This window comes from Vitis riparia, chromosome 11, assembly GCF_004353265.1.
Source record: "Vitis riparia cultivar Riparia Gloire de Montpellier isolate 1030 chromosome 11, EGFV_Vit.rip_1.0, whole genome shotgun sequence".
Classification (NCBI taxonomy): Eukaryota; Viridiplantae; Streptophyta; class Magnoliopsida; order Vitales; family Vitaceae; genus Vitis; species Vitis riparia.
Window position 1 is genome coordinate 16,211,778 of NC_048441.1, and position 284,520 is coordinate 16,496,297.

Here is a 284,520-nt window from a genome sequence, read left to right on the forward strand (position 1 = left end):
AATTATTCAAGTCACAGTCCAAAAAATATCAACACCCAACCTGATGCATGAACCATGAAACATGATCTGTCTGAGTCACAAAACAAACTCATGTTTCCAAGCTTGCTATGGGTGTTTTCCTCTCCAATCCACATAGTTTTCACTTAAAAACTTAAAATATATACACAGAGATTCTAAACCCAATTGCTTATCATATAAGAAATCTTATTTCTGTAAGGACTTCTATTTGTATTAAAAAAACTTCTATTTCTATGATAAGACCTCAATGTAAATTATCTTTACAATAAACTCTAAACAAAATAAATTGTAATCAAATGAAGCTGAAACAAAGTAGAAATTCCAGACATATGGTGAAGATATCAATTAGACTAACCTGGTTATTTAAGTACATTAATCCTTACCTATTCACTTTGCTTGTCAAAGTTCATCTTTGAATATCTGCACAAAAGACAAGTAAACCTCAGCCAAAGAGGGGGAAAAGGAAAAAGACAGTCGAGGTACAGCATGCAGGTGCTGGCACATGCACACGCATAGACAATCAACTTGCCTGTGAGGTTTGAATTTTTGTTGCCACACTTAATGTCCTGCAGGGACATCATATTAGTTAAAAATAGCTCTTTGCTGTAGTCCAAAGTGGAAAGTATCTAGTGCTTTGTGCATGACCAGGAGAACAATACTGCAAAACTAACCAGGTTCATCAGTAGGTATTCTGCCACCACTAACCATGTTTGTGCCCCTTGCCTTGCTGAAAAGGAACTCAGACGACTGAGTTTCTTCTTTAAACACAAAACCGATAAAAGCACTACAACCAAGTATCTAGACACAGAGGAAATTTGACAGACAATAGGCGACATGTTTTAAGATTCTGAGTCCAGCAACTACTGAGGATGATAGTGTAATTCCAAAAAGACCAATGAAGGCCTCGCTTAAGATAGCATGAGAACTTTTATTTTTATTCACTATGTGCTTTGCAACAAATATCCATAAGTTATTTGACCAAAACCAATTCTCCAAAAAGCTAAGCAAGAGCAAGAGTAAGGTGAACTCCAGGACAGGAGTGGAGAAGTTTATATAACATTCCACAATATAAAAGCATTTTATCGTGAGAAAAGGAGTTTTCCTCAAAACCATGTAATTTATAGATTAGCAGGGAGGGAAGAGACAAAAAATGATAACTTGCAAAGAGATATTTACAACAAACTCACCCAGATACTCCAACAGGAGATGCTTGTCTCACTGGATGAGCAGCAATGTAGGGAGAACAACATGCAGCACCTAAACCTACCGTAGCAGCCACCAAAATTGGCAACGTGGGGGTTTGACACCTGTCCCTTACCATGGAAATACAAGTGCATGCGTGTTGGTGGTGTAGGTAGAGGGAACCAAAGAAATAGCTCAGGTAACAATCACAATATGGTACAAAATCAATGCAGAAGCAACAAAATATCTGCACTCAACAAACTTTAAACCCAGTATATGGGATTGACTAAGAAGTCCAGTTTTCAACCAATTATATATGCAATTTAAAGTATAACAATACTTAAAGAGTGTCCTTAGTATAGTCAAATATCAAATTTAGCCAATTATGTCTACACTATTAGAATTTTTTTAGGAAAAAACAAAGGAACGGGGAAATGGTTTGTGTGGATGATTGGTTGATGGAAAAGAAAAAAAAAACTTAACCATTCTCCTCTGGGTATTTGACCATTTGAACTGAGATCAACTAGAGAACTAAATAAAAGGAAGTGTTCAACAGCAGGGTAGACGTACATTGAGATAATCGCATCAAACTATGTGCTTCTTTATAGAAATCACTAAAATCCTCCTTAAACTTTGTAAGCTCATATTATCAGGAAAAAAAAAAAAAGATCAAACTAAAAGGAAATTATGCAGGAAATAACTCCAATATTTGGACAGTGATAACATTTCAAAGGAACTCCTTTGATTTTTGCAGAAAGTTGCTAGGAGTTTGGGTGCTTTGACATTGACTACTTCATAAGTTGATCCATTGTTGTACCTTTTTTGGTAATCTTGAAACAGTGTAAGAACTCAAATTAACAAGCAATTATAACAACAAGAACTCAATCTCTAGGTTCACTTCCCTTGTTACAGAAAAATCAACGCCACCAACCATCAAACCATCCCTTCTCACAGAGTATGCCTGATTATTTCTATCTTTAATGGCAAAATCAGCTGGATCCAGTGTTCAGTTATTACGTATATTCAGAAGAGAAGCTTCCCCATGAGTATCATCATCCAGTATCTCTTCCAAATTCAGTCATTAAAAAATCACAAATCCACCTTGCTGAACCGGACAACCTAGCTTTTGGAAGCATTTACAATCCTCAAGGAAAGAAGGAAAAAATTCTCGAAAAGAAGTACACAAAAATAATGAGAAACAGAGCTTACCATGCTATATCAGAATTGCCAAAACCATGTTTGGATAGAGACGAATAACAAGTGAGACACGTACAAACAGGAGGAAATCCAAGACCACCATGATGCTGGTCACCAAATTGCATCACTACATGGCCAAAGATATAAACTCAAAGATGAAGAAGAGGCAGAAGAACTGTGTGTTATGATAAAAATGATGCTATCATATGAAGAAAATTTCCACTTCTAAAATTTCACGCCTTTAATGTAGATGTAATGGAGTGTCCAGGATGATGTCATGCAGATCCAAAGCCATATGATACACAAAAAGAAGAGTCCTCAAATTTTCCCAATTCAGGTAGAGATTGAAGCAGGATGAGGCCCAAGAGTGTTCGATAATACTAACTTGAGTAAACGAACGCAAACAAGTTGCCATTCATATCAAAATAAAGATTTAAATTATAGTTTGTCATGCCCTGTGATAATAGTCATTTTAATAGACAGGGTTATTAATTGCTGGAAACTACAGTATAACAATGACTAGTTGGGGAGTTAATTTGAAGCTAACCACTAGGTTTACTGACTTAAAAATCAAACAATAATGTAAGAACTACACTTAGCTAATTTGAATTGTGAATTATCAGTAGTTACAATATGTGAAAAGGCCCAAATTCCAATTAAATCCACCTATGATCCATTTCATTTAATTATAGTTGTTTGGATAACTTATTAAGAATTTACCGGTAATTGGAAAAGAAATACTTCTCTGCCGAACTGATAAATGCAGAAAGGTCATATGGACTATGTGACAGGATCAGTTTCAAAATTAATGGTCTGCATTATGTTTTGAATTAAAAGGAGAGGTGATCAGCCAAGTCACCTGTATGAAAGAACAGTTAGTAGCAGATAAAATAAAAAAAAGATTGATGTTTTTGGTCATCAAAGAAATAATTGAACCTAGGAATACTTCTAGCTTGGGTACAATTCTTTGCAATTCATTTGTTATTCAAATGTACACTCTCTCTAATGATTTCCTTTCAATTTCTTGTGAGTTGATCCTATGACAACAACAGTAATCACTATTAGTAACAGTAGAAGTACACCATATGTTGGGTTACTGGATAGTAGTCATAGTACCAGTAATAGTTGTAGTGATATTGGAATAGTGATAGAAGTACACCAGAGAATTGGGTCTAGTTGTAGCGTTATGAGGCTAGTGGTGGTAAGTAGTAGCAGTAGTACTAGTACCCCAAGCATAACTGGGAATAGTAGAAATAGTGCGATAAAGCACTCGTGAAAACAGGAATTGCTGCTACCGATAGCAAGGGAAGTGTCAGTACTTGAGTTTTGGGTCAAAATGGCCCATTTTTTAAACTTAATGTTGAAAATGGGCACATTTTGAAACTATTGTTCAAAATGGCCTCTTTGATGCCACGTAGGCGCCAGCCACATCATTAAAAAATATTTTCTTTTCGTCATTATAGTGAAAGCCGCAGTTGGGAAACGCGGCTTAATTTTTACACTAAAGCCACAGTTGGGAAACGCAGCTTCATTTTTGTACTAAAGCCGCAGTTGGAAAATGCGGCTCATTTTTGCACTAAAGTCGCAGTTGGCAAACGCGGCTTCATTTTTGTACTAAAGCCGCATTTGCCAAACGCGGCTTCATTTTTTAACTAAAGCCACGGTTGCCAACCGCGGCTTTAGTTCATTTTTATTTAAATTTAAAATTTAATTAAAAAATTATTAAATTACAATTTATGAATGAAATTTAAAAATATACTTAAATAATAAACTATTTATATTTAAATTTAAAATTATAGTATTACTTCAACAAACATAAATTGATAAATAGAAGATATTATAAATGAATGTTTTATTTATTAATAAATTAATAATCTTAAAATAATAAATTTATATAATATATAAATAATATATAAAATTGTATAATTTATTAATTTAAGATATTTAATTTGTTAATTTTTAAGATATTAATTTATTTATATTATGATAAATTTATCTTTATCGAAATAATAATATAGTAGTTAATAACTGAGATTTCAATTATAATAATTTTTTTTTACTTTCCAATTTAATTAAAAACTATTAAATCATAATTTACGATTGAAATTTTAAAAATATACTTAAATAAAAAATTATTTATATTTAAACTTAAAAATCTAGTATTACTTCAACAAACATAAATTAATAAATAGAAGATATTATAAATGAATGTTTTATTTATTAATAAATTAATAATCTTAAAATAATAAATTTATATAACATATAAATAATATATAAAATTGTATAATTTATTAATTTAAGATATTTAATTTGTTAATTTTTAAGATATTAATTTATTTATATTATGATAAATTTATCTTTATCAAAATAATAATATAGTAGTTAATAACTGAGATTTCAATTATAATATTTTTTTACTTTTAAATTTAATTAAAAACTATTAAATTACAATTTATGATTGAAATTTTAAAAATATACTTAAATAAAAAATTATTTATATTTAAACTTAAAAATCTAGTATTATTTCAACAAACATAAATTGATAAATAGAAGATATTATAAATGAATATTTGATTTATTAATAAATTAATAATCTTAAAATAATAAATTTATATAACATATAAATAATATATAAAATTGTATAATTTATTAATTTAAGATATTTAATTTGTTAATTTTTAAGATATTAATTTATTTATATTATGATAAATTTATCTTTATCGAAATAATAATATAGTAGTTAATAACTGAGATTTCAATTATAATATTTTTTTTACTTTTAAATTTAATTAAAAACTATTAAATTACAATTTATGATTGAAATTTTAAAAATATACTTAAATAAATTAATATCTTAAAAATTAACAAATTAAATATCTTAAATTAATAAATTATACAATTTTATATATTATTTATATGTTATATAAATTTATTATTTTAAGATTATTAATTTATTAATAAATAAAACATTCATTTATAATATCTTCTATTTATCAATTTATATTTGTTGAAGTAATACTAGAATTTTAAATTTAAATATAAATAATTTATTATTTAAGTATATTTTTAAATTTCATTCATAAATTGTAATTTAATAATTTTTTAATTAAATTTTAAATTTAAATAAAAATGAACTAAAGTCACGGTTGGCAACCGCGGCTTTAGTTAAAAAATGAAGCCGCGTTTGGCAAATGCGGTTTTAGTACAAAAATAAAGCCGCATTTGCCAACTGCGGCTTTAGTGCAAAAATGAAGCCGCGTTTCCCAGCTGCGGCTTTCACTATAATGACGAAAAAAAAATATTTTTGAATGATGTGGCGCCTACGTGGCATCAAAGAGGCCATTTTGAACAATAGTTTCAAAATGTGCCCATTTTCAACTTTAAGTTTAAGGGCCATTTTGACCCAAAACTCTCAGTACTTCCAGTATATGAAGGGAAGTGACATACAGATATACCTAACCTGGAAAATTTCCTGGGGTAGCAGGAAAGTTCTGACCGCCTCTTCTATATAGGTTACCCCTTTTATTTCCTTCGACGATGACTGTTCCTTTTCCATCCAATGCATGTTTTGATTTACCTCCTGGTAGAGATACCAATGCTCCAGATTCAGATGAATTCACTGCCAAGGCTTCAGAAGAAGTTTGAGATCCAAACTCAGAATGCTGACTCGACTTCTGTACGGGACCCCATAAAGGAGGTTGAACTGTGCCTTGAAGAGGCCTTGGTTGAACAGAAGGATGCCGTCCCTGTGGAGAAACTCCATTTACTTGCTTGGAAGATGCAGTTAATTGATGATGAGGCTCTGCCCAGAAAGAAACTCTTTACCTGATCCAAGGACAGGGGAGATCCACCCGTATCAGTTGACAGGCTCACAGAAGAATGTGAAGGCAGATTGGTCAAACAATGTCCACCAACCGGATGAACAGACTTAAAGTGGAACCGATTGGGGTCAACAGGATGAGCTATAGTGTTCCGTCGTTGAAATACACCAGGTTTTGACGTAGCAAAATTCTCGTCCAGCAATACAGACATCAGCTGACATCTACTGGTACCTCCAGGTTTTGCATCCCATTTCTGTGCGACAGAGAGATGATTGGTAGAACCATCTGGATATAGCCAAGCAGAACTCGAACTTGATGCAGCAACACACTTCATACGGGCAAGCGGAACAGACTGTGAATCTGAAGTGTGTAATAATACTCTCTCTGAATTGGTGTTTGAAGTTGTTTCCAGGGACTGTCCAGACCTTGGAGGGCATAAAGAACAGATGGATTTGAAAATAAATTCCAATAAAAGAAGCATTGTAGAAAACCTTATCATACCCAAGGAGTTCACTCACTGTTTGCTTTTTGTTGATGGGATTATATTTTTGCTCCTTGTTAGAGATTTATATCTTATAGGCCCTCTCCCTCTTACAACTTTTGATGATTTGTTCTGATTGTCAGAGTTTTCATGGGGTCTATACCTCGTTCCTTTCACATTGCCACTTCCATGGCCTTGACTCTTACTATTACCTTGAGAACGATCTGAACTAATCCTCCTAACCTGCCATTATATTTAAAGAAAGTGCCATAATAGCTGTTCGGATATTGTTGCTCAAGTTTGAGAAATGACAAAAGATAAACCATTGTAATATGTTTTACACCACCACAAAACAAACTATTAGGAAATGGAGAACAATTATCAGTATGTAATAGGACTTCAATAAATACATTAGACTCCTGATGTTGCCTTTCCTGCTGCATCATCTCTTCAAACTTGTCATGGCCCCATTTCTGTTCATCTTTGGTCTCCCACAACTTACTTCCGCTAACAACACGCCTGAAGGAAACAAGAATCTCGTTCAACCATGATACAAACAGGAAAGCAAAAATGAAAAAGACCTCAAAAGTGGGTGCAGAGAGACTCTCTTCTGCAATCACAAAATTCAGGCATTTTATGCATTTTAAGACAGAACTTAGGCATCTATGTTGCCAGTAATCATTTTGATCTCCTAATTGATGACTATTTCTGCATAATTCTCCACTGCATGAGATCAACACAATTTCGTGCAAAAAGCAAACACTTTCACAAGTACAGCAATTTCCAAGGAAAATAACATAGCACCTTTCATATTGAAACATTTTTATTTTTCCACATGCAAATTTTTATTTTCACTGAATCCATTTGTTTCCAGACAAACTAGTCACCAAAATATTGGATATTTCGACCATGACTCTTCATTTAGAGATATTCAAAAGGAAGAAAGAAAGGGAAAGAAAAAATAGTTGTATAATTCTCCAGAATAAATCTTTTCCAGTGGTAAAATTTTATTTTCACTAACTGAATTTGTTTCGTCCAAAACTAGGCCCTCAACAAACTTTGAAAAATCAATTCAACTTTTGCAATCAAAATAAATAAAAAATCTATTTACAAGCGGAATCCTTTTCTTGAGGAACAATTTACCCGGGAAAATTTTTCCATCAAAACAAACAGAGACAGTGATTGCACCTTCATTCACACTGAATTGTTAAACAAACAAATAGATCCAAAGTACTTTCACGCATTTCACCCAAAAAAACTCCTAATATTGAAAATCAAAACTAAAAAATAAGTACCGGCGCCGACCACGACCACCTGTATCTCTGGACCGATCATCGTGCAAGTAGAAAGAGCCGAATTTCGGAACCAAGAACGGTTCCATATTCATCTTCTCTTCGTTTCGCTTATCCTCACCGTGAAGCCCTGTCCGCTCCGCATCCGATTCCGGCAGCTCCACCACAACCTCAACCTCTTCCACTTTTTCCTCTTCTGTATATGATTCTTCATCATCATCATACAGCTGTGCCTCACTGAGACCGTCAGATTCATTGCCGGAGCCAAAGCGGGCACTACGATCAACCGTGCGAGACCTTGCTCTGTCCTCGAATTCACTGCCATCGTCATCCTCGTCACTCGCTTCTTTCCTTCGCCTCGCCATTGGCAACATGGAGTCGTCTGAATCGTTCTCATTCAAAGCGTCTTCTTCTCCTTCCATGGTAGTTAGGGTTTCGAATCTGTCCGAAAAGCGGGAAAGTCTCTCGAGTGTCGCCCTTTAGTTTTATGTGGAAATGGCGCTGTATAACGGCTCCCGCTTAAAATAATTTTAATCTGAAAATTAATAACCTTTTCTGTCTGTGCTTAAGAGAAAGTCTATATGATATATCTCGGAAAATCCTTTGTATTAATGCAGCCCATTAGGAAAATAATAAGTAACTTACAAATGAACTCGAAAGATAATTTGAGACAATTTTCAAATAGTCTTCATCTTAATTCAAATTTACAAGATGAACTTAAAACTCTACCATATTACTTGTTCCCTCACCTTAAGTTAAGACTTCATACTTAATACTCATTATTTAATGACTTAAGTTAAATTTAAATTAAATTATATTTGTTAATGTTAGAAAGTGTTCCAAATTCCTAATTAGTATAATTTTATTTTATTTTTGTAAAGAATACTATATAGAATATTTTTAAGTTAATATATTATTGTAATATGAGACTTTCTTATAGAATAAGAAAGGTTATTGAAAATATCTTTATAAATATTTAAGGTCACGAAGAAAAAAATTTATGAGATGAAGATGAGTTTATAAAGATTATACGAAGTGGATAAAGATGTAAGGAAGAATAAGAGGTACCTGGTGGAATGAGAGGGCTCATGGTAGGATAGGGATACGAAGAGTCGATAAATGAGGGATGTTTCAAAAACCCAATAATTGTATTTTGTTCTGTCATTTGTAATGTTTTGGTTATATCATCTGTAATGTTCTCTATTGTATAGTGAAATGATTATTTCTCATTTGTAGACGTAGGCATGATTGGCCGAACCACATTAAAACTTCATGTGTCGTTTGTGTTTATTCTTTTTATCTTTGTGTTTTTTTATTAATGATGTTTGCATCAAAGTATCCGTCGACATAACAAACTGGTATAAGAGCATATGTTAAAGATTCTTGGAAGAGCAAAATATCACATAACACACAAGATGAAGAAAAAAATGAATTTTTTGTGAAGGTGGAGTCAATTGCTCCATCGTAGTGACATGATAAAAAAAAGTTTGTATCATAGAGAGTTTAAAGATTGATTTCATGGAATTTGATCAAAGGTGGAGATTGTTAAGAAATGTCACAAACTCCTAATTAGTATAGATTCATTTTTTTATAAAGAATATTAAAAAAAAAAATAGGTTAATATATTATTGTAATATTAAACTTCTTTATAGAATAAATAAGGTTGTTGAAAATATCTTTATAAATATTACAGGTCATGAAGATAAAAAGTTATGAAATGAAGATGCACCTATGAAGACTATACGAGATGGATAGAGATATGAGGAAGAACGGGAAGTACACGATGGAGCGAAATGGCTCGTGATAGGGTAGGGATACAAAAAAGTGAGGAAACATGAAATGTTTCGGGCATAGTTTTAAAAAATAGACCAAATCAATAAGTCACAGTTCTGGTTTGATTTGGTCAATTGGGTTGAAAAGTAGTCGGATCGGAATTGAATCGATTGAACTGACAGTTCGATCGATGAACCATCCGATTCAACCATTCTTTTTTTCCAGCAATCCCTCCCATCAATAGAACCTCCCCTACCACCACCACTTTCTTTCCCTTTTTGGTCCGTCCCTCTCCTCCCTTCCTTTCCTGGTTTTTTGTATTATTATTATTTTATTTTTTACCTTATCTCATTATTATTTATTTTCTTTCATATTTATTATTTTTTTACTTTATGATTTTTAAAACTTATGATTTTAATTTAAATTAATAAAATATTACAATTTTAAATAAATTTATGATTTTAAAATAAGTTTTTGATTTAAAAATAAATTTTAAAATTTCAAACTTTAAATTAAAGTTATGATTTTAATTTAAATTTATAATGTGAAACAAATTTTTTATTTTCAAATAAATTTTTAATTTTTAAATAATATATAAATTATTATTTTTATTTTTATAATTATTTTAAATTTTAATCATTTATAAAATTATATATTTATGATATCACCGATTCGACCGTTAGTCCAACTAGTAAACCGTGAACCTGTAACTTTTCCAATTCAATGACCGGTCCGGTTCTAAAAACATTGGTTTTGAAAACTCAATAGTTGCATATGGTTATATCCTCTATAATGTTATCTATTGTATAGTGAAATGATTCTTTCTTATCCATCGACGTAAGTATGATTAGTCGAACCACGTTAAAACCTTATATACCATTTTTATTGATTATTTTATCTTTGTATTTTTTTATTAATGATGTTTGTATTAAAGCCACGTAACAGTTTATTTAAAACTTATTACTTAATTTTTACTTTAAGTATTAAGGTTATTTGATAAAATTAACTTGTAACTTATTTTAAATCATCAAATTGGTATATTTATCCTTATAAATTATAATTAAGACAAAAGGCAAAACAAATTGAGGTAAAAAGGCAAAATAAAAACATGGACTTAATAATAAGTTAATTATTTTTACTTATTATTTAAATTTATTTTTTACTTTAAATTACATCATTAAGTTATTTTACTATATAACAACACTCTAATAGGGTTTGGGAGAGTTTAGGAAGAAAATAGTGGGTCTTAGCCGTGTGGGGCTTAGAAGGATAAGGGTTTGGGTATCAAAACCCTTTAATAGATTTTAGATTTGTCAAACTATTAATGTTTTAATGTTGTGTGAATAAAAGAAAGATATATGTAACCAAAATAAATAAATTACTTAAATAAAAATAATTTATTTATTTTTATGCTTTTTAAAAAGTTTGTACTATTTTGGTTGATTATATGATATTTTATAGTTTAAATTTTTGCTAAAATAAAAATAAAGAATAATAATTATAAAAAGAAAATATTAATGATAGTAAAATTAATATTTACCAAATATATAAAATTAATATATAAACTTTTTTTAATTTAAATATTATTTTTATTTAAAAAAATCAATTTATGACAATAAAAAAAATAAAAAATACCAACAATTTGTTATATCCTATATAAAAAAAAAATATTTAATTCTCTTACCAATATTGTTTTTTTTTTTTCTTTATAGACTTGGATTGCAATAAAATTACAAAATTCTATCCAATTTTTTTTTTTTTTTCTTTCTAAATAATTTATCTATTTATATAGAATTATAGATAAGGATATTAATTTCAAAATTCAAATAATTATTTGAATTTAACATTTAAGTTTCTTTCTAATTTAAGACATACTTATTTTCTAATTATTACAGGTGTCACAAAATTAAGGCATACCATTTATTTCAATATTTATAAATACCTCCCTTTCATACTTAGCTTTGATACTTTTTGGAAGAAATTTATGATTAAAGTATGTTTTCTTTTTGTTGGTGTTTTACAAAAGTTAAAAATCTTATTTGAAATTATTTTAGTTTTCAAACTCCAACAAATAATAAAATATACTTATTTATTAAATATTAAAGAATAAATTAAATTAAGTATAATTTTATTCAGTATAATGAATTAAATTAATAAAAATAATAATGAACTATTTTTTATTTAATATCTAAATTTTTTATTCAAAATACTAATATTAGACATGTCATAATCCTTTTGATTTTAATATTTTTAATCAATAATAATATACTTGAGTTCATATTTGAATTTACTAATAAGAAAAAAAGGAAAAAAAATATTAATAAGAACAAATATAGAAAATAAATGATAAATTTCTAAATTATTATAAGACTTAATTTTAATTTTGAATAAAGTCAAATATTAATATAAACAAATAGAAAATAAATAAATACTTTATTAATTTATTATAAAACTTATTTCTAATTTTGATATAGATTGTATATCATTAAATTACAATTGTTCTTTTCAAAAACAACAAATACAATTTATAATGCGTTTGATAGTGATTTTTGAAAGTGTTTCTAACATTTTTCATATTTGAAATATAAAAATTTTCAAGTGTTAGAAAAGTTAGAAATACTTCTTAAAATCACTATCAAACGTAATTTTAATATTTTCTTTACTAAAGATATGATTTTAACCATCAATATAATTGTGCAATAAATATAAATATTTTAAAATAGAATATATTCAAACATGACCTTAAAATAAATGAAAATTTTAAAAAAATGTTATTAGCTAGCCCTTGCTTACACATGGACCAAGCTTAACTGTAATTAAAAGTTGGGATTGTTTTGTATTTTCTAAAATTTTTGTGGTTATTACAATCCATTTTTTCATATATTATGTTTGATTCCAAAAAACTTAAAAGGGAAATTACCAAAGAAATTAAACATAGAGAAAAAGTATAAGGAAATAAACAAGAAGAAAAAAAATTAAAATCAATAAATTAATTTTATTTTAAACATATTTATCTTTTTTCTCCTCCTTATAAAAATTTAATAATTAAAAATATATAAAATTTTAACTAATTTTATAACAAGGAAAGAAAAAAGTACAAAAAAGGGAGAAAGAAAAACTGAGTCAAAATAAAAAATAAATAAATTTTAATGTAATAAATAATTTTTACATGTTACTCAAAATTTAACTTATTTTCCTTTTTCAATTAAAAATTAAGTTATTTTAAAATATATAAATTTCTAACAAATTTTAATTATATTTGATTTTTTAGTATCTTTCGTGATGAAATCAAATATAAAAAAAATTATTTTTAACATTTTTATAAAGACATTTCCTTTTTTTTTATATTTCTTTCTACCTTTTTCTCATATTTTTCCTTTTTGTTTGGTTTCAAAAAAATTGAACGTAAATTCCCAAAAAGAATAAAAATATTGAAATTAATAAATTATTTTCATACCTTATTTTATTTTTTATACAAAATTTAAATAATTCACAAATATATACAATTTTAGTCAATTTTGATTTATTTAAATTTTTTCTATTTTTTTTTTTAGTGAAATCAAATATTAGAATCATTTTAAAATTCCCTTTTCTTACTCTTAGGAAAAAAAAATTTGGAAATAAGTTTCAAAGTGTATTTATTTTCATTTTACCAACTTAAAAACTATATATTAGTTGTAGATTCCAAATAACCAATGAGTTGGCAAATTGGCAGTGGCACCAACGCAACCACCACAACGTGGCTTGGGACGGGGAGGATAGACTGCATCTATCTTAACCTAACGTGAAGATTAAAAATTTACAACTACAGTCCACGTGATGCCTGGTAGGATCTTAAAGGCACACCATCGCATGATTGGTTCTTTGAAGATTCCGCTGATTCAGACCACGGCGTCACCGTTAGCTGTCAATGCCTTTGTTTATTTTGCAACTAGTGGCCCCCATTTTTTTCCCTTAACGTGGAGCACCAAAGGGAATTTATTAAACGGCGAGAGCCTAATTTTGTAATATTATTAGCAATGGATTTTTTTGGAGTAAATAAAGAGTGAATGAAGAGGAGGAAAAAAGGGAAATAAAATGTACAATTCAAAAATTTAATTCATTTAAGATTTTATTAAATGCCTTTTTTAAAACACAAAGTGTGTTGGTTTACTTCTAAGATTTATTTTTTATTATTTATTTGAAGGTAAAAACATTTCTTATTTAAAAAAAAATATATTTTTGCAACAATTTACATTGTACAAATATTTTCATAGGATCAAAGTCAAAATAACAAATACTCCTTATAGGACCAAATAAACCCTCACACTAGGGTGGGGTTGAGAATTGATCAGTATTATTTATCATAATTTATATCTAATCATGCAAATATTGTCTGTTTCAAGTTAAATTTTTTTATATTGTTTTTACAATATTGTATAGGATTAGAAGAGATTTATACTTATTATATAATGTCATAAACTTTCTCACGGAATATCACATATTTTTATATAAAAATTTTTATTTTTAAAATAAAAATATGAATTTGTTGAACTTTTCAAATAATTTTCGAAATAAGATAGAAAAACTAAAAAATATTTATAAATTTCATTTCAAACGAGAAATACACAATTGGGAATCGGGGTGAAAAATGTATTAGATAATTTTACGAAACTTAAATTGGGTAATATTCCATGTCAGCAAATCTAAACAAATTTGCTTTTGGCCCCAAAATAGGAACGAAAAATCCAAACTGCCCTCAATTCTAGACTAAAAATCAGGGTCTAAAATTCAGACCTATTTTTAACAAAGAAAATATCAGGGTAATTAATCAGTAGCGCAGTCGCCACAGGCGATCATTCCCTCTTAAAATTTCCATCAGAAAGGCCAGGACCGTCAAAAAGGGTGACTCCCTGCCGACACGGGGGACTCTCTGTGTCCGAGTACACCAGAAAATACCCCAGCCACCTCCCTATCTCTTTCTCTCTCCTGCTGTAACTTTCTTGCTCTACATTTCTTACAAAAGCAAAGGCTTTGTGTAGCTGTCCATGCCGTCGTTCTGAACTGTAGGAGATCTGCAATTCTCTGCGGCGGCGGCACATCGCAGCGCGTGATCTCTTTAGAATCAGCTCAAGCCTGCAGAAATCGAACACTGCGAATTGTGTAATATTGAGTGAGTCATTTCTTCTTCTTCTTCTTCTTCTTCTTCATCATCTTCTTCTTCTTCTACTTCTTATATTTTGAAGGTAATTTTCTAGGGTTCCAAACACTCTCCTTGGTCGAATCCCGCTCGTATCGCATTCTGATTTTTCAGATCTGTGGTTTCTGGAACTTGAATTTTGATCTGTTTCGTGTAATTTGTGCGAAATTGTTTGGCTGTTGGGAGAATGTAGGCAATTAACATTGAATTTTGAGGTTTGATCATATGTTTTTTTTATTGATTTCGTTTCGAGGGGACCGAACCCTACACTTGGTTGACACTAATGCAATTATATGATTCGGTTGAGGTGATTTTTTTTCCCTTTCGTTTTTCTGGAAACCAAAACTCTCAGACCTTAAAGTGTGCAGTTTTGTTTGCTTTTCTTTTTCTCAGTTTTTTCGGCAACCGAACGGAGGTTCCGAAATTTACATTATATTTGATTGCGGAGAAATCGAACTTTCAACTTTTTTTATTTTTATTTTTTTGTTATGCCTTTTCTTCGCAACCAAACTCCTAATTTGTGTTTTGATCGATAATTCCCATTGGAGTAAATTCTTGTGGATTGGACTCTATGTTCTTCTCTTGTACCTTTTCAAACTTTGAAACTTAGTTTTTTTTTTTTTTTTTCTTCAGGATTTCTAATTGCCGTAGGGAGTGAAAATGGCGAATAGAATGAAGGAAGATGAAAAAAATGAGAGAATTATTCGGGGTCTTTTGAAACTTCCTGAGAATCGCAGATGTATTAACTGCAACAGTCTGGTAAGTAAATTATAGCCTTTCTGTTTGTTCTTGGCTTATTTAATTATAAATCCGCTCTTCGCTATATGAACTTAAGTGTCAGAGTTATGTGGGTGTAGAGTTGCATTTCTGTGTCTCATTGTGGGTTGATGGAATTGTGAAGCATGAAACCATTTAGCATAATGTTATTGAAGTTAGCATCAAATTTTAGATAAATTTTATTAGATCTGATGAGTTGTTGATTATAATAATTTAAATGCTGTCATATTATGGCCAAGGCAATGGAGCTGAGGCTTTTCATCTGGCAATGATAAGTTATGGTGTGTCAGCTGAAGTGATCGAAAGTAACACAGTAATGCCAAAAAAATTGTAGAGGAATACTAATATTAGGAAAGCCAGAGTACCAAGAGCAAGTGAAATAAACACAAAATAAAAGTTTAAGATGTTGATAAAAATTAATAATTATATTTGTTTAGGTGGGGATTGAGAAGCAGTTGTAGTTTTGTGGCCTTTGTCATTTTCTATCTATGTGTGTGAGTTGCATCCCCTCCTTTTTAGGTGCTTTTTAATTTGAGTTTCAGAAAAATGATAATAATAAATAACAACTTTTCGCTACTCTTTTAAAAGACTCTGTACTTGCTTACACACTAATACATGGGTTGTGATAGTTTGTGAAAATTGGAGTGATGAAATGTTCTAACCTACCATATTTTCTAAGTTACACTTCACTTGGAATGAAAACTGATGCTAGCATCCAAACTTATAGAGATTGCTATAGTGACTGGGGCTTTATTAATGACTCCTTGGGTTCCAGAAAGAGGCACATAAATCTTAACAAAAGGAACTCCCTTCAATTTCAGAATGCTAAATTTGTGGAAATCATTATGTGACAACTTTTTAAGGATACTGAGATAAGGATTTGGGAGTTTTTTGAGGTAAGAAAAGAAAATAAGATGAAATTCCTAAATGATTCATTGCTCCTAACTGGACTCTTGCTTCTCTCTCTCTCTCTTTTAAATTTTTTGGTAACATGTTTATGTTACATCTTATAACAGGGTTGAAGTAGTAAAATTGGTAATCCTTAATTTTTCTTTCATAAATAAAGCAGAAACCAAAATTATTACTAACAAATCAACGATTTACAAGGGTAAACAAGTGGAATCCTTGTAGAACCAAAAAGGAAAAGATCAATAAAACAAAGCATGAAAAGATGAAAAACTGGAAAACAACATATTCAAGTTCAAGGGGGATAAAACTGACCCCTGAGTCCACCAAGTAGCCACCTCCTTTTGGCTAGTAAGTCAGCATTATGGTTGGAGGAGGATCTTTAGCATACGTCAGATGGGTTTCTATATCTTCAGGGCTAGTGTGTTTCTAATCTAAAGCAATATAGAAGAGTCGTCCTAAACTTGGAGGCCACTCAAACCCAAGGCATTTATTTCATGAAGTCTAGAAATCATTAAAAGAACTCTCTTCAGTCCTTACTTTCCTTTAGAATCATGTAGTTGCATATGTGCCATAGACAGGGATTTTAATGACCACTTATAGGCAACAATCATTTCATTCTTCCAGAATAAATACTCTCAAAAGACTCTACTTAGGATTACAACTTGAATTCGGAAGTTTAGAGATCCCTTTAATTACAAGGAATATACTAAAAAGATCACTACACCTAGGGTTCCATTATCAAGGATTGCAGTTAATGGAAATCTTGACAATTTCTGAAAGCTAATTTCCAAATTAATTTCTGGTTTTAAAAGCTAACTTTTTAATGATTTTAAAATTAAGGGGTTCCCCACTTCTTTTGTATTATGAAAAGTTAACAAACCACAGTTTGCAAACTTTCTGCTTGATTGTTGATTTATTTCAGTTTGTGCGTATTTGTGTTCTCCTGCATCATTGTTTTAAAGTAATAAAACTGATAATGGTATTGATTTAATAAATTTTGTAGTCCAAAGAGCTCACCAACTACATTCTTCATTAACTTGGAAAGATGAAATATAGTCTATGATATGAAGGCTAATTTTTTTCCTTCCAAACAGGGACCGCAATACGTGTGCACAAATTTCTGGACATTTGTTTGCACAACTTGTAGTGGGATACAGTAAGTGCTAAATTGCTTATGTGTTTTGTGACATGCACCTCCCTCTAGCTCTCTTTTCAATTGCACATTTTGGCTTATGTCTAAGATTCTGATTGTAAAATTACCAGATTTCTGTTTATATATGTGTTCATGCACGCATGTGTGTGTGAGTGTGTGTGTGTGTGAGAGAGAGAGAGAGAGAGAGGGAGAGGATCCTATAAGGCTATAATGCAATAAACTCTAGTTAGCACTTAATAAACAGTCTTCTTTACTAAAGTTCTTATTTAAATATCTCTACTTTCCAGTCGAGAGTTCACACATCGAGTGAAGTCAGTATCAATGGCAAAATTTACTTCTCAAGAAGTCAGCTCTCTTCAACGAGGGGGAAATGAGGTAGACATGCAATCTCCCACAAGGTTCTGCCTTACAACCTTCTCATTTTTCTCATGTGCTATTTTCTGTTTCTCTGTCATATTTGCAGCGTGTGAAGGAATTCTATTTTAAGGAATGGGATCCGCAGCGTCATTCTTTCCCTGATAGCAGGTTAAGACTCAATCATGTTTTGTTTTGTTATTTATCTCCATATGAATGCAGCTCTGATTCACATGTTGGTATCCAGTAATATTGAGAGACTTCGGGACTTCATCAAGCATGTTTATGTGGATAGAAGATATAGTGGTGAGAGAAGCTTTGACAAACCACCAAGGGTGAAGATGGTAAGATCCAGCAACCACTTCCCAAAGAGAAACAGTGAACATTTTCTCTTTCCTTGAGATTTTGATTTGAAGAATTTTAGAGAAAATGCACCTTGTCTATGGAAAAAGTATATTACTGAAAATGCATTTAACATGTTTTGCTCTTTTAACAATTCTTTGTGGTATCATAGTACAGTGATAGAATTTTCTTAAAGCTTTTTGAATCTGCCAACTATAGTGGTTTTTATTTGTTTAAAGGTGCATTTGCATATCATACAGGGTGACAAGGAGGAACCTTATGAAAACAGAAAGATGGACAACTATCAGGGTGGATCACGAAGCCCACCATATGAAGATTCATATGATCGTCGTTACAGTGATCAGCGTAGTCCTGGTGGAAGAAGTGATGACAAAAATTTTAGATATGGCTATGATGGAAGAAGAAGTCCAGGAAGTGATTTAGAAAATAGGCAGCACGGTGATTATAGGAGAAGTCCTGTTCGTCCTGAGATAGTTAATGATTGGCGTCGTGAGGATAGATTTGGGAATGGAAGGAAATCTGATAGAGAAACTAATCGGGAAGGCAGGTCACCTGACCATCAGAAGGATCTGGATGCATCCAGTCCTCCAATGGTACGCCCTGTTAGAGAGATTTTAGGGGATAATGTATCACCCTTACGGGTTATTGAACCTCCAAAGGCCAATGGTGGCAGGGTCGGTGATGGTTTTGCACGTACGCAGGTGAGGCTTCTGTTCAATTAAACCTATCGTGCTTGACAACTGAAATTCTGGTTCTGTTAGTTGTTTTGTACTGTTTGATTGTAATTGCCTGGTGATATACTCTCCTAGAAGTTAGTTGTTCTGTTGAAGATGATTCAGTGTGTAATTAACAACTATCCATACAACAACTGAGCTGCACATTGACTTTGCATTGATTGCTATTACCTATCTGTGATAATTTGAAGTTAAAACCAGGTATTTCATATATTATTTATTAGGTTAACATGTGATGTAGTTCCCTTAAACTGTTTGGGAAAGCCTTGTAATGGGATTCTTCCAAACAGTGTAAGTACAGACTTGGTAATCTAACAAAAACCTGCATACCTGCTCAGTTAATTGAGTTCTCTTTGTGCCATTTAGTTTCCATCTTTGAAACTTTTTTAGGTTGAGACCATAGCTTTATAGTTCTGTTAGGTGAGCATGATCTTTAATCTTTTTATAGTAACTAACTTTGACTGGATAAACTCAACTCTAAAGATGCTGTTTATCTAACCAAGCATACATACCCATACCATAATAGGTGGCTTCAATCAACACACATCATGATGATTGACTTTTACTGCTGATTGAAAGCAGGATAAGTTTGCATTCCACTCATCACTTATTTTACCTTCAATAGTGCTTTGGTATTGTGTTTGAAGTAAGCTTGCTCAAGCTTGTAATCCTCTGATGGAGTAAATAGGTGAAGATGTGAAAATTGCAGATTCTTTGTCTCCTCATCCTGTTTGACTTCAAATGCTAGCTATTCTGTGATTGCACTTGTTTCAACTCCATGTGCTGAAAATTTTGCAGCTTAGGCTCTGTTAATTTAGAATCCATGAACTTATCACATGAGCATCTCCAATTGCAGAGAACCGCTTCATCCAGTAGCTTGGGATCCTCTAATGGAAATCCAGGGGAACTAAAAAGGGAGAATTCAGGAATCTTAATTGATTTTGATGCTGATCCTGAACCTCCTGTTGCTGCAACAGTGCCACAAACACAACAACCACCGTTTCAAACCATCGCACAACCGATAAGTTCATCCAATGATAACTGGGCCTCTTTTGATTTTGCCACAGAAGCAAAAGTATCCGAAGCTCCTTCAAATGTGAATGCCCTGGAAACAGTACTTTCACAATTGTCAGTTCCAGCATCTGTTCCTGGGCACGGATCAGGAGTACCCAATAGTGGTGGTGCTCCAACAGCTGTACCAGTGGGCAATGTGTCAGTGTTGCCAATGAGTGGTGATTCCCTATTTCCACCAGTACGGCCCATCCCTACGTCACCGTTTCTTGGTGGTGCTCCTGCTCCTGCTCCTGCTCCTGCACCAGTCAATACTTTTGCTGCATTTCCTCCAGCTGCTGCTGCTGCAGCTGCTCCTGGATTGACACCAATGTTACATGGGCATGATGGTAATTCCTTTGTCAAAGTTACTGGTGCAGGACAATGGCCAAGCATGCAGTATCAACAACATTCTTTATTCCCTGATACTGGAAGTCAGTCTATCGCTCAACAATTTGCTCCATCAGTTGGTGGAACTTCAACCAATCAGGTGGGCCTCATGGTTTAGTGTCTTGTTGCAGTATTCTGCAATGCATATAGTACTAATTCATTCTGTTGCTTCATATTCACAGCAGTGGAATTCACCACTTTTGCCAAATACACAAGGGCCTTTTAGTGCTCCTGCAGCACAAGCACCTCAAACTGTCTCAAAACCTCAGGTGGTTGCTTCTAGTCTTTCATCACCACCTCTCCCTGTGGAAGTAAAACCAGCTGGAAGAAAAGAATTGCCATTGGTAATGTATTCTTTCTTGGTCTCCAGCTAGGATGTATACTGGTGTTATCTCTGTTTTGTATCTCATAGTAAATCATGAATCATCTGCAGGATCTTTTCACTGCAACCTATCAACCCATCTCTATGCAAGTTCCAGGTTGGCAAACTGGTCCACCCCATGGCATGGGGTTCCACCTGCAATATAATACTGCAGCGGTATCTTTCACAATCCAATATGATTTTATTACTGAATTAATTTTGATTCACACCAATTACTTGGATTACCACATGAAAAGTTGCTCTGTATAATAGGGGTTTGTTGTTGCAGCCATTGCCATCAACATTCTCGCATTCATCAAAATCAACAAACCCATTTGATCTCAACAATGAACCACCTCCGGCTCAAGCTCCAACAGTAAGTGAATCAAATTCATTCAAATAGATATATGTGCTTGATCTCTGATCTTGTCTTCCTTGGTGTTACTTTGACTAAGTGATCAGTTATAACTATTGTGTTAAAGAGAAGTAAATTAACAATGCCCTTTATGCATGTTCAATCCATGCATTTAACTGACAGAAAATGAAATGTCAAATTTGCCTTGTGATTGCCCCACTTGAGTATTGCTAAAAACTAAAGAGTGCTCATAGCAACTTATTTTGGTGCTTTTAAAAAAATAAAACTTTTTATTTTGTTCTGTTTGTTGAGTACTAACGCCCTTGATGCATGAGTTATCTAAATCTTGAAGCATCAAATTTTTGCTCATATTTGATCTTTAAGCTAAACATGTTCTTGAGCAATTCAGCTGTTGATCATGAAATCTTGTTCTAATGCTTTTTACATGTTCCTGGTGATGTAGTTTCCTTCCATGGCATCCTTGCAAGGGAGTCTACCAAATATGCCCCCTTCTATGGGCTTGCTGCATTCTTCCAGTGCTGGTACTCAATCAACATGGACACCACCCCAGTCATCATTATATCCATTGGCAATGCCTCCACAAGCACCGCCTTATGTGTCGGGAATGCCTCCACAAGTACCGCCTTATGCGTCGGGAATGCCTCCACAAGTACCGCCTTATGCGTCGGGAATGCCTCCAAGTAAAACCATATCATGATTTTTTTCTTGCCTACCTTTTTCCCCTCGCTTGCTTTATTTGATATTTATATGTTTTGCCTTTTGCTTCAAAAATGTCAGGAGCATACATGGGGCAACAAGTACCTGGTGCCATTCCACCTTCCAGGTAACTGCATTTTCATTTTTACAATTTTGATTTCTTTTACCCACATTTTTAGTAAGGTTCTGCATTACTGAATTATAAATTTCATCTATTAGCAACTTATATTTATTTCGAAGTTTTATGGGCATCAGTTTGCCTAATCTATATTTGCATTAGTATTACCTTTGTGTGGAACTTATTGTGCCTTTTGAATCTCCTTTGCAGTCATCAAGTAGTGGGAAGCTTTGGCAGTGAGGATGCTGCTTTTAGCTCTTTGAATCCAAATCATCTAATTGGTGGAAGATCCTCTGCACCTGCGGCCTTAGATAAGCTTTCTTCTGTTGGAGGAAATCCATTTGGATAAATATGAAGACCGAAGCCTTTTGGACCCCATTTTCGGGTGAGCATCATCTTGATGCTCCCTGTTAAGTAATCTGTTGGATGGAAATTTTTGGGTTCATTGTTCTTGTAGATTTAGTAAGATGTTGCAGCCAAATGAAGTTTTGTGTGTCCATACCTGTAACCTGTAATAGTCAAATGTCTATTCTCGTGTAAAACCAGTTTTATCCTGTAAGAAAGGTAGGCCAAAGTAGAGGGGATTTGAAAGAGGGATGGACACCTCTGAGGGAATCAAGTCTTATTTAGGCAGCCATCGTCTTTCAGAGGTTTGGGAATGGGTGTTCCTATGTGGTGATCTGTGCTTTGCCTGCTGCCATAGGGGGATTTCTCTCCATTGTTGTGGCGAGTTCTTGTTTCGAGTCTGCACAATGATTTTTTTCTTTTTTTTAATTTTTTACGAAGCATACCTTTTGGTAGAGCATATTTTACATGCTATTCATATTGATGTTGATATGATTTTTGTTTTGAATAAGATAGTATTTGGATTTTAGCCTTTATGCCATGTTTTCAAGCTTTTTTCCATGTTCTGATAGGTTTATGTGTTGTTACCGAAAACAGAAGTGACTAACATACTCACCCACCAAACATTACTGCAGAGGTCATTTTGGTAATAAACCTGGGATCATGATTTTATGAGGCATACATGTAGGAAGAACAACAACAATGAAGATTTTGTTGCTTAATCGGTTGACGGAACTTGGGTAATTCCCAGCTATTTGTGTTGAGATTGGACAAAATATTACGAGGGATCAGGGAAAAGTTCCAAGCGTTAGTCATTTGGTTTTTTTTTCCAGGTTTTTCCTAACCAACTCCCCCCACATCTGCAGCTTGTACTTGTAGTTTGAGGCCACGCTTGACATTGCACGCAATTTATAAGTACGAAGAAGTGGTTCGAATGGGTCATTCTTTCTATTTGAGTGACAAAATAGAGGGAAAACAAAATTTAAAGTTTATAAATTATTTCTTTTAAAAAATTTAAAAATTAAAAAACTTAACTAATTTTAATTGTCGTCTATTTTATTCCATCTTTTTAGGGACAAAACAAATATTTTTTTAACATTTTTTTCTTTCTTTCCACGGTTAAGCAAAAAGAATATAGGTGAGAAAAAATATGGAATATCAAAATCTTGAATCTAATTTTTCATCTCGTCTTAGATGGTGTTTTTATTATTATTATTATTTATTTATTTATTTCTAAATAAAAATTAAAATAAAATAATGCTAAATGATATTTAAGCTTCAAATTGTTTGTCTTTTATTTATTTTTATTAAGTATTAAAATATAAGAAAAAACAATTATATTTACTCTAGTTATTTTATTATTTAAAAATAAATAAATATTTTAGTTTTTTCTATTCAATAAAAAAATTTAAAAAATAAATAATGAAATAAATCAAAAGCAAAAATACAAATGATCTGAAATATGAAAACAAATAACTTTTAGTAAAAGAGGTTAGAAAACCAAACAATACCGTAGTTGTCCGGGGCAATTTACCTTTATAAAACAAAACTTTTATTTTCCTGATCTCCGCAGCAGCTGAACGGAGGGGAATTAGGTGTTTCACTGCAAACAGGTGTGTGTCCCGGAATCTGAGATGCTCTTTTATTTTTCTCCCTCTTATTATTATTAGTATTTTTTTTTTGTTTATCCATAATTTTTTTAAAATTTATCTTTACAGATTTAGTAAAAAAGATTAATAATTTTTCTGATTAATTGACTCATGTCTGTTTTTAGAATGTGCAGAAAAAGTAAATTTTGAAGTTTTAAAAAAAAAAAAAAAATCTGAAAATTGATCTCCATAAAAGCATTTTCTCTCTTCTGAAAAAGATACTTCCAGTTCTCATATTTTGTGAGCTACGCTTTTTCTTCTGCAAGCCAAAAGAGATGCCACTTCTTATAACCTTTTGCCTCAGGCAAAGCTAAAGTTCCAAAAACAAGCCATGAGAGGTATTAGAAGGTAATAAAAAACACACATTGTTTAGGAAACCACATGTCGAGCTGAAAAGTATAAGAGGCAAAATCACACATTTGAATTATGAATCAAACGTTTAAATCTAAGCAGTGGACCTTGAAGAAACATCAATGGCCGTACCAGGTAGAGTGCACAATTGAATATTAGTTCAACCCAGAAACTGTTATTCCATTGATGGTTATGAAATCACAAAATCTTCGCCCTGCCATGCTCGTAAATATATCTACAGATGGTATGCTGCAATTAATGGAAAATTTAGAGAACTGGATATACTTTCTTTCTTTCTTTTGTTTAACTGATGCTGAGCTTGGAGGAGGACTATATATTTTGTTTCATTTAGAAATGAAATGAATCAGGTCACCAAAGGTCTAGTTGCTGCTGCTAAAATTCTTGTGCGTGTGCAGAAGCGGCCTCTTCTTCCACCATCTGCTCGAGGAAGAGGACTGCCACAAGAACTATCGAATGAATTGGGTACTAAAGATATTTTGAAATGGTCATGTAGATTCGCCTGTTTGTCTGCTTTTCCATATGATCGGAGCCACAAGCATCCATACTGCAAGGTCATATTGTTAGTTGGTTTAATTGTTACATAACTAAGAGATATCAAGTAATCAAAATGACCATAATACAATCCTATTCCTGAGATACTTACGGTATACACAGGCTGCCAGCCATTCGTTCACTATTCTAACCCAAGTACTCGTCCAGCCAACGTCAATTGTCCACCTGCAAAGAAGTTAAATTATTTTCCTACAAAAGGGTGGTAGAATTATTTTTCTTACTGCTTCTCAGAAAAAAACATACTTGATGTCATTATGGTGATTGTTAAGATTTATTGGCTGATAGCACACTTTAGTCATAAAAGAATTCTATTTCTAGATGAGTTATGTGATAAGATTGGTATATGCCCTCCTTGAAATCACTTTAAAGTCTATAAGAGAAGAGACGTTGGTCCTGGTTTTCAACATAAATAGGCAGGTCCTGCTCTGGAACTCAAAGATAATCACATAGAGCACAATCAGAAGGCCACTCCATTGGTGGTCAGCTGAGCAGAGGTGCTTGGAGCAGAGGCCATCCTTTAGGAACTTAACCATAATTGAATTTCTGTTGAGAAACAAGCAGATAAAGGAATTTGCTAAGTGAAACTGAGTTCTATTACAGTTTTATTTCACCTAAGACTGACATTTCCATCTATTCAGCATGATTAAACCTGTTGTTATACATCAGTGTCTGGTGTGCTGTATGGTTGGTTGCGAGGACTGATAATTCAATAAAGAAAAAAAGTTTTGGATATGAAGGCATCAATGATTATGCTCATGAGAAGTTCAACTCAAAAACCAACTCCAGGAAACCTTGACCCCGATCCAATCAGTTGAAAATTGGTAGTGCAAATTCATCAAGGAAAAGGTTGAGAAAATCTTTAGTTACATTTTTTTTGGGGTGGTTGCTTTAAGTATCCATTTCGGCATTAACTATCCATTTTGGCAGATCTTAATTTCAAGTGTCCTATAAAAAGTACAAAACAAATGGAAGTATTTTGAGAGATATGGAGACTTACTTTCTTATGGAATGATGAGTATTCCAACCAATCAATAGCATTGAAAAATACATGGCTCCTGTGGCAAAAACAAAGTGGAAGAAGCCATAACCATAGGGAACATCATCTTCAGCTTGTGTGTCATCCTTCCTGAACTGAAACAGTTGTTTTCAGAAGACAATTTGGTAAAAAGTGTGATACCCAAATAAAAGTAGTTGAGTGTAATATACCTGAAAGCATTTGGAATCAATGCCTGTTGAAAATGTTGCAATGACCATGGCAATCAGCGCAACAATAAAGCTCTGTCACCAAATGAGATCTATAGTTATGCAGGGCAAAAAAATGAAATTGTGCAATAAAAGCTTTGACATCTTTCCTGCTGCAGCCATGATTAAAAAGGCTGTGTTTGGATTCATGATGAGGTATCAGTTCCTACATACTAGCAATGGGATAAGCTATGAGCATAATGTTGTACAATAACATGTTGAAGGATGATAACTTTGAGATGGTTTCCATTTAGAAATAAGGGATACTTAGAGACAATGTGAGTGCCTGTCAACAATATTAGCATGGCCATAGATTAAATTGGGAAAGAATATGTTCTAGCCTTCTAGGCTGCAACGAAGGTTGAGGCATTATTACACACAAGACTATCATGACTTTGATGACTTCATGTTTGTTTGGAAATTTAATTAGTACTTTAAAATTCTTAATACATTTCTGAGATCTCAAATCTTACTATGATGGTAAGCCAATCTGCTTTGGTCGCTGATTCTGCCTTCTGGTTGCATCTGTCCTCTGGTGGTTCACTGTCAGCACAAAGATGTATAATGGACACTAGTTAAAGAAAAAATTTTGAGGCAGCTAGAAGCCCTGATAAAAGTAATCACAAAAGCAAGTTCTATTTGTTTAAACCTATTAGTTTCTCAAATTTATTGTTCTGTTCAGGCTTGTGTGATACCTAATTGTTGATTTAGAGGAACCGTAACTATTCAGCTACAATGAATGGGCATCTTTTGAGCAAGTGGATGCCTGGATTTAGATTCTGAGACAACACATAGACTACATGAATTTGGTGCGGATCTCTCTTGGGTTGGTACAATGAAGCAAAGTATTATATAAATCTAAGCTTTCGTCGCTAAGAAGATATGATATAAATCCAAATATGATAGCATCAGCATATCTTTTCTTTTCTTTTCTTTTTTCCCTTTTTTGCCTATTTATTTTTTTATATTAGTATCATTTGGAGAAGTCGAGCAAAAGGTTTATACGCAACTAATGAAAGATTTTATTTTCCAACCATGTTATATTGGAAAGCTGATATTGGTAAGAAATTCAGTTTTAAAAACATCAAGCAGTAAATTTGATTACAATAATAGAAATTAGAAATCATACCTTCTAATAGCACACCAGCAGAGGAACACAACATACAGGCCCATAAGCCCTGGAGTCAAGAAACCTTCATCTACCTGTTTCAGGAAAAAAGAACAATTCTATAACAAACTTATGTCGCCATGTCAGAGTGAAAAGGATGGTGAAAATTACAACTTACCTTTGGGTGGAGAGAGACACTAGTCATGAGCTGGAGGAGCACTAGTGTCCAGGTGATGAAGAAAATGTTAAGGAGGCAAGACGGCTCTGGTACATACCAAATGTACATCAAGATGATCCCCATTATGCATATGACATATGCAGTAGTTGCAAGTAACATCACATGGATATGGCTGCAAGGTAAATCTTATTGTAAGTTATCCATGCTCAAAGCTTTTCCGAACCCCCTTTAACATTGGAAATTTCATGTTAAGAAGGGGACTATCTTGATATATAATGTCTTAATGAAATCAATATGGCTTTAATAGAACAAAAAGATGATTTGAATTAGCATCTGTTGGAATAAGGAGGATTTTACCATCTGTCTGCATATTTGCCAGAGTGACAACAATCATTCAGCCATTTAATGAAGCTGATTATGCTTATTAGCTGAATTAAGAGAAAGACCCTGTAATAAATTTTCAAAGAAAGATATCACAAACACAGCCCCAGCAATTTCTGTAACTGGACTTGAAAGGTAAGCTTATAATTTTCGCTTCTATGACAACCACGTCTAAAAAGATTGTACATGGTCTGTGACAGGAATTTATAATAGGAAGGAATGGTACCCGGCACCGAAATGTGCAATCTCCCCTGCCAAAAATTATTGCATCAGAGGCATGAAAGTAATAAATGTAAAGCCAACACGAGTTAAGATCATGTACATGAAATGATGAGAGAAAAACAACAATTGCAATCTTGTTTAAGGACTGCAGTCAACTAACCATAGAGCTGAATAAAAGCAGAAGGAACCAAGAAGGGGAGCATCATTAAGGCAACCCACAAGATAATCTTTGCAGACCACCAACCAGAATGCCACAATTCTCTAGGCTTGTGCAACTTGGATGTACCAGCTGTTGAAAGAAACATTATGAAATAGAAAGTCTGATATAGTATTAAGGCTCACATTCTGATCAAAATAAAATGGAAGATGAAGCTACTTTGAGCAAATGTATTCATTAATTATTGAGTCCTTATAAATAAACAGTCAGTGTAGATCAAGGGATGTCCTATGACTTCGGTTCTAGATTGCAAACTTGGACTAACACTCCAGTAAAATCAGTGATAAGGCAGTTCGAATGTATTCTTTCTAGAAATAGGGGTTTCAAACTCTTCTCTTTAAAATTAGGTGTGATTTACGTACTTTTACCAAGCAAGATGAGAACAATTATCAGATAATACATTCATTCTGACACTTTTCATTTGGAATTCTGGTTTGCTGATATCTGGGTTTTGAGGATCCCCAGATCCTTCGTATGCAAATTGCTTCCATCTGCTCTGGATAGGTGCAATTCGCAGAATTCCTGATTTCTTGCTTCTACAGAGAAAATGTGCTTCAGTCAAGTTACATAGAAAAAAAAAAATAGAGAAGATCTTTGATCTGGGATTCTGCTCATTGCCTGTGCCATTTAATTGTAAAACCTCAAAACTGTCAGACGAGTAGTCATGTAGATCTTATTGTTGAAAGGATACAAAACATCCCAGGCTAACGCGCAGAACTCCTTCTGCTCCCAAACAATCTCGCACACCCTTGCACCCTTGTAGTCCTGCATTCATGCTAAAAATTTATTAGCAGCTTATATTAATTGTAAGATTGACATCTATATTTTAATGCTATAATTGAAAAAAATAATCTGGAAACAGGTCATTTATGAGTCTGAAAACCGGGTTGGTTGACTGTCAAAACAACGTAATCATCTGGTTCAATCCAAATCTAAACCCACTGGATGTATCTTTTAAAGGCCAGGAAAATGATCACTGATAACCCATTTTAGATGTCTATTTTATGTAAACAGAAAGCAGATGAAAAGGAGTTTAGTCTGGGACCATTTAACAGCATGTCCAAACGCCATCACATTTTGCTACAAACACAAGTTTTTCTAAATTCTATCTATAACAAGAGCAATGACTATGTCAGATGGTAACAGAAGTTGAAAACTCTTGCAAATGGAATTTCAGAAGGACCCATCAGCCTCACACATGTATTAAGCACGTTTTTTCTTTTCTTTATTCCTATAAAAATCCATATATGACTTGATAAAGCTTAAACACTACAGGGATATTTCATATCAAGCATAAATAACACCTATTATGGAGCAACTCAAAACAAAAAGGTTAACTTTTCATGGAAGACAGGGCATGCCCTGAAGAATGAAAAATTTGGTTGACAAATGAAGAGCTCACTTCCTCTTGGAGGCAAGTCAAGGCTTGTAATCATGAAACAAAAACATGGTTTATAGACCTTTAAAAAATTTCTATAAAAATTAGAGTCCATTAGCATTCATGCCTTTATTTGAAGTTGCTAAAAACACCAAACTAAGTTATAACTGCAAGACATTAAAGAATCAGATAAATCTTACTCTCCATCTCTGTCAGGGCACCACGGCCATAATCCCGAACGGCCCATGCTAGTAGATTAGTAATGAGGAACATCAAACCATATACATATCTAGCCATCCAAGGGTTTGGACTGTTCCGGAATTGGCTAAACCAGGATTCCTCCATGACTTCAGGATGTCGCCCATTGCCACTGCTTGCACCACTCTCCATTTATACCTGAATGTTGGCAACACTCCTCATCCAGAGAGCATAAATGGTGTGAGGCGAAGACAGGTTCTATTTCACCAGATTCTCTTTATCTGCATTGCTGACAAAAATGATCATTAGCATGGGAGTTCTATGTACTGCAAACTTTGGAACTTAGGAAAAACCATACCAAACATCAATGAGGAAGTGTTACCAGATCCCACCTCTGCAGCACAGAACTAAAAAACAAAGACATATATATGGTGACATGTTTTTGACAAATCATAAGGTCATATCACAAATATCTTTCCTCAGTGGCAGTACCTGTCATGGAACCCACACTGTGGAAATGGGGAAAAATAAAATGAAAAATGAATAAGTAAGCTTAATGCATGGCTTCAGGGTTGGACTTGACTCAATCCTGTTTTCTAAGGCCTACACAACAAAATCTCAATAATCCCAATTTTTTAAGCTCAACTCTTGTTGAGAGCCAAGTCTTTCGATCATGGTTCTCCCTGTATTCAATCTAAAATTTCCTTTAAAAGATCTATTTTTGTTAAGAAATGGTATTCGGTTTGCTTCCTTGATACACCAGGCAAATTCTACAAGCGGGGTTTCTAGGGTCATGGTGAGGTCTTTCATTCCTACAAATAACAGTGATAGTCGCACTAACAAGTCCCGTAGAGTTGTTGGACGTAAAAAGCTTTCAGAAAGAAACCATTCCCCAAAAGAGCCATCTTCAGTTATCAGAGAATCTCGTGGGAGAGTACATACGTGCAATGCACGACAAGGCATTGTCTGATACAGATGGGCATATTCTCCTACTTTCATGGATTCATCTGAACCGTTGAGGCATGATTGTCCAGAGCAAGCACTCACGCCATTGCTATTTGGATTGTTTAGTGCTTATCAAGTTTTTGGTGCAATCTTTTGATGGGTGACTCCTTTATTTGCACACACATGCACATACGCATAAACAGAAATTTGAATTTGATCAAGGCATTCAAAAGTTCCAAAATTCGCTTTAATGCGAAAAAGGTTCCATAACGCTTGTACTACTCTGAAGCGTGTTGGCTCTGTATACGGGTTAACTTCCTTCCTTGAGGTGCACACAACTCCAACCAATTTTTCCACTGGTGTTAGATCAATACAGTACAGCAATCCAATTATTGATTTTGCATAGAAGAAGAGAAGCTACATATTTTACCCTGTTTGTTTTCCGGGAAAAATAGAGGCAAATAAACGAAACAAAATAATAAAACTGTGGTATAATAGAAGAAAACAGAACTACTCAAAATCAAACGTAGTTTTATTAGGCTCGCAGTTATTTCCTTTGTTGGATTCCAAATACTGAAAAAATTCGAAACTCAAAAATCCAAGGCCAATCTCCATCATTTTCTTCCATTTTCCCATCAGCCAAACGAAGCAAGACAGAAATCAGACATTCACAGGCTTCTAATAATCTACAACCAAAACTCAATTCATGAACAAGACTCTAAACTAACAAACAAAATACACATTCATTCCGGCCCAACCTTCACCATACAAACCAATCATCCACCTCGCCAACAACATCAAAGCAATCAACAAATACAGCAATCTCTTCACACAAATCACTATCAAGAAACAGAACACAGAACACAAAGATTCTCGCATTCAATACCAAAAAAAAAGGGGGTCAAAATAAATGCAAATACCTGATAAAGAACCAGTCCGAGATCTGTACGGACACGGCTTGTTCGAGCAACTCACAGGAGAAACAGAGATTTGTTGTAGCGCTCTCTCTCTTTGCTTTTGCTTTTTGTCTTTCTTTTATTTTTATTTTTATTTTTCCTTGAATTTAGTCCAACGGAGATTGCTTTGGAGCTTTCTTTTTCTTCTTCTTTTTTCCCGCCGTTTGCTTTCTGCTTCCGCCACAGATCCTACCTTTCATGTTAAATAAAATTTTCAATTTCGATTCATCGCTTTAATTTTTTTATTAATTATATTTAGAATTTTTTTAAGCAATTATTATAAAAATATAATAATAGTAATAATAATAATAACTACATGCGTAACAGTCATCATGAGCCATGCATATTCTCCTCTTCTTAGACAATATGATATGTGCACTTCATGCCTGCAATTCATTCTCCTTTTTTTATTAGATTAAAAAAAAAAATTATTAGCATCAAATATATATTTAGAACATAGAAAAAAGGAATATTGTATTTGAATCACTTATTAAAAATAAAGATATAGATAAAAAAATCATTCCCATGAAAATTGGATCATTGTATTTTGATTTTCCAAAAAAGATATAAATTTTTATTTTAATTTCATTTTGAATGAATCACGAACGGTAAAAGAAATTAAATAAAATTTTCATTCTTATTTCTCGGGACTTTTGGATGTCCATCATGAGTTTAGCACGAAAACATCTTTTATCATGTAATTAAAGTAAATTTTAAGGATATTAAACAAAAATAGTTTTTTATACGAAATCTATTATAACAAAAATATGCAAGTGAAACCGCGTAACATAGTTTGAATTGAAGTTTAGTGTTTAATGGTACCAATCAAATTTTAAACTTGGACTCTTAATATGCATAATGATATTTAGGTGGTTGAATGAAGATACCGAAAAATGAAATTGAGATACAAATAATAAGATTTGAAAATTGTATGTGATATTAGTTGATTTCTGGTAATTTTTCGATACCTAGAAATAATTATTTAATGGAAATGGTAAAGAGTTTTTATATTTTATATAGAAATTATTATTATTAATTTGAAAGGTAAAAACATGATGTTAAATTTGGTTTTTTTTTTTTTTTCTTAATTTATATTTTTAATTTTTTACCATGATGATTTCACTTTAGTGGGTTATAATGGTACAATGATGATATCGCTTGAATTGTTGGAGAGTGGATGCCAACCATGGAAGGTAGAATGATGTTTCACTCCACGTAAAAGGGTTTTAATCCAACGTAAAAATCATGAAAAGACAAATCCCTTGTCGTAACTTGCAGTGGTTGCTTGCCTCGCTTTGGGCAGGCCTCTTTTAAGCAAATGAGTGGTTTCTTCCGCATGAGAAAGATGCCCATTCATTTCCATTAACATTCTTTCTTTTATTTTAATTTGACCCACAAACTTCCACTACTAACATTTTTATATTTCATCTTCATATTTTCAAATTAGTAAATTGGGAAATATTCTTATATTTTAAGACCATGTTTGGTCGAAGTATTAAGAAAAGAAAAAAAATGTTAAGAAAAATGATTTTTTTTATATTTGATTTCATCATAAAAATATAAAATAAAATTGAGTATAATTAAATTTTATCAAGAATTTATAATTTTTTTAATTATTTAATCTTTATATAATAGAGGGAAATAAGTAAAACAAGTTTGAAGAAACATGTATAAATAATTTATGGAGTTTAAATCAATGTTTTAAAAACTGGATTGGATTGGGATTGAACCTGGGCCGGACCGCTTGAACCGACGGTCCAACTGGTGAACCGGAAGGATCGACCGATTCCCTACGAACCGGTTGATTCAATTGATTTTAATTTTCTTTTTTTTTTAAAAAAACGACGTCGTTTTGAAGTCCTAAGTCTGCAACCTCCAAAATCCAAATCCTCCCTCACGCCCCCACAACAACTGCTGTCCTACCGCTCCTCTCGTCGCTGACGTGTCGCGGCCCACGACACCCAGTCAACTCCTATCGGCGACCATTACAAGACGACAACCCTCCCAATCATCGCCTCTTTCAGTCTTCCTAGTTCCCCACCGTGGCGTTGGAAATCCCCCCCTGTCGTTAGAAGCCTGGAAACCACCTCGACCGATTGGTACCCCCCCTTCCCTTCTTTCATGGCTGTAAACATCCCACACCCTTCTACCCGCCTGTAAGCCCCCCACCCCTCGGCGTTTTAGAGAAAAGAGAGGGAAAGAGAAAGAAACCAAAAAAGAAAAAAAAAATTGTCATTATTCATGCAATGTAGTTTCTTTTTCAAATAAAAAACTCTATCTTTCTAGTTTGATATTTTTCTTTTTAGAGGTTCAATTAATTTGTTAGGCTAATTAGTTTCTTTACTAATTTAGATAAAATTTATTAATTTATTAATTTTAAATAATATGTAAAATAATAAAATATATATTTATTACGTCACCGATTCGACCGTGGTTCGACTGCCGGTCCGACCAATGAACAATGAACCGTAAACCGGTAACTTTTTCGGTTCAATGACCGATCCGGTTATGAAAACATTGGTTTAAACTTATTATTCATTTTTATTTATTTTTTATTTCCTTCTATTTTTCCACTCTATTTTTTTTTCCTTACATTTTTTTCTCAAATTTTTTGGTAACCAAACATATTCTAATAATACAATTTTTTAGTGCATGTTTTAAACGTTGTCAAAAAATAATTTTTGAGATTAGTTTTAAAAAACAATTCTTTGTTTTTAGAACATTTTTTTTTTGTTTTTTGTTTTTAATCATTTCATTCATAAGGAGTTGGATGAGAAGAAACCCTCGTGTTTGATTTTAGAGTAGAAATGGAATTTGAAAAAGGCCCATCCATAACCCCAAAAGAATAAGATTCCGTGAGGAAGAATGAAGAGAATATTTGATCAAAGTAATCGTATTCGTTTCGAGAAATACACTTTTTAAGCACTTGAAACAACATAGAGGAAGAATGAAGGGAATATTTTATCAAGGTAATCGTATTCGTTTCAGTAAATATGCTCTTCAAGCACTTGAAATAATATAGAGGAAGAATGAAAGGAATATTCAAGGTAATCGTATTTATTTTGATAGATACACTCTTCAAGCACTTGAAACAAAAGAGGAAGAATGAAATGAATATTTTATCAAGATAATCGTATTATTTTCAGTAGATAGTCTCTTCTAACACTTGAACTTGTTTGGATCAGTAATTACACAAAATATCTGTGGTCCTATATATTTTCAGACAAACCAATTACAAAAAATTTGTTTAAAAATTTAAAATGTCCACAGTCAATTATTTGTATTTCAATTTTTTTTAAAAATAACTTTTTATTCATTATACTTTTGTTTTAATCAATTTTTTTTTATATATTTGTACCATTATTCAATTTTTCCTAATTTCAAACATTTTTTTAAAAAACAAATTTTATTCATAATATTTAAATTTTATTCATTTGCATATCTTCACAATTATTTTTTTTTTTAAATTCCCATAAATTAAATAAAAATAATAAAAATATGCTTTAAAAAATTATCTAAATTTCCAAAACAAATCCTCAAAAATTTATTTTTTCTCAAAAAAAAAAAGTGATAGATTATTTGTGTAAATTTTATTTCTTATCACGTGATTGTCCAACACTTCTCTCTCTTTTTAGTATCACTAAGGTTATGTCTGGTTTTAAAAAATATTAGAGAAAGAAAAAATTATTGAAGAAAATGATTTTTTGATACTTGGTTTCATTATAAAAAAATATAAAAGAAAATAAATATAATTAAAATTAATTTAAAATTTATATATTTTTAAATTAGTCAATCTTGTTATAATAAAGTGAAATAAGGGAAATGAATTTGAAAAAATATATAAAAATAATTTATTAAATTTAAATTTATTTTTTATTTTTCTTCCTTTTTTTTTATCAAATATAACCTAAACATTTAAAAAAAACTTGAATATTAATAAAATGGAAATTATATGTTTTTTTAAATATTAAAAAATAAAATAATGCCCAAAATAACACTTATAAACTTCTTGACTTTTGACTTAAAGAACCAAAGTTGGATTAAAATAATCATTAAATGTGAATAAATAAGTTTAAGTTAGAATAAATTCTATTTAAATTGTGCTTAAACTTTTAATTATTTAATTAAAGTGTAAATGTTTAATAAATATGAATAATTTAACATTTTTAAAAGAGGGAGATGGTGTTAATTAGTTGGGAACACGTGGTGGCCAGTTGGACGATAAGATAAAGTGAAAGTCAGTTGATGCAAGTCACGTAACGTCAACAAAGTAGCCGTTAGGTGCTAAGATCAAAGTTTTAAACTGTATTAGATTCCTAGGGGCCCAATTATGGGATGACACGTCATCAATCATGCTAGTAATTTTAGGCTTTATGGATCATGGATTCCACCTACCAGCATTTTTGGATCCGCTGCACTAGGATTTAGTGCCTACTGAAAAACGAGATCAATAGGATATGCCTATTCAAATTTCATGCTCTCATGTTCTTTTATGCCTGAATGATTTAAAATTTAATAATTTATCATACACTTTCCACAACTTATATGAACAATCACATGGATAACTCTCCATTCATTACCTTTAGCTTGTTTGACAACTATTTTTAAAATTTTTCCTTTTTTTGAATATAAATATAAAAATACATTTTATAATTAAAAATAAATAAAAAATAAAGTGTGTGTTTGATAATTATTTTCAAAAATTATTTAAAACATATTTAGTAATAAAAAAAATGAAAAACAAAGCATCTATTTGATAACTGTTTTGAAAATTGTTTAAAAAAGTATTTAGTAATAAAAAAATGGAAAAAAAAGTGTTTGTTTGACAACTATTTTCAAAAACTGTTCTAAGATGTTTCGTAACACAAAAGTCTATCTAGTAATTTAAAATATTTTTAATATTTAAAAAAATTATTTTTATATTTAGTATTTTATTTTTAATCATTTTACAAGTGTATATGATTATTTTTTAAAACAACTCTAAAAAATAAGTAAAAATAATAAAAAATAATTAAAAGATGTTTTTTTTAAAAACACCATATTTTTTATTCTTAATAATAAAAAATAGAAAACAATTTTGATAATCAAACTTATTTTCCTGTTTTTTTATTCTAAAGAAAAGAAAACTATTATAGTAAATAGTTACCAAATATGCCCAAAGTGTTTTCAGGCAAATATCTTTTGGTTATTTTCAATTATTTTTTAAGGAATGTTTTAAAAAAGTAATTATACAAATATAAAAAATGATTAAAAATAAAACATTATATATAAAATGTATATTTAAAAAATAAAATATAGGTTAAAATATTTTAGGTTACTCAACAAACATTTATTTTACTAAACATTAAAAAACCGTTTAAAAAAAATATATTCTTAAAAATTGTTTTTTAAAACTATTTTCGAAAACACTTGTAAAATATGACATAACATTTGTTTTTTCTTATTTTTATCATACATGTTTTTGTTTCAAAATGTTGTTCGAATTTTAATTTTAGCAGGTAAAAAAAAATAAAATAAAAAATAAATGGAAAATTTTCAATCTAAACAATGATTGGATTGGATAAGAATTGAGTTTGATATTTGTTGCTTTAATACTACATTTGGAAGGGAGCCAAGTAGAGTCTTTCCATGAATTTTGAAGTGCTTGTGTTCTTGTGACATCTTTGTACCTTCAATATAAACGGGTGTAAAAATAAATAATAAAAATAAAAAATTATTTCTCATAAAAATTAAAACTCATGTTTGTTAAGATTTTGATTGTTTTTTTATGTGGTATTATAATTGACTTCTATTTTTAATCATATTTTGAAATATTGAATGCAATCTTGAAGTTTTGAAGAGATTTGAGCTTTACCTAATTTTAAGAAATTATTACCATTAAATGAAAAATGGATTTTCTAGAGACTTATTTCTTTTTCTTTCATGAATGAGAGAGACTTAATGTTGAATTGCTAATTGTTCGTTTAAGCTTTTAAGAAAATTAATAGTTTAATACGGTATCATTACTTCGTTTGATGGGAGGTCATATATTTGAGTTTCATTATATATTTGTTTTCCTCATTTGCATATTTGGACTATTTGTGGTCTATGTATTTCTCCACATGCGAGAGCACGAGGTTGCATGCAAAGGAGGATGTTAAAGTGGGGTTGTAAGTAAAAGAGGGTGTTAAAGTGCATGATATATAATTGTAATAAATAGCTATTTGATGGTTCAAGGATAGAGAATAAAAGTTCTTCATGATGAATTATTAGAGACATAAATGGTACCATACAAATGGTTGCTATTAAACATATAAGTAATGCTTCAATAATTATTGTAAAATGTATGACCTTAAGAGATGATATATTGGCTACCAAGAACAATAAGTTCTTAAACCTAGACATTGAGGATGACTCGAAAATAATTATACATTGTAATAATAAAAAGAATAATATTCATAGTTCTATCATGTTATTAATGAAAAATATTTGAAAGTTATCTCAGGATCTATATATTTATGATTGTCATCATATTTATAGGGATACAAATACAATAATAGATTGTTTAACGAAGAAAGATATTTGTAATCTAAATTCATTCATTTGGTGGTCAAATTCCCCTTATGATGTTAGAAAGTTCAGTTTTGAATATTACTGTTACTCATTTTTCAATCATATTTGTAAGTATTCTATGTCGTAGTCTCCTTTCATAAAATAATAATAAAAAAAACTATTTGATAGAATTTGATTTCTATTTTTTGAATTTCATTTGAACTTTCTTTTAATTGATCTCCTATGAAAACCTTGCTAGTGGTTAAGGATTAAACAAGTTGGTTCTTTATCCCCGTCATTTTTTTCATGCATTTGATGATAGCTAACAAAGAATATAATAGGAAAAAAGATGTATAAAAACTGGTGGTCGTATGAAATTCGCATAAATGTAAATAAGTTCCTCGTATCTTCTCTTTTCCAATGATGTCTTATCGAATATTTTGAGTAGTTTTTGTCGGGCTTAAGAATACTTGATTAAGCAGCACCCATCAAATATCTCTTTTCCCATCAAGTGTTCGCATTTTGTTCAAGATTCCATATCACTAGCTCCTTCATTTAGCCAATTTGTTTGGGCTCTTCAAGGATACATGCATACTCTAGCTTCACAAAGAGCGAAGGAGAAGACGTACCTTGCGTATGCTTCAGCCTTCCTTATTTAACGTGATGGTGAGTGAAATAGATGTGGCGATGGTGGGCGTGGCTGGTTAAATTCTCATATCATGATATCATCCACTCTTGCAGAGGACAAAGCACTAGGCAATGGAATCCAAATGGGCCCAACAATCGAGGACAACAACAGCGAGAGCTAGCAAATGGTCTAGGACAACAACGACACCAAAACGCTCCCAATAATAGTGGAAAAGTTGTTTGTCAAATTTGTAGAAAATGAATCATCTTGCCATTGGTTGTTGGTATATATATGTTCAATTATTCGTACCAATCTGAGGATCGTCCATAAGTTCTCATTGCTCCCTCCTTGGTTGATGTCAATGACCCCCTTTTTCTTATGCTAACTTTGGAGCTAGTGCTCATCTCTTCTAGCTTTATTGCCAAGGATCGAAACCAAAGGTGGAGCTAGTGCTCATCTCTTCTAGCTTTATTGTTGAGGATCGAAACCAAAGGTGAATCACAAGATGACATAAAAATGATTAGCTTTGAATGCAATAAGAACACATGGTTCTTCCTTTTTTGTTTGGTATTAGCGACTTGGACATCCTAATTCAAAGTTATTCGTTTTGCTAAAGTAAAAATAGGTTGTTGATGTCACTTTTTAAATGACTAAACATGCCATATATGTTAGTTGCCAAATGGTAAAAGGGTGTAAACCACTTTTACTAATCTAATAAAAATTTTATTAGATTAGTAAGTGATAAGCCTCGTCATATTTGTCAACCCTAATAAAGGTAATCCCACAATGAAACTCACTCTCTAAATTGTTGAATAAACAATTGAAAAAAACATGGTTTTAAAAACCGACCGATTTGACCATTTTTTTTTTCTTTTTATAACATGAATACGACATCAACGATCCCCCTTCCCTAACCAAACCAGTCCCTCCCACCACACAAAGCACCAACAATCTTTGCCCCCTTCCCTCCTTGCCCAATACCCCCTTGCATCGTTGCCATGACGCTCCACTATCGTTTTCTCTTTCAATGGCACCTCTTCCCTCTTCCTTTTCTAGATTCTTATTTTTATTTTTATTTACCATATCCATCTCCATTATTATTTATTTTATTTTATATTTATTATTTTTTAATTTTATGATTTTTAAAACTTGTCATTTTAATTTAAATATAATTTAAAATAAATTTTTGATTTTAAAATAGGTTTTTGATTTAAAAATAAATTTTAAGATTTCTAATTTAAATTAAAATTAAAATTTCTAATTTGAATCTAGTTTTATGATTTTTAAATAAAATTTTAATTTTTAAATAATATATAAATTATATGTTTATAATATCATCGATTCGACCGATGATTCAACTAGTGAATCGTGAATAGATAACTTTTCTGATTCAATGAACGGTCCGAATCTAAAAATATTGAAAAAAAAGGTAATTATAAAAAAGAGAAACTAACTTTAGTGTTCGAGGCTTTCCTAATGATCTATTGGTGGGAGTTGTTTTGTAGGAGCACTAGTGCAGTCTTATGTGGAGAGAGTCCATAGTCGGTTGAAGCACCAACACACCAACACACTGAGGTATTGGAATCCATCATAGTCGGTTGAAGCATCAACACACCAACACACTGAGGTATTGGTATCCATCAAGTTCCAAGTTAAATATATATAGCCCATAAAGTGGTCGTTTTGTCGATCGATGAGATCTCAAATAACCCCATTAAAGATGCTTATGTGATTTAATTATCTCAATATTAAGGCTAGGTGTGGTTTTTGAAAATTGTAAATAGTAAAAACAAAAATAAAATAAAAACTAAATTTAAAATAAATGAATTATTTTTATAGGCTAGTATAGACTCATTTTTACTTATTTTATTTCTTTTATATCAAAATTAAATAATTTTAAAATATATAAATTTTAATTTATTTTAATTACATTTAATTTTTTTTATATATATATATTTTTCATGATGAAATTGGATATTAAAAAAAATCATTTTTTTTGACACCTTTTTCTGCTTAATATTTTATTGGAATTAAACATAATATTAGAGTATTCATTTAAATCTCGTTACTCGGAGCGCAAATGAGAAAATCCTTCTTGGCCCAAATGACGACTGAATTGGGCCGACCCTCTTATCCTTTTAAGATGGGCCAAGCAAAATGACAAAGCCTGGAAGGCTAATTGGGCTTTGAGCATATGTCGTCCAACCGGCCCATTTCTCATCCGAAGCTAGCCCACAAAATGTTCAATGCCAGTTCCTCGATCCTAATATTTCTTTAAGGTCCTGTTGCTCATCTTTTAACTTTGGCTATGTTCCATTATCCAAAAATTTGAGGTAATATGTGATGGAAAAAAAAAAAAGGAAAAAAAGACAGGAAAAGAAAAAATCGAAAAAAAAAATAAAAAAATAGATTTTAAGTGAATAAATTATTTTTTATATTATTCCAAATTTATTTCTCTTATAAGATGAAATAATTTTTAAATATATAATTTTAATTATATTTATTTATTTTTATATTATAATTAAACATAAGAAAATAATTTTTTATAATATTTTTTTCTTTTTTTAATATTTTCTGAAAATCAAATATAATTTAAGTGAATTAATTTTAAAATTATTTTATAAAAAATATTAAATTATATTTAAACTTCAAATGTAGAAGCAAACACCTTATAAAGTGGTTTAAAAGAAGTAATAATAATAATAATAATAATAAAATGTAGAAGATTATGAGATAAAGTAAGTAATTAAAAGCAAAGAGGGCATGTAGAGCCAAAATAAGTGGGGAAGTAATAGCCACACAGCCGAACCCATGTGAAAGGCCCCCCAATTACTTAGAATCAACGTGGCTGATCAATCAAATCAAAGCTGAAAAAGGCGTCTTAAAATGAGAGAATGCATGTGCCCTACAAAATTCTAGGATAATGTCTAACCAATCAAATTATTCATTACCTTTTTTTTTTTGTTGCATATTTCATGGCGTAAGAACACTTGCAAACGACGTCGTTTGATAATAAACGGAGAGAAGAAACGACGTCGTTTCTTTCAAACCACAACTTGGAGGGTATTAAAAACGTTTTTTTTCCTTCTAAAAATGTTTTAAAGAGAATTGCTTAACAATTATTTCTTTAAAAAAAATTATAAATAATTATTCAAAATTACAAATAATTTGTAAAATTATTTTCTAAATATTAACTTTTTTTTAAAAAAAAAATACTTTTTTTATTAAAAATGTTTTTCAAAAACACTACTAAACTAACTTCGATGGAGATAAAAAAGAGAGGTAGGGAGGTGTTATTATTTATGAAGGCTTTTACAATTATTTGATTTTATTTTTAAATTATTTTACCACTTATTTAAATGACATGTGTTCATGATACATTTATTAATCATTTTATAATTGATTTACATTAACTTCTTTTTAGTAATAATATTAATTGTTAATATATTTAATATTATATATGATTTATAAATATCATTATTCAATTTTATTACATTAAATTATACATTTATATAATTTCAATTATTAATTCAAATATAATTATATAATTCCTAGTACTAATTTATATGGATGCTTATAACTAACCATTTCATTAATTTGATACTAAAAAAATAATTAGAATAATAATCACCAATTACTCCGTCCCCACCAAATGTTTAGTGTAATTTATCCTTAAAAAAAAAAAAAAAAAAAAAAGAAGGATAATGACATAGTTTGATGCTAACCATTTTATGACTAGGAAGGAAATGCATTCATTAATACAACGGTTGTGTTTCCTTGTATGAATGACACAACAGTTTCCCATCTCCTTAACATTAATGTAAACCTACGACCATAATTTTGTATTTATATCAATCTAAAATTGGTCTCAAACGGTTGGAGCATTAAACCCTTGGGTGCCCCTCCAATCCATGAAAATTGTATTAAAAAATAAAGAAAACTTTTCATACACTTATGTAAAAATAATTCAAATTTTATACGGTCATCAATCAAAGTTTTCTTTATAGCTTTGATTTATTAGCTTTGATCAACCAACTATAGCGACTTTTGATTTATATCTAAGAGTCAATACATATTAAACGTTGCCCATCTGTTTGGATTAATTACAATAATCTAAGTGTCTTAAGCAGCCTAATCTCATGGATTGCATATTTGTGTGAATAATCATTTGAGAGGGAAGAGGGTTGGGTGGAGAGAGAGAGTCTATGATATTAAAATATTAGACCTACTAACAGGCTGTCAATTGAGGGTCTTAATAAATGAAAGTTATGTCCTCATTTATAGTAATGAAAGTGGAGTCAACCAACTCATTACATTAAAATCTACATGATATATGGTGTGAAAAGCCCTAACACCCCATGTGGTGGTCCTCAATTTTGGGCCCACTTCTATTTATTTTACATCACCATCCTTTGGATGACAAAGTAGACAAAGTTTTCTTCTAAGTTTTTAGTTAGGCTTGGAAAATATTAATTGTGACAAGGGTATGGTCTAATGCTAAAATTTGACTAAATTGCAAAAATAAAAAAAATAAAAAAAAAAAAGGACAAAAAAAGGGCATTTGCAAAGCTTAAAGGCTTGGAAAATGACAGAAAAATGCTTTACATATATAATCCATGGAGTATTAGAGGAGGACTCGAACCACTTTCCTTGTTGTAGGACATTTCACATCATAATGTTGTGTGTGTTGAAATTTATTGGGCATTTAATAAAGAAGTTATTTATTTATTATAATGGATGATAATAATTAATTGTTATTATTAGGGTGGGTGGTATGGTGCCCCCAACCCAATGATGCAATTTTGTTATAACCTTTTTGTATAAGACATTTTTCCCCACCATTTTGATATTCTCTCCCCCTTTCTAAAGTGCTGGACGAAATTAGATTGGACTATTTTGGATTGTTCTTTCCAGGACAGTGATAACTTCACTTATCCACAATCAAAGAAATGGTTGTTGTATTTTTATTTATTTTTTCTTATTATTAAAAAGAAAAAGAAGGATGCTATATTGGAATTGCTCTTTCTGTTGAGAATTCGAAATTGAAATTATTCTGGAAGCAGCTTTTTCCAAAATTCATTGGAGTATAACCAATTAAGCATACTTATGGAGAAGGGTAGCGACCAATTTGGTAATTCTTGTATTGCAGTTTCCAAGCAAGGAAGAAGGAAATTTACTGTTTTCTGGCAGAAAATGACTAGTGAAGAAATAAGGCATATGGGTCTGTCAGTGTCACATGCAATGTAGGAAGTATACCAAATCCAGCCAGAGACTAGTAGGGTCTGTTGAGAAGAATTGAGTCAAGTGGTGCTCCAGTCTCAACATGATCTGGAAGGAATTCCTTGCCTCCAACTTGTCTAAGAGGAAATTGAACAGGCCAATTGGAAATGCCATGTGGACGTGGAGATGGTGGTGGGCGTGCAAGGTGGAAAAGGATGGCTGTACTGCAGCAGCTGTTCTAGGCTTCTAGAACAATGGCAATGGCTGTGGGTGGTGGTAGTGGAGGCAGCAACATTTTCGTACTGTGGAGGGTTGAAGGTTCCTAGTTTACTAGGTTTTGTTAAAATAAGTGAGTGGTGGCCAGGTGGCGTTGATTATGCCGAAAATGGCGGAAGTTCTGGTCTAATATTTGATCATATAGGCTTATGGCTTACTTTGTTTCCCTCCCCTGCCGGCTATGGAAACACATAGCTTTTAAAAGAGAGGGGAAACAACGACAATAAATGGTGGCATATGATGATGATAAGGGATCTCCAAAGAGGAACAAACTGAAAGAGAATGGAGCTGACCCACTGACTTTTTCCAAAATAAAGGAGCAATAACATCACCTGAGCAAGTAGCCAATTGGGATTTCAAAGTATGGATTCTGATGAGAACTGAGATTCATCTAAGGAATAGACTCAGCCGGTTCTCTTCTTGTACCCATACTAAAAAAAGGCAAAGCATGCTTTTCAAAAGAACCTCACAACCAAGCAAAGCAACAACATAAAAATAGCACTAAAGTTTTCAGCCAATTTCATCAGATGCATGTGATGAGAAATATGATTCACCGGCAAGAATAATCTGACAGTTTTTGGGGGCCTGAGGAACCTTTTTAATCTTTCAAAGATAGACTATAAGAGAAAATATTCCAAAATCCCATGGGAAAGTGTGGGGTGAGGTGAACAGGTTTGAATTCAAAATTAAAATTTGGAGGGGGGGCGCACATGGTACCAATCCCAATTGCATCAACCGAATGAGAAGGGTCCCATGAGGGGATTGAATCTAAAGGCCCCATAATCAAGGCACTTGAGATGGCCGTTCAGGTCCCACCAAGATCTCCAATGGGGACCTGCCTGCCTCTATGACTAGTTTCACAAACCAATATTGTGAAGGACTCAAAACTTCCACTTCCATTTTATATTGAAACACTGGCCACCAAATAAATATTGAATAGACTTCCCCCATATACTGGAAACTTGATGTTGGTGTCAGTCATGGGAAGCACGGGTGTTGCTAGATCAAGCCCCATCATCATCAAACCCCAGATGGAGATGAAATATAGGGAGAGAGTGACTGATACTCATTTCCTAAATCGAGTTGGAAGCTTGTTTTGAGTAATTTGGAAAATGAACAAGGATACGAGTATAGAAACACCCAAGCATAATTAAATTGATTCACAAACATGAGCTTCTCCATCAATCAAAACACGCAGCGAAATTAAGACACAAAGGAGAAGAAGGAATGATCTGAATTCTGAAAATCAATACAAGTAAATGTTCATGATTATACTATAAATTGGAAAGCAAAAGAAATAAAAGTATGATATAACAGAGATAATAACAATAAACCAACAAACCAGCAGCAGCAGAAAAGCTGCTGCCTTCTAACTCTTCTTATGGTCTCCATTCATCCCTATACATACACTTTCCTGCAACCTAATCTTTCTCTGCCATTTTATTTCACAACTCAAATATCCATAACAATTCAAATAAATATGGAGAGACTTTCTCCTCTTACCTCCTCTTTCTTTAGCCTCTTCTCTGTTTCTTCTTCAACAACTAAAACCCACCATGGTGAAGCACCTTTGCCGCAATAATTCATTAAGCTCTATGACATTTTTGAATCTTCTTATTAGTCCTCACCCGGCGACGAGAATTGCCCAAAGAGGAAGAAGTTTTGATGGAGAAGAGGGAAAAGAGGCCATGACCACTAATATAATTGTAAATTTTGTTTCTTTGAGGAAATGTCAAGAGGAGGAAAATTCTCAAAAGAATCAATAGAAGGGTGGTGGCGGTGGAGAAGCGTATGAAACTCCAAAGATTGGTGGCAATGGCCCCTCATATACAGGGGTTGGAGGTGGTGGGCTCTCATAAATGATTGGGGGCGGTGGTGATGGAGTAGGTGGAGGATTTTCACATGGGGTTGGAGGAGGTGGTGAGGGTGGGGGCGGAGAATGGTAGTAAACTGGGGGAGGCAGAGATGGTGGAGGTGGCGGAGAAGCATACACAGGTGGTGGTGGGGGTGATGGTGATGGTGGAGGCAAGTAATGAACTGGTGGTGGCGGTGGTGAGGGTGATGGTGGAGGTGGCGAATATTCTACACATGGTGGTGGAGAAGGAGGAGGAGGCGGTTCTATGCATGGAGGTGGTGGAGAAGGAGGAGGCGGTTCTATGCATGGAGGTGGTGGAGAATGGACAGGTGGTGGTGGGGAATGCACGGGTGGCGGTGGCGGTGATGCGTATGGATAGATAGGTGGAGGCGGTGAATGTGGAGGCGGGGGTGGCGAGTGGGGAGGTGGTGGAGGTGAATGATGTGGCGGCGGGGGCGGTGGTGAACTATAGTAAGGACTTGGTGGGGGCGGTGAATGAACTGGAGGTGGTGGTGGAGAATAAATGGGAGGCGGGGGAGAATTTGGCGGTGGCGGTGGTGGGGAACGGACGCAATAAACTGGAGGCGGGGGCGATAATACCGGTGGTGGTGGCGAGGGAGGGGGAGGCGGTGATGGAGAAGGTGGTGGGGGTGAGGGTGGAGGGGGAGACGGTGGTGGTGGTGAAGGTGGAGGTGGTGGCGGAGAATAAACAGGTGGTGGTGGCGGTGGGGGAGGAGGGGGTGGTGGAGGTGAGTAAACTGGTGGAGGTGGAGGAGGGGAGTAAACTGGAGGTGGTGGAGGCGAAGGAGATGGCGGTGGCGGTGATGGTGGTGGTGGGGAAGAGAGCACCGGTGGCGGAGGCGAGAACACCGGCGGAGGTGAGTAAACCGGTGTTGGGGGTGGAGAGGGGAACACCGGCGGTGAGGGTGGTGGGGGAGTAGGTAAAGAAGGAACAAAAGGAGAACACCTGAAAGAGCTACAATCAACAGGTCGGGACAAAAACGAGTTACATTGCCCGGCGGACCTCTGCTCCGGCCTCCCTGGCAAGCAATTCCTCCTATCTTCGAAATCCGCCAAACCCAAACATGCCGGTGGCTCGCCGGTGAAGAAATTATATGAAAATGTAAAATTTTCAAGATTTGGAAGCTTACAAATACTGGCAGGAATACTCCCAGAGAGCATATTGTGAGCCACATTGAGCTGCTCGAGCTCCACCATTCCACCAATCTCTTTCGGCAACGGTCCCAACAATCCATTGTAACTGACATCCAACACAGTTAAATTCTTCAACAATCCGATCTCAACAGGCAAGCACGATCGGAACTGATTATTCATCAGAATTATCTCATTCAGCGTGTCCGCCATGTTGCCCAGACTCGCCGGCACGCAGCCGTGGAGCTTGTTGTTCGCTACAACTATCACCGACACCGGCGAGTTACCGAAGTTGTCAGGCAGATCGAAGGCGAACCTGTTGTGGTTGATGAAAATGGCGTCCAAATCCTTATCAAACAGCTCCTTCGGCACGGTTCCTTCAAACTCATTGAATCGCAGATCTAAGAATTTCAGCGTTGGCAAGTGAAGCACCACTTCCGGGAACTTCCCGGCGAACCTATTGTTGCTGAGATCCAATTCAAACAGTATCTTGAGCTTCGCAAACTTATGCGGAACAGTCCCACAGAAGCGGTTGGAGTTGATGTGGAACAATGCAAGATCAGTTAGCAGACCTAGCTCCTCCGGCAAGTACCCGGCGATGTCTCCATGGTTGAGATCAATGCCGGCGACGGTACGGATGGAAGAATTGTCCGGAGCTTGTGCGCAGTAAACCCCGGTGTAGTTACACACATTAGATCCAACCCAGTTGAGCGTAAGATTAAGAGGATCAGATAGAATGGCCTGTTTCCAAGCTTGCAACGCAATGTAGGCGTTCCTCTGCCTAGGGTTCTCAAACACCAGAGAAGGATCCACAGTCACATCCTCCCCTCTGTCACCAAACTCGTCTCTGTAGTACAGAAGTTGACGCCGCTTAATGTACATAACTTCCGCGTCAGTGAGGTGGCCATGGCTGGAAATGGAGATCTGCTCCGCAGAACAGAGAGCGAGGCAGCCCAAGAAGAGGAGAGAGTGAAGAAGAACAAAATGGAGGAGATGGGTCTTCTTCTTCATCTCACACCAGACATCTGACTCACAAACAACCCCGACTGTGTTCCTGGAAACCTCCCTTGAGATCTGAGTCCAAAATGCTGGAGAGGTATCCAGAAGAAGATGATCGGAAAACTGAATCAGAAAACAGAAAGAGCGAGAGAGTGAAGAAAAATGTATACAGAAAGAGAGAGAGAGAGATTGAAGATATGGGAAGGAAGAGGGGGCTAGGCTAAGGGTTGTTGATTTTTGGAGATGTGTGTGTGAGAGAAGAAATAAACACCATCAGAAGACAGCTAAACCACAGCTCAAAGCCCACCAGATTCTCTCTCTTCACTCTCTCTCCTTTTCTTTTTTTCTTTTTTTTTTTCTGTGCTTCGTTCTTTCTATCAAGAGGGGGGCTTTATTCTTGCTTTTTGAATCCCATTCCCATTCACCTCCACAAGCTTAAGCATGGAATCAGCCACCTAAACCCCCCTCCCACTCTAATTCTAATTAATTAATTAATTGAAGGGTAAATATTGGTTAAGTATTTAAAGAATAAGGATAATCCTGAGGGTGGTTAGAGGGGGGAGTCTGTGCGGGCCCAACTCCGCCGAGTTGACCGGCGAGAATGTCCGGCATAGTTCAATTGAATTTGTTAATCTCGCGGGATTTTGTTTTCCGCAACGAGAATTTGTTTGTGTTTTTGGTTAGGTGTGAAGGGGAGGGAGAGATTAGATAGTGCCATAGTGGGAGGCTGTTTGTTTCTTTGTTTGTTTCGGGTCTTGTTTGTCAAATCATAAGACTTTGGTGTAGTAAATGAACTGCTGCGTAACGTTTTCTGAAATTACATTATTGCCCTTATCTTTCCCATTTTCGTAGTTCCATTACATTTTTAAAAGAAGAATGTAATATTTATTTTCCCAAATATAAAAATATAATTGATATTTTTAAACATAAATTATTTAGCATCTACATTCGGTGATTAATGACCTAATATTTAATCAAATTACATTTCTTTGTACCTTGCCCTATTTTCTAATGTCTGGTATATAATCATTATTTCAAAGCTGAGAATGGGGATGGGGAGAGGCTAATTTGGACATTTAACTTCAAAGGATAAGACAGATTAACGCTCTTAACGAATCAACGGAAACGTTACAGCATTAATGACGGGGACTGGGCGAGAGCTTAATATGCATGAAAGCATGATAATGCATGGGGCATGGGGGCATCATCAGCATCAGCATCATCATCGACCGATGATGATGTGAATTGCGAACATGTAGCGGAGAGAGTAAATAGAGGGGGGCGGGTCCCACTCTAAGCTGATATCTGTGTCCGATGTAAGAAAGCGACGCCATACAAGTGTGTTTTGGGCCCACGCGTCACGTCCTGCTCCGCTGGACCGTCGGCGCTCATACCCCTTTTGTGGTGCACCGCGTCCGCCTCTCATAAGTCTCCCCGACTGTATTTACTCTAACGCCCCTCCTATTTTCCATTTCTTAATGGCCGTAACTGCCGTTTACGCGCTTTCGTGGCGAAGTGGCTTTCCGTTGGATAAAAAGCGCGGATCTCGAGACGGTGGGGCGCTCAAATTTCTAACATATCCTTCTATCGGACGGCTGAGAGCGGTTCAGCGTTATGACTCCGTTATTGTTTATAATGGTATTTTGGTGGCATTATTATTAAAAATATTATTATTATTTATTATTATTATTATTATTATAGGCGCGCCCATTGGTGCGATTTATAACTCCCAAAATTCCGACTCATGGAACCTTCATGTCAACTAGCGACTTTCATGATTTTAAAAATAGACCGCCCTGTGACTTGAAAATCAAGTTTTAATTATTATTATTATTTTAAAATTATACTATTATATTTTACATCACTATCAAAATATAAATTTATTTATTTATTTATAAAAAATTAAAAAAAGCAAGCCTTTCATCACTTATCAATCGTGAGCTTCAAAAATATTGCATGCCATGAGAAAGAGATAATGATAATGACATTAGATGAATTTATGAAATATTTAATGAATTTTAATTAATAATAGTGTTAAATAAAGAATATGGCTAATTAAAAAATTTCGTAATTATTATTATTTTTAAAAATGAATTCCCTTAAAATAGGCCAATTTGTGTGTGTTGCTCTTTCTCTCATTCCACCATGTTTGTGGGTCATGTAGAAATTTCTATTGCTAGATGTATGGTGTGCATATTCAAACTAATAATAATGAAGCATGATAATTGAATGGGTAGATGAACTCCACTTAACAAAAATTAAAGAAAAAGAAAATATCCTAAAATTATTCATGACGCGGTGGCGCCTACCAGGAATAATAACGAAAAAAATAGTATATTTGAAGGAAAAACAAAGGGTATGGAGATGATAAACAGTTCATAAAGATGACAGGTCAGCAAGGGAGCGTGTGGGACAGGGGAGACACGTGGGAAGAAGAAGCCATTCGAGAAGGACAAAATGACAGCCGTCTGAGGCCAGCTGTAACGCTCATTTAATCCACGTGGCAGAGGGATAAGGGTCCATGTCGTCATCACTGTTCCAAGTTTCCAACTCCAACGTGGGCAAAGGGCTCAGTCACGCTGTCGCAGCTTCAGTTGCTGTTGACCGCAAGAAAAAGTCCAAACTTCAAGGTTATTTTGCCACGTGGCATCAAACGTTAGATGAGGTTTTAAGGGTGTTGACACTCGCACACCACCAAGCCAGCTAGACAAGAGACTTTACTATTGAATTCAGCCACCTCAGCTTGTGGCCTCACCTTTCAATTTTTTTTTTTTAATTTTTTAATGTTAAAGGTCAAAAGCGTCAAAAGACTAATTAGTCTTAAATACATTACTTTTTAACCGAATTTGAAATTGGAGTGAATTGAGGGCATGGCCCCTCCATTAGTATTACCCACCCTTAGGTTTTCCATAGGGGTATCACCTTTCTCCTTTTACCTCAAGAAAAAGAAATGGGTTTTTTTTTTTTTTAAATATATATTTTAAAAAATCAGGTACAGAATGTTAGATATTTTATTGAGTCAAGGAATAAAAGTGCATCCCATCAATTGGTGAAATAATTGTACGAAGAAATCTCCAGAATTTAATAGGGTTGGTGTATTATGTTGGGTGTCGGTCTTACAAATATCCAACGGTTAAAATTTGAAATCGGTGACAAATTTACAAGTAAAATAATGCATATTGATGCTAAGTACATAAAAATAAATAAGTGTAATTTAGAAATAGAATAATGCAAATGAATCGAGTGGTCAAAAAGGAGGAAATGAGTAATGAATGGCGAGGTTGGGAGGGGCAAAAAGTGGGTATTAAAAAGAGAAGGTGGAAGCACAGAGAGAGTCAGACGGAGAGATAGGGGGTAAAGTGTAAAAGGGGAAGGGAGAAAAAGCGCGTGAGAGGAGAAAAAGGCCACGCAAATTACGGACACAATTACCCGAGATTTAAGAGAGGTGCACGGTTTTCTTGTTAGCTTCGTCGGCAAGGGTGGGGGTGAGTGGGTCCCATGACCACGCGCTCCAAGACCTAGAAAAATATCGTATGGAGTCCGGTGGTGGGGCATTAACTGGCTCAGCCCACACCCTCCCCTGGCTCCATGCTTTGAAGGACCCAGTCAGATCCAGTGGTGGGTGTGGGTGTGAATTGTGTCGAGTGGTTCGGTAGTGGTGGGTGCTGAACAGTGAACACACACGACCATTATGGCCCCAGCAGGTTCCAGAAAGTCAAAGTTCTCAGAGGGAAAAAACGTTCAAGAAAAAAGTAGTCGTGGGTGGTTTCTCATTCTTTCAGTAATTTAGACCATTTGTGGCGGTGCTCCATAGTTTTGGGTCAATCTTCTTGCTTAATTTCTATTTCATCTGGAAGATTTATAACGGAAAGGTCACCTTAAATGGTTGAATTTGGTTCTATTAGTAGAAGAACAACGATACATGGGTCGATCACAGGCCACATTAAAAGCTTCAACATAGGACTGTACAAGTCTGGAATTTAGTACGTAATGCAGTTTCCACTTTTTCTGCTTTTAAATCTTTTAACTGAGAAAAATTTTCAAGACTGGTTTCTAGAGGAGTGTCGGTGGATCAAATAGGCTCTTTAATCGTTTTCGTTGTATGCATGGGAAGTAGTTATAAGGTCACTAAATTGCACCACAAAGAGTTCACGGGACAGGAGGCAAAAGCGCTTATAACTTCTTTTGGTGAAAAATCCATAAAGTTCCTCGCAACCTTATATTATCAATCAAACTGATCCAACGTGTCCGTTGAAAATTTGTCCGACCGCGGTCCATCACATCTTTTCCAAATCATTGTTTAGATAATAAGAGGTAATCAATTTACAGCCACAAACGCATTTTTAACATTCTTAAATGCTTCAAGAATGTGATTTATTAATTTAAATTTTTAGCCGGCCATCAGAATAATTTAATTTTTTTTATAGAGGAAATGTGTTTGTAATTTAGAGAGTTTCTAAGTCATCAGACGACATAAAACAGGGTGGTCCCTATCAGCAGCGTATGTAGGTCAGAACTCGATGCCCTTGAAAGATAAGATGCTTGCCTTTATGTGAACGGCCATAGGTATTAACATACCTTTAGGTTGCCCCAATCTTGTTTGGTACGCAGTTGATAATGACAGCTCCAACTAATCCACTCACATGAGTCAGTTGCCGGGTAACCCAGCTCTCCCGTTTAGGCAATTTGAGTCCAGTGGTATTAAAGACATGGCATCGTGAACCCTTGCAAGCCTTTTCATATGGTTGGGAATGGGAAATTTAAAATTCATGGCCGGCGTCGTAAAGGGAAGAGAAGTTAAAAAACAGACCTCTGACCCAGGGACCTTTACTAGCATTATAATGCACGACCATACATACTCTCACCGGAGATGATCATCATTGGTTTAAAACAAGCTTTAACATTGAATAGATGGTTTTTTTTTATTTAAAAGGCGCCCAGAGAGAGAGCCAGGTTCTAAGCACGGGCAAGTGCGGCATCACATGGTGAGTTGAACAAAAGCAGCTTTTGTGAAATTTGGATTTATTATTTCCTGGGTAAATTGGTTTTGTTGTCTAACTCGCGAATTTCCATTTCTTTATCCGTGAATATGTCAGGCACGTGAGAACAAAAGCTCTTAGATCAAAATCATTGGGTCTCTATCTCTACTGAGAAAGTGAGTGGGATTCGCTAGCGACGAATTCAGAGAAGCTAACAATCCTACCAAAAACGAAACAAAGAAAATGCCAGCTCAGTTGAAATGCCTATGATCAATAAACAACCATCTTCTCATATAAGTCTTGTGATTATTTTGATTCTTCGGGTCGTCGACCACCTTTGTTCTTGCCGGTGCATAATGCTCTAGGTTGGAGAGGGAATCCAATGATTGAGCATGATTGAAACATTCTTTATCACAATAATGTGAAGATAAAAGAATATTATAAAATTGTAAAAAGAAAAGAAAAATTATCAGAAAGAAAATTTTTCTATTCTATACCGCTGACAATCATTATAGCTGTTACATATTATTATACATACAAAAAGCAAGGAGAAGCTTCCAAGAATGGTATTTTATATATGAGTATAATGTATGGGATCCTTTAAACTACAAAATCACTGACCAAGTAAACAATTGGTCCATTTTGGTGGCTTCTTTCTGGACTTGACAACCTGTTATAAGACGGACAGCATAAATAGAAAAATCTAATCAAAAACCTTGTCACATCCGTATAAGGCACTTCTTTTCTTTAAAAGAGAAGAAAAATTAACTCTTCATAGTTCTGTAATGTGTCACGAGAATAACCAGTCCAAGAAAAAAAAAATGCAGGAACTTTTGTGCAAGAAAAGACAATAATCATGTGAGAACTCAAAACCTAAAACGGTGTGATGTAAACAGACTAGAGAGTTAGACAATTGAATTCATTTATGGGAGCCGTGTATGGACATAGCCAACAAATTCAGGATGTTAATAGTTATGGCATTGAAGGAAGAACCAGAGTTGCATGGTTGGGTGTCAAGGTGAAGCTTTCTGGGTTGGGGTTCAGTAGCATTTGGACATACTGCAGTATGATTACTACTTAAAACATTTGAACTTTACCCTAGTAATGAAAATAGTTCTGAGTTCCAGTTCCTAATCCGTTCAGATTTTGAGTTTCTTTTAGACAGTTGAATGATTGACCATGTCAGTGCATTGGTGCTTGTTGATGCAACTTCGAGGAAGAGTGACTTCTCATGGCCACTTGTGAGCCACCAAACAAGTTTTTTCATCCACCCAATAAAAAAGGAATTTGCTGAATAGAAATGCCCCCAATAATAATACAATATACTGACCAAAGAACTTCACTATTAAGTTATTTATGTAACCTATCTTCAAGTTGATTCCAAAAACAATCTAACTGCAGTGGTATTACTGCTAGGCGATCTCTCATATGCATATGAGAAATTAGAAGTTTCTGAAGGATCGACCAGCAAGTAAAACATGCAGGCAGATACCCAAAATGTACACTTCAACTACCATGATATGATCTCATTACTTCTATTGCAGATGAAATATACATGAGTGAACATATAATGAAATATGGAGTTGGAAAAAATAAAATAAATAAAAATAAAAAGATTATTATATAGATGGTCAATTGTCACCTGTAGAAGATGGCTTATGAGAGCTGGAGCAAGCTGTCTTGATGAAACTAGTGATGAGATGCAAGAGCCGCTTTTCAGCCAAAAACAAAAAGAGAGAAAAAAAGTCAGACCTATCCCCACTTCATTGACTTCCAAATAATTGAAGATAACATATGTTTGGAAACACGAAAGAAATAAGAAAGCCCAGTATGAGATGTTTAAATGAACACAAATTCAATATCAGAATACAATAAAAGAAAAAAAAAAAAAAAAGAAATTTCTATGGTTTATGGTTTGACGAGATATTGTTATGTTTTTGTTGTTGTTGGAATACACAAGATAACACAACAGGGGGGAAAAACAATAAGAAAGAAACTCGGAAAAACAACTACAAAGGTTAACATCATGTCTTATTCCTTCAGGGTAAATATGCCTCATGTTGAACAAAAATCAAGGCATTAAGCAGCATATCATATATCTAGGACTCGAGACAAAATTCTCGTCTCAAGTTTGCATTGTACTAAAAAAGTCAGGAAAAGGTTTCACAGGACAACACCTAATAGACTGGTTAATATACCAATACATGCCATTGGATATGGAATAGTAATCACATCACTCCAAATTTCAAATACTTACACCTTTTTAATTATATAGGACACAGAACTAAAATCTAGAAACATACGCACCTCAAGGAGCAGTTGTTCATTGACATTAATCTAGAAGCATACACCCCTAAAAGAGCAATTGTCCATTGACATTGTAATGCACATAGTGGATAAAAAATCAATCCATGTTTAAAGCTGAAACATGTCAAGGTCATATTTGTTTTTGTCATCCATGAGTTGAGTGGGCAAGTCCCTCCAACATAGATCACAAGGTTGAGGGCTTTTTGCTGAAACATGGATTTAAGGGGTCCACAGATCCAAATTTCAGGTGTTAACAGATTACAGGGGTTGAGTTTATCAAAGATAAATGCCCCATAGAAGTTCCAATTTACTGGAGCAACTGCAGCACAAGCTTGAGAAGGATGCAAGTATGGTTGAACATGAGTAGGTTGATGCAGAAAAAATAGCATGTAATAGCAATTTATCTCCACCAAGACTTAAAATACTCTACAGTTAAAAGTTCACCCATAGACATGAATATCAATTATAAACCATATTAGTAGTAGCAGCAGTGTTTTAAAGTTCACACATCCTATTTTTTCCTAAAAGTTCCCTCATCCTATTTTTTCCTAAGCTATTTTACTAAATATAACATCCACATAATAAGGATCCTATTTTTTCCTAAGGTGTTTTACTAATATAACATCCACATAATAGGGAAGATACTTACATTAATTATAAATCATAGTAGTATTAGTAACATTATTTACCTTTTATGCTAGTCATATGATATCCACATAACAATGAAAGACATGAATATCAATTATAAACCATAGTAGTAGTACTAGTAGTGAAAATTCACTCATCCTATTTTTCCCAAAGGTATTTTACTAATATGACATTTACATAATAGGGAAGATACATGTATAATTTTAAATTGCAGTAGTAGTAGTAGAAGAAGAAGAAGAAGAAGAAGGAGAAGAAGAAGAAAGTTCACCCATATTACTTTGTGCACCCATGTCAATTTTTCCTAAGGTATTTTGTTCAAATAATATCCACATAATAGGGAAGATACCTATATCAATCATAAGCCACAGCAGTAGTAGTGGAACTTCACCAATGTTACTTTTTCCTGAGGTATTTTGCTCATATAATTAACAAATAATAGGGAAGATAAGAATAGCATCAATAAATAACAGTAGTACTAGTAGTAGAAGAAAGTTCAATCATGTAAAGATTTCATTTTTCCCTGAGGTATTTTACTATTAAGATATCCACGTTAATTATGGTAGCAGCACTAGTAGTTTCACCCATTTTACTTTTTCCTTGGGTATTTTACTCATATAACATCCACATAATAGGGAAGATACCTATATCAACTATAAGCCACAGTGGTAGTAGTGGAACTTCACCCATGTTACTTTTCTGAGGTATTTTTCTCATAATATCCACATAATAGGGAAGAAACAAACTTTTTCATGAGGTATTTTACTCATAATTAACAAATAAGACGGAAGATAAGAATATCAACAAGAAATACAGTAGTAGTAGTAGAAGAAAGTTCAACCATGTAATATTTCATTTTTCCCTGATGTATTTTACTATTATAATATCCACATGGTAGGGAAGATCCAAATATCAATTATAAATCATAGTAGCAGCAGCAGCAGCAGTATATGTTAAAAAGGGAGTTGGAGAAGCATTTAAAGCAAATTAACTAATCACCAGAAACAAAATTTGGATACTCACAGTATGCCCAAACAATTAACTTCAATCAGTGGAAGTTCCTTCATTATTTGCACCCCGCTCTTCTTCACCCTCATTACCATTAACAAGTATCCTGTCTGGAGAATTAACATCCACATTAACAGCCTCTTCTTGGTATTCAGAGGCTCCGTTAGCTTGTATTTCCTGCAAGAGTCCAGCAAATAAGTTCCATTAGTGCAAGTGGGTATATAGATTAAATACCGATTTGACAAAAGTAACTTTTCCAATGTTCACAAGAAGTACCCAACAGAGGAAGCAGAAACTGGAACTACTTTTTGGATACTTAACTCCTATCTTTCCACGTTCATTTAACTTTTCTTAAGCATCTGTTATAAGAACCCCAATTTTTTCTTTTCCCAGGTTACAGGGGCATGACTTCTAGCATTCACAGGGCCATTTCAAAAAATTGAGTCGGTGCCTCCTCAGCGGGGACCAGACTAATAGCTATCATCCCATATAATTTATATACAAGGAAGCAAAATGACGTGGTTCAGTCAGTAGGACAGGGTTAAATAGGGAACTTCAATTATTATTGCCCTTCCAGAAATTCCTAAAAAATTTTCACAGCTACAGCTTGTGAAATTCATCTACATGCCATTTCCAATGTCCTTAAGGCAGCGATTAATCAATTAAAACCTGTTACTAGACTTCAATTCTTGGAACTGTCTTTGCTTTCATGTGAGAGCAGTGATGATTCAGATGACCCAAAAAAAGGCAAAATGTAGGAGGTGAATTGACCTCATGCAAGCCTGGGTCAAGTTCAGCATCAAAAAGCTGGTGTATTCTATTGTACTGACAAAGGGAGTCAATACTTGATATATTAACACATGGAAGTTTATACAATTAAATATGTCAATTATTAGAAAGAACTGTATTTGAGTTCCAGCTGTCCAACAAATGTGCAGGTTTTTACAGAACAGCCTCACCAGTAGTCTTGCGAATTCTTAAATTAGTCAGATGATATCAATTTATAGTATACAGAATCAAATAATCTGTTAAAGGATTGTACCCTGTGATCTGAATTTCCATTTTCAAGTATTGATTCCTCCTCATCAATTTGCATGCTTTTAAAACTTTCCATAAGGTTGATGTTTGATCTCTCAGCATAGTTCAAATAATGTTCAGCAGGAGGATAAGTACCCCTACAGGAGAAAAAACCCAAGCAATTCAAATGTCAGACGCCCGAATGAAACATAGAAAAATTCCAAACAATTTGCATGCCATACACACCTGAATCAAGCATAAAGCACAAATTCTTTATTTTTAAAAATTAATGAAGATCTACATCCACCAAAAACACAAGTGACATGTTCCAAAGACAACAAAAACAACAATTTTGAAAGGAACATCTAAAACCCAACTTAGCATTTCCTTTTAGTAGATCAACACCCAAAGGCCTCAAACAAAATTTTGCTAGCAGGGGAATATTCTTGAAGTACCAGTAACTGCTGGCTATTCTTTGAAGGAGCATTATGGTTTTAAATATAAGCTGACACCAAGATGTAACTCATGATGCATCATGGTTTTAATATCACATCAAAGATTCACAACTTGGATGAGACCAGTTGTGGTTCTGTATTAGTTTTGGAAATATGATAAAGTACCACTATAGCATTTTAGACAGTATTTCATATATCGTTATCTTCTTCACAATTTCTGGCAAGAAAAGTTTTTGCTCATTTTTCTTCCCATTTATGTTTAATCATTTAATGGCTTTGATTGTTCTCCTTGCCTCAAAGATACCCCAAAACAAATTGCAAATCCAGATCCAAAACCTTCCTGAAACCCTTGCCCCAAACCAGTTTCAGCCACTCCTTTACTGCCCAGACTTGGTAGTCTATCCCACCTTCACAAAGCACCCCTCCACTTGCCTGCTGCATTACAAATCAATGCTCATCATCACCCCATTAATGTTAAACTAAACCCACTCCAATGGGTCAGAGAAAATCAAATCCACAAGGTCATCCACACCAATACATTGAAACTCGTCACCCATTGATAAAGAAAAACTGTTTCAACATAAAAAACAGTGTCTAATCCCAGGATCCCTAGTGGGAGCACTCCTGCATTATCCTCTCTGGGCCAAAATGAAACCTGGGGAGGATCACTCTTCCCCATGGACTTCTTTATTCCTCCACCAGAGAATCAAATGCATCACTGGAAAAAAGGATCCACTGCCCAATCCTCCCAGACACTATACTGTTTTTTGAAAGATTTATACTAAGGGTTTTAAGTATTCACTGTTATTGGTTTTGGGATAAATTTTTCTTGCTAGCATTTACAAAAGGAAAAAATACAAAACAACAATTAACCATTGAAATCCTATGAGGCATACAATCAAGACTCATGTATAAACCTCAGTTTTACATGAGATTGTATATTAAGCAATATAATGAGAGTTAAAAAGGGAAAATCAAGAACAATAGTCTATCAAATAGGATGTGTATAAAACTTCTAAGAGATACCTTTTCTCTGAAATTTTAGATTCAATGTCAAGAGCAACCTGCCAGTCCTCAAACAAATTAGGGTACTCTTCAGGATCTGCCAATGATTCTGCAGCTTTTTTGCTCACCTGCAAATCATGACATCATATATTATGCAGTCAAGAAGGGTTCAAAATTTTCACTCCTTTCCTTTCTCCTTATCTCTTTTCTTGGTTCATTTATGACATGGGAAAAACTTAAGACGCACAATAAGATCACATTCATCATCATTTGTTGTCCTCTCTCTATCTCGGATATGATTTACTAACCAAAGTGCTTCATGGAAAACAAAATGAAATAATCAGAAGAATAACCTTGTTGAGGTCATTTCTCCAAATCGTGATTATCTCTGAAACCTTGCTTGGAAGGTAAGATCGTGCCATTAAAGCAGCTTCAGGTATCCGATTACTGCAACAGACCATATCAGAGTCTAATCAGTAAACTCAATCTCAACTTCCTGGGTCATATAAACTACCACCATATTGTCTGTTAAATGAAATAAGTAAATGTGTAATAAATTAGTATCAGCAGTTGATTTTCTATGGTTATATGGTAAGGAAAATGATTACCTCTCCACTAACAGCTGAAGGCACTCTTCCAATTTACCCAGCGTGAATAAACAAAGGAATGCGACATTATTCTTCCCCTGCTTTTTAGCCAGTGAAACAAGTTTTGATATTCCATTGGCATCACCAAAAGAAGAATAGAGGAGCAACAAACCACTCAAGTCCATGGCGTGTAAAAGGCATTCCTCAGCCATCTCAAACTGCATTAACAATTCCAGTACGTACATTAAGACATTGGAATAAAAAAGAGGAGGGGGAAGGGGAGTGGTGGTCATCTGAAGCAATATGATCTAGGACATAAATACCTGAATAAAACAATGCACTGAAGTTGGATTTTATATGTGCGTATATATATATAAGCAGTCTAACATTACCAGAATTTTAACAAATGTATCTCCAAGAATATCATAAATAGAAAATATGAAATATCTAAAGAAGTATATATACCTTAAGATCTGTTATAATTCATCATAGAATACAATACATCATTCCAAGATATTAACATTTTTTTATCAGAAACAAAAACATTTTCATTAACATTCCAAGATATTAATATTGTTTAACTTGCATATAAAAAATAAATGACTCAGAAAGAAGCAGATATATCATCTGGTCACTTAACCAATAAAAAATCAAGCAGTAAATTAAGGGCACATTTAGAAGACTTAACCATATGGAATCAGTACAACTAGGTTTACCAATCATTTGAATGCAAAAGTCCTTCCTTTAGAATGGAATCATCATCGAAAACTGAGCCAACACCAGAAATCATAGTAGAGAGTTGAAATGATCTCATTTCATAAAATGCCAAAAAGTGATCATAGGCATGAAACAGATTAGGGCCATTTACAATGGCTGTGTAAAAACGATGTATAAATCAAATACTATAGAAAACAAGACAGACCCATTCTAACAATATGAGAAACAAAATGGACTGAATGGAGAATTCAATGCAGATCAAGATGATAAATTTCATTTTTTTTTCTCCAAGCTCCAGACACATTGTGCATATGTAGCCCATACCATCTGTGCAATTTCCAACTTGTTAAATAAACTAAACAGATCAAAGCAACCGATCAAGGTTTTCATCACTATAACTTAGATTTTTGTCAGAATTTATGCCATTCTAACTTTCTCCCCCCTTCTTGCACAGACTTCATTTTGAATTTCCTCCGTATCATTCATGGCACATTACCAACTTCAGAAGTTCACACTTCATGTCTGTTTATAGTGAGATAAAGCACAAAAAACTTGTTGATAGATCATTTGACTAACAGTTTCAAATGTTGAAAAGTTATAACACTGCCATTTCACCAAGGATTTGCATGCATGTGTGATGAATGAGGGCTGCTCATCCAGCAATTAACTGTCAGGAAACAATTAATGGTAGCCAAAAAACCTTTCCATTGGACATAGCTAATTCTCCCAACTGCTTCCATTTGGTTTCACTCTGTACTTCTGAAGCTATTTCCTGCAAGCAGAGAAGAAACATCTTTCATAATGGAAACAAACAATTATAAGAAAAGAGTTGATTTTGATGAAGGAACTCACTTACATAGGTGTTAAATGCCAATTGAAGGTTTATACACCTAACTAAAGATAAATAAAAATTCTTACCTTTGCAGTACCTAGTCTGCCTAGCTGTATAGCTAGATCAAATCTATAGTCAGGATCCGTGGCAACTTCCAGTGCATCCTCCAGCATACCTCGAGCTTCCAAGAAACGAGCCACACTAGCAAGTAAAATATATCTTCATCACATCTCAGTCAAATTTCAGAACTATGGAAAAAGGAATTGAAACAACAAGAATAAGTGGAAAAAAAATGCGGTCACAACATAAGTATATACAGAATGCACTTCCTTTTCTGCAATGCATTGACAGTATATGCAATATATGGACATGATAAGAGAAAAAAAATGATAGGTGGATGAATGAAACTAGCCAACAATTTTAAATTGCTCCTCTTTGAAATTCCAGCTTGAACTGCATTATGTTAGACTAAATGCAAAAGAGGTAACAACCTAGAATGTGAAAAACAATGTTGGGGCACCCATCAATTACCACTAAAGGAGAACAACATCTAACAGGAATGTCAAAATGAGGGACAAAATAGGCAATTTCACAAAAAAAAAGCTGCAAGAAACATATAAGCATTAACTCTTTTCTTCCTGTGTGCATGGAAAACAGCAGGATATCCTCTGTCAAGAAGAGTAATGTGGACAAACTAAGGATAGAACTACTAATCAAGAATAATAGCAGTATTGGCTGGAACTGAATTGACAATTCCACAAGAGGACTACCGAGTTACATTGATATTACCAAAACCATTCAAACAACCTGATAAGAAAAAAATTGTGCAAATCAGAAGAGTTAAAACCTGCACTCCTCAAGTATCGCTATTACACATATATCCAAGTACTGTCACCAGAACCAGGATTTGAGAAACCTCAATTGGTTTAACTGCTGTACCACATGAATTAACAAGTAAATGCCAAAGGAGATCATAAAAAACAAGTAGGGTATAAACCCAAGAATGTTGCAAATAGTTTCAGTTATATCACTGTCATTATGCTAGTGCTTGGAATCATAACCCAAAACAAAAGGAATCTAGCAAGCTATCAAATCAGACTACAACCTGAGGACACATCTACACCATCAAATTCACACAATTACTTTGCTGTCAGTATACTATGAATTTCAGTACCTATTGTAGTGCTCTTGAGGAATCAAAGGTAAAATTTCACTTGCACGTTGAAAGTCTCCACGCAGTACAAGTGTCTTGTACTCAATCAAATTGAGAAGTAAGGTATATCCCATAACACTGCATAAGATAACATAAAGAAATTTAGATCAATTACAAGAACAAAAGCAGTCAGATTTCAGAAGTGCAGCTCCCAAGCTCCCTCACTTAAACTCTTTGTCTATAAGATAAACGCGACTTTGACTGGCAAGATATCCTAACAAATACATAGGCCGGTCCAAGTGAAACATGGTGGTTACCTGAAATCATCACATTAACAATTTATATGACTGCACCTTAGAAATGAAGATCATATATATAGAAATACAACCTGGAATCAACTCTCTTATACCTCACCACCAACACAATAGTTAAGTCGCCAAGAGGAGTTATTGTAAATGAAGCAGTCCCCAACCCATATTCCAGTTCTGACTCGCTCATTTATTTCATGGAGGAGTTCAAAAGCATCCTCAACACCCTGTTCATCACTAGGCATTCCACTATTGAAATGTGACACAACTGTGTCACGCTGCCAAATAAACATATTTGGTTGTTAAGTGAGGTACTTAATCTCAAATGATTGTAAAACGAATAGATTTTATGACAAATCTATGATGATTTCTCATAAAAGTGGGATAAGAGAACCAAAAAGGGAGAAAGCTTACATTGTACTTTAAGATGTAAAATGTTGAATCACTTGCAATTGCCACTAAATCACCACTATCAGCCCAATAAAGATTCTGAAATATTGAAACCACCCAAAGAAATGAACTATTAGTTTCTCTGTGGCCAAAACCTGCTAATTGTGAAGTAAGCTTTTTGAGAACATGCCTTGACATTGACATCAATCCGCCGAATCAACCTGCACTCAGCCCAGTCATAAAAACAAATGAAGTCATTTGAGCATATCGCCAGAAGTGCCCCTCCATAAATGTGTTCAGCAGAAAAGGTTGGTCGAATATTCTTCTTTTCCTGAAGAATGCCACCACCATTAAACTCCATTCAATTTCCCAGGCAGGAAAAGAATTATATCAGTCGCATTTCCACAATGACTTAGAAGAGTATTCCTTTTGTTGGAAAGAAGTAGCATTTTAGTGCAAGACTTCCACCATCTGTCTACATAAGAAATAGGGTTACTCGTGGTTTCCATTCATCCCACCTTCAACCAGAGCTCTCTGTTCTTTAATATATGTTTGACAAGATCAGTAAAAACCTAATCTAGTCCATTCACAAATTCAGTACCTTGTCACAAGCTAGCCAAGGCATTGCCTCACCCAGCCAAATGCTTACTTTAAGTCTCTGGCAAGTGAGGGCAGCCAAGGAACAAAATACAACAAGATAAACAACTTTGCAACAAAAGAAGCATTGCTAATTTGCTTGGAGAAAAGCCCCCATCAATAAGTCGTGAGAATCTAAACTTTGAAAGGATCAAAACCTGGAATGTTTTGCTGAAAATCTTAATCCTTGATGTACTTTCCCTCACAGCATATTCTGCATCTGATGACCAAACAAATTCCAGCGCTGAGCCAAATGATCTATTTCTCCATGCCAAAGATGTGTATATTATGTATTCCCCATCCCCACAAACAACAACAGACCTTCCATTAGAATTGTGCTTCAAACTCTGAAATTAAAACCAAAAAAACAAAAGTCATTAACCATAATGTGACAACAAAAAAACTGAGCCCGCACATATTCTATGCACTGCCTCTTAGAGAAAAAGTAAGACTACACACCAACTTCATCTACATGAGTGCTGAAAATGAAAAAATTGGATCTTGACTGCTAGTCAATAGATATGCATATATATCATGGCACTATCAATGACAGAGTCACACTGGGGTCAGGGAGGTGCCCCCCTGTTCCTCAGCCCTTCTAAATTAGCCTCTTAGGGGGGGAAATCCTAATACAAAAAAAATGCATTATTGGAAATAATAACACATTCTTAAAAAATTGTCTAAAAAAAATTAAATTATTTTTAATAAATCATATTTTAAATTTTAATTGATTCTTATTTGTAATTTCTAATTTAAATGATTTAAAAACCAACATAAAAATAATATCTTTGACTTAAACCAAAAAAAAAAAAAAAAGTTGCACAACAAATTAATTTTCAGATGAAAACTTTACTTCCCCTGATATTCATTAATAGTGGTCTTTTACCTTTTCTATTAAAAAAATTTCTGAAATTTCTTGTTATCATCTGCATTTTTCTTCTTTTTTAAGCTTTGTATATAATAATTTTTAATTTTACTACTAAAATTTCTTTATGAAATTATTAAAATTCTAAAATTAATATGCAACCAAATAAAGATTAATTACAATGAGATTATTTAAATATAAAATCTTTATTTGATTGGGAACAAACATTTCATTAAAAGGATTAAAAGTACAAGTGAAGGATGAGAAATCTTTCCCAAATTTACAAAGTCTAGAGAAAAAAAAAAGTAAAAAAAAACTTAAATAACATTGAGAGGAATGCCCTAAAAAAGTTGTCATCTTTGAAGTCTTCCACTTGTCCCCAAAGATCCTTGTATTTCTTTCCCTATCATACTATCCAGATCAGCATAAGACAAACAATTTGCCATAGAACTTTGCCTCTAATAATATTCCCCGAACCCTAAAGAGGAAATAGTCATCATGTCACTAATACTTCTAGGAGGAACCCAATCCAATCTAGCTAATCTCAATAGCTTGTGTCATAGTTCCAAAATCACCAGATAGAGTAAACAAAGATGATCAATCAGTTCTCCATTTCCCATACACAAAGTGCAATGATCAAGACTAAGGGCTTCGAAAGGTCTTCACAGTTGAAGCAAGTCATTGATGGTAACTTTCTTGTTGGTCAAGCCAAACAAATGTCTTAACCTTTGATGGGGCTTTTGATTTCCATATGAATTTTGTTTGAGACAAAAGAACTGGGGTTGATTGATTAGATAAGATTAAGAAGAACGATTTAACTATAAATAAGTTTGAAGACAATAATGACCAAACTCTCATATTCAAAAAAGACGATGATAGGTTCATACTAATGTGAATGGACATGAGATTCCTAAGATCTTCAGCTCTAAGTCAGTGAGGTTTTGTCAAAAGTTTAATGTTCCAAGAAAAATAAAAGAAAAGTTAAGGATAGATGATATAGGAGAACATCTAATTGATAGCGCTTCATAAAGACTAGAAAATTGAGAACTTGGAGATTGATCTTCCCACTACAAGTCTTCCCAAAAATAAATCTTTGCCCTATTACCCATCACAAAACAAGTATTATTGAAGAAACCCTTTTTTTTTTTTTGATAAGTAAAAACACAGAGAAAGAAACCCTTGAAAACCTGAGCAATGGCCTTTCAAGGGTAATGATGCAACCACCTGACCTAAATTTTGGTGTCCCAACCGTTAGGTTGTGTCCCATAGATGCTTAATATAACCTTTTTTTTTTTTTTATAGGCAAACACACAACAAAAATATATTAGAAAAGGGCGCCTTGAGGCTGACCCAAGCATACAGGATGTATACAAGAGGCGCCAATAGGCCCAAAAAGAAATAGAGATACAATACCCGCCCTCAACTAGTGCCTAGCCAATCAAAAAAATTAATCAAAGGAAGAGAACCCTCATTTACAACCGATTTAGTCCACAACCAAATATTACAAACAAAAGAATTCTTCAACCTATGAATTGATAACTCTTCATTATCAAAAGCTATCCTGTTTCTTTCCTTCCAAACCGCCCAAAAAATGCACAAAGGGGCTGCGTTCCACACCTTCCTACGCTTCTTGCCCAACTTGAAGCCACACCAACCACTAAGAGTATCTCTAACCGAAGAAGGGAGGACCCAAGTAACACCAAACAATGCAAACAATAACTCCCATAACCCTCTTGCCTTAGAGCAATGAATAAGAATATGATCAATTGACTCTTCTTCCATACCGCAAAGGAAGCATCTGTTAGCTAGAGACCGGCCCCTCTTTTTAAGTTGATCCAAGGTTAGCACCTTACCCCAATAAGCTTCCCAAGCAAAGAAGCTCACTTTGATAGGCACACAAATACTCCAAATATTACTATAAGGAAACTGAACATCTCTTCTTGAAGCTAGCGAACTATAAAGGGACTTAACTGAGAAAATCCCATCTTTAGTGTCTTTCCACAGCATTCTATCTTCCAAAAGAGGATTAAGCCTCCTACCCCGGATTGTCAAAAGTAATCTCTCCACCCCCTCCACCTCCCAGTCATTAAAGGACCTAGAAAAGCTAGGATTCCAAACCCCTTCATCACCCGAATGATCCCATAACTCCACTAGCCAAGCCTCTTTAGATGAAGCAAAGGCATACAAAGAGGGAAACAAATTACTGAGAGAGAAATTCCCACACCAATTATCCTTCCAAAATTTCACCCTTCTACCATTCCCCACAGAAAAGGCAACTTTGTTTTGCACTAGAGCTCCTTCCTTCCTTATTTCCTTCCACAAGCCTACTCCAAACCCCTCCCTAACTTCTCTAGTATACCAACCCCCTTCTTCCTCCCCGAACTTCCTACTAATGACTTGCCTCCAAAGAGCCTCCCTTTCATTCGCAAACCGCCAGTTCCACTTGCATAACAGGGCTCTATTGAGAATAGACATGCGTCTAACTCCCAAGCCACCCTTCCTTATGTCCGAGCATACGGAATCCCAATTTACTAGATGAGGCTTCCTCTCCAAAGCTCCTCCCCCCCACAAAAAATCCCTTTGAATTTTTTCCAATCTTAAACTAACCACTCTTGGCATTCGAAGTAAAGACATCAAGTATATGGGCATACTTGACAAAGTACTCCGAATTAGGGTAATTCTACCGCCTTTGGAGATATAATTCCTTTTCCACAAGGCAAGCCTTCTCCGAAATCTCTCTTCCACCCCATCCCAAACAGCCACGGACTTGTGATTTGCCCCCAAAGGGATCCCCAAGTATGAATTTGGCATCCTTCCCACTTTACAGCCAACCTCAAGAGCCAAAGCCTCCAAGTTCTCTACTCTCCCAACCGGCAAAATCTCGCTCTTATCCAAATTAATCCTCAATCCTGATATGGCTTCAAACCACAACAACAACCAGCTAAGATGAGCCATCTGATCTTGGGAAGCTTCACAAAAAACTAAAGTATCATCGGCGAACAGCAAATGGGATACCACAGCCCCGTCTCCACTTCTTCCTTGTATCCTACAGCCCGAAAGAAAACCCCCCCTCACTGCTCTAAGGATGAGCCTACTAAAAGCCTCCATCCCGATAATAAAAAGGTAGGGAGAGAGAGGATCCCCCTGACGCAAACCCCTTGAACTATTGAAAAACCCGGCTGGAGTGCCATTAATCAAAACTGAAAACGACGCTGTGGAGATACACCAAGAGATCCAGCCAGTCCACTTCTCCCCAAACCCCATTCTTTGCAATACCAATAGTAGAAAATTCCAATTCAAGTGATCGTACGCCTTCTCTATATCTAGCTTACACAACACCCCACTCTCATTTCTCTTCAGCATCGAGTCTATTGCCTCATTGGCAATTAGGGCAGCATCCAAAATTTGTCTTATGCCCAAGAGTTGTACTTTCCCTAGAAAACTTCCAAAGCCACTTCCCTAAGAGGGTCCTATTCCTCAAAGATATCCTCCCAAACCCCAACCCTCCTCCCTCCTTCCTCCTTAGGCTTGCACACTTGGTTCTGACTTATGAGATGATCTCTCTTTTCCTCCCTAAACCCTAACAAAAAAAATCCTCTTCAAAATTTTTCGATTCTTGTCGCTACTGATGATGAGATCTTGTATAAAGAGAGGAAATAACTAGAGATGTAAGACAAATAGGACTGTATTAGAGTTATTCTTCTACTTGAGGACAAAAAGGATTTTTTTTTCCAACCATCCAATCTCCTCAAAATTGTCTATGATCGAGTCATAAGATTTAAATATAAAATCTTAAGAATAAATTTATTGAATACATGCTCCTATGGATTACTCCTATGACTTTTCATTAACTTGAATTTCTTTTGGTTTTGCTATTATTAAGAAAAGTTCCCCTTGTGAAACAAATTTCTAGTTCTGCCATTGGGTTCTACACAAGATTTATGGAATTTATGTCAAACCTAGTTTACTGAGGTGAAAAGATTTATACAGGTATAAAATTTAAAAATATAGGAGCTTTTTTAATTTTTTCTTTTTTAATCTTTTTCTTCTGAGGAAAAAAAAAATGCTCTTTCAGTTTGTCTACCAAAAAGATTATTAAAAAAAAAAAAAAAAAGCATGAGCTCTTTGAGTTGGTCTACTTCCATGTTTTTCTTCCATCTAGTTTCCAAAACCAGATCATCATATATTGTGGTCAGCATAGAAGATCTCAGAAACCCAAAGACTAATACAATTGGTCAAAGTACCTAAGAAAATTTTTGGAAAGGTCACATCAGGTAAATGAATTCACACTTCAACAAAAATGGCACATGAAATCATCACTTGGATAGCATGTGGCTAGAAAAGAACCAACTTACTTGAGGATAAAGGTCACAGGTTCCCAACTCTTTCACAGCCAAAGGCAATCTTTCTCCATCTGTAACCTGAGAATAATAGATGTTACCAAATTGACTATGTTAGACAAAGCAAAAAGAAGAGAAAAAATAGTTTCTCATCCATCTCAGCCAAAAAGATGAAATCTGCACATGTAGGGAAATAAACCTCATAATCTGCCCCAACACTTCTAATATTAACTGTTTGAATTTCATTGTGTTTAGCCCATATGATCTTTCCACTATTATCCATACTAGCTACTGGTTCATCTCGACCAATTTTCACCATAATGGTTCCTTCATCAAAACCGATCACAACCCTGTAAAGTAGGAAAGAAAAAGAAGCCACATGTGAATAAAGCATACAGCAACTATATTAAAATTATTCAAAATAAACCTATATTTTTAAGCCTAAACTAAAATAACCCAAATAGTGAAAAGAAAATAAAAGAGCTATAGTGTGAATTGTTTACTTTCATGGTTAGAGTAAGCATAGAAATTCAACCATGTCAAGGCATCGAATAGATAATTTTGACATCCTTGTACTATTCTAAACTAAGAACATCAGCATAGAACTCCCTGCAAATTCAAATCCTGTGGGAAAGAAATATTAAAATTAAGACCCTTACCGTCGTGAACCTTTCATACATCCCAGGGCCCAAACTCGTTCAAGTCCATAATTTAATGTGTTTTCAAGCCTGTAAATTGCTGAGCATGGTTAACAAAATTAAAATTAAGATTAGGCAAAGATGAATAGATAAATAAATAAGTAAACTTATGAGGCACACATCACAATTTGTGCCTTGTAGCCTACTTACCAAAAACCACAACTTGCAAAACAAATTGAAGTCATCAACTCAGCATTTATGGGAATTTCAAACCAGAATTCATCAATAGATAATAGATGAAGCACCAATTGAGCACAAGATAAAAGAGAAGCGGGAGAACTATGTCACGGGGTAACAAAGACCAATAACAGCACTAAGAATTAACAACTGATTTAATTGAAGGTGCCAACAACAACAAGAGGAAGCCCAAACAGAAAAATAGATAAAGGCACTGAGGGGGAAAAAGGCTATGGTCCTAGATAAAGCTATATGATGAAAAATAATTCGTACACCTAATCCAAATGGTTGATATAAGGCTCTATTGGCTTGAGTACCATATTCAATTAAGAAATAGATTCACACAACATTTATATATCTTAGCCCTGTAAACAGAACCTAGAGACTGTCAACCAACAAAAGGGGTTCGAAAATCTTCTTTTGGTTTCTTGATAAAGAAGTGAGAGCAAGCTCATGCATGGCTCAAAGTCGCAATATCGACTATTGACTTGGAGGGTCCCAAGGCACATTGGTCTTGGCTTCTCAGCTCGGTATTGGGTGATATGCAAAATAAGATAGTTAAAAAGTTCAAATAACCTTAAAAAGATAATAAAATAAAATGTTCACACATTTAACATTATTTAAATAGTTATAAAGTATCCACAATGTAATTTATGATGACATTAAGAATTGAAAAATATTTTTTTTCAAATACAATGATATTTTTACTAAAAGACATACAGTTCAATAATCAATTGTTTTGTAGTTTCAATTAAATGATTACAACACTTTATATTTAAATATAAAAATAAAAATATATTTATCAAACAAAGTACGATATATTGTTAATTAAATGATTTTAATATATCAATATAATAATAAATTAAATAATGAATAATGAATTAATACATCATATATGCTACCATTAACATATAAACTAATATATTACTTAAACTAATATAATTTATACCACACCATTATCATATAAAATAATAGATTATAAAATCTGGAAATAAATTACCTTGGATTAATGCAACTCATACTACACTAAATGATTCATACCATCTTAACATAGAAAATGATAAACAATCTTCAAATCCCCAATTCACACACACACACCTACGCGGGGAGAGAGAGAAGAGGGCTGGCAGAGAAAGAGAGAAGGGCAGCTGCTGTTAGCCAGTTGCATACCCACCAAAAGCAAAGGGAGGAGAGGCTAGATGCAGCGATTGCCATGGACATCAATGGAGGAAATCGATATGATGTTTCTCAACCTCCTCTTCTTCTACATCTCCAAGACTCAATCATGGTAAGGCTGATGTTTTTCTTCCTCTTCATTATGGGTCATGGTTTTTGATTCTTGAAAAGCTTTTCCTTTTGAAGAAAATCTTTGATTTTTCATAGATTTTCTAGGTTTGGATCCTGTTTGTTGTTGATTTTCTGTGATTTGAAATGAAAGAAATCATTTTTTTGGTAACTCAAACGATTCAACGAAGTCAATTCGGAATTTTGATCGAGTCAACCAAGTTTAAACGAGTCTTGATCAAGTCTGAGTTTGAGATGGTATCAGGTATTGGACTCAGCGTGAAAAGAACCAAGGCAGATATGACTTAGCCAAGTCATACCGGACTCGGCCAATACTTTGAAACATGAGCTCATGAGCTAAACATTCTAGGTAGGGAACTAGTCCATAGGATTAATTATTTTGCAGCACCACTGCAATCATCCTAAGTTTATAATTCATTTCAAAGACAAAAATAAAAAAGAAATAAGACTAAGTAAGAATTTCTCAAGAACCTCGCATATCAGTTTTAGCACGAGATAGTTACACTTTTAAGATGAAGAAACAGTTACTTTTTTATAGGGCCAGGGTTGGAATTTAAGAGACTTCAGTATGAACAACAAACAGTTTTCAACAAGCTCAAAAGAAGTGGTTTCGGATTTTAGATATGTTGGCAAGCTGAACATCACTCTCAGTTTAAAAGAAAACATTTAATAAGGGAGTGAGCTCATAGAATATATAGGAGAAAAAGGAACCTATCAATATATACCATTGTAAAAACAATATAAATGAGAAGTCAAGACATTCAGATGTTGTATTAAGTCTATCCTACACAAGGAAAAAAAAAACCTTTGCTGGTCAGGAGCTTCAAATCCAAGAACTTCCATATCGCATAACTTCAATATATATCACTGCATCTGGACATAGAACTTACCTATAAGTGGTTGCATGCCATATTCTAACAGTCCCATCTTCTGAACCAGTAAAAATAATAGGAAGCTCTGGATGGAAACAGACTGAAGAAACATTGTGTGTGTGGCCTTCTAGTGTCTGAACACAACTTTTGGTTTGGTAGTCCCACACCTGTTCCACCAAAATTTAATCACAGAAAGTAATCAAATGGAAGCTATTTAGTCAATAAGCATCAGATAAACACCTTGGCAGTTTGATCATCAGAACCCGTGATTAAGTATGGCTTGTCACCACCAGTGAAGTAATCAACACAGTTTACCCCTTTCATGTGGTCATCCAAAGTAAAATTTGGGTCAGGGGAGCCGAGATTCCAAATCTGGAACAGAATGCCAGATCAACATTAGGACCTTTTTTTTTTATAAGTAAAGGAGAAAAACTGTATTGAAAAAGCTGCCAAAACAGTGACTTAAAGTATACAAAGAAGAAACACCCCGCGCTCCCCTGCTGAAAACAAAACAGTTGCCAAGAACGGAGGTGCAAAAAGAACCAACCCCTCCTCAATGGGTTCCCACACAATCAATAAAATCAACTATGGAAGGATCAACATTAGGACATTGAAACACATCTTCAAGTTCACAACAGGTTATCAAGAAACATTTCCACTCACACCTTTATAGTGCGATCGAGGGAGGCACTTGCAAAGGTGTTGGTGTCTTTTGGATTAAATGTCACTTGCATCACGTAGTGAGAATGCCCTTCAAAAATCTGAGTACACGTCCAACCTTTATCCCAATCCCAAAGCTTTATAAGCAAGTCATCAGATGAAGACAATACATATGGAAGTGTTGGATGGACAGCCACACATCTAATGTAGTCTGCATGTGCTTCAAAAATTGTAACCTTATCCATAGTATTGTAATTGTATACACGGATAAACATGTCATCAGCTCCAGCAACCACCCACTGCTTACGAGCTATAAATTTTGCTGACCGGACTGCAAGCAGATGCCTTAGATGTAAAAGAATTACCATGCCAAGACTGGAGAAATTAAAAGTCATGTATGAATTACATACCTGGCAAGTCGGTGACCTCGAAAGACTTTATCATTGTCTAAGTAAATAAAAATAAATAAAAAATTCAATTAGAAGTATCCAATATTTTTTATAAGACTGAAATGATTGATGAAATTAAACCTCTGGAAACTATTTGACCTTCACTTTTAAATTAATGTGGGTGTGTATATACATATTAATAAGCACAAAATGCATATTAATTGAAACATGCCAAAAGTTGGGGCTGTGGGCAGGTTTATGGTATGTAGGAGGGGAGGACTTCAACTCAGTCAGGTTCTCATGGAAACAGAATATGGGCAGTACGGTGTCTGCAGATATGAGAAGAAGGTTTACAGAGGTCACTGAAGAGTTAGAATTGCATGATCTACCATCATCATAGATTGTACATCATGCAATTCTATGAGGAGGGTCTGTGGGAGGTTCCAGGTTCAAGTCCCAACAGGGACAAAATTTACCTATCAAAAAAAAAAAAGAGAGAGAGAGAATTGCGTGATCTACCACTGTTAGGAGGTTCCTTTTCTGGGAGTGGGGGGTTGAACAATCAATCCTTATCAAGATTGAATTGGATTTTGGTGTCTGAATCGTGGGAAACCCATTTCAGTGGTGTCCTTCAGAGTATTCTGCCTAAACCCGTGTCAGACCACTCTCCAAGTCTTTTAGACAGAGGAGGGATGAGGAGTGGTGCTAGTCCATTCAGATTTAAAAATATGTGGTTGGAGGCGGAGGGTTTTAAAGATCTCTTAAACGGTAGTGGACGGGGTACAATTTTAGAGGTTCTTATAGCCTTATTCTGGCTGCAAAACTAAAGGCATTGAAATCTGATTTGAAAAGATGGAAGAATATGGTCTTTGGTAACGTGTCCATTAGGAAGGAGTAGATGTTCAAAGAGATAGGCTTTTGGTATTCGAAGGAAAGGGCGAGGGTTCTTTCCCTTGAGCAAGCAGAAGCTAGAAGGAGAGCTAGGGAGGATTTCATGAAGTAGGCTCTCTTTGAAGAAACCTCAAGGAGACAGGAGTCCAAGGAGATCTAGCTTAAAGAAGGGGATAGAAATACAAAAATCTTCCATAAGATGGCTAATGCACATAGGTGAAGGAATTGCATGCTGAGGATTAAAATTAACGGGGTATGGTTCTATGAGGAGAATGGGATAAGGGAAAGGGTGGTCAGGGTTTACAACACTCTTTTATTTAATCTAGAAAAGTGGAGACCTTCCATCAATGCTTTAGATTTTAAAGTTTTAGAGGTGGAAGAGACAGAAAGGTTGGATGAACCATTTTCTAAGGAGAAGGTTTTCAGCGCCTTATAAGGGTTAAATGGGGACAAGGCTCCAAGTCAAGATGGGTTTTCCTTGGCTTTTTGGCATTTCAGTTGAGATTTTGTGAAGGATGACATGATGGGGTTTCTTAGAGATTTTTATGACCATGGGAGATTTGAGAAAAGTTTTTTTTTTTTTTTTTATAGGTAAAAGCGCAGAAAAATATTATAAATAAAGAAAAAAGGGCGCCCAAAGGCCATCTCATAGCATACAAGAAGTATACAATAGGCACCTAAAGGCATAAACAAAAAAGAAGAAATGAAACAAAAAATCTCACCCGCCCTCATCTAGAACCCAACTACTCAAAAAAATTGATTAAAGGTAAAGGACCTTCATCTATAAACATCCTAGTCCAAGACCAAAAACTATATCCAAAGAATTCTTCATCCTATGAATCGTGAATCAAAATTTCCTCATTATCGAAGGCAACCCTGTTTTTTTCCTTCCAAACTATTCAAAAAAGACGTAAGGGAGCCGTCATCCAAGCCTTTTTACGTTTCTTGCCCATGAAGGAACCATGTCAACCAAGGAAAGTCTCTCTAACCAACAAAAAAGTACCTAGTCACACCAAAAAGAGCAAATAATAACTCCTACAAAACCCTACACTTAGTGCAACGGATAAGAATGTGATCAATAGACTCTTCTTCGACAAGACAAAGGAAGCATCTGCTAGCTAGGGATCACCCCCTCCTCTTCAGTTGATCCAAAGTTAAGGCTTTACCCCACGAAGCTTCCCAAGCAAAAAAACCCACTTTGGGAGGAACACAAAGGCTCCAAATGATGCTCCTCAGAAACGGGATTGCAAATCCAAGCTCCAATGCACCTTAAAGGACTTAACAAAAAATTTACCATCTTTAGTCTTTTTCCAAAGCACTCTATCCTCCAAATTTGTACAAACCCTCTTCCCTTGTATTGTCAAGAGGCATCTAACACCCAAACCACCCTCACTTTTATCTAAACAAACAACCGCCCACTTTACAAAATGGGACTTCTACTCCAAAGCTCACCTGCCCCAAAGAAAGTCTCTTTAGATCTACTCTAATCTCAATCTAACCAGTCTTAAAATGCATAACAATGATATGAAGTAAATGGGCATACTAAACAAGGTGCTTTGAATGAGAGTAAACCTTCTTCCTTTAGATATAAATTGTCTTTCCCATATGGCTAACCTCTTATGAAACCTCTCCTCCACCCCATACCAAATCGCCACTGATTTGTACAGAGCACCTAAGGGAAGCCCTAAATAAGAGGTAAGGAGCACCCCCACCTTGCACCTGAGCTCAAGAGCCAAAATCTCTACATTTTCCATCCTTACCACCAGTAAAATCACACTTTTGTCTAAATTGATTCTCAAACCAGAAACGGCTTCAAAACAACTTTAGTAACCAGCTCAAGTAAGCCATTTGGTCTTGAGAAGTCTCACAAAAAAAGAGTGTATCATCAACAAACAACAAATAAGTAATTATAGTCCCAATTCCACCCCTCCTCTTCACCCTACAATTGGAAAAAAAAACCCCCACTCACTGCTTTATTGATTAGGCTACTTAAAGCCTCCATCCCAATTACAAATAAATAGGGTGAAAGAGGATCCTCTTGCCTTAATCCTCCTAGTGTTGTGAAAGAAACCCAAGAACATCGCGGTAGAAATACACCACCTTATCTAGCCTACCCACTTCTCCCCGAAGCCCATTTTTTGCATCACCAGAAGTAGAAAATCCCAATTTAAATGGTCATATATCTTCTCTATGTTAAGTTTGCACAACACACCACTCTCATCACTTTTTAGCAAAGAATCTATAACCTCATTAGCAATTAACGCAACATCAAGGATTTGTCTTCCCTCAATGAAAGCATTTTGGGATGAAGACACCACCTTACCTACCACCTTCTTCAGCCTATAAAACCTTTGCCAACAGCTTGTATAGGCCTCCCACCAAACTAATAGGTTTAAAGTCTCTAAGGTCTTCAACTTCTCCTTTTTTATAGGACTAAAACCAGGAATGTAGCATTCAAGCTCCTTACAAATCTTTCATGCTCATGGAATTCTCTGAAGAACCTCATAACCTTGTCTTCCACGAATTCCCAACTAAACTGCCAAAACACTAAAGAGAATCCATTCGAGCTCGATGCTTTGTCCCTGGGAGGTTTGAGAAAAGTCTCAATGCTACATTTTTAGTGTTAATTTAAAAAACAAAAAAAAAAAGAAGCAAAGGATCTTAAAGATTTTAGGCCTATTAGTTTGGCAGACAATTTGTATAAAATCTTAGCAAAAGTCTTAACTAAGAGACTTAAGAAAGAAGTGGGTAAGGTGATCTTGGTGTCATAGAACGCTTTTGTAGAGGGTAGATAGATTCTTGACATGATGTTAATAGCAAATGAAGTCATAGACTCTATGATGAAGAGTAATGAATGTGGGGTCTTCTGTAAGTTAGACATTGAAAAGGTGTATGATTGTGTTAATTGGAATTTGTCAATCTCCGTGCTTGAGAAGATGAATTTTGGTTGGAAGTGAATAGGATGGATTTAGTGGTGTATCTCCTCAGCAAGGTTTGCAGTGATTGTGAATGATACTCCTTCGGGTTTTTTCCATAGTTCTAAAGGTTTGAGGCAAGAAGACCCCTTGTCTCCATATTTATTTTTTATTGTGATGGAGGCTAATAGTTATCTCCTTAAGAGAGCTAAGGAGGGTTGTTATCTTATGGGTGTTAAGGTGAGGGACGAAGGTGGTGTAGGGGAGGAGGTGTCACATTTGTTGTTTGCATACGACACTCTTGTTTTTTATGAGGCTTCCCAAGATCAAACAGTTCACCTAAGTTGGTTGCTTATGTTGTTTGAAGCTCTACTGGGGCTGAAAATTAATATAAATAAAAATGAGTTAATTCTTATTGGTAGAGTGGACCATTTAGAGGACTTGATGGAAGAATTAGGGTGCAAAGAAGGCAAACACCTAGCTATCTACCTTGGTCTGCCTTTGGGTGCTCCCTTGAGATCAGTGGCAACTTCGGGTGGGGTGGAAGAAAGGTTTTGTAAAAGACTCTTAATGTGGAAAATGTGATACATCTCTAAGAAGGAAGGCTTACGTTAATCAAGGGTACTTTATCTAACATTCCCATATATTTTATGTCTTTATTCAATATTCTTAGAAAAGTCAAGCTAAGGTTGGAAAAAATTCAAAGAGATTTCCTCTAGGGACGGGGAGCGTTGGAGAATAAGATCCATCTTGTGAATTGGTCGACAATGTGTACAAAAATGAGAAAAGGGGGTTAGGTATCAGACATCTTTCTTTGTTGAATAAGGCGCTTTTATGCAAATGGAATTGGTGGTTTGCAATAGAAAGAGGAGCCTTCTGGAATCAAGTCATTAGTGGTAAATATGGAGATTGGGGAGGAAGAGGGAGGAAGAGGGCAATTGGCAATCCTGCGAAGTTAGAGTTGGGTATGGTGTGGGGCTTTGAAAGTCTATCAAGAAGGAGTGGAATGGTTTCCATTGTAATTCTTCTTTTTTGATGGATAATGGAAGAAGGTAAATTTTGGAAGGATAAATGGTGTGAGGATGAACTGTTGAAATGTTCCTTTCCTTCTTTATATCCCTAAGCTATTTCAAAAGAGACATGAGTTGCATACTTATAGGTTCATGAAGAGGAAAAAGGCCACTGGAACCTTTGTTTCTCTAGACTTTTAAATGATTGGAAGTTGGACATCGTAGAGGCGCTTTTCTTAAGGCTAAAAGAGGAGGTAGTTGTTAGTAAGGAGGAAGATAAGATGGTGTGGATGAACTCAAGCAATAACAAGTTTTTCATTAAGCTCTTATATGACGCGCTGGAACCGGGGGGAACATTTAACTTCCCAAAGTGTGGTTTAGGACTCTTAGGTGCCTTCTAAAGTTAGCTTCTTAGCGTGGGAGGCTAACTTAGGAAAAGCTTTGGCAATTAATTAGCTTCAAAGACAAGGGTAGAGTATGGTAAATAGATGTTTTCTTTGTAAAGAAGAGGAAGAATCTATAGATCATATTATCCTCCATTGTTCCAAGGCTAGGGTTCTATGGGATTTGTTGTTTGCTATTTTTGGAATCCATTGGATACAACCTCCTACAATTAAGGAGGCTCTTCTAAGGTGGAGTGGCCTTTTGTGGATAAAAGATGCAAGAAAGTTTGGAAAGCGGCTCCTTTGTATATTTTTTGGATTGTTTGGAAGGAAATGAATCAAAGGTCGTTTGATAACGAAGAGCATCCAGACCACTTTTTGAAGTCTTCTTTCCTTAGTATTTTGTTTTTTTGGGTGAAGGTGTACATAGAGACAGGTTTTGTGCCTTTATTTGATTTTGTAGAGTGGTTGGGCCCTTGTTAAGAGAGAGCCTTGGTTTTTTGTGGTTTTGCTGATCCTTTGCACTTTTTGGCGTGACTTGTATATGTCTTGTGTACTTTGTTGTGTCGTTTCTCTAGCGTTTTTAATATAGTTGCCTTTGTAGGAGATTTTATACTCTATAAATCATAGCTAGATTTGACCTTTTGAACTAGTATACATTTATTCGATTTTTTTTATCAGACTTTGTATAGAGGATTGTGTACTTTTGGGAAGGATTTCTTATCCTTCTTTGTACTTAACATTTCAATGCAATGAAATCATTGTATTTTTATTTATAATAATTATTTTTTTCTTAAAAATGCTTGTTTAATATTTGGCTAGAGTATCTGATAAACACAAAAGATAGCAAGAATTAGACATCGAAAAAGTTGAAAAAAGAGCACCATGAGGACAAATGGATATACATCTTAAACCCTACCAATTCACATTATATACACCTGACAACAATATTGATAGCAATCTACAAAAACTAGAATAAAGAATAAAAACAAAATCTAGGCTTAAGTTGATTTGTAGGTCCATTTGGCTGAATTTTCCTGCATCAAGGAGAGGAATTTACCACCTAACTGCATCAGGCCCCTTTAAAAAACCTACTATGCTCTCGATAAACAAAAAATTGGAGAGATGCACCAAGACGGTGATATGTATACTGGCCATGATGGGCCAAAAACATTTTTAATGTCACATGCAATTTCTTATTCCAAGCAGCCAAGGTTAGTGCAGTAAAGTAACTAAAGCAATTTATCGGTAAGCTACTTTGCCAACATTCAAAACTTAGAAATAGGGTAAATGCAAGTAGCATGGTAATGAGTATGGGATGAAACAATTAAACAATATTACATACCTGTGACAGGTAATCATAAATGCACACAGTTCCAGAATAAAGACTTGCAAGGATCCTGCATGTAGCATCTTGTAATTGCAAAATTTTCTATAAACATTGTCTAAAAGCTTAAAAATGCAGCGTTATATTTTTTGACCTAAGGGAGACAAACTCAAATTAACGAAGTGAAGATGAGGAAAATTACCATGGTTCAGTTGGATGTAGATCCACTGATTTTACTCTTTCAGATCTTTGTGCAAGTTTTCTCTGATCAACAGGTCATTGTTAGCTAAACGCTACAACTTTTGAAAACTAAAGATATAACTGGATTACAAAGCATGGAAACATTTATTAGCCTAACAAGATAAATTCAAGTGGATGAACATAAATACCTTAATTTCAAGTCTGAGAGGCTGCAAATAATGTGAAAGAGAAAACAGAAAATTAAATTAGACCATACACCAAGAAAATTTCAAAAACTTTCGAAACCAGCTATCTGATCCTAACTCAACTGTTTATAGCAGTAACTGATAACTTATTCAAGTAGTCCTTCGTTAGGTTGCTGAGAAATCCGATGAAAAGGAAAAATAAAATACAACTTTAACTCTTACAGTTCAATTGTTTTGGTTTCCGAAAAATAAAATTCACTAAAACTAAAGTAAATAATTGGCATTAAGATTGACAAGTAAAGGATTTTTTTCAGACTGGCGCAAAATTTTAATTTTTTCATTTCCTTTCCCGCATTTTCTCAACAACCAAACGGAACACATAGAAGAGAATAATCTGAACTGTATATATCGAAAAACAGAGAAACCTAAAACCAGATCTAATCACTCAAAAGAGAAGAAAAAAGTAACCGTTACCATTTTTACAGGTGAGAGAAGCTATGGTTCTTGATTGATGAAGTTGATGCGAAGAAAGAAGACCGTGAGCGAGAACCCTAGTTATCAAGCCAAGATGATGGATTGGGAGATCGAAACGACGAAGCAGTCGGTGATAAGCCTACTCTGGAGAGCGCTCGCAAGGAAGAAGGGACAGAGGGTGGGAGGGAGGAAGCGAGGGAGCGTGACAAAGGGTGATAGCCCGATGGGTTTTGTTTTTCATTTGAGTCTACGGACCCAGGTATTTTCAGGCCAATGTGGAATCCAGGCTCAAGCTTTAGCCCATTCCGTGCGGATGGGATTTTATTACGGAAAATTGTGTTTTGGACCTTATTGGCTCAGCTTTGGTACGTATAAGTTCACTATTTAAATCCAAGATGTAGAGGAAGTGTGAAAATTGAAAAGAAAGATATGAAGTTTTTATCTTTTCAAAAATGACATTTATTAACTATAAAAAAAAAGAGTAGAAAAACATTAATTTAAATTTTTTTCCTTTTGCAAACCACAATAAAATTTAATATAATTTAGTAATTTGAAAAAAAAATACACTATTTTAAAATAAATAAATAAATAAATTATTATTATTTAAAAATAAAACATTTTGAAAAATATATATTTTTTAAATTGTGCATATAAAAAATAACTGAAAATATATCAAATTAATTTTTTAAATGATATATTTTTATAATATATATATTTTTTTAAAATAGTTTTCTAAAAATAATAAAATTTCAGAATAATTATTAAAAAAATTAAGATAAAAAAGTTTATCAAATATTATGGTAGAAAATGATTTTGAAATGTATATTAGTCTTTTCATATTTTATATCATCCACATCAATTATGCAATTTTTATTAGTCAAATCTTAATTTTTGGGTCCAACTGGGTCCAAAAGACAATTGTCCCTTTTATTTATTTTTAAAATTTTTACATGAAGAAAAAATCTTTTTATTTTATAATTTTTTTAACACAATTAAATCATAATTTTATTTTAAAACATTTAATGTTCAATTAAATATATTTTATATAAATTAAGATTCCAAAAATTTTGGTGGCCCAAATTATATTAAGAGAATTTCTTCTAGTAATATTGTCAATTTCCAAGTGTGCAACAAAAAAAACAAATATTATCCAATTTGCCTTATAAATAAAGGAGCTCTTTTCTACTTCAAAATAAATTAACCATAATCTTTAATTAGGATAAATAGTTCTTACAAGCGTAAGTTTTACAAATTCATAGAAAAAAACCAAACAAAAGCAAATATCCTTCTTTCACTCCTCGAGACAAAAGATTAAACTCATAACAAGCTTTAGATTAAGATTGCAGATTAAGATTGCACTCGATTTAATACACATGTGACTTTCATCCTTCAATCAAGATTAACTCAAAAGATGGAATTTCATATTCTTTAATACGAAGAAAATCAAAATATTGTATTTTGGATTTTTCTTAATAGAAATTTGATTTTATTAGTTATTTATTGTCTTTTTAATTCAAAATAACATGAAAAAAAAAAACCAATCTTCATACACGAACATGGACACCGAAAAAATCTATATTCATCCCTTTCTATGCATCAGTGTTCTCTTATAACAATATAGTAAGTAGAAGAGAATAATTTTTCATTCGATGCAACACATTACTTTGTATGCTCATTCATCAACATTGATAGAAGGATTCAACGAGTATCAATTAACTAATATCTTGACATCTTCATTGACTATAAATAAGCTTTCTCCTCGTATGAGAAAACATTCATTGATATTGAAAGATTTAAGAGATAAATCTTTTTGTTTCAATACAAATACTATCTCGGACAGAGATAAAATTCTCCTTATACAATAAGACATTCATCAACATAAAAAAATTCAATGAAAAAATCTCATTAATTTATCTTTAATGCTACTTTCAACATCAATTTAAGGATGACTTCTCCAAGGAAAAAGGCCAAGCCGCATATTGTAAGTAAAAAAACAGCATTGGTATAGAAAGAAGAATCAAAGGGTAAACCTTTTTTATTCTATCTTTGATACTAGCTTTAGCATGACTTCGGTCCCGGTTGGCCATAATTGGGAAAAACACCCATTCACATCAATACAAGTGATACACTTCTTAAATAAGTTAATTTTTCTTTGTCTTAAGAAATAAAAAATAAAAAAACTAATTTACTCTTAAAAAAACAAATATTTTTAATTGCATATATATATATAGTTGCCTTATCATAAATACGTTCTTATCCATTTAAAAAAATATTGGGCAAAAATAAAAACATTTCTAATAATAGATTAAATTAATTGTTCTCTTAATCTTGAATATTTTTTCTTAAATATATTAATTTTTGTAATATTAGAGAGTTATACAAATAATAGTTATTAATCTAACTAATATATTAATTAAATAATTTTCAAATATATATTATATAGTTGTCTTCTCGTAAATAAACTCTTTTCCATCAAAAATGATAATATAATAAAAATAATAACTCAATTAATAATTTTCATCAATTAAAAATAAATTATAACAATAGTTTACCTTGATGAGAAAGAAGAGTTTTAATCTCCTAAGTGTCACGGACTTAGTCGTTCACTAAGCTCGTGCGACAATTAGACAAGCCAAGACACTTGGTCTTGTTAAGTCAGCCTTGCTTCTTCAATGCTTAGCTTGCTAGGCTAAGACACTCGCGACTCGAAAGCTTAGGAAGCTTGGTAGACAACTCCTGAAAGAATGGAAGCTTTCACTAACTCAAGGAAACCTTTACAAGTGTTTGGATGCTCACTTGCTTGATTAGGAAGTTATTTGGGTGGTGTCTTGGTCAAATGAGGCCCTCACCTATTTATAGGCACCAAGGGAACTCTCTGGAACCTTGGAGGGTTCCTTACAAATCAAGAATATTCTAGAACTCCCTACACTAATCTATGCACATCCTTATATACAAGAAATCTCTAGAATTCTCTAGAAAGCCCTGGACTCCTCTCATGCTTTCCACCATAGTGTAGAGATGTGTGGACATCTCTAGGCATTTCTAGAACCTTCCACACTCTTCCCACCAATGGCTTAGTGTAGATGGCTCTAGGAGTCTCCAGAAGCTTCCCTCCTCCTATATAAGCCCATGGGGAGGGTCATTTGAAGCATCCTGTGACATAAGGCTAAAGATGGAGACCGCCTACAAGACCAAATTTTTTTTATGTTTAACTCTCTTTGTATCTAAGGAAGAGAAACTGAAGTTGATCATGAAGCTAATAGGAAGTAGTATGATTCATGGAAGTGTTGTAATCATCATCTCTTGGGTGTCAAAAAGAACCAAGATAAGTGAAACTATATCATATGTCGAATCACCAATGTAGCTAATGCTTTGAAGTGTTCTTTAACACACACTCGTAAACCAATTAGTAGATCATATAGCATAATGCAACACATCGGAGTTAAATGTTGTTAGTCCAAGGTTTTCTTATTATGAATTTTGATGATTATAAAATGAATGATAGATACTTAATTGTAAGTTTAAGTATTATTATTAATTTGACAAAGCTCTTGAAGGACGAAATCAATCCAAGATTACAAGACCATGTGCAATAAGAGTGTCTCAATCAAAAAATTACTTTATAAATGTAAGATTATCATGCATTGGGTTAAGATTATATGAAAATTGAATAAGTCACCCAATCTTTTAATTTTGATGAAAACTCATCCAATTAAATCCTTAATTACCATAAAATCAATTTTCAAAAAATTGGATGGAGTGCATTTCAAATGAAAACCAACTTCAAATAAGTGTAATTTGTGCTTAAAAGGTTTTAAAAAATGCATTAAGAGTGTACCCTACAAAAATTCAAAAAGGGAATTTCAAGGGCATTACCAATTGATTGCCTAGTGGATTGGTTGAAGAATGATTCAACGACAGCTAACAATTAAACTATTGAACGATAATATAATCAATTGAATTGCTTGTTCTTATGGTCACCTACAAATCATACCGAATAAGTGGAGAGCCACATAGTGTCTAAGAGGGGCAATCCCCCCCTAAAAATTAAATTGGCATTATGGAGGTTTAAACCCATTCTTAAAGAAAATTGAAGAGCCTCAAGTGTTTTTCTTTTAGCGCACCTACTCATTTACTTGCTAATCTTGATTAGTGCACCTTAATCCTAGTATTATTTGATATATTTGAGTCTCAAATTGCAAACCTAATGAGAACTTTGAGTGATTTCCTTTCTTATATCTTGTGTGATGGACCACTCAAGTGGTTGTAGAGGTTGGTTGGAGCCTTGAAACTAAGTGTATAACCATTGAATCACTATAAAATTCTATTTATTTTCCTTGCAATTGCATTGTTAATATTAATTTCAATTAGGATTAAATTTTTGCAAAGACATCAACACCCAATTCACCATCCAAAAGTGCTAACCATCAATTGAAGATATATAAGAGAATTCAACCCCCTCTCCACCTCTTCACCTCTCCCTTCAACCTTTAAGCCTTACCGAAGCCACCCTCCATGGCTTGATATATATTGGAACTTATTTCCATGATTTGTTCACCAAAAAACATATAAAATTAGACCCATTTACGCTTTGAGAACTTGCTATATATACCATCTCAACTTCACAATCAGGGAAATATTGCATATGCAGCAATAAGATATCTAATGAATAGATTTTCTTTATTGGAACAACACAATAACTGACTCTGCGGTTGGAAGATCGATTTTCTTCCTTCATTAAACACAAATTAGAGAACGAGTCCAATCTACAATGACAAATTGCTAGATCATAAACTAATGCAGCAACACAGTCATCCTAGGAGTCACCCTTCTGAGGCGATTGATTGAGTGAAAATTGACATGTCTTGACTGCATCTTCAACTGATAAGAAGATAGATTCCTTGCCTATGAGGTCCACGAATTTGGAAAGCATCATCTTCTCCAACACATTGATTCTGGGGTTTATTATTCCCATCTACAAAAGATACATCCATGTATATACATACGTTAAACCTTTTTAATTAATTAAGATATTTTGAGAATGTAAGCAAAGAGAAAACGTTGCCATGGGGGTTACCTTAATTCCTTTTGCTAAAATGTTTCTTCGGATTTCAACCAGGGTTTCGATGCCTGTCATGTCAATAGTGGTAACTCCTACATACCCCAAGTTATGATCTTGTATTAGCCAAAAGTTCTACGTACAAAAATGAGAAGTCAAATTATTTTATAGTAGGATGCTTATGGACTCCAATTTTACCTCCCAAATCTAGTAAAACATGCTCAATATCTGCTGTTTTGGAGTTCGGATTGCCTTGTTCATCCCTAACCCACCTCATAATCCTGGTTGAAATTCGATCGAATCAAATGAATTATTGTGAGCATTTGTTAAAAAGTGCTAAAAACATATTGGGAACACCTACCTTTCTTTAAGGTAAATGCAATTTGCAAAGTAAATTGGGGAACCCAGTTGAAGAACTATGATGCCCGGGACCCCGCTTGCAGCAGGATATTGCTCTACGTCGCGGTAGAGTGCTGAGTTTGGAATGTTCCCGAGCTTGCAAGTAGCAGGCCTAGCCACATAGAGAAGTGCTCGGACGATTGAAAGGCATACCTGGAACGAAACAAAGTTGGGGATGTTTACATTATTTTCACATTTTATGGAACTAGAGGAGTGGGAAGAAATCCTTACTGAGATCATTAGTCCCATATCCATGGTAATGAAGATGACTCCCAAAAATGCAGCCATGCAAATACAGAAATCAAACTTGTCGACCTTGTAGAGATGATAAACCTCATCGTACTTGATGAGTCCAAGCATGGCTACGGTGATAATGGCAGAGAGAGCTACCTGAGGGGTGTAACGAAAGACAGGAGCCAAGAAGAGGAGAATCAGCATCATACAGAGTGCCATCACTACATTGGCCATTGGTGTCCTAGCCCCGGCATTGAAATTGACAGCAGTTTTTGAAAATGGGCCAGTAGTCAAATAACAAGAAGTGAAAGATCCAACAAGGTTCATCAGACCAAAGGCTATCATCTCTTTGTTTCCATCAGTTTGCTCATTTCTCTTCATGGCAAAGCTCCTTCCTATTGCTATCCCTTCCTGCAACACATGTTTAAATAAAAGTGAAGGCAAAGGAGAAGAAATTACTGAACATGTACTGAGAATCAACATAAACAAAACAGATGTCTGCGAGTAATGCTCTCTTACGGTTGTAGCCAAGATGCCTGTAATCAAGCCCGCTTTTATGGGCGCCATTATATAGGCAGAGTTGAAGTTCAAATTGTAGATGGAAATGGGATTCAATCCTTTCTTCAAAGGACCAACCTGACATATTTTTTACGTTAGCAAGATGACAGTAAAGAGCAAAACCATGAGTAGTGTTATATTTTAGTTGATGGCATGAATCCTTGATGCATCAAAGAAATAATTTACCAAAACATTCCAAAAAAGGAAAAAGAAAACAGTCGAGTCATTTGCAAAAACCCAAAACTAAATTGAAAAAATCATGTTAGCTTGCATCACAGACGAGTCATATTCACAACTTGGAAATGGTTGGTTCGAAAAGGTGTAGCACCTCTCAAAGTGAAAACCATGTGATGGATGCATGGCATCGCTCTAGGGACGTTCTGTTTGCCTACGTTTTTAAAAATAATTTTCAATTATTTTAAGATAAAATTCTATTTTTATTTTTCATGAAATTTTTATATATTTATGCATGATGTAAAAAATTTCAAAATATTTTTTATCTTTTCAACTATTATTAAAAAAGCGAACAAATTCTAATAAAATCATTTTTTTTATGTCAAATATGTTTTCTAAGTTGTAAATGAGGTTTTTTTTGTTAAAACTATTTTGTATTTTCAAGAACAATTATCAAATAGCACTTTAAGGGTGTGTTTAGGAATGTTTTATTAAAAAATAATTATTTAATATTTTTTAAAACAAAAATCTATTTATAAATATTTTTAAATGGTGTTTAACTTTTCTTTTATTACTTAGTTATTTTTTTTTATTAAATAAAAAAACCAAAATAATTTTTTGAAATAACTAAAACACAACCTCAACAAATTCAACAAATTCTCACCATATTAATACTTAATAATTAACAATAATAAAATAATAAAAAACAATTTAATATTAATGTTATTAAATTATATTTAAAATTAAGTTAAATTAAATATAAAACAAATAAACAAACATCACCTCAATTTGTTTTCTCCATTTCTAAATATTTTTAAAATAATTTTTATTTATAATATATTATTTTAATTATTCTTTATATTTATGTAATTAATTTTTAAAATAATAGCATAAAATAAGTGAAAATAAATAAATAATTCGACAATAATTAAAATATGTTCTAAAAAACTTGTCACTTTCATTTTTTTCTAAAAACCAAAAGAAGAAAATCATTTTTGAAAACAATTCCACACATGGCCTAAGTTTTCGGTCACATGCTGCGATGCAAATGTTCGGCCACATATATATTTGGTACCCAACACAATCATGAATTTTCGTGGCGTGTTGAATTAACAATTTGTTTGGTATTAGGTAATTGTGTGAATAGGTCATCATAGCAAATAGGGAACTAATGCAAAACGCAAGTTTCTACCATGTGATGATTTTTATTTTATTTTTTATAATTTAATTTAATTTATAGAAATTAGAGTAAAAAATTTTAAAAAATGTTTTTAATATTTTTAATACTTGAAAAATTTTATTATTAAAGTGTTAAAAATATTAAAATCTGAGCTCACAAAATGACTTCAAATATGAATCGTTGACCCATTGAACCTAGAGTAACCGATAATAACGGCGGAACCAATTTTTAAAAATTTGGCATAACGGATAAAACTGGCGGGTGGATAACCATGGCCGAAACCCTAAGGCGATGGTGACGGTCACACGCTCCTTTATCCATGGTATCTGACCCATAATACGAGAAAACAACACTTACAGTGTGGATTCCGTGTTTATCCCCGTCAGCGAAATAGGCAATGATGCACCCGATTACCACTGTCACCATTGGAGCCACTGCTGACACCCAAAATAGCTGTGGTTTCTTCTTCCTCTGAAAATATATGGTAGAAATTATTATTATTTTTTTTCTTATTTTGATTCTACAGTACCAACTTGACCCGTTGGTTCTTGCATGTGTCTTCTCTGCTCATTTTTGTAGACAAAATAATGGAGATTAAGAGAGAAAGGTTACCAGTTGTACTGTGAAGAGGAGGAAAGAAAAGAAGATTATGCCTAATAGCGCACTCTCCCATCTCCACTGCAGAAAGTTGTGAAAATGGAAAGCCATTATTGTTGATCAACAACCAATATAAAGTTAAAAGTGCAGTTTGAATTGATATGCCAAAACCTCCCAATGATCTTCAAATGGAATGATTTCATTTAAAAGAAAAAGAGAGGTGTCTGTGATATGGAATTGGAATTGAAACCTGGTGTCTAAACTTGAAGACGGCTTTCAGAACGGAGACGACATTAGTTTTAGTAGTGAATTGCTTCAATCCAAGAAAACCCTTGAGCTGTTGGAGACTGATGATGGTTGCTGTGCCTCCCATGAAGCCGGTGATGGTGGAATGCGATAAGAAATCCACGAAAATCCCCAGTCTGCACAGCCAATACCATTATGTTTCTTCCTATATATTTGGATCCAGGAAACAAACGATTAATGAATATCGATCATCTTACCTTAGAACACCTAAGATTGTCTGTAAGATCCCAGTGCAGAACGCGGTCGTGAAGACCAAATTAAGATACAATGTTGGATCCTCATCCGGGGACACTTTTTCTTTAATGGTAGAAGCTATAAGCAAGGACGACGCAGCTATGGTTCCCACTGCAAGATACTTGGAGGTCCCAAACACAGCGTACACAAAAGGCGGGATAAAACTCGAATCTGAAAACGAACATGAATAAATACAAAACTAAAAACAAATCCGAAATTATCAACGATCGATATATCCATGAATCTTACTTACACAGGCCAATGATGGGAGGAATCTCAGCGAGCTTAGCGTAACTGATCCCCTGAGGTATGGCGAGGCTGGCGATGGTGATCCCCGCCAGAAAATCATATCTAAAGAATTGGAAATTATATTTGGGTAGCCATTCTAACATGGGAACACAATATTGGAAGATTTTTATGGTTCGACGCTTCGGCGGTTCATTCCGGAACTCCTGGAAAGGATCATCGGCAAAGAAGGTCTCCTTGAGATCAGATCTGAGGACGGTGGCAAAGTTCCGACGGTCGGAGAAATTCACGGTGACTTCAGATTCACGAGAGTTTTCCATGGCTTTGTGATGAGGAAAATCGGAGTGGATTAGTTGGAGGATTACGTGGTTTATATAGAGAAGAATTCAGTGAAGAAAAATTCCAATAATGTTACCTCGATGGATAAACGGATAAACATAGTCAAATAGTAAGTCCTTCATCTTACTTTACTTAAGGGATAAAAGAATCAGTCGTCTCAAAAGCAGCTGCCTGCGATTGCGGCTACTCTCCTTCGTCTCACCATAGAGCTGGAAAGCTGCCGTATCTTCTGCAAGTTTGCATTCAAATATTGCCACGTTGGATCAACCCAAAATGCTATGAATTATTTTTTGTTATAAAAAAATATTATTATTCTTTATTTAATTTAATTTATTTAGTTGTATCCGGTTAATAAAACTTTATTTTTTTTTTGGAAACTTGGATAAATCCAAATAATTATTTTATTTTATTTATTTATTATTTTTATTTTTAAATATTCTGACTCTGCTGCTATATGTAGCTGTCATGATAATATATTTCCACTTGGAAAAGGGTGATGGGCATGCAAATTGCAAAGCAAGAAAACAGATATGAAGTTGTTACACCACTTTTTGTCATGGATGGTTTCACTGTTAGAAACGGTTTCTATTTTAAAAATAAAATAATTTTCTTTTGCATTTAAATATTATTTTTCTTAAAAACAGATAAAACGTGGATACATCTCATATCTCATATTGGGTAACCAACCATGTATAGACTTGAGGCGACATATTATTCGGTATAATAACTACTTCTAATCTTCTTTGATGGAAAGAAGAGAAGAAAAAAAAAATAGCTAGAGATGTACCATAATTCCAAAGGGATAAGGAAATCTTATAAGAACACGTCTACGAGTTAGATCGAAGTATGATTAACCAATAAATCCTTATTTTGTGTGAATCTTATTACCATGGCTAGAGGTACGAAGTTGTACTTTCATTTTATTACTCAGAGACTTTTCTAATATCCACGTTTCACCGAATGCTTTTTTAATTATGGATAAATTAAAAGAAAGATTTGTATATGTATAATATTTTATATCATAAATACCTTTTTTTAATTAAATAATCTACTATTTTATTTGTTTACATGTGAATACGATGAAATTTATAAATATTTGATTCTAAATAAGTTTCAAACATCCTTCATTAATTATCTAATTGAAGTAAGAGCTTATTTTTTTATCACGACAATCCATTACTATTGTTTATTCTTTTTTAATATGTAAATTCAATAATAGATTATTCCCTATTATTGGTTATCATACCATCTCTTACAATTATATGTATATAATAATTATTGAATGATTATCTAAATGTTGACCAAAAAATATTTTTATTATTCCATTAGAACCTCTAATATCTTACGGACAATTTTATTTTCTATCTTTGATCCATCAAAATTTAGTTTAAATTTCCTATTGACAGTAGGAATCCATCTAAGTCATTTTTTAATCACTTGAAGAATACTCTACCTTTCATTCTAAATAATGTGGTGAATTAAACGAATATTTAATTAGAAAGTTAAAGGTAAGTTTCTCAATAATGAGAAAATGGTTGAAATGGTCCTTTTTTGAACATTATCGTATCTCTGAATTCTTATGCTTTGTTGTTGTGCCAGCGAAAGCTTTGATGCCAATAATGTTAGTTCAAAAATACAAAAATAAAACAATCACACATACGGTACACGAGGATTTAACGTGGTTCGACCAACCATGCTTACGTCCATGAATGAGAGAGAATGATTCTACTATACAATAGAGAATATTACAGAAGACAAAACCAAATACAACTATTGGGTTCCTGAAACATCACATGTTTCCCCACTCCTTGTATCCATATCCTACTACGAGCTCTCTCGCTCTACAGAGTACCTCCCGTTCTTCCTCACATATCTATCCACCTCATATAGTTTTTACAAGTCTATCTCCATCTCATAACTTTTTCCCCTCATGACCTAAAATATTTATAGAAATATTTCCAACAACCTTCTTTATTATATAAGGAAGTCTAATATTACAATAATATATCAACCTAGAAATATTCTATATAATATTCTTTACAAAAAGGAATCTATACTAATTAGGAATTTGGGACACTTCCTAACATACTTCACATGATAATGATAATTTTCCCTAGAGGATGATGGAAAATCTTGTAATTAATTTTGTAACTTTTATAGACCATTTCAAGCCAAGATGAAAATTGACCTTCATTTGATAAAAGGGTAAGATAAATGGATTTAATGGGATCGCAAATTCCTCAAATAAAAGGGCATAGATGTTTGCAATTTTATTGGGAAAAGTGGATTTTAATTTACTAATTTGCAAAATTATATATATAAAAAAAAAGAAGCACCAACTTTTATAAATCAGTTTTATATTTGTCTATTTAAAAATATTTTAAAATACATGCATTTTTTTATAAGTCACATATTTATTTCCTGAAATACCCATTTACTTGTCAAGATAATAACACTAATGGACATTTTTGTGTTAAACTAATTAAAATAATAAATTTAAAAATATAAATAAAATTTAAAAACTTTAAAAATATAAATATAAAAATAAAATATTAACGTTCACTTTATATTTATTTGTGATATACTTTTATCAAATTAAAATGATAAATTAATTTTTTTTTTATAATTTTATTTAAAATTAAAAGTAAAAAAGTATTTCCAAAAATAAATATCTAACTTATGAAAAAATGCATGTATTTTAATTTTTTTTTAAATAGATGAATATAAAACTGATATAAAAAGTTGAAGTTCCTTTTTCTATATTTTTTCAAATTAGTGAGTAAAAACTCACTTTTCCCAATTTTAGTTGTTTATTTTTAATGTAAAACATCATTTTCAAATTCAATACAAAAATTATTTGGCTCTAAGGTGCTTCCTCATTCCCCATGTTGTTAATTTATGAGAGAATTACCATCTTGGAAATGCCAAAAAAATTCTAAGTAATATCTACTAGGACATTGACGGACAATTGAGGAAATGGATCGGAGATTCCACTCATTGGAATCCTTATCTATAAAATTATAAAGTTTTGCATCACAATTGATGCAATTTAAATTATTTTTTGTCTAAAAATGAAACAAAAGGCAATATATAAATCCAAAAGTTTGTCCAAAAGTTAATTTTTTCCATAATCTTTTATGCACCATTTTAGCTTAACTCTAATATATTTTATATGATTAATTATTTATTTCCAAATAGATTATAAAATTTGTCTTAAATTATTTTTATATTAATTTTGAGTTCAATTTTATCCTTAAATTTTAAGCCCAGTTAACATTTCAATATTTTGGTACACCAATACATTTTAAATTTTAATTTTATTATTATGTTTTATTTCTATTTTTTATGTTTTATACTATTTTCTTTCTTTTTCTTCTTTCCTTTCCCTCACTCCCTCGTTCTTTTGTCTTCCATACTCTCTCTCATACCCTATGTAAGGAGACATTCCCCTTTTTTTTTTTAATTAACTTTTTCATTTTTTTCATTTTTCTCTCCACTTTATTTTTCTTCCTTCTTCTTCTTCCTCCAACTTACCCACACTTGTAGCCACACTCCACCTCTAGCACGACACCATCTCCCTCTTCTCCCATTTTTCTCCCTTTTTTTTTTCTTTCTCTCCACCCAAACCCACTACACCACACCACCTATCAGCCAATTATCCCACAATCGCCATCAGCTAACCGGCAACACCACGTCCGACAATCGACAACCACCTCTCATTCCCTTCATCTCTCATCTCACCATTTTATCTCTCTTTTACTTTTATTCTTATTCATTTTTATTTTATTTATTTTATTTTGTTTTATTTTCTTACATACTCCACTCGCAACCTTCCTTCCATGTTATCCAAAAAAATGTGTAAGTTTATTTATGCATTTCTTTATTTTATTTTAATTTATTTTTTTCTTATAATTGTTTATGAAATTTGGGGTTGTTATTTAATATGAAATTTGAGTCAATTTGTTGTTGGTGAAATTTGTTAGATTAGTTGTATTTGATATGAGCTTTGTTCATTTAAATTACTTGATTCAAGCATAAGACAGTTGTGGTATATTTGGACTTTTGGGCTTGGTTTTGATAGTGTATTTAGATTTATTTGATCTGGGCCTAGGATGTATTAGAAAAATTAGGTTAATCCAACATAAGGTAATAACTCTAGAGAAGAGGTGAATAGAGTGATGGTATTTTTTTTACAAATTTAAATTATATGAATACAAGAGACAATTATATACAAATATATAATAAAATAATATAAAGACAATTGCATATAAAGTAAAAGAGTAGGGAATAAAGAATGCAAACACAAGATTTTTATATTAATTTGGTGCAACCCAGTCCACGTCCACTCTTCTCTAGTTTCCATCCCAAGCTTGAGGTTCCACTATTTCAAAACTTCCAAACCAAGTTTTCAAGCAATATAATTAGATTATGGTTCTAATCCATCATCTTGGACTTTTGGTTTCAAGAGATATCTCACTCTTGAATAACCCCTTAAGGGATACCCCACACTTGAGAATCCTTAAGTAATACCTCATACTTAGATTATTCTTCTAAAAAAATTACAAATGATTTCACAAAATCTTAGTACAAAACTTTAAACTCAAATGATAAAAGAAAAAACTAGGATTGAAATGTGTACTAATTATATACAAGTTTTAGAACAATGGTGCACTAAAAAACATTATCCTAAGGCTCAAATATATTTAATAAATGTTTAGGAATGTTAAGCTCATGAAATAATGAAGATTGAAACATTTTTATAGTCAAACTAGTTATTGGGGGTTCGTCCAGAGCCTTTTTATAGTCAAACTAGTTATTGGGGGCTTGTCCAGTCGATCTCCGGTTTGATCGATTAATTAGTCATTAGCATTTAATCATTGTTTGAGCCTTTTTATAGTCAAACTAGTTATTGGGGGTTTGTCCAGTCGAGCTCCGGTTTGATCGATTAATTAGTCATTAGCATTTAATCATTGTTTTGAAAATCAACCCAACATTTCCCTTCGAATCCAAGTGAAAGCCCAATTAACCCAACCCTTGCATTTTAATGGTTTTTCGACAAAACCCAAACTTTTTAATAACCTTAGTGGGCTGTCCTTTGAGCCCATTAATTTCACAAATGGCTTGAATAAGTTATGTTAATAAAGGCACCCTTATTCTCATCTATAGCCGATGTGGGATGATTGCTATTTTCAGTTTAAAGAAAAATCAATATATATAACATCCATTTCAGGGATTTGAACCCTAAACTTGAACTAAGCAAAAATTATAAAGCACCACTTGGCTATAACACAATTTGATACTAAGATTGGAAAATAAAAAAATCTATCTATTTCTAAAAAGATTTATAATATTGGATAAAATAATATAATATTTTATGAAATTATAAAATTAGTTAAAATTAAATAATTAAATTTTCTTTCATTTTGAATATATCCACATTTAAATATTATACATATTCCATTTAATAAAGTGTAAAATATTAATATATTTATATTTATATTTGATAATATCAAAGATAAAAAAATAAATATTATTAAAATTTTAATTTATTTATATATATTTTACAAAATTATTATTTTTAATTTTAATAATATATAAATTATAAATTTATGACGTTATCGGTTCAATCAGGGTTCGACTACCAATCCGACCACTAAATTGTGAACCGATAACTTTTTTTATTAAATGATAGGTCAAGTTTTAAAAACATTACATTTAATGTTTGACATGTGATTGTTGAACCTCGATCGATTGAGGTTCAATCTTGACAAGTTGAACAAACATTCTGGAAAAGATAGAGAGAGGTTTTTACACCATTCGACAGGTTGAGCTGAACAAGTCGACTAGTTCCTTATCCAGTTCAACCAGTTGAGTTATTTTTTGCTCAACAACTATCCTTTTCAACTTAAAATCTTTTAAACAAAATTGGAAAGCATTTGACACAAGGTTGTAGTTGAAAACATGAAATCATCCAATTTTAAAGGATTTAAAACAAAATAACTTTTTGATGATTTTGGTGCATAAATAAAAAATGTAATGCATGAAAAACCTAGTGCACCAACAACTTTACAAAGAGATCCTATGAAGCTTAAATCTTGAAAAACACTTCTTTTTTAGGTATTCATTTTCTTATTGATTTCTCTTTAACTTGATTTTGTCTTTGTAACTGCCACTTTGGAAATCTTCTTGTCTAATCATAGTTGAAATGTATTCATTAGTTCTAAATCTTGTTTTGTTATCATCAAAACTGAGATTAATCAAACTTTGGTTTCACAAAGATGGTTGTGGTATATTTGGGCTTTTGGGCTTGGTTTTGATAGTGTAGTTATGTTTATTTGATTTGGGCTTGAGATAGTTGTGGTGTATTTGGGCTTGGTTTTGATGGTATATTTAGGTTTATTTAATTTGGGCATAAGGTAATTGTAGTATATTTGGGCTTTGGTTTGATAGTGTATTTGGGCTTTGATTATATTTTGGTAATTAATTTAGAAATCTTAGACAATGGCCTATAACATGGGGATATTTCTGATGGGTTATGTTTGCTAATTTGAGTTTTTTTTTTTTTTTTTTAATGAAATTGGGAAAAGTGGGATTTGATTCACTAATATGAAAATATATGGACAAAATAACCTTAAATTTTTTTAATTAATATTATCTTCATCTATTTAAAAATAATTTGAAATACATGCATTTTTTAATGAGTCATCTAATTATTTAAATAGGATTAATATTTTTTTTATTTCCTAAAATTTAAGAGGAAATATTGTCAAACAAATCCTATTTAATCATAATTACCAATTTAAAAAGTAATAAGGTTGTTTATTAAATAATAAATAATAAATTTAATAATATATAATTATTTTAATTATGATTAGTTTATTTAATATACAATATTTATTTATTTATTTTTATAGTATATGCCAAAGTACAACCATATTATAAAACATTTTATATACCAAAAACACTTACAACAAATTTTATTCTCTATTATATTAAACAATTATTAATATTATATAATAAATAAAAATTTATTATTGGATTATTTATTATTAAGAATATGAATTTATTTTTAACTTATTAATACTAGAATAAACTTTTTTTTTTCAAATTCTTACTTTATAATGTTTCTAGAGAAAAAAATTCCAAATAATAAAATAATAAAATAATAAAATAAAATAATAATAATATTAACAAATCTAAAAGGATGGAAACATCTATATGGAGGAGTTTAATTGTCAATTGATTTGAATGACATGACAAGTAAAGAAGTATTTTTGGGAATAACGGGATGATTTATTAAAAAATGCATGTATTTCAAATTATTTTTAAATACACAAAGATAATACTAATTTAAAATTTTTGAGATTATCCACTTTTCCCTTTAATAAAAATAATAGTTCAGATAATATTCTTTTTAATAAAAGAAAGTTTTCTTAATGAAAATTTAAAAAAATGTTTTTAATAATAAGTGTCCATATTTGTTTAATAAAAATTGTCAAAAAATTGGTTTAAAGGTTTTTAAATAGAATTGGTTTTTAATAAAATTGTTCAAAAAAATAATTTTCAAATAAATTCTATTTCCTTAATTAAAATGAGATTAAAAGTTATTTTTATAAATATAGGTTATATATATATATATAGTGAGAATAAGATAAGAGTCTTTTTTGTAAATTAAAGTTGTATAAATCATTTTCTTAATAAAATTGGATTGAAAATATTTTTGTAAATAAAGTTTATAAAGAAATTAATTCTTTTATAAATAAAATCAAATAAAAATAATTTTTTTAATAAAGTTGTAAAAATTCATCATTTTTTCAATAAAAGAAATAAAAATATTTTTTATTATGAACAAAGTAAATTTGAAAATTTCAATAAATTCTTTTAAAAATAACAAAGGGTGTTTGGTACAAGAGAATGAATAAGATGTCCATGCTCACTCTCATTTTCATGTTTGGATAACTTTTATAAAGGTAGGAATGAAATAAAAAATAATTCCAGTAGAAATCAAATCTCACTTATAAGTGAGATTTCAATTCATCACAAGTGGATGATATTTTGATTCATTTATCTCATGTGTTATAAAATAGTTTAATATTACTATTTTATCATTGAATTTCATTAATTAAGGTCCGATGTCTCAATCTTCTCTATCTTTCTTTCGAGCTAAGTTATTGCATCTCAAGAGTTTCTTTGGTTGGACCAGATCCTCATGGCCTCCAATATTTTGAGGGATATTCTTTAATTTAGTAACAAAAAACTCTCAAAAAATTATTCTTTTAAAATAAGAAAATTATTTTAAATTATATGCAAGGATATTATTTTCAATTTATTTTTTTTTCATTTCTATTTTTAATATTACAAATATCGGAATGGAAATAGATAATCATTTCAACCTTAGATTCCCAAGTTTATCCAAACAATAGAAATGAAATTATCAAATTCATTCTATTCAATAAAAGATAGGGATGAAAACAAAATATCTTTTCTTATTCCCTATTCTAGCATACGAAACACCCGTTAAGTGTTTTTTTTTTTCTAAATAAATAAATTGAAATCATTAATTTGAAATTATTAATAATAAAATCCTTTGGAATTTCTTTAAAAAAGTAATTTTTAAAATATATATTTTTAAATCAGTTTAATAAATTAATTTACATAATTCTCTTGAACATCCTTATAATATGTTTTTTTTTATTATTTTTCTCTATATTGATTTGTATCCTTAATTTTTGTATATGTGCTTAGAGAGCGTTATGACTTATGACTGTACCTTCCCAAAAGGTAACCTAACATCGAATCTAGATTTGATTTATACAGATATGGTTTTTTTTCAAATAAAGAGTCACACATCATTTTCTTTCTTACTTTATTTTAGCTTTAAAAAAACTAAAATAAATTATGACTCCAACATTTAAAATAAAAATAAAAATAAAAAATAAAAATTTCATGTCGTTCAAGTAGACAAGCATGTGAAAAATACGGATCCATACAAACATTAAAATCACTTTCCAAATATTATAAATTTAATCTCTTACTTGATCAAGCAAAACAAAACAAAATGATATATTTTAATTAATACTCATCTAAAAATCTACTTAATTGCATTGAGAATAAAAACCTCTATATGAAAGCATTAATATTAGTTTTAATTGTTCATATAATTTGTTAGGTTCATTGCTATAGATTTGATCTTTAATTGTCCTTTTAATTTGTTAGGTTCATCATTATAGATTAAATCTATCAATAAAACAAATTAAATAATCTATCTTAAATAAGGATGATAATATAATGATTCGAGATGGAATACCTTCATTTTAACCATCTCATGTTTATTTAAAAAATATAATTAAAATATAAATAAATAAGATTAAGGTACAAAGAATGATATCATAAATAAAAATTATAATTGAAATATAAATAAATAAGATTAAGGTATAAAACATAAAAAATATAAAATAATGAAACCTAAATAGATCGGACTTCGTTAATCACTAATTTCATCAAAATGGCAAAATGCATCCTTGCTGACGGGGGAAAGAATGAAGGAATGAGCAGAAAAAATTTAAGTCAAAGGGCGGAATCAATTGAAAGGGAATTGGCTATTGCAATGATCCTTTTCCTCTCAGCCAAACAAGCCGAGAAGCTTTCATATTAGAGTGTACGTGTGTCTTCACTAGCAAATAAGGCCTCCCGTAGTCGGCCATGAAGGGTGGCTAGTCGCTACCGACTTCGGAAAATGTGGTAGTGACTAGCTAGTGAGTAATTAACACATCAGATTAGAGATGTTTGTTGCAAGTATGACACGTAAATGCATGTGGAGGATATCACACGCAACTTTTTGGTATCATTTTATTGAGTGCCAAGGATGTGCTTCAGGCCATAATTATCCTGAGTTTCCAATAGAGTTCTAGGAAGACAATCAGGCTGAAAAGTTAAATGAATCCTTTATAGAAATGGGCATTAGGTTCACACTGAAATCTTGCAAGCTTAGGCATAGAGCCAAAATTCATAGTGAATTTTGTTTTATTTTTAAACACAAATACTTAGTTTAACATTCTATCCAGTAATGATAGAGGTTAGATGTGACAATTCATGTTAAAATTTAGATATTTTATTAAATAGGTCAATCTAAATACGACACCAATAATAATTTAAATAAAAATCATAAATTTATATAGGAGCTAATTATTAAATAGGTAATACATAGTATAACTCCTTTAATCAATTTAATAATAAGATAATTCTATTCAATAATTAGGTTTAGTAGGTGTTTGATAAACCAAAATAATAACTCAAATTGACTTAATAACGTAATTTAAGTTATTAAATAAATTAAGTATGTTTGGTAAAACAATTTAATGACATAACTTAAAAAAATAATAAAAAAACAAGTTTAAATAATAAGTAAAAAAAATTAATTTATTTTTAACTCCACATCTTTATTTTACATTTTTATCATTATTTGTCTTAATTACCTCCATAATTTCTTTTGCTACTTTACGACATTCATTATAATTCAACCTTTTTTTTGTTTCCAACTATAATTTATAAGGATAAATATATCAATTTGATAATTTAGAATAAATTTTAAGTTAATTTTATCAAATAACATTAATACTTAAATAATAATTAAGTAATAAATTTTAAGTATAATTTAGCTTAAAATCAACTTAATTTATTATGTAATAAGTATTAAATTTTATCAAATATTCTCTCTTACATGAATGTATAAGATCAAGATCTCAATTAGATAAATTTATGACTTAATTAACTTATTTATTTAAAATCAAAATTAATATGAATCAAATATGAGTTAAATAGTCTAAAATTCTAATTAGGTTACTCAATATGAATATTAAATGAGTTGATTCAAATTAAATTTATTTTATATAAATTAACCTAAAAACTATCTATTTATTAAATAAATTATATATATATATATATATATATATATATATATATATATATATATATATGAATTAAATTCAAATACGATTATATTCGATTCAAATTCAAGAAATTCGTGTTAGATTTGAATTCTATGGACAAATTATATCAAATTTTGTTATGCTTGTTAAGGTCAAAGGTTAATGCCAATGCGCTATATTTTGATGATGGAAACAAATCAACCTAAGTCATTAAGTCATTTCTCAATGAACAATCAAACCCACAAAAAGCTATTCAAATTCAAGAAATTCGCATTAGACTTGAATTCTATTGACAAATTATATCAAATTTAATTATGCTCGTTAAGGTCAAAGGTTAATGCTAATAAACCATATTTTGATGATGAAAATAAATCAACATAATTCATTGACTCATTTCTCAATGAACAATCAAACCCACGAAAAGCTTCCTTATTCCCGATGATTCATTGGATGTAATATTCTTTCATCAAAGTTCACTCCTTTTCTCCACAAGGATTTCCCTTATCCCATTCCCACATTCCTTCCGAAACGGGTTAAAGTCAAACCTCTCTCTCAAGTGCCCTTCCCTCGAGATCTTTCCCGACAAGCAAAACAGTAACACCATGCAAGTCAAATTCCAGCTATCCAAGAAAAATAATGCTCAGGCGATGCCAATGCCTCTAGTCCGCAGGTGTGTACTTCGGGTGGAAACCTACTTGGCCTCCATTACCATCCAAACATAGATCTATACTGACATGGAATGATGGAAAAGATCCATCCACCCTATCAACAGCCAATTTCCACGCAGATTTTCAGCTCATACGAGGGCTATATGACATTATGACCTTCCAGAGACGACCTTTACTGTCACTTACTATTACAGGCTTTTAGTACACGGGGAGTCAATGCTCAGGATCATGGTTCTGAGGAAGAAAAAAATTGAAAGTTCTTCAGATTTTGAGCAAGAACCACTTCACAGGATCATGGTTTTGACTTTATTTCTCATGGGCCCTTTGGAGGTCGTGCCCAATGGTTCTTCCACAAGTGAAAGCGCCACTACTTCAATAATACATGAGAAAGTTGGTAGCAACTTCCTATTTAGACACCAATTGTATGGTCCTAAAGATACGTGAAGTTTCTCATATTCTTATATACAATCAAGTGTGTTTTTGTGAAGAGGAGTCTTAAGTGGGAGAGGTGATGCCTGACCCTATGAATGAAACTGAAACAGAAGTGCCACCTTAGGTGGTTGATTCACGAAGTGTAAAAGGGAAGATGCCATTTAAAAGTATTCATGTTTATTTAGGAAAATTTGTGGGAGAATGCAAAAAATTAAATTAAATTAAAGTTAATAAATTATTTTTTATATTTTATTTTATATTTATTTAATTTTTTTATATAAAGATTAAATAATTTTAAAATATGTAAGTTTTTTTTATTAATTTTAATTGTATTTAACTTTTTATTTTATTTTATAATAAAATCAAATATGAAAAAAAAATTATTTTTCTTAATATTCTTTCTTTACTTAATACATTTTAGAACCAAACATAACCTTAAGATATCAGATTTGCTCTTCACCAATGTGAAAGCAAAAAATTGAGGGTTAACTTATGCGCTAGGGTTTGAAAGGCACACCATGAGCTTACGATAAGAGAAAGCAAAATGGAAAAATGATTCTTATAAATAATAGATTGTTATTATATTATAAGGTTAGATTTGATTGTGGAAAGTTAAAGGAAAAAAAAAAAAGGAAAATGTAGAAGAAAATGAGAAGTAAAGGAAAATAAATAATATATTTGAAGTTAATAAATTATTTTTACATCATATTTCAAACTCATTTTATTTATTTAACTCTTTTTTTTTTATAAAGAATTATTAATTTTAATTTTATTTGACTTTTTCTTGTATATTTTTATAGTAAAATCAAATATGAAAAAAATGATTTTTCTTAATATCATTTTTTATTTCTTTAATGCTTTTTTAGAACCAAATATAATTTTATACTATGTTTGGTTTTCAGAAAGTTTAAAGGAAAATGTAAGGGAAAAAAATAGAGAAGGAAATTAGAATGGAAGAAAAATTGAAGGAAAATAAAAAATAGATTTAAAATCTATAAATTATTTTTATATATTATTTTACTTATTTAATTCTTATATTTAAAGATTAAATGATTTAAAAATATACAAATTTCTTAATAATTTTAATTATATTTGACTTTATTTTTGCATTTTTCTTAGTAAAACCAAATATAGAAAAATAAATTTTCTTAGCATTTTTTTTTCCTAACACTTGTCAAAAACCAAACATAGTCTTAGACTATGTTTGGTTCTTGGAAAGTTTGAGAGAAAATATAAAGAAAATAAAATAGGAAGGAATGTAGAAGGAAAAAAAATTAAAAAAAAAAATAGATTTAAAATCAAATGAGTTACTTTCATTCCTACTTCAAACTCATTTCACTTATTTAATTATCTTATATAAAGATCAAATAATTTTAAAATATATAAGTTTCTTACTAATTTTAATTATATTCGACTTTCTTTTTGCATTTTTCATGATAAAATCAAATATGTAAAATTATTTTTCATATTTTTTTTTTCTAAATACTTTTTGGAAATCAAACATAACCTTAAATATCAAACTTGTTTTTATCTTTCATCGATGTGAAAGCAAGATTAAGGGTTAACTTATGCCGGGGGCTTTGAAAGTCACACTTAACATCAGAGAAAGCAAAATAGAAAAAGATACTTATGAAAATAATATAAAATTAGAGATGGTTAAATTATGATTATAAATGTATAGAAATGTTATCAGTTCCCCATAGATTTAATTGCCTTTCGCCCTTGGTTTATATTGCAAGCTAGTTCGGATATAGGGACCTTTCAAAATCCAGTACTTCTGGGTTGGGTCGGGTTGTGGGTCATACAAACTATCAGAGTATCAGGTCAAAATCGAAATTTTGTCCTTGGGTCACCGTTCAAGAAGAAAACTTCGGCTCTTACGAAATCCTCCAAATCTTTAACAGCCCACAATTCTGACTTAAACCTGGCCCAGGATCAGCCCATTTAAAGGGCCACTCGGACAGGTTGCGCAGGGATCCGCCCGTAATGGGACAAAGATGGGAAATAACAAGGATTATTTGATTAAAAAGGCCTTTCAAAATCTAATTTTTAAAATTTAACCTCTCATTTTTTTTTTTTGACATCATTTGGACAAAAATATTTTTATTATTTTATTGTAAAAATAACATTTTTTTTTAAACCTACATGTAAATACTTAAAATAGAAAATAATATTTATGTCAAAAATAAATTAATTTTTTTAAAAAAACATAAGAAATATTAGATTTTTGATTTTGGGATTATTTCATCATTTTAATCAAATATTTCAAATAATAATTGGAGTTAAGAGTTGAGGATGAGAAAAATTTTAAGAACACAACCTGGGGATTGGGTCTGGATTCCTAGTCTCGATTATATATTCTTATTATTTATATAATTTTATATTCTTATTAATTTTATCTTGTAAAAATTATTTTGTATTTTTTATACCTTTATATTATAAATTATCCAAAAAATGGGGCTGAACTTAGAAAACAAAAAAAAAAATGTTGATGAAATATTTGAAGTCTATTAGCACCGGATAAAAGGAGACATTGACAGAATCAAAATACCATACAAATTTGATGGTCTGACTATTGTTTACAAGTAGGCTTAGCCTGAGAATATACTCAATCCCGAGTTCCAAACACAAATTACAGGCGCCGCCTTCAAAGCAGTCCTTTTGTGTCAGGAACATGATCTTTGTCCACGCCATCTTTTTGTGTCCATACATTGAGTGAAAATTGGGATGCTCTGATAGCTTCATCAATTGATAGGAAGATGGCTTCCTGACCTATGATGTCTATGAATTTCGCCGCCATCAACTTCTCCAGTACCTCAGTTCTGGGGTTTACTAAACCCATCTGCAAAGGTGATGACCAAACACACATACATTAGACTCCTTACATTAACTCTTTGGAGAAATGGAGTGAAGAGTTGGGGGTTAATTACCTTGATTCCTTTTGCTTCCATGTTTCTTAGGATTTCAACCAGGGTTTCTATGCCTGTCATGTCTATGGAGGTAACTCCTGTGGAGCCAAATGTATTTTGTGTCAGCCACCGAAAAGCCAATAAATAAAATTACTAGGCAAAGCAATTTTTAGAACAGCTTTAAAAAATGGTGCTATAATCTTTTTTGAAACCAAAATTCTGTTTAAGAATTTTGAATGTTTTTAAGGTCTTGTTAAATAACTAATTATTTTTTAAAACACTTCTCAAAAATGATTTTTTTTTTAAATACTTTTTGAAAATTGTTTCATAATATTTTATAAAAAAAATATTAGTTTAAGAAATTCAAATGTTTTTAATTATATTGTAAAAATAAATTTTATATTCTTTATTGTTAAACATTCTTTGTATTTATATAGTTATTTTTTAAAATAGTTAAAAATAAGCAAAAACTACGTAGAGATATTTAAAAACATTTTCTTTTTTAAAGAATAGATAACTGTTTTTGAAAACACTTATCAAACAGATTCTTTGTTTTTGTTAGAAACCAAAGAAAATAATTAAAATATGTTTCCATACAAAATCATATTATGGAAACAACACTTAAAATTAATTTTTAGAATCATATTTCTCTTTTGTAAAAACAAAAACTACAATTGAAATCAGTTATCAAACGTTGGTTAGATTGTTATTGTGAAGTTTTGCTGCATGTACCATGATCTTCATTCCATATATCATTGTCACATGGTAAAGGATTACAATAAACGAATTCTTGGATTAGAGCAACCTTACCTCCCAAATCTAGCAGCACATGCTCGACATTGTTCCCTTTGGGACTTGAAACGTCCTCTTCCTCTTTAATCCACCTCAAAATCCTGCTCCCATAGATTTCAACAGGAACGATCGATGAAATTAACATTAGTGATCACTAATTTGTTAATTTGTCAGCTAATAGTGCTAAAAAATTGTTGTCTACAAGTACCTTTCTCTGATGTAAGTGGAGTTGGCAAAGTGAATCGGGGAACCCAGTTGCAGGACTAGGACGCCTGGGAACGACGTTGCAGCCGGATACTGCTCTATGTCACGGTAGAGCGTGGAGTTTGGTATGTTTCCAAGCTTGACTGTAGCAGGCCTGGCCACATATAGAAGTGCTCTCACAATTGAAAGCCCTACCTGCAATATAACAACGTTTCACATGGAGTTGGAATGAGACTTGCTATCAAAACCCGAAGAATCGAGGAAAAAAGTGTTTTTGAAAGTAGTTCTGAAAAACAGTTTTTTAAAGAAAGAACTCACCGAGAGCATGAGGCCTACATCCATTGTAACGAAGGTAACTCCAAAAAACGCAGCCATGCAGATACAGAAATCAAACTTGTCGACCTTGAAGAGATGATAGGCCTCATCGTACTTGATGAGTCCAAGCATGGCTGAGGTGATAATGGCAGAGAGAGCTACCAGAGGGGTGTAACTAAAGACAGGAGCCAAGAAGAGGAGAGTCAGCATCATACAGAATGCCATCACCACATTGGACATTGCTGACCTACACCCAGCATTGAAGTTCACTGCAGATTTTGAAAATGGGCCTGTAGTCAAATAGCAAGAAGTAAACGACCCAAGAATGTTCATCAGCCCAAAAGCTATCATCTCTTTGTTTCCATCAGTTTGCTCGTTTCTCATTATCGCAAAGCTCCTCCCTATTGCTATCCCTTCCTGCAACAACAATTTGATCATGAAATTAAAGGGACTGCGTATAAAATATTGCTGAAAAGAGAAGAATGAATATGTAGATGGTAGATGTTAGTCATGTTCTTACCGCTAGTCCTAAGATGGCTGTGATGATCCCAGCTTTTACAACTGCTGTTAGATACTTAGGGTTGAAATTCAAATATCCGATGGAAAGAGGATTTAATCCTTTCTTTAAGTGACCAACCTGCAATAAATTTGTATTATCAATAATAATCACAAAAATAAGAAAAAGGGACAAAAGAAAGCAGCTTAGTGTCACAGACTTAGGTGTTGCCTAAGCCAACGTGCTTTGATCAGGTTGTGACATAAGACATCAAATAGTAACTTGATCAGGTTGGTTCAAGCTCGGGAATATGTAACTTGATTAGTTCGAATTCAGATTCATTTCTTTATATTAGAACCAATTGAATTTTATAAAGAAGACTTTTAATTGATCGCACAAATCTTTAGCAGATTCTTCACAAAAGATTATGCATGGAACCTCCTTTTTAGGTAGAAAGAGAGAAGAAGACTTACTGTTTGGATTGCATCATGGCCGCGAAGGAAGTAAGCAATAATGCAGCCAATTAAGACCGTCACGATTGGAGCCACTGCTGACACCCAAAACAGCCGCGGAAGTTTCTTTCTCTGAAAGTTCATTCTCCAATAAAATCAAATTTCACTAGCAAGAAAAAATAAATAAAAAAACAGGGGAAGATAGATAAAAGGAAAACAGAGAGCTTACCAGCTGCACAGTGAAGAGGAGGAAGAGAAGGAAGCAGACTCCCATAACTGCACTTTCCCATCTCCACTGTAGAAAGGGGTCAAACAAGATAATTCTTTGTTAAGCTCTGCATTATTTGAATTTTAATCATATGGTTGAGAATATGTATGGAATTAAAACCTCATTCCTATGGCTGAAGATTGCCCTCACAACTGAGACAACATCAGTTTTAGTAGTGAAATGCGTCAATCCAAGAAAACCCTTGAGCTGTTGCAGACAGATGATGGTTGCGGTCCCTCCCATGAAGCCGGTGATAGTGGAATGCGATAAGAAATCCACCAAAATCCCGAGTCTGCACCACCGATACCATCAATTATATTATTAATTATTGTTAAAAAATATGATACGTATATTGAATCCAAATCCCGCAAACTTAAAGTTTACCAGAGCTTGGTTTGTGGGGAGGTTTCCTCTAGACCATATCCATTTAATACTTAGAATTATCCGATAATAAAGAAAAATTAACATCATTGCCGCAAATAATAGACAAAAACTGTCGCCTAAAAGCACCATAGGCCACCCCCGCAAGGTGCAACTTTGTACACCATCCATGTTAACTCACGTTATGTCCAAACACTTGACAAAAAAGGGCTTCTGCGTATTTAGCTTTAGAGGAAAAGCACATTTATTATGGAATATACTAATCAAAAAATAATTTGGCTCAACTTAAGACTCAAGCCCGGGAGATTCAGGGTTTATTTATTTATTTATTTTTTCTTCTTTAAATGAATTATACTAAATAAAAAATATTTTGAAAAATAAAGAACTTACCATTTTCAACAACTAATCTATCTGAGTAATATAAAAAATATTTTGAAAAATAAATGTTCTATGAAAAAAAAACATTTATTAGGATATTTTCCTTATTCTTATCATCTTACCGTAAAAGACCCAAGGCTGTCTGAAAGATCCCTGTGATGAAAGTGGCTGTGAAAACTAAATGCAGAAACAATGTCGGATCATCCGTCGGAGACACCACATCTCCGATGGTAGAGGCTATAAGCAACGACACCGCCGCCACTGTTCCCACTGCTATACTCCTGGAGCTCCCAAAAACAGCATAAACCAACGGGGGAACAAAACTCGAATCTGCGTCACGAGAATGAATCAATCTAAACCTCAATATTTATCTTTTTTTTTAAAAAAAAAAACGGTTAAGGTGTGCTTACAGAGGCCTATAATGGGAGGGATTTCAGCGAGTTTAGCGTAGCTGATGCCCTGCGGGATGGCGAGGCTGGCAATGGTGATTCCGGCGAGGACGTCATACTTGAACATGCTGAAAGTGTATTTGGGCAGCCATTCAAAGATGGGAACAAAGTATTGTAAAGCTTTCTTCGTGCGCCGCAGCGGCGGTTCGTTTCTGAACTGCCGGAAGGGATCATCGGGGAAGAAGGTCTCTTTGAGGTGGGACTTGAACTTGGTGGCAAAGCTTCTGGGGTTGGAGAAATTCACATGGACGACCGATTCCGTAGAGGGCGCCATGCGAGTTGTCTCCTGACTCCTGTGTTTTTCTGGACGTAGTATACCACTATTTATACATGTTCGAAATCCTACCTGTGCGACCAAGATGGCAAATGCCGTAAATTTGCATCAGAAGATTGTTATCCTTTTGTGTTTTACAGCATGATTTGACTCATTTGTCAATAAATAAAAATTAAAAATATTTCTTAATTTGTATTGCCAACTCAATCTTTGATCACTAGGATCGTAAAATTTAGTTTTTTCAAATCATCTAGTCATCAAAATATATAAGAAGGATAAGACCAACAATAAATTTCTAAAATTGCTCCAACAAATCATGGACGACATATCATCAAATAAAAAATCACTTGAGAAGATATGTACGATCATCACAAAAAGGAAAAGCTGGGAAACATATCCAAATGTTTGTACGATATTAATCCATAATCTCAATCATTGTCACCTAACCCTTATACTTCCCTATAAGCATTGTCCAAACAAGAGGTCCCGGCCAAATTCCAAGGGCCGCTTTGAACGTAAAAAAGTAAACAAAGAAGTTTAATTTTAAGGGTGAAAGAGATGGAGGAGAATCAATAAAAGTTTTGAAGAAAAAGTGAAGATATTAGGATTTTGATTTAATTAAGAAAGTGAGATGAAGAATAATTGAAAGTTGCATCTAACTACAAGTTCAAATCAAAAGCAATGAAAAAAAAAATTCACGTTTATCGAATCATGATAATTTCTTACTCTTAGCTAGCTCACTTTTATTAGATTAATTATATAATTTGATTTAACATCACTTTATAGTCTGGTACCGAACCATTATACCATTTCTCAAAAATTCTAAAAAACTCTATCAAATTCACCACATTTGAGGAGTTATTTTAAGGGTTTTGAGTGTGAGCAAATCAAACTTTATAAGATTTGGAAATAGACATTGAAGACAATCCTCTCCATGATTCCATGATTAATTTTTAAATTAAAAATGTAAGCATAGTTTAATGTTTTGGTTAGATTGCCTGCCTAGTTAAAGAAATAGGAAGAATCCAATTGTGGGGCATGAGAACTTTGGCAAGTCCGGATGCAATGCCACTTAGTTTTTACAAGCTCCGGATAATTTATTATAGCGAGAAACTTTTGCAATTACCAAAGAAATAGAACAAATTCTTCAGCTTTTTGGGGGTGACGGAACCAGACCCTAGCCTTTTTTGCTAATCTACACAGAAATCATTTCATGAAAAATGGCCAACACCCTAGAACATGACGCGTCTTCGCCAGATTGGGTAAAGGATAATCCCATGAACATGGATCGATTTGATTGATTTTTGACATTTGGGAAAAAGGGTAGAATCAATTGAAAAAAGGGGTGGAAATAATTGTTATGTTTTATACCCACTACTAGAAAGAGAGGATGATCATCATATAACGTGAAGGTATTGGCTTTTGCAATGTGGCCTTTTTCTCCCAGCCAAACAAAATTAGAAGTGTTCAAATAAGAGTCCGTTTGTCTTCACTCACTAGCTATCAAATAAGACCTCCCTCAGTTGGTCAAGACTCATGGAGGGTGGCTACCAACTACGTCATAAAATTTGGTGGTGTGTAACACATCAAAACGTGTTCTTTGCAAGTTTGAAACGCAATCGCCTGTGTGGAGTGAAATTAATTATAGGCATTTTTTCTGATCATTTCAGCAGCCTCAATCATTACTTGTTTGTATAAACTAGTGGGGAGGAGGCCAAAAGAATAGAGGAAAAGAAGAAAATTTTACTGAGTGCGGAGGATGTGCTGCAGGCCATTATCATCCTTAGTTTCCAGGAGAGTTCTCAGAAGACGCATTCATTTCTGAAGAAAAACCCTGTAGGAAAACGCTTTTTGTTCAAAATTGGAGGATGATCAGGCCCCTCCACTATAAGATCATTGGTAATGGAAACAAACCAGACTCGAAACATTTGTCAATGAAAATCAAATCCAGGAAAAACAGTTCTTTATTCCCAATGGGTCGTTCGATTTTTATTCTTTGATCAAAAGTTGGTTTCCTTTCTCCACAGGGCGGATTCTGTTTATCTTAACAGTCCCTCAGTACTAATCAAAGTCAAACCTCTTTCTGAGCTGCGTGCTATTCCACACAAGCCCTCCTGTGGAGGAAAAAGAAAATGTAACAAAATTATTAATGGGAGTCAAAATATGGTTACCCAAATGAGAAAAAAAAAAAAAAAAAAGCGTTACGGGATTTCCAAGTGGGAACCTACTTGGCCTCCATTAATTACCAACTAGACATGGATATATACTTGACAATGAAGAAGTCTAGCCACCACACCGAAAAGCAGTTTGCATGAAGATTTTGAGTTGGGTTCATACAAAGGTTATATGACCTTACAGAGCTGACCTTTGGTACATGGGAGAGTCAATGTTCAAAATAGTGGGAGTTTCTGCAGGTTCGATGAGAAATAGAAAAGAAGGTAGTACTGTCTATTTTTAAGATTTTTAGGAAGACCCACGTCAGATTCCATGGTTTTTAATTGGAATTTACATGTGGTTCAAATTTTTCGCGGGCCCTTTAGTTGGAGAGATGATCATGCCCAAAGGGTTCATGATCACTTCACCACCTACAAGTGAAAGCGCCACTACTACAGTAATTGATGAGAAAGTTTGTTGGACCTTCCTAGTTGAACACCAATTATGGCCTTAGATTAAGTTCAGTAACTTCTTTTTTTTCCTCTTTTCGAAGAGGAGTGTAACTGGGACAGGTGATGCCTGAGGGTAGGAATGAAAAATGAAACAGAAGATCAACAGTGGTGGCACTTGAGAGTGCTTTTTCCCTACAACGAAACACCTTTAGGGCATCAACTCTGCCTTCACTTAAGAACAGAAAAAGGTTCCACTTATTGGGTTTTTAAGTCGTTAATTATTAATGCCTCCACCAGCGGTCAGTGTCGATTGTCTTATTTTACTCACCAGCAGTCAATGTTGATAGTCTTATTTTATATGGAAAATGGAGATGAGATGTTCCTGATGATAGAAGTGGAAGGAGGTGTAACACGTACCCATAGACTAAGGGTCCACTCCCTACCATTCTACCATTTATATATACATATTTGTCATGTCTCAAGTTGTCACTGCAGTCACCCTCTTCTCTTCCGGATAAGGATCGGATCTGATATCATTTATAATAATTTACTTTTAATCGTATAAATATTGTCCGTTTTAAATTGAAAGAACTTTTACAAATTTTAAAATATATTTACAAAATTTTAAAAAATTCATACATATACAGGTGTTATAAATTTTTTTTTTCCCTTTCCAATGTGGGACATATATCACTTATGTCGTAATGTGACAAACATAAACAAAATATACCAATGAATAAGTCTAATTTGGAAAAAGAAAAGACCAGACAACCAACGAATTTAGTAATCTATCATGAAAAATCATCCATTTATGAACAATTCTTTTACCAATAGTTCCAAAGATCATCAAGGTCCATCCAATGGATGGATGTGTGGATTCAATTACCCGTATTTTCATATTTTTCCAATATTTTTATCATTAATTGCAAATTCGACCCATACAAAATCAAGTACCTTTGAGTGGGCTTGGGTATGGATCCTACAAACTACATTGTGGAGCCCAAAACCAAAACTGTCCCAAGGATTTTGACAAAAATATAATAATTTTAGAAATTATTTTTTGAAATATGAGAGTTTAAGCAATCTATCACATGAAAAGATAATGTCAGTTAAATTTTTTAACTTTTCTTTTAAAAAGATAACTTTAATATTTAAATTAAAGTTGTTTATCCAAAAAATAACTTTTTATTGATGCCTTAGAAAATAATGGACTTAAAAAATAATTTTGGAACTATCATATTTAAAAAAATAAAAATAAAAGAAATGTATATTTTTCAAAATCCCAATTGTCTCCCCCTTGAAATGTTTCATATATCATCCAATTAATGAAAAGAGATTCTCAATCCAAATTTTCATATTTTTTTCTCCTAATTAAGGGTGAATTTGTGTTGCTTTATCTGCCCTAATTCCAATCAAACCCAATTTTTGGTGTGGCTTTCCAATCATGTTTAATAGTTAAGTTCAATTTTTACAACTTATACTCAATTTTGCATTAGATTCGAGTCAAGGTTCAAACAACTATGTTAAATCGAATTCAATATAATGTTTTTTATAATGTTTATAATTTATATTATCTTATATCATAATATTCATTTTATATATTTTAAAATTTTAAAATAAAAATTCCAAATTATAATAATATTATATATTATTTCATTTTTCTAGAAACTCAAATTTTTTTTTATTATCTAGAAATTTATCTTATTTGCTATATAAATTTTGGTAAAAGTACATATAAAAAACAAATTAAAATAACAAACTGTTATTGGCAACTTCAATCAACCATATAATTTGAGTGACTTAGTCAAAATCTAAATTTGAGTTTAACTTGACTGATCTTAACTTATGTAACTCAATTAACCCCACAAGCTCAAGTTTCAAAACCAAAATTTGATCAACATAAACTTAATTAACTCAAGTCTAATCCAATCAATTTGAACATAACCTAACCTTCTGAAAACTAATTGGATTTAGGTGGAACATCTCAATCTGATTTAAGTTTAAGTTGAGTATTCCACAATCCAAGTTAGATTTGACTTGCTTACAGACTTAATCCATATGTTGCTAACTTATTCTTAAACCCATAATTGAAGCTTGGACCTAGGCCTAATATCAACCAGGTTATCTAGCCATGAGCTCGACCCTCTCAAGTTATAAACCGACACCCATTATAAGTGGCAAATCAAGAGTAGATCTCCCATGACTAAAAGTCGAAGTCGAAGACAAAGACACAACTCCAAAATATCAATCATTATACATAAAAAAATTCTACAAATCTCATATGGTTTATGATAATATTACATAAATTAGCTTACTTTTCTGGTTTACTTGACCTTTGTGAATGAAAAATTGAAATGTTGATTATAATAAAAGAGAACCACTTTGATTTGAATTTTTCCTTTTTTCTTTCTTCTTCCTCTTCATCTTGATTTTTGTTTTATATACTTTAAAGTAAAAGCTCAACCCCTCTTGACAAATAAACATTAAATTAATGAATAACATGCAATCACATGTGTAAAAACTAATTAATTTATTTTCAAGAATCTTGATTTGATCATGTGGAGACATGGTACTTCCATTTTTATACTATTGAATTGAATGAAAAATCAAAGATTAGCCATCGAATTCATAGCCCAATTAATTCAAGTTACTTTTCAAACATGACAATATTTGTCAAACATGACAGGTTCATTGTCTACTACTTGTAAGACTCCCTCGGGACAAGTTGCTTCTTAGATATTTGACCAAGTTACTTCCCATGTGATCACAGTCTCCTGACATGATGTGTTAGCTTCCACAGTACCAGCCGACTAGACCGCAGAAAAATACATCTTGGAGTTTTCCATTTGTTCACAGAAGGCCTAAAAGATATGATTGCCCACGGTTCAGAGCGAAACATGGGCTCAAGAAAAGCCCATATGCATTCATCTTGGCCTTGGGCTGGGCCAACTCAAGCAACAGGCCCAACAATGGTTTCTCATCCAATTTGTAAAAGGATTTTATTCAAAACTATTTTGGCTCAAATTTTCCTTATAAATACCTCATTTCCATCCCACATCCGCAATTTACTTGAAATTCTACTTTTGCTCTCATATTGCTCCAAATTGTTGTTGTATTTTCTCTCAAAATTTTATAATTTGTTGAAGTTGCAAATTAACCACAAATCATTTTTTAATATTTAAGTCAAACTCAATTTTTTTTATATAATATTTATAACTTATATTATTTTACATAATAATATTTATTTTATATTCCTTTTAATTTGGAATAAAAATACCAAATTTTAATTACATTATATATTATTTTATTTTCTAGATAGTTGGATAATTTTTTTTTATTATATAGAAATTTATCACATTTACTATATAAATTTCGGTAAAAGTATATAGAAAAAAAAAAGTAAAATAAAAACTATTTCTCACAAGTTTAATCCAAATATATAATTTAACTCTTATAATTTGATCAACTTAGGCAAAATTGAGTTTCCGTCTAATTTGACTAAAAATATTAATCTATATAACTTAATCAACTCCACTAACTCAAGTTTGACAATCAAAATAAAACCCACTTAAATTTGACTAATTCGAGTTTAATCCACAAAGTTGAGTTGGATTAGGTTTAAATTAAGTTTTCCTCAAGCAAAGCCCATTTACATGGGCCTTGGGGTGGACCAACTCACGTAACAGGCCCAAGGTTTGGTAAGACTCAATGATTTAAATGAATTAAGTTCACTTTTAACTTAAATTATACTTAAGTTGTTGACTTAAAATTATTACTTAATTCTTTCCTTAAGTATTAAGGTTATTTGATAAAATTAACTTAAAATTTATTTTAAATAATCAAATTAACATATTTACCGTTATAAATTATAATTTGAGTAAAAGAAATCGAGTAATAATAGAAGTCATGGAATAACATAGGGGATCATGAAGGTGATTAGGACAAATGGGGGTAAAAAAGTAAATAAAAATATGAATTTAAGTTAGTTAATTATTTTTATTTATTACTTAAAATTATTTTTTATTTTATCAAACATATTTAATTTAAATTAAATTATTAAATCACTTTAAGTTGTTAAGTTGGTTTATCAAATAACTATTAATTATAAATATTTTGTTAAAAACAATTTTCAGAACAAGTATAAAATATTATATAAAATATAAAAATAAATTAATATATTTTGAGTAGATAGGAATGGAGGGAGCAGAGTAGGGTGAATCCAAATAGTTAGCATGTGACATACGTGTGATGTCGATGTCTTTTGTAAGCAGAAATTCACGGGAGGTAATCTTGGATATACTATTCTATAATTTTAGAGTAAGGAATCACCAGTCTGTTTTCTTGGCTTTCTCCTCCCTGCCATTACTGTCTTTCCTCGTTTGCTCCCTACCTAATAATTTTCCCATTTCACACTGCTATTTCCCATCTGCCAAACACTTCCTCTAAGAAAATTAATCGGGCCAGGACGGAAGTGCTTGTGGGTGCTACTCATCCATTTATAATTTATACATATAACATTAAGATATTTATGCATTTTACCTTTTATTATTGTTAATTTTGAGTTAACATCTCACTTTGACGTGATCAAATTTATAATTAAATTTAGAGGATGTTTGATAAAATTTAATACTTATTACTTAATAACTTAAATTGATTTTAAGTTAAATTATATTAAAGTTATTGACTTAAAATTTATTATTTAATCATTATTTTAAGTATTAAAATTGCTTAATAAAATTAACTTAAATTTATTTTAAATTATCAAATTGATATATTTATTCTCATAAATTATAATTAGGGTAAAAGAAATCAAATAATAACGAAGGTCTAGAGTTGCAAAATAGATAATGGAAATAATTAAGATACAAAAGGGTAAAAAAGTAAAATGAACGTCTGAACTTCAAAATAAATTAATTGTTTTTATTTATTATTTAAAGTTGTTTTTTAACTTTAAGTCATACCATTAAGTTTTTTTATTTTTATTTTTTTTATCAAATATATTTAATTTACTTTATAACTTAAATTAAGTTATTAAATTACTTTAAGTTATTAAGTCGCACCCATTTACATTTCTCATGAGTACGATGAATTTTGGTTTAAATAATGCAAGTTATGACAATAAAAATAAATTACTACATTAAATATTCATTAAATGTGAATTTATTTTTCATTTTCCATTTTTATAATAAAAAATAATAATTACTTTTATATATGATATAAGAATTCTTATAAACTTAAAAACTGATAATTTTAAAAACAATTTAAAATTTGAGATGTCAAAATACATAAAACAAATTTATATCTTTTTGTATAAAATATTTTATTTTTAGGGAAAAGTGAGTTATGACTTGATAATTTGAAAAAATATAAAAAAAAAACTTTAAATTTTATAAATCAATTTTATCAATTCATGCATTTGTTCATAAGTGAATAATTATCTTCTAAAATGACCATTTTTATTTGCTATGTCCATAACACCAATTAACAAATTGATTTTTTTTTTAAAAATTCCTTTAAAAAAAACAAACATCCTTAGGAATATTGAATAATAATAAAATAAGAAATTTAAAAAAATTAAAACTAAAATACTTTAAAATTAAATACAATTAAAATAAAAAAACTTAAAAGATTTAAAAAAAAAATATTGACTTCTATTATATTTCCCTTTTTCGATATCTTTATTTTTAAATAGTACTTTACAAGCAAAGTGAAAGTTAATATTTTATTTTTATATTTTTAGTTTTTAAGTTTTTAATTTTTTTAATTTTATTATTGATATCAATAAAAAGCCCATTCAATTTTATTAAAAAAGATAAGAAGATGAAGAGATTTATATAATATAAAATATAAAACCATTATTAACTAGAGAATTAGAAAGAAAAAAAAATCTTATTTGCCACTTGAGAACATATAATAAAACTTATAATATATTTATTTATAAAATAATTTTATTAACTTGACTTGTTAAATTAGTTTTTTGATAAATTTTATTTAATATTATCACAGGAAATGATTATCGAATTTATGAAAAATGGTATGTATTTAAAATATTTTTAATTTGATGATAATAAAATCAATTTATAACATTTAAGCTTGTTTTTTTTATATATTTTTAAATTAGTGAGCCGAAACTCACTTTCTCCTTATTTTTATATAAAAGTTTTTTATTTTAAAAAAATAGGAAATGTATCTAAAATGGACACTAACTAATTTTATGGATTATCAATTGTAATTAAAATTTTAATTTTGTTGATTTTTAATATGCTCAATCTTTTCAAGTAGATTATTTTAGTTTGTTAGAATTAAGTACAAAAATTATGGAATGTGTAATTCAAAATTTCTAGGAGAGAAGTTGGAGCGTGCTTTCCACGTGACATATGCAGAGCGTGAATAACTGTGCGAAGTGCATGAAATTCTCTTCCCAGCCAAACAAATGTTGGTAACTAACGCTTTCCACTCTGCCCTCCAAATACCCATATATGTATATATATATATATATACACATATAGGTTTCAAACCAAGTTTCTTGCTTGTCCAACGCTTTTGAAAGGCGGTAGTTTGCAGAAATGGGTGTAGACTCAAAGAGAGTAGAAGCAGATTCTTCAGCTGTTTCAACCCCTGAAACTCCTTTCAATCTTACGCTCTCAATAGGCCCAGTGTTGTTGCAGCCTCTGGAGATACATAGAGTTTGTTTGCCACCCCAGAAAACTACATTTCAGAAACTCAAGCACAGACTGTCTGAGATTTTCTTCCCTGATGATCCTTTCCACAGATTCAAGAACCAGACATTTCTCAGGAAAGTGGTTCTGGGTCTCCATTGTCTTTTCCCTATACTGCAGTGGGTGCCTAGGTACAGTCTCAGCACTTTTAGATCTGATCTCGTCTCTGGACTCACCATTGCTAGCCTGGCCATTCCTCAGGTGAGATACGACATCAACATGAAGCATATATATATATATATATTTTAATATTTTCTATCTTTTTTTCTTTCTTGGACAAATGAGTGTTTTTTTTCTATGGTTTGGCAGCTTTAAACTGCATGAACCTTTTTTTCTTCCTGCATTTTTGGCCTAGTATCTGAATTGGTTTTTTTTTTTTTTGGGGTTATGAATTTAATTAGCTGCTTTTCTCATCAGAATTAGTGGGGAGATAAGAATTTCAAGAGCTTATCTATTTGCTCCCCTTTTTCTTTTCAAGAAAATAAAAAAATGCTCTATAATTAACAGAAACTCATGGCACCACCCTTGAAAGTCAATGAAAATTGAGAACCCACACTTGGTTCATAGAAAATAAAAATTTTTGCTATGCTGATATGCTATTGTTGCAGGGAATCAGTTATGCCAAGCTTGCAAACTTGCCTCCTATAATTGGACTTTGTGAGTTTCACTACACTCTCTTCAGCTAACAAATAAGATTCAAGCATTTTTGTTTTCTTTCTTATAAGCTTCTCTTATGAATAAAAATTTTGCAGATTCAAGTTTTGTGCCACCATTAATATATTCTCTTCTTGGGAGCTCTAAACATCTTGGTGTGGGTCCAGTTTCAATAGCATCCTTGGTCATGGGCACAATGCTAAGTGAAACAGTCTCTTCTACTCATGAATCAGATCTCTATCTTAGACTTGCTTTCACTGCTACCTTCTTTGCTGGTTTGTTTCAAGCTTCTTTAGGTTTGTTCAGGTAGGAAAGCTCAAGCTTCAATGGAAAACTTTTTTTTATTTTTTTATTTTTTTATTTTTCCTTTATTTTTAATGGAAGAATCACAATCTCCACTAAACCCCACAGTTATAGCTCACCTAAACATTAATCACTGTCTTGGCTTTAATTAACCAACTCTGTTTTCTTGAAACACCAATCTGGTAGATTTTCATTAGTTTTCAAGCTTTTGGCCGTGGCTTCTCTATAAAAAGGATAGTTTTTTGTCCTTCTTTTTCTCTTCCTTTTTTCTTTCGAGGACCTTGATGTGATTGTTTACAGGTTAGGCTTCATAATTGATTTTCTTTCTAAAGCGACACTGGTTGGTTTCATGGCTGGAGCAGCAGTTATTGTATCCTTGCAGCAGCTAAAAGGATTGCTTGGGATTGTTCACTTCACTAAAAAAATGCAGATCATCCCTGTAATGTCCTCTGTTTTCGGCCACACAAAAGAGGTAAAGAAACAGAACAAGAGAGTTTAAGTTACACTCAGAAAGTGAAAGAAAATTACTAACTTATATGGTATGCATATTTTTTATATGCAGTGGTCCTGGAAAACCATTGTGTTAGGTTTCGGTTTCCTAATATTTCTACTGACAGCAAGGTTGACTGTGAGTAATAATCTGTCACCAAACTCAATTTTTCTAAGTGATTTTATAGTCAATTTTGAAATGTTTTCTAACATTTGGGTTTGTTTTAATCAACTGACAGAGCTTGAAGAGACCAAAGCTTTTCTGGATTTCAGCAGCAGCTCCATTAACTTCAGTTATTCTGTCAACTCTTTTAGTCTACCTACTAAAATCTGAACTTCATGGTGTTTCAGTGGTAAGAACTTTGTCCTTTCAAATGCTATATTTTCTTTATTTTAGACGATCATATCCTCCATTTAATTGTCAAGAAAATTCAAAGTGTGATGTTGAATGTAAATCTATCGCCATTGAACAGATTGGTGAATTGCCAGATGGTCTGAACCCACCTTCAGCAAACATACTATATTTCCATGGCCCTCATCTAGGCCTTGCTATCAAAGCAGGCATTGTGACAGGGATATTATCACTCACTGTAAGTAGTATTTAGGCCTTGCTATCAGAACAGTTCATGGGAAAATTGATATTTTCTTTCATTCATAGGAAGGAATTGCAGTGGGAAGAACATTTGCTTCTCTGCAAAATTATCAAGTTGATGGAAACAAAGAGATGATGGCAATTGGTCTAATGAATATGGTTGGTTCTTGCTCATCATGCTATGTTACTACAGGTAATAGTCTTATCCATTCGATATATAGTGTAGTCATTGTGTTATATTCTCCAAGAACGATGCCAATCCTTTTAATCTAATGAATTCTAGGGTCATTCTCCCGATCTGCTGTAAACTACAATGCTGGAGCAAAAACAGCCTTTTCAAACATAGTGATGGCAGGAGCAGTGCTTGTGACACTGCTATTTCTCATGCCACTGTTCTATCACACTCCAAATTTAGTCTTAGCAGCGATCATCATTACTGCAGTGATTGGGTTGATAGACTATAATGCTGCATTTCTGTTGTGGAAGCTTGACAAGCTTGAGTTTTTGGCCTGCTTGTGCTCGTTCTTTGGTGTCTTATTTATCTCTGTGCCTATGGGTCTCGCCATTTCTGTAATCCTCTTTTCCTTGTACTTTTCTCTTAGTTTTCTTTAATGCTCCATTTGGTCAGAAACATTCTTCATGCAGGCTACATTATTCACCAAACAAGAAACTGAAACAACCACTGTGGCCTCTTGAGCTGCATGACATGGTTAGGGGGCTTCACACACGAAAATCATGCATATACACATGTTTCGTATGATTAGTCATTATCATCAAGAAATCGGGCATTACAAGCATTAGATGGTTTTATGGTTTTTGGATGGAATTTGATACTTTTCCCCCGATTTCAGGTTGGAGTTTCAGTATTCAAGATTCTCCTGCATGTTACCAGGCCTAACACTGTGGTATTGGGGAATATCCCGGGTACTCAAATATACCAAAATGTCAGTCGCTATGAGAATGCTTCAAGAGTTCCATGCTTCCTCATCCTAGGCATTGAATCTCCCATCTATTTTGCAAATTCAACTTATCTTCAAGAAAGGTTTAGCTGTACCTATGTAATTTAAGTCAATCTCTTGTTAAGTTGATATACTTTTGCAAAAGTATATACTGTCTACTACACCTAAGTAGACTTCTTTTCCATATCATGATTGTTCAAACTTATTTTTCTTCCTGCAGGATATTAAGATGGGTTTGGGAAGAGGAAGAGAGGCTTAAAGAAAAGGAGGAGAATCTGAAATGTGTGGTTTTGGATATGACAGGTATGAGGGTTCAATACACTGAAAGGAAATTTAGTCCTGTATGAGATGGGGCAAAAATGATTATGAGAATAACTCCTTGAAATAACATGAAAAAAAAGAAGATGAATCTGTCTGGACTGGATAAGCCTATGCTAACTCAAAATTTTTCCCAAAATTTTCAGCAGTGACAGCCATAGATAGCAGCGGTATTGATGCTATATATGAACTTAGAAGGACACTGCTGAATAGATCAGTTCAGGTAAGGCAGCATGACAAAGGCCCTAACTTCCGATTTACTTTCCTGTTAAAGATCATGACTTTGTGTTGTTTTGTGGTGACTATTTTTTCTAGCTGGTGTTGGTAAATCCTGTTGGAAGCGTAATGGAAAAGCTCCATCACTCAAAAATCCTTGATTTGTTTGGAACAAACCAACTTTATTTGACAGTTGGAGAGGCAGTAACTGACATATCATCTTCATGGAAGGCTTAACCTCACCATAAGCGGAGTGATTTTCAACAAGAATCTACACTCTGTGCCTCAAGAGTGTAAGATGGAGATTTCTGAAAAATTCTCATCCTTAGCTGGTTTGTGGTTTGTTAACTATCCCTCACTCTCAAGTTGGTGTGATGTCCCAAGTGTCTACCATTTAAATGTATGATATTTTAAATTTGCTGCCTAATTCCACTTGTGGATGGAAATAAATGTGGGTGATGGCAGATTCTCCTTCTTTTTTTTTTGAAATATCATCAAGAGACTTTTTGTGACATCCTCACATTGGAGAGGGGGAAAGTTTATAACGTTATATAAGTATAAACTTTTCTTAATCCTATAAAAGCGTTTTAAAGCCATGAGAGCCCATTTGGATAAAAAAAACGGATATTATCTACACAGTTCGACCTCAGTATGGGTGTTTGTAACATCCTACATTAGGGATTATATAAATATAAATTTCTCTTAACCTTGTAGACGCGTTTTAAAGCCGTTGGGAGCGGGTCGTTACAAAAGAACCCTCAACAGGATTTGAATTTGTCTTCACTTGAGCTGTTATGTGGGACACTATAGTTGAAAGATAACTAATCAGTATTGATTCTTTTCGATAAAAAATCCTTCGTAATTTTATTATAAGAGCAATTATGAGTATATGTAAACCCCAAAACATAAATTCTTACATAGATATCTAATCAGGTATCTTATCTATATATGAATATGATGCCCATAGTAAATTCAAATGATCGTGTTTCAATTTTCATTGAATAGAAAATAAAAATTTGAATTTTGATAGAGCACGACCTGTGCTGACCCGAATAGAAATGCAATAAAGGAGGAGACGGATATATAGATAGCTATATCTGTACATGTTTAATAAATATAACCCTTCTTATGCACTTCAATCGTATTCTACGAATTATACTAAAAAAAATAGGTAAAAATATTTCTCTTCTGTGTGAATTTTTTTTTTGAATAATGGAATCAAAGTGAAGTGCTAAAAAATCAACTCTATATTGTTTATGATTATTCTGTCTTTATCTTAGTGAACAGATCAAAATCTTAGTGAACAGATCCATTTATATTTTTGGGTGCAAAGGAACTCTGAGAGGAAGTTAATGAAAGAGATGGGATTGCAGAAGATCCTGCTATGGGAACCACATAAATAGAGTACTTTGTTAAGATAATGTTAATTAAAAGATACATGGAGTCGGAGGAAACAGGGGAGTGTAAATATGAAAGAAAGAGATACAAGGTCTTAGTGGCATAATGTAGAGGTAGAGGTGTAAGTCTGCAGCCTTACACTGTCGCTTTATTACGGAGTGATTCTGCTTCATGGTTTCTTTACTTCAGCGTTGTTAACAGAAGTGCCAATTACACCACCGTCGTTGCCGATTCAGGCACCTCCGCCAATGCCCCCTCCAGCACCTCCACCTCCACCTCCACCTCCACCCCCACCAAATCCTCCACCACCGTCACCGATTCCTCCACCAACACCACTGCCGCCCCCAAAACCTCCTCCAATCCCTCCGCCAGAGCCGCCCCCCAACCTCCTCCGAAGCCTCCTCCACCACCACCAATCCCTTTGCCTACACCTCCCCCGAATCCACCACCAGCGCCTCCACCAATTCCTTTGCCGATGCCTCCGCCGCCGCCGCCGCCACCACCACCACCACCACCTCCTATTCCCCCACCAATCCCTTTACCTATGCCTCCCCCAAATCCACCACCAGCACCACCACCTATTCCCTTCCCAATGCCTCCTCCAGCCCCTCCTCCAATACCACCACCACCTCCTCCTCCACCCGCACCACCTCCACCACCTATTCCCTTCCCAATGCCTCCTCCAGCCCCTCCTCCAATACCACCACCACCTCCTCCTCCACCCGCACCACCTCCACCACCTATTCCCTTCCCAATGCCTCCTCCAGCCCCTCCTCCAATACCACCACCACCTCCCGCACCACCTCCACCACCTATTCCCTTTCCAATGCCTCCTCCAGCCCCTCCTCCAATACCACCACCACCTCCCGCACCACCTCCACCACCAATTCCTCCTCCAGTTCCACCTCCACCGCCAATTCCTCCTCCAACACCACCACCATAATGCTTCTTTTCCTTCTTCTTGTGGTGTTTCCCGCCACCACCACCTATCCCCCCACCACTGCCGCCGCCAATTCCACCTCCACCACCAATCCCGCCACCCCCACCCCCACCAACACAATCAGGTTTCCCGCCAATGCCAGGTTTTCCAGAACCAAAACTAAACCCCACCCCCTTACCAAAACTCAGCCCTTTCCACCCACCACCACCCCATCCTGGATTACCATCAAAAAACCACTCTGGCTTCTTCACTCCTCCATCGTTCTTCTCATCAAGTTTCCTACCCTCAACACATGCACAGCCCATCACCACCAACACCCAAACCCACAAAACCCCCCAACCAAATTTTCCCGCCATGAAACTTCCCATTACTACACACATTACATGCAACATTTCATCTCTTTATATAGAAACTTCTTCGACCTACCTTATTTAACATTCCCACTGCTGCTTGTTCCTCCTATTCCAATACTTTTTCTAAAAAAATTTCCATACAAACCACTTTATGAAAAAAAAGAAAAAGAAAAGAAAAGTGAGAGAGATTAAATATTGTTGGAAGTTGGGACGTTTTAATAATTGCTTCACCGTTGGCTACACTACACAACAGTGCCCAGCTCGACAACATGACCATCTACGTGACTGCCATATACCGCATTCATGGCCACCGTTCCCCTCCCATCCCATTTCTCTTTCTTTAGAAAATGAAATTCATGCTATCCTTTTGTCTGGATGAGAAAAGAAGCATGCCACTTCATTCAAAAATAGCATATTGGCATCGGCAGGACATATCAAATGCTGTGTATTGTTCTTATGCCATTTCAGTCTTATCAACCCCTCCACTTAAATTATAGTTCATGGATTTTTCAAAAATTCAATATCCTCCATTCCACCAGTGGCCCAACGCTGTGGGGTGGGATACCACTCCTTTTGCTAAAGGACAAAAAGAAGCCAATCCAGAACACCGGTTCACGTGTCCTCCGACCCAAAAGATGGACAGAACCGGATTGGGCTCAAGTAAATGCTTGGATGCAGCACCTCATGGTAGAAGTAATGATTTTATTTTAAAGAGACAATCCCATTTGAAGCAGACCCATCACACGCCTTCGGCCCATGTTGACATGGGCCCATGTTTCGGATCTAGGGTTGGGCTTTAAATTTGAATCAACAAAGATGGATTGGATCGGTCTGCACATTTTGAGCTGAACCCAAGAAAATATGCATAGTTTAAAATAAATAAATAAATAAAACATTAAATAATGATGTAGTAAAGATTTTGCACAAATCTTATCCTCAAATTTATTATTTGGCATTAAGTAATTGTCCGACTCTTTTTAGAAATTATAAGAATTTGTAGGTAAGGAAAATGTAAGTTGATGTGGTTGTTCAATGATTTAGAAGTTGCATTCAATAAAATACTTTCCATTTATTTTTATTTTTATTTTAAAAAATTAGATATCTGATGAGGGAGTGAGATCAATTTCATGAATGGAGTCAAGATTGTGTACGGAAAATCGTGTTGCCGAAAAGATCCGATGTTTGCCGAGGTGATGGAACCTCGATAGATTTACAGAGCCAAGTAGTCAAAAACCTCGGCTCTCTCTATCTCTCTCTCCTACCTACAAAACCCTAACAATACCATCCCCAACTCATGTCAATTAGGGTTTTCTGAATTTCGAGATTCGTTCTTCATTTGATTTGGTTTCAGATGGCGGTTCCTGAAATTATGAAATCGGAATCTTTACGTTGAAATTAGGGTCAGGTTTTGGTATTCGCAACTCTAAATTATCTGTGACATGGACGATACTGAAGATGATGCTGGGTACCCTCCGAAACGGTACTCCGTCAATCACCATTCCTCCTTCAATACGGCGCCGTCTTCCAACCGCCAGAAGCTTCCCGTGCGAAACGCCTCGTATGCCCTTCAAGTCCCACCTCAATACGACGTCGTAGATGAGGAGGAGGACGACGAAGACAACGCCCAAGAAGAGGATGAATTGGATGAAGACGATGACGAGGAAGACGACGACGAGGACGACGATGTTATTGAACCCGCGGGAGACTCGGGGTTGAATCCAAAGAAGCGGAAGCTGAGGGATTTGGTTAACAATTACGAGTTCGCCCCACGTGTGGTGCCGCCGCCGACCTCGAGGTTGCCGTTCGGCGGACGGAATTCGTCGGCGGAGTGGACGGAGCACGAGACTTTGTTGTTGTTGGAGGCGTGGGGAGAGAGGTTTGTTCAGCTTGGGAGGAAGAGTTTGAGGTCTGATGATTGGGCCGATGTTGCGGAGAAGGTCTCGGAGGGTTCCAAGATTGAACGAACGGATATGCAGTGTAGAAATCGATTGGATACGTTGAAGAAGAAGTACAAGAAGGAGAGGGCTAAAGTGGAGGAAATGGGAGGTGGGAATAGCAAATGGGTTTTCTACAAGAAGATGGATGCGTTAATGGGGTTGTCGCCAACTCCAAGTCGGCAACAGTATGGGCTTGCTTGTGGGGTTGATTCCGGGGAATACGTGTTTATGAATCCCCGAGTTTATTTGAATAGGTCGAACGGATTGGATGAGATGAGGGATAGCCCTGGGAATTCGGAGTATGGTGATGATGATTCAGAGGGGCTTCCTCTGAAGAGGACTAACCCGGGAGGGGACGATGAGGAGGGATCTTCAATTAGGTTGTTGGCAGATTCAATTGAGAAGTTTGGTGAGATTTACGAGAAGATTGAGAAGACCAAGAGGCAGCAGATGATGGAGTTGGAGAAGATGAGGATGGATTTTCATAGAGAATTGGAGTTGCGTAGGAAGGAGATGCTAGAGAGAACTCAGGCAGAGATTGCAAAAATACGGCAAGGGGATGATGAAGACACTGATGCTTCAGATGAGAACTACAGTGGTTGATGCAGGTGGGTTTTCCTTTTTCCTCTTTTGCATGTAGTTAGTGTATTGAATTTCTTTGCTCTTTTGTTCTTAGTTGTGAAGCATAACTATACTTTGCTGTATTATGTTTGTGAGGATAAATAGTAAAATAAGATACTGTTTACATGACTCTTACTTCGATGCCTGATCTCTATTATTTACTTGTTGGCCATATGAATGGATGATTTGTTGGAATTTTCTATTATCATTGCATATCATGAGATTATGCAGCTCATTGTTCAAGGAAGTACTCGGCATGCTTTTTGTCTGGTACTTCATATCTCTTGCCTTCATATCATGTTACTTGGAATTTGAGAAAAACCTATGGCTGTAGATGGAGAGTAATAAGATGGAAGGATTTGTCTATTCACACAACATGTGTGGCATAGTTATTCAGGTAAATACTTATTACATATTTATATTCATAAAAATAAACTTACAGTGCTTGGACAGCACATATGTGGCTTTCTCATGTGTTGATACATTTCAATGTGGATTTGGTTGTGTGCTGCGCACTGAAACAAGACATCCTTTTTATGTCCTGAGAGATGAGGAATGAGAGTGGGTGCATGTGTCTCACTGCAAGAGGGAGGGTTTTTCCAACCTTCCAAAAAATGTATTAGCAAAGAGGGATTGGAACACTCAAGTGCCTAGATTATATTTGTATTTCTATTCCAGTATTTTGGTGCTTCTTTAACTCTATTACATTTGTTGCTTACGAAGTCAATAACATGAAGAAGTACCAAGTAGGTGGAATAGCAATTCATTTTAGTTAGATTTTCTAATATTTCTTTGCTTGGTTATTAGTATGCTTCTATTATGTTGGCCAACTGGTTTTACCATAAAAGTGCATACAATATATGATGCCTTTACTTGGGATGAATCAACATGTTTCTTGTAGTAAATGTAACTTTTCTTGGATTGGGAGTGAACTCTTCCTAACTTTTTAAATATGTGACTTTTGCTAGAATTTTGGAGGTCTAGTAGATTCAGTGGAATCTTTGAATTAAACTCATAATAATTGCACTCTCAATAATCGACCCAATAACTCAAACACACCATTCATGCATATTATTAACTTGGCTGCCTTTTTTGGTTCTCCTTGAGTGCATGCTTAAACTAATGCATGGTCAGCAATCATTTGACATGCATTGTCATTTTTTTCCTGCTCTTTTTGTCTGTCTAGTAAGCATCAAAGTTGGTGGGAACTTGAGTTTTACCTAAGGATTTAATTAAACAGTAGCTATGAGGTGGGTTAGAATTTTGAATTTCAGGATATAGCAGGAAAAAATTGAAACATACATGCATACATATTTTTATGATTGTCATGGAAGCTCTAAGCTGTATGATTTCAAGGGTTGAGCAGAAAGGATTCATTCCTGGCTTCAAGGTCAGGGGCGGAAGGGGTGAAGGTTTCCCAAGTGTCCCATCTCTTGTTTGTGGATGATGTTCTTTTTTTGTGAGACCAGTTTGGATCAACTAAGATATTGGAGGTGGATTGTAGGAGGCTTCAAGGTTGTGTCAGATCTGAAAACAAACCTACAAAAAAGTGAACTTATTCTAGTGGGGGAAGTGGAGGATGTGGTTAGACTGGGATCTTTGCTTGGGTGTAAGGTTGGGAGGTTTTCCACTCCTACTTCTTATCTTGTTTTGGCCTTGGGAGCACCTCATAAGTCTTGTGTTTGCATGGGATGATGTTTAGGAAAGGTTCAATAGAAGATTGGCTTCTTGGAAGAAGTAGTATTTGTCAAAAGGAGGAAGATTAGTTCTTTTGAAGAGCATTCTCCCAAGCTTACCAATCTATTCTATGTCTGTCCTTTTCTATGCCGAGGAAAGTGAGGATCAGATTAGAAAGGATTCAGATTGATTTTTTGTGGGGAATCTTTGAGAAGCCAAAATACGAAAAGGTTAGGAGGAATTTAGCCATAGGATAGCTATTTGGGTTAAAAATGGTAGACAAACAAAATTTTGGTGGGATATGTGAGTGGGAGAGATCTATCTAAAAGGAGCATATCCTCGTTGTTCAAACTAGCTTCTCATAAGAATGCTATTGTTGTTGACATGTGGGAAAGGAGAGGTAGGGGAGGTTAGTGGCTGGTGCATTTTAGAAGACTCTCCCAAGATTGGGAAATGGAGGGGGTTTCTCAATATTGGGAATTTATATATACAATGAAAGTGCAAGAAGAAGGGGGAGGTATCTTAGTTTGGAAGGAGAATGGGAAGGGAATCTTCAATGTAAAGTTGTACAATAGTTCATGATGTGCTGAATCTAGGGGACTTCCTAGCCAAAGAAATATGGGGTTCCTGAGCTTTAATGAGATCACATTTTTTTTTTAACTTGGGAAGTAGTATGAGGGAAGATCTCAACTATAGCTATGTTAATGAATAAGGGGCGGATGATGGTTAATGGCTATAGCCTTTGCAAAAAGAGTGAAGAGTTTACTAATTTTGATCCACCGTGCAAGGACAAAGTTGTTATGGATGGTTCTTTTATCAATTTTTGGTAAAAAAAATGGGTGTTTTTAACCCAAATCCTCATCTCTGTTAAATACCCATAACCTCCATCCACCAGTCAAACACTTATCTCTCTCAAGATACCCATTTCTCCTCTAAACCCAAATAGCTTGAAAAACCAACACCAACCCTAGCAGGAGAGCCTGTCATAGAGTAATGACCAGTGGATCGCTTTGAACTGATAGTTTTATTAATAAAAGTTTTGTTATATTGTATTTAACTTTAGGAAATGAAGCACGTGTGAATTTAAGACAAAATTAATATCTCATATATACCAGGTTTTTTGGAGTGGCTAGCGGCCACTTAGGGAGGGTAAGGGTGCTTGTTTTTTTGTGCTCTCATTTTGAGGCAGATTGTATACGTCCTGTATGCTTGGTGGCCTTTGCCCTTTAATATATTCATGATAATTATCAAAAAAAATATCTCATATATACCACGTGCTCAGAAATAGCAACAACTGCCTCCCAATTTCTGAAAACAAAGAAGTTTGGAATTTTACAGAGACAACGCAGAGAGAAGGTTGGGTGTAAGAGCTAGGGCTTTTGCACTTCTCTCTACGATTCAAATTCATTGTTGAATATCTACTTGGTATACTCCGTGTAAGGGACAGACTTTTAATTAAGGGACAAGCTTGTTTCCTTATTGTCTTTTGTTCTTTTGTTCCCTGATATACTCCGTGTATACTCTTTAGCCTCTTTGGCTTTTAATGAAATTTTCCTTTACCTATCAAAAAAATCTACTTGGTAGGAATCCTCTAATGGCTTCCCCATTCTTTTCATCTATTCCGATCATTCTAAGTTTCACTCTCTACATGTTGTTTCTTATTCTTTGTGTGAATCCATGCCTAGGGCTTCAATTCGGCTTTCTCTATTTTGCTTCTCTCTCAAGATACCCATTTCTCCTCTAAACCCGAAGGATGAAGATGCAAATAGGGATGAAGATGCAGGGTTCTAACTCTCTGTATTTTTCATTTTCGTGGCTTTTGATCCTCTCATCTTCTCCACCATTTCTACGCCAATATTACCTTTTTTTCCATTACCAATTACCCAAATAGCTTAGTCTCAACACTTGTAAAAAAAAAATAGCTTAGTCTCAACATGATCTTGGAGTTGCCTCAAAGTTTCCATGGGATTCACTCCGAGACTGTTCATTTATCTTCAATTCAACCGAGTTTGTTCACAAGCTGATAAAATATCCAACTCGGGTATCGGTCAGGTACCGGCTAAGTCGTACCGGTCTCGACCGAGATTTTGAACCCAGATGTACACAAGTGGTATACAAAAGGCTTAAAAAATAAAGATAAAAAAACAACTAAATAAAATAGTCCACAAGATGTTGGGGTTAGGAGGATATTCTGATGATGTTTAAGGAGTTCCATGATCGGAATATGTTCCTTAAGAGCATCAACAACACCTTTCTGGTGTTGATTCCCAAGAAAGGAGGGGCCGAGGATTTGGGAGATTTCAGGCCAATTAGCTTGCTGGGGGCCCTCTATAAGCTGTTGGCAAAGGTGTTGGCCAACAGGCTTAAAAAAGTCATAGATAAAGTTGTTTCCCAAGATCAGAACGCGTTTGTTAAGGGTAGACAGATTCTTGACGCGTCTCTAATAGCTAATGAGGTGATTGACAATTGGAAAAGAAAGGGAGACAAGGGGGTTATCTGCAAGTTAGACATAGAGAAGGCCTATGATAGCATTAATTGGCAATTCCTCTTGAAAGTGATGGAAAAAATGGGTTTTGGAGCTAAGTGGCTGAGGTGGATGTGGTGGTGTATCTCCACAGCCAAATTTTCAATGTTGGTAAATGGAACGCCAGCTGGGTATTTTCCGAGTTCTAAAGGGCTGCGTCAAGGGGATCCCCTGTCCCTTACCTATTCGTAATGGGGATGGAGGTGCTGAGCGTCCTAATCAAAAGGGCTATGGAGGGGGGCTTCATTTCAGGTTGCAAAATTCAGCGTGGTAGAGGTCGGGTTGTCCACATTGCACATTTGCTTTTCGCCGATGATACGGTTGTCTTTTGTGAGGCAAAGAAGGAGAACTTAACGAATTTAAGTTGGATCTTGTTCTGGTTTGAAGCTGCGTCCGGATTAAGAATTAATTTGGCGAAAAGCGAGGTTATTCCAATAGGAGAGGTGCAAAGGATAGAGGAGCTAGCTGTGGAGTTAGGGTGTAGGGTGGGGCAGCTTCCAAATGTGTATTTGGGGCTGCCGTTGGGGGTGCCTAATAAGGCTGCTTATGGCTGGGACGGGATTGAAGAAAAAATGAGAAGGAGGCTTGCTCTTTGGAAGAGCCAATATATATCAAAGGGTGGGAGAATCACTCTAATTAAAAGCACTATGGGAAGCATGCCTGTGTACCAGATGTCGTTATTCCGTATGCCCATTTCTGTGGCAAGAAGGCTAGAAAAATTGCAAAGAGATTTTTTGTGGGGGGGGGGGGGGGGGGGGGGTCTTATGGAAAGGAAAACTCATCTGGTTAAGTGGGATGTGGTGTGTGGAGATAAGGAGAATGGGAGGTTGGGTCTAAGAAAGTTTGCTACTATGAATAAAGCGCTTCTTGGTAAGTGGACGTGGAGGTTCGCTTCGGATAAGGAAGTCCTTTGGAAGAATGTGTTGGAGGCAAAGTACGGTCAGGAGGACTATGGATGGAGGACCAAAAAGGCAGTGGGTGCATGTGGTGTGGGGGTGTGGAAGGAAATTTTAAAGGAAGCTGGATGGTGCTGGGACAAAATGGAGTTCAAGGTTGGGAAAGGTAACAGAATCAGCTTCTGGACTGATGTGTGGTGCGGGGATGCAGCACTGGCCCAAAGATTCCCGCATCTCTACAGCTTGGCAGCCAATAGAAATGCAAAGGTTGAAGACATGTATGACCAGAATGTTGGGGAAGGAGGCTGGAATTTGTGTTTTAGTAGGGATTTCAATGATTGGGAGGTGGTGTTGATAGGTGAGTTGCTTCAAATATTGAAAGATGTTAGGATTACTCGGGAGGAGGACTCAGTTGTTTGGAAGGGAGGGGGAAGCGGGCAGTTCAGAGTGAAGGATGCGTACAGCTGGTTGGATAGGGCTAGGGCTGTCAATTTTCCGAAGAATAAGATTTGGGTGGGAAGAGTTCCAACTAAAATCATGTTTTTGCGTGGGAAGCTACTTGGGGAAAGATCTTGACTCTTGATAGGATCCAAAGAAGAGGGTGGCAGCTCCCGAATAGGTGTTTTTTGTGTGCTTGTGAAGAGGAAAGTGTGGACCATTTACTTATTCATTGTACAGTGGCTAGAGTTTTGTGGGACTTGGTGTTGGGCTTAGTTGGGGTCAAGTGGGTGTTCCCTTATACTGTAAAGGAGGTTCTATATAGTCGGGGGGGTTCTTTTGTGGGGAAAAAAAAGAAAAAATTCTGGAATTCCATTCCATTATTCATATTTTGGATGGTTTGTAAGGAAAGGAATAGATTAGCCTTTAGGGGGGGGGGGGTCTTAGTCATTCAGAGGTTCAAATTTTCTTTTGTTTGTAATATCTGGGGTTGGGCTAAATTGTACATGGAAGAGGAGCCGCATTCCCTTTTAGATTTCCTGGAGTGGTTTGCCTCCAGATGAGGGATGGTTTGTTTTTTGGTCTTTTTGCCTGTTTTGGCTGGTGCTACTTTGTATACATCCTGTATACGTTGAGGTTTTTGCCTCTTTAATGAATTGTGTTTGCCTATCAAAAAAAAAAATAGTCCACAAGAGAACCATGCATTGGATCTTCCTTTGCCTTTTCTTCATCGGCTTGGTTTTCCATCATAGAAGAAGGTTTTTCACTAAGTTTGGATTCTGGAAACACCCACTTTAACCCAAAAATTGCTAAAAATAAGATTCCACAATTTTTTTTGTCATATTACAATGAATTAAAATGTGATTTGTTGTTTCTTTACTACCTATATAGAGGCTATGTCTATTTGCCATCATCCACCCTCTTCTCATGAGGATATATATGGTTAAGAGTCTCCTCCCAAACTACTTCCCAAGGGGAAAAAATGGGACTTCCAAATTTCTTTAGTTGGGAACATCTCTCTACTTCTACTCCCACCACATAAAGAACTATAGTTGGACTTAACACAAAAGTATGATAGGACTTAACATAGAAGGAAATGGAAAATACATAGGAAATAGAGGTTTTTTATTATAGGATAAGACTTTTTACATAAGATATAACAGAAATCAATATTGGGAGTATATAATAATGAACTACAAGCATAGTTATTAACTTGCAAAACATATTGTTTGTGCCTAGTTGTTGTATTCTTTTGTATCATTTCTCATCATGTGTTGTAATTGGTTTATTAAGAAATAGATGGCAAGATATTGAATAAGAAAGAACCATTGTATGAGTACAACATGCATCAATACACCTATATACCAAAAGTTTTTTTATTTTTTTATTTTTTATCTTTATCGATAATGGAGATAGATCAAGAAACACCAAACAAGGTGTAACCTATATACACATGAAGTATATTCTAATTGCGCCTAGTTTGACTGTACAAGGAGTGATAAGAAAAAGAAAATGGTAACTCTCCTTATCCACATGTGCTACCTAAGCTGATGATCGAAAAAAAATGGTGTCACATTTTTTTTTCTTGATTGTAATTTTAATTGCTCACCGTTTGTGATCAATAATCATTTGCATGCATTGTTGCATTTTCCTTTTTTTTTTGCCTTTTGCTAGCAAGAGTTGTGACACTCAACTTTTACCAAAAGGATTAATTAAATATTAGGTACATTGAGGGTTTAAATTTTGAATTTAAGATCTAAAAGGAATTGAAAGGAATACACAAAGAATGAAGGGTTTGTGTTATGGAACCTTTTGCATAGGTCTTCTTGAAAAACCCAATCCTTGGAGTATATCAGAAGGACCTAAAAGCTAGTTGTTGAGTAAATGTCTTGAGTATCGTTTTCCTATTTTTCTGTGTTGGGTAACCTATTGTGTCATTGTTGTAATCTTCATTTTATTTTATTTTTATTTTTTATTTTTGTTTTTTGTGTGTTTTTTTGCATATTGGAAATAAAGTAAAAAATATGCACACACACATGTATATTGCAAAAAAGAGTTAGAATATGATATTGAATATCATTCATCGATATACTTGAATTCAAATGAAGAGGCCTAAGATGATGTGAGACTTGCTTCATTTCTATGTTTATTTTTACGCCTACTGTACTGACGTTTTTAAACCCCTTTCCATGTATACCCTAGGGTTGGGCCTACATGGTGAGGTCCCTAGATGAGCTTTAGGAGAGGTTATACTTGTATACTTTTTTTTTTTTTGTTCCTTTTATATAGCCCTCCTTGTAAAACGGAGGTTTGTTTGGGTCTTTTGAACATGTTTGTATATCATAGAGAGGATTTCTCATCCTTCTCATGTTTTTATTCACTTTTATTAATACATCTTTTGTTTTTGATAAAAAAAAAAAAAAGAACTTGAAAATACAAAAAAGTTCCAACGCCTATGTTAACAAAATACTATAAACACATCTGATAGCTGATAGCTGATGTTTCAAGGACACATAAACACATTTGTTGAAGCATCAGCTATCAGATGTGTTTATGTACCCTTGAAACCTGAATTTCTAGATTGGAAGTAGATACGACTCAGTGCTATGCAATAATTGCAAAAATTGACTTGAGATAATTCAAGTAAGCCCAACAAAGCCTTAATCCAAATTACTTTGCACTGGCTACATGAATCCCTTTTTTACATTTTATGTTGCATGGTTATTTTTAAATGAGCCAGACTACCTTCTTGTTAGGTTCTAACTTCGAATATTGCAAAATACGAGTGGAAGCTCTTTTGATATGCACTCATCAGTAATCAAGTCCTATTATAATGAAAGAAGTATGCAATATATGACTTTGTAGCTACGCATCATAAATTAGTTAATGACCGGGAAGATTCCTGGAGTACTTTGTACATTCACTAACACTGTGTATAAGTTTTTATTGCGAACTTGCAATTAAGAGATAACCTTTCTAGTTCTTATTACTCCTTATCTTGTTCTGGCCTTTTCTTTCTCCTTTTTCTTTTTTCTTTTTTCTTTTTTCTTTTTCTTTTTTAATTTTTTATAATGCCATAACTAATTTTGGTTATAAGACTTGTACTTAGCACATTCACACTTCAGTTTGTGGCATAACACTAGTAGAAGTGATCATATCATGGAAACAGATTTAAGATTTGCAAGATGGAATAAAATGTGCCTTTCTTGCATGATAAGAAAATTTTCTAGTGGTGTTTACCTCCCTGTTTTCCGTTTTTAAAATAAAAATAATATGGACTTTCATACAGATGGTAGAGACTTAGCTTAAAGAGATAATGATCTCTAAAAACTGTTTAAAAAAATGGAAGTATTAAAAATTTTACTACATCAAATTTAAAATTTTGATAGAAAATTTTTAGAATATAATATTAGTCCTCCCTACCTTTTGTCTTAGAGTTACCATATTTTATATGGAGTTATTATTGTTTTTTGTTTTAAAAACAAACAAAAAGCAGGAAGTATATTCAAATTATGACAAATATTAATGTTTGCACAGGATGCAAGCATTGTGTTAAATTTGTAGAATGGGATGATCCAGAATCTTTCTTGAGCAGGTCCCCCCAATCCACATATATGCAAGGAGAAGGCTCTTTATTGTTTTCAGCTTCATAAACTTTGCTGACTTGAACCTGTAGTTTATTACTTTTTCATCCTTTTTTTTTTATATATATAAACTTATAAAAATCAGTATAAATATGATTTGGTGAACTGAGCTGCCTATATATAATGAGACTTCCCAAGATATTGATGGTAGATTGACTATTCTATGTCCTTCCATAACATATGATAATGTCAATAACAATTTGTTTGGATTTTACTTGTTTTCTCAGCAGTTGAAGATTGGACAAGGGATTATAACATCGGAACCTTGCTGAAGTTGCCATGGATAAAGGGCCCCCCTTCTATCAATTCAAACAGAGATTACCTGTTGTTTTTTCTGAGAGTTACAGATTTTATGGAATGTAATTGGCATGGAGGCTTTGTATGATTAGCTTGATTTTCTACTTTGATTGGAAATCGGTAAACCTATGTTCATTTGGCTTGATTACTTAATATTCTCATGTCTTCAATTTTGACACGTATAACCCTAGACTGTGTGGAGAAGCTGTGACATTCTTTGAGGAAAAAACCATGTACATTCTTTCAAGCTTTCAAATTAATTCAAACTAATTACAATATTACTTTCCGGCTTCATCCAGCATATGCTCTCTTGCCTCCCACAAACCAATGACCTTTGTATGAAGATGCCAGGAACATTTTTTGTAATTATTTCTTTTACCCTGGCAACCTACTTCCAGTTTTTTCTTCTTCTCCATATATCAGTAGGGAAGCTGTTTAAGTTTCAGCCCTGGCAGAAGTTAAGTTGACATTGGATTCCATGGTCTGTCAGGTAGAAGATTAGTCTTTTAGGTTATGACTTGAAATGCAGCAACAAGATTAGTCTACTACTTTACAGCAAAGCCAGTGCAGAGTGTTGTAGGTTGGCCAAATAGGATTTTGTCAAAATATGACCTAGATGGTTCATGTTTTATCTTTAGTCAAGTGTAAGTAGGTTTGAATTTGTCTAACATTAAAATAATTATTCAAACAAGATATCTGAATAACTCCTAGCTCTTATTTGAGTGAAGAAACCAACCCCATCTCCAGTGAGAGAACATGCTTTTATTCAAGTTCTTGTTCTATTTTTTATAGGTGAAATGGAATTACATCAGAGATTCCCATAAGCAATAGCCAACAACTAAACGTTTCTTCTTATCTTTTCTAAAGGATAAAGCAAAGCATTTGTGCTAGTCCCCGACCTACCTTCGCCCTGGATAAAGGAACTTTCTGATGGCTTACGCAATAAAAAATCTCCCCTCTCCTAAAACCATAGGAGGATTATTTTCAGTATATGAGCATCCTTTCTTTGTCAGAAGACGCTGAAATCTGGAGGTTTACATGCATAGTAGAAGACAGCATTCATGACTGTGTCCAAAACAAGCACCAAAGAATACATGGAAACCAACAGGGGGCCTTCCCACAAACTCATCCCTCTACACATCCTAAATTCAAACAAACATTCTACAAGTCTAAGTCCCACATTACTCAACAAAGCCATGACTAGGGCTGTATGTCGCCTGCTTTCCATGAGTCTCTTAGCCTTTACTATAGAATCAAACCCGTAACACTCACTCTCCACTACTGACACAACCCTTGCCAAGTTCCCCACAATCATAACATGGGCAAATACAACACAAAAGGGTATCCCTGCAAACCCCAGGACACTCAAAAATCCTAATACCCTCGAACATACCCCAAATGCAAACAAAATCTTTGGCACTGTTGCCAAACTAGCCACCAAAGCTCCAAAAAGGCCAAGTACAATAAGAAACTCCCAGAAACTTGTGTGGAGAAGCTTGACCCAAACCAATCCACTTCTCATAAGTAGCCTTCTTCTGTCTAGGTTGATTCCATGGTAACCATCTGAAACTGCCTGAACGGTAGCAGCTCTTCCAAGGAGAGAGAAAGTGATAATTGAAGGGAAGCAAATGATGATGTGAACAAGGGTTTTGGGTAGAAGTTTGGGCAGGGGAAGAACTCCATGCTGCCCAAGTGAATGGTCTATGGCTTTAAGTGCTGAGATTGGTATTTGTGGAAACTGGTGAATGAGGAAGTGAGACATGAAGAGGGAGATTGGTAATGGTGAGAATAGGAAGATGGAGATGGAATGGAAATGGGTTGGGTGGAGAAATATAATTCTGATTGCTTCTCTGAAAATCTGGGCTGTGTTCATCAGGTGGATTGATTCGAGGACTTGGGTCGTTCTTCTTGACATTGTGGGCAGAAGAGAAAGAAGTATGGGGGCAGAGTGACTGTGAGGTAGACTGTGTACCTTAGAATTTCTTAGGAGAATTGAAAAGCTTCATGTTTAAGATTAACTATAGTTCGGTTGCTTGCATGTTAATATTTCATGATTGAAGAGGTTTATTTTAGGGATTGGTATACAATAGAAATAAGGTCCGTGAAAATGGGTTTTGGGCTATTTGGCTTATTGTTTTAACCCCACCAATGATTAGAGGACAGACAATTTTGCAGTATGATATTCCTTAAACAGGCCTAATGTGGATAGCTGCTAGGTTATCAAATTAGATTGCAATTATCTTTGCTCATGTTAATTGTTAGCTTGTGTAACTTATAGAACTCTGATTACTTAAAATCAGTCGTCCATGTCATTTAAAACCTGTCAGTTTATGATCTATAGCGTTGATGATCCATATGGTGTTAGGGCTCAAAAGGCTCTACCGTTAGCTGTATATTCTTTTTCTGTTTTGACAAAAAGCTAGGATTAGGAAAAATGATTACGGGGTTGGAGGATTTGAGGGTGGTTAAGGTGGAAGCAAAGGTTTCATGATTTCCTTGAATGAGAAATCATGATTCTGCCTTCTCTACTGATCTACTAGTGGAGGGATTATAAGTGTGGATGCAATTATGAGAAAGAGATTACTTATATGCATACAGAAAAGGGTGAAAGTAAATGTCCAGGTCTAGCCATGTTGACACTGATCTGCGCATGAATGACCAAAAGGAAAAAGTCATCTCCTATGAGCAACTGCAGTAATAAACAAATACTCTTTTGTGCTTTCACATGATTAGCAAATGTGCATGTGACGGACCTGTTCCCTTCCATATAGATATTATTTACTTTGGGCTTTTAAAATAGACAATATCCCTATAATTGGGAGTAAGTTGTTACAAATCATATTCAGAGTCTATTTGCAAGGGGTGTCCATTTGTTTGGCTCCCCAATTCTATGGGACGTAACAAAGACATCGTATCTGCATGAGGGGAGTGATTGTATAAGCTCCTCTTAGCCATGTAAATGTGTTTTAAAGCCATGAAAACTCAATAGACTCAAAATTGATAACATGTACATGATTGGGAGTAGGTTATTACAGTACACAACCTACATTTTTCACTAAACCAATGTTCTTTCAACACAAATCTCTACTTCCACCAAATAAAATCCCAATAATTCAGGTCCATAAAATATGTGTGGATCCAATTTTGTTACAGGGAATGGCATGCTGGAACAAAAATGATGTCATTTAATTGTTTGTAATGGTTTATGGGTATCTTAGTTGTCACAAGAAAGACAATCCAAAATGATTGCTTTGTCCCAGACAACCAACATGGTAGCAACTGGCAACATGGGTTCATAATTTTGTGAGAAGCATTCCTACCCATGAAAAATTCTTTTGGAAAATCAGGATTTTGTGGATGTATCTTAAAGAGAATACTTCAATTATGCTCCATTAGGAATACTTCAACAGAGAAAAACAAGACTTCAAATTTCTCTTCCTTTATCCCTCTTCTCTATGGTTTCTTAGTAGTAAGAGAGAACCTTAATCAAAGTTCAGGTACTAATGGACATGGTCTACAATAGAGAAAACACTGAGAAAGAGGCTCCATGCTCTTTAGTTGTCTGTACTTTTATGCAATGATACCTACTTTTTGTAAAAAATTGGATGGTGATTCGAGTTTTCCTAGCCATGTGAATGAATAGAGATCGTCTCAAAGCTTAATATATTGCTTTTCTTAGATTTGTTTGACTAATCATCTAGTGACATGTTTTAATCTTATTCACGTGCAAATCCATATTACTTTCAGTAATAAAAAGATCATGCCCTCTAAAAGCAATTAGTTCTTCCACATAAATTTCATCAGCCCACTTTGACCCCACTACACTTCAAGGAAAACAAAAGAAGAGAAATGAATATCTATGTTTCCATTATGCTGATCATTAATCATAATCCAGGCATATTTCTAACATTCTGTTTAAAGCGATGAGGTGGCACATGGAATGGAAGACATTAGCAAATTTCAGAAATGATCATTTCTTGTGCAAACCAGTAGGCATGAAGTCATAATTCTGTTTCATTACACACATCCTTGAAAGTTGGAAGCCTACTCTTCTGGAATACATGAATCTCAGTTGGTGGTGGAATGTGAATGATTGATTGCAGACTCTTTCTGCAGACAGATACACAAATTCAAGTTCCAACCTATGAAATGATATTAAACCTAACAATGAGATTTCTTATCTTGGAGGAAACACATCAGAATCTCTGTAATGAAAATGCCCTCATGGAACAAGAACATGGTCCTATTAATAGATGCAACCTCAGGGCTAATGGATGGATTTCTTCTAGGAAAAAGTATACAGACAGAAAAAGGAAAGGGAAAATGACTTAATCTGTTGGGATTACTATTCTTAAAACTAACAAAACTACCCTTTCATCCAATTTCCTCTACAGGTCTTCATCGGGGAATAGCTCGTCTTTGAGAGAAGGGGCTATCCACTGTATCTGAATGTAGGTAATCTCCCATAAATCTTCACCTTCCTTCTGGACCAAAATCTGCTTTTCTTTCATAATTGTGATCATCTTTCTCAACAAATCTGGGATTAGTTCTTGCAATGTGGTTTCACCATATCCTCCCAAATCAGCTTTCATGCAAGTATCCATTCTTCTCAACACTCCTAACCAGAATGTCCTGAAACCTGGATTTTCTGTCAGTGGTTTCAACAACTGCAGGAACACATCCGTCAAGAGCTCCATTGCAATCTTTAAAGTCCCCTCCATACTTCTCACCTCCCTCTCCAAGCTGTCCCTTCTTGAGTATTCCACCATCTTTTCATGTAGATCATCAACCATTGCAAAAATCACAAGGTTAAAACAGTTGATACAGCTCACTGACGTGAAATCTAGTTCATCAGCTAGTGAGAAGCTTCTCTGAAGAGCTACTATGGCATGGTTTCTTATCTCTTCCCGCCGAGCTAAGCTTGTCCTCCTTAGTGCCTCACCTAGCTTGATAAACAAGTTCATGGAAAAGTTAGAAGGGTTGAACTTTGAATTATCCTCAAATGAGGAGCTACTTGTGCTGCTCGCTATGCTAAGATTATTCCCAGGATCTGAGTAGCCGTTTTTGGACCACTGGATCAACAAATTCACAGAATCTGCCAGTAGGTCCAATAACTTCAAGTTCTTCTCCAATGGACTGTTCTTGAGTGCAATAAAACCAAATGCACAATCAATACAGAAGGGATAATTTGACCTTGAAACATGGAACCCGTCCGACATCAACATGATCAGGGTCTCAACTGCCTGATCATAGGTTTCAGGGTGCCTGCCAGTGATTGATAACAACTGGAGGACTGACTTCCATCCAAGTTGGCTCTGCAAATTTGCAGGGTACTCAATGAGAATCTTGCTTACTGATTGTGTGATGTACTCACAGCAGGTATCAAGAATTTCTTTATCAAGCTTCCACATCAAATTTATGGACTTGAATATGAGTTCCTCCAAGAGTTTATCGGATTGGTAGGAAGAAAGGACTTTTAGACAGATCTTGAAAAGACCTAGCATGGCCTTCTCCACAAATGGGACAGGAGAGAATAGCGGAAACTGGGCAACTGCAAGAAGATAATCATGGAAATACGGCCAAAATGTTGAGAATCTGTGAACATTGGCCAAAGCAATGGAGATGAGCAAATCCCAACAGAATCCAACAGTCTCTTCTTCTTCAATTGGGGTGCTAAACTTTTGGCCCTTCCCTGCAGCTGCAAATATAAGAGAACGCCCAAGATTTGGCAATGCATCATCAGGTAACTTTGAACTATTGCTGAAGATGTTTCCAATCCGGCATTGTTGGATAATTTTTAGATTCCGTTCAAATTCACTTCCGCCAAGTGTTAAAGAGTCATCTGCAGTCTCCATTGATAGAAAGTGCGAAAACCGACTCATCATGCTAGAAGTCTGGCAGTTGCTGTCAAATGAAGATTCATAAGAAGGAAAAATCACACCTGAGTCGGATCTTGTGTGCATTTGAAGGTCAGATGATGAGGTGGAAGCAATTTCGGGTTCCACGACAGATTGTGGAAGTAACTTAAGCCTTCTGAGCTTCAACAAGCAGTCCACAATGTTCCTCCAACCCCCTTTGATTGAGTGCCCAAAATTATTAGCAATGGTGAAAACCGCAAGAGTTGCCATTCTTGCCTTCAAATCATTGCTAAAGGCATACAAGGTTTCTTCTGCAGAGGCATAGGGATTCAACAGTGTAGTGAACTTGCAGAATGAGGCAAGGAGCTCATCAAGAGTGTCTTGTAATCCATACTGGGCAATCCTAGCCACTGAGATCAATCCTTGCATGCATTCATTTATGATTTCATCTTCGTCAGAGTGCTCAAAGATTGCAGAGAGAGCTGCAACTGTAGGACCGGCAATGGCAGCAAACATATCTCTCCCTAGCCGATGATCAAAATCACATTTTATGAAAGGCTCGCTGTTTCTGGATCGGTTTATCAGCTCAATCCATCTGCTTGGATTCATTTCCACCGGTTGTCCAGACTGACCAAAAAGTGAGATTGCTTTGTTTGAAATGGATTGGAAAAGCTCAGAGAGGTACTCTCTGGGAAGATCCTTCCCTCCATTGATTGCTCTGTTGTTCTTGATAAACTCTTCTTCTGTCATTTTTTTCTTAACTTGTGGATTGTGCTGATCAGTGTTGAGCATAATGAGGGAATAGCAAAGAATGAAAACTGCATCCTTACTTACAAAAATTTCTGAGGATTGTTGATCATAGAATCTCTCTGAGAATGCCTCAAGGATCCTCTGAATCTTCTGGGACTCACCCGGCAATCGGAAAGTCTCTAGATAAGTTCGGAGAGCATTGTCCAGAATCATGCCAGAAAAGTTAAAAGTTTCTGTAAATTCTTTAAGAACTTGGAGGTTGAGCTCATCAGGACTGCCAAGATAATCCCCAATCATGCTCTTGTCCAATCCGGGAGTATAACGGAAGAAGTAAGCAAAGGGTTTGGGATCTGGAGGATCAGGAACCAAATGGGAAATTTTCAGGTAGTCCAATCCCTTCTTTTCATCTCGATTAAAATGGTCCCCAGCTATCTTTATTTTCCTTTTCTGCGCTTTCCTTAGCCTTGCATGGTCCGCCCAATCCTCCGAATCATTTGCCTTGAAATTCTCATCCCAGAAAGGCCTATACTCAGTAATCTCAACTGGGTATGGTCCAGATGAGCTTGAATCATGCTCCCCATCAACATGATCAGAAATATTGTGAATCATAATTACCAGACCTTCAAAGGCTTGGATCTGTAAAGTGGACAAAGGACTCCCTGTTGGAAATGCATGCTTGCACAGCAACCTCCCTATCTCTTCAAACACATCCCGGAAAATAATATGGCAGTCATAATTTGCATATGCTTCAAATATGAATGTTGGCTGCCTGCAAAAATTTATTACTGCTTCAAGCGCAACTTCTTTGAGTTGGAGTGAGCTGCTTGCTTGGACAGCCACTCTAAACGACACAAATGTGAAGAAAGCTTCAAGTTGAAGACGAATGAACCTGTGAAAACAAGGATGCATTTTGGTTACTTCACTGGTTTGAATTGAAATCAACAACATTGGGGTTGGGCTTCTTCAGATGGGTCAACTCTAACCTGCGAAGAAAGTTGTAAATATTTAATACAGTACTGCAAATCATGGACAGAACCAGTGGGCTAGAACACATTCCGTAGTGGATTAAATGGTGAAATAGGTCATCTTCTATCATTCTCAAAAGCTTTGGCTGCTTCCCAATCTCATCCCCACTTAATTGTATAGCAGAGTTGATCAACACCAGGGCAAAAAGCTGAACGTCTTCATCGGCAGTTTGAACTTGGGAACCGTCCATGTCCACAACTTCTACTACGTTCAGCAGGGAACACAAGAAGCTAAAGATATCGACAGCACTACGAACCCCATACCCGGATTCCATTTCATTGTTGATGTCACAGTCTTGGAAATCATTCAGTGACTTGTCTCTATCCTTGGTGATTTCGGGAAACCTGGAAAATATAGTCTGGATGAGCTCCTGCATTGTATGCCTGGCACCCCGCTGCAGCAAATCTCCTCTGATGGCGGACTGTTGAACCACCTGAAAGCATGTGTTAACAATGGTGCAGACAGCATGATCAGTGAGCAGAATGGAAGCTCGCTTTTTCATAATCTCTGTCAAAACATGCAGGATTTTCATCAAGATGGCGTCTTCGGAAACAGGATCAGTTCTCTCCAGGCGACAAGTTGTGATCCCAGTGACAATGGAATTGACGGCATCTCTAGCTCCTGGGGTCTTCTCGTCAAAGATCTCAAGCTTGAGGATCTTGAATATGGCGGAGAGAGCAACCCCTGTTGCTGTAGCTGGGACATCATCGCTTTGTACCACGTCTAGGAAAGGCGCCAGGTAAATGGATGGATCAATGGTTCGCCATTCTTGCTGAGGATTGAAGATAAGGGCTCGCAGGGATTTCAAGGAATGCAGTAGAGAGGAATCGAAGTTGTCTTCTTGAGCGGCGAGGAACTGTGAATTGGTATCTGATGGACGCCTTATCACCGCTAGAACCGCTCCAACTTCTGTGTTGAGCATGCATGAGAGCCCCAGCTCCCTCCTTCTCAGTTCCCTCACATTCTTAGGCTTATTTTCCTCTTCTTCCTCTTCACCATTATCATCTCTTGTTTTCTCCATTGATTTCCCTTTCCAGGCTCACGGTCAAAAAAACCCGTTTTTGAGATATACATAAAACGGTTAGGAATGTTGGGGTTGAGGCGAAGGGGAGTCATTTCAGAAATACAGGAGGGCATTTTTGTAATGATAACGTTTTGCTTGAGACTCAGACCCCCAAAGAAGTGGGAGTGAAATCGATGGCCGGATTGTTTGCTAAACAAGGGGCTAATTTATTTTATTTTATTTTTACAATTATTGCTTAATTTGTACGGTTAAGGTTGAATTCTTGAAATTTTCTACCCTTAATCACTGCTGATTTTGTTCTGTTCTGTTAGGCAAAGTGCTCAGAGTGGGAAAAGTTTGGGCCTCCATATTTGTTCAAGTTGGGCTTGGACACCACAAAAGTCCAGAAAGCGGGCCTTGACGTTTCGAATTTTAAGCCACGGGTCATCAAGCTATGGTGGGCCCACCACAAAAATGGTCGACACTGGCCAGATAAATCAATACTACCGTAGATTTATTTGGTAACAAACTTGGGGAAGGAAAGGCCCATCCTGTGTAGCTCAAAATGTAAATGCGTCTCGAACAATTGGAAGTGCAACTCGAAAGAGTTCGAACGTGGAAGGAAAAACGCTGTGTTCTAAGTTTAAGAATCAGTAGTTCTAATCCACCTATTTGTTTCACAGCCTCTCGTCAATGTCCGGAAACCCGAAATGAAAGAAAGCTCTTAGGCTATTAGCATCAGGAAACGATTTACAGTGCAGTTCTTTTCCCCAATTTACAACCAAATATCTAAATTATGCACGTACAAAGTCATGGATCTGAACTGCCAAATCATTTCAAAATTGGCTGCTTCAGGATTTCTAAGGTGCAATCTGTGAATTTAGTGCCTTTCTTGAGTTAGTGGATTGGCATGAGCTCTTCATCTCATGCCACAGGCAAAACAATGTATCCCAGGCATCATCATCAAAATTATGTTCTCCAAGCCTTGAAACAGTCAATAGGGCCTTCAGCCACTCTTCATGGAGAGTTGAGAACTCTGATCTCTGTTCACTTGTCCTGAAACTTTCTCCGATCGACTGTTTCATCATTCGTCCAGCTGTTGAAGCTGCTTCAACCACCTCTTTTGGGACCCCAGCCATGAGTGCCACTTGTAATCCATAACTCTCTGGACATGCTCCGGATGTAAGCTGGTAAAGAAAAACTAACTCCTGTTCACCTCCAGAAGACTTTTCACCCTTCAGGTTGAAAGTGCAAGCCATGTGTTGGAGTGTGACATGAGGATGAGAAGCAAATTCCTTTGTCAGTGGGTGGTAGTGTGTAGCAAATAGTAGCCGGCAGTTGACCTTTTCAACAAGATGGCGGAATACCTATACAAAATTTTAGTATGTTTTATTAAAATGGACAAAGTACACATCCAAACTGCAAAGAAAATAGAAATGTATGTGTAAACTTGCACACTTTTAGAAGAGGTGAGGTAAATATTTGACATAATTTTTTATTTTTTTTAAAAAAGTAAGAAGTTTATTGTAGTCAGGAAAAGCAAAAACAAGAGTATCAGCTAAGAAGGTAAATCAATTAATAGTTTGAAGAACTGTAATCTCACAGCATATGCAATGGCATATCCATCAAAGGTGCTTGTTCCTCGACCCAGTTCATCAAGCAGAACAAGAGAATCTTGAGTGGCATTTCGAAGAACTGATGCTGTTTCAGTGCACTCGATAAAGAAAGTACCTAAAAATAAATTGAGACTGTTTCAGCGTCTTTTTCAATTTCAGATGACAAACGCACAAATGGACTGCTACAAGTATTGGATGAATTCTCCTACATGACATGCCTCAGAGAAAAGATAGATTTTGGATCACCAAAAGCAATTGTAACACTCAAATGAAATCCATAAACCATTTTTTTTGATAGATTTAAATGAAATCCATAAACCATTAAGCTGTTAAGGAGAACTTACTCTCTCCAGTCATGATTCGATCAGTGGCACCAAGCCTTGTGAAGACAACATCCACAAGGGAGAGTATACACATCTTACAAGGCACATAAGAGCCCAGCTGCAAGTCATGAGGGAGTTAAAAATGAGGAAAAAGAAACTATTGAAGATCAGAATATCCCTATGCCCTGAAATTTATGAAAGACGTTAAACTATCCATTATGATAATCTAAGTTCTAAACAACAAAACTAACCTGGGCCAGTATAACAGCAAGACAGGTGGCACGCAGAAGGGTTGATTTTCCACCCATATTTGGTCCAGTCAACAGCAAAGTGCGTGGATGATTGCCATCTGTATCCTCACCAAGGTGTATGTCATTTGGGACAGGCACTCCTCCATTCTCCCCAATAGCAAATGGATGCCATAGACCTTTGATTTTAAGTAGAGGTCCTCTAGTCTCTCCAGACAAAGTTGCCGGTTCTGAATGAGGCAAAATAACAGGTCTAGACATAGCCCCACATGAAAAGTTTGCAATGACTGCAAAAGACCTTAGTACATCGATGTGGTTAATAGCATGAATGACTTGAAGCCACTGAGTAGTTTTCTCAATAAATAGCTCGATCAGAATAGAGAGTATTTCGGCATCTGAATCTGTTACATCATGGTTCTGCAATAACATACTGTGTTAGTTACTAGCACAAAATTATTCACAAAAGAATAGAAACATACATACACACTCACACAGAGCCCATAAACTGTGGAGTTGAGTTTTGGCTCACTTGGGTTCAAAGAGCTCATTAAAACGCAATTTTTTTAAAGCAAATGGTTACTAAGAGAAATACTGGATTTTGAGTACATGGCATTCAGATTCAAAACAACATGAATCAACCAACTGACCAAATTGGTCTTGATCTTTGAACACAGAAATTTATCTATTGTAGAAACAGGAGATTCAAAATTGGAACTTAGCAAATGTGAGCTAGACTAAAATCACTATAGATCACCAGATTTTACAGAAGTACCCATACAGGTCAGGCTGCACTGAGGTTCAGAATTTAATGTCAGGCTGAAATAAATGACCGAACTTGGCTCAGTTGACATTTATTCATAGCTCAGCCAGATTTTTATCAACCACATTGTTATCAGGCTGGCTCAAGCTCACTTTACAGCCCTAGTTGGGCCCCCCTTCTTTCCTCCTATCTCCCTTTTTAACATATTTCTATGGTTTTGGAAACTTGGAGTGGGATAAATGGAGTTAAAATACAAAATTAAGTCTAAGCTGATACTCATGATGGATAAATTTATGCATGCAAGTGATGGTTAAGCTCTATTAGACGTAGTAATGAACAGCATATTGAAACAAAGGCAGAGAACTCTTGAAAAGACCAAAGACCAGCATTGTCCAGAAAAAAAGCAAACCTCATAATTGGGGAAGTCACTATCTATTGCTGCTTCGAACTGAGTAAGGAGTTTATCAACCCCACTACTACCACTTAACATTGGAAGTTTTAAGACTTCTGATAATGATGGCATTATGTGCCCTTCCTTCTGTAGCCGCACTAGCAAGCCTATTGCAACGCGTAAACCTTTAACAAGCAACCCAAACACTTTTACCTGTGCCACAATAATAAGGAAAGTTATATATTTTGATTTAAAACAACAAAGTGATACAAAAAGGTTATTTTTTTGTGACTAAAAAATAGATACCATAATTATCTGATAATTAGCAATTTTAAGATTCATTCTGAAGTGTGTATATAGGCCATAGAGTTTTTAACACATATTTAAGCATATTGCTCTTTATAACAGGTACAAAAAGAAAACCCCAGCTCTGAAGGGGAAAATTAGTGTTCTTAACACCGCAGAGCAATGGCTAAGTGTGTTTAGACCAGTATAGGTGTTTTTCCAGCCAAATATAAGAGATAGGCAAGCCAAATGTTGGTCATTGAGTTTCTTATCCATGAGAAGTTTGTGTATGTAATGTGACAAACTTTTTTTGCTGCACTTGGACAACCCCAACATACAAGATTTAGGTCTGAATTACATAGTTGCATGTAAAATCCCAAGTAACAATGCCAAAACACAGGCAAATGATTCTAACACTTGTGCTCCCTACAATTAAGATGATTCATGTAACTCATCAGAAAATGCAAAAACTAGACACTTTTTTCCATGGTGAATAGAGAATGAAAAAATGAGAAAGAAGGCCAGGTGCGGTAACAATATCTTAAAAGGAAGAAAAAGGATTAAAAGATGATATGTTTTTGCTAAACAATGCAATACAGAAGAAGTGCAAGGTACAAGGACTTCAGCTATTAGTAGAGAAGACATACCCGCTGTTTCAATAATTTTTTGCCAAAAAAAGGCAGCAATAGTAAAGCTGATGACTGAACACTAGCCTTGACCTGTCCGAGTAACCTTTCCAAGTCTGGAAGCTTGCGAAGACATTGAGCAATGAACGACATAGTTTCTGTACTGGTCATTAGATGCTCCACTACATTAAGCCTATTATTGATTTCCTGAACATCTTTCAGTGGATGACAGATCCAGTTCCGCAAAAGCCGCTTACCAGATGATGTTACACAGTTATCAAGATATTTGTATAGAGTACCTGAAACTCAAGTAAGACATAACATGTCAGCATTACAGAACTAAGCAGTACAGGATGGATAAAAGTGCCTAGGTATATTCCAGGAAGCTAAATAGTGAACACTTGCCTGATGAGCCACCATCAGCATTATTACTGAAAATCTCAAGATTGACTAGTGTTTGTCCATCCATCCGGAGGCAACCGCTATAGACTTGGTATGGTAAAATATCTCCATTACGTAAGGTATCATCCAACTATTTAGAAACATGAAAAAAGATGTTGACTATTATAAGTATCACATGCATACATGCTCCCAATAACGAAAAAAAATTAAAACAAAAATGGGCATAGAAACAAGCTTACCTTCAACCTGGACAAATGACCAAGAAGTCCACCAAGAGCGCATAAAGCAAGATCATGATGCATGACACCATCAAGTGCATGATCCCATGAATTATCAGAGCCTTTAAAGTACCCCTTCAAATGAATCAGATTTCTTACTTTTGAAGCATCCACAAAATCAGTGCACAGCGGAAGAGGAGTCAACTTCAAAGCAGTGAAGCCTGCAATGTGAACAAAACTTAGGCACAATCCCTGCTTATGACAAATGGCTAAACAACATAAATTCCAAATAATGTCAAAATAGTGCTTCAATTGATGATACAATATGAACTAATAAACAGAAATGAGCATTTCAGATCAACTAACGAGGAGGATAATACAAATTGGTGCATGGATTGTACAAGTTCTTGATATCATGTTAATGGTACAGATGGCTAACAAGGAAAACAAGAAGCAACATCAAGAAAGTGGCAGGCCTTCTACATATAAGAAACTCAAAACACCTATTTGAGCATGATCAAAAGAATGACTCATTCTCTAGTCAAAGAAGAGTATTTGATCACAAGTAACACAGAAAGCCTTCCCATAGAGAAAAACCAAAAGAACAAAAACAAACAAAATAAAACCAAAAAGTGCTCAACAACATTCAGGTGTTGTCTAAAATTTGAAGATACATATGAGTAAATACAAGCAAACAAATACATTGATACATAAACCACGAAATCAAGATCCAGGGCTTGTGTTCCCATATTCCCATCACATTGTTTGTCACCAAGTTCTCTTCCAGATAGAGTGCCCTGAATATGCCTTGATTTATCACCATAGGAAATCAGTGAAAACCAACAGAATACAAACCCTCCCCAACCCTTCAGCAAAGCCTAAAGGGGGTTATGTTTGGGTAGACTAAATGAGCAAGTACCAGTAATTGTTGAAAAGAAATGGTACAGAAAGCATAGTTGCACAGGTGCCTGGTTTCAAGCATGGACCTCCTTTAGAAAAAAGGGTTACCACATAAAAAAAGATCGGTTTGGTACTTTTTACTCCAGCCACGGTCATCATAAATGTCTACTGAATTTCTGGCACACAACTAAAAGCAAGAGTCTTTAAGAATTAAATTAACATACAAAATGACAGGACATGAAGAAATGACTTCCTGGACTCTTGGCATGCTGAGGTTACATGGTCACAATGTTAAAAATAATAATAATGATAATAACAAATAAATAAATAAATAAAACAACATTGAACTTAGAGCTCGTGCTTACATATTAAGGCACACCTATGACACACCTAGGCATGGTGGCCCTCCTGTGACAAGTATACAACCAACAGGTTACCAGTTGGTATTTTACACTGATGACTTTGATTTACTCCAGAATAGGATAAGGCAGGCTGAACTAAAGGGTGGCCAAGAGCATGGTTTAGACCATCCAGCCAGTTTTAATCAACCTTTCAGTCTGGATAATATGAAAATTATAGTGGATCTCATTATTCTACTTCAGCATAAATTCCTATCTTGTTAAAGTTCCTCAAAAAACAAGAGAGAAAAAAAACAAACAAACCAAGAAGAAGGAGAAATAATCTAAAATCTTTATCATGATATTACCAAAGTTAATTACTCTAATAACTAGCAACAAAGATCAAATGAGAACCCAAAAGGAATATTTTCTTGACTATTATAAGTTTCTAGAAACCAGTTAGAAGCACTCTATAATATGTTCCTTAATTGGAAATAAAATTTTTAGGTACAGGGAAACATTTCATGTATCTATGCAATGTTCCCCATCTCTAGAAAATGATACATGCACTAAATAAAACCACAAAAAATAAATAAATAACAAAAAATTTTGGGTACTCTTTGAAGTCTCTATTGGTGCATCAAACATCCATTTTGATGACTCTTGAGCTCCTTAAGGTACTTATCAAGTTAAATCAGGTTTACCTACAGAATTTAGGGGGACATGCTCATATTCATATCAGCAGAATGAACAAAGTGTGATATTTCATATTGTTATGTTTGCTAGAGAGGAAAGAAAAACAAATACCATACATCCATTCCCAGCCCATGGATACCTCCATGGTCAGCCAATACAATCATAAATACATAAAATGAACCATGTTCTGCAATGAAGCAGGCATTGATATCACTTAGAAAAGAAATACTTTCAAGGAATAAACTGAATTATATTCTCTTCCAAAATCATGACAAAGATATGCATAACTTAAAGTAGGAGAAAAAAATTTGAATTAGATGAACAAAGAGTTTTTTCCTAGTCTTACTTCACTATGCATGTGACTTTTATTCATAGTAATCAGCTAGTTTTTTACTAGTTCTGAAGATGCAGAACATATTTTGTTTTCTACATCTAAAAGCACTGATGTTGTTGATAAATACAGGCACGTAGAACATGTTTCATTTTAGTCAATATGAATGAGGTTAATGCAATCCTCACCTGATAATGAATACTTCTTGAGTGCTTTCTGAGCTTCTTTGGACAGCTCTGCAATAATCAGCATATTTAGTTGCATGAAGCAAAAAGTCAGTATGCCTAAAAAAATAAAGATAAAAATAAATATCTCACCTTGATTTTCATATATGACTTCCTTAGGTGACACCTAAAATCATAACCAAATAAGAAAATAAGAATGTTTCTTATTCTGATAGGTAGAACATTAGGATAGAAGTTTAAATAGAAACAAGAGGTAGAAGAGCATACTTGCATCAACAAAGCCCCCAAAGCAGCACAAGAAGCATCGTCACTTATGGATCCAATCCAAAATTTTAAGGCCGCACAATCAACAAAAGCAAACCCATATATAACTGAACCATTCTCCAATATGTTGTTACCCTAAAAACCAAATCCAATGCAAACCATTGATAAGCGTTTGTCTAAAGAAAGCCTCATAGTAAAATCACAAGAAAAAAATAAAAAAGATAAAAAGATAAAATTAAAAAATAACCAAATTGGACCGTTCAAGTTCAAAAAAATAAATTTATGATAGCAAGAAATTAATACACAGAAGATTTAGTAATGCTCGGAGCTAGGTAGATTGTATCCATGAAAAAGGAATGGAAGATACCATGATATTGCATCCAAAACATTAAATCATTTGAACCAGCCATTTTATGAAGGGAAGGAACGCGGTCCCTATTCTCACATCCAAGGTCCTTTGGTCATCTGAGCATATCCAGTCTATGACATAAATAGACACAATTTATTGGATCATAATTGGGAGATTGAGTCTGCTGGCATGGTTAGTTCTATAGGTTTATCCGATTTAATAATTGTTCAGCTGTTTTTTTATTTCATTTGGCAACAATTAGTGGACAAGGACACCAATACAACATATTGGCAGAAATATGGGGTGTTGGACACAACTCTCAAATTATAAGCATGAAAATAAGGCTACATAGATGTGTCATATATGTGCTTCATGGAATGTATATATTATTCCCGTGTTGGAGATTCCCTCCCCCCTTGAGTGTCCAATGCTTTTTGCTCCTGTTTATATGCAGGTTTTTATGACAAGGGGCAGTTTTTGTGGTTCTAGTTTTTGGTTATTTTCTACCATCTTTTGTACATCTTTGAAGGATTACTTATCCTTCTTGTATATATCAATTGTTTGATGAATGAAAATGTTTGTTTCTGATAAAAAGAAAAATGGAATGTATATATTACTGCATTGAAGAACCATAAAGAGTGGGCCTCTAATAGCTCAAATCCAAAAAATTATTAACACACAACAGAATAAAGAAAAGAAAAATTTGGGAAGAACCTCAGAACAAAAAGCACAAAATGAAATACACATGGGTAGCATGCTTCAACACATTCCAGAAGCAAATAATGGCTGGTAAATTTGAATGCACCCAGAATGGTGTCAGACATGTGTATTGTGAAAATGCCCAGAAGACTTGTTACTGGAGGCAGTAAAAATGTCCTAAAAATTAAACAGGACAAGATGCCCCTTGTATAGGATCAGTAATAAAGCAAATCCGAACATAATGCACTTACTCAAAACAAAACATTGCACAGTCAATATGAATTTACAACTCTGCAAAATTTTCCAATTCAATCTCCAGAAGGCTGAGGAAATCATGCAAACATGACCAAGCACAGGACCATCTAATATTTTAATTATTAATTTTGGGGTTAGCTTCAATGAGATTTGAAATGAAATCAATTCATATAAAATGGTAAAAGTTCAATGAAACTTGACTCATATCATAGTAGGTGAAGGTATCCATGATTTTAGTCATCAATTTTGAGTAAAACTTTGCTTACACAATAACTATTATTAATATGTTCCTGGATGGAATTTTTAAATTTGAAAGATGAATATCTCCCCACACCCATATAAAACACACTGAGGGAGGAAAATGAAAAAGAAGGAAAATTAATGGATAATATATATGTAAGCAACAACCAAGGCCTAGATATTCAAAATAGCACATGACACTAAAACTGGAGAGCAACTAACAGAATTTAAAATTTCATGCACAATGCAAAAATAAAGATATGTATACAGGTAATCAATAAAAGTGCATACAAACCTCCTTTACAGAAAGAAGATGAACAGCATCAGGCCCAATGTTGCCATCGCATGCAGTTGATGGTGTGACTACATGAACTAGTTTTCTTTGAATTACCTGAAACCCAAAATTACTAATCACACACCGGACTTTGATAGCCATACAACCAATGCCATAGCATGTAGTTAAAAACATCTGGTTCTAGTAACAGAGGAAACATACACTTCAAATATGAGGCTAAAGGAACAAAGCAACTAGAAATAATTACAGACTTTACAGTCACTAAGGATAATAGTATATGCGGAAGAATTAGGGCTTGTTTAGCAACATCTTCAGAATCAATTCTCAAAAGACAATTTCTAGAATACTTCTTAAAAACCATTCTCAATTGTTTTCAGAGAAAATTTCATTTGGGAACTCAAATATGAAAAGTAGTCTTCTCATATTATTCTCTGTGGTACTGTGCACTCGTGCACAATGCAAAAGTTCCTCCATATTTTCAATTGTTTCCTAGAATACTCCATAAATAAAAAAATAAAAATAAAAAAAAATAAAAAAAAAACCTGAAAGTACCCCAAAACAAATCCTCAAAAAACTGTTTTTGAGTGAAAAATTTGTCAAATATTTTTTTTAAGTTAGGAAACTATTTTCTATTCTTTACAATAGAAAACTATTTTCTATTCTTTGGATTCCAAAAACAGTTTGCAAATAGGCCCTTAGTTTTTACATGCTGCTAAAGTTCCCACAGTAGCTAGTTTAACATATTAAACAAAAATCGCCAGTTGAAAATTTATAGGTATTCAATGAGTCACTTTAGCCACTTAAACAAAGTTTATCCAAAACATACTGGTTATTACCAAGTGAAGGCTAGTTTGGTATTATGGGCCTTAAGAGGAAACCATTTACAGAACCATATCCCCAACTCCCACCACAAAGGAAGATGACAAAGACTTTCTCCTTTCTCTTTAATAGGTAAGAACCATTCTTAGTGGACTGTCCCTCTTGATTTCTCTATTTTTGCAGCTCCTGGTGTAAACCCAAGATGCCTATATTACATTAAGCAATATCATCACTGTTCTCATATGTAGGCAGCAGACAAGGTAAAGATATTCAATGGACTGACTGTAGTAGGTTATGTAGGGTCAAGGAAAGCAGAGTAGTAATGAAATAAACATGGTATTTTCAAAGATTTAACATTTTCAAAAATAAAATAATAATAATAATAACCATGTATATTTTTGGACCATTTTCAAATTTTAAAGTGTTTGTATTCTTAAAATGCAAGAAAAAAATGATAATTAAAACTATTTTCTAACAACTCAGTTCCAAGAACGTTTCCAAAAAACAGGTTTTAAAATGCATTACCAAACATGTTTTCAATGTTGTTTTCATTTTTCTCATTTTGAAAACAGAAAACAATTCTAATTGTTGCAACCAAACAGAAACTTTATTTTCCTCCACTTTCCTAGATTTTGCCCTTGCACAGGATCCATGGGTTTCAGCTGATTACCAGAGTCAAGAAACTAGGAACTTGTTTTTAGCAACCACAGTTAAAGCAGCAGGGCAATGGCCTTAAGATAACTATTATGGGTCCAAATCACAAATGGGGTTAAGAACATGAAATAAATTAATTCCTCTAATGGTGAGAGGAATAAAAAGTATCTTCAATTGTCAAACAGCCCTAGTGATAATAATTCTATCAACATCTAAAAGATTTTGGCTCTGTAGGCCACCTTTGGCAAACTTACCGAAGTTGAACCTCTGGCTTTTGCTTGTTCAGATGTCTCCAACTGCTCCATTCGTCCAACTTTATATCTTCAGGAAAAACAAAACAAAATAAAATAATGATAATAATAGGTAAATAAGAGGAGCAAGTGCTCAACCAAGTATCAGCTTAACTAGTGTGCATGAACTATATGGAGCCATATAAAAGAAGACCAAGTGCAAGCCATAAACAAGTTTAGGAATGCCCCTTTTACATTCTCTACTAGCTTGTAGTACAAAAAAGGAAGAGTTTAGTGTGTATAAAAGTTGTACCAATATTGAGAGATAAACTTATAGTGAATATTTGCTAATGTGGGTACTTTTCCTTCTTAAAAAAACTCTATTTTAAAATGAACTTTTGCAATATCGTTCCCTTACCCACGAGCAATCAACTTCTGCACAGCCTCATCAATCCCACTCTCAGAAATACCAACCTGATTAAATAGTGGGATGTCAAGAAATACAGATGACTTCCTTAAAGACATGGCAATAGCTTATAACAGGCTGAACAAAATGGAGAAAGAACAAACAACATAAAATTTGAAGCTACCTGTCGACATTTCCCCACACCACTAAATGTCATTTTCCAATCAAGCTCCTTATGGCCAATTTCAGCATCTAGTTCATAAAGCTCATAGAATTTTCCCTACATTGTATTAAAAATTGCGGAATTAAGCATGCATGAATTCAAAACAAATGAAGTCTAAACTAAAAGAAAAACTAAAATCAGTCACATGCAATTCCTACAATACAGGACTTCTGTATACAGATATTTTCTTAGTTATAAGAGGAATTTCCTAACAAAAAAATAAAATAAACATAAGTTTGAAGCACAAGAGGCAACATTCTAAAGAGTTACTTTTTTCAAGATGCATTTTAAATGTTTCAATATCCAAACCAACCACCGTGGCCCTGTGGAAGGATGCACAATAAAAGCCCAATTCAGTGCAACTTGTTAGATGCCTAAAAGCTCTTTTAACTGTTAAAAGGGCTTCACAAGATGTTTGGTTACAACTAAAGCATTTTAAAGTATAAGAGATTTGACACTTTGAGACTTAGTATATCTTTTCAGTAAAGTTAGGTGGGATCTTTTACAAAGAACTTTCAGGAGGATATTCTAGAATTTAAATTTCTTTATATAATAAATAGAAAACCCATATTTACACTTTTTCCTTTTTTCCTTTTTAGGGTTGGGGGGCGCCACAAGGGTGGGTGGTCAAACCCTCACTAGAAGCTACAGCTATGATAAAAGAGCCCAAAGCCTTAACTTGTACACATGTTTTGCCATCCTAGATTATGAAATACAAAGTGAAAAAAAAAAATGGAAATGAACAGCAGAAATCAGAAATGTGGGAAGCTCCTACTGTGCTTTCCCGAAGGGCTAGGAGGCAGGCTTCACTTTGGGCTTGAATGTAGGAAGTAGGGAAGGAGAGGATGTGGACATTCCCACCTCTTTTTCACTGATGACCCCCTTCTTTTTTGTAAGTCTTCTTCTGAGCAGTAAGTCTTTCAGTTCTTTGGTTTCAGGCTTCTTTAGGTTTGAAAGTTACTCTAAATAAGAGTGAATTAATTCCTATGAGAAGCATCCCTAAATAGAGGAGTTAGAATCTTTTATGGATTGTGGAGAGAAGAAACATTCTGCCACTTACTAAGGCCTGCCCTTGAGAGCTTCATTTGAATCTTCAGAAGCTTGACACATGACGGAGGAGAGGTTCAATGAGAGGTTGACTCACTGGAAACAACAATACCTTTCAAAGAGCAGGAGGCTCATTTAATTCATATATTTGTTACTTTGACTTCTTGCAGCAGGACAGAGCTCTTGAGGAGAACTTGCACCTTGTGAAGTGGTCATCCATTTGTATGGATTAAAAAACAAAAGGATGGTCTTAAGAGATAGGTCTAGAGAGGGAGCCTTTTTAGAGATGGGTTATTGTGGGAAATTTTATGAAAGAGTCATGCAGGGACCGAAGAGTTGGTTTTATGTAGGCAATGGAGAAGAGTCAAGTTTACGAAAAATGCTTGGCATGAAGATTCTCCATTGAAAAAATTTCCCCATCTTGTCTCTTTTGCAACTGTAAGCAGGTAGGGATGGCTGATGTTCAGGAGGAAATGCGTGGGCAGGTGCTTTGGACCCTCATTTCATAAGACAATTCCAAGATTGGGAATTGGATGGTGTTCAAAGTTAGTTGAGGCATGTTCAAGAGTTAGGGAGGCACAATGGGTGTGAGGCTGAATGGCACCAAGAGGCAAATAAGAGTGGGATTTGAAGTTGGATGGAAGTGTGACTTTCCTCTCAAAAGAAGCATGCAACTCTTGGCTCCATTGAAGGTGGGCTTCTTTGTGTGAGAGGTTGCTTGGAGAAGAATCTTAACCTCGGATCAGCTCAAAAGAAGACGATGGTTTTTGGTGAATTATTGTTGCATTAGTAAGAGGGCAAAAGATTCAGCTAATGACCTGCTCATCCATTGTCAGAAAGTAAAGGGTCATGGCATCTTTTGTTCTCTTTATTCAGCATCTATTAGGTACTCCCTTCTTTGGTGAAAGAGTTGCTAATGGGTTAGCATGGGGCTTTTGCGAGAAGAGGCACAGGAAAGCATGGAGGATGGCTCAATTGCACTTGTTTTGAACAATTTGGAAAGAATGTAATTGAAGATCTTTTTGAAATGCAACACTCAAATCAATCCCTAAAAGATCCCTTAAGTGTACCCTCTTCCATTGATCTCGTCAGCCACTACAATTTGGTTCCTCATCAAATGCTTGGGCTCTACATGGTGGAAGAGTGTTTGTGGCTGCTGGTTTTGTTTCTTTCTCACCTTTAGCACCTTCTGTACACTACCCATGTATCAAAAAAATAAAAATCAGACATATATATAACAAGAACATGCCTATATCCCAAAGTTCATGTAATACATGATAACTAGTATGGATGAGAAAGAACAAAAGGCACTACAGTTCTTTTTTTTAAAAAAAAAAAAAAAATTATGGGTAACAAAAGGCATTACAATTATGAAACTTTGACTATCAAATTTGTCATTTGACACAAATAAGATTTAAATTAATTTTATACCCAAAAAGGACAATCTATTTAATATGCCTACATTTCAAGGGTTACATAATATAAAATAACTCAAATGATAAAGAAAAGAGCTTGAAGCATTACCATTACAAGCGTGTACTTTATTTTAAATTTCTTAAACTATAAGTTGGAGGCAGGATGAACCATAATCACATTGTCTCATTTAATTTCTAGTTAGATTTTGTCTTGTTTACACTAGTGAAGGAAAATATAGCTAATAATTTACTTATAATGGTATGCAATGCTGTGCAATACAGACATCCTTAAGTATATAGACATACAATCAGACTCCAATACTTTTAAGAATTATTGAGAACATCATTAATTCATATAGAATCCACTTATCAATAAGTCAATAGCATGTAGATGGCATTTAGTGGTTTATTTCCCACATCATGGTGGATTGTTATGTAGGAATCCTGTCTTCTGAGTGCTTTCAATTATCTTCTTAGCCGCCTGCCTCTACTAACTCCTTGTTTATTATAATCTTAAACTAAAGCATAACAAAATCTAAAAACATTGTCTACGTCTGAAGGGAATTACTTCAGTTGTCTATTATAATATTATGTACTCACATTTCAATTGAAGAAGATAGTACCTGACTGCATAAACAATAAAGGCTTTTGACTTTACTCAGATGCTCATATATGCAATAGATCATCATATATATTATCAATACAATTGACTGCTGATCTAAAGTTTTTTCCTTACCGCTGGATTACAGAAGTAACAAAAGTTCAATCAGTATATACATGAAACATGAAAGCACTCATTATGAACTTTCAGGTGGTGACAAAGCACAATAGTGAAAGCCCAAATCTCAGTTGAATAAAACAGAAAGCATAGACATACCAATTGATGTTCGATGCACCCTAATAAAAAACAGATTGCATCTTTTAACTAACCACTTTGAAGAAGAGAACAACATCCATATATTGGCATTTGATACTCCAATATTGTTTCTGACTTGCTGACATTTTCTGCAAAGCATCAGGCGGTATATAAAGTGTCCTTTTATCATAAAGAGCATCACCAGGCCTCCTCCTATTAGCATCCCTTCTTCGGGAAGGATCAAGCCATTCAAACTTGCTAGTTGTATCAGATACTTCCCCATAGTTTTTGTTTCCAGTTGTTGAATTCTGAAGAAGCTTCAGTCTTTTGCTAGAATCCAGCAAGGAACACTCATTCTTATTCTCAAAGTTATCTTCTTGAATTCGTTTCAAACGGGGGACAAAAGGTCGCATACCAGGTGTCTCAGGCCCAATAATATCATCATCACCACTTTCACTATGAAGTGAACACACTTGATTAACTTGCTTGGTAGAATTAAAACCACTTTCCTTTGCATCACTGTGAAACACATTTCCTTCTTTAGGGAGCACTTCACAGTCACTGTTAACAGATGTCGAGCAAGTATTAGAGGATCCACTGTGCATTTCTTTCCTACAAGTGTGTGCACCAATTGATACAAGACTCTACGCATTGAAGTGTGAGAGTAATATAACATAAATGTAATGGGTAAATTTCACTCACCTGCCCTAAGGTTTGAGCTAAATACACTTGGGCACCATGAGTTTGAAATTTCATCAAAGGGGAGGTATTTCTTGAAATTTCAAACTAATGATGGTTAAGTATATTTAGCCCAAGCCTCTGAGGAGGTGAATGAAATTAACCCTAAATGTAACATCGTCAAGGAACTATATGCCCATGCATTTTCCTGTGGGAGTAAAAACAAATTAAGATGCATTTCGTACAATCAAAACCATAATCTTCCCATACTATCTGTCAGTAACAAGTCATAATTTCTAAAAGTTAGTTGAGATCAAAAACAAAATTGAAAGAGAAATGCATTAGTGGACAGCGTTTCGGTTGAGGAAGTTTCCAAACTGATCAAGTGTTAATTACTGTTTAACTTTAACTTTCTAGAGAATCAAGAAATATCAATCTTCCATAGGTTTTGGGGATCACAAATCAAAATATAAAACAGCCAACTATTTCTGCCCAATAATTCATAAGAACTACACATAAAATAAACTCAAATACAAATAAAAAAGCAGTCTCCATCATCCACCTTCCAACTTGTTTTGCAATATCACGATTTGGTAAAGTCACATTCACGACTGTCATCTACGCTTGTGCAGTAGAACATACTGTATTCTTATAACTTCTTGAATCCACAATAGCATTGTAAATAATCAGCAAATCACAGTTGCTCTAGTAAATGTTTCAGCTGAGTTAAGTCAAAGCTGCCATTTCCCAAGAAAATAAACAGCATGAAATGAAATTACATTTCCGTTCCATCTCTTGGCCACCGAATCGAGGGACCATCAAAACACATAAAGCCCTTAACCCAATCAAACCTTAAAATAAAACCAAATGATTACCACATTCTTCAAATGTCTATCAAACAACATATTAGTGACCAGATCAATGATTATTCAAAGAACTGATAAATACCCTAGAGATTCAAAACAAGTACCTCTCACAAGAGCTTTCTCTTTCATCAACTTTCACAAACTTATGCATGATACTTGAGAACAAAGAAGAAGAAGAAGAAGCAGCTTTTCTGTCGTCATTTGCGGTGAAGCTGGCCGGTATCATCTGACGTGGCACCTTCTCCGGCGGAGTGTCCGTACCTGTGATTTCCATAGACGAGTGCTTTGGGATCTGAAATGTAGGTTGATCACCAACAGCGAAGTTTTGGTTCCGTTGCTTCGCCTGAAACTGAGAAACGCTCCGGCCCGCGGATGTGTCGGCGGCTGATGAACCTCCGCACTTTTGGTCCTCCGGCGAGGGTTTTTGAAAAAAAGATAATATAGATTTCTGACGTTGCATCGTAAGATTGGCGTGGACACAGAGAGCTAGAGAGAACGAGAGATGATAACTAGAATCTGCAGATGAAGAATTGGCGCCAATATTTCTTTTTGCCCCTTCCGAGTTTTTGAAGGTGACAGTGTCCCTCAGTCGAGTGGTTTGATCTGAGCCGTCCGTTGTATAAACTTTTGTGATTCAAAGCGCGCCAAAACAGAGGCATTCACTTGACTACAATATTAGCTTGCAACATACCTCGTGAACCGTTCGATTGAATGGTCCTCCAAACAAACGTACGTGGCAAAAATCCGACTGGAGGAAGTCCAATCGCAGATGGTATCTAATTTAGAATGCCAAAATTACCCTTCTTTGCTATTGAGAAGGTTCCAGATCCGCCGGGTCACGTCTCACGACCTCAGTGCAGAATAAATGAGCCTATTTCTAAAGCAAAGCCCATCCCGATAAGGACCATATCGAACCTTCCAGAGAGATACCCTCAGCTTTTTAAGAACCCCACGTCTGCTTTTTCCCTCAGCTATCTCTTTGTCCAAAAATATCTTGCTCTCTCTTCGATTCTCTAGGATGCCAAACAGATTTCCAGGAGCCTTGAGCCAGGATTGGGAGCCAGTGGTTCTCCACAAGTCGAAGCCCAAAGCGCAAGAGCTTCGTGATCCAAAGGCCGTGAACAAGGCTATCCGGTCAGGCGCGCCAGTCCAGACCTTGAAGAAGTTCGATGGCGGTGCGAACAAGAAGGCGGCTCCGATCATGAACACGAGGAAGCTGGATGAAGGAACGGAGCCGGCGGCGTTGGACAGGGTATCGGTGGATGTGAGACAGTTGATACAGAAAGCGAGGTTGGAGAAGAAGATGAGCCAAGCGGAGCTGGCTAAGCTGATAAACGAGAGGCCTCAGGTGGTTCAGGAGTACGAGAACGGTAAGGCAGTGCCGAACCAGGCGGTGCTTGCGAAGATGGAGAAGGTTCTAGGTGTCAAGCTTAGAGGAAAGATCAGCAAGTGATGTTGGTTGTTGTTCTTACTGGTGTCTTCTCCGTCGCTCGTGATTTGGATTTAGTGCCTCGTGGTGAAAAAGTTTGTAAATGTTAGCAAAAAATAATAATAATATGATAAGAACTTTAGAGTGAGAGAAAATGTTTATCCATTTTCTTATTGTTCTTTCAATTATTGGGGAGTTTCTAGGTTTGATCTACCAATCTCTTAAAAGGGCAATTACGATTGGGGTGGGGGGAAGAATGATATGGTGCAATTTTATGAGACGCAATGACCTTATTGTGTTTGCATATGATGTAATTTGGATGTCTAGTAGTTATTGATGATATATATATATATATATATATGGGCAAATAGTTTCCCTTAATTGTGTATATGATTAATTCTCGAATCTGAGTTCGTCCGTTTGGCCAAGTGATTTTATAAAACACAAAAAATATGTTTTATATACATAGGGGGTAATTATTAATATCTCACATTCGATAACAAAAATATATGTTTTTTATTTTTAAACCATGTTGAAGAATTTGAAGACTAACTATGGAGGAACATAAACTCAATTCATTCTATGATACTCACTTTACAAGGAAAGAAAGCATAAATAAATAGCTTACAGATATGAGACAATTTCGGACTGGTACACTATCACCGGACGGAATTTCCCTTACATGGAAAGAGAATAAACTCTTACATGGAAAGTGAATAAACTACCTTGCTAGAATTACTCCTAAATCAATTATAATGAAGGCTGTATATTACACTAATTTAAGGAAGTAAACAGAGGATGCTAAATATGGGGAGGAACGCACAGGATGGAAGGCGACGTGGGCTTGATTTCCAACACTCCCCCTCAAGCCGCGTTGTAGATGTTGATCATTCCAAGTTTTCCTGTCAGATCTTCGAAATTAACTCGAGCAAGAGCTTTTGTGAGAATGTCAGCTGTTTGACAGTTTGTCGGAGTGTAGCTGACTTTGAAAACTCCTTCTTCAATCTTTTCCTTGATAAAGTGTCGATCTATCTCCACGTGTTTAGTTCGATCATGATGAACCGGATTCTTAGCGATACTGATGGCAGCTTGATTGTCGTAGTATAACACCATGGGATGCTTCAATGGAACCCGTAATTCTTCTAACAGCCTGTTCAACCAGATTCCCTCGCAGATACCTTGTGCCATAGCACGAAATTCTGCCTCAGCACTGCTACGGGCTACCACTGACTGTTTCTTGCTTCGCCATGTAACCAAGTTCCCCCAGACAAATGAACAATAGCCTGAAGTTGATCTCCGATCAGTCACTGAACCTACCCAATCTGCATCTGAAAAAATCCCAATCTCTTTCTTTGTTGTTCTTTGAAAGAAGAGACCCTTTCCTGGTGTCATCTTGAGGTACCTCAATATTCTGATCACAGCAGTCATGTGTTTTTCGGTTGGATTATTCATGAATTGACTTACCACACTAACGGAGAAGCCGATGTCTGGCCTTGTATGAGAAAGATAGATGAGTTTCCCCACAAGACGTTGATATCTTCCTTTATCAACTGGCGTACTTCCATCACTTTCTTCCAGTTTGACAGTTGTATCCATAGGTGTTTCTGCCGGCTTGCATCCTAGCATTCCTGTTTCATTCAATAAGTCCAGAACGTATTTGCGTTGTGAGACTGCTATACCTTTCTTTGACCTAGCAATCTCCATTCCGAGAAAGTACTTGAGGTTTCCAAGATCCTTGATCTCAAATTCCTTTGTCAGTAATTTTTTAAGTAAGTCAATTTTCTCTTCATGATCACCTGTCAAAATTATGTCGTCCACATATACAATGATAATTGCCAGCTTCCCTTCTGGGAAGTGTTTCACAAATAATGTGTGATCGGATTGACATTGAACGAAACCGTACCCTTTCACTACCTTAGTGAACTGTTCAAACCAGGCCCTGGGAGATTGTTTGAAACCATACAAGGATTTTCGGAGTCTGCAAACCTTGTTGAAGTTTGATGTCGTCTCAAGTCTAGCAGGAATGTCCATGTAAACTTCTTCCTCTAAGTCACCATTGAGGAAGGCATTCTTCACATCAAGTTGGTGAAGTGACCAATTGAGATTAACTGTTAAGGATAAAAGTACACGAATAGTATTGAGCTTGGCAACTGGAGCAAAAGTTTCTTGATAGTCAATGCCATAGGATTGGGTGAATCCTTTGGCAACCAACCGAGCCTTATACCTGTCCACATTACCATCTGCCTTGTACTTTACTGTGAAAATCCACTTACACCCAACTGGTTTCTTACCTCTTGGGAGGTCAGTAATTTCCCATGTACCATTCTTTTCCAGCGCCCGAACTTCCTCATCGACTGCCGCCTTCCACTTAGGATACTTGAAAGCTTCCTGAATATTCCGAGGAACTTGTATCTCTGTGATGCTAGAAGTGAATGCACGAAACGTAGGTGATAGCTTATCATAAGAAATAAAATTTCCAATGGGATGCTGAGTGCATGATCGAATTCCTTTCCTCCAAGCTATGGGCATATTAAGAATATCATTTTCTAACTCGGAATCAATAGTACCATCAGAAGCGTTGTTACCTGGAAGTTTGCTTGGATTAGGACCCGGTTCAGCCTCATGGGTTTGTTGAGAAAGTGATATCATTTTCTAACTCGGAATCAATAGTACCATCAGGAGCGTTGTTACCTGGAAGTTTGCTTGGATTAGGACCCGGTTCAGCCTCATGGGTTTGTTGAGAAAGTGCTCCTTCCTCCGTTTCCTCTTGGATGTGCTCCTTATCCCACAAGTCAACAATGGACTCGGGCTGATTAAATGACTCTGGAGGAATGTGATTTTCAGTGATGATGGGTGACTCACTGAATGACTCAAGATCCCAAATTTGATATTCCTGAGTTGAATTCTCCCCCTGAATATCGTTTTTGGGATAGTAAGGCTGGGTTTCAAAAAATGTGACATCCATTGAATTGTAGAATTTTCTTGTGACCGGAGAGTAACACTTGTACCCTTTTTGATTTGAAGAATACCCAAGAAAGATGCACTTGAGTGACCTAGGATCAAGTTTACTTCGATGTTGTTGATTGATATGAACAAAGACAGAGCACCCGAAAATTTTGGGTGGGACGGTGGAGATGAGACGAGTAGTCGGAAAGGATTTTAGGAGTGTTTGACAAGGTGTTTGGAATTTTAGTACCCTAGACGACATCCTATTGATGAGGTAGGCTGCCGTAAGGACAGCTTGCCCCCAGAATAATTTTGGAACATTCATGGAGAACATTAGTGATCTAGCCACCTCTAACAAATGCCTATTTTTCCTTTCAGCGATTCCGTTTTGTTGTGGGGTATCAACACATGAACTTAAGTGAACTATCCCTTCTTGTGCTAGAAATTCTCCTAGAATGGAGTTGAAATAATCCCTAGCATTATCAGACTTTAGAATTTGTATTTTTGACTGGAATTGGGTCTGAATCATATTTTTAAAATTTTTGAAAATTTGACTCGTTTCAGATTTTTCTTTCATGAGGAATACCCAAGTTAATCTAGTGTGATCATCTATGAATGAGACAAACCACCTAGTACCAGTTACATCTTTTATTCTTGACGGACCCCAGATATCGCTATGAATCATTGAGAATGGACTAGACTCTTTATAGGGTTGAATGGGAAAATGAGACCGGACTTGCTTTGATAATTGACAGATTTCGCACTCAAAGGATTTTGGATTTTTATGAAATAATGAAGGAAATAAATGCTTGAGATACATAACATTTGGATGACCTAAGCGATAGTGCCACAACATAATTGCACTATCGTTATTTTGACATGAAACCGAAAAAGAATTACTACCAATTGCCATTTGAGGTTGTTCTTGTGGATCATGGAGCTCCTTAAGGATGTAGAGTCCAGAGCATTCCTCAGCATTGCCAATCGTCTTCCCCGAATCCAAATCCTGAAATTCACAGTGAGTGGAGGAAAAATTAGTAATACACCTCTTTTCCTTAGTGAGTTTACTAATTGACAATAGATTACAGTCCAAGTTAGGAACAAGGAGAACAGAGTTGAGAGTAAGATCCCTTGATAGCACAACTGAACCTGTTCCGGCAACCTTTGATAGTGAACCATCTGCTATTCGGACTGTTAAATTATTTGGACATGAGCTATATGTATCAAAAATTGTCGCATCTCCCGTCATATGATTAGATGCTCCTGAGTCCACGATCCAAGGTTTTTTACGTTTCTTACCAACAGTAAAGGCACTCAAAAAATTACCTTTGTGAGCCAAGGTTCCGGAACCAATGAGCTGGTTGGAAGATGAGCCAGTTTGTGACTGTACTGACAAAAGAGGAGACAGTAGTTTCTGAAGCATCTCCATTTGCTCCTTATTAAAAGGGCTAGCTTCAGGTTGTGGCGATTGTTCATCGGTAGCCACATGATTGCCTCGTCCTTCTTTCTCAAGTGGTTGACGTGGCTTCCAATCTACTGGCTTTCCATGAATCTTCCAGCAAGTTTCTCTTGAGTGTCCCGGCTTTCTGCAATGATCACACCAAGGTCTACCTCCTTTAATTTTTTGACGGTTGTCAAAAGGAGCGAATTGAATCTTAAGAGCCGAGCTTTCTGCCATATTCAGTTGTTGATGGGATCCCATCATGAGATTTTTCCGACTTTCTTCGCGACGCACTTCAGAGAATGCCTCTCTGAGGCTAGGTAGAGGTTTTACTCCCATGATTCTTCCTCTGATTTCATCAAGATTTTTGTTCAAACCTAACAAAAATTTAAACACACGTTTCCCTTCGACAATCTTTTTATACAACAAACTATCTGTAACACAATTCCAGTTATGAACCTCAAACGTATCAAGTTGACGCCATAGACGAGTAAGAGTATTGAAATATTCAGTTACCGTAAGGTTTCCTTGACGCAAATCGTGGAGGATGCCTTCAATCTGGATGATTTCAGATGTGTTTTCCTTGTCTGAGAAAGTTTCTTTTGCAATGTCCCAAATTTCTTTGGCAGTATCAAATGACAGAAAATTTTCACCAATGTCAGGGGTCATAGAGTTGACTAGCCAGGACATGACCATATTATTTTCTGCTATCCACTTCTTGTAGGTTGATGCTGTGGTTTCTGGTGCCACCGAAGCTCCGGTGATGTAGTCATCTTTCTCCTTTCCCCGTATAAACATTAATATGGATTGAGACCATTGCAAATAATTTTGCCCATTCAGTTTATGGGCTGTGATTGGCAGATGAGAGGTTTCCATCTGATGAGAGGATGAAGACGATGAGATGATGATATCAGAAGTAGAGGATGATGAGTTGGTAGCCATTCCAAAGGCTGGACCGTATTTAGGCATAACCTAGAAGAATAGAATTGAGTAGAAAAAAAAAAAACTGACTAAAGATGAAGACGATGAGACAGGATTAAACCTGCTTTGATACCATGAAGAATTTGAAGACTAACTATGGAGGAACATAGACTCAATTCATTCTATGATACTCACTTTACAATGAAAGAAAGCATAAATAAATAACCTACAGATATGAGACAATTCCGGACTGGTACACTATCACCGGACTGAATTTCCCTTACATGGAAAGAGAATAAACTCTTACATGGAAAGTGAATAAACTATTACATGGAAAGAGAATAAACTCTTACATGGAAAGTGAATAAACTACCTTGCTAGAATTACTCCTAAATCAATTATAATAAAGGCTGTATATTACACTAATTTAGGGAAGTAAACAGAGGATGCTAACTATGGGGAGGAACGCACAGGATGGAAGGCGACGTGGGCTTGATTTCCAACACATGTAGACAACTTAGGAGTCATGAGGGTCTTTTAAACCTAAAAATGATCAAATTTATACAGTTGGAAGCAATATCATTACAAATTATATCATAATTGATCATCAACTCTAGGAGTCTATTTGATTCCTCACAAAAAAATGTTTATCTATTTAACCTTGCAATTTCGTAAACACAATAAAAACATTATGTATGCATAGGGGTGAGAATATCGTGTGTATATAAAAGGTGATTGTGATATCTCACAATATATATGTAAATATATAAATTCTTTTTGGTAATGTAAATGCGCTTTAAAATTGTAAGAGATCCTTCACTTAGATCAATTAATATTTACATTGGCCAGAGCAAGTTATTACGTGAAGTATCTTTTAAAGTCATTATGTATATTGTAGTTTTTTTATTACTAATTAATAAAAATTAAAGAGACAATTGTTCAACAATATTTAAATCAAAATAACAACGGGAGAATTATGTTTTAGGGGTAGATGGGCCCCAAAATTAACAAAAGGTTCATATAACTCTTCAAATTGAGTTGAAGGATATGAAATAGTAGTGGACAAATATACCATTTAAGAACACATATAAAATATTTTATAAAATTAAGTTAAATAATGTTTTTTCAATAATTTTTTTTCAATAATTTTTTTTCAAAAATACTAAATTAAATAAAAGTGGTTCTCAAAAATATTAAATTAAATTTTTTTTCAAAAATATTAAATTAAATAAAACTATTTAAAAAAATATTAAATTAAATAAATTTATTTTAAAAAAATATTAAATTAAATAAAAGTATTTTTTTTAAAAAATATTAAATTACATAAAAGTATTTTTCAAAAATATTAATTTTTTTCTCAAAATCAACAAAGGGTATTTTTTGAAATACTGAAGGATAATATCCTTCAACTCAATTTTCATACTTTCATTGAGTCTTGGACTCAATTTGAAGAGTTACACGGACCTTTTGTTAATTTGGGGGTCCATCTACCCCTAAAACATAATTCTCCCTATAACAAACTCATTTGTTGAATTTAAATAAAAACCTAAAGTACATACATAAAATTGAAACTAAGGAGTGGTCTAAAATATTTAATAGAACTAACATATAAAGGAAAGCATTTAAAGATGATCACAATTCTAATTTTTAAGTCCACTAAAAAAATAGAGGCTTGTTAAAGGGTCACTCTAGGAATAAATTGTCTTTTAAAATTAGTTAAAATCTAAAACTTTGATTTTACAATTTCAAATCAGATTTTAAGTGTATAAAATTTACTTTAAATATTTTCTATCTAGTTTTAACAATCAAACATGAGACCCATCTCTAAAATTCCTTTTCAACATTGGGATAATCAATCTAAAACTTGTTAGTCAATGATCAAGCATCAAAGGATTCAAGTAAAACCTTTAACCATCCTTTGATTGAGAACTAACTACATAGAAAATATAATTTTTATAATAAAAACCAAATGCCCAAATTAAAAACATATATGGAATAATATTCATTTAGATATGAAAGCATTTTTAATTATTTCATAGATTCTCCCCATATTTCAATTTCAGTGAGTAAGACCACGTAAACCATTCATAATATTACTAATATTAGTGAACATTGAATAAACTATAACAATTTGCTCTCAATTATATAAATATTGTATGTTATCGATCTAAGTGGCCCTGACTTTAAAATGTATCCGTATAGTTAAAAAGGATTTCACACATATATAATGTAAAAAAATATATATATATCTACTTGATGTGAGGTATCACATAATCAAACCCTTATGTAGATTGATACTTTTTACAAGATTAAATAAACTCTCGTATCAAGACAAGAGATCGGCTTTAATGTCATTTATAATGATTTACTCATTTTTCATGTAGATATTATTCATTATAGGCCCAATAAACCTTCATGCCTCTAAAACATCTTTATAAGGTTAAGAGAAACTCATAAATATATAATGTCAAAAACTTTTATCCTATGCGACGTCGGATATCATACAATAAAAATGGTCAACAAGGAAGTATGAATTCAAAGCTCAATAAAATAATAATAATAATAATAATAATAATACAATTTCATGGATAAAAAGTTTTCAAATCCAAATACAAAATCAAGAGGTATAATTTAACAATCATTTTTATAAAAATTATTGAAGTTATAAGACATTCAATAGTTTCAATTAGCATTATTTATGTAAATAGCAATTTTATATAAAATAAAATTAAAATTATTTCAAAATATTTTTTATTCAAGCTATAAAATAACAAATGGTGGTCAGTTCAATGAAACTTTACAAATGGATGACTAGTTTTAAATATTATTAATTTTTTTAAGGTAGCTGAAATCAAACTTTCTAATACTTGTAACATCCTCAGGAAGTTGAGGTTCAATGCAATTACATTATCCACCAAAGGAATATAATAGTTGACAATAATTTGACACAAATAAAACACTTGATAATTTTAAATATTAATCATGATAATACATTTGATAATTAAAGATTTAGATTTAAAATTTGAGTTTTATTATTTAGAGGTTTAGGATATAATATTTTTCATATCAATGCTAAATAAAAAATTTAATTATTTTGTAAACCTTATCACAAGAAAAAAAATATATATATATATTTGTCACATTATTTTATTATTTATATTATTCTAAATTTTAATTTTTCACTTCAAGATTATAACATGATTTTAGTTTTTGCTTATGATTCCAAAAACTTTACCTTGATTCTAACTTTTTTGCTTTGGTAAAATTTTAAATTTCATATTTACATAAAATAATATATATGACACAAGAATTATATTTTACATTTTATATTATTTTTTTCCTAATTTTATTAGCAATTAAATATTTAATAAAAAAAATTCACTTGTTATAATTTATTCTCTTGAATTAGGATACTCCACTTCCTTGATCCTTGATCATTTTCCACTTGTTATCAAACTAATATTAGGTTCCACATTATGTGAAGAATTTACCCCCATAAGACTTGTTTGTAGAAAGGATATCCATTAGTAACTCCAATTATGAGTTTATCATTCTTGGAAATAGAAGTCCCTACCCAAAAAAATTAGTGGAGTATACTATCTCCACTAACAAGGTTCTAATTTTGTTGGGTGCCTAGTGATATAAATGAGTAGCACCTATGAAGCATGTCAAACATGAAGCAATAAATTAAATAAAAAAACATTTGTTATGTTGTTTTATTGTTTGGTGTCAAAGTCATAGTGAATGATCATAATTTTATTTTTATTTTTTATTTTTTATAATTCTAGCTTTTTGTTTAGTTAAAATTCTTGATGGTTCAATATCAAATTTTTACTTTTTGAAATTTATTTTCTTCCATTTCCATAACCATAGTCAATTTCCACTTGCTATCATAGGATATTTGGTTATTAGATGGATGACCTTTATTTTTAAAAAATGACTCCATATTACCTTTTTTTTTTTTCTCTCAAAATCACATTTCTCTCTAATTTTTGAATCATTTCACTCTTTGTCTTCCAAAAAAATTTGTATTCTCTCTACACTTTCTCCTGTTGAATTTTTCAATGAAGTATAAACTTGTAATAAAGATGAATTATACTTCCTCCCATTAAATTTTTCGATGAAGTTCATACTCGAAACAAAGATGAACAAAGAAAAATCTTTTACAACTCTTATCTTTCCTCTTGCACTTATCATGAAAAATAAAATATAAAAGGGTGTTTTTAGTTCCCAAAATTTGTTTACTGTTTCAATGCATGGCTATATCATTTTTTTTCCTTAAAAAATCTACTAAATATTATTTTGAAATAATTTTAAGGGATTTTTTATAAACAAAAATTTAAAACTTATTTTGTTTGAAAAAACCATTCAAATTCTAGAAATTGCTTTTAACTTTCCCAAATTACTGCCCATTAATGACTTACCTTACAGATATAGCTTGTATGTCATGGCATTAGTTCCAATTTGATGTAGTAGAAACAGATTTTAATTATTTGTATCACTCTTTCAAAAAAATATTTGTAAAAAATAATTATTATAAAAATAATTTAAGAATTTTTAAAAGTTGAAAAAATGTTTCCAAAAATAATAATTTGTTTCGATGTAATAACATCATATAAAGATTACCTTTCAAAAAACCAGTTTGAATATAAATTTTAAAATTTAAGATTTATATTCTTTAGAAGACAATTTTAAGATTTTCACTTTTTTTTATAAAAAAAATCCCGAAACCAACATTCATCCACAGATGCTCCGCCTACATATAAAACTTGACAAAGAGATGAAAGATTTGAGGATCCAGAATTCGGCTTCTCCTATGAATAAGATTTTAGCTCTAGGTCAAAAGTATCAAAAGTAAAGGCCAACGACAAAAACAGGGCTCCATGATAAAAAAAGGACCTTGACAGAAAAAATATACAATCCTCTAATAAATTTTCTGGTGTTTTAACTTGCAGACTATTGAGTATGGTAAGTGGGGGGAGCAGCTGCAGCGTAGTCATATGCGTTGTAGCTAGTCTGTCCTCCATACGAGCCACTGGCCCTCATCCCACCAGCTCCCATATCATCCACTGAGAGTGAGTAGTGCTGTTGAGGAATGGTGGGCGTTTGGGGGTGAGGCCCACCGTAGGTAGATGCATAAGGGGGTGGGGTGGGACCATCATAGACACCTTGAGCAGGGTAGCTGAATGGGCCAGAATATCTCCCCGCTGGGCTGTGCTGGGGAGGAGGAGCTGGGTTCCTTCTGCCGAAAGACGGGTAAGTGGAGTTTGAAAATTTAGGTGCTTTGGCTGGACGGAAAGCTGAAGGTCCACTACCCCGGCCACTGCCACTCCCACTGCCACCACCATGGGCTCGCTTATTGGGAGGCTTGCTTGCACCTGCTGAACTCTTCTTTCTCTCTACCTTGGCTTTCTCCAGCTGGGTTGCCCGTTTCCTTAAGCTATCAATGGAGAACTCTGATTCGAGCTTGTGGTCTTCCACACATTTGATTATGGTTTTTATTGAATTTAACTCTACGTTCCCAGACTCTTCCTGAAACATCAACCAGATTAACAAAATTTGCAGATGGTAAATCAGTATTGAAGAAACTATTGGGAATTGAGAAAGATAAGAAGATGCAAAACATACCGTTGCTGCAGTGCTATAGTTGCCATTCTTCAAAATAGTTGTAGCATTCTTCCTTGAGTTATGGAGATAAGACTTGAGCAGAGAGACAGGTGAAAACCGTTCAGTCAACCCAGACTCAGAAGCAAAATACACTGCCTCAATCTCTTTACCACTTTTCACCAATTCATCAATTATATCTGTGAAAACACAAGTTCCTTCAATGAAGCATATTCAGTGAAATGCATCCTCTAATGAGACACATCTGTTTAAGAAATGAAATTAGAACTGAAAGCAAACTATTTGTATTTTGTTGTTATCCTACCTCATTTTTCTCTAACATTAGTAACTCAACAACACACAATAAACCAAACCATATAGTTCAACCATTCAGTGTCAACTATACAATCCCCATGTCCAAATTGATGTCTTGCGCTAAGCTAAAAGACCAGAATCTCATAATACCTCATTAGCTATGCCAGAAACAAATATTCCAACAAGTGAATGTTTTTCCCTTTTTCTTTTTTGATATACAAGACATATAAAATGTACCAAAGCTTCTGCCCTCATTCCTATTTCTTCTTGTTAATTTATCCTCAACTAGAGTTCATAATCAACTTTGAGAAATCTAGTATCACCTTCTAGGGTGGGAATTGAACACACAGTCAATCATATGACAAGAACATACATTTCTTTGGATTTAGCAGACATATGATAAATCCAGGTGGCAGGTGGGGGAATAGACACAAACATTAGTTGACTATAATTCAAGAAACAATGCACCCTTGACTTTAATTTCCAGCCATATTGCATTCTCTATTTTCCTTGTGTTCTTAATTTCTCAAGGTTTCATTTTCTTCTACTTGACTTTCCCCTAAATTGTAGTCATATGGATTATAGCACCTTTATGATAGGCAAATATTAATATATCACCAGTGCCTACACAAGAGGGCACAATAGCATATGGATAATAGCAACTTGTTAAAATCCATTCAAGCATATTAATTTCTTGACCCAGAAAGGCTCCATCAAATCATGAATAATTACATAAACAAATGGTTTACTTTTGTATGAAGAATGTTTCAACTTTAGATAATAAAAAACAAAAATTTTAAAAATAAATTTCATATTCATAACACCAACCATTCTCCCTATAATTATCAAAACATTTTTAATTTAAGCATCTCTATTTATGTGTTGCTTTACATTATGAACTGATTCATTGAAGTAGTGGTTATCACCAAAAAATAAAAAATAAAAATAAAAAAATGGAAAAGAAATTAATCAAAAAATCTATATTTGAGAACTCCATATGCTAGAGGTGAGGTTTGCAGAAGGGAAACGTGGAGCTCTTAAATGAGTTTGAGAAACGAATGAGCTTATGGTAGGAAATAGGAGGATGTCACATCGGCATGATTTACAGTGAGGAAAAATACCTTTAAAGTTGTGGCTTCAGTCTACCATTTCTACTAAAAAAAGGCAACAAAATATACAACCAATGGACAATAACACACTAAAATCAAAGATTTGAGAGGTTGCATCATTATTTTTTATTTTTTTGATAGGCAAAAACGTTTTTATTCGAATAGTGCCTAAACAAAAAAAGGTGCAAACCATGCCCACATGGGTATAAAAGGGGCAACCAACTGAAGCACATATGGGAGGGAGAGAGCAGGAATTTAGAAAGGAAGTAGGTCTTTGAGTTCTAGGTCAAGTCCTTTTTTAAAAGTGGAAAAGAACTTCTCAGGATGAACATGAGGCAGCATGCAATGATACTATTCAGGCAGGAAATAGTCTTTCTAGAGTACAATTACTCTTGAAGATCTCTAGGTGATTTCATCTTTGTGCATTTGTGTGGTTTCATTCTAAACTTGACTCAAAATCCGTCACAGAATCAACATTTTATCACCACAGCTAATGCTTAATTTCCATCATGTCAGCTAGGCATGAGATGAACATCAAATCATTCAATATAAAGATTTCCAGCAAAAAATTTGGACTAAACCAAGTTTGGGATGGGTGATGCATATTGGTTGTCATCAGTCTGGCCTGACTGGCTCCTTATCAAATTAAAAACTCTAACAAGATTATGGGATTAGCATCATAGAGAAGTGATTAAATAAGCTTATCATCACATGTAAGATGGTAGATGTTTCTTTGATAAGCAAAATATAGTAAAAACACCAAAAGTTGGCAAACCCAGCACATTTGGAAAAAAGGGGACCCAAAGAACAGACCAAGGTCCAACAAGGGTCCCAAGCATGAATTCAAACCAACAAATGGCTATCCAAAAAAATTCATATCACACCTTAGGACCCCTATTGTGACAACAGTTACTACACATCCTACATCATAAAATGCTATCAACAAAACAAACCTTTATCAAGCATATCACCATGACCTGGTACAGAACCAATCTTCACTTTTCAACATCCATAACAAATTAAGAAAAGCGTTCTAACAGCAGTTACACAGCCCCTGAATGTGTTAGATAGCTGTAAGTGAAAGAAGGGTACTAAGTTGCTGGGAATGTGGCCAGCTAGTTTACTTGTTTGTATTCCCATCTGAAATACTACTTGAAAGTCCATATTAAGAAACAAGAAGCAAGCTACCTAGTTTATTTACCCTAACTGCTTAAACAAATCAATCTCCCACTTCTACAAACTACAATGCTCTAACTCCAATCTACAGAATTTAAATGAAATCAGGGTGGACCTTAGGGCTCCTGTCTCTCATGCCAATGCAGAATTGGGGGTTCACAAAAACCTTTACAAATTTGTGCAAGAGCCAGCAGATCATCCACTCTTCTCTGAAGCAAAGAAGGTTAACATTTCAAAGTAGCGTCAAATGCCTAGGTTTGTAGAAAAAAATGAATTAGAAGATGATTGCCTAGCAGAAGCAGCCCTTAATGCACATGATTCTAGCGTATGGTCGCCAAGGAAAAGAGCTTTCAGCCATAACACAGACAACTCCAACCATTCAAGAAATTTTCAATTACACCATCCTGTTGTACCAAAACAAGTATAAGGAAACAACTTTTTGTACTTTCCTCTTCCTTTTCTTAACAAAACCACTTGCCAACTAAAAAGAAACCCTATGTTGAACAAGACAAAACCCAGAAAATTCTCAAAATGGGAAAAAGAGAATCTCAGAGTGCTCAAGTTACAACACAATAAAGCAATATATGCTAACAAACTCTTTGTTTGACAATATAAACACCCACTAACCAAGATGCACCCTCTTCTCATCAACTGATTAATGGTTAAGAATTTAGCATGAGATGCCTCTTGCACAAAGAAACATGACTCAAATGAGATGTTTGGAACTGAAACTATCAAATCCACAAAAGTGGGAGTAGTGCAACACCAGGTGAGCTTGACAGAGGTGGATAAAGTGGGTAGTTACTTAAGTCCTTGTCCTGGACAATCATCTAATCATCTTAGAAGTCCTAGTATGGCGTAGGCAAGTATCCCTTTCCTTGATGTATTCCTTACCCAGTTAAGGGATCTTCTATATCATACATCTTTAAAGAGAAAAAAACATGCCATGCTAAAATTGCATTAGCTATACATGCAAAATTTTTAAAAATAAAAGATACAAAAAATTGACACTTCTTATCTATCTATAATAACTACTAAGTACCAAAAAGTTCCAATGTTCCATATTTTAGGAAATTCAATAAAACATCATGTAGTGATGCAATTTCACAATTCACATCATGATCCTTCAGCTTATATAGGACTGCATGCAAAGCTTTCTCAATTAAAAACCTAGAAAAAGCAAGCATCATCAAGTTAGAAGCGTCAAAACAAAAAAGAAACTAGAGAATAGGCTTGAGAAGATTCAATGTGATCTCTTATCAGGGAGCAAGCATAAAAGAGGCAGTATCATCTGGTCAAATAGTTAGCACTTGCTACTATAATCACAAAGCTGATTTGGGTATTGGGATCCTTTCAATCATTAATAAGGTCTTGTTTGGGAAGTGATTTTGATCATGAGCAGGGAAGCATGACAACCCAGGGAGGCAAGTTATTACAGGAAAGTTTGGAGAGATGGAGAGAAATGGAGTTCCAAGGAGGGGAAAGAGAAGTATAGAATGGAAACCTATCGAAAGCTATCGGGAAGAGTTAGAATATTTCTGACCCTTGCTGCATATTTAGATGGGTAATGACCTGACTAGATTTTGGCATGCTGTGTTGTGTTGGGAGTTAGAGCCTAAAGACTGTTTTCCAGTTCTTTTTCGCACCAGTTTTCAAAAAGATGCTTTAGTGGCAGATGTTTGGGTAGCTTAGAAACCTAAGCTCATTAGAATCATTATTTGATGATGGCGGCATTTCTATAGCATATCCAGTCTTCAGATGATAAAAGGGGACCCTTATTGGCTATCTTTGAGGTTGGAGTCTTGGAGAAGGATCCTTTTTTTTTCAGTCAAGTCCTGTGACTCTCTTTCCTTGGGCTCTCCCTGTTCGTTCCTGCTGAGGGAGATTTGAGCACCAACAGCACTGCTAGACGTTGGCTCTTCTTTTGGTAGGTAGCATTGGAGAGGATTCTTACATTTGATTAGCTTAGAGGACAAGGTCAATTGCTTGCTAATTAGCATTGGTTGTGCAAATTTGAGGAAGAGTCTACAAATTGAAGCTAAGGAGTTGGTCCTAAAAATCTTTATTTGGTTGATCTAGTGGTTCCGTTAAGTTTCATAGAATATTTCTCAGTATTTGTCTTAGATTTTATAGATAGTTTAGGAGCAGTTGAGGCTTGTTAGTGATTCCTCTAGTTCTTTTTCATTGTTTTTTTTTTCTTTTCTTTAGTGTCTTTCTATACTTCTTGAGTACTACGGTTGTGCCTCTTTTTTCAAATATACCAATTAACATATTTTTCTAATTTTCTTACAGAAATTTGAGACGTTTCATTTTCAATATTAAAATTGAAAACTCTGTAGATTAACAACAAACAAACAGTGGCAACTATGGTAAACCATATAGATGTACTTTTTATCACAAAACATCATGAATGAACTTGTCCTTGCACAATAAAAAACCGCAATCCAAATACTAACAAGTAAACCTTGCAACAGACCATAACCACAACCAAATTTCAACCAAACAAAGACGTTAACATTTAAGTCCACACATATATACATTGCTCGCCAAGAAATAATTAGTAAGTCAGAAGCAAACCTCCCATTTTCTCCCCAAATCCTAATGCAATGGCCAGCTTCGGCATATCCCTCCTTGAGGCAAACTCCAGCACCTGTTTCCTTAAAAACTCCTCATCAAACTTTGGCTTCAACCCGAACCCAGCTACCATTTGCATAAACATAGCTGCCTCTGTTGGACCAATCATGCTCCCTTCCCCTCCATCACCCATCTTTCCCTTCCACAACTCAGCAACTCTGGCCGCCCTCTCCACCACGCTCCTGGCAAATGCAGGCTTTGGCACCGTCTTCCCACCCAACTCCGCTGCAGGAAACAATGCCTGCATCAGCATTCCGCATGCCCAACGCTTGTCCGGAATCCCAACTTTCCCCGATTTCTGTGAAACGAATTCTTCCACTGCATCTAACACCAACCGTGCCGAGTCCACCGACTCCTCCATCGCGGACACAATCTCCGATCTTAACGACATCGACTCCTTCCGCTTCGACACCATAAACCTCAACAAACCTGAAGAATCCATCTTGCGGCAGTAAGATTTCAAACACTCCGATAATTCAGCATTTTCAGGGACGGCCTTCTCGAACTCGGAGAGCGCTGCCTCCCTCTGCTCCTCGATGCGGGCGGCAGCAGATGACTCGCGCTCGGGTATAGAATTTTCGCGCTGGTCAAGGGATTCGAGGGTTTTCTTGGAGTCAGATTCTAGGGCTTGGAATTTGGAGTCAAGGGAACTGGATTTCTGGGAAAGGGAGTGCTGGAGGGAAGAGAAATGATTGGAGAGAGTTTTGTAGAGTTGGGTGCATGTGGATAGAATCGTCTTTTGGGCTTCCAGAGAGTCGAATAGTTTTTGAACTCGGTCGGTGTCGATAGCCATTGGCGAAGAGTTGGGAGAAATTTGAGCTTGCTGCTGGTGCGAAGATTTTCTGAAGCTAAAAACCCTAAACCCTAATCGCGAGCAGAACAAGAGTAGTGTTCATTTTTATGTGTTAATATGTTGGGTATATCCTTCTCTCTTTTCTGCTAAATTGTGGGGGATTTTGATGACACGCAAACGACGTCGTTTTCAGGATGTGAAAACAGCGCTTTCTTAGAAAACATGGTCCGAACCCAAATAAAACAGCGGCATGAACCACCATGTGCCGCTCCGGCCAGAGCGCAAAACCTATTTACTTAAATACATAATCAAATAAAATTGTGTGGCCATGTGTCAATGTTCTTGTGGAAACATTATTTTTCTCCACAATTTGTTGCGTCCTTGATTATTCTTTTTCCTTCTTGGTTCTGACCATTTTGATTTTGAAGAACCTCCAAGGAGTTGGAAACAAATTTTGCCAAAATTAAAAGTTTGGTTTAGCATTGAATTTGTTCAACCCCTAGAACATAGTGTTCAAATCAAAATGGAGAAGTTTATCCTTCCATTCCTATATTATAGACACCTTACAAGTTACAACTCCCCCAAAAAAAAAAAAAAATTACGGAGCAAAAATTTTTATTGTGTGAGTCAAAACACCCTAACTCAGTAAAAAATGTTAAGATGTATGAGTTATTTTTTTTATGATCCCTTAACTTGGTCCGGTATTGTGAAAGATTATGTTAGTCTAAGAGAGGTTGGTGGGAGAGATTTTCGTTAAAAGAAACAAAGTTATCACTTATAAGGACAAAGTGGAAGCTTTTATAAGTTGAATCACACTTTCCAATAATTTTAGCACAATAGAGATTTTGTTGAGGAAACTCTAATTTTATTAATCTAAAGGATATTGATTCGCTTCACATTTCAATTGTGTCAATTTCATTTATGCTGTAAATCATCAAAATCACCTATCTTTGAGGTTTTGTTAAAGAAATCTTATTATAGCAACCTTGAAAGGTGATTAACCACTCGTAACCACAAAATTCCACAATTGCTCCTTGTTAGTGTACATTTCCTCCACATGTTTCAAACTTAAGCACACCTTAGACAAATATCCTTAAATAAGGTTATAAGCATAATATTTGATAACATACTTTTTAGACATGCCTCTTTGTGGTTGAGGAGGTTATACGAGATTTGATAACTTGGACAAATCTTTAAAGACTTATGGTGTCATCAACTTAGCGAATATAAAGTATAAATCCCTCAAGGTTACTTATACTTTTCTTGAGTTGCTATAGTTTGCCAATTTGTTCTATATCTTTTTCCTTCGGAATCCATTAGTGTTGCTTCAAATTTTTTGTTATTTACATTAGTTGCTACCACCATTTGAAAGACAAATGTTGTCAAGTTCTCTTGTGGGCTAGCACATTTCATAGGCCTTAGTAAAAGTCTCTTCTATGATAAGTGACTTCATTTTATGAAGAGACATGTACAAGCCTGAGCTCACTAGCAAACCATACTTGAAGGTTATCTAAGTCGTGACATTGTCAAATTTTTCTACTTGGAACAAGGGCATGATAAATTACTTAACATAGTCTCTTATGCTCTCACATTTATTTGTTTGAATATTAAAGTGGGAATTCATGTCTCTCCTTCGGTGAGAAGAGCATATGTATTAGGATACAAATTCCATGCACAAATCTTAAAAAAAAAATTGATTCATTAGAGAGATTGTGAAATCACACAAAAGCAAGCCCTTGCAAGATAGTCGGTCAGAATCACCTTGCAGAATAGGGCATCATTTCCTTGTATCAAAATCCCAAGGTGTCGAAAATGCATTAGATCCCCTATCTCATATTAAGGATGAAACTTAGAGAATATTAGTCGACTAATGTGCTTGCTTCAACAATTTTAGTAATAAATAAACTACTTCGTTAAGTCTGCCAATTTTTTCGTGAAGTAGGCATATTAAATACACCTACGATTCGTTTATTTAATTATGTTTTCTAAAAATAATGAGATGGTCATCTCATCCAAGATGTAGAAGAGATTTAAAAATTGTAAGGATAAGTCTTGATTTAAAGAGGTGATTCTAAAATGATCAAGGTATTTTTATGTTTATCATTAGAAAAAAAAAAAAAAAAGACATATCTAGAAGGAAAGAGGAGAAGAACTAATTGCTTATTTGGAAACACTTTTTTTTTTTTTAAATGGAAAAATGATAGTAAATCTAATATGAAAGTAACTTTCACATGGGATACAAAACTCTTAGAAAATTATAATAAAATAATAATGATTTTTTTTTTTATTTTTTTTTCTAAATCGGGACATCAAATCATTTTTACCATCTCAAATTTTAAAATTTTTGAAAATATTTTAAAAATATATAAGATAAATATACAGTGTTTGTATAAATTTTTTATTTTTTATATAAGAGTTACTATTAGTTTTAAAAATTAAAAACATAAAATTTATTTGAATCAATAGAACCAATTATACATATTTGTATAAATTAATATGTGTACCGTTGTGAATTAAATTATTGTATTTTTCAATTATAATTGAGTGTGAAAGTCCATTTGATAAACCTTTTGTTTTCAAAATAAAAAATAATAGTATTTTTTTTTTTTGTGTAAAATATAAAAACCCTCATAAGCTTATGTTCATAAAGTAATGATTTAAAAAAAATTGAGGTGTTAAAAAAATTTAATTTACGATTTAAAATTAATTTTTTTTAAATGATGTTTAAATGTCCAAAAAAAATATGAATTTTAAATTTTAGAATGAATTGAACCAAATCAAACCAACGTTAATCAAATCAATTTGATTGAGTGATTAAATTAGTGTTAATGAATTTCAATGATTTAAAATCATTTTCCTAACAATTTCTTAATTGAAGTGGGCTATGTTGGATCCTCATATTGATTGTATCCAATTATTAGAAAGGAATCGCATGTTGAATCATATGAAGAAATTATGTCAAACATTTCTATAGAAAGGGAACATACAGAATCTGAACTAACCTGATTCCATTTTGAGTGTTGAATGAACAAAGTATGGATCTTCTAAGACTGTGGAGGACACCACCTTTTTCTAGATTCTTTCAAACGATGTGAGCGGGAGAGAAAACGAGTCTATTCTTATTTCAAATGATGTGATAAGACTGAACAGACATTTTGAGTGTTGAATGAACAAAGTATGGATCTTCTAAGACTGTGGAGGGCACCACCTCTTTCTGAATTCTCTCAGACGAGCGGGAGAGAAAACGAGTCTGTTCTTATTTCAAATGATGTGATAAGATTGAACAGATACTTAGCCTTTGGTTTTATACCCCCATGCCTTAGGACCATACCCTTTGGCTATTGGGCCTCACAAGTCTTAGGCCCATCATCTAAGGCCCGTGATGGCAATGGGCTCTACACATAAGATGACCCATATTATGGAAAACTGATACAAAATAAATATCAATAAGCGAATAGCTTAGTCATGTATCATTGTTAAATATGTGAGTCCATATCTCAACAAGCTATTGCACGAGCACTAGAAGTGGAAATTTTCATTTCATCTTGTACTCAATTTCAAATGCATAAGCTCACAAAAGGGCAAATTGATTTGGCCAGCAGATGGAGTGACGTGGGACGCGTTCTTTGTCATTATCTTTGTTGAGATTCAAAGGGTATTATCATTCTATGATGCCCAACGAGTCAGCATAATTTTTCAAAGAATTTGTCAGGTTGCAACTTGCTCCAGCATTTACTTCCTATTAAGAAACCTCTAGACAAGAAAAATGGAATGAAAATGACTTTAGTTAAAGTAATCAGGATCTAGCCCACTGTGGTTGACTAAGAGCCAAAAGAAGCTAAGCCATTTCCGCAACTAAAAATCAACCAACACCCAGTTAGCTCAAACCTGCAGACTGCCTGCAATGAAGCTGCTACTGCAGACCGACCTGGATCACAAAGCAGGGAATGACCTATGTTTAATACGGGAAAGGGTCACTAAAATGAGGATGATCGAATGTTATAAAAAGCTCAACCTACCTCACGGATGAAAGCTTGGCTCGATCTAAGAGCCAAGCTCTTTTTTCCAAGGCTAACCCCTTTCATAGCATGTGAATTCCCTTTGGAAAAAGGAAAGAAAAATACTGAAAGATTCCTTAGGCTTTTAATGGGATGTGTATCTTTCACAACCTTTTTCCATTTTTTTCTTTAAGAAAAGGCTTAGATGGCAGAGGCCCAAATGATGAATTTCCTCAGGGCATCTCAACTTGGTGGATAAAGTGTGGGAAATGGTCGAGAACAATGAACTTTTCTACTTTATTTCATATAAAGTCTGGTTAATTAATGAGCTTTGTTCTTGATCTTGGTCAATCCCAAATCTCTCTGCTAAAATCCTACAAACAAAAGCGAAAGACTCGCAGAAAAACCAAAGCAAAAAAGGAGAACATGCTTGTCAAGAATATGCTAACACACACTTCGAGAAATGGGGAAGAGATCATTTGGATCTTGAAAAACAAGAGAGCATGCTTGTTGATTAAGAATCATCAATCAAACTCTGAGAGAATATATAATACTAACGCATTAAACTCACTATAGAATAAGCTTCCAATCAAATGATCAAAAACAAACTATATGAACACATGAAGTTCTTTTGAGCTTTCCTTACATCGTCCCTTCCTTTAGAAAGATCCTGGAAGGAACAGCATACCGAGCAGAGAATGATCGGGAGTGGTAATCAGGTTCATCCCAGAGTGACCCTTGATCAAAATTCTGAGAATAAGAGTACGGATCGTAGGTAACCTTCACAGAGCCCCAAGGCTGAAATATCTTCTCCTTTTCTTTCTTAAACTTTCTCCATAACACTTTCCACCTTAGCTTGCAGGATTCAGTGGCTGAGGAAGCTAATTTGGTGGATCCCATATCATCCAGGCTCGGCCCCAATCGAATAGTCCTGCTGCACAAGCTGAACCAGTTCCGAATATCCATGGCAGCACAGGAGCAAGGCTTTGACTGTCGAAGCATGGACGCTGGTGACGACCAGATTGGTCCAAGTGGTTAGGCCATAGCTGGCTATGGTTGATTATAAAGCTAATGTTTTGAACTTTGAAGTGCGCTGGGCTCTCTTTGACTAGGAGGAAAAAAAAAGACCTAAGCTTGTTGACAAGTTGAATGGCTGAATAACAAATAAATAGCAAAACAAATCATGGGTATATCAGTTGTTTTTCCCCGGATTGTATGGATCCCACTCTATATATTATTACGATCACGTGACAGTTTCAGGGTTGCACTTGCACGCCACTCCCTCATGTGAGGGCTTTCTTTGAAGCCCACCCTACTCACGTGACTCCAAGGGCGTACGGGTTGGGCGTATGTTTTTACTTTTTATCTACCCACCGAGTAGCCCTTCACGTGAATCCATCGGGCATGTTTGGAACAGTGGAATAGAGAGTGAGAATGAATCAGTATGTTTGGATAGGTTGTTTAGTAAGTCAGAATTAGGAATGATTTTATTCTCATTCCTATTTTACGGGAAGTAGGAATGCATTTCGGTGATTCTAATTAACAATGAGAATGAAAATGGAAAAAAAAATGATTTGATAATAATATTCTTATACAAAGTTTAAAATAAATTATTATTTTCATTTAAAAAAAATATATTTTTAGAGTTTTATTAGTTGAATTATAATATTAAGAAAAATAATATTTACTCAATAAATAAAAATTAAACATAAAATAATAATTTTAATAAACTCGATATCATTTTCTACATTATGGTAATCAAAACATTTCATAAAAATAGATTGAAATCTTATTTATGAGTAAAATTTCATATATATTGGAATCATTTTTTATTTTAATTATTAATTGTCCTGAGAATGAATGAGAAAACAAATTAAATATTCATTCTTTATAGAAGGAATGAAGTGTTCATTTTTACTTCTCTTTTTCACATATTAAACATGCCATTAAAGTCTCAAATTAGATTTCATTCCTTTAATCTTCTATTATCGTGGATTCCTTTGCTTCTAATTTTACTTCTATTTCGACTTAACTTCACTTCAAACAAAAGTTGAACTTTACTACATCTCAAAAATAAAGTAGGGAAAGGGGTGGTAATATAATCGATTTTGAGATACTTATCTTATCTACGTTTAGGAGAACAAGTTTGAAATTAAAAATAAAGGGTTAAAAATGAATTATAGATTTTTTTTAAACCCAAGGGGGTTTAGCAATTAATTTTTATAATTTAAATTATTCTTTTTTAACTCAATAATAAAAGGGGTTACTTTTCAACAAAAAAAAAAAATTATAAATAATTATTTCTACAAAATATTTATTTTACTTTTATTATTAAGAGGTGATTGAGAATTAACTTACATGAAAAGGATAAGATCAAAGTGGAAACAACCTATTCCGAGTCCGTCCGATTGCCATCCTGGAAATGATATAATCATATAAATTAAGGTATTGTGTTCTATATATTTTGAAGTGCAAAGAATTGAACTCTTTTCTTTATGCCAAAGGCTACCCTCTTCTCTTCCTATCTTTCATTAGCCTCCTACAGCTTCTTGTCTTTCTTTTTAGCCAAACTTGTGAGTGTGTTGAATACAAGACTTTTGATAACATATAAATTTAAAAATTAAATATGAAAATTGTTTTTATGAAATTTGGTCCAATTGTTCTTTTTCTTGTTCCTCTTTTAATCTCTTCAAATAAAGTTATAACATAGCTGGTCCGTTTATGTCAACATAACAACATTCTGGGGTTTAACTTCTTTGTAACTCCCCCAACAGGAGACACCCCTAAATTTCAGTTCCCACCAAGAGGCCATCTTCCAAGACTGCTATCCCAACCCTCTGAAGCCAAAATTGAAACATACCAGAGACATTGTGTCCAAGAATTGTACAAACATCTAGGCTTTGAACTCCCTCTAGGAAAGCATTCTTCTAAGAAAGATGTTGGGGCGCCATATGATTATCCACATGTCCAGAAGACCAACTTTACATACTTGAAAGACTTCCGCCACATTTTCTCCAGAGGGGCTGGCAACTTCTTCTGTGCAAACCGCTAACCTGCATGGATAACCACAAGAATAGGTGGATTCAGGTCAAGGCTTCACCAGCTTTGTTCAAGAGGAAAGAAATCTTTCCATAAGAAAGAAGAAAGAAAATCCTATATATAATCCAGGATGAGAGAGAGATTATGTTTCGCATATTCCTAACTCCACAGACAGTAAAAGATTGAAAGCCATTTATGGTTCGAGTGTGTGCTACACAACCCATTTTTGAACTGGAAGTATGTGAACATAAATTTTATGATTCAGAGAACTCAGAGCAGATCTCAAAGAAAGGTAACCTGAACATCAGCAAGATTTTTTCACTTTTAAAATCATTGACTGGGAATCTAATTAAGGAACATTGAAATTTTAATGGTAAACATGTATGGTACCTACCTGCCACTAAACCTGCAACCAGAGTTTCCTCTTTCAAATTCCAGACTTTAAGAGACAGTTCTCCCATAGCAGATGGATGCAATGTACAGATTCTTTGACCATTTATCCTGCCACAGATAAGAGCAAGCATTTACATTACAAGAGTTGAGCATCCTACTGAACAGTCTTAACTAAACATTTTGAAAGCATTGAAATCTATATATTCATGTGTCAAACAATCAAAATAATGCCTGATATTCTGTTTCTATAGCAGTCACTTCCCAGCTGAGATGTTTCATCTAAAAGAACTGCATTAACAAAATCTCAAACCAGTATAGGTTACTAAACTCTTGCTTGGGTTTTCTCTTTTCACTAGGGCAGCAACATAGGCTGGTTCCCTTTGAGCCCAATCCAACCTTAGGTTGGTTTTTCAGACTTGATCAACCCGAGCTCATCACGAAACCTGACCTAGTATACATATTTTATATTAACATAATCATAATTTTAAAAGTTAGATTTTAATATCTTTGTAAAACACATTCAAAGAATTGTAGTAGTAATAAATTACTAATAGTATTAAAATCTAACTTTTAAAATTATGATTATGTTAATATAAAATATGTATACTAGGTCAGACTTGATCAACCCGAGCTCATCACAAAACCTGACCTAGTATACATATTTTATATTAACATAATCATAATTTTAAAAGTTAGATTTTAATATCTTTGTAAAACACATTCAAAGAATTGTAGTAGTAATAAATTACTAATAGTATTTGACATTTTTAATAATGCTGGGTCAATTTTACCTATTAATACATGAAATAAGACAAAGAAAAGCATATAGTAAATACAAAGTATATAATTTCTTCTTCACAAAAATTAATAATTTATTCAACCCATGCAACCTGAGAACCCACCCACACCTGACCAAATCAGGCTTAGGTTGAAAATCTCTAACTTAAACCCACCCAAGTTGTAACCCTGGGTGAAACTACTCCAAAAGGCAGGGAAACAAGAGGTGAAAAAAGAAGTCAAAAGTCGAAACCCAACAGCATAAGAAACTAAATAGGCTGGAAGACAAAATGAACTCCTCCAAAGTTGAGGTGCATATCATTGGCCAGGAAGTTAGCCTCCATGATAGTTAACTAATGCCCCAGAGAACCTTGAATGCATGGTTCCCTATGGTCAAAAGATTTCTTTGGTAGGAGGAGAGGAGGAGCTGAAGGATATCAATTTTCAATGGATATGATATCCTATGGAAAATCCTGTAAGGAGATCTGGAGACCCATTCCACTTTATTTCAAGGACCATAACTCAAAAACTAAAACACTTTCATTTTTCAGAATCTGATAGATGATCTTCCATTTAATAACAAAACAAACCATATTTCAAGTTTTAAGGAAACAAAACAGGAGGATTCAAAATCTAATTAAAACACGCTTAGAATAAAGTTCAGATTCCCTGAGATGATCCTCAAATGGATGATAGATCATCAATTGATTCATCAATTTGAACTCACCTTAACATGGGTGCAAGGAAAAGCAGATGTCCGGAGAGTTTCTTGCGTCACATCTTGTGTTCTCCTCTTGGATGTACTGAGTATGAATGCAGCTTGATCTGCTGTTGCAGCGGTTGAGGTAATTCGATATCCACTCTCCCATCTTCTGTGGATCCCTTCACTTGGATAGAGGAAATCAAGTTCAACAACCTGAAAAAACAGGGATAGCTAAGTGCTTTCTGCAGCATTCTTCCAGAATGTGAGCATAAAAATTTGGAAAATGTACTACCTGATTAGAAAAACCTGCATTTCGGGACATGACAATGCCCCATCTGCTGCCTGCAGTGGTCATGGACGTAACAAAAAAGCCTTCTTTCCACTTCTTATTTATCCATTTGAAAGGAAATACATCGCTCACTTTATATGATTGTTGATTATAAGGGGTCCCTGAAAGAGAAGAGATAAGGTTAGCGTAATTATCATTGAACTGCTAGGAGGCAATTGTAGGAAAAAGATAATGGAAATCTCATCATTGCTTATAAGAATGAAATATGTCAGATTAATTTGTCTGAAAATTTACAGATATATGACAGCAAAGGAATCATGTAACTAAACCCAGATATTGATTCATAAAGCTCATAGAGTGGAATGGCATACAAGGATCCATGTAGCCAACCCTACATAGTTCGAATATTGGATTTGTCAAAAAATTGGAGCTGGATGGAGGGCGAGGACTTGTGTTGCTAAGGCAAATGGTATCCAATAATCTAGAATTGTTTTTGCCTAAATTTTATTTATTTATGAACAATTATTATTAGATTAGGGAACATTTTTCTAAAGAGGCCCTCTTTGGACAAACACATTTACCAATTTGTAAAATGGAGGCTACAGCCATCTAAACAATGCAGTTCCAATAGTATATTTTCCTGAACCCACTAATTACACCATTAGGCATGACCCTCAAGATTGTGAGACCCATGATAAAATTACAGGGAATATAAATAAACGATGTGTTGGCCACCAATCAGAATTGGAAATGTTCTGTTTTCTGTTGAGTAAGAGGAACATCTGTATTTGAATATGAGTTTGAATTAGTGCATCCTACCCTTTGAAAAGATTCATATGATACTTTCTACATAGGAATCTGTACTAACAAACCTCAGAGCTCAACTTACCTTCGACCTATCCTCAAAGGTGGTAGGTCTATTGCATGGCATTACTTCCCAACTCCCATTAACCCAGGAGTTTGATGGTGAAACCCCTCCATATCGACCTTAACATACAGGGATGTTCCTTAGGTAACCTGGGCTATGCAGGTATAGCTATTATTTTGAGAAACAAGTGGCTAATATCATACCGGGTTTCTGTAAATCTTTTGAATTTGGCGATGTAGTTAAAGCAGTGTTGAGACATCCTTCTAGATCTTAAGGAAGCTTTATACCTTGGTCACCATAAATAATGGTAGGTGGCAACAAGTTCAATGTCACCCAAAGGAGGTCCTAGGAAACGTTCTGATATCTTGAAAAGGCTATTTCTTATCAAAATATATGTTCAAAAGAGACCATTGGTTTTATCTAGACCCTTAAATTGCAAACTAAAGTGAGTTCTAGCTCAGCAACATCCAAGGTGGATTCCTAACGAAACAATCGAGAGGGGACACTGATACCAAAACTGGCCACCTCACATGCCACTCTTTGGAGTTTGGAGAACTACAATAAACTAAAATGTAGAAAAATAAATTTGAAGGAAAAAAAATTCTGAACTGCACTTACCCTTTGACATCACCACCAAAGCATTGCCATTGCTTGCACCAGCAACGGAAGTGATATAGAAGTTCTTATCCCACTGTTCCATTATCCACTCCTGAAAATGAAATCAGAAGGAATAAGCTTTTTTACCCTGGATATTTTTTGATAAATCAAACTGCAAGAGGTCATGCCTCATGGTAAAGAGCTTTGTTAGCACCCACCTTGTGTAAGAAAATGGTTGAGAGTTCATAAACCTGGGATGTGAACCCCGTTCCTGCATCCATAATGATGGCCCATAAATTTGTTGACGAAGCTACACAGCTAATATACAGTCCATCTTCCCTTCCTTTCTCCACATGCTGATGAAGCCTTGAATCCATTACATTGTAGTGATATCTGCAGCAAAACCTCTCATCCCTTAGCTAAAATATCAAAGCATCCAAAAGAAACAAAAACTTATAGGGAGAACCACCCTCAGAAGCCTTGCCATCTAATAGTATTCATGTTTGCCCTGTGCAGTGTTCAATTTCAATGAGGTTCTGAGGCCTTCTCACATTGTAGCAATGATAACATCTAAAACAGTGGTTAGGTGGGAGAAGTAGATCTTGAAATTTGATTTTACATTCAAAAAGAAATAATAAAAATGTCTTGTACCAACTTGAATGAGAATTGTTAAGATATGAATATATCAAAGTAAAACAAATTTGGGCCAAAAAAAAAAAAGTAAAACAAATGGCCAAAAAGGAAATAATTTCTAATTCAGGTATGATGGGAGAGAATGGATTGAAGGTGGTGGGTTTAACTTTTTAATCCTATAATGCTTAACTACCATCATTTACCTCTGCTTCATCGACGCTCTGGAGTTATAAACTGATATCCATTGCATAGCTGGAGAACCTAGCCGAACTTTCTTCTTAGGCTGACCACCATCTTCTTGCTCAGAAAGCCTTGCCCTTTTTTGACCCACCTATAATTCATGAGAAATTTAATAACAAATAGAAGAAAAAACAGACGAACTTTATAAGACTAATAATTTGACTTGGGTCACCGAGTAACAACCTTTAAAGCACCATCTATTCTGATAGGCCGCAAAGATGCAATGGAACCAATGCTGTTATCAAAAAGGGAAATCAGCTTTATGTAATTGGGTTCTTCATCAAATCTCATGTTGGTCACCATCTCAAGAAACTGTTGAAAAGGGGGAGGACATAAGCAACAAAGCATCTCAGGAGAAGTTGCCATCTTCTTCTTACAAACAAGAAATCCTTTATTCTCTCCCTGCAGTTTGAGAGTTCATCAAGGCAATGAAAATTATAAATAAGAAACTAAGAGGTTGCAGCAGTGAAGTTACAAATAGCAATGAATGGTTGAATCCTGAATGAACTTACAATAAAACCTTGCCAGGGAAGCTTTCCTCGGAGGAGGAAAATTAGCGTATAAGCTAATGATTCAAGGTCATCCCTTCGGCTGCCGGTCCTTCCCAAATGAGCATGTACGCTTGCATAACGTACAGTTCCCCTGTCAAAAACAAAATACATATCTAATCATTACATGATGTAGAAGCATGTATTTTGATAGATGTAGAAGAATGAAATCAGAAAGCTGTAACTATATAATATTGTAATTAGGAAGTGAATTAGGAGAATCCTGTGATCAAAGGGATTGGTTGTAATTAGGTTAGGAAGGTTACTAATTTTGGTGCTAGGAATGTATATTGTGGAAATCCGTTATAATTTTAAATGATGATTGGTAGGATAACAGAGAAAGATTGAGACCCTAATTGTGGATAATTTGTGTTCTTCCATATTTGTATTTTTTTTCCTTTTTAATTGCTCTCTGTGTATTTGTTAAATAGGGATACGTTTATGTAAAAAGATATAGTTTTTGAATGAATTTTCAAATCATTCTTAGTTTCTTCATGGTATCAGAGCCTCGTTTGCTCTAAAACCCTAACCTGTCCATGGATGCCCAAAGAGGAAACCACCATGAAAGAGTGTCGGAGATACACTCTTCGATGGGCCCCGTCGGTGCATTCAACAACTCCCCACTCCATCTTACCATTGAAAAACTGAATGGTAAGAATTACAGAGAGTGAGCTCAAGGAATCAAGCTCGTTATTGACGGAAAGGGAAAGTTAGGGTTCCTTACTGGTGAGACTCAGCGACCACCTCCGACCGATGTAGCAGCATCCTAGAAATGGCGGTCCGAAAACTCTTTATCACCTCATGCTTGATTAACTCCATGAAACCTGCCACTGGAAAGACTTACATGTTCCTCCCAACGGCAAAGGACGTGTGGGATGCGATACGGGAAACGTATTCCGATGTTGAGAATGCTTCCCAAATCTTTGAAATCAAGACGCAGCTTTAGCAGATGAAGCAAGGAGATCGGGAAGTCACGGAATACTACACCGAGATGTTGGGTCTATGGCAAGATCTCAATCTCAGCTGCGAAGAGGAGTGGGAGTGCACGGGGGACAGTGTGCGCTTCAAGAAGAAAATGGAGAATGAGAGGGTCTTCAAGTTCCTAGCGAGGTTGAATCGCGAGCTTGATGACGTCAGCGGTAATGTTCTCAGTCGCCGGCCGTTGCCCTCCATCCGAGAAGTCTTCTCCGAGGTGTGGCGAGAGGAAAGCAGAAGGAGAGTGATGCTGGATCTTTCCTTTGGGCCTGAGGGCTCAGCCCTTTTAACTCATGGGCCTCATGGGCCTCATACTGTTGCTGGATGTGGGCTTCATGTTGCTGGATCTAGTGGGCTAAGCCCAAGACAATCCAAGAGGACTTATTATGAGCATTGTAAGAAGTTGGGCCACACTAAAGACACTTGTTGGGCTTTACATGGCAAACCCGCAGATTGGAAGCCCAGACAGCCCAATAAAGCCCATAGTCATCAGGCCTCCACCGAAACCCAGGCAAACAAAACTTCGACAGAAATTTGTCAGTCAACTTCTAGTGTGTTTAATTCCGACCAGCTTGCGAAATTATATGAGTTTTTTTTCTAATTTCCAAGCTTCCGGTCAGTCTTCTACCACTTTATCCTCTGGTTCTTTGGCAAAAAAAGGTACTTTTTTGATAGCCCTTAGCACCATGTCTTAGACTACTCCCTGGATTATTGACTCTGGTGCATCTGATCATATGATTGATGCTCATAATTTATTTTCTACATATTCTCCCTCTGCCGGTAATTTAAAAGTAAAAATTGCAGATGGTACTTTATCACCGGTTGTTGGCAAAGGGAGTATTCGTATTTCTGAGTCGATTACTCTCAACCCTGTCCTACATGTACCTAATTTGTCCTGCAATTTGCTATCTATTAGCCAGTTAACCAAAAGGTCTAATTGCTCAGCTAAATTCCTACCATCTCATTGTGTTTTTCAGGACCTATCATCGGGGAAGACGATTGGCAGTGCTAAGGAACGTAAGGGTCTGTATTACTTCGACGAAACCGAGGTGCTTGGACAGAGTTCTCCTACTGTTTGTAATTCTACCTCTTATCCTAAGAATAGTGAACTTTTGTTATGGTACAAAAGGATGGGTCATCCTAGTTTTCAGTATTTAAAACATTTATTTCCCTCACTATGTTCAAATAAAACTTTATTGAATTTTCAGTGTGAAGTGTGTGAACTTGCCAAACATCATCGGGCATCTTTTCCTAAATCTAAGTATAAACCATTCATACCATTTACTCTTATTCACAGTGATCTATGAAGTCCCTCACGTACCCCTAATAGGACCCATAAAAAATGGTTTATTACCTTTATTGATGATCATACTCGCCTGTGTTGGGTATATTTGTTGACTGATAAAACTGAGGTTCGATTAGTCTTCATTAACTTTCACTCTATGATACAAACATAGTTTCACACCAAAATTCAAATTCTTCGTATTGATAATGGTAATGAATATTTCAATCACTCCTTGAGCACTTACCTACAAGACAATGGCATTATACATCAAAGTTCTTGTGTTGACACCCCTCAGCAAAATGGGGTTGCAGAAAGGAAAAATAGACATATTCTTGAAGTTGCTCGTGCTTTGCTGTTTACATCTCACATGCCCTCATATTTTTGGGGTGACTCCATTTTGACAGCCACATATCTTATTAACCGAATGCCTAGTCGGGTCCTATCCTTTGTCACACCCCTCTAGAAATTCCAAGAGTTTTTCCCTCACTCGAGACTTGATGCACATCTTCCACTTCGTGTCTTTGGGTCCATTGTGTTTGTCCACACTCATGGACCTAAGTGGAACAAATTTGATCCCAGAGCACTTAAATGTGTCTTTCTTGGCTACTCTTCCACACAAAAAGGCTACAAATGTTATGACCCAATTTCTCAAAAGCTATATATTAGCCTAGATGTCACATTTTTTTAGCATACTCCCTACTACTCGCTTCAGGGGGAGTCCATGAGTGAAACTAGACCTTCCTTAACCTTTGACTATCTTGATGTTGCTATGTTTGAATCCACTCCATGCCTTATATCTACCCCTTCGCTTAATACAAAAGGACACTTAAACTCAGGGGGAGATACGGAATTACAGACAAATAGGGAAACACTTGTCTACTCAAGGAGGCCAAATTCGAAGTTCAATGAGACACTCATCTCCGAAGCACTAAGAGAGTCAGAACTGGTGATAGTTCCAACCCCTCGGGAGTATGGCTCCAATTCTGATCAAGTAACAGATGACTTACCCATTGCTCTTAGGAAACAACCTCGTTCATGTACTCTCCATCCTATCTCGAAATTTGTGTCTTATAACTCTCTTTCTGCGAAGTATCGTGCTTTTAAAACTAACCTTGACAGAATCTAGATTCCTAAAAACATTCAAGAAGCCTTCGAACTTCCAGAATGGAAAGAGGCTGTGATGGAAGAAATAAGGGCATTGGAAAAAAAATGAGATTTGGGAAGTGATGAATTTGCCAAGGGGGAAGAAACCAGTGGGCTGTAAATGGATATTCACAGTGAAATATAAGGCGGATGGCACAGTAGAACAAAACAAAGTCCGCCTAGTTGCAAAGGGGTTCACTCAGACCTATGACATCGACTATACTGAGACATTTGCACCAGTAGCAAAGTTGAACACTATACGAGTTCTTTTATCATTGGCAGCAAACCTCGACTGGCCACTCCATCAGTTTGATATCAAGAATGCCTTTTTGAATGGTGAACTAGAAGAAGAAGTGTTTATGATGTTACCACCAGGGTTCTGTAAGGAAGGAAAAGAAACCAGGGTATGCAAATTGAAGAAATCCCTTTATGGTCTCAAACAATCACCCAGAGCATGGTTTGATAGATTTGCAAAGGTGATTAAGAACCAAGAATACCAACAGGGACAGTCAGATCATACTATGTTCTTCAAACAGTCCAATGATGGAAGGATGACCATTCTAATCGTGTATGTCGATGACATCATTCTCACTGAAGATGACACAAGAGAAGTGAAAAGGTTGAAGAAGGTCTTAGCCACAGAATTTGGGGTGAAAGATCTGGGTCAAATGCGGTATTTCCTAGGAATGGAGGTCGCCAGATCAAGAAAGGGAATTAGTATTTCCCAAAGAAAGTATGTACTTGACTTGTTGACTGAGATTGGCATGTTGGGATGCAAGCCAAGCGATACCCCTATCAAGGCAAGAAACAGAATGGAAAGTGACGGAAAGCCCGTGGATAGAGAGAAATATCAGTGACTAGTAGGTAGACTGATCTACCTTTCTCACACTAGACTTGACATTGCTTTCGCCGTAAGCGTGGTTAGCCAGTACATGCACTCACCAAAGGAAAGTCATCTGGAAGCAGTGTATAAGATCCCCAGATACCTAAAGGGTTCTCCAGGGAGAGGACTATTCTTTAAGAAGAGTGATAGTAAGAAAATAAAGATCTATACAGACGCAGATTGGGCAGGATCAGCAGATGACAAAAGGTTTACTACAAAATTACTGTACCTATGTCTGGGGGAATTTAGTAACATGAAGAAGTAAGAAGCAGAGTGTAGTAGCCAGAAGCAGTGCCGAAGCTAAATTCAGAGCAATTGCACAAGATATGTGTGAAAGACTATGGTTGCAGAAACTATTGGAAGAACTAAGCATTACAATAGAGCTCCCCATTAAACTCTATTGTGACAACAAAACTGCCATTAGTATTTCTCATAATCCTGTTCAGCACAACAAAACCAAACATATAGAAGTGGACATACACTTTATAAAGGAAAAAAAATTGAGAAAAGGATTATTTGCATGACTTATATCCCTACAAGGGAACAATTGGCCGATATTTTCACCAAGGGGTTACAGAAATCAAGCTTTGAAGACTTTATTGGCAAGTTGGACATGATTAATATCTATGATCCAACATGAGGGGGAGTGTGGAAATCCGTTATAATTTTAAATGATGATTGGTAGGATAATAGGGAAAGATTGAGACCCTAATTGTGGATAATTTGTGTTCTTTCATATTTGTATTTTTTTCCTTTTTAATTGCTCTCTATGTATTTGTTAAATAGGGATATGTTTATGTAAAAAGATATAGTTTTTGAATGAATTTTCAAATCATTCTTAGTTTCTTCATATATATATATATAGGTCTCTGTATAGATTAAAAAATCGATCAAGGAATTTTCTACCTTTTATTCTTCAATCTCTCTCTTCTACATGGTACCAGAGCCTTAGGCTCATAAACTTGGGAAGAGAATTTTTTTTTCCAGCCTTCATTGTTGAGTTGAAGACTAGAGTTGACCTTCATCGTCGACCTTAAAGTTCCTCTTGTTTGAGTCTAACCATTGCAGCAAATCAAATACACCATCGCGCCACTGCTACAATACATCTTCTGACTAAATCACACCATCATGAAGGCAACACCCAATTCTTCATCCTCTCCAGATCGCAAAATCATCACAAAACAGAAGATCAAGCGTGTCGTCAAGAACACCAAAGGATCGTGTCCTCTATCTTTCATCTCGACTGTTCTTCACCGTCAAGGAAATCGCACCTTCAACAAGATCACAAGCTTGAAGCTCCGACGACACCAACAAAAAGTGTGTCGGCTTTGCCTCTTCATCTCACCACATCATCATCGTCCCCTTGGATCTACCTCGACGTCGCACTCTTTGCCTCGCATTGACATCACCATCACCGTATGATTTCATAGTCGCCCTAAGCTCTCGATGTCACCATCAGCTGCCACCACCTCTGATTGTCGGCCTTCATTTTTCAGCCCATGGGTATTTAAGGCTTGACTATTTTAAGTTGAGTTTCTTTTCTAAGTGTCTTATAATTTTTTCAAAAAAAAAAAACAAAACAAAAAAACAAAAAGGAAGGAAAAAATAAATAAATAAATAAATAATGTTTGAAATGTTAGAAACTATTGCTATCATTGCTCAATCTGAAGGAGTGATTACCAATCACAACATAGGAGAATTGTAGAATATTCAAGTAGCATACAACCTTAATGGGAAGAATTGTTTAAATCATACCTTTCTAAAGGGAAAAGGGACATTAAGTCATCTCATGGGAATTGAACCAAGAAGAGGAGACCCATGGTATGATGCCTAGGATGGGCCAGACTCAATGATTATGACATGGTTGTGGAACTCAATGATGCCTGAAATTAACGACACATATTTTTGACAATTGCCAAAGACATCTGGGATGTTGTTCAATAGACATACTCAAAGGCATTAGATGCAACACAAGTGTACGAAATTAAAGTCAAGACCGGAGCAGCAAAACAGGGAAATAAGATAGTCACAGAGTATGCCAATATGTTGAAAAATCTATGGCAAGAACTTGAGCACTATTGATGCATTGAGACAAAATGTCTTAAGGATGCAGCAATCTTGAAGAATCCTATAAAAAAAAATCGAGTCTATGATTTCTTAGTTGCTCTCAATGCTGAGTTTGACCAAGTCAAAGTTCAAATTCTAAGCAAAGAGCTTTCAACTTTGAATGAGACTATCTCTATTATTTGAGCAGAAGAAAGTAGGAGAAGTGTCATGCTTAAACCTCAGAATATGGAAGACTCGGCTATGGTTGCGAACAAAAGCAATGATCAAAAGGTTAGCACTATTGATAACAAAAGGACTGATCAGTCAAGGGCTTCAAATCGTGATAACAAGGATAACTTATGGTGCACTCACTGTTAGAAACCTAGACATACACGGGAAAAATGTTGGAAACTTCATGGTAAGCCAACTTCATCTAGCAAAGAATGGGGTTACAATGGAGGGTAGTAAAGGAATCATGGGCAAGCAAACTTGTCTTCTGCTCATCCAATTGAAGAAAAATCCTTGGAACAGGGCGGAATCAATCAGGAGGAGATTGAAAAAACAAGAGCTTTGTTAGGAAATCTTAAGAAACCTTCAAGTACCTGCTCACTAGCGTTTTCAGTTAAGTTTCCTATTTCCATTTAATTAAAAGTCTCAAATGAAGCCTTTGTCAAATCATGGGTTATAGATTCAGGCACCACAGATCACATGATCCATTCGTCACACCAATTTAACACCTATAACCCTTGTCGAAGTTGTAGGAAAGAGTCATAGCAAATGGTTCCTTAACCACTGTCGTAAGTGTAGGAGATGTCCAAATTAGTCCTACACTCATGCTCAGAAACGTGTTCCATGTTCAAAAGTTGTCCACTAATCTTGTTTCTATTCAAAAGCATACACAAGATTTGGGTTGCATTGTGACCTTTTTCCCAACTTATTGTGTATTTCAAGACTAGGACTTGCAAAACATGATTGGACTTACTAAGGAATGGAACAAGCTATACTATCTTGAGACACCAAGCAAGTAATTTTTTTTTTTTTAGCACCATATTTTAAATAAAGAAAAAATTTGGCTTCATCATCATAGGATTGGACATCCATCATTTCAAACTCTTTAAGTTTTTGTTCCCTTCTCTATTTAGTAAATTAGATGTTGAGAGTTTCCATGGTGATGTATGTGAACTTGCTAAACACAAGCATTCACCCTTTCCCACAAATAATAAAGGAAGTTTAGAACCTTTTCATCTAATTCATAGTGATATTTGGGGTCGTTCCCCTATCCCTAATATATCCGGGGCACTTTGGTTCATGTCTTTCATCAATGATTGTACCAAGGTGTCCTGGTTTTTCTTACTTAAACACAGATTTGATATGAGTTTTATTCTTCCAAATTTTCATAACAAGGTAAAAAACCAGTTTGGTGTCACTATCAAGAGGTTTTAGTCCGATAATGCCATAAATTATTTCAATCAAGTCCTAACTCCATACTTTCAACATAAGGGAATAATTCATGAGTCATCATATGTCAACACCTCTCAACAAAATGGAATTGCTAAGAGAACAAATGGTCACCTCTTTTGATACAACATGAGCTTTTTTATTCCACAATCATGTGCCTAAATCTTCTTAAGAGGAATTTGTCCTCACTACCGCATATCTCATAAACTAATTACCTTCCAAAGTCCTAGGTTTCAAAAGTCCCATGGAAATACTCTTATCATTCTATCCTAATATGAGAACCACAAGTCATCTTATTCCTAAGATATTTGGGTGTGTATCTTTTATGCATGTTTACAGTCCAAACAGGGGAAAATTGGACCCAAGAGCAGTTAAATGTATTTTTGTGGGATATTTCTCAACTCCAAAGGGATATAAGTGTTATCATCCACTATCCAAATTTTTTTGTCTCAATCGGTGTTACTTTCAATGAAAGCCAGTCTTATTTTTTTGCTCCTTATCTTCAAGATGAGAATTCCATCAAGGAAGACAAGGATCAGGATTCCTATCTCATTGATCTCTTTCTCGTTGACCCTCCTAAAGTCGTTGGTCTAGTATCTATACCCTCTATCTCTGAACCCGAGTTGTCGTCACTCGTTGATCTTCCCTTTGAACCTGAGTTGCATTCATTCGTTGACCTGTCCTTGAACTTGAGTTATCATTCGTTGATCCTGGCCCTGAACCTGAGTCGTCACCCATTCATCCTGCTCCTGAATTTGAGTCATCATCCATTGAGCTTGCTCCTGAGAATCGAATGACTGGCAAAGTATACTTAAGGAAGAAAGCTATAGTCCCTAGACTTATAAAAGTCCAAGAATTTGAACCGGCTTCTAGGAATGAGATAACAGTTTCTCATCCTTCCTTACCAACTGAATCAAAATTTCCTATTTCCATTAGGAAGGGAACGAGGGAATGCACTAAACTTCCCTTGTATGATGTATCCACTTTCCCATGATATATCATTCAAAAAGTTGTATCGATCCTATAAGGGTTTTCTTACAAGTTAGAACAATATTCATATTCCTACTACTCTATCCGAGGCTTTATCTATTGAAAATTTAAAATAAGCCATGAATGCAGAAATGGAGGCCTTGGGAGAAGAATAAGACTTGGGAGTTGGTAGATCTGATTGCAAAAAAAAGACTAGTGGGATGCAAGTGGGTTTATACTATTAAGTATAAAGCAGATGGGTTGTTAAAGAGGTATAAGGTGAGATTGGTGGCTAAGGGAAACACTCAAACATATGGTGTGGATTATGTAGAGACCTTTGTCCCAATTGCAAAGATGAACCAGTAAGAATTTTGTTATTATTGGCAACTAACTATAATTGGGATCTATAACAATTCGACATCAAAAATACATTTTTGCATGGAGACTTGGAAGAAGGAATTTACATGGAAGTTCCTCCTGGATTTGAAAGTAACCTAGCCACTAACAAGGTATGTAAACTTAAGAACACTCTATATGGACAAAAAGTCTCCAAAGGCATGGTTTAGAAGGTTTGCTAAATTAATAAAAAACATGAGATACAAACAAAGTCAAGGAGATCACACGTTGTTCATCAAACATTTAGATTCAGGGGGAGTTACTGCTCTGTTGGTTTATGTAGACGATATAATCATGACAAGAAATGATGAAAAAGAGAGACAAACTTTAAGGCAGTGCTTAACTAGGGAATCTGAAATTAAACAATTAGGAAGGTTGAAATACTTTCTAGGAATTAAGGTTGCACATTATAAGCAGGGCATTTTTATTTCTCAGCAGAAATATGTAAAGGACCTTCTCAAGGAAACAAGAAAGTTAGCATGTAGGCCAGCAAGCACTTCAATAGATCCTAATCATAAACTTGGAGAGGCTGATGAAGATGTTGTTGTAGATAGAGGAATGTATCAACATCTGATAGGAAGACTCATCTATTTCTCTCACACAAGACCAAACATAGCATATGTTGTGAGTGTGATTAGCCACTTTATGCACAATCCAAAAGAGGTACATCTACAAGCTGCCAATAAAGTGCTACAGTATCTCAAAGGGTCTCTAGGAAAGGGTATCCTATTTAAACAAAGCTCGAGGCTAATACTAGAAGCATACACAAGTGCAAATTATGTTGGATTTGTGATTGATAGGAGATCAACCACCGGGTATTGTACCTTTCTTGGTGGAAATCTGGTAACATGGAGAAGTAAAAAATAGAGTTTAGTGGCTAGATCCAATGCAGAGGCAAAATTTCGCACAATGGCTCAAGGAGTATGTAAACAACCATGATTGAAGATCATTTTGGAAGATTTCAAGATTCAATGGGATGGCCCAATGAGACTTTATCGCAATAATAAATTTGCAATTAGTATTGCACACAATCCAGTGTACACGATCAAATGAAGCACATAGAGATTGACAGACATTTTATTAAGGATAAATTAGATAGTGGATTGATCTGTATTCCTTATGTGTCTACTGATCGCCAACTTGCAAATATACTCACCCAAGGTTTAAGCAGTACAAAGTTTCAAATAAGTGTATCCAAGTTGGGAATGAAAAACATCTATTCACCAACTTGAGGGGGAGTGTGGAAGAATGAAATTAAAAAGTTGTAACTATATAATATTGTAAGTAGGAAGTGAATTAGGAGAATGTTACTAATTTTGGTGCTAGGAATGTGTATATATATATATATATGTATATGTATGTATGGGTCTTTGTATAGATTAAAAAGATCAATCAAGGAATTTTCTACCTTTTATTCTTCAATCTCTCTTCTACAATAGAAAATAAAACTGGGATATGAGTCCATGCCATTCAAGCTATGCAATTAAATTGAGGAAATGCCTACATGAGATTGCAACAGAATGAATGAAGAATACCACATACATACAGTGTATAGTGTGATCATATAATACCATATCATCATAAAAGGAAGGACAACTGGTTATGCTTTATAGTGGAAAAAGTTTGTCAGTGAAGAAACAGCATGTTCAAAAAATAAGCAAAATGACAGCTTAAACGAGAAATAATTACACTTGAGAAAGAAAAGGCAGCATTAATTGAGGACAAGATGAGGGAAAATTATCTAAGATGCTTCAACTATATGCAACAAGGCCAAGTAAACCAGTAATGTGGACTGCAGAGGAATAATTTGGCTCAAGTTAAAGGTGTCAAGAGATTCAGTGAAGAGAAGGAAAGACATGGACCAGTGGCAGTGAGAAAAGTCATGTTTGACAAAGATCTAAGAGATATAGTTCTAGACAGTCGAATAACAAAAATGCTGCATACAGCTGAACCCAAGTATTTGTGACTAACACTTTGTAGTATTAAATTGAGTAGGCATCTAGAGACAGGGTATATCCTGAATAAGGACCCAAATTGTAGAGAATTACAGAATCCATTTACTCAAAAAGCAAAAAGAAAAAGAAAAAGAAACATTTGTCTAATGTTGAATGATCTAAACATAAATAATGGTGCAAGTTTTCTGGAAACACTTCCAGTCCTGGACATTCCACCATGGAAAAAGCGGCATTACAAAGGGATATAATTACCTGAAAACATCGGGCTTTTGGTCATAATCCACATGATGACCAGAGGACGCTTCCCTCCATCTTGAAGCTGAAGTATAAATAGAACTAAACACATTACAGCTCTTTCTACAATTTGCTAATTATAGTCACATGTCTGCATGCCAACTATCAAGTATACTTGGAAGTCATCTAAGAAAGAAGCCATACCTAAACCGAGATCAATTAAATACAACTTCTTTTCATTAGGTGATCCAGGCAGACCAAGCAAAAAGTTTTCTGGCTTTACGTCTCCATGCACAAAACTGAGGGTATAAACCAAGTAACTATGAACACATTTTCACAAAGAGAAGAAAAAAGAAAGGGAGGGAGGGGGGGAGGAGACTGCGTAAGTACCCTCTTAAATGAAGCTGCTCTAATATTGATATAGCCTCAACAGCTATACAGGAAACCATCTCCTCAGACAGCCTAAGCAACGAGAAAAACCAATAAGAAGCAAGAACAAAGAATTAACATAACCATCTCAAAATTAGAGGGAAAAAATATTAGTTTGTGATATGTAATTTCATACATCTGGCTGTTAGAGTTCCATACATCCCATAAACTCGGTCCTAGCATGTCCATGACCTGAATTTCAAAGAAAACAACATAATGGTGGAATCAGAAATAATTAGCAATCAATGGCAAAGAGAAAGGACATCTTCAAAACAGAAAGATCTAAAAACAAATAGTAGGGAAACTCACAAGGATATAGTAGTCTCCTTGGCGACCTTTATAATGGACCAAGGGAAGTCCATAACAACCATTAAGAGTGCTTCATGATAAAATTTAAAATGAAAAGTCCAGTTAGATATTAAATGACAAGGAAAAAAATGAAAAAACGAAAAAGAAAAAGAATGAGTTCAGAAGACAATAAGAATGAAATTTAGTCACCTGTAGACTTGCCACTCATAAGGTGGGCCATAACTGCAGCCTTTACCATTCCGATGCTCAAGCTTTAGAGCAACCTACATATCAAAAGAACAACAGTGTCATTAGCAACAGAACTAATTCCTAGGGAGTCTACTGAAACTACATGAGAAGAATATAAATAAAACCTCAAAAGCATCAGGTCCAGTGCGCCCTGTGCCACCAGTTACCCTTCTTCCAACATAAACTTGCCCAAAACCCCCTTTACCCAGCTTTCTGTCTAGCTTGTACATAGGGGAATTGGAAATCTGTACCTGAAAGATTCAAACAGAACAAAAAAATTTTCAAAAATAGGCTTCAATATAATGAAATACAGGGGATGGAGATGGTTGATGCATAAAAGTTCATTAAATGAAACCCTAAGGCGCAAAAGTCTCCTATAGCTTAGGCGCAAGGTGCAACACAAGGCGTGCACTTGAGTGAAGTGAAATGCAACTGGTGGTGCATATCAATTTTATCAAATATGATTCAAAATCTAATATGATCAATTAAAAATTTAAGATTCCAAACATTTAAAAGAAGCATTCATTAATAAAGTAGTGAAATTATATAAACTTCAATATAAAATTAGAAATTTCCAGAATAAAAGTGTTTAAAAAGGAAGAGGAAAGTAGACAATGTGTGACTCTTCCACAAGGCGCAACTCTTTATCAAGGCACATGTCTTGGCAAGCGAGGCCCTATAACTAGGAAGTGGTTGTGCCTTAAGCCTAGGCGCACTTAAAGCGTGCCTTTTAAAACTATGCACGCACAGAAGAAACCTCTACTATGAAATTCTATTCTTGTCTTTATGTGAGTGAGTTGGCTCTTCTATAGACCAAGGGTAACCACAGCTTTTATTAAATGAAGAATAAAACTCCAAAAAAGAGAAAGCTAGAAACTGACAATAAATAAAACAACACGATACTTCAAAATGTGAGATTTTAACATTCCAGAGACTTTTTAAAAGTTTTACACGTTTATTTCACTTGCAACAGAAATTCCCCCTAGTTCTTAGCATAAGGGGTCAAAGCTTAATCAAACATTAAGCTTATCCTCGGGTAAAATAGGCAAGAAAACAAATTAGGGAAGTTCCATTTATTCATTTAGAGGAGGGAAATAGTTCAGAACATATTAGATTCATCTAACTAGAGCTCTCATATGACTCAATACATGCTAGAGCAAGGCTGTCATACCTCTGCTAAAAATCAAACAATAAATGGCATGCAGAAGTGATCAAATGAGTGCAATGTTGACCATAATAGAGATCACTACAAAATGGAACATAAAAACATGAGATGAGAGGCAGATAAAATCAGTACGTGTCAGGCAATAAAATAGTTTTAAATGCATCTGAGGTTCCATACTATTATTTTTCCCTTGAAATTTAAGCTTCTTGGTTTGTAAAGTTTAGGCTAACAGCTTGCTTCTAACCAAATGTGAAAGAAAAAAATAAAATGAGGAAAAAAATATATGAGTGAAAGGCACAGTGTAATTTTAAGGTATCAGACCATACTTGTACAAGTGGATCAGATAGATGCATTTTTAAAATACGCAAGTCTTTATTTGAGAAAACTTCAACCCAGGGGTACGAGTAATCGTACGAGAACTAAGAAGCTGCTAATTTAAAGATAAAAGGAAAAAAAAAAACACAAGTAAATAAGGAGAAAGGTAATTCTGAAGAAACTTTGTATCAAGTTTCCAATATTCCAGGTTCAGATGTTCCATGATTAGGATAATATAATCCAGCAACTTGGAAACCTCCCAACCAACATTAAATGCTGATTTTGTGATGTCTATATTTGCCTCTGACTAATATCGATAGATTTATCCCTTCTACTTGTGAAAAATAAATAAATAAATAATTCATTCTCTACTTTAAATATGTGGATTAGTAGGTAATGTTCCATATATTCTTTGCACGTGGACTATGGATGGAAGTTCTGCAATACATTGACTCTTGAAATCACACAACGTAAGGCAAACCCACTATTGACCGTTTAGGAAGGAGGGGTAAATTCATTCCAAATTGGTGATATATGTGCTACAAGGATGGGAAGAATGCCGATTATTGGTTGCATAATTGTTTTCTGGTTCAATAATGGTGGTAATGTTTCTGCTTTTGATGTTTCTTGGGTTCTTTTGATATTGAGATGGCATGATAAATTTGTGGGCTGGAGGAGAAGGAGAAAAAGAAGAAGAAGGCCGTTGACAGCATCTTTTGAGTTTAGGTTGAAGGTTGCAGAAGAAGCAAAGGTGGAAGAATGTGAGAAGGGATAAAAGAACAGTTTGGAAGCTCAAAGAAATTGCATTCCAATCCCTTTTTGTTTGAACGTGGAACCTAATATGGTAGCAAGGAGAACTTTCTTGGATTTTATAGATAATTAGTCGGAGTTGAGGCATAGGGCTCGGGTAGGTGGGGTTTATGCTGGCTTTTCAATCTCTTCTTTCTTTTTGTTTATTTATTAATTTAATTTGTATATATCTTGCATATTTTATGTACAAAGAACATGTGTCTATCTAGATTTGCTGTGGAGTGAAGGAGCCACAGGTGGCGTCTTGAATAAATGACTCTAGAATATTTGATAATACAGAAGCTGTGAGTAACCATACTGAAATATACCATATTGATGCCCTTTATTATTGAAGTTAGAGAGAGAGAGAGAGAGAGAGAGAGAGAACAAGGGTCATCTAGTACTCTAAAGAGAGGAAACACATCCATCTAGATTTGTCGGCAGTCAAGGAGCCGCTGATACCATCTTGATCAGATAACATTGCTGAGGAAGCTGTAAGTTTACCATATCCAAAATGTACTAATAAATGAAGTTGAAGTTTCTACTTTGAGTGTGATTTGGAGTTTCTATTTATGAGAGTTGTTTGAAGTTTCTATATAAGAGTGTGGTTCGCTGGTAGGGAGGGAGGGACGGAGGGAGAGAGGGACGGGGGAGAGAGAGAAAGAGAGAAAGCTTTCTCATTATCAAAGATTCTAAGTCATCCAATCAATATACACTATCAAAAATTCCAAGTCATCCAATCAATATGCCATCTGTGGCTGCTTGCCAAATCTAGATAGACAAGTCTCCTCTAAAGCATTGGATGACCCTCCAACAGAAGACCCTTTAGACACTTGTACAAACTTCAAGATGTACTTTATGTAATTTTTTATCTCTTATATTTACTAGGTCATCATGCTAATGTTTCATTGTTGATAATTATTTATAGAGGTAAATTTTCTGACTTTTCGTATGTATGAGTACTTCCATCTCTTTTGGTAAAAGAGGAACAAATTTCCTCACACAACAAAGTGAAAACTTGACTTGTTTTTTTGTAAGTAAAACATTAATTGTATTAACAGCACTTAAGGAGATGCAAAAAGTATACACGACATATACAAAGACATCAAAAAGGCCAAAAACAAAGTGAGGGGAACACCAAAACACCAACCATGCCTTACTTAGAGTGCATTTGGTGGTGATTCTAGGAGCTGTTTTTGGTCTTTTTAACACTTGAAAATTTTTATTTTTCAAGTACTAGAAAGACTATAAATACTTTCTAGAATCATAGCTAAACACACTCTTAGAGCCTAACCACTCCACAAGGTCCAGGATGGACAAGGAGCAGTCTCTTATAGACATCCCAACCCAATCCAACAAAAGGTACATGAAGGATTGTTTAATAGTTTGGTCGCCACCCTCAACATTCTTGAAAGCTACCCTATTTCTCTCCCTCCTTAGCGTTTAGAATAAGCAGCTTTCCAGCCTTCTTTCCCTTCTTTCCGACAAAAGACCTATGCCAACTCAAAAGGGCACCTCTTGCCGTAGAATGCATCACCCAATGAGCGCCAAAAGGGCATGGATCAAGTGCCATAATATAGCTACTTTTGAACAGTGGAGGAGGATGTGGTAAGCCGTTTCTTCTTCTTCTTTGCAAATGTAACATCTATTTGGGATCCTCCAACCCTTGTTTTTGAGCTAATCCAAAGTAAGAACCCTGCCCCACATTGCTTCCCATCGACGGTGAGAGGTGCAAAAACATGAATTCACAATTATTGTACTTGTTTTTTACCATCCATAGGCTGACACTAGCTCAAGTATGTGAAGTGATTCTCCTTACCAACAGTAAATTTTTTATGTGAAACTGCTAAATATGTGGTTTCTTAATAATGTCAATTAGTTAGATACCAGGTTTTGTTTGCTATGAGTCTTGTTGGCATCTGATTTTAATACACGATGTACAAATTGCATGGGATGCAGATTAAGCATATCTTATCAAGAAATAAAAAGGATACAATCATACAGATTAAACAATCATCAAGAAGGTAGTCAAATTTAATAAACAAATCAATGGCGAAGCCATATGTAGATGGTAATAATAATGTAAAACCCCGATAGATATAGATAATATTAAGATAGACCAAAGTAACAATACCTTCTCAGGAAGTGGACTTGCGCTTCCTTCCTCCTCCACAGCAGCCAACTTTTCTGCACCCTTCTCCGCAACCACTTCATCTGGAATGGTGACCACCTCTCTAGCAGCCAAATCCAAACCTACACGCCCCCGGCCACCAACTCCAGTACCAAAAAGCTTGCCATTCTTATCTTGATTCATTGCTCTAGCCCCTCTACCTCTTCCAGCTGGCCTTGGCCTTGGATAAAAAAATGCTGGATTATACGGCTTTGGTGAAGGTGATTTTATGGCTTGAGCTTTGGAGTCATCACCTCTTCCAGCACCACGCCGGGTAGCAGGAACTAAAGCGGCAGCATTTTCTTGGATATCGTTGATTCTCTTTGATCGGCGAACTCCACTTCTCAAATCTGGCATCCTTTTCCCATGCAAAAGAAACCCCCTTTTAACTTTCTTGCGAAACCCTAAGACACTTTGAAATTAAACCTAGAAGTTTCGACCAAACAAGCAAATAAAGAGAGTGAAAAGTTAAAACAAAATATATATGTATGAAAGAACTTTCTGAGGTTAACCATTTACACAACTGCCAACTTACCTAAAAATGAGTTCATAAATTTAGCTACAAAATACATCTCAAATTGGATGTTGAAATGGTAACATCAAATCCAAACCAATTTCAGAACTTATTTGATCATCAATAGTGAAAACTCTTATCAAGAGAAAACAAAAGGAAAGATATCATGCATTCAAGAAAATTTTCAGAAACAAAAGTTAAGCAAAAAAAAAAAAAAAAACCCAAGAAACAATTTGGCAAAGCAATCTCCTACAATCATTTAAAATTGTGAATATTCCTGAACCTGATCATTATAATGTGATGGCACCCCATGTTCATTTATGAGGAAAACTCTTCAAAACTAAAATCAGACACGAAGTATCATTCAATTCATACCCAGCTAAAGTAAATTAAACAAAAACTAAAATCCCTTAAAATAGAAATTTTTTTGTTTTGGAAAATATATAGGAAAAACCCTAAAACGAAATTAGAACCCGGAATATTCAACCCCCACAAATTCAATTTTATGCAACTATCAGTGAGCCAATAAAAAAACATCAGTTACAAACACAAACACGAGATACTTTACACATGCACGCAGAATGGAAACAAATTATTGAGAAAAATTCAATAGCCCAAAGTTCATTATAAATGTACCCTCAAATTCTAATCAGACTGCATACAAAAGCCCAATCGTTGATCCCTTACAGTTGAATTGCAAACTTGGATCCATCATAAATAAAAAGAAAAGTAAAAATCATCTGAAACGAAAAATGCTGCGAGGCTAGGTTCAGTCCAAGCTGTGGCTGAAAGCCTGAAACTTCAATATCTATTCATTAGTATCATATGTTAAAACCATCTATCATCTGCAGCCAACCAAAGACTCGATCAGGACTTAAAAGGCCAAGAATTTCAATACAAAAGGAAACTAACCAACTCAATTCTTAAAAAATCTAAATAGAAAATCACAATCAGGTCCTAAAGTTCAAAACTTTTGCCAGTGAAATCACTTGTAGCGAAACCTGAAACTAGGATAAATCAAACCCATGTCAATTTCACCAATCACCGATCGGATGATCATTCACAAATCCATGCAAATGCATCAAAAACAGAAACACACAAAAATATCTTAAGACGATCAATACCCATTAACAGATTCATCGAAATCAATGCAAAATCAATACAAAAACACCAAATGAAAGACAATCATTGAGACATGGTGGCTTGATACAACTGTTATATAAAGCCCCATTAGCAAGAAAATATAATTAAGATTGAAAAACTCGTATACACATAAAAAAACCATTACCTTCTGAAATGAAATTTAGATGATCAATCACATGTATTTGAAGAAGATGAATTGTATCAAATGGGGGTGGTTTTAGGGAGAGGGAGAGAGAGGGGGTGGGGGGCTCTAAGCGAATGAACGAGTCGGTGACACGGTGGTGTGTGCGTGAGATATGGGCATGGGAAAGACGGTGCACACCCTACCTACGTGCGTACGATAGCAGACCCTGAGAGTTACCATGAGAGTGGGTGGGGTGAGGGCGTAGCTTCTTATCATGGGTACACGCTACAATATCAACGCCCCCACTTGCTAGTGTCACAGGTGTCTGTGACTTTTTCGGTCACAGACTCTCCTTCCACGCTTGATTAAAAACGAAGTCCAGGATGGGGAGACCCACTCACATTCTGGTTAATAAAAAATATATATATACATGAAAGCTGTGACTCTAGCAATTGGTGGATTTCAATAGAATTGGGCCTAGGCCCAGTCACTCCTGACTGGGTTAAGCCCTGCCCAACTCATATCCACTCTCCTTCCACACCCACCCACCCACCCCCCCACACCCCCCCCCCCCCCCCCCCTCTCCTCCTTCATTCATTCACAATTAAAACTTATTCAACATATATAATTGGAATAATATCTACACATAATTATGAGTAAATATCAAGAATCTTAAAATCTATTGAAATAATTATTACAAATAAAACCATGTTGATTACATTTCATATAAATATTGAATATTTCAAATAATTTTTCATTGATATCATATCTTAAGTGGTGTTTGTTTTTTGTTTGAATCAATAAGTTCGATTTAATTATATTGGTTGATATCAACGGGTTATTTAACAAACACTATCTTAATTTTTGTATATGTAAGTGTTTTAATGAAAATATTTTTAAATAAAAAAATCTTAAACATGTCAAAATTAGAGACTATAATTAAAACTTTCTTAAACCCGTCAAATTCAAACCATAAATCAAATTATACTTGAACAAGCGTTATATCAGCTTTTTCATTAATCGTTATGATTAATAAATTTCAATCTTATCTTAAAATCGAGGGATTTTTTTTTCAAACTTTAAAGACATAAGAATTTCTTTTTGTAAGAACCCAACGATTGATTTCTCCTTCAATAAATAAATAAAAACACGTGAAAAAAGACTTCGGCGTATAATACTCCCAATTGGTCCATTAGGCTTTTACTATAGATTATTTAGTTTATGCACCTAATGGTATTTAATACTAGGGATGATATGCTTTTCTTGTGGGAAAATTTAAGCTTTAACTTGTTTGATAATGCTCCATCATGATTTAGCCCAATGCATAGTTGTAGGGTTGCACAATTATTTTCCCTATTAACTATATGTTTATATTTTATGATTTTGTAATTTTTATAATTTTATTTATGGGTCCTACTAAAGGGAGATCAGCGGTTGATCCTAGAATTGGTCAATGGAAAGATTGGATCCATAATTGCCTGCTAATGAATCTAATGATACAAGCAACAGTTTCTAATATAAAACCCTTCACCCACATCTAAAAGCTTTTTCTTTTTTCTTTTTTCTTTTTTTAATTCAATGGTTAATAGAATGGATCCAAAGGAGTGGGTGTGTGTTTGGAAAGAGAGAAAATGAACTTCAGCCATTTAGGGCCGTAGATCGAAAGAGCGGTTCATATTTTTTGCATGCTTGCAGGGCCCGTGGGATTGGTTGTTCATGTTTTGAATCAAATTATTAAAATGCAGTCAATGGGTCAAGAAGTATAAAATAAAATAAAAATTAAAAAGAAAAATAAATGGCTTAAAATTCCTCAATGGTGTGGTTGAATGACGGGAGACCTTTTCGTACTTCTTCACATATCTATAATTATTTAACATGTTCTTATTTTTATTTTTAGAAAACGATAAACATTTTTGGTGTTTAAAAATATTTTAAAATATAATTAAAAAACATTTATTTTTCTATTTTTAGAAAATAACAAAGGTGGAATTGCCTTTATATAAAGTTTTGATAAATTAATTTGTAGACTCATTGCTATTATTTTCTTTTTATGATTTAAAAATTGTAATGATTTGTTTTCAATTATGTAGAGATATTATGTCCAATGGGTCTCTCACACCTTTAAAGCACGACTATTATGAAATCTCATATCGAATAAAGGAAAAAAAAAATCGATATTATAAACGTATATGTTTCTCTTAACTATATAAATGTATTTTAAAGTAATGAACTTTTTTTTTTTGTTCAAAGTGAATAATATTTACACATTTTGAAATAGATCATTATAAATGATATCAATGTAATCTCCGACCTCAATTAAGGAATTTGTTTGACTCTATAAAGAGTATCTATTTATTTAGCCTTATAATTTTATTAGATAAGACAATAACATTATGTTTATATGAATGAGTGATTGTAACATCTCAACCACATAAATACATTTTAAGGTAACGAGGTTTTTGGACCATATCAAATAATATTTATATGGTTGTGAATCAATTGTTATAGTTGTCATAATCTTCGAAATCGAGAAAGGATCATTAGAGTTGTCCAAAATAAAACTTCAACAAGAGAGATGATAACATGTAGTTTTACTTATGGTGAAAGTTGAATGGTTGTAAGTTGAATTTAATATTTATAATAAATAATAAGGGGAATTTACATTGTGTTATAAATAAAAAATGGAAATCAAATGGCTTTATGTATTAAATAAATGGATAAAGGTATTTTAGGAATAAAAAATTATGAAATTTCTTTTACTTTTGATAAATTATATTTGCATTCGTGATAACTCCTTTATGTGATATATCATTTTAATAATATTTTAAGATAGAAATACCCTTTTATTGAGATCCCTAAACTCCCTTTGAACACAAAAATGCATCAAGTTATTTCTTTTATTTCTTCATTTCTTTTCTTCTAATCTCTCTATAACCCCAACAAAATAATTGTATTTTTCACTAATGGGTGATCAAATAATCATTTTCAATAATGGTACAAATGCAAAAGTGTGTTCGTTTACTTCTTTGTAATTTTATTTTTTTTATTTTTTTGCATTTTTTACCGCATTTTCCAAGTTTAAAGAAGAAAGTGTTGCGAATGATGTTTGAAGTTATTAGTTAAACATTTTACAATTGTCCGATATTGTACTTTTAGACATCTTAAAAATATTCGAAACTATACTTTTGAATATTTGTTTATTGTTCGAACTTTCAAGTTCAAACATGGGGGACAATTTTTTATTTTTATTTTCACTTCTATTGTACTTTTTTCACGATTTTCCACTTCTAAATCACTTTTAAATTATTCCAATTTGTTTTTCAACTAATTTTAAAACAAAATTTTTATTAAATGAGTATCAAATAAAATGATTTTCTCTAAGGATTTGTAGTTGGGGAGCAATAGGTTAAGAGAAAAATGTTACAAATGACGAGTCTAGTGAAAGAAGAATGAGAAGACTATCTTGAGTATTTTTAAAATTATAGGTAGATGTATTGATAAGTTTTAAATTTTTAAGTGGATGTGTAAATGAAGCGGATACAAAAGGAGTTTTGGTATATACAAATATAATTTTATTTTACTTTTATAATATTGTAAGAATAGTTTTGAAAAGTGCATAATGACTGTTGAGATGAGATAACAAAAAGCCAACACAGGTGAGTGGTCATTATGTTTGAAAGATACAAATTAAAAAGATATACGATAAAACTCTTATAAAATAATACTCCTATAATCAAAAGAAACTATTATCTCAATGAGGTTATTGATTTATCGATAAATGAATATTTATTAATTTACAAAGAGTATTATGTTTCTACCGTATATTAGACTTATAAATTTTAAAATAATGAATGTGATAAAAAGTTCATACATAAAAGCCTAAGAAACTCTAAAGAATAAAAATTGGTTATTGATTGTAAAAAATAGAAAGACTATTTAGAAAAACTTTTAGTGGTGTTTGGTAAATTAATTTAATAATTTAAAATGACTTAATAACTTAATTTAAGTCATTAAATAAATTAAGTATATTAAGTAAAATAACTTAATGGTATGACTTAAAATAAAAAATAACTTTAAGTAATAAATAAAAACAATTAACTTATTATTAAGTTCATATTTTTATTTTATATTTTTATTTTCATTTGTTTTAATTACCTTTAGATGTGTTTTGTTACTTCATAACCTCTATTATTATTTGACCTTCTTTACTATAATTATAAAAAGGTAAAATTTATCAAATGACCTTAATACTTAAAATAAGAATCAAGTAACAAGTTTTAATTCAATAACTTAAGTATAATTTAACTTAAAATCAATTTAAGTAACTAAAATACGCATTAAGTTTTACAAAATATCTTCTTAAAAAAAGAAGAGATGTGATGTTAAAATATTTCTAAAAATATTATTACTTTATAAATTTAGTGCACTAATCCGAGTTAGGATCAAAAGTTTTATTGTTTAAATAAAAATATTAATTTATTTAATACTCATTTACCCAGATTTTATGTATTCCATATTCAATGAACTTTTGTTTGACATAAAAATTTGCTTTTTATACTCTTTTTTTTTTTAATCTTAAATCATTCTAATTTATCATTTTTTTTTTGAGTTACATGTTTATTAAATGGTGAGGGAATCCCAATTTTGTAGATAACATAATGAATATTAAGGATATTAATTTTAAACAAAATTTTAAAATGAGAAATATTAATTTTCATAATTAAATTCCAATAATCATATTAAATATACTTTTAGCGTTGGACAAAGGCTCATATACATATATAAAAAAAGAATACTGCAATTTCCATTAGACAATACGCAGAGAAATACATAAAAAAAAAAAATATTAATACATCAACATTCTCGAAAAAAAATGTAAATCAATGGACAAGGTATGTGATAACGAGGGCAAGCACGAGGAGGACATAAGCGATGCCTTGATCAATCGTACTGCCATCGCTGAAGGGACCCTGTGGAGCAGGCGAAGGAGCGATTCCCTGGCCTCGGCTCCCTTCCAAGAGTGCCAACAACACCAACCCAACGATGGGAAAAGCGTAGAATTTGATTGGGTTCATCGTCTTCGATTCGTAAGTGCGAGATTTAAAGAAGAAATCGGGAAGAAAAGATATAAGAAATGGCGAGGAGAGGGGAATCGTAGAGAGAGAAAAATCGTGGAAAGGGCGTTTTGAGGAGAGGATGGAGAAGGGGGTTATGGTATATCGTATATATATATGGGTGAAGTGGAGGATGTGCCTTCCAGGAAAAGAGAGTGTGAATCGGTGGAAATTGTAAAATAACGCGGGAGAAACGCGAGTTTTAGACTCGGCTGGCGGCTTTGACTCGTCCCCCGAAAGCGACTGCGGGTGTAGCCGGGGGGACTGAACAACTGCCTCGTGGCGTTTAAGTTTCGCCTCTCCAGAAACTTGTGTTTTATTTGGTCACATCATACGCCATTGGCCGTGGACTTTGGTTCAGGGTCCAAATCACCTGTTCAAGAGCGCAACCATTTTTACTCTACAGGTTCTAATTGGATTCTCCTTCCTAGTGCCTCGACAGGCATGTGAACACAAGGGTCCTTTTCCAAAGGGGAAGTGGAGTACAAGTCAAATTAGGAGGTCAAAAGGGGGAATGCTATTTGATTATGGGAAGCCAGTTTTGAATGGTCTTTAAAAACTGATTTTATTACCATTTGCATGCACCTCGTGCCATCCTACTGGTTACCTTGGATGTCTTCTGTCATATAGTCTATTCAATTGCATTATAATATCTGATGTACGGCTCCACAGTAATATGTTGATGTAGAAGAACTGGGCCACATTCTCTGTCAATTGAGGTTGGGGCCCGTACATGGGCCCACACATTTCTTTGTAACAAATCCATGTTTATGCCTTTTTGTGAAGGAAATTCTAGTCTCCGGTCAAACTTCTACACTGGGCAGCCCCAAACGGGCCTTGTTTTTGTGAACTCGGGTTTGCCCAGCCCAAATTTAGAAGCAAACTGGGTCCCTTGAAATGGGCCATGGGCCATGGGCCAGGTCCAAAGGTTAATGGTCATAGACTTGGGTCGTTTAGCAGGGACATTTATCACTTTTTTTTTTTTTTCTTCTGGTTTTCACTGTATAATCTGACTGGGAAGGGCATCATCATGGCCTTGTCCTCTTCCAAAACGCCGCGTTTTGGGGTCAGGCCCAGCCTCAGCACCCAACTGAAAATAAATTATTGCGTAGAAAATACGTGCCAGAGACAGAAAACAGAGACTGCACCACCAAAAAGTGGCCGAGTGCTGAGTCAGTAGCACTAGCATGCTGACATGTGAAGGACGTGGCATAGAACTCATGGAGGTGGTTTTTGTTGGTAAAGAGCTTCGAGGGACAAATGTATGGTTTGTGTTTCACAGTGGCTGAATACGTATTTGGCTAATCATAAATCTGAAAAACAGGTGTTGGTGTTACAATAAAATTGAAAATTAGATATAAAAAGAATTAAAATTGTAAGTGTTGAATATGCGATATCTCAACTGGATATTATATATGCATAAACTCCTTTTATCTTTTTAGACGTATTTTAAAATTGTAAGAACCCTTTGAATTCAAAGTAAATAATATTTATATGATTGAATGTGAATCGTTATAAATGATATTAGAGTTGATCTTCGACCTTTGTTAGGGTTTATTTGGTTTAAGGTATTTATTAATTTGTTTAACTTCATAATTTCATGAGATACAATGAGTATGTACTTATAATATTCGAGAGAAATTTTTTGACGATATATATATATATATATATAAATCCCTTTTGATATTATAAACATATTTTAAAATCATAAGAATTCATTTTAATCTGGACAATATTTATATGGTTGTATACTATACTTATAAAATAAGTATAACAAAAAATTATTTAATATTATTCTAGCTTTAAGTATTAAATTTCATTGGAAATAATGAGAATTTAAAAATGATTTATTTTGATAAACTTAATTTCATTAGAATATATTGCTTAAATGAAGTGATTAAATTTTCATTTAATAATAAAATTTGATATGTTATCTTTAAAACTTAAAAAAAAAAATAATGGTAAAAAAATTATCATTTTTATTAAAAATTAAAATTTTATTTTCGTGATTTACCATAAGCGGTTAATCCGTTTTACAATTCAAATGGTTTAAAATTTATCTTTATCTTTATCAGCCCCATCAAAAAAGTTGACCAATGATCAGTTTTTACTTTTATTACAAGCTATAAGTCGTCAGTGATTTCATCACACACGCCCCACACCTTCACAAGCGGCTCATGCACATAGAAACGCTTCGTTGAAGACTCGAAAGAAAAAAAAAACTTTCTGGGAATCAATCTAAAAGCCCTTTATACCCAACTTTACTTGCCCACCTCTCCTTGATTCCTTTTGTTTCTATTCTATATATTTTTGTAGCCCACATATTCTTTTCTTTTCAAACTCTTTTCTCACCCAGCAAACAAGAAGGAGGAGGAGGATCAAAGATGTGTCACCCGGGTCTTCCTCAGGGTAGGCCTGATCATCAGGAGTTGGCAGCACAAAGAAGATGGCTTCTTTTGCAGTTGGCTGCAATGGTGGCGGAGAATACCGTGCGCAGTGAAGCAGCAGCGTCGGGAGATGCCCGGGAGGGCACAGTAAAGCAGTACTGTCTATGTTCGCCTACGCGGCATCCGGGGTCCTTCCGGTGCAGGCTGCATCGCGCTAAGTACGTGTGGGGTGGCCGAGTTACGAGAGAAAAACCTAGTGATTAGTCTACATCTTGTAAGTATATATATGAAAAATGAGAGAGGCGTGTCATGTTTCTCTTCTCATCAATTGGATCTTAATGGTAAAGTTTACTTGACTCTCATAGTTTTTGTCTCGTACCGGAAGCGTTTCTTTGATCTTTCTGTGATTTCTCTGGATAAAGGTCAAGGGATAGGAATAACCCAGAAGGCAAGGGAACAAATTAGGTTTGTTCTTCCACTAATTAGGATTCGTCTTTTCAATTTTTTTTGTTTTTTGTATTGGGATAGATCAGAAAGTTATTTTAAGATTGAGCGATTCCAAGTAGAAAACCTGGCTGTAGAGTTTGGTAAGTTTTACTTTTGGCCCACTTTAGTATTGATCTTAAATAATTCATAATTTCGTCTCTAGTGCGTTCCATACACGTAGACACAGTAGGTTTTCCTCACGAAAACCGCCATCCACCATCATGGGCTGAGAGCGTTTTTAGTTATTTGATCTTGCTTTTCTTTAGGCTCTTTTATTTGGTGCATTGATGGTGTGAATGTATCAAGGATTAAAAAATTTGATAGAATTTTTTAATTTTTAATAATATATAAAATAGTAAAATATATATTTATAACGTTACCCATTTGACCCTCGTAAACGGGTAATTTTTTGATTTAATGATTGATTCTATCGTGGGTAATTTTTTCGATTTAATGATCTGAAGAAACACCGTCAAGTCTCATCCATATATATATATTAATTTTTTTAGTTTACCCTTACTCACCTATATTTTTAATTTTTATAACCATCAAATTATATTTTTTTTATAAAAATTATTATTCCTAATCTTGAAATTTAAATTAGAATTTAATCAAATATTCCACATCAAATGTCAAATAAAATATTTGACATTGAAAAGGGTAAGTTGTTAAGGGTTTGGAAGAAAAAATAGGAAAGGTTGACAGAAAATGGCACTTTAAATAATTTTGTTTTACAAAATTAATTTCTCATAACAATTTATTAAAATTACTTTACAAATAATTATATCATATCTAATTATAAACAACTAAAGATTAATTTCATGAGTAAAAAAGATTTTAAAAAATATAGATAAGGAAGGTGGGGATGAGAGTTAATATAAAAAGTTGTCAACATTATCTATCCTTTAAAAATACATTCAAAGTCTCCCAATAAGCCAAAAACGTGGCCTGCGGCTTAAAAAATAAAAAAAATATATAAAAAAAGAATTATCCAGTGTCCACGTGTTTCACGTATTCTATTGAGTATTCTACAAGTGAACCTGTTCCATACTTAGTTTTTAAAAAAAATAATATTATAATAGGTTAAAATTCAGTTTGATGGTGGCTGACTCATGAATCACAACCCACCTGAGAGCGACAGCAAGAATGCCAAGAAAAAGAATCTCCAAATGCAAATTGTATATATATATTTTAATTAATTAATATTAATATTATTATTTTTCAAACTAGCACTATTTTTTATCAACTATTATTTTCCAACAATTATGGAAAAAAAATTGAAAAACAAAATTAGAAAAACCCACTTTCAGCTTCTGCAGCAGAAGTCCTTAACCATCATATGGAATTTACAAATAGACATAATAGTAACCATGGTGCTATAATTACGGCAGCAATCTTCTGGAAGAAATAACAGTAATGAGCTAATATTCTTACTATCACACATTGCTGCTGTCCTTCAATGAAATCAATCCTCTTCACAGGCACTAACCTGTAAGCTATTCACATCCACATGCTGACGCTTTCTCAATTAACCTTATCAGCTGCTGACAGTACCAACCACAACCCTATGATGTGCTACCATATCCAAATCACGATTGGGATGACTTTCTGGCCTTTACATTATCCACTGCAATCACTGAAAGTCAAATACCAGTTCAAAATTAGCAAAGAAACCCAAATGCTTGCTGACGGCCTGACACTCCTTTCACTGGACCAGTAAGACAGATCACAAACAACTCTAGCAAAGCCACCTGTGGGAATGATATAAGACACATGCACTCTGGTTGGGTTGGGTGACCTCCTGGTTCTCATTTTACAGTTGCTCAAGTCCAAGAACCAAGCATGGAATTTTACAGATTAGCAGCAAAATCAGCAGTTTTCACTAAAAGTGCATCTTTTCTTTTAGTAAAAAGATGCCAGATGAATCATGAAAATAGGACGGTAGACATTTGCAACTGGACATTTATATTGTCTACTGATTGTAACCTAGGAAATGTATTTTTCAGGGAGATGTACCATGGTTACTAGAGTGAAATAGAATTAAATTTATGTCAAAACCGAATAACTGCATAGAATAGGACCATGACTCACTGATTGAACAGACTCTATATGTCCACAACTGAGGAAGCAACAGAGTATTTTTCAAATGCATATTTTGCTTATATTGTTCTCCACACAAAGAGGTCAAGCTAAGGTGATGAGGTACTCACCATTGGGTAGCAATCTTGATGGATGATTGTTTGGTTGCTTGTATTTACATAAACCTCGCATGATACTCTTGCCTGATCAAAATTCAAATAATGCAGTTAAACAAACTTAAGCAGCTGTAACATCTAGTATGCAGAATAAGAAGAAAAAGAGTGAAAAATGGTCAAGGCAATTGCAAGCCAGTGAGCATGATTTTTGTGTTGTGTATCTTTTGTGTTCTCACATTAGTTACCTTTGTGTTGTGCAAGAATTTGGTGCCTTTACAATAAAATCTAAAATGCATTCATATGAATCTATACGTCAGTAGGTAATCACATCACCGCCCCACCTGCCAAATACGATTTTCCTATTCATTACTAGATAGCGGTCGTAAATGTAGTATTACTTGCTACAGAGTACAAAAATAGTAGGTGCAACCTTAATTGCTGAATAACTTATAAATCAGTTAATCAACCAAGCCCCAGTGCCCCTGCACCCATTTTCAGTCAAAAATATGACTCTTATTTCATCACTTATCAAGAATAAATAAAAAAATAAAAAATATGACTCTTATTTCATCATGTGTGTCTGTCAAAATCATTGCTCTAATTAAAGCTTTATTCAACATTCCCCCCACTTTCAACACCTTCAAATTATACATCCTCTCTTTGACTTATCCAGCACCAGCTCTCCTCCTCTCACCCCTTCAGATCAGGCCTACTTGAAAAATGTATTTTTCATAAATCACAAGCCTAATGGGGCACTTTACCTGTTAAACTACAAATTAGCCTAAAAAGTTAAGCTATTAGGTAATGAGACAACAATGTTATCAAGCCAACGGACAAACTTAGGCTATGACCTTTAACACCAGCCTCACATGCAGACTCCTTGAATTTGCCCCTGGGTTCAAATGGGAAAATAAACACATGGTGATGTCTGAACTTACGAGTTAAGACCTTTTGAAAACTGATATTTTGATATCATGTTAAATTACCAATTAAACCAAAAGTTTAAGTTACTAGGTAATGGGTCAATACTGTAAAGCAAGCCAACAAGCCAACTTAGGCTACAAACTTATATAACTTTAACATAAAAATTCTTCAGAATTTATTTTAAAAACTCTACCTAGGCCTCTGTAGGAGCCATATATTTAGGCAAAGAATTTTTCTAGATTTCAAATTTAGGTTCCTAAAAGCTTGACTGAAGGTTTTATGCAGGCCATCAACCTAAAATCTAACCTCCCTCTTCTCTTTCAGCCTAGGACAAGCTATAGGCAAAGGTAACATTGGACAAGTGAAGATAAGAAAAAAACATAAGAATATAGTCCAAACTAAAACCACTTATAAGTACATAATTAAACACAACCCATTTAACAACTTTGTTAAAAAATTAGGGGATGTAAGATCAATAAGAAACATCTTTGGTTACATAACTTAATCTAGTTCGATGGCCTAAATATATAAAAACTAATTCCAGTGGTTTGTGAAACATCTTGTTTGGAAATTCCTCATTAGTTTTAGCATACAGGATATTCATAATGAAGTATATCATGAGAATCAGTCCAGAGTGTACTGCAACTTAGTATGCAATAACTATGAGTGCGTATGCAATTCCAAATATTAACCAACAGTGCAGTAAGGCATAAGTCCATGATGGAATAGTACTCATTAAAGCAATCTGCTTAAACACATAGACCAGGTCCGCACTGTTGCAAAATAAAAAATTCCTGTGATAAGCTATCACACCAGAATTGAAATGTGAAGAGAGCAGAATCTCAAGCATTCTAATGTTCCTATGCCTAAAATTATGAATAATCAGGCATTCCCTGCTCGTGTGCTTGAATTAGTGACATGATGGAATTTTTAAATTTAGAAAATCATGTAAGAATTGATACTCCATGAACAAGTTTTCTAATATTATTTTAATAGATTTACATGATCTCCTCCTTTCCCTCCAAAAATTTTCTTCACCAATCGTGTGAAAGGAGACCTTACTGAACTTTGCTAAAAGACAACCAAACTGTGGGGAACACAGCCAAGAACCCGGACTAGCCATTGCATGGTTACCAGATAATTCTTCTGAGAACTTCAGGGCAATATCCCACTACAACTAGCATTTCCTGCCTGTATAGAATGTGGGAGCTGGATGTGGCTCGCAATCCCACGTCCAACCTCCATGTATTATAATTGAAAATCGCATGTATATAAAGGAAAGAAAGAAGAAAAGGAGGACGATTTTTTAAAACAAACACTGTGATCCCACCTGTGGGAACGATGAAAAAGTCAATCTCTCATCAAAGTGCAAAGCAAGGGTGTTTAATCTCAAAATTAGAAATCGGAGTACAAAGCAACATGCACTATCAGCATCCAAAACTTTCTCACAAATCTCATGGGAGAATGATAGAGAAGAGTTTTTGTGGGTTTAAACTTCATTTATTTATAGTTTTATTAATTATAATTACCATTTCAAGATTTTATTTATAGAAGCTCTTTTATTTTAGAAACACTGATCTCATCATTATAGTTTTGATGTTATTATTATAATTATATTGCTGTAAGACTTTTATTCTTTCAAGGTTTCACAAGAAGACATGTCTTGCATACTCTCTTTAATTTTTTCTGGATTTTATAAAATAAAATTTCAATCACATAATTATCTATTAAAACTGAACTATTTTTAGACTGATAAAATATCTTATAAAAGTTCAATCTACGAATTGACTTAAGAGATGGCTGAAAAGAAAATACTCCTTAGAAAAAATATATTAAAAGTAAATAAATAAACCAAATATATTTTAGCACAAAATTTAGCAAAAATGCGAAGGCCGCCCGAAGTCCAAACAACTTCAAATACACTAAAAAACAAGAATAAAATAGGGAAAATGATCCGAGAAGCCTCTCTGAGAAGATTGCCAAGTAGAGTTCCCATCAGAATAGAATAGGGAAGATGATCCAAGAAGCCTCTGAGAAGATTGTCAAGTAGAGTTCCCATCAGAATAGAATAGGGAAGATGATCTGAGAAGCCTCTGAGAAGATTGTCAAGAAGAGTTCCCATCAATTACGAGAAGTTGAGTCCCTTGCCACCTTTCTTCAAGCCAAAGGTATAAAGATGGGGAGTAGTATATTATAACTTACGAATTTGGGCTAAAAGCAAGAAGGACAAAGGAAAGCAAAGTTTTCGGGGGAGAGCAAACAACAACTGAGGAGATGCACATTGGAGTACTAGGAAGAAGATGCACATCCGAGTAATAGGATGCCATCTGCATATGATCCAATGAATTGGTATCATTCTGTACAGTTTTGTAAAACGTGGCTCCAAAACAAATCACGTTTATTGATGTGATTGATGGAAAAGAAAGACGAGACATCTTTAGAGTTGTACTTGTTTGGATTGTTTCTCTTTTATCCTGTTTTTATTTCTACGATTTTTAGGAGAATTTTTTTGGCTCCTACAGACATATAAGTTAGAAACAAAACCCTAAACAAGCAAAATAGCTGCCCAAAATTTTTATGGGAATGTTGAATTTTAATCTTACATCCTTGATTCATCCCAAAAACACTCAAAGAAAAAGCACAATTCAATATCAGAAAAGAAAAAAAGAAAAGAGTCAGCTCTACATTTATGTTAGTTCATCCACAGAACACCCTTAAAATCTTGTATCCATGTTTCAGAATTTCAAAACTGCATGACTTCAAGAACTAATCTAATATATCCAATTCATGTGTTGCACTACCAAAATTATCGTAACCGCCCGTTTGATTTCAAAGGAAACAGAGAAAAACAAAACAATGCCAGAGTTTGAATCCTATCCATTTCCCATTCCTCCCCATCAAACTTTCAGCAACCAAATAGAAACAGAAACAACAAAGACTGATTACATACCTTCAGCGGAATCTCGAAGAACAACAACCCTAGCTTTCCTCGAACCTCCGAAACTGTATCAAAAGGGATCGAGCCTCTGGCTAGATCTTCAAGCAAGTAAAAAACATCATGAAGAACCTCAATTCCATCAAGATCAAGCGTCGCGTTGATGTACGACGAACCTCTCGCCCTCAAATACCCTCCGGAAGAGTTTACAAACCCTAGCCGTCTTCCGCGGTAGCCGACGGAGGCGGTGAGGGAAGTGTAGCTGAAGGAGAAGAAGTCTCTGTTTCTGACTCTAATGGTGAGATCAAGAGAGAGGTCGAGAGAAATCACAGGCGAAGTGTGGACTTGGACGCTATTGAGGTGGAGTCCGACAACTTGAACGGTGGGGTCGGAAGGATAGAGGAGGTAGACGGCGGCGGTGATAGAAAGGAAAACGGCACAGGCAAGGAACGCATTGCAGAGGCGATAGAGGAGACGGCGGCGGCGAGGGTAGTATACAGGGAGTAAAACGACGACGTTTTGGTAGTTGGGGTCGCCGCCGATCGGTGCGTAGACGACGTTGTCGTGACTCGTTGTCATTGCCGAGACTTCGTCGCTGGTTAGACTCTTTTCCTGGAGACTTGTTTTTAAATTTGGTTTATTTATTTATTTTAATTTAGCTTATAAAATAATTCCAGCGTCATACTGGTTTTAAGTCATAAGTTTAACCTCTACCCAACAACCGCCGTAACCAAATTTTCCAATCTTATATTACAACTCATATACTAAAAATAAAAGTATTCACATCATTTCATATGATATTTAATTTAATCTTATTATATTAAGCTCAAAAACTTTCAATAAACTACCGTAAAAAACATAGGAAGTGATTTAAGCTGAGGTGAACTCTACGTTACTTGGTTTCGTAACAGAGTCGCCTACGCAACAATTTAAAATAAAAAATAAGAAAATCTTAATTTATAAATTAAGGATTTTATTCTTGCAATGATGCAATTTATGCAATAATGATTCAAGAGCAAGATCGAAATAATGATACCAATAAGATTATTGTGTTTTCATATACACATGTGAAAAAAAAAAAATCAATTCGTACGTTACAAGCCAACACGAAAAAAAAAAAAGTGAAGAAAAATTTAATATAAATTTAAAATTAATAAATTATTTATATATATTATTTTAAATTTATTTAATTTATTTTAAGTCTTTAATATAAAAATTAAATAATTTAAAAAATATATACATTTATTATTAATTTTAATTATATTTGATTTTCTTTGGCTATATTTTGATTTTAAAAAAAATATTAAGAAAATAAAAAAAAGTTTTCATTTTTGATTTTACCATAGAAAATGTAAAATAAAATGAAATAAAATTAAAATTAGAAATTTTTTTATATGTTTTTAAATTATTAAATATTTATATAATGAAATGAAATAAGTGAAATGAGTTTGAAGAAATATATAAAAATATTTTATTTACTTTAAACTTATTTTTTTATTTTTCTTCACATTTTCTTGTATATTTTTTTTCTTTTACATTTTCTCTAGAATTTTTTAAGGAATCAAACATAGCCTTGAAATTATTTTTTTTTCAACATTTTTTTTCCATTAAAGTTATGTTTGATTTTTGGAAAGTATTTAAAAAAAAAAAATGTGAAACTAAAGTTTGGTTAATCTCGGTTTTAATGATAACGAAACAATGTTTAGAACTAGTGATTATATTTCAAGTTTGATTAGGCAAGACGATTTTCAAAGTGGCAATCACAAACATAAATAAAGCCAAAGAGAAATCATGAAGAAGAAGACCACCTTAAAGAAAAGTGTTTTTCAAGACCCAAGCTTCATAAGATTTCTTTGTAAGGTTGTTGGTGCACTAGAATTTTCATGCATTATATTCTTTACTTATGCATCGAAATAATTCAAGAGTTATTTTGTTTTAAATATTTTTAAAATTGGATGATTTTATGTTTTCAACTAAAACCTTGTATCAAATGTTTTGCAAACTTGTTTAAAAAGTTTTAAATTGAAAAAACTGATTTTTTGAGCCAAAAACGGCTTAACCGGGTGAACCGAATGAGGAACTAGTCGACCGCCAGCTCAACCGGTTGAGGTCCGGGTTGACCCCTAGCTCAACCGGTCAAGGGTATGAATAGTAACTGGTCAACCCCCCAACTCAACCAGTCGATAGTGCAAAAAAACTTTCCTTTTCTTCCAGAACGATTGTTCAACCGATTGAGGTCCGGTCGAGGTCCGATTGAAGTCCGGTTGAGATCCGACTGAGACCTAACGGTCATTTACCAAGCATTAAATGCTAACGACTAATCAACCGGTCGACTCCTAGCTCAATTGATTGAACCCTCAACGGCTAATTTGATTTTTTTCTTCTATAAAAATGCTTCAATCTTTATTGTTTCAGAAACTTAACATTCTCAAACCTTTCTTGAAAATATTTGAGCCTTGGAAGAGTGTTTTTTAGTGCACCATTGTTCTAAACTTGCATATTTTTAGTGCACCTTTCAATCCTAGTTTTCTTGTATCATTTGAGCTTAAAGTTTTTATACTAGAATTTTGTGAGATCAATTATTTGTATATCTTTGAAAGAAAGATTCTCAAGTGTGGGGTATCTCTTTAGAAGTGTAAAGGTGTTTGGAGTCAAAAGTCCAAGAGGGTGATTGTAACCATACTCCAATTGTATTGTTTGAAGACTTGGTTTGGAAGCCTTGAATTAGTGGAACCTCAACCTTGGGATTGAAGTTAGAGGAGAGTGGATGTAGGACGGGTTGCGCCAAACCATTATAAAATCTTGTGTTTGCATTCTCTTTTCCTTACTCTTTTAATTTATATGCAATTGTCTTTATATTGTTTATTATATACTTGTATGTAATTGTCTCTTACATTCACATAGTTTAAATTTGCAAAAAAGAAACCATCACCCTATTCACCTTTCCTTTAGAGTGATACATAAGTTGGATTAACTCAATTTTTCTAACAAAAATGTTAAAGAAAATGATTTTCTCATATTCGGATTTATTATGAAAAATAAGAAAGAAAGTTATATATAATTAAAATTAGTGAAAAATTTATATATTTTTAAATTATTTAATCTTTATATAAAAAAGTTACATAAGTTAAAATGAATTTGAAATAATTTATCAAAATTACTTATTGATTTTAGATTTTTTTTTTTTTAATTTTCTTGGCTTTTTCCTTCACTATTTCAAACTTTCCGACCACCAAACATAGCCCAACACTTTCCAGTAATCAAACATTATGTGAATATTATCAAACATTATGTGAATATTATTAAAAGATAGCACTTGTGTATCAAAACATAATATCTTATACCGAAAAAACACAAAATCTTAATTATTTTTGGACAAATTAATTAAGTTTAATTTTATAAATTTGAGTTCTCACTTTATAATTTTTTTTTCCAACAATCTATATAAAAAAACACATGTTTTTCTTTATAAAAATAAATTTGATACATATTGAAACCGAGATTAATTTAGGTATTTCAAGTATAGTTGCTCTATACCTAATTCGATCCTATTACTTTGTACTTAGTACTATCTCATTTATTTTTTTACTTCATTTTATATATGTATATAAATATATCATCATCTAATGATTTTAATTTTACTATACATTTTTAATGGCCTAAATTATTTTCCGTAACTCTATATAATGAAATTGGTTTTAATTGGAAAAATAATAAGTAAGGAGACATGTTTCAAACTCAAGATTAAAAAAAATGAAAAATAAAAATCCATTTTATGTTCACCAATTTGAATTAAATCTAGCTTAAAAAAACAAAGGTTGATTAAATTTGCATACAAATTGAAGTCCAACACATTTATTTGTAGAGAAAGCATGGACCATGAGCCGAGATGTGAGTCCATAAATACAGGAATTTTAATGATCCGTATTTAATGAGGGGAAGATGGTGTAGAAGAAAGCGACATGGTACTTTTATCTGCCACAGATGCATTTAGTCCTAGATGCGTTGTTATCGCAACATACGAAATTTTCTCCCCTGTCCCTGTTGATGGCCATGGCCTCTTTGGAAACTGATTCCAGGAACAAATATCAAGCTCTCTGCATATACACAATACATAGCATTTTATCACCATCATTCTTGGCCATTCAAAGCTCATCACAAAGATTCACAACATTCTTTTATGATTATGGTCCAGAAAAAAAAGGGAATAATACATAGAAATTCATGCTTCCACATCTGCCATGAGCGGACGAGAGTGGGTTTGTGAGTTGTGGAACAACATGATTCAGTGGTATTCAATCTCATAAGATCTGAAGAAGAAAGAAAAACAGATTGAAATCTGATTCAACAGAAGAAATTAAATATGGAGCGCAATATTCATTCATGAACATCATCCATGGCGACTGCAAATAATTGAAAAAGCAGCTTACACAGAGAGATCACGTAAGAAAAAGGAGAGAAGAGAGAATAGGCTTTATATGTGTATCTGAATCTGAACAAGTGCAGATAGATCATACCCTCACACCAAAGAGAAAAAAGGGAGAGACCCCAGAGAACTTGGTATGTTAGGAAATACTAGAGACATGTGGTTAATTATGTAGAGTCGACTGATTTGGGGGAGAGGGACGTCACGGCGGTATTGGAGGGCATGGATTTTGATCGCTTCATGGTAGCAGACCGATGAAACCTGCAGCGGAACGAGCCCTGATGAGTGGTCGGTGAGCAGAGACAGTGGCCTTTGGGTGATTTCGTGTCGCCGTTGGCGGTACCTTTGGGGGATGTGACGACTTTGATGCTGCCATGGGAGGCCATATTCTACGGCAAGATGAGAAAATGAAGAACCCCAAATGAGTACCGAAGAAATATGATGGAAAACAAGATATTATTTCATCAATATCATATATACAGCGCGAGCTAGCTAGGTCTGAAGAGGTGAACCAAACAAACAAGTGGTGCCCGGTGGATACAAATTGTTTGGCTGTTGTGCTGCCCAAATCCACAGCTAGCACACCTCAAGCTGTAGGCTCCACAGTTGATGATTCATGATTAGGGATTTAGGATCAGGTCTAAAGATTCTTTTGGATTAAACCAAGGTATAAAGACTTACGCTGAAGTCAAAAAGACAAAAAGTGATATCCAAGCAAAGAAACCCGAGTGATCACTGATTAGTAGCGGGAGAGGAAGGCGGTTATTGAAGGGGAAAAGCAACAAGCAGTTGATGAGGTGGGTGGTGTGCATGAGGAGATGATCAGGTCCATGTGGGGAGGTTTATCTGGCTGAATGTACACGTGGTATATATTCTCTGATTGGAAAACGTCAAATTCATCCCCTTAGAGTTAAGCCCCAAGATCCCAAACTCCCACTTACATTCTCCCACGTGGACCACAGACTTTGGATTCTTCCAGACTTCCACACAGCTCTAACTTTTCCAGAACGACATCGTTTAGTGGAAGGGTCATCTGATCCAATGACCTCGGCCTTGGAGACTGCAACTTGCAGGATCATTTTCCAATACTGGGTGGTCATGCTCATACCCCCAAGCTTTGATCTCTTATGCTTGGGTAAGAGACAAGAGGAAAGGGGTGGACTGGGAGGTGGCGCCTTCTGGCCAGTATTGAAACGGAAAGACAGCAACGCGCACTTCTCCAAGAATGGATAAAGGCTAGTGTGCGTGACAGGCAAAGGAATAGGCCTTCTGCAGTTTTGATGCTAAGAGGTGACAAGTGGGCAGGGGGCATGTTCTCTAGTAACTCAAATAAGGCAAAAAATGGATGGGTAGTGTGTGATGTTTTATGAGTGGCACACGTGGCTTCTCATCAGCAATCAAACCAACGGGCGTCAACATGCTAGGAGTAGTACTCTAGTGGACTGGTGATACCATATCCAGTTGGCAAATGATCCCGTCTTGATTGGCTATCACGTCCAACCACGAGGGTAGAAGTACGAGGGTCGAGTGTATTGCATGACCAAAGTACAAAGTAATAATGACAACTTTTAAAACCCGTAATGATTTATGATTGGGTTATTACTTTTTTGATCTCATATAAAAAAAAAATGCTTTTCTAAAGGCTGGTCTACGGTCTACCCAAATCAATTCATAATTTTACAAATTGGATCATTCTATGGTAATACTTTTTAATGTCATACACAAAGGATGATGATCATTGAAAAAGTCAGTATGTTATAAAAATAATTCTATTTGTTTATACCGATCTTATTTGTTTATACTTGAATATTATTTCTTTCTATCTTGATCTTATGTAGTTATGTTTTTTTTTATGCTTGTTTTATTCTTGGGAAAGTGGTAGGTCTTCTTTTATGTAGGGCCTTTCTTTTCAATACAAGAGAAGACATATGCAGTGGAGTGGTCGGTTTGGTTGGCCTCTCTCCAATAGTCAAGTCAGTCACGGGTGATAAAAAGGCTTTATAAATAAGTATTAAGATAATGAAGGAAGATCTAAAGTTTTTTGTACCTTGGCTTGCTCTAGTTAAGTTTTATAATATTTTGGTCTTATTGGTTTGACAAGTTTGCCCATGTTGGTTATCAAACAACTTGTGTCATGTTGTACCTTATTAATGCATTATCAAGCATTGATTATGAGATGCTTGGTTTGTAAGTTAAGGCTCCACATGTGTTCCAATCATGAGGATAAAATCAATCATGTTTAAAGCTCGTCTTGTTGCATTAAATGGACAACCACTAGTCTAAACATCACCTTCCATCAACACTGGCCTCCGATTATCCAATTAATTGCTTGTTGACTTTCACATCTTAGTATGGCATGTCTCGTTTGGTCTAGGTGTCCCTCTAGTTTCCCTTATTTCTCACATGGGTAAGTTATTTGTTGGAAAATCAAAAGACGGTTCAATTGATGTATATTCCAAGGGATTTTGTAGAAGTTGTGTAATGATTGCACCTACTTTCGAGTATCTTAGTAGCCATTTCTAGGTGATTATATAAATCATTTTTTCTACTTTCACTTTCTTCCTTCTACTTCATTATTTGCACTACTAGTTTCTTCATTTATTTTCTTTTGTTTCCTAATAACTTCTTTTTCAAGGTACAATGTCAAGACCACGTTTCTTTACCTCATCATTATCACAACCCCATAAGTGTGGAGGTCTTAGACTTTCTCTACAAGGATAAATCGTGGCCATTGTGCTTATAGAGGGATATGTTACAGTGAAGCACCTAAAGGAGGGTCTTCGCCTACCATTGCCACCACCTTTGAGACACTTCTTCTCTTGTGTGAAGGCACTACTCCATTGTTTTAATTCAAAGATTGCCTATGTTTTGATGGTAGTCATAGTTATGATTTTCACCTTAGACTAATTTATTAGGGTTAGAAAGTTACTTTTCTAGTATCATTTGACTTGAAATTGATTCAAAAGGGTAAGTCAATTAATCACTTTGGTGCAACTTTTCATTTGTGGCTAGAGTCAAGGTTTGTTGATTGCATGTGCTTTGCTTAGTATGTTTGGGAGAATGTTTCAATGCACACTATTTTAGTAGCCATTACATCACACTTTCATACTTTCATGTGGTTGGTTTTCTTTTTCTATAAGCTTTGAAGAAATCATTTTTCATTTACATAAAAAGTGTCAATAAGAGAAATAGATGCCTTGATCTTAAATTTATGGGAGGATATTAGGATCTTTATGCCTTCACCACCATGAAAAAAAATGGTCAGAGAAGTGCTTTTGAGAATACCAAGGACTTTATAAAAGGAAAGTTAGACCTAAATTAGGGAAGTTAATATCATGTTTAGGTAGTTCGACGCAAAGAAATGTATTGCTTATAATCTACAAAAATATTATTAAAGTAAAACTTTTGCCAAAGTCATTCTACGTTGAACACTTCCTTAGAATGACCTTATTTTTCGACTCCTATAGCCCAAACCCATAAGGACATTAGTCTAAGGGTACAAAATCGCTATGGATTGAGTATCTCCATTGGACAACCTTATCTTATCTAACCTTTAATAGTCAAACCATCAAGGGCATTAACTGATTTGATCTAAAATATGTGTTCGAATAGCACATATATGATATGATATATGCAATATAAAAGGCTCAAATATTATAATTAATTTGACTTGGTGTTAAGACCCTAGTTATGGATTTAACATGTATTTTGAGCTTAATTTCAACTTTAAAGAAGAAAAAAAAAAGATAAGTTAAAAAAGTCAAGTTCAACCATGAAAAAAATGAGTTAAATATGCATAAATTAGAAACTCAGGACTTGTGAACTATGAAGAGTCTAAGGGTAAATAAGTGAGTCATGGGCATTGAATACTAGCAATGACTGTTGTAGATAGAATTAGAAAATAAAAAACCATGAAAGAAGAAGTTTTAAGGTCTTGTTTCTAAGTTTAGATGAAGATTCAGCTCAAACAAAAGCAATTGCACTACACCTAACTTTACACTAAATTTTGGGCCACTTTCTACAAGTTTTTAGGGGCAACATATGTATTTTTAGAAGCTGAAGAAGTTAGGAGTCCAATGCTTCAAGTGGTGCATACATTAGAGTTGAAACAAAGGAAATATGACCATTTGAATACAATTATGCAAAATAAACAAGAGTTGAATTCGAAATTGAAGAGAATTTCAAATTTGCTTTAAAGAGCAGAAGCTGAATTTGAAACTTAATATCTAGATTTCAAACTCAACTTCTCAAACATGAACCAAACCCCTCCAAGTTTCTTTTACTTTGATTTTGGGCCTCCCAAGCCCCAAGAAAAGTCTAACAAGCCTAAGATTCAAGAATTTTATGATTTTTGAGATATTTTTTTTATAGATATTTTTGGCCAAAGGGACTATGCCATGTGTCTAGGTTTAGTTTTTGCCATTTAAATTCTTTTTAGGTTTTAAGAAGGTGGAACATAGGGGAAAATATTGATATCTCATTTTGAAATTCTTCAATAAAGTTTTAGTTTTTTTGTCCACACGTGGATTGTGAGGAGAAATCTTTCACCATCTAATAACTTAATTAATCTAGAGATGCTAAAATGAAGGTGAAGAATTCAAAGGAGAAGTACCAAGAAACAGTAATGTATTGATTGGGTTTCTTTATGTTTTAATATTTGAATTGTTAGGAATAAACCCCCTGTGTTAGTTCACCTTAAATAAAGTAAATATAATTCTTACCAAGATACTGGTGATTTTTGGAAAGACCTTGATTACTAGTTACCTTAGTTTGATCCTATTGTTCACAAATCTAAGGGTCGAATCCATAAGATGGATATGAGCTTTTTATTGAATAAAACCAAAAACCAAAATTAATCATCATGTTTAATTGGTTTAATAGATTTGTGTTTCAAAAATAAAAATCTAAGTTCTGCATATAATATTGGTCGTATAATTCAATTTATCACGAATTGACTTTCATTCTATACCCTAGATTTTATAATGCTCTTTTTCTCTCTCTCTAAGGATTCAACATTGGATTGTGAAACTCTTGGGGACATTTTCTTTTGATTAATTTATTTTATTGAATAATTTAAGAAATTTTTATTCATATTTTATTCTTATTTATTTAAATTAGGATTTTATTAACTTTAACAAACAATTAATCTTTCTAACTTTAAAACAAATGAGTACACTAGAGTTGATCCTAGAGAACATTAATCAGAAATCCTAAAAAGTTATGGTAACTCTATCTTTGGTTTTTCTTGGCTAGAGTTACCACATATTTATGTAAGAAATATTGGATTACTTCATTTCTAGGCCTTGGATCTCATAAGGTACATGTAGTCTACTCATAGGGCTCTTTAAATCTAAATGCAACATAATCATAACACTCAAAACTAATAATAAACTAGATCTAGAGATATAGTTACATACTTGCAATTTGGATGTTCCTAGATTAATTCTCGTCAATGTAGAAAGCTTCAAATTTATAGAAAGTTACAATTTACAATCTTACATCTGATGACTCTTCCTTGAGTCTAGACACTGAAATAGTGGATACCTCTAGGGTGGAGATTAGAGTGCTCTCTGTGGATTGAAGGGAAAAGTGGCTAAAAATCTAAGAGCCTAAAGCTTTAACCTCTAAAGGGGTATTTATAGGCTTCCTACTAGACTTAATTGACTTGAACTTACCATGAGCTTGAGTTACTTAATCTAGCCTAATAAAGGATGCTAATTGATTAATTAACCTAACAAGGTTATCTAATTAATCAATTAACCTAGTTTAAATGTACTACTCACTAGCTCTTATGAAACCTTGTATATTTACTAGAACATCTTAGTGCACATGAGTGAACCAAAAACTAATCCAATCATCATAAACCATGCTGTCAAGATATATGAGTTTGAGTGAGGACCACTAGGACTTATAGGACAATACTAGTTCTCTTAGAATCCAATTCTAAAGTTAACTCAACACCCTACTATTGAGAATTGATTATATTCTAAAATCATATGTATATTACAATGAGACTTGCTATCCACTATATACAATTTCCTCATGAACTAATTTTTGTAATCTAACAAGGTGAAAACTATTAGTCTCTTAAAATTACTTCCACTATCCTTGAGTTATCCTCTTATTATATGATCAAATGACATATTCTATATCACAAAGAGCATATGTAAAATTCTACTAAATAAATTACTATAATGCTACAAGTTTCATGATTACATGTTCTTAGGATGACCAAATGGGACACATCGTCTTAAAGTCCATGAGATATCATTATGAAAGTATAAACAAAAAAGGGAGCCCTAACACTATCCTCATAGGAAAGAAGTGAGGTACAATGGTACTTAATACAAAAAATAAAATAAAATTCTAAGCTTCGTCATCTCCACCATCACTTGATGCATTAGTTTTATCATCATCTTCTTTTTTAATCTCCGCCAAAGCCTAGTACAACTTACAAGTTTGCCAAAATTGAAGGTCAATTTCACTTGAGCAAAGAATATCTTTGTTAAGCAAGATTAGGTAGTCAACATGTCTATGCAAGCTTGTAACATCACATTAAGTGACTTAATGATGCCATGAGTAGACAATTGAGACATAAGTCATAATTTAATTAATATAAACACCATAACATCTTCCATGTTCATTTCATGGATCATTTTTGGACATTAAGTTGAGCCATGTTTTTAGGCCTTAAGATATGACATTTTGAACATGAAAGATTGCCTCCAATCCTTTCTACTAATGGATTAAGTAGATATACTATGTTGTAAACATTACTCCCAAGCCTTCAAAGTTTAATGTGAAACAAAGCTAATTTGATTAAGGAAAACACCCAAGATGTGAGGGGATGATCAGGTGATTAAAAACTTTTTTCGAAAACTGCTTAAGTTAACCATGCATTAAACATAAGTAGATAGGGAAAAAGAAATGCAAACTTGTTTTATAATGGTTTGGAAAATCCCGTCCATGTTCACTCCCCTTAATCTTATTTTCGAGTGAAGACTCCACTAACTAAGGCTTGAAACTAAGCCTTCAACTTGTATAATTGGATTCAATGGCCCCGGTGGGCTCTATAAGTCTTTTTAAGTTTAATGCTAACTTGAAGCTCAAAACTCTCAACCTTACACAAATGAAGGAAGTGTAACAACACTTAACCTAGCTCAATAAAGGCTTAATACAAATTAAAGCTAGAATGAAAGCAAATGATGCACTAAATGATTTACAAGTGAAGAATTCAATGCACTTGGGTCTTGAGCGTTGAAAGATAGAAAAAAATAGTTAAGTAATTCAATGCAGTTGTTCTCTTATCAATAAATGCATAGGAGCTCTCAATATATAGGAAACCAACCTCTAGTACCATTTTCTATAGAAGTCTACCTTGACCAATCGAGTTCTAGTTCAATCAGTTGAGTAGCCATTGGACATTAAATACATTGTAGGTGACCGTTGGTCTTTTCTGAGCTTCGATTAAGAAATACAATGCCTTGACCAGGAAATATAGTGTCTTTATTGAGAACACAAAGGTTTTAGAAGAGAAGAAAAGTATTTTGGTGCCTTGATTGGTCTCCAACTGGGGAAGGCCAACCAATTGAATCGGTTCTAGAAAGGATTTGACCGGTTGGGCAAAAAAACAACCCAAAATCTCCCTGTTTTCATTTTAAAGCTTTCCAACACTTAGACAACTCATTAAAAAACCTTTGAATGTTAATTTAAAACAATTTTGCCTAAGGTTTTTGAATATTAACTCAGTTTCAAACAATTTATAAATGATTAAGCTCATTTTTTTATGAAAATTGAGTATGAATGAATGAATGAAAAACATTTTAATTCTTAGTGCACCCAAATGATTCATTTTACAATTTTTTTCTTAGACTTGATGAGTCTTCAAACATCTAAGTCTTCAAGTTATTTGAATCATTTTTAAGGGAACTTTAAACTTTCTTTTGATTTTCTCATTAAAATCTAAAACTTTACTTGATTTAAAATCGTTAGTCCACTTAACTATATTTTTTTTTATCATCAAAACGTACATTAGAGAACCTTTGGGCTAACATTTAAGATTGATGGAGGTAGAAGTTGATGAAACCATAACAATGTTAGCTCTTGCAAGTTTTAAGGGAAAACTTTACATAACAAATGGTCATTGTTTTGTGATAGTACCACTATCTAGCACATATGCATTAAGTGCTTAAGGGGGTTGCCATTTCTATTGAACATATTAAACATTGGGATAACAATTCCCTTGGAGAACTCTTCACAAAAATTGTATTTGGTGAACAGGGTTAAGACGATTGATTGGAGTCAAAATATGTGCTCTAATGACATATATATGACATGATTTATGTAATATAAAAAGCTCAAATCATCTAATTTAACTCAAATTGATGCTAAGACCCTAGTTATGGATTTAACTTCTATTTTGAGCTAATTCCATGTTTAAAGAATGAAAAAATATGACAAGTGTAAAAGTTATTATCAACTTACAAAGTAGAAGGGGTTAAACATGCATAATTGAGACACTCGAGACTTATGAATCATGAAGAGTCCAAGTAAGGACATAATAAGCAAGTCATAGTACTAGCAATGAATGTTATAGAGTGAGATAGAAGCAAATGCAATCAAATTCACATGAAATATTGGAATTCAAAATTTGGTAGCAGCTTATACTTTGAATTTGAGGTTAAATCTAGATCACTTTTTGAGGTCAATTTTGGGCAAACTATATATCATTTCAAAGTTTGGGAAGTCAAGAGTCCAACGTTTTAAATGATGTGTCAATTAGAGTTGAAATGAGAATGTTATGCGTGATTGAAACAAATTAAGCAGAAAAGAATGGTGAATTTGAAATTGACATTGGATTGTAAAACCCTCTCAAACATTATTTCTTTTGTTTTATCTATTTTATTAAATAATTATCCATATTTTATCTTTATTTATTTAATTTAGGGTTTCATTAACCTTAGCAAATAATTAATCATTCTAACATAAAAACAAATAAACACATTAGAGTTGATCTTAGAAGACAACAACCCAAAATACTATAAAGTCGTGATAACTTTATCTCTGATTTTTCTTAACCAAATTTTTATGTATTTAGGATTTAGTATTTTATTTACAACAAAGATTAGCTGTCAGCAATCTCCCGTGACATGAAGGACTATGGGCTCTAAAATCCTTTCTTGTATTGGCCGAGAGGGCCCATCAAGCCTACCTTGGCTACTTATGATAGGTCCTCTTTAGAGTAGGGGTCCCATGTATCTTTAACTTTGCCTAAACCTTTTTCTTTCCTCTCATATTGTTTGTTCTCATCTGCATGACTTCTTCTTGATGATTATGGGGTGATTTGTCAACCAGTCCCATCTAGTCACTCCTAGAGCCTAGCGTTTTCTTAGGCAAATATTTTGTTTCTTTTTGCTATCTCCTCTGTTCTTTGCAAAGGTTCCTGTCTTTCTATACTCGCTTGTCTTCCATTATTATTGTTTGCTATTGAAGGTGTATAGACAACAGAAGGTCATGTTGAGATAGTCTAACATTTATGTAACTTTGCATCATGACTAGTCATTCCAAGCTTTTCTAGTTTCTCTTGCACAACGCCAATCTATTTCACCCTCTAAAAAATGGTGGGTCTCAATTTGTGTAGTATCTTCCTTTGTAATAGTGAAACAAGCTGTTAGATTAGGGTGGTGTTTGGATGATCTCTTTCAAACAATTAAAAGTTCGTCATGGCTATTAATGTTATTATTATTATTATTTTATCTCTAAATATGGTTATATGTGTATAATTTTATATATTTAAAATAATAATAAAAATAAATTGAAAAAATACAAGATAAAAAAATACAAAATCATAATGTATTTAACCGGACGTATAAACTTCATGTGTCCTTCCAGATGATTTTCCTCATCCTTTCGTTTACTTTTTCCCTCAAGTTCTTTTAGTTTAAAAGGAGTAATACCTATTAATCACGCCTCTTGGTGGTTTCAATGATTTTGAATGTGTATGTTCTCTCGTTGACAATTCATCCAGCGAGTAAAGGAACCCTTCAATTTTGAAAGGGAAGTTTGAGAGACTGAAATCAAAGCATACGTTCAAATAAACAATGACAAATTGGGTTTCGCATCAAACTTTACATTGAATTAAAGAAGAAACAATTAATAAATAATTGATAGATGAAAGTTGAAGAAGAAAAGGGAAACATACCACATCTTTAATTGCAGGTTTTCCTTGCCCTCCACGCTGCCATGGCAGCGATAAAGCCTTTGCTATACTGGGTGCGACAATGTATATCTCTGTGCATTTTGGCCTTTAATTCTTTGGCTGTTTCCTAGTAATTTGACTTCTCTTTTACCCATTATAATTATTGGGTTTTCCTGAGATATGATGGTGGAATCCGTGGGATGAGAACAGGGCTAGATAACAACAAAATTGCCACATGGGATTTGTGGGCATGTGGGAAATGGCACTCATCCCATTTCGTTTGGAGTCCTACGCTTCTTTTCTTTACTAAGTCCTTGTTTGGAAGCTGGGAATTTGTAAGAAAGTCGTTTTAGCACCTTGGTATTTGGTCTAACTGAACTTAGTGTCGAGAAAGTGTTCGAGTTTGCCAAGTAATCGCCTAGACCCTCGTTATTTGTATATGGTCGCCCAACGTGAAACATTTATGTGAACATCATCAGCATACATGAATTTTAACAAAAAATTGAAGATGTTTTCACCCAATGAATTCAAGTCGATCTGAAATTGTTAATGCTCTCCGATAAATTTGAAAGGAAAATGCTTCAGGGGTGTTCTCAAAATCAATCCAAGAAGCAATTGAAAGTAAAGTTTTGTAAAGCAATGTGAGGAAAGAGAGAGAAAAAGGGATGAGAATGAGACGCTAAAAGAAACAAACTTACCAGTCAACCGACCAAACTACCAGTCTTTGGTTGCTACCCTCAAAACCTATTTTGCATCTCCTTTCCAGGGCTGCCTTCATTTTCAACTCATTTCGGAGTCTCTCTTTCTCTCTCAAGTTTTATCGTCTCTTTTCATTTCGGGCCAAAATTTTAATCGATTTGTAATGGCCAGGACTGGCAACAAGAACATACAAGCCAAGCTGGTGGGTATGTCTTCCCTTTTCTTTGTTTTATTTTTTCAGTTATAATCTGTAGATTACTCAATTAACTGACTTTTTTTTTTGTATGACCCAATATGAACTTTGATTCATATTTTGTGATTCAAACTTTTCATATCGTTGTTTTTAGCAACCCAATTTGTGCTTATTTGTAAATATGTCGGTGTTGATTCCAAAGGTTGGATATTCCCTTTTTGTTCAGTGTTTTCTGTATGATTCTGTTGTTGATAGAAAGAGATTGCGGAAAAGTTTGATCCCATTAATTAAATGGCGCATAGCTTCGAATTGATTTGTGATCTGGTTATGGATGTGATCTCTGGACATAACCTATTGAACATTTTTTATTTGCTGGCTTTCTTTTCTTGTTTTTGAATTCAGTTCATCTTTCTTTGCATTTTGATATATACTCAACTCAAACCCGAGAAAACCTTTTCTCCACCCACTCGAGTTCCACTATTTAAATTCAATTTCACAACCATTTGAGATCGGATTTATGGGTCCAAGTTTGATCTATGGAGGTTTCTATTGTTTGTGGACCAATTCTCAACCTGATGATGCTCTATGAATTAATGTGGAAAACTTGGAGAAGGGTCTTTGTGTTTTCTTTCTTTCTATTAGTTTCTTTCAATGAACTCTTTGCTGGTAACGAACAAATGAATCTAGTATTTGACATTATCAGCTTGGTCCAGGTGCTTCTTGGGGACATGGGAACTGGGAAAACCAGTCTAGTGCTGAGATTTGTCAAAGGGCAATTTTATGATTTCCAGGTACATTCTAATTGTTTATTCTGCTCTGTTTTCTTCCCATTTTCTTGGTGTGGGGCACTTTTAACCTAAGCATATGCTGCAGGAATCAACAATTGGAGCCGCCTTCTTCACTCAGGTTTTATCACTAAATGAGGCCACTATAAAATTTGATATATGGGACACAGCAGGACAAGAACGATATCATAGCTTGGCTCCTATGTACTATCGTGGTGCAGCTGCTGCCGTTGTGGTGTATGACATTACAAGCATGGTAGCTATTTGTCAAGCTTCTATTAGTTATATTCATTGGCAGCTTTCTAAAGTCCCTGGTCATCTAATATCTAATATTATGATAATTTTTTTTTTTTTTTGATGAATATATCTAATATTATGATAATTGTTAAAACTAATAGGAATGCATCCTGCTCGTGATTTTAAGCCACTTCTTTCTTACTGTAGAATGAGGTTAATCCTTGCTTGATTTCTTTTTCCTTTTTTTTTCCTATCGAAATCCTAGCTCTAAGGATGCACTCCAAACTACTTTGAATTGTTATAGTAAATTTGTTGGACATGATGTATACCTATTTGATAAAACAAGAGATTTGCTCTTTCCTTTAGCAGAAAGACTGAGCTGGATATCCTGATCTTAAGAAGCATGATTGAGTAATATGTCCTTATGGTTAAGCCAACCGTATCAAAATGTCTTACCATAATTACAAAACATGTCTACATTGACACCAACTACTTTCTCTCTAAAATCTTTATGTTGCATCTCTCACTTTCAACTGTGTTGGTATGCTTGAGTGATTTGATGCCTCTGTAATTTATTTTGGTTCTGATTCTTTTCTTGAAAACCATCTGATGATACAACTGATTTAGCCATTTGACCATGAATGGAATCAAAACAATGTTTGGATTATTCTGACTGCTAAAAGAACTTTCATACCATGTTTTATGATTTATGATTTTTTTTTATTTTCTTCTTAGTTCTTCGCATGTGTATCTTCATGTGTGTGAGTGTGTGTTTATACTTATTATAACATGGGAATACATTTTGATTGAAAGAATACATGGTGCTTTGACTTCAGGATTCATTTGAACGAGCTAAAAAGTGGGTTCAAGAACTGCAAAGACAAGGTGACTGATTGGAATCTGCAGATTTTATTCTTTTTATATTTTTGCTTGGACTTGAGAAATTAGACACGGCTATTCTCATATAAGCTGAGGCTAAAACCTCAAACCTGTAATGTTTAGAATTGATTTTATTGTTCTTGTCTGATATACTTACATTTTAGCTATGAATTTTGTTTTCACAGAAGGCTTCTAATTACAAATCTCAACTGTGCATTCTTCTATCCAGTTTGAATGACTTCTTTTTTTGTTGGAGCTTCATGGTGATCTTATCTTCAGACAAACATTCATTTCTATTTTTCTTTTTGTTTCTTGAGCATTTGACATTGATTCTGTCTAAAACCAATCAAGTGAGAACTACTTGGTATATTGTGGCATAGATCACCCTTAAACCTACACAATAAAGTTCCTGGTTTCATTTGTTGGTTTATATGAATCATATTAAAATGAAATAGCCTTCTCCTCTTCTGATTCCTTTACCTCCCTTTTTCTTCCTTAATGTTTAGTTTGCAGCTCAGTGTTTAATCTGTAAAATCATCAATTCACTTACAGCAGGCCTTGTTCTGCTTTGATTAAGTTACCCTATTCCTAAATTTGTTCTCAATTGGTTTACTGAATGAATCCCATCTTCACCTCTCTTTAAATGTGTGGAGATCAATCTATCTTTGGTTTTGCTTCGATGAGGTACATATGCAACAATATATGAAAATGGAATTATGGCCATGGTGTTACTTTGTGTTTAGAAATTCCCAATTCTTAAGGTCCATTTCCTATATTCAAATTTTATTTGATTCCCTCAGATTCTAAATCACTCATAAATTTTTAGTTTTGATTTGATTTTTCCAAACCAGACTTTATGCCAAAGTCCTGTCAATATATTATTATGGCAATAGTTAGCAATTTACTCATGCTTCAACTAATTCTGCTTATTGATCAACATTTTATCTGGTTTCATATTTTACTATTTAGGAAATCCAAATCTGTTAATGATTTTAGTGGCGAACAAAGCTGACTTGGAAACAAAGAGAGAGGTGGAGAATGAGGTATTTCTAGCTCAATGTTCTTTGTCATTTTATCTTTTATGTTGTAATCCATATTCATAATCCACATCAGTGTAGTGAATGGCAATTTTAGTGAGCACCTGGGCATTTCTAGATGACTCTCACCAAGGCTTTGCAGTCAAGAATATTAAGGCAATTGCTCATATCTAACCCATGGTGCTAATTTGCCATTCCCTCAATTGGTAGGGAATGGGCTTCACCTGAAGAGAGAAATTCTCTTGGTGTTTGATTGGTTTCCAAATGTATGTGTTAGAATGCTTAAGCCACTTTAAATCATGTTCTTATATTGTACCCATCCACATGCCTAGATGCGTATGCATAAAATCAAGAACCTTGTGAAATGAAATAGGATGCCCTTATTTGTTGGAGAATTGATACAATCATGCCATCGAAAAAAGCAAAAATTGATAGCAATTACAGACTTGGATCTCATGAGGGAACCCTATGCCTTTTTCTTCTTCTTTTTATTTTTTTCAAAGAACAAAGAGTTCTTAACATCTTTATTTTTTATGAGCAACATTTTTTTCTATATTGGGAATTGAACCAAGACCTCCCAGATCTTCACTCCAAAATGAGAAGAATCTTCTGATGGATTTATTCATGGATTTTTCTCTTTGAATCTTCAGAATATTTGTTGCTCACACCTGCTAGATGGAAACAAACATAAGATGCTGGCAAAACCTTGGGTGGTTTACTTGTTTACTGTGTCTTTCTAGACCTGGTCTTGAGCGACATAATAGTGATTGTTTATCAAATTATTCACATTGGTTTTTATTCTGAAGGTCCTGAAGAAGGTTGGATGAGCAACATATATGTTGTATCGGAATATTGAGATTTTGTTGATGAATTGGCTATATCTGAATCTATGGAGCATTGCCTTGAAAATTATTCCAACCTCCCATTTTTAAAAGTTTCATTTCAATGCTACTTTCAGATAACAATTTATTGTCTTTGTTACTTGCACACATCATTTTTTTTTTGTTCTCTGATAATAATGTTGAGAAAATGATTCTTAATTCCACATGTTCATTTTTTATATTCTCTGAGTTCAGTGGGATTACTGAAAATGAATTCAATGAACCCTCTTTCATATACTTGCTGCAGAAAGGTGAGCAATATGCTAAAGAAAATGGCTTGTTATTCTTTGAAACATCTGCAAAAACTGCACAGAATGTCAACGAGCTCTTTTATGAAATAGGTAATTTCATCTCTCACATTTTTAAACTATAGTATGCTTCCCATCCACTTGATTTCCCAGACAAAGGCTCATCATCATATCTGATGGAAGTTGCTGCAGGCCACAAATCCCTGCTCAACCTGTTCCATAGAGAAAATCCTTGGTTTCTTTCCTGCTTGAATTGGACAAAGAAAAAAAAAAGGATAAAGAAAATAGGTTTACTTGCGTGATTTTGAACTGAGAAATAAAGGGATTCTTATTGTTCCATAATAATTCCATAAAAGGGATCATTGTGGTCCTGCACCATTCCTAGGCGTCAATGTTCTCAGAGTGGCCCTGTCTTCCACATATGGTGATAATTTACAAGTTATTAGCTCATTTATGAGGTTCCTCCACATCTTATTTGTGCTTAAGGATTTGTGTATTCTGCAGCAAAGAAATTGGCAAAAGCCTGTCCTTCACGCCCAGGTGGAATTAAACTGCACAGAAGATCACAAGAAAGGGGTAGAAGACTGTTTTGTTGCTCTGGATGATTCCTGCACTCAGTTCAAAGAGTTAAGAGTGTATGTAATCTTCTCAAGGTCCATTATTTTACCTATTCCCAGTCTTGTCTGTTGTCATCAGTAATCACCCACCAAAACCCTCCTCTGAGAATTGCCAAAAAAGAAGAATTGATGGATGCCCTTGGCATCCATCTTTCTTTTGGTGGGTGGTTTAATTCTCAAAAGCTACGTGGCTTTCCAGAAGCATTATCCTTTCCCTAACTAGAAGCACCTTTTTCACCAACTCTTTTTTCTTAACAGGTACTTCTTTGAATACTGTCAAGGATATTGCTGAATGAAATGAAGATTCAAGATCACTGATCAATGCTAAAAGAACAAGGTTTCACACAAGCAGCCATGTATTTCTGATTGTTGTTTTGCATGTAAATTCTAATTTCTATTGCAAAAACAGAAACTTTTTTTACATTCTGATTCATGTGTGAGTAATGACTATGGACATGGAAACTGAATAAAGGTGCAGCACCAACAAGTGCCTTAACCAAAGAACACTCCAACCAAAATCCAAGAATGAACTCAGATTAAATCAACTCAATCATTTAATTGAGCCAGGCTGGTTTTAGGTGCAGAATCAGTCCTTTTTCGTTGTCAAAACCAATTGTACCGGCTGCTGAACCTGGCTGAGTACAGAAAGTCTGGTGAGACAGGAAGGTCAGAAAAAGTGGAGGGCGAAGGAGAGTGAGGAAATAAGAAGAAACAGAAAAAGGAAATGATCTCCCTTTAAAAGAGATTTATGAGATGTTAATGAAGTGAGTTTGCAATAAAATTAATCTTTTTTTTTTAAAAAAAAGATTCATAATAGTTTTGTTTGTTAAAAAACGAAAATGGGTGAGTGAAGGAACTGAACGTTCTTTCTCATATATGGGGCCAGGAATGCAAAAGGAGAGCTGTCCTTACCTAAAGTGGACAAAAGCTATACAGTCGCAGGTGACAGTTCTGGTGTTTTGGCTTCAATGCCTTTGGAATCAGCAGACTAGATCCATCACAACCAGTGATTTTTATTTTCTCTCCCTCCTGTTTTTTTATCCTTTCTTTTCATGTGGTCCACACACATCACACAGCTCACATGCAGCCTCACAAATCCCAAAACAAAAAGAAGGCTTTGTTTTCTACTACCAAAGGGTAATCTTGCAATGCGTTTCCAAAAAACACCCACACAAAACAAGGGAGAAAAAAAAGAAGGATTCTACAACATGGAGAGAAGAGTTTAGAAAAGATCTTTGGGTTGACGAGCCATTGTCACGCCTGCTGAGAAAGGTTCTTGGGTTGGAGTCTTTCTGTCTCTTTCCTCATTTCCTTCCATCTGGCATTATTCTATTCACAAAAACACTCACCCCAAGAAACAAGCTCACCATGAAGGGGAAGTGCGAGGAGACCCGGATGATGATGATGAAAGGCCATTGATGCTATTAGAATCACTGCCTGAAGTGCCAAGAGACCGGGCATCTCTCAGTGAAACCGAACAAGCCTCGGCTGGGAGCTTCTTCATTGGAGTTAATGGAGGAGTGGTTGGTGGCGAGGAAGGGCTGGACTGCGATGGCTGGGCTACCTCATCCTCACCAGAAGAACTTCCCATTTCTAAACGCGAAGGCGATGTGTCCGGGGTTTCAAATGGGGTGTCCACCAGGCTTGGTCGGTTTGCCTCGTTGTCATAAATGGGATTGGATATGTAGATAAAATCCTCTCCACTGCCGCAGACTCCTTCATTACAACTACTGCCACCACCTTGTTGAATTGGTTTGGATGGAGCTGATGGAGCTGATGGAGGCGGTGGAGGTGAAGCTGCAAGAAGACCGATTCTGTGGGGACTGGCGTTTGATTGTGGAGTCTGCACTTCAAGAATTGGTTGAAGCTGAGAATGCTGCTTCTTCATCTCCGCCTTGTCTTCCTCGCTAGACACAGCAGGGAAGAGGAAGCTTCTAGGAGCGCGAAGAACCCCTTGAGAATAGAAACTAGCGAGGGGAGGAGGGGAAGGAAGAGCTGATTGGACTTGGACCTGTGAAGGCTGAGGAGAGCAAGTGTTGGCTGTGAGGATGGAATCGGAGGTGGCGGTGACCAGTGGTCGACGCCTGCGCTGCAAAAGAGAGCAGTAGAGCTCCGCCAACAGCACCAGGACCAGGCCTAACACTATGGCCAGGAGCACTGCCATCAGCAGCGTTGCTCCCATTACCAACTTGGAAGACCCTTTCATCTCTCCCACCGAGTAAAAAGCTTGACTACAATAAATGGGAGGTAGAATGGGGGACGGTAATAAAAGGGAAGGAGGGAGTTTTTTTTGGCGGGAAAGGGGGGTCTTTCAGCTTTTTACAAGGAAAGGACATGGAAAGAGAATCTAGAGAGTAGAGACTCTTGAGAAACATTAAGGGCACTGCTTCGCAGTTTGTGGGAGGTATTCTGACAGTCCATGTTACATTCGTCTTTTTCGGTTTACTTTATTGCCAACTGGCAACTCATTACAATCATCATCACACCGAATGACCAAAGCGACCCTTGTTTTGCCTTGTTTCTAAAGTTACCGTTAGCCGGAGGACCCGAGCGTTACTGTCAGGTAGGAGCAGAGACTGACAAAATCACCCAAGGAAGTGGCATAAACGTTATACTAATAGATGGAATGAATTAAACTGTAACCATCCCCTCATTCAATTATAGCAATGCAACTCTGATGACATAGTAGCAACATCTCAACCTCAACTTCTATATAGTACCTATAAAAAAATCTGTATCATATTGCATTGTTACAAATTTTACAACCAAAGTAGTCTGGAAAATCAAATGTAATGGAAACTGAAACCAAAGTGAACCCAAAGTATATTGCAAACAGATCTCCCATGCACTGAAAAGAAAATGAAATGCCTGTTGGGCAAGTCCCTGAAAGGTGATGCCCCAATTACTGGGAATTCAAAGAACTGTGTCACTTGTAGGGTAAACCCAGAAGGAGTTTCTCACCATTAGCGTTTGAAGCATAAGCCTTTGCAAGAGAGCAAGGAACAGACCTGGTTATACAGCAATGGAAATGAAAACAGTGAACATTCTGAGGTTTCACTTGCCCTTACTCTTTACCTCCCTTTCAAGGCTGCAAACCGAGCAGCCAAATCATCATAATCTGGTAGCTTAGGATGCACGTGCCGTGCCTGGTTCAACATATCCGGTTGAAAAGATTTAGTGCGAGCAAATACTTTAGTTGCTTCGGAAGTAGATGTTTGTTCCCTGGGGAGAGAAACTGATCTCGCTGTGGTAGGAACGATCTCTGACTTCACACCAGGACCCTCTTTGCTTTCATTTTCTGGGGATTCACCCGAGTGATGTGAAGGATGGGCTTTAGATTTCTTCCTCACCTTCCCTGGCTCATAGGCTGTTGGTTTCTTACTATAATGTAACAACAGTCGATCTATTATCCTTTCCTCTTCATCTATCTCATATCGTCCATCATCAAGCACGACTTGCATACCTCGTCTTGAGTGCTCTCTTCTTCTGCTACTTGAATTTCTCTTTACAACTCCTGCACCTTCAATATGGTCACTATCTTCATGACTCAAAGATTTAGAGCGTCTCCTTCTCAATGATCTAGGTCTTGGCAAGGGGTCACCAGTTATATCATCTTGATAATAGTAATCTTTCTCATGACCATGACCCACAGGCCCAACAAATTGCCCCTCATGATCAGAACGATCTGATCCTCCTTGGATCCTCTCAGACCTATTTTTGGCACTGGCTCTGATATGGGTAGAAGGGTCCACGGGGGCTTCAGAATCTTCAAAATTACTAACATCATTGTGGCTGGATGGTGATCTTGAATGTCTCCTCCTGCTTGATCTTGTTTTTGGTATGGGATCACCAGTTAAATCATCTTGATGCTGATAAGATTTGTCATGACGGTTATTCATCCTTGCAGGTCCAGCAACCTGCCGGTCATGGTCATGATGACCATTTTCAGATCCAAAAACCTGCCTCTCATGGTCAAGATGATCTGATCTTATTTGGATCCCGTCTGCTGTATTACTGGCACCAGCTCTGTTATGTGTTGAAGGATCTATGGGAGCACGCTTTGATCCTTTGTTGGCCCCATGTTTGCTAGATTTCGGTGGTTTCACATATGGAGGAGGGATGGCATTGTTATAGTAGGATTTTTCTACCTCTTCAACTTCCCTAATTGATTTCCCAGTATTGTGCTGACCGGTGTTTTTATTACCAGCAAAGGGCACAGCTCTGTCATCACTCTTAATCAGCCGTTCTACATGGGTAGCAGAAGAATTTGATTTTCCATGAGATAAAGTCTCCTGGTTCTCTCTTTTAGAGACAGTATTTTCCCCAATATTATGAAGCTTGTACGCACCATCAATGCCTTCGTGTCGTTTACCATGAGATGAACTACCTGATCTAATTGTTTCAGAGGCAGCATCCTTTCCAATAAACATCTTGTGTCTATCAGCAGTAAGTTCTTGCCTGCCTTGAAATGGAATATCATGGGCTTCCCTGCTATTGAGTGGCTGGTATAAGTTGTTGGTATGATTGCCCTCTCTGTCACTCTGCAATTTGTGCCCTTTATTGGTACCTTCATGCCTTTCCCTAGATGAAGTATCAGATTTATATCTTTTTAGTACTGTGTCCTGGCCATTGGGTAATTTATGTTTATCATCGATCACATTGAAAGACCCAACTTTCTTAGGTTTTTCCTGCAAAAACAGTTGAAGAGTAGCAAAGAAATTAAGGTACAGATTGGATTCAAGAGAGAACACTAACATGGATGGAAACAAAATCTCCAAAATTATATATATATATATATATAGATAGATAGATAGATAGAGAGAGAGAGAGAACCATACTGGCACAGATGCAGAGGGCTTAGACATTGTCTGTTCAAAAGTCCTGGAGTCCCACCTAATGGAAAACTCTGATGCTATATTTTGCATTAATTGGATTTTCTGCTCCCTTGTAGGAGGCTTTGAAGTCAAATTCTCAGCAAACTATTATTGAGAAATTAAGTCAGTTATAGAAATAAAGCTAAGGAATTATCAATTTAGTGTTTCATGTGGATCAATCGAGAATCACCTCTTTATTCACAAAATGTTCCACATAATTCCCATATTTCTCTTGAAATATATTCCTGAGGTCACGCAATTCTGGTAAATCAGAAAATCTAGCAGCAGCAAACATTAGGGATGACACAGCCTCCCTGCATTCCTCAGGGCATTCACTGAAAAGGAATTGATGAAGCAAGGAAAATGTCAGTTTCATACTCCTAACGCTTCAATCTGAGGTACAAAGACAAATATCAGTAGAAGATTCATTCAGCCAAATAAAAAAAGGGAACTTTAGTCCCATGGGGGACTTATAGAAGACCCATGCAAAACTGGAACCCCATTTCATAGACAAAATCCTCTGATTAGAAAAGCAAAACTTTGACTTGGACCCTATCATATGCTGTTATTTGTTTTGATTATATTACTTTAATTGACCTTATGTCCACTAGATGAGAAGATTTGCAACCAAGCTAGCACCTAAATTGAACATGTGGAACATATATGATGGAATGGGAATCACCCACTTGAGGATACCACCCAGCATACTGTTAATGCAAAAGGCATTGTGATAGGACAAAACCATTTATTTTATGTCCCAGACTTGCATTTTCTGGCCACACATCATGTGTGTGGTACCCATAGAGGCCCTTGTACTAATTCAAGATTTTACACCATCACTTAACAATTGCAGAATTCTTCTTAAGCAAGGATAAATATTTTCCATAGAATAAGTATCATACATTCTCACTGTCTTCCAAATAAGTATAAATGAATATTGAAACCCACTAATATACTAAAACACATGAGTGTAAGCAGCTCACATGGTGGGAAGGTAGAAGCATCTGAACCTGTCATTGTTTGACAGACTGCTTCCCACAAAATTTGAAATAGTGCATTATATGTGTAACAAGAAAACAAAAAAAAAAAAATTGTACACATAAACATGCCGAAAACAGTGACTTCCACAGAGGAGTACAACAGATCACAGCTAAAAGATTAAATGGAAATGTCACTTAAAGCTATTCACTGTGGCTCTGTGGAGTGTAAGAGATAGTAGATAAAGATGAAGTGGATATATCACTTAAAGGCAATTAACTGAGGTCTTAGAGCCTTTGTTTCTTTAATTGCTTCACTATATGTTAAAATGTTTGGACTTGCATATGCAGAGACATTTATACAGAGAGAAAAATTGGCATTTCAAGAAGGACCTAGCAAGTAATGACATTAAAAAATGCAGAATGGACATGACTAGTTGCTAGCCACATCAATACCAAATTAGCAAAAAAAAAAGAAAAAAGCAGCAACTACATTGAACCCTAATTGTAAGAGTACAGACAACCATACCTCTGCTTTTGCATGATTGAAAGATGCTTCAGTATACAATCGCAAGATTGCTCAACAAAATCGTAACACCATGAGACCATCAGTTCCTTTAAAAGTCCTTCAACCTGTTTTTTTGTGAGAAAGAACAATTATTTAAGAACACAGATATGGTTAGCATACATTTTATAGGTGAACCAAAATTGGTGCTACAAACATCTTTAGAAAATAAATAAAGTACACAAGGTATCAAAGTAAGGTTTGAAAAGTCATTGCATGAATATTATGTACACCTCATTTTGATCTAGAGTAATGATCAACTATTATCTGCAGGGATTCTTTGAATTTTAAAATTTTCACCATGGTCTGCTTGCTCAGGATTAAAAAAATGATTTTGAATGTGCCAATGTTAGGTAAAATAATGCTAGATACGTAAATCAAATATCTAGTATACAAAGAATTCATCAACAACTCTTAGTACACATCTGAGTGTACATTGAACAAAAGCAGGTCCAGTTAGGGTGCACTCCACCATCCCTATAGACTGAATTACCATGATGTATCCTATATGTGATTTTATATACAAAACTGTTATTGCAAATAGGTCAGCACAACAATGCTAGCTATTCATACAAGTAATAGAGAAAATCTGAAAAAAATGAACCAGAATTTCATGAAATACTAAAACTGACTCCTGGTGGCTCCATTAGTTTTCTTTCTTTCCCTTTTTCCAAGTGGGCCTATTTTAGATGTAATGCTGGGTGAAGTACAATGGATAAGACCAAGCATGTCCATACAAACTATACAATAAAAGATCTACACGATAAATATAGGGACACCACTAATCAAGGACCTTTGTAGTCATAAAGCATTGATTAGAAGAAAAGTAAACAAATTGCCACAAATGCAAGGGGAAAAAAACAATAGAGACGGATGAGCAAAAAACAAATGATCCACATTATTGAAAAAAAAGGGTCTAAAAAAACAAATTTGAGGTCATACATCCAGATTGTATAATCATATCTACAATGTACGAATCACACAACCAGCAGCAAGATACTCCCAATTTCAACTTTCAAATAATTTACCTTCCATTTGTTTTCCAAGAAAAAGCAGGAAAACGAAAAAAAAAAAAAATCTAAATCTTATGTTTTACGTCATTTCCATTTTTCTAGAAAAGAAAAACTGGAAAACTAACCAAACTAAGCCAAGTTGCTGAATTAAGCTTAAATGAGAGGAGCTTCTAGTTCTCTCAATTCCTACATAACAAAAGTAAACCCCATAATTCAAATTTTCAAATTATTATTTATTTCCCACATTTTATCAGCAACCGAACAGAATAAAATTCAAATTAATCATACCCAAGATCCAATCCAGAAATGACCAAAAGCGAATGCCCTTGAATCAAACACCAAAGCAGTAAAGAAAAAAAAACACAAAACACAAAACCAATGAATTACACATAATTAGCATCTCAGAACCACTTTCCTTGCTGTTTAAACAAAAATTGCCATAAAACGAAAAATGCCCATAAAATGCAAACCAAACAGCACCTTACCCTTCCAAAAGCATTGATATCGAGACCATTAGCAAGCAGATCGGCGACATCTTTCTTCAGAAACTTCTGCGTCGCGTCCCTCTTCCTCCGTATCACATCGATTCGAGTCCTTGTTCCCTTGATCCACGATTTACTGCACCAGATCAACGCATTTCCTCTCATCAAATCCAATCCCAACAAAAAAAAAAAAAATAGACCACGTGCATAAAAAAAAAAAATCGATCTCAAAACTCACCATTTCGAAGTGAATCCTCGACCTAATAAGCCGTCCAACATCTTCGACCTCCGACACAGATTCTCGCGATCGATCAATTGAAACGAAAAGCTCAGATGCGTTTCCTCTCCACCTTCTAATCAGATTCTAGAAAGATCGGCCATCCAAGCAGCTCCACCAGCAAGAGAGAGAGCGCACTGAGATGAAGCCAACTAGCAGGGACTATCCGTCGACGCTTTTCAAACAACGTTTACCCGAAAATGACCTTTTTTTAAACTCCTAAGTGGCGAGGACACACGTTAATTACGGTAATAACCTCAACTTTTTCTCGAATCACGAGGTTGGCACCTTGCTCTCCTTTCTCGTCAACGCACCTCGGGGTTGTTTCCGGAAAACTGGTGTATTTTATCCGCCGAATCAGCACCCATCCTCGCCGTCGGATAAAAATACCTTTTGAGGGTCCGTCTTGATGGTGACGTGCGGGCTAAGGTTCAGCCGTTCAGCGAGGTTATCGTGATTGGAGGAGTCTGCTTTGCTGGACCGCAGATTTTAGTTACCGGCAACGGTTCAGGGCTTTTCCCTTTTTGGGTCAGCCTAAAAGTTAAACAGTGAGGGCATTTTAGTATTTTAGACATGGGCACCACGTGGCAGAGCCGTTCGAGCGTTATTTCCTTAGAAAATTTGAAAAAGAAGATTAATATAAAGGAAATTTTGTCGTATAATTAAGAAAAAAAATGTTAATTTATTTAAGTGTCGTGTCACAAGATTCCAATGTACTTTTGGAGGATAAGAAAGAAAGGTATGTCGTGTATATCCACGTCAGATAAATTAATTCCACATGGAATAAGACTAATCCTTTGAGACAAAAATTAGATAATAAATTGGTTTTAATAGACTACTGGAATAAGGCCATAAGGGTTGGTTAGAAGGAAAGTTGTCCACATGGCATAGAAGAGATTCCGCGTGTATCCGTTACAAGAGAATACTAACTGTCGTTTTCATAATTCATACGTGTCATAAAATAAGCTGTTTTAAAAGAAGGTTTATTAAATGATAAAAGAATTTTTTTTTTTAATTTTGAAGTAACATTAAGAATGCTAATCAGAACTCTTTTTCATAATGACGTGGAATTCAAACCTTCTAGATATCAAAATTCATGTATTTTTCATAAATTTACCATTAAAATGTTTTAAATATACATATTAAAGTTTGAGTGCCCATTACACTCCACATTCATTATTAAGATTTATGTAAATTTATTCTCATCTTCATGTCAATAAAAATTAAAATAGGTGGGGTGATTATGAAAATTTCTCATCCCACCTCATTGCTCCATATAATTTTTTAAAATTATACTTAAAATAAACATATTTTATATCTTTTTTTACAGTTTTTTTTATATTATTTTATGTGTTAAAAATAAATAATTTAAAATTAAATTATTATTAATTTAAGTATAAATACATAAGATGGAACAAGGTAATTCCCAAACACACCTTAAATTTTAAAAAGAAATAGATTCTTATTTATTTTTATCTCAAACACATCTTAATAAATATAAATATGTAGAAATATCCATCTCACCATCACCCATAATTGGTAGTTGAAATGACAAAATTTTTGTTAGAGAATTATTCTCTCTCCATTTTCTCATTAAAACTTTTTTTCTTTTTTAAATTTAAAGATATATTGTAAACGGTTGTAAATAGGTAATGAATGACCATATTAATGTAACAATTAATTAAAGTTCATAAATGAACTTCATTTACTCATCTTTAACATGAGTAAATGGTTCTCATTTGGAAAGTCTATAGAAGGCCTTCAATCCTTGGTACAATGGCATCCTGAGAAAAAAAGTATTTTCTTATTCTCTTTCTTTCATTCTCTCAACTCTCACTTCTCTTCTCTGATTCCTTATTTCCCATTATACATTATTATCAAAATAATATATAATTGTCTCTACTTTTATTTGCATTGCATTTATATTCGTTTTACAACACTTTTTCAGTATAGATTGCTTTAAAAATTAGGTCACCTAAGGTCTTTAATGATGCGTCGAATAATCGAACACTCACATGGACATCCACTAAAAAACCAGAAGATTCTTTTGCCCAATGAATACTCATGTATTGTTTGTTCATAAGGTAAATTGATAGTCAGACAATCTTTTACTAAAGTCATATCTGAATCATCAGTTTTTTTAAAAAGAATACATGGTGATATATGTGAGCCTATCCATCCACCATGTGGACCATTTCGTTATTTTATGATCTTAATAGATGCATCCACTACGTGTGCATATGTTTGTCTTATTTCTACACGTGATGTTGTCTTTGCTAGGCTTTTTGCTCAAATGATCAGATTACAAGCATAATTTCTAAATTATCCAATTAAGACAATACGTCTTGATAATGCTAGTGAAGTTACTTCTCAAACATTCATTGACTACTGCATGTCAGTAGGGATAAATATTAAGCATCCTATTGCTCATACTCATACCCAAAATGGTATAACATAAGCATTTATCAAGCGTTTTCAATTAATAGCTCGACCATTACTAATGAAAACCAAATTACCTACTTTTACCTGGGAACATGCTATTATGCATGCTACAACTTTAATCCGTATTTGACTTACAACTTACCGTAAATACTCCCATTCACAACTTATGCTTGGAAAACAACTAAATATCACTCACTTACAGATCTTTGGTTGTGCAATATATGTACCAATTGTACCTATATAATGCACTAAAATGGGTCTCTAACGAACACTTGAGATTTATGTGGGTTTTGATTCTCCATCTATCATAAGATATCTTGAACCTTTGACAGATGATGTTTTTACAATTTGTTTTACAAATTGTCATTTTAATGAGAGTCTTTTCTTGTCATTAGGGGGAGAAAAGTCGATTCCTCAAGAACAACGAGATATTACTTGGAACACATCTACTATGTCCCATATTGATCCTCGTACAAATCAATATGAACTAAAAGTTCAAATGATCATTCATTTGCAAAATCTTACAAATCAATTACCAGATGTATTCATTGATACAAAAAAAGTGACAAAGTCACATATCCCAACTGCAAGTACTCCCGCATGAATTGATGTCACTGTAGGATAGTTAACAAATGAATCTAAGATACGCTTGAAGCGTGGTAAACCTGTCGGCTCAAATGATGTAACTTCCCGAAAGAGGAGAAGACAAGGAAAACTTAACACTCTAGAAGAGGCCATTAAAATGACTGATCAATCTAAAATCGATAAATCTATAGCCCCTTAAAAGACACAAATAATGCGGAAAGCTCCTGAAGAGGCACATATTGAACAAGAAGCTCCTGAAGAGATACATATCGAATAAGAAGCCCTTGAAGAGGCACATGTACTTGAAAATTGTGATATCTCGTTAAGTTATATGTACACGGAAGAAAAATGGGATCAAAACAATATTGTTATTAACAATATTTTCGCTTTCCAAGTAGCCTCTGATATCATAAGAAATAATGAAGATCTCGAATCACGAAATGTGGAAGAATGCTGACGTAGAAATGATTAGCCAAAATGGAAAGAAACTATGTAGGTAGAGTTAAGCTCATTAACAAAACAAGAATTTTTTAGACTTATAGTCCAAACACCTGAAGATGTAAAGCTTGTTGGGTATAAATAGGTATTTGTATGAAAATGTAACGAGAATGAGATCATAAGATATAAAACGTGATTAGTAACACAAGGTTTCTCGTAAAGACTTGGTATTGACTATGAAGAAACATACTCTCCCGTCATGAACACAATTACATTTCATTTCTTAATTAACTTATTAGTCTTAGAAGGACTGGATATGCGTCTCATGGATGTTATTACAACATATTTATATGGATTCATGGATAAAGATGTATACATGAAAATCCATAAATAATTTAAATTGTTTGAAACAAATAGTACAAAATCTCGTAGCATGTACTTAATCAAGTTACAACTATCCTTGTATAAATTAAAGCAATCCGGACGCATGTGGTATAATCGTCTTAGCAAATACTTGCTAAAAGAAGGGTATGTGAATAACCATATATGTCCATGCATCTTCATTAAGAAATCAAAAACTAGATTTGCAATTATTGTAGTGTATGTTGATGACTTAAATCTTGTTGGAAATCTTGAAGAGCTCATAAGAACAACGAATTACTTGAAAAAAAAATTTGAGATGAAAGATTTTGGAAAAACAAAATTTTGTCTCAGCCTGCAAATTGAGTATTTTCCAAATTGAGTTTTAGTACATCAATCAACATGCATTAAGAAATTTTTGAAGCGTTTTTGCATCGATAAAGCGCATTTTTTAAGTTCCCTAATGGTTGTCTGACCCACTTGATGCAAAAAATAACTATTTCGTCTTTGCAAAAAAAGTGATGAATTACTTAATCCTGAAGTACTATATTTTAGTTTTATTGGTACACTTATGTATCTTGCCAATTGTACAAGCCCAAATATTGCTTTTTCTATCAATTTATTAGTGAAATATAGTTCTGCTCCAACTCGAAAACATTATAATGGTATCAAACATATATTGCACTATTTTTGTGGAATTATTGATATGATTATTTTACTCAAGGGAATCAAAGCAACAATTGCTTTGATATGCAGATGCAGGATATCTTTCAGATCCACATAAAGCTGGATCACAAACAGGGTGCGTGTTTCATTGCAATGGTACTGCTATTTCATGAAGATCTGTTAAACAAATAATGATGGTCACATCATCAAATCATTCAGAAATACTTGCAATTCATGAAGCAAATTGTGAATGTATATGACTAAGATCTATGATCCAATATATTCGGGAATCATGTAAACTCTCTTCTATCAAAGGTGATCCGACAATATTGTTTGAAGATAATGTTGCATGCATTGCACAGATAAAAGGAGGTTACATTAAAGAAGATAGAATTAAATACATTTCACCAAAGTTCTTTTATACACATGAACTCCAAAATAGTGGTGAAATTAATGTTCAACAAATACGCTCAAGTGATAATTTAGAAGATTTATTCACAAAGTCATTGTCAACTTCAACATTCAAGAGTTAATACACAATATTGGAATGCGTTAATTCAAGGATATCAACATGAAATGAAGTATGCTTATAAAAGGGTGTTAGTGTACTGTATATATATATTTTTTCCTTCGTCCAGGTTTTGTCCCACTGAGTTTTATTGACAAGGTTTTTAATGAGGTTGTCCTAACATATCAAAAGCAGTTTAAATAATTATAAGAATATTGTACTCTTTGTCCTTCACTAGGTTTTTCCCATAAGTTTTTTACTAGTAAAGTTTTAATGAAACTTATTATTTTAATATGATGGTCATCCAAAAGGGAGTGTTGTAAATAGGTAATGAATGACCATATTAATGTAACAATTAATTGAAGTTCATTTATGAACGACATTTAAGATGAGTAAATGGTTTCCATTTGGAAAACCTATAAAAGGCTTTCCATCCCTTATCCAATGGCATCTGAGAAAAAAAAGTATTCTCTCATTCTTTCTCTTATTATCTCTTTCTTTCATTCTCTTAACTCTCTATTCCTAATTATATATTATTATGTCTCTACTTTTATTTGTGTTCCATTTATCATTATTTACAACATAAACCTTAATATTACATTCTCATAGCTACAACTATCTAGCAAAGTATAAGGAAAGGATTAGAGGACAATGTCATTTGAAATCATCTACTCAACCTTTTTTTGACTTAATAATTTTACACATTTTTATTGGATTCTTTTATTCCATTCTTATAATTTTTATACCCCTAAATGATCATTTTACTTGATATAAAATATGCTTTCTAAATATAAAATCAATAATAAATACAAAAGAATTCTGTGTGTAGATTAATAGTCATACCAATTTTGAGAAGTCCTCATTGACTTTTCGCACGCTACATCATTTCAATTGATGACTCTTTAGACCTTCATTTTGTGAATGACTTTTATGGCCTTCATTATTTATATTAATGGAAGGATTCTCAATTTCTCATACAAATTTTTAATAATTTATTATTTATTTTTAATGGATTAATTTCACTCAAATTCTTCACCAACCATCATTTGGATTATTCTTCATACTTGACATAAATTCACCTAACCATCATTGGATTTAGGTAGGTGTATAAATTACGATAAAGGTGTTAAATATTGAAATTTGAAATTGATAATAATTTAATATATTTATACTAAATTTTAGGGGATGTGAACGAGATTTGCTAAATATTTTCAAAAGATGAGTTGTCATAGATTTTTATTTTTATTTTAAATAGGTTTCATATTTTCTAAATTATTTTAAAAATATATTACAAAAAAAAATTTTAAAATATGGAAGACCTTGCCATAGCTTCCTAGGTGGGTTCATGCCAAGGTATGTGAGAAGGGAGCAAATTTATTAATCATTTTAAAAATAATTTGAAGCCAACCACTTCAGAAGAAGAATCAGTCTTTAACACTCTTAATTTCCCGTAAATTAAAGCTTAATTACATCGTATGCGTGCATAAATATAAGATCTCAAAATCAATCAAGAAAAATTAATTAATTGGTCACGAAAATAGATAGATCAATTTAGAAAATCCCTCAAAGGAAAAGATGAACCCCTAGATTCATTGTCATGTAATTGGAAACAAATGAAACAAATTGTGATATGAGATAGTGGGTTTTGGTTTCAATAAGTACATTTTAATTTCCATGTCCAATTTCTAATACAAGATTCAAACACACTAATGACCATGAGCTAGCCAAAAAATACATTTGGATATGGGGAAAAAAGCCCAATGAATGATCAACAGTAAGATATGCAGAAGAGTGGGGCTGAGGCTTCTTTATGAAACAAGAAAAGAGAGAGAAGATATGAAAAATCATAATCACTAGGTTCTAGTATCTGAATTGAATCCTGGAGAGATGGGTTAGAATTGAGAAAATATCTACCAGAAACACCTCAAGAAGTTGATGAGGAAATGGAAGAGATAGTTCTCCTGATCCAGCAATTCATGCTGAACCAGTCTTTCCAAGACGATGTTCTGGGGGAGTAAGTCGCTGTAGTAGAGCAAGGTGGAGATGGAGGCAGCAGGCTGACCCACCAGAGACGACACCAGTCTCACAAGTGATCGAAACATCAAAGGCGTCAGAGACTGCAAAGACCACAAATTACACAAGTCAGATGAGTCAATAGTACTAGAGCTACGAGGCAGTAAGAGATGGGGGGCGGGTGCTTGATGATCATGAACATACCATGGCGAATGGCTCTGTTTCTGTGGGGAAGGGGGAAGAAGAAGAAGAAGAAGAAGAAGAAAATGATGGGAAGGCATGTGGAGGGGGAGAAGAGAGAGAGAGGACATTGGGTTGAAAATTCAGCATCTGCCCATCAGCAGCTGACATTCCGACCTAACTGTCTCTCGCCAACTTGAAGCCTGAAGGAAGAGGAAGTGGAACTTGAATAGTAGGTGTGGCCGAGCAGGTGCCATCATGTGGAGAATCTAGTGCGACTCACCCCCATGAGGGATTGGTGGTCTCCACTTCCACTGCCACTCCAGACACCAGTCACACCACTAAATAAAGAATAAATAAATTTTATGCTTAACAAATAAAGTAAAAAACTCACATCCACCCAAACAAACGAACAAGCCAAAAATTATTAAAATTTTTCACTTCTTTTGATTTTTAAAAATAAAAAAATAAAAAATAAAAAATAAAACCAACAAGTATGTCTTATAGAAAGTTATAATATTATTAAACATTAAAATATAACTGAAAAAAATATTTACATTTTTATTTTGGATTATTAACTACAACCATGTCCCATTGTAAAGACCCACTTGAAATTAAGAAGCTTGCTTCCCTTAAGCGAGCCAGATCTTCCAATTGCAAGTAAAAGATGGAGCATGGATGAAATAATCCAGTCATAGGACCAAGATGTCCAAGGTCCTCTGAAGAATAAAAGACAAGCACAAGAGAACACAACGGGCAAATTGAAGTTGAATATTTTTAAGATTTGAAATACATATATCACCCAATCCTTTGTCTTCATCGGAATTGAAAGCTTATAAAATTATGTCAATAGTTACCAACCCCATTTGTATATTGTTGTTGACCTGATATTCCTTGCCACAATAATAGAAGCAACCTAGGAACCAGTCGAGACTCAATAGAAACTACAAAGAGATTCCAACCTCTGTTTTGGTCCATTGAAGCCAATTCTCCTTGAATTTGCTGAGTTGAGGCCGAAGAAGTACAGATGGCTGATGTTGCTTTTGCTGCAGCAATTCGGAAAGTCGCTGACATACTTGGCAATCTTCTGGTTGATGAAGGCACTCGTTGGTATTGGTTGCAGGATGACATTAGGTGGATCCACACGGAGATGAGACGAATTCAATCGTTCCTAAAAGATACTGAAGACATACAGGGCAACAGTGAAGGAGTGGCGAACTTGATAGAGGAGATCAGAGATCTGGGTTTTGATGTGGAAGACATTATTGACACCTTCTTCCCTAAATTGGCATCACACAGAAATAAAAGGTCTCTGGGTTGCCTTTCAACTGAGGTTAGTTGCAACCCAATCTCCTTCACCTTTACTCGACATAAGTTTGGAATGAAGATTGCAAGAATCAAGAAATGGATTGAAGACATCAATCGTGCCCGGACAACTTATGGCAATACAGGTAACACCAGCAGAGAAGAAGAGCAGGACCTGAGGCAGTCATTCCCTCATGTTGAGGTACCCAATATAATTGGTTTCGAAACACAAACTGAGAAATTGAGGGCCAAACTACTTGATGAGGATACACCATATTGTGTGATTTCAATTATTGGTATGCCAGGTTTGGGTAAGACAACTCTTGCTAGGGAAGTTTTTAATTCAGTTAAACAAGGTTTTCAATGTTATGCTTGGGTTTACATTTCTCAAAAGCCTAGACTGAGAGATGTTCTGCAAGATATAGGGGGACAAGTGGGCTTGGCAAAGGAGATGCGAGAAGAAAGTCTAGAAGCTAACCTGTTCGAGTTTTTGAGGGAGAAGAGGTATGTATTAGTCCTTGATGACATATGGAAACCTGAAACATGGGATGCTCTTAAAAATGCCATTCCCTGCAATTCTAACCATGGCAGTAGATTAATCCTCACTTCCCGCGCTAGACATGTAGGCGTACACATAGGTGGGGAAAACTCTCTACACATCATGGAACCACTAGACTCAGGAAACAGTTGGGAACTCTTTTCTAACATAGTTATGACCCCGTTACAAAATATCAATGGAAGCTTTCTCTCTCCACAAATGGAAGATACGGGAAGACAAATTTTGGAAAAATGTGGTGGTGTCCCTCTGGCTATTATGGTCATGGGAAGCCACTTGTTGTCTGTAGAAGGGACACTACCTGCATGGAAGAGGTTCCTGGGAAGCATGGGCCATGGACGACCTGAAATTTTAAAAATCTTGGCTTTGAGTTACAAAGATTTATCCCAAGAGTTAAAGCAATGTTTTCTCTATTTTGGTCTTTTCCCTGAAGACCATGAAATCCCTGCAACTAAATTGATTAATCTGTGGGTGGCTGAGGGATTTGTACAAACCCGAGGAGTGCAGACACCAGAGGATACAGGGGAGGATAATCTGCACCAGCTTATCAGTAGGAACTTGATTCAGGTTGTTAGGAGGAGGTTTGATGGAAGAGTTAGAACTTGTCGCATTCATGATCTATTCCACAACCTTTGTATTTCCGAGGCCAACAAGACCTACTTCTTCACAACACATGACAACATTGATTCTACTTATCCAAAGAGAGTACGTAGACTTACCATCTATCACAGTAGCATCTGTGACTACATCTCTCTAGGCTGTCACACCCCCAGTCTTCGAGCTCTGCTATGTGTCAATAACAATGAGGAGATACTTCAAAACAAACAACTTGAATATATACACAAAGGCTTGGGACTGCTTCGAGTGCTGAGTCTTGAGGGAGTAACATTCCCACCAACTCTTCCAGATGCAATAGGGAATCTTGTCCATTTGAGCTACCTTGAATTGGGGAGAGACGGTCTTGTGAGGCTCCCTTCCACCATAGGCAATCTCAAAAATTTAAAAACCTTGGATGCTAGACAATGCAATAATCTCGTCTTACCTACTGTTATGTGGAAGATGAAAGAGTTATGACACATTATCTTGACTCCCATAGCCACATTTGAATATCAATCGAAGTCTATAGGCCAGTTGCAACCAATTGAAGATGTATCTCTTCCAAATCTTCAAACTCTGCATATGATAAATGGCAACATCTTGAAAGCTGACTGCTTGCGCAAATTTACCAACTTGAGAAAATTGGGACTTGTTTGTGATGTTGCACAAGTTACTATAATACTATCAGATGCCATGACCATATCAGATAAGCTAGAGAAACTGACATTGACAGTTTTACCATCCAAAAAAGGGAAAGAAACTAAGGTGGACCTTTTTAATGCAGATACTTATCCGCTACTCGATCTCCCTGCATGTCCAGCACTGAGTTTTTCTGCCTATCAGAATCTCAGTAACCTTTATCTGGAGGGGGGATTTAAAAAGCTGTTAGATTTTCCCACAAGCCTCATCAAGCTCACTTTGTTGCAGATTCAATTGGAAGAAGACCCAATGGAGACACTGGGAAAGCTACCCAACTTGAAGAAGCTTTACCTTGGTAGATTTTCGTACATGGGACTTAAGATGGTTATCTCAGGACCTGGTACCTTTCCTTCACTTGAAGACTTGATAATTGAGCTACTGCCTTTAAAAGAGTTGGAAGTGGATGAAGACGTAATGCCGAAACTTAGGTATGTGAAAATAAAATTTGATGTTACACTAAAGATACACTGGTCGGACCACTCGGATAGATTGAAAAGAATATTTTCCGAATTTAACCACTACCTCATGCGTATGAGTTTTTTGGAGCTGGACCTGAACCTGAAGGCTTTTTCAGGCTGGCTGGAGGATGATATCTTTTTCTTGGAGGAGGAAGATTTCATCTTGGAGCCAAGTAAGGATGCTAATAAAGGAAAAGAATTGATGCCTGATGAGGTTGCAAAGCAAGACACTGTTGAAGATCCAAATGGCATTTCTAAAAGGCCACTCGAATTGGGCCAATGCTCATCATCAGGAGGACAAAGTGAAAGTGAACAGAGAAAGAGTGGGGATGCTAATTAAAGAAAGGGGATGATAATTGACAGGGAGGGAGATAGAACAAGATACTGTTGAAGATCAAAAGAGTATTTCTGAAAACTCACTTCAATTTGGTCAATGCTTATTGTCAGGAGAGGACATAAACAGAGAAAGAGAAGAAAAGAGCTGACATTGCATTCAACTGTTCATTTGTTTGTTTGCATTACCTCCCAGTTTGGAGCATATGACTGATCTTGCAGATTTGATAACCCCTTGCAAGCCACATAATCAGGTACGCACCAATGAAGTTGAAGCAGGGACCTCTTGTTTCAGACCTCTGGCTCCTGTGTAATGGTCCCACCTGACTAAGCAACCCAATTGGGTTAGTTGTCTTTGTTAGATGGCAAAGAACCTATTAGGCACTTGAAGCTTCTCAAAAGCAAGAGAGATGAAATTCTTGCAATTCTTCATTTGGACTTCTTATGCTACACAGGTTCGAGAAACCTTAAGAATTAAATGCATGCAAGAAGAGGTGACAGAAAAAGGTATATTCTTCTATAGTTTCTTGTTTCTTGGTATAAGGATTTTCTTATAGTTCAATAAAGAGTCACATATACAAGTAACAGAACCTAGATTATAATATGTGGTTTCTTCTACATTTCTCATTTTAATATACTCATTTGCAGGAGAGAAGATCAAGATATCAAATCATTTCCTCCTACAAACAATCAATGCAGATAAGCTTAAAAGAGAAAAAGGGAGGGACAAAGCACTGCAGTTTTTTCTTCAAATAGACAACATCATATATAACTCCTCAACTGCTAACAAACTTGGTAAGAGTTCTCCTGACAGTTTCAAAAGTTAAAATTTGAGACTTAAACTGAGTCGATACGAAAAATCGGCATCTAAAATTCATAAAGTAATCATAGTTTCTTTTTCCTTACAGATAGTTCTAGTCTATTTGTAATGTCGAGTCTCCAGGTTGAAGCACAAACTGCCAGAAACTCAAAGAATTTCAAAGGTTTGTGCAGACTTGTCACATAGAAAGAAAAGACTTTATCATCAAGCCTAATGTTGATATATCATAATCTTCTTCCCAATACTTCAGCACTTGTATTTGACACCATATCACTTGTACATAGCTTGTGAAATTTCTTAGATATTAAGGATGATCAGATGCTTGTGACCAAATACAAACAGTAAAAAAGAAAAATAAGCCTTGTATTATTCATTTCAAAATTGTTAAATAACAAGACAGCTCTTTATATCATCAAAATCTTTTAACATAGGCACTGGAAGACTACCTTCCCAATTTTTTAAACAATAAGAAGTCCCAAGTAATTGCAAAAGGTATGAAAATGACTTTCAGCTCCATGAAAACTTCAGGTTAAACTCCACCTCAAACAGGAAGATCTACCTGGTTTAGCATTATCACTGCATATCCACTTTCTATCTAATGCATCACATAAAGCAAGAGGTATTGGTGAAGGCAAGAGAGCTTGGCAAGGTTCAAAGACCATACTCTTCAGCAGATGAATTCTACTGCTTTTCTGGGTTATCAGACTCTTCCTTCTCGGGATCTTCCTCTTCTTCTTCTTCTTCTTTCTTCTCTTCCTCTTCTTCATCTTCATCCGGAGGGTCATATGGCAAAGGTGGTGGCAATGGTGTTTTCATGGGGCTAAACTGGGGGAATATATCTGGTCTACGCCCAGGCTTGGGCCTGTTCCACTCCTGCATTGAAAAAACAATATAGCATTGGTCAGATTATCAGAAAATGAACATCTCGAGGGAAAAAGTACTAAATCATCCACCCATCAAGCCTTCACTAGTGTTTTTCAGGTTTTCTAGCCCCAGCACTCACTGAATATTCATATTGATCAACATAATCATTTGAGCGAATCCATTAGGTCTCGCCTCTCCTGAACAGAGTGAGTATGACCCATACCCTTTCATTGGCTCTCATAATACACAAAATTAATCATTTAACATTGGAGCATGAAAGCATATATTTGGAAAGCCATAAGTTGAATCAACTGCAAATCGAAATTTCGATATACCAGGAAAATTCTAGCAGGAGCTCATCCAAAGAATAATTTTCCTTGCTCTATTTTCTTTCATCAATCAATTCAAAAGGTGGAATTCACGAGGTTTTAATAAATACATAGAAAAGAGAATGGGAGGACAGAGAGAGAGAGAGTTACGATGGGGAAATCAAGGGGATTCCGACGAGTTAATTTCTCCTCTTCGGGAGCCATAGAAAGCACTCGCTGCTTCAGCTTACTCCGATTCTTGTGAAACATCATCTGCTTCCTTTGAGGTATGAAGAGTGGCGTGAGAATAAGAGAGCACCTGCAGCTGAGAGATGAAGAAGATGCATAACCCAATTCTAGGGTTTTGGAAGTGAAAGATGCAGGTGGCATTAAGATGCTGCTGCTGAAGGAAGCCATGGTTTCTTTCTTTCTTTCTTTGTTTTTCTCCCTCAAAATCGAGCTTTTGGCCTCCTTCAGGGCACCCAACCGCCATTCACCCCTTTTATAGTGGGCTCCTTTTGGCACTGTACATTTTCCTGGCAAGTTGATTTATCCTTTTTTTTTTTTTTTTTTTTGGCTTTTTATAAAATTTAATTATACATTTGATATTTCACTTATAAAATTGTGTACAGGCTAAAACTTACTTCAAAGAAGTTGATTTTTTTTTAATTTATACAATAAATCTTTTCATATTTAATAAAACTTTTAAAATACCATTATTATTATTTATAAATTATAAATTTAATTTTAATTTTGAAGTGCTAGTGGGAGTTCAGTTGAGAGTATACATTGTTTGTGCTTAACTTTGAACATGTATCAATCTTGAAATCCTAGTAGCTATAGTATTATAAAGAGAAAAGCAAAAGAAAAATCAACCTCTATCACTTGAAAGTTGAAATATGAAGAAGACATTTGAGAACAGTGTGGCCTTCATGCTTTGGCTCTCCACTTCCCCGCCAAGCGCTTGCATGCTAGTGGCAATCTAGACCTTTGAGATACATTCCTTTCCTCATCGCTATCTTCGCTATCCAAGACGATGATGGTTTCAGGCATTGGTGATTCCTCTGCTCCAGAGACATCCACAGCTTCACCTTCATCTTCATTGGATTGCTGCTTCTCACCATCCTTATAGATTTGAGGTATGGAGAGGGATTGCTGCTTCTCATTGCTCCTTTGCCATTGACCCAGAGGTTCCATTGCCTTCTGACCAATTCTGCACTTCTTACTGCTGGCATTTATTATACATCTTTCTGATTTCCAGTCATAGCATTCACCGGCTTGGGGCATAAGGGAGGACTTCGATGAATCCATAGAAGGGCCTTTAGGGTGTGAAAGGGGCACTTCATGAGTTGGCACCAAATTCTCCTTATTATCACTTTCCTCTGTCTTTGATGAGCCTGAGAGTCCCAGAGAAAGCTTCTTACCAGAGGAACACGGCTTCTTCAGCTTTGTGTTGGTAAATTCATGTCCTGTCCCATCTATACAGCCCTTATTCATCCGCAAACCATTATGGTTAACAGTCTGGAGAATTGGTGAGGCCTTGTGTGAGACATTGGATTCAATCTGGGAGGATGATAGTTGAGGGGACCCAGAAATTTTCTTGTCATTACTATCATCTACATTGGACATTTTTGAAGATTCTAATGATAGTTTCCGACATATCCAGTGAGGCTTCCCTGAACCAATGCTTAAGTAGTCATTTATAGGTTTATTGTCTTGATCCTGTTGAGGTTGTTGCTCATAATGGTTGCTAGTAGGAGGAACTGGCAATGATTTTGAAGCCACAGAAGGGCTTTGGGAGTTCAAGAGTGATGAGCTGTAATTTGGCACCTCATTTTCTTTGTCATCACCACCATCTCTCTTCTTAGTTTCACGCATAGATTCCAGTGATAACTTCTGCCTGCTCATGCATAGCTTCTCATGACTTGGATTGCAGTCATACACTCCACCTTTGGGCTCTTTCTTTGGTCGTTTCACTACCATCTGGTTTTCCAGGCACTGATTAGGTACCTCATTTACTTCCTTGTTCTGCATTGAGTCTGAGAATTCCCATGACAACTTCCGGCAAATCCCACTTAGCTTGCTATGACTGCCAGTGTACTCATGAACGTCATGTTTTGGAACCATGTCCATTCCTTTTATGTCCATCTGCAGAATGAAAATACAAATTTTTCATGAGGATTGTGCTCACCAAAATAGAATCAGATCAATTAAGTGCTAATACCATGCTTGAATTTGTATTTGTTTGAATGATTTGGTTGCTGCTGGTGCTGCTGTTCCCACTAGCCCCAGCTTTGGCATACTTTTCAGTCATAGATCGTGCCTTCTGGTCAAAAGCTTGTCGGTCATACTTGTATTCCTTGCTCTGCATATTCATCCAAACATATCATGAATCAGATAGACTTCTTTAGCCATGATCACTGCCCTAAGCACTTGTAGACATATCCACTTACCGCTTCGCACATTAGGCCATCATCAGGGTTGGGCTCACTCAATAACAACCCAATGCTTGTTAACACAGTTGAAATGTTCAGAGATGGTTGCCACGCACCCTGCTTGGATTGGAAACTAACCCTTGTTATGAACTAATAGATGAATGTAATTTGTAACTGAATTTCACAACTTCACAACAACATCTCACCCATTATTGTTACTGACCCTACAAAATATGTAAGCAATCCATATCTTGCACATCAAAATCAGAAGATGGAAATAAAAAAATTCCAAAAGATTATTGTTACTGAAAATTGTAGAAAGTATAGGCCTATCTTTGCTTTGCAGCTGCAAGAGTTTTGGACCTGATGTCAACCTTATGGGAACTACCCTTTAGAATCTTGAAGCACTGGGTTTTACAAACACATGATGCAATAAGAATCATAATATGACACTGTATATTCTTGCAGAAATTGATGGCTGGACTATGGATATGAAGTCCGCAGCTGTCAATGACACACAGACCTAAGATTTATCTTCACCCAGCAACACTGTCCAATAACTTCACTCAATTATATATCTCCATAAAAAAGATAAAATTGTTGGCATAGACTTTCTGGAAAAGAAGCTTCATACGACATGCAAAGATTTTTCAGACACCTGAATCCATCCAGAATTTTAGACAAACCTTTTGATAATTGCACACATGATTTCTCACCAAGTTTGAAATGGAGATCATACGGGAAAATTGGGAAGGAAAGGTTTTTTTTTTCATTCTGTTTCTGAGCCAAGGGAATTGTGGTAGAAAATAACTGGGAAAATGGGGTCAGTGTAGATTATCTTCATATTTAAATTTTCTTATTGCCAAACAAAAGAAAGAAAATCAAATCCAATGCTCAATTCCTCTCATTCCTTTCCCTTGAAAATTTCGTTCCAAATAGACTATCAAGGTTATGGGTTAAGTCAAAGGCAAATTAATTAAGCAATAACTAGAGACTCTAAGTTCTAAAATGCAAATTGCACCCAAGTTTTTCTATTCAGATATCAATTCCGGCAACAAAGTAACTCACTTTAGGAGGTAGATTGAGAATGTCGAGGCAGATTCGCCCTCCAGTGTCGATATTGGGATGGTAGATGGGCGTCGCAAAAGTCACACTCGGAGGCTGAAAGGGGTACCTGCAAATCACCTCCATGAAACAATCCACAGTTTCACGAGCACAATATCTGAGAGGAAAGGATAAAAAACAGACAAGATAAAATCACACCTTTCAGGTATATGGATCTTAATTTTAAAGATCCCTTTGGCATATACAGTTTCTTCGGGTCCTTCAATCTCTGATAGACACAAATTTTCATACAATTTAGTAAGATTTCACAGAAACACAGAAAAGAAGAGAAGAAATGAAGAACTTACGGGCGTCAATACTTGATAAAGAAGAAGAGCAGATGTCGGAGTCGCCGGAGAGTTGAGGGAAGGAGGCGCCCGGCGGTGGGTCGGTGAGAAGAAGCTTGAGCTCCTTTTGCATTCGGAGGTTGAGCCTCGCGGCTTGAGCCATTTCGCGGTTGGTTTCTACTGGTTTCTGCAATTTGGGGGTTTGGTTAATTTTGAATTTGGGCGGTGGAATGGCTGGTTTCTGCACTTTGAGGCTTAGGTAGATTTTGAATTTGGGCGGTGGGGTTCGGGTTATAAAAAAAATATATATATATCTTGGTGGGTTCGGGTTATAAAAATAAAAAAATCTTGTCTTGGGTAGATTTTGAATTTGGGCGGTGGGTGGGGTTCGGTTATAAAAAATAAAAAAAATCATGGTGGGTTCGGGTTATAAAAATAAAAAAAATCATGGATGTTGAGAGTGGGATTTGAACCCACGCCCTTTCGGACCAGAACCTTAATCTGGCGCCTTAGACCAACTCGGCCATCTCAACTTTGAGATTATAATTCTAATTGTTTATTTATTAATCTAAAAGAGCTAAAATATAGTGAAAAGGATTCTGGTGTGCATCATGAAATTACTCCGCATTGCCTAAATGACAGCAAATTACTCCTGACCCGTTTAAAAGGAATGGTAAGAAATTACTCCACATTACCTAGATGACAGCAAATTACTCCTGACCCGTTTAAAAGGAAGGTAACATGGGATTACCTCATAATGGAAATATGGTGAGAAGGTTGTGTATAAAAAAAAAAACTTCAAACGTTTTATAACTCAATTAATATTTTTTCTACCAAATTGAGTGGAAGTTTTTTAACTCAATTAATTTTTAGTCCAACAAAGCAAATAAGATGCAAATCCAGGATTTCACTTTCTTGGTCTCACACCCTTGAGACTTAAGGCTATATTTGGTTCTGAAAAAAATAAAGGAAAAATACAAAAAAAAGAAAAATAAAAAATAAAATTAAACTTTATAAGACAATCAAATACGATAAAATCATTTTTCTTAGTATTTTTTTTATTTCTTTAATATTTTCCCAAAACCAAACTTAGTTCACAAAAAGTAAAAGAAAAAAATATTAAGGAAAATTGTTTTCTTCTATTTCCTTTCATTATGAAAAATAATAAATAAAATAAAAAATAATTAAGACTATAAATGTAAAGGAAATAAAATAAAGATGAAATAAAAAATAAATAAAAATAAAAAATAAATTTAAAATCATTAAATTACTTCATATACTATTTAAAACTCATTTAATTTATTTTTCATCTTTTATATAAAAATTAAATTATTTAAAAACATATAGATCTCTAACTAATTTTAATTATATTTTATTTTTTATATTAAAATCAAACATAAAAAAAAAAATCATTTTTTAGTATTTTATTTATTTCTCTAGTATTTTTTTAGTAATCAAACATAAAATAAAATTAGTTAAAATTTTATATATTTTATAATCATTTAATCTTTATGTAGTTAATAAAAATAAATAAAATAAATTATAAAATTAATTTATTAACTTTTAATATTTTTTTATTTATTTTTATTTTCGAACCAAACATACTCTTTATGATATAAAATTAAATTGATTTTAATCCCCTTTCAATACAAGATTGCCATTTTTTGTTTTTTCATTTAAATAGGCTGACGTCCTACAACAAAAACTAACATACATGTTTTCTCCCCAAGTGGATCTTTTGTAACACAACTTCAAAGCGAAATCATTCTTGGGTTCACTAGCTTACAAACCCAGTCTAAGATTTTGTGCACACATGAGGTCAAGGGTCTATTATGAATGCACATATGATCTTAGGTCAAATTTTATGCAACCGCAATAATAATAGAGTAACAAATAATCAAACCAAGACGAAGTTTTCATTATTAAGAATTCAAAGATTTTTCCATTCAAAAGTTAGCCTTTCCTTTTTTTTTTTTCCTTAAAATGAATCGGTATCCGATGGACTAAAGTTGAAGCCACACATGAGCATGATTTGCTCCCGGTATACCGCATCAAACAATCATGCGTCCGTAGTTGAAGGATCAGTGGTGGGAGCCACTTCAATGTACCGTCTCCACGCTCAACTCGTGACTCATCGCCCAAGCCTTAAACTCGGAGACGTGGAACAAAGTAACAACCCACCTTCTCCAAATTCATATAAACAAAAAAATATACAATTTATAATTTTGGTTTTGTGGTAAAAAGCTATAAATTTGGCAATTTGCTGTTTTTTTCCTTTTTGACTTTTGGGAAATACCATTTATAATTTCTCATCATCTGACGTGGCGTTCCCTTATCCATGTTAACATGCAGGCACGAAACTTATATATATTTGCATGTAAGACTGATTATCAATAAATAATTTTTTTTTTGTGATCGACCTCTCATATAAATATTTTTGCATAAATTATAATATAAAATAAATTAATGTACGAATCTAATTGGAGGACGCGTGGTCCCTTGAGACCGAGCCAAAGCCCGCTCCAGGAGCCGTCAATAATTCAAAATACTGTGGGGTCCAGTATCTTTCAGGTCCTCAGGCCATGGTCTCTCGGTCTCCAGTATATTAGTTTTTTTTTTTTTCTTCCACCTCTGATTTGCAGACGAGGGCAACAAAGAAGAAGAAGAACCTCGAGAGTTGGCCCGGTCTTCGCTTTCAAAACTTTGAAAATCATTTCAAATTTTCAAAAACAGTAGAATAAAGAAATATCATCCCACCAAGAAGGCGCGCCTCCGTCTCTCTCCATCGCTGCTTCTTTCAAAAGCGCTCTCTCTCCCTCTCTTTCCGCAGTAGTTCACTGTACGGCCGGCAACATCCGCAACACGTTTCTGTTTTCAGAAAGCAAAGGCAAAAACAAAAACTCTGAAATTGACTTGTGTTTCAGTACAAATCCTAATCGGATTGGGCGGGGGTGAGGGAAGATGAACGCGGTTGGGCGGCAGGTGCAGAGATCGGGTACGAATGCGCACCACCACCGGCAGTACTCCGATAACTTCATCGAGGCTTCGTCCAATGCCAGATGGCTACAACATCTCCACTCCTCGAATCCTACAGTTCCTGCTTTGCAGGTGGTGCCGGTGACAGTTCTTTATTTGTGTCTTGGGAGTTCTCCTCCGATCCGATCCGTGCATTATATTTTACGTTTGTTGTTGTTTGAATCTGAGTGCAGGAGTTTGGTTTGTACAGTTCAAGGATGGGGAGGGGTGTGCAGAGGAGTGCAAGTGAGCTGGGATCGGATCCTTCCACTCCTCCGCTGTCTTCGCGGTCGTCGAGCTTGAGGAAAAACGCGGACGACGTGCTCAGCCCTGGATTGTTGGATCTGCACTCCTTTGATACGGAGCTGTTGCCGGAGGTAGTGTCTCTCTTTTTCATTGTTTCCTGGTTCCCACATACTGTGATTTTTTAGCTCAGTCGAGTATCTTGTTTCTTAGGACCAGACGGCAAAAAATGGAAAATATGAGAAAATTGTTTTCTGGACAAGTGAACAACGCCTTGATTATTTATTTATTTTAAAATATGATTTTTTTTTTTTTTTTAGCTCTTGGGTTTTGTTGCTATCAATTATGATTTTCATAAGTTTTAGGGATTCTGCTGAATTTATATGTTGTCTTTGCTGATTTGAATCTATTTTCGTTATTGATGACGTTTGATTTACTGTGTGCTAGTGCTTTCAGGAGTAAGGAGAGCACTGAGTTAATTAGGTCCTGTTTGGTTTTTGGGGAGAATGGGAGAAAAGAAAAAAAGGATGCTGGCGAATGGTTGAAAATGATTCCTTTTCAAGCATTTGTCTTTCGTTTTTCCTCGTCATTCCCGAGGATTTGAGAAAACAGAATGATCAGATTAACAAATTATGTCCTGGAAAACCTAAACATCATTTAATTAGTGATGTTTTGTTTCTTCCATGAAAAAATGAAATGGGACCCTTGTGTTCAAATTTTAAGAAGCGGACAATCTAATCACCTCATGAAACTTGTATCTCACAGTCCCATGCCATGATTTAACACTTGCTAAGATTGTGATTACTTAATTGCTGTCATGGCAAATCAGTAAAAACTTGGAAGCACCTGATTTTGCACATATTGATTCTTTGATGTTATTGTGTAACCATTGGCAGATTCCAGTTCCTGGTTTGTACGATGGACCATCATTTCGTCAACATGTTTATGGTAAAAGTTTTGATGACTCTGAGCCATACCTTACCAACAACAAGCTTGCAAACAAGGCCCGTGGTTTGTCTGATAATAACCTTCTCAAAAGCTTTTCAGTTGATAAAGAGAAGGCTAGTAATGTTGCTAAGATCAAAGTTGTGGTATGTTCCTTCGGTACTATTTCAATCCCTCAGTTATCTTTCACTGCATGGTAGACTCGAGTATTTGATTTCAGGGAAAAATTGCAACACTAGATCTTTGAAGTCTCACAATCAAATGGTTTCCTTTATAGTTGTGCCGCCTTTTACCATCACAAGGTGGTGGTTTCATTAAGTACTATTTCTTCATGATGAGAAAATGGTAATTATAATTTTATTGCAGGTGCGCAAGAGACCACTTAATAAAAGGGAAATGTCAAAGAAGGAAGAAGACATTATCAGCATAGTTCCAAATTCTAATTATCTCACAGTTCATGAAACAAAACTCAAAGTAAGTGTCTGGTGGGATATTGCTTGTTACAGATGTAACATTAAGCTGGAATGTCTGTCTTGTGTTGATTTTATGTTAATGCTGTATGATCATTTTTCTGTCTCTTCAACTCTCCAGTAGACAGTACAGCAATGCATTGGACAAAATTTGCATTATGGTTGTTATGACATTGTTGAAAATATCATTCCCTTGAACATGCTGCATGATTGCATAAGGACAAAAATGGACTATACGTCTTTTAGTGGTTTGCCAGATATCTGTTATTTGAATTTCCTACACCATGTGTGTGAGATCGAAATGGTAAAACTTCATACCATATCAGTTATGTTCATTAAGAATGACTTTCACTTACATATCCACATTATGAGGAAATTGGGCATGAATGATGAAGCAAGTGGAGAAATAAATGACCAAGCATTTATAAATAGGACTATTTGTCAAGCATGATTTGTGTTTTTAGAGGCCCAAAACAAAGAGTGGGATGATTTTAAATGTTTAAGTTGTAATAGAGGTTTCATTAGGTTTCTGTCTTAATTATAAATCATTTGCTTTTGACGGAATCTTCTGACTTGAAGTTGCTTGATGACTATTTATTTATTCCTTCCTGTGTCTGCCTATTCTAAATCTCAGCTTACATTTTTCTGTCAAGGTATAAGTAGATATGAAACTGGATGTTATCTAGGAAGCGTTTTACTTCAAAATCTGATTGAGCACATTCTGCAGGTTGACCTGACAGAATATGTTGAGAAACATGAATTTGTTTTTGATGCAGTGCTAAATGAAGATGTTTCAAATAATGAGGTAAGCATATGACAAGTCTAGGATTAACACTACAAGGAAGACTCGACTCATTTTAATATCTCTGGATTTTTTTCCCCAAAATTACTGTAGGTGTACTCTGAGACTGTGGAGCCCATAGTTCCAATAATTTTTCAACGAACAAAAGCAACTTGCTTTGCATATGGGCAGACAGGCAAGTGGTTTGAACCTCCTCTCCTAAATTGGGACCAGTTTATCTAGATGTATTGACATGTATACTAATAGAAAAAATCACAAATTTCCCATGTTGTTGATTAGGAAATTCATTTTTGTAGTTTTATGTTCTTTCTCTCTCTCTTTTTGGGGGGAATGGGACACTTTGTTTTTCCTTTGTGTTGTTGTGTATCCTATAACATTAGTTTGGACAAATGCATGGTAAACACAATCAGCAATTTGGGGTAATGTTTTGGTTCCAGCACACACCAATATGTGTGTATTATAGTTTTAAAAGGTGCACATAAAGCATGCCTAGTCCTAAGGCACAACTGCTCTCTAGTTATAACACTTTGTTGGAGAGGGATCTCTCGTCTACCTTTCTTTTCCTTTCTAAATACTTCTATTCTTGAAATTTCTAATTGTATGTTGAAATTTATATAATATCATTACTTTTTTGTTGTATGTTTCTTTTAAATGTTTAGAATCTTATATTTTTTTTATTGATTGGATTAGATTTTGGATCATGTTTTATAAAATTGATATGATCCTAGGTCACATTTCACTTTGCTCAGGTACATGCCTCCTGTTACTCCTTGTGCCTAAGCTATAAGAAACTTTTGTGACTTAGGTGCTTTTTTGTCTTTTAAAACTGCGGTGTGCGTATGTATTTATTCTTCCTTTGATTTTTCGCTACTTCAATCCATGTCCTTTCAGGTTTTTCCTTCTCTTAGCAGCACCTTCTACCTGAACCATGTTAGTCATTAGTATGATTATGGTCTTAGTTATGCGTGGCTAGATCATCACCATCTTCATTAATTTTCACTTATTTTTTCCTGGTGGTCCCAAATTTCTGATGCATGTATAAGTCTTCATTTTATCCTCCCTTTTCTTGGCCCTTGTCCATCTCAGCATCCTCATTTCAGCCATAAATTTTATGATCTTTCCCTTTAGGTGCACCATTTTGGTTTTTAACAAAAATTTGTGGTAGACATTTTAAAAAAGACCACATGGTTGCTTACCAGCTTCTTATTAAGCATATGAGATGTAATTTTATAGCATATAGTTAAATAACTCAGGAATTCATTCTGATTTTATTTTATTTTTATTTATTTATTTATTTATTTATTTTTCTGATGGGCATACTGAAGTATTCTAGATCCATGATTTTCCTTTTGAATTGTTCCTGAATATTCCCAGAATAGCTATCTATGCTTCAGTTATTCCCCACTGAAGTTGATACCCAAAGATTTGGAATCTTTCCAAGCTTTTCGAAGACATTTTTTATGTCCTATTTCAGAATGACTGCATATGCTTTTATTCTCTCTTGCAGAAGATAATCAGATTGTCTTGGTTAACTGAAGCTATCTATGCTTCAGTTATTCCCCACTGAAGTTGATATCCAAAAATTTGGAATCTTTCCAAGCTTTTCAAAGACATTTTTTATGTACTATTTCAGAATGACTGCATATGCTTTTATTCTCTCTTGCAGAAGATAATCAGATTGTCTTGGTTAACTGAAGCTATCTATGCTTCAGTTATTCCCCACTGAAGTTGATATCCAAAAATTTGGAATCTTTCCAAGCTTTTCAAAGACATTTTTTATGTACTATTTCAGAATGACTGCATATGCTTTTATTCTCTCTTGCAGAAGATAATCAGATTGTCTTGGTTAGATGTTTGGAAATGTGCTTTTATTCTAATTTGCTTTTCATCTCTAAATGCATGAGCAAATGGTATTTGGACAGTGTCTGTCAAATGTGCACATTATTTTTTCTGTCAAATATGCACATGATTATTTTGGGCTTTTTTTTATGGATATCTCTTCTCTTTTTCTTCTCTCTCTCCACTTTGTCTTCACTTTCTTCTGTTCTGCAAATAAGCATGAGCTAATCTCATTCCCTTGTTCAGGGAGTGGAAAAACTTACACAATGCAACCATTGCCACTTAAAGCTTCTGAAGATATTTTAAGACTAATGCACAACACTTACCGGAATCAAGGTTTTCAGTTGTTTGTCAGCTTCTTTGAGATATATGGGGGGAAACTTTTTGATCTCCTTAATGATCGGAGGTAGGTTCTTTGAGATTTTGTGGGCCTTGGCTAGGCAAGTAATATTTGCAATCAGGTTCAATTCCATGAACTTGGGAATTTTATTCTGCAGAAAGCTTTGCATGAGGGAGGATGGGAAACAGCAGGTCTGCATTGTGGGTTTGCAGGAATACAGGGTGTCAAATGTGGAGACGATCAAGGATTTTATTGAGAAAGGAAATGCTACTAGGAGTACTGGGACAACTGGTGCTAATGAGGAATCATCCCGGTCACATGCTATACTTCAGCTTGCTATCAAGAGATCAGCTGATGGTAGTGAATCAAAGCCTGCCCGACTTGTTGGCAAGCTGTCTTTTATAGATCTTGCTGGAAGTGAGCGTGGTGCAGATACTACAGATAATGATAAACAGACAAGGTAGGGTTTATTTGGATATGATTTGTTTTTCAGAAACTTAATCTTTTCAGATGCCTTATACAATGATTTCTTGAACCAATGTCACTTGACATTGCACAGAGACTAGGAACCACAGTGGCGGAGCCAGGGGGTGTGGGGGTGTGGGTAAAATATAGCAAAATTATGATTTCTAGCCTAATGGAGAGTTTGTTTTCCATTATAATTGAAGTGGAGCAAATCCTCGTTTTTTAAGACTTTTGAGTTTATCAGGAGGGGCATGTACCTCCAAAGCCCAAGCTAGCTCTGCTCCTGGGAACCATCACATATCCCTGGAGATACTGGATCAACTGGATGATCTAACCTTATTCTCTGTTTATTTTGGGATTGTCTGTAATTACAGATGTTCAAAACACAGATGGATGAATAATCGTGTCAATCTTAAATTTTTTGTTGCAGAATGGAAGGTGCTGAAATTAATAAAAGCTTGCTCGCCTTGAAAGAATGCATTAGAGCTCTTGACAATGACCAAGGTCATATTCCTTTCAGAGGAAGCAAGCTGACTGAAGTTCTTAGGGATTCATTTGTTGGGGACTCACGCACTGTTATGATATCGTGCATTTCACCGAGCTCAGGGTCATGTGAACATACTCTGAACACACTAAGATATGCTGACAGGTAATGTAGTTTTGCAACAGAACTAGGTATAAAGAAGTGCATTCTCTCATTGCTTGAATAGTTCTGATGGATATTTGCATTCCAGGGTAAAAAGTTTATCAAAGGGGAACATCTCCAAGAAGGATCCGTTGTCTTCATCCTTGAACCTTAGAGACTCAACTGCATTTCCTGTATCTTCACTTTTACCTACTGCATCAAACATTGAGGACAACTTACCTGATATTCCCAATGAAATCAACAGGTTTGGATGGTCCAAACAAATTGAAAAAGAAACCTCTCCCCCTTTTAAGGTGGATCGTGTTCCTAGTGGAAGGGTAGAGGGCAATATACCTGCATCTTCATATTCAGATTACTATAAGGGTCAAAGAGGTGGTCAAAGTGATGTAACTGAAGATGATGTCGATTACTCTGAGGAAATCTATAACCAAGAGAAACCATCTTGGATAAAGAACAAAAAGGTGGAGACCTCCCAAATATCAGCTTTGGAGGATAAGATGAGGAAACCCGAGTCTCATATAAAACGGAGGGAGCTGCCAGACTTTGAGGCCAACAACGTGCGGCCAGATGATGATCTTAATGCCCTGTTGAAGGTAGTGGCATTACAAATATCTAAGATTGATTTTTCTTGTATAATCTTTCGATTACCAAATAAAACTTGTCTTTCTTTTGTATTAGGAAGAGGAAGATCTTGTAAATGCTCACAGAAGACAAGTGGAGGAAACCATGGACATTGTTAGGGAGGTCAGTGACAATCAGTGTTTGGCTCACTTAGTTTTTGTTGTTGTGGTTATACTTTATTTCAGTTTATTCATTTGTGCAGGAGATGAATCTGTTAGTTGAAGCTGACCAGCCAGGCAATCAGCTGGATGATTATGTCTCTAGATTAAACACCATTCTTTCTCAGAAGGCTGCAGGTATTATGCAACTACAAACCCGCTTGGCTCACTTCCAGAGGCGTTTGCATGATTATAATGTTTTAGTATCTTCTGGTCATTGATTTCACCCTGGAGCGATGACGAAAACCACTAAATTTCATCAAGCGATTAATGTGAACTTATTTCTCCCTTCTGGAGGTTTTGCTTGGAGCTGTTCAGTTCCACCCATTTCAGTGTGACAGATTTGTTTTGAGATGGGTGCTTGGAGTGCAACCTTGTGTTTTTCTCTCAATTGTTGCTATTTTTAAGTGTGTTGCCATAGCAACGTGTGAGTTGTATACAGGGAACCTGATAAATATGTATTTGCTCATCGGCATCCATTTGTAGAGCTCTGCGGCAGTGCAATTTTATTAAATGCCACATACACCCTGTTTGAGATGCTCAAGCCTGTGAGATACGGAACTTGCATATCCATAGATACCTTGCTTCCTTTTAATTGACAGCTAAATCTCTATGGACTTGCTCAATGTACAACCTTGAAACCTTTGTTTTTCATTTCTTTTCCTATGGCTAAAAAAAAGTCCATCCCATTGCTGTACATGGGTATTCCCTGGGCCATTGTCTGTTCCCTGATTATGATCGGTAATTTAGGTATGTTAGTAGGTTACTGCTAATTTTCTGCTGACAATACAAAATCAAACTGTTGACAAACAAAAAAAGTGGTAAAACTATTATTTTGAATAACCCACATCTCCAGCCAGTGCTATAGGTATGACTGACTGTCATATATCTTACATAGGAGAGATCTTAGTTGAAGTACGCTTAGAGCTATGTGTTATCTTATCATTCTAAGAAAACTAAAGCTGGTAGCCCAAAGAAGCAGTGGTTTTGGGTCGGGCATTTCTACTTGGAAGTCCAAACGATATGGTCCTCCGGAAGGAAGTGACATATGGGAACCGTCCCTGGCTTAACCTCGAGCACTTGAAAAGCCAAGTGCCTGGGATTCCATTTGGATGTGTCTATGTGGCATGCAGCAACAGCCTTGACTTTGGTCCCATCGGCACCCACCATTGGAACCAGGTAAGCTTTTGTTGCATGCGAAGCGTGGCAGTGGAAGACAGCATATGGATAGTTCTGGCCATGGCATACCACTCTTTTGTCCCCTACCATCTTTGTAACTCCCGGTGAGATGGTGAATTCCTGCTGTGGACTCTCCTCTTTACCCACCTCAGTCGCCATAACTTTGACATTTTTTCCCAGCTTTGAAGTGCTATAATCTACCATTGCCTCCAGCGATGTGGCACAGTATTTGTCCTCTCCCTCCATGGCTGGCACCTCACACTCTTCAATGGTCTTCTTCATCTCCAAAGCTTCAGCCGATCCAGGCTCAACAGAAAACCGGTTCAGAATGTCTGAGAACTCGTTCGACGAAAAGGGTATGGTTTCAGCAACATGGCGGGGTAGAAGTTTGGCTCCGGTTGTAGTTTTAGTGAAGTGAAGGTTCAGTTTTTTGCTAGGATGCAAGTCTTTTTCTAGGAAGAAGAGAGCCACATTCGGATCGTCTCGGAGCTGATCCTGAGAAGCAGCGTAACGGTATATAAATGGCTCGTGCCATGGATGGTATGGATGGTGTGGGTGGTGCCGCCACCATAGGTACTTGGATCCGTCGGGTCCTGTGCCCACAGATACTCCACCACCGCCAACACCTACGTCCACTGCTTCATCCCCAAGACCTTCATCCTCTTCTGTTCAACCAGCAGACAACAATAATTACAAACGTTTTTAAGTACTGGAAAAATCCTGTGAATGAATGATAAGTGATCGGATACAAGACCGACCAGGTAGAAGATGTCGGAGAGCTTTCGGCATTGCAGTATTAGGCAACACCTTCTGCCAGTAAACGTCAGAAGGCACAGTAGCATCAGCGACAACAACTGCGAGCTGCAACAAATTCAACAGCTTTCATCAACCTTCTCTCTTACTGTATGTATTACTACTAACGATATATATATATATGGTCGTTTAAAATGAAGCTAATGAATAAAAAGGCCTTACCGAGATGAGGATGATGATGGGGACAGGATGGAACTCCATTGAAGGACTCAAGCTCAAAAGCTATATGGTTGTAGTTTGGAGAGAATTGTGAGTGAACCATGAGCTAGCATGGAATACTGTGGGGCGCGATTTATAAGGGAACTACTGAAATAACTCTTTCAAGGCTCCAACTGTTAATGGTTTGCTTCATTTAATGTGGTTGGATGAACTAGTGAAAAACTGTGTGACGTTTCTGAACAAAGAGAGATGGACACATAGGGCTGTGCTTTTAATGCAGTGAACGAAGAGACACCATAACCGGCGAGAACTGCCAAATGGGTTTATATTGGTTACAGCTGAAATTGGGTTCTTCTGCTATGTTGTTTTGACTCAAATTTGAGCAGGTGTGCCACTGTCTCATTTATTAGGGTTTGAATTTGGTTGGCAACGGGACTATGTATTTTTATTAGGTTTGCCACTGGTTGGGATGAGCCTAACGCCAGTCCTTCAAACATGGTTTTTGTAATTTGAAGAGATGGGAAATACTTGGAGGCGTTTAGATTTTTTTTTCTTATACTTTTTCATGATCCCTAGAGAGAGAGAGAGAGAGAGAGAGAGAGATTGGTTCATGAAACTTTGATGGATTTTGGGGCCCAATGGGCCTAATTCTGAAACATATTGGCAGACCTAGCCTTCCACTCAAATTGGACGGCCGTCACCTGTATGCCTCCTCATGGGCCAAGCTCATTCATTTTAGCTCGGCCTATAACAAAATGAAAATTATTGGACACTTTTTTAATGCGTGGTTTGCAGGTTTGGGTCTAGAAAACAGAAAGGAAATACAAAATTCAAAATTAAAATTTAGCAATAAAAATTTTAATTTTATTTAATAGAAGACGAAAAAAAATATAAAATTAAGGAAAAAATTCATACTTTAGAATCCATCATTTCTACTTCATAAAATGAAAAGAGGTTACACAAGTGAAGAAATTTACTAAAACAAACTTATATTTTATTTTATTTTCCATGGTGAATAATGAATTTTTAATCAAAAGGTATAAATAATTTCTAAATAAAAAACAACCCTGTTTTTTTATATATTAAAAAAAATCGATGTTTTGGACAAAAAAACCCTTTAATCAATAATCCTTTACAAAAGCCACTAAAAGTTTTGTATATCACATGGAAGAATCTAATTGTTATATCGAAAAGACATTATTAATAAGTTTTTTTTCCTTATATATTTCAAATTCTCATTTATTTATGTTTGAATTTCATTTGTTTGTACTCTTATACATTAATCTTATTTTTTTTATACATATATTTTCATCAAATAATGTGAATTTTATTATACATATTTAATTGCTTAATTGAAAATTTTGGTAGGTATTATATTCAATTTTAGAGAATCAATTCATGCCCAAATAAATGAGATAAATGCGGGGTTCAATATACATGTTATTTTCTTTTATTAATTAATCCTTATTGATATATGTGATTGAATAATGATTGATTTTTGCTTTACTCTATGGTATACATGTGATTATCCTATACTTGTTATTGCATATGCTAATCTTATTTTCTAATAAACATTCAGTTAGTTGCTATTATAAACCCTTTATCAATTTTTTAATTATATGTTTATTCATATCTTGATTAGTGTATATTATGTTTATTACTTGATATTTATAGATTTGTTAATCGATTATTATATATGCTTTAACTTGATTAATAAAGATCTGATTTTACGGCTTACACGAATGCTAAAACTTATTACAGTACCTTCCAATAAGTGATTTGATCATGAATCTAAACTTGATTGTTATACGTTCATCTTTTCTTTTTCTAGAAGTTACACTTAGGATTTTTGATACCTCAATATTTTTCTAATTATAACGAAGAACTTATTGAGATGAAGAAGTTGTGTACTATAATTGATATGAAAGACGATAAATACAAGTGAATGGACACGTGTAGAAATTCAAACCTAGAAGCATTTGCAACCACCA

General features: G+C 34.8%; 28 protein-coding genes and 1 non-coding gene across 50 annotated transcripts in view; 7 read left to right on the forward strand and 22 right to left on the reverse strand.

The window, feature by feature from the left end:
• LOC117924896 (protein MLN51 homolog) overlaps window positions 1–8,460 on the reverse strand; it is a 10,092-nt gene extending 1,632 nt beyond the window's left edge. The window contains exons 1-10 of one of the 2 annotated variants that reach the window (XM_034843625.1): window positions 7,995–8,460; window positions 7,110–7,218; window positions 6,737–6,942; window positions 6,223–6,643; window positions 5,858–6,143; window positions 2,410–2,524; window positions 1,206–1,331; window positions 690–745; window positions 548–584; window positions 402–438 (exon numbers count right to left, since the gene is read on the reverse strand). In XM_034843625.1, the coding sequence (XP_034699516.1) occupies window positions 577–584; window positions 690–745; window positions 1,206–1,331; window positions 2,410–2,524; window positions 5,858–6,143; window positions 6,223–6,643; window positions 6,737–6,942; window positions 7,110–7,218; window positions 7,995–8,413 (1,746 nt within the window). In that variant the 5' untranslated portion in view covers window positions 8,414–8,460 and the 3' untranslated portion in view covers window positions 402–438; window positions 548–576. Of the gene's footprint in view, window positions 1–401; window positions 439–547; window positions 585–689; window positions 746–1,205; window positions 2,324–2,409; window positions 2,525–5,857; window positions 6,144–6,222; window positions 6,644–6,736; window positions 6,943–7,109; window positions 7,219–7,994 lie in introns of those variants that run through there. The other variant, XM_034843626.1, reaches the window with a different exon arrangement.
• Window positions 8,461–14,710: 6,250 nt separating this feature from the next.
• LOC117925199 (probable ADP-ribosylation factor GTPase-activating protein AGD14) lies at window positions 14,711–23,105 on the forward strand. 3 transcript variants are annotated; one of them, XM_034844131.1, is made up of 15 exons: window positions 14,714–14,916; window positions 15,058–15,158; window positions 15,577–15,702; window positions 17,724–17,785; window positions 18,070–18,157; window positions 18,246–18,307; window positions 18,384–18,480; window positions 18,739–19,200; window positions 20,090–20,773; window positions 20,856–21,017; window positions 21,107–21,211; window positions 21,324–21,410; window positions 21,853–22,090; window positions 22,188–22,233; window positions 22,435–23,105. In XM_034844131.1, the coding sequence occupies exons 3-15, from the start codon at window positions 15,604–15,606 to the stop codon at window positions 22,571–22,573; spliced, it is 2,331 nt and encodes a 776-aa protein (XP_034700022.1). In that variant the 5' UTR covers window positions 14,714–14,916; window positions 15,058–15,158; window positions 15,577–15,603; the 3' UTR covers window positions 22,574–23,105. The 3 variants fall into 3 exon arrangements, with proteins under 3 accessions (XP_034700023.1, XP_034700022.1, XP_034700021.1); XM_034844132.1 differs by lacking the exon at window positions 15,058–15,158 and having other exon boundaries at window positions 14,711–14,916; window positions 20,859–21,017; XM_034844130.1 differs by lacking the exon at window positions 15,058–15,158 and having other exon boundaries at window positions 14,716–14,916.
• Window positions 23,106–24,602: 1,497 nt separating this feature from the next.
• LOC117924648 (probable serine incorporator) lies at window positions 24,603–32,092 on the reverse strand. Of its 6 annotated transcripts, none has more exons than XM_034843338.1 (13): window positions 31,932–32,090; window positions 30,069–30,347; window positions 29,182–29,255; window positions 28,434–28,593; window positions 28,278–28,302; window positions 28,028–28,117; window positions 27,671–27,842; window positions 27,514–27,587; window positions 26,858–26,927; window positions 26,349–26,420; window positions 26,140–26,273; window positions 25,234–25,307; window positions 24,603–25,134 (listed from the first exon to the last, which is right to left on the reverse strand). In XM_034843338.1, the coding sequence occupies exons 2-13, from the start codon at window positions 30,256–30,258 to the stop codon at window positions 25,076–25,078; spliced, it is 1,194 nt and encodes a 397-aa protein (XP_034699229.1). In that variant the 5' UTR covers window positions 30,259–30,347; window positions 31,932–32,090; the 3' UTR covers window positions 24,603–25,075. The 6 variants fall into 6 exon arrangements, with proteins under 6 accessions (XP_034699229.1, XP_034699228.1, XP_034699230.1 ...); XM_034843337.1 differs by having other exon boundaries at window positions 30,069–30,355; XM_034843339.1 differs by lacking the exon at window positions 31,932–32,090 and adding an exon at window positions 30,425–31,738.
• Window positions 32,093–45,825: 13,733 nt separating this feature from the next.
• LOC117925071 (leucine-rich repeat extensin-like protein 4) lies at window positions 45,826–48,987 on the reverse strand. The gene has a single exon (XM_034843893.1). The coding sequence runs from the start codon at window positions 48,638–48,640 to the stop codon at window positions 46,382–46,384; it is 2,259 nt and encodes a 752-aa protein (XP_034699784.1). The 5' UTR covers window positions 48,641–48,987; the 3' UTR covers window positions 45,826–46,381.
• A 5,086-nt stretch (window positions 48,988–54,073) lies between these two features.
• LOC117925069 (coatomer subunit beta'-1-like) lies at window positions 54,074–81,623 on the reverse strand. 2 transcript variants are annotated; one of them, XM_034843891.1, is made up of 26 exons: window positions 81,360–81,620; window positions 80,889–80,909; window positions 80,702–80,763; window positions 80,518–80,572; window positions 73,995–74,031; window positions 73,590–73,915; window positions 73,165–73,296; window positions 72,943–73,091; window positions 70,532–70,600; window positions 70,072–70,222; window positions 69,888–69,953; window positions 64,826–65,014; window positions 64,222–64,362; window positions 64,056–64,130; window positions 63,743–63,919; window positions 63,559–63,650; window positions 63,355–63,471; window positions 62,267–62,381; window positions 62,049–62,120; window positions 60,653–60,849; window positions 60,398–60,491; window positions 60,066–60,172; window positions 58,610–58,742; window positions 57,583–57,744; window positions 55,250–55,319; window positions 54,074–54,277 (listed from the first exon to the last, which is right to left on the reverse strand). In XM_034843891.1, exons 1-24 carry the CDS (start codon window positions 81,360–81,362, stop codon window positions 57,604–57,606), a joined length of 2,721 nt encoding a protein of 906 aa, XP_034699782.1. In that variant the 5' UTR covers window positions 81,363–81,620; the 3' UTR covers window positions 54,074–54,277; window positions 55,250–55,319; window positions 57,583–57,603. The 2 variants fall into 2 exon arrangements, with proteins under 2 accessions (XP_034699782.1, XP_034699783.1); XM_034843892.1 differs by lacking the exons at window positions 54,074–54,277; window positions 55,250–55,319; window positions 57,583–57,744; window positions 58,610–58,742 and adding an exon at window positions 59,262–59,474 and having other exon boundaries at window positions 81,360–81,623.
• Window positions 81,624–85,989: 4,366 nt separating this feature from the next.
• Window positions 85,990–90,705, reverse strand: LOC117924965 (probable sulfate transporter 3.5). Of its 2 annotated transcripts, none has more exons than XM_034843719.1 (11): window positions 90,354–90,705; window positions 90,064–90,271; window positions 89,811–89,982; window positions 89,576–89,641; window positions 89,321–89,434; window positions 87,571–87,687; window positions 87,208–87,462; window positions 86,780–86,970; window positions 86,617–86,699; window positions 86,437–86,513; window positions 85,990–86,334 (listed from the first exon to the last, which is right to left on the reverse strand). In XM_034843719.1, exons 1-11 carry the CDS (start codon window positions 90,664–90,666, stop codon window positions 86,176–86,178), a joined length of 1,755 nt encoding a protein of 584 aa, XP_034699610.1. In that variant the 5' UTR covers window positions 90,667–90,705; the 3' UTR covers window positions 85,990–86,175. The 2 variants fall into 2 exon arrangements, with proteins under 2 accessions (XP_034699610.1, XP_034699609.1); XM_034843718.1 differs by having other exon boundaries at window positions 87,049–87,462.
• Window positions 90,706–105,199: 14,494 nt separating this feature from the next.
• Window positions 105,200–109,666, reverse strand: LOC117924501 (probable sulfate transporter 3.5). The gene is made up of 11 exons (XM_034843125.1): window positions 109,319–109,666; window positions 109,031–109,238; window positions 108,270–108,441; window positions 108,111–108,176; window positions 107,903–108,013; window positions 107,454–107,570; window positions 106,937–107,350; window positions 106,623–106,813; window positions 106,433–106,515; window positions 105,644–105,720; window positions 105,200–105,555 (listed from the first exon to the last, which is right to left on the reverse strand). Exons 1-11 carry the CDS (start codon window positions 109,629–109,631, stop codon window positions 105,361–105,363), a joined length of 1,947 nt encoding a protein of 648 aa, XP_034699016.1. The 5' UTR covers window positions 109,632–109,666; the 3' UTR covers window positions 105,200–105,360.
• Window positions 109,667–118,770: 9,104 nt separating this feature from the next.
• Window positions 118,771–123,001, forward strand: LOC117924866 (probable sulfate transporter 3.4). Of its 4 annotated transcripts, none has more exons than XM_034843583.1 (13): window positions 118,771–119,157; window positions 119,565–119,613; window positions 119,709–119,916; window positions 120,214–120,385; window positions 120,476–120,541; window positions 120,642–120,755; window positions 120,876–120,992; window positions 121,061–121,187; window positions 121,278–121,564; window positions 121,846–122,036; window positions 122,174–122,256; window positions 122,418–122,494; window positions 122,587–123,001. In XM_034843583.1, exons 1-13 carry the CDS (start codon window positions 118,804–118,806, stop codon window positions 122,722–122,724), a joined length of 1,983 nt encoding a protein of 660 aa, XP_034699474.1. In that variant the 5' UTR covers window positions 118,771–118,803; the 3' UTR covers window positions 122,725–123,001. The 4 variants fall into 4 exon arrangements, with proteins under 4 accessions (XP_034699474.1, XP_034699475.1, XP_034699476.1 ...); XM_034843584.1 differs by having other exon boundaries at window positions 122,421–122,494; XM_034843585.1 differs by lacking the exon at window positions 122,587–123,001 and having other exon boundaries at window positions 121,846–122,052.
• A 1,094-nt stretch (window positions 123,002–124,095) lies between these two features.
• LOC117924800 (glycine-rich cell wall structural protein-like) lies at window positions 124,096–125,193 on the reverse strand. Its single transcript, XM_034843512.1, has one exon. It carries the CDS (start codon window positions 125,191–125,193, stop codon window positions 124,096–124,098), a length of 1,098 nt encoding a protein of 365 aa, XP_034699403.1.
• Window positions 125,194–126,228: 1,035 nt separating this feature from the next.
• LOC117925139 (trihelix transcription factor ASIL1) lies at window positions 126,229–137,394 on the forward strand. 2 transcript variants are annotated; one of them, XM_034844025.1, is made up of 2 exons: window positions 126,229–127,723; window positions 137,146–137,394. In XM_034844025.1, the coding sequence occupies exon 1, from the start codon at window positions 126,618–126,620 to the stop codon at window positions 127,716–127,718; it is 1,101 nt and encodes a 366-aa protein (XP_034699916.1). In that variant the 5' UTR covers window positions 126,229–126,617; the 3' UTR covers window positions 127,719–127,723; window positions 137,146–137,394. The 2 variants fall into 2 exon arrangements, with proteins under 2 accessions (XP_034699916.1, XP_034699915.1); XM_034844024.1 differs by having other exon boundaries at window positions 126,230–127,723; window positions 137,143–137,394.
• Window positions 137,395–137,948: 554 nt separating this feature from the next.
• On the reverse strand, window positions 137,949–139,128 carry LOC117925567. The gene has a single exon (XM_034844615.1). It carries the CDS (start codon window positions 139,125–139,127, stop codon window positions 138,222–138,224), a length of 906 nt encoding a protein of 301 aa, XP_034700506.1. The 5' UTR covers window position 139,128; the 3' UTR covers window positions 137,949–138,221.
• A 2,008-nt stretch (window positions 139,129–141,136) lies between these two features.
• On the reverse strand, window positions 141,137–146,046 carry LOC117925203 (ARF guanine-nucleotide exchange factor GNL2). Its single transcript, XM_034844138.1, has 2 exons — window positions 144,804–146,046; window positions 141,137–144,709 (listed from the first exon to the last, which is right to left on the reverse strand). The coding sequence occupies exons 1-2, from the start codon at window positions 145,865–145,867 to the stop codon at window positions 141,601–141,603; spliced, it is 4,173 nt and encodes a 1,390-aa protein (XP_034700029.1). The 5' UTR covers window positions 145,868–146,046; the 3' UTR covers window positions 141,137–141,600.
• Window positions 146,047–146,560: 514 nt separating this feature from the next.
• Window positions 146,561–163,372, reverse strand: LOC117925204 (DNA mismatch repair protein MSH7). Its single transcript, XM_034844139.1, has 17 exons — window positions 162,569–163,372; window positions 160,995–161,481; window positions 157,564–157,659; window positions 157,392–157,447; window positions 156,998–157,064; window positions 155,271–155,366; window positions 153,436–153,567; window positions 153,301–153,334; window positions 153,172–153,219; window positions 150,740–150,939; window positions 150,504–150,630; window positions 150,120–150,397; window positions 149,206–149,400; window positions 148,040–148,453; window positions 147,810–147,906; window positions 147,453–147,580; window positions 146,561–147,216 (listed from the first exon to the last, which is right to left on the reverse strand). The coding sequence occupies exons 1-17, from the start codon at window positions 162,922–162,924 to the stop codon at window positions 146,710–146,712; spliced, it is 3,318 nt and encodes a 1,105-aa protein (XP_034700030.1). The 5' UTR covers window positions 162,925–163,372; the 3' UTR covers window positions 146,561–146,709.
• Window positions 163,373–163,416: 44 nt separating this feature from the next.
• LOC117925205 (multiprotein-bridging factor 1c) lies at window positions 163,417–164,281 on the forward strand. Its single transcript, XM_034844140.1, has one exon. It carries the CDS (start codon window positions 163,483–163,485, stop codon window positions 163,915–163,917), a length of 435 nt encoding a protein of 144 aa, XP_034700031.1. The 5' UTR covers window positions 163,417–163,482; the 3' UTR covers window positions 163,918–164,281.
• Window positions 164,282–167,752: 3,471 nt separating this feature from the next.
• Window positions 167,753–169,279, reverse strand: LOC117924956. Its single transcript, XM_034843709.1, has 2 exons — window positions 168,166–169,279; window positions 167,753–167,845 (listed from the first exon to the last, which is right to left on the reverse strand). Exons 1-2 carry the CDS (start codon window positions 169,247–169,249, stop codon window positions 167,811–167,813), a joined length of 1,119 nt encoding a protein of 372 aa, XP_034699600.1. The 5' UTR covers window positions 169,250–169,279; the 3' UTR covers window positions 167,753–167,810.
• A 4,683-nt stretch (window positions 169,280–173,962) lies between these two features.
• LOC117925184 (FRIGIDA-like protein 4a) lies at window positions 173,963–180,968 on the reverse strand. Of its 2 annotated transcripts, none has more exons than XM_034844104.1 (3): window positions 179,983–180,968; window positions 174,830–175,023; window positions 173,963–174,733 (listed from the first exon to the last, which is right to left on the reverse strand). In XM_034844104.1, exons 1-3 carry the CDS (start codon window positions 180,830–180,832, stop codon window positions 174,158–174,160), a joined length of 1,620 nt encoding a protein of 539 aa, XP_034699995.1. In that variant the 5' UTR covers window positions 180,833–180,968; the 3' UTR covers window positions 173,963–174,157. The 2 variants fall into 2 exon arrangements, with proteins under 2 accessions (XP_034699995.1, XP_034699996.1); XM_034844105.1 differs by having other exon boundaries at window positions 174,830–175,005; window positions 179,983–180,967.
• Window positions 180,969–187,463: 6,495 nt separating this feature from the next.
• On the reverse strand, window positions 187,464–211,688 carry LOC117925025 (casein kinase 1-like protein HD16). Of its 3 annotated transcripts, none has more exons than XM_034843825.1 (18): window positions 211,469–211,688; window positions 209,631–210,024; window positions 205,353–205,478; window positions 205,189–205,262; window positions 205,000–205,069; window positions 204,827–204,882; window positions 204,652–204,723; window positions 204,466–204,560; window positions 204,280–204,346; window positions 192,882–193,011; window positions 192,553–192,771; window positions 192,333–192,460; window positions 191,715–191,889; window positions 191,518–191,608; window positions 190,035–190,192; window positions 189,767–189,955; window positions 188,264–188,370; window positions 187,464–187,883 (listed from the first exon to the last, which is right to left on the reverse strand). In XM_034843825.1, exons 2-17 carry the CDS (start codon window positions 210,021–210,023, stop codon window positions 188,311–188,313), a joined length of 2,103 nt encoding a protein of 700 aa, XP_034699716.1. In that variant the 5' UTR covers window position 210,024; window positions 211,469–211,688; the 3' UTR covers window positions 187,464–187,883; window positions 188,264–188,310. The 3 variants fall into 3 exon arrangements, with proteins under 3 accessions (XP_034699716.1, XP_034699715.1, XP_034699717.1); XM_034843824.1 differs by having other exon boundaries at window positions 209,631–210,092; XM_034843826.1 differs by lacking the exon at window positions 211,469–211,688 and adding an exon at window positions 210,817–210,955.
• Window positions 211,689–220,711: 9,023 nt separating this feature from the next.
• LOC117925763 lies at window positions 220,712–226,107 on the reverse strand. The gene is made up of 3 exons (XM_034844867.1): window positions 225,504–226,107; window positions 221,645–221,716; window positions 220,712–221,070 (listed from the first exon to the last, which is right to left on the reverse strand). Exons 1-3 carry the CDS (start codon window positions 226,065–226,067, stop codon window positions 221,068–221,070), a joined length of 639 nt encoding a protein of 212 aa, XP_034700758.1. The 5' UTR covers window positions 226,068–226,107; the 3' UTR covers window positions 220,712–221,067.
• Window positions 226,108–229,650: 3,543 nt separating this feature from the next.
• On the reverse strand, window positions 229,651–231,142 carry LOC117924676. The gene is made up of 2 exons (XM_034843378.1): window positions 230,856–231,142; window positions 229,651–230,303 (listed from the first exon to the last, which is right to left on the reverse strand). Exons 1-2 carry the CDS (start codon window positions 231,018–231,020, stop codon window positions 230,082–230,084), a joined length of 387 nt encoding a protein of 128 aa, XP_034699269.1. The 5' UTR covers window positions 231,021–231,142; the 3' UTR covers window positions 229,651–230,081.
• A 9,600-nt stretch (window positions 231,143–240,742) lies between these two features.
• On the forward strand, window positions 240,743–246,189 carry LOC117924629 (ras-related protein RHN1-like). Of its 3 annotated transcripts, none has more exons than XM_034843312.1 (8): window positions 240,743–241,013; window positions 241,718–241,795; window positions 241,878–242,045; window positions 242,863–242,911; window positions 243,875–243,948; window positions 245,071–245,164; window positions 245,576–245,724; window positions 245,947–246,189. In XM_034843312.1, the coding sequence occupies exons 1-7, from the start codon at window positions 240,975–240,977 to the stop codon at window positions 245,674–245,676; spliced, it is 603 nt and encodes a 200-aa protein (XP_034699203.1). In that variant the 5' UTR covers window positions 240,743–240,974; the 3' UTR covers window positions 245,677–245,724; window positions 245,947–246,189. The 3 variants fall into 3 exon arrangements, with proteins under 3 accessions (XP_034699203.1, XP_034699202.1, XP_034699204.1); XM_034843311.1 differs by having other exon boundaries at window positions 240,747–241,013; window positions 245,576–245,706; XM_034843313.1 differs by having other exon boundaries at window positions 240,748–241,017; window positions 245,576–245,706.
• Window positions 246,190–246,536: 347 nt separating this feature from the next.
• Window positions 246,537–248,215, reverse strand: LOC117924628 (proline-rich receptor-like protein kinase PERK9). The gene has a single exon (XM_034843310.1). It carries the CDS (start codon window positions 247,892–247,894, stop codon window positions 247,052–247,054), a length of 843 nt encoding a protein of 280 aa, XP_034699201.1. The 5' UTR covers window positions 247,895–248,215; the 3' UTR covers window positions 246,537–247,051.
• Window positions 248,216–248,371: 156 nt separating this feature from the next.
• LOC117924627 lies at window positions 248,372–254,186 on the reverse strand. Its single transcript, XM_034843309.1, has 6 exons — window positions 253,838–254,186; window positions 253,603–253,735; window positions 252,069–252,172; window positions 250,753–250,897; window positions 250,527–250,667; window positions 248,372–250,376 (listed from the first exon to the last, which is right to left on the reverse strand). Exons 1-6 carry the CDS (start codon window positions 253,876–253,878, stop codon window positions 248,760–248,762), a joined length of 2,181 nt encoding a protein of 726 aa, XP_034699200.1. The 5' UTR covers window positions 253,879–254,186; the 3' UTR covers window positions 248,372–248,759.
• Window positions 254,187–258,295: 4,109 nt separating this feature from the next.
• On the reverse strand, window positions 258,296–262,116 carry LOC117925307. 2 transcript variants are annotated; one of them, XM_034844296.1, is made up of 4 exons: window positions 262,031–262,116; window positions 261,093–261,409; window positions 260,790–260,992; window positions 258,296–258,544 (listed from the first exon to the last, which is right to left on the reverse strand). In XM_034844296.1, coding segments are annotated over exons 2-4 (351 nt in total). In that variant the 5' UTR covers window positions 261,240–261,409; window positions 262,031–262,116; the 3' UTR covers window positions 258,296–258,543. The 2 variants fall into 2 exon arrangements, with proteins under 2 accessions (XP_034700187.1, XP_034700186.1); XM_034844295.1 differs by lacking the exon at window positions 258,296–258,544 and having other exon boundaries at window positions 260,479–260,992.
• Window positions 262,096–264,003, forward strand: LOC117924802 (putative disease resistance protein At1g50180). Its single transcript, XM_034843514.1, has one exon. The coding sequence runs from the start codon at window positions 262,096–262,098 to the stop codon at window positions 264,001–264,003; it is 1,908 nt and encodes a 635-aa protein (XP_034699405.1).
• Window positions 264,004–266,178: 2,175 nt separating this feature from the next.
• On the reverse strand, window positions 266,179–267,528 carry LOC117925306 (proline-, glutamic acid- and leucine-rich protein 1-like). The gene is made up of 2 exons (XM_034844294.1): window positions 267,180–267,528; window positions 266,179–266,709 (listed from the first exon to the last, which is right to left on the reverse strand). The coding sequence occupies exons 1-2, from the start codon at window positions 267,423–267,425 to the stop codon at window positions 266,518–266,520; spliced, it is 438 nt and encodes a 145-aa protein (XP_034700185.1). The 5' UTR covers window positions 267,426–267,528; the 3' UTR covers window positions 266,179–266,517.
• A 294-nt stretch (window positions 267,529–267,822) lies between these two features.
• LOC117924704 lies at window positions 267,823–271,091 on the reverse strand. Of its 2 annotated transcripts, none has more exons than XM_034843421.1 (6): window positions 270,868–271,091; window positions 270,707–270,776; window positions 270,512–270,617; window positions 269,462–269,560; window positions 269,233–269,373; window positions 267,823–269,156 (listed from the first exon to the last, which is right to left on the reverse strand). In XM_034843421.1, the coding sequence occupies exons 1-6, from the start codon at window positions 270,995–270,997 to the stop codon at window positions 267,939–267,941; spliced, it is 1,764 nt and encodes a 587-aa protein (XP_034699312.1). In that variant the 5' UTR covers window positions 270,998–271,091; the 3' UTR covers window positions 267,823–267,938. The 2 variants fall into 2 exon arrangements, with proteins under 2 accessions (XP_034699312.1, XP_034699311.1); XM_034843420.1 differs by having other exon boundaries at window positions 270,856–271,091.
• Window positions 271,092–271,286: 195 nt separating this feature from the next.
• Window positions 271,287–271,367, reverse strand: TRNAL-AAG. The gene has a single exon. It is a non-coding gene; the product is annotated as a tRNA-Leu (tRNA).
• Window positions 271,368–273,466: 2,099 nt separating this feature from the next.
• Window positions 273,467–281,030, forward strand: LOC117925144 (kinesin-like protein KIN-13B). Its single transcript, XM_034844032.1, has 12 exons — window positions 273,467–273,942; window positions 274,044–274,226; window positions 274,989–275,183; window positions 275,404–275,511; window positions 276,235–276,312; window positions 276,403–276,484; window positions 278,395–278,554; window positions 278,646–278,948; window positions 279,384–279,602; window positions 279,688–280,192; window positions 280,278–280,343; window positions 280,423–281,030. The coding sequence occupies exons 1-12, from the start codon at window positions 273,796–273,798 to the stop codon at window positions 280,597–280,599; spliced, it is 2,223 nt and encodes a 740-aa protein (XP_034699923.1). The 5' UTR covers window positions 273,467–273,795; the 3' UTR covers window positions 280,600–281,030.
• A 150-nt stretch (window positions 281,031–281,180) lies between these two features.
• Window positions 281,181–282,703, reverse strand: LOC117925145 (BURP domain-containing protein 3-like). The gene is made up of 3 exons (XM_034844033.1): window positions 282,533–282,703; window positions 282,316–282,418; window positions 281,181–282,222 (listed from the first exon to the last, which is right to left on the reverse strand). The coding sequence occupies exons 1-3, from the start codon at window positions 282,569–282,571 to the stop codon at window positions 281,381–281,383; spliced, it is 984 nt and encodes a 327-aa protein (XP_034699924.1). The 5' UTR covers window positions 282,572–282,703; the 3' UTR covers window positions 281,181–281,380.
• Between the last annotated feature and the right edge of the window lie 1,817 nt (window positions 282,704–284,520).

Excerpts from the sequence above, each read along its gene's own strand:
- LOC117925763 (XM_034844867.1), bottom strand. The coding sequence starts at position 226,067 with ATGACAACGAGTCACGACAACGTCGTCTACGCACCGATCGGCGGCGAC. Across the intron at positions 221,717-225,503 it reads TCTTCGAGATTCCGCTGAAG|GCAAGAGTATCATGCGAGGT; the intron begins GTATGTAATCAG and ends AATTTTGATCAG.
- LOC117924800 (XM_034843512.1), bottom strand. The coding sequence starts at position 125,193 with ATGGGAAGTTTCATGGCGGGAAAATTTGGTTGGGGGGTTTTGTGGGTT.
- LOC117924648 (XM_034843338.1), bottom strand. The coding sequence starts at position 30,258 with ATGGAGAGTGGTGCAAGCAGTGGCAATGGGCGACATCCTGAAGTCATG. Across the intron at positions 28,594-29,181 it reads GCGTTAGCCTGGGATGTTTT|ACTTTCTATTTCATAATGTT; the intron begins GTATCCTTTCAA and ends ATACTATATCAG. Across the intron at positions 27,843-28,027 it reads GGCAAATATGCAGACAGATG|CCATATCCATGTGATGTTAC; the intron begins GTAAAATCCTCC and ends TTTACCTTGCAG.
- LOC117925144 (XM_034844032.1), top strand. The coding sequence starts at position 273,796 with ATGAACGCGGTTGGGCGGCAGGTGCAGAGATCGGGTACGAATGCGCAC. Across the intron at positions 275,184-275,403 it reads TTGCTAAGATCAAAGTTGTG|GTGCGCAAGAGACCACTTAA; the intron begins GTATGTTCCTTC and ends ATTTTATTGCAG. Across the intron at positions 278,555-278,645 it reads GATCTCCTTAATGATCGGAG|AAAGCTTTGCATGAGGGAGG; the intron begins GTAGGTTCTTTG and ends TTTATTCTGCAG.
- LOC117925025 (XM_034843825.1), bottom strand. The coding sequence starts at position 210,023 with ATGCCAGATTTGAGAAGTGGAGTTCGCCGATCAAAGAGAATCAACGAT. Across the intron at positions 204,883-204,999 it reads AAGGAGACTACTATATCCTT|GTCATGGACATGCTAGGACC; the intron begins GTGAGTTTCCCT and ends TTTGAAATTCAG. Across the intron at positions 191,890-192,332 it reads AGAGCGTCGATGAAGCAGAG|ATATCACTACAATGTAATGG; the intron begins GTAAATGATGGT and ends GTTTTGCTGCAG.
- LOC117924704 (XM_034843420.1), bottom strand. The coding sequence starts at position 270,997 with ATGGCTCAAGCCGCGAGGCTCAACCTCCGAATGCAAAAGGAGCTCAAG. Across the intron at positions 270,618-270,706 it reads AAGATCCATATACCTGAAAG|GTACCCCTTTCAGCCTCCGA; the intron begins GTGTGATTTTAT and ends GGTGATTTGCAG. Across the intron at positions 269,374-269,461 it reads ATGGCCTAATGTGCGAAGCG|AGCAAGGAATACAAGTATGA; the intron begins GTAAGTGGATAT and ends ATGAATATGCAG.
- LOC117925205 (XM_034844140.1), top strand. The coding sequence starts at position 163,483 with ATGCCAAACAGATTTCCAGGAGCCTTGAGCCAGGATTGGGAGCCAGTG.
- LOC117925184 (XM_034844104.1), bottom strand. The coding sequence starts at position 180,832 with ATGGCTATCGACACCGACCGAGTTCAAAAACTATTCGACTCTCTGGAA. Across the intron at positions 175,024-179,982 it reads ATTTGGGGAGAAAATGGGAG|GAACTTGTGTTTTCACAGAT; the intron begins GTTTGCTTCTGA and ends GCTTCATTGAAG. Across the intron at positions 174,734-174,829 it reads ACTATAGCACTGCAGCAACG|GAAGAGTCTGGGAACGTAGA; the intron begins GTATGTTTTGCA and ends TTGATGTTTCAG.
- LOC117924956 (XM_034843709.1), bottom strand. The coding sequence starts at position 169,249 with ATGCCTAAATACGGTCCAGCCTTTGGAATGGCTACCAACTCATCATCC. Across the intron at positions 167,846-168,165 it reads CGGAACCTTGGCTCACAAAG|GATTTGGATTCGGGGAAGAC; the intron begins GTAATTTTTTGA and ends TGTGAATTTCAG.
- LOC117924627 (XM_034843309.1), bottom strand. The coding sequence starts at position 253,878 with ATGTTGGACGGCTTATTAGGTCGAGGATTCACTTCGAAATG. Across the intron at positions 253,736-253,837 it reads CGAGGATTCACTTCGAAATG|TAAATCGTGGATCAAGGGAA; the intron begins GTGAGTTTTGAG and ends GATCTGGTGCAG. Across the intron at positions 250,898-252,068 it reads TCAATCATGCAAAAGCAGAG|TGAATGCCCTGAGGAATGCA; the intron begins GTATGGTTGTCT and ends ATTCCTTTTCAG.
- LOC117925204 (XM_034844139.1), bottom strand. The coding sequence starts at position 162,924 with ATGCAACGTCAGAAATCTATATTATCTTTTTTTCAAAAACCCTCGCCG. Across the intron at positions 150,631-150,739 it reads GTCATTTGTCCAGGTTGAAG|TTGGATGATACCTTACGTAA; the intron begins GTAAGCTTGTTT and ends GTTTCTAAATAG. Across the intron at positions 147,907-148,039 it reads TTGCTGTTATACTGGCCCAG|CTGGGCTCTTATGTGCCTTG; the intron begins GTTAGTTTTGTT and ends CATGACTTGCAG.
- LOC117925139 (XM_034844025.1), top strand. The coding sequence starts at position 126,618 with ATGGACGATACTGAAGATGATGCTGGGTACCCTCCGAAACGGTACTCC.
- LOC117925203 (XM_034844138.1), bottom strand. The coding sequence starts at position 145,867 with ATGGAGAAAACAAGAGATGATAATGGTGAAGAGGAAGAAGAGGAAAAT. Across the intron at positions 144,710-144,803 it reads ATTTACAACTTTCTTCGCAG|GTTCATTCGTCTTCAACTTG; the intron begins GTTAGAGTTGAC and ends TTGTTTTCACAG.
- LOC117925071 (XM_034843893.1), bottom strand. The coding sequence starts at position 48,640 with ATGAAGAAGAAGACCCATCTCCTCCATTTTGTTCTTCTTCACTCTCTC.
- LOC117924866 (XM_034843583.1), top strand. The coding sequence starts at position 118,804 with ATGGGTGTAGACTCAAAGAGAGTAGAAGCAGATTCTTCAGCTGTTTCA. Across the intron at positions 119,614-119,708 it reads GCCTCCTATAATTGGACTTT|ATTCAAGTTTTGTGCCACCA; the intron begins GTGAGTTTCACT and ends AAAATTTTGCAG. Across the intron at positions 120,756-120,875 it reads AACTTCATGGTGTTTCAGTG|ATTGGTGAATTGCCAGATGG; the intron begins GTAAGAACTTTG and ends GCCATTGAACAG.
- LOC117924501 (XM_034843125.1), bottom strand. The coding sequence starts at position 109,631 with ATGGCGCCCTCTACGGAATCGGTCGTCCATGTGAATTTCTCCAACCCC. Across the intron at positions 106,814-106,936 it reads ATGTAGGCCTCATGCTCTCG|GTAGGGCTTTCAATTGTGAG; the intron begins GTGAGTTCTTTC and ends GTTATATTGCAG. Across the intron at positions 105,721-106,432 it reads TGTGCTGCTAGATTTGGGAG|GAGTTACCTCCATAGACATG; the intron begins GTAAGGTTGCTC and ends TTGGCTCCACAG.
- LOC117924628 (XM_034843310.1), bottom strand. The coding sequence starts at position 247,894 with ATGAAAGGGTCTTCCAAGTTGGTAATGGGAGCAACGCTGCTGATGGCA.
- LOC117924629 (XM_034843312.1), top strand. The coding sequence starts at position 240,975 with ATGGCCAGGACTGGCAACAAGAACATACAAGCCAAGCTG. Across the intron at positions 241,014-241,717 it reads AGAACATACAAGCCAAGCTG|GTGCTTCTTGGGGACATGGG; the intron begins GTGGGTATGTCT and ends AGCTTGGTCCAG. Across the intron at positions 245,165-245,575 it reads CGAGCTCTTTTATGAAATAG|CAAAGAAATTGGCAAAAGCC; the intron begins GTAATTTCATCT and ends TGTATTCTGCAG.
- LOC117925307 (XM_034844295.1), bottom strand. The coding sequence starts at position 261,239 with ATGTCAGCTGCTGATGGGCAGATGCTGAATTTTCAACCCAATGTCCTC. Across the intron at positions 260,993-261,092 it reads AAACAGAGCCATTCGCCATG|TCTCTGACGCCTTTGATGTT; the intron begins GTATGTTCATGA and ends TGGTCTTTGCAG.
- LOC117925145 (XM_034844033.1), bottom strand. The coding sequence starts at position 282,571 with ATGGAGTTCCATCCTGTCCCCATCATCATCCTCATCTCG. Across the intron at positions 282,419-282,532 it reads CCATCATCATCCTCATCTCG|CTCGCAGTTGTTGTCGCTGA; the intron begins GTAAGGCCTTTT and ends AATTTGTTGCAG. Across the intron at positions 282,223-282,315 it reads TCTCCGACATCTTCTACCTG|AAGAGGATGAAGGTCTTGGG; the intron begins GTCGGTCTTGTA and ends CTGGTTGAACAG.
- LOC117924802 (XM_034843514.1), top strand. The coding sequence starts at position 262,096 with ATGGCTGATGTTGCTTTTGCTGCAGCAATTCGGAAAGTCGCTGACATA.
- LOC117925199 (XM_034844131.1), top strand. The coding sequence starts at position 15,604 with ATGGCGAATAGAATGAAGGAAGATGAAAAAAATGAGAGAATTATTCGG. Across the intron at positions 22,091-22,187 it reads TGCGTCGGGAATGCCTCCAA|GAGCATACATGGGGCAACAA; the intron begins GTAAAACCATAT and ends CAAAAATGTCAG. Across the intron at positions 22,234-22,434 it reads GGTGCCATTCCACCTTCCAG|TCATCAAGTAGTGGGAAGCT; the intron begins GTAACTGCATTT and ends TCTCCTTTGCAG.
- LOC117924965 (XM_034843718.1), bottom strand. The coding sequence starts at position 90,666 with ATGGAAAACTCTCGTGAATCTGAAGTCACCGTGAATTTCTCCGACCGT. Across the intron at positions 89,983-90,063 it reads ACAATCTTAGGTGTTCTAAG|ACTGGGGATTTTCGTGGATT; the intron begins GTAAGATGATCG and ends TTGGCTGTGCAG. Across the intron at positions 86,971-87,048 it reads ATATGGGACTAATGATCTCA|GTATGCCTTTCAATCGTCCG; the intron begins GTAAGGATTTCT and ends GTTTCGTTCCAG.
- LOC117925306 (XM_034844294.1), bottom strand. The coding sequence starts at position 267,425 with ATGGCTTCCTTCAGCAGCAGCATCTTAATGCCACCTGCATCTTTCACT. Across the intron at positions 266,710-267,179 it reads ATCCCCTTGATTTCCCCATC|GAGTGGAACAGGCCCAAGCC; the intron begins GTAACTCTCTCT and ends TTTTCAATGCAG.
- LOC117924676 (XM_034843378.1), bottom strand. The coding sequence starts at position 231,020 with ATGAGCATGACCACCCAGTATTGGAAAATGATCCTGCAAGTTGCAGTC. Across the intron at positions 230,304-230,855 it reads TGTGGTCCACGTGGGAGAAT|AATATGGCCTCCCATGGCAG; the intron begins GTAAGTGGGAGT and ends ATCTTGCCGTAG.
- LOC117925567 (XM_034844615.1), bottom strand. The coding sequence starts at position 139,127 with ATGTCAAGAAGAACGACCCAAGTCCTCGAATCAATCCACCTGATGAAC.
- LOC117925069 (XM_034843891.1), bottom strand. Across the intron at positions 80,764-80,888 it reads CTCTCAGACTTGAAATTAAG|AGAAAACTTGCACAAAGATC; the intron begins GTATTTATGTTC and ends CCTGTTGATCAG. Across the intron at positions 65,015-69,887 it reads CCTGTGACCTTTATCCTCAA|AGTTTGAAGCACAATTCTAA; the intron begins GTAAGTTGGTTC and ends TTTTAATTTCAG.